Source organism: Anolis carolinensis, chromosome 3 (assembly GCF_035594765.1).
Source record: "Anolis carolinensis isolate JA03-04 chromosome 3, rAnoCar3.1.pri, whole genome shotgun sequence".
In the NCBI taxonomy this organism is placed as follows: domain Eukaryota; kingdom Metazoa; phylum Chordata; class Lepidosauria; order Squamata; family Dactyloidae; genus Anolis; species Anolis carolinensis.
In genome coordinates, this window is record NC_085843.1 from 220,739,849 (window position 1) to 221,028,206 (window position 288,358).

Sequence of the window (288,358 nt, forward strand, 5' to 3'; positions counted from 1 at the left end):
CCTAGTCTGCAGGGCAGCAGAAAATAAGCTTGCTCCCTCCTCCCTATGACTTCCCCTCACGTATTTGTACATGGCTATCATGTCTCCTCTCAGCCTTCTCTTCTGCAGACTAAACATGCCCAGCTCTTTAAGCCTCTCCTCATAGGGCTTGTTCTCTAGACCCTTAATCATTTTAGTCGCCCTCCTCTGGACGCTTTCCAGCTTGTCAACATCTCCCTTCATCTGCGGTGCCCAAAATTGGACACAGTATTCCAGGTGTGGTCTGACCAAGGCAGAATAGAGGGGGAGCATGACTTCCCTGGATCTAGACGCTATTCCCCTATTGATGCAGGCCAAAATCCCATTGGCTTTTTTAGCTGCCGCATCACATTGTTGGCTCATGTTTAACTTGTTGTCCACAAGGACTCCAAGGTCTTTTTCGCACACACTGCTGTCAAGCCAGGCGTCCCCCATTCTGTATCTTTGCATTCCATTTTTTCTGCCGAAGTGAAGTATCTTGCATTTGTCCCTGTTGAACTTCATTTTGTTAGTTTCGGCCCATCTCTCTAGTCTGTCAAGATCGTTTTGAATTCTGCTCCTGTCTTCTGGAGTGTTGGCTATCCCTCCCAGTTTGGTGTCGTCTGCAAACTTGATGATCGTGCCTTCTAACCCTTCGTCTAAGTCGTTAATAAAGATATTGAACAGAACTGGGCCCAGGACGGAGCCCTGCGGCACTCCACTTGTCACTTCTTTCCATGATGAAGACGACGCATTGGTGAGCACCCTTTGGGTTCGTTCGCTTAGCCAATTACAGATCCACCTAACCGTAGTTTTGTCTAGCCCACATTTAACTAGTTTGTTTGCCAGAAGGTCGTGGGGGACTTTGTCGAAGGCCTTACTGAAATCCAGGTACGCTACATCCACAGCATTCCCTGTATCGACCCAACTCGTAACTCTATCGAAAAAAGAGATCAGATTAGTCTGGCATGACTTGTTTTTGGTAAATCCGTGTTGACTATTAGCAATGACTGCAATTGTTTCTAAGTGTTTGCAGACCACTTCCTTAATGATCTTTTCCAGAATCTTGCCTGGTATTGATGTGAGGCTGACCGGACGGTAATTGTTTGGGTCGTTCTTTTTTCCCTTCTTGAAGATAGGGACCACATTCGCCCTCTTCCAATCTGCTGGGACTTCTCCCGTTCTCCAAGAACTCTCGAAGATGATTGCCAGTGGTTCTGAAATAACTTCCTTCAGTACTCTTGGATGTAGCTGATCTGGCCCTGGGGACTTGAATTCGTTTAGAGTGGCCAGGTGTTCCTGGACAACTTGTTTCCCTATTTGGGGTTGGATTTCCCCCAATCCTTCGCCCATTCCATGTTGCTGAGGTTGAAGATGGCTTTCTTTTTGTGAGAAGACCGAGGCAAAGAAGGCATTAAGCAGTTCTGCCTTTTCCCTATCCCCTGTCACCATCACCCCATCTTCTCCTTGCAGTGGCCCTATCGCCTCCTTTTTCTTCCTTTTTTTACCAACGTAAGCAAAAAAAACCTTTTTTGTTATTTTTTATGTCCCTGGCAAGTTGTATCTCTATATCTCTATTTATCATATTAGACTTGCATTGCTTTTGTAATATTTAGTCTCCATGGCGCCTATGGATGACTGTATGCTTCTCTGTATGCTTCTCTGCAATCTATCGTATCTAGGTATCTAGATACCTGTATTGCTTTTATAACATCTAGTCTCCATAGTACCTGTAGACAACCACAAATACTTCCATTGAAGCCCACCAGACATTTTACCCCTCTTTATTTTTATATAATTTGAAACCAAACTAAGTGTGATATTTGTATAATGCAAAGCACTATCTGTATTTCCAGTAATTCTACTGTAAACAGTTTGCCATTTTTTAATTTTGTTCTAGGTGGGGATGTGGTTAGACTGTTCTGGGAGATCTCTGAATACAGGCAGGAACCCATCCGCGTTTTGAGTACACATGCAGGTAAAGGATCTTGTGACTTTGGCAATAGCGCTCCTAAATTGGAGTTGATAACCCACAGCTACGCAAATCTAAAAAAGGAAGATTTTATTGACCCTGTAAGTATACAAACATCTATAATAATTGCATCAAGAAAAAAAGGGTATTATGGATGTAAACAGTGTGGGGCACTGTTGCTTTAGAAGGGAGGAAATACTTAAAGAAGCAAATCTGTAATTATGAGAAGGTTGGGGTTAGGGGCAATCTGAAATGTAGCATTATAATCCTGGGGCCCGTTCATCTTATCGAACTATAGCACTATTCTGCTGCCATGGATCTGTCCTATGAAATTATTTTCTCACTAAATTGAGTGGGATGTAAGTCTCCCAAGAATGCGAACTTTGAGACAAATTAATTATAAATAAAACAATTTGGCAATATTATAAGAAGATAAGTTTGGAAAATCTGGTGAGATGTTTATGGTAGTCAGATTTAGAATCAGAATATCAGAGAAACTGAGATCCAAGTTAGACAACACCCTATAAAAAATTATCAGCCCAGGCTAAAGAAAAGTTCTGAAGTATTTAACTTACGTCCAGTTAAATGAAATAAATTAATAAGGATGTTTCCAAGCTATACTGGGTGATATTTATTTCGACCTGCTATAAATTGTGGGTGGCAATTGAGATCCACGCTACTTGTTACGAAGCTGGTGAACATGTCTTCTGATTCGCTCAGTGCGAGGTTGTTTGCCACTAACATAAATGGTTGTCTTTGCAATTTAAAACCTGAAATTAAAGACTGAAGAAAGGCATTTTGAGGCACTGAAGGGCAAGCTCTTCAGGTCAAGCCTTGTCATTAGCAGTTTATCAAGTTTAACCTGTTACATCTTTGTTTTTTCTCTAAACTTCATCAGAGAGGAAACACAAAAGGTATGACAAGAAATTACAAATATTTTTACTTGGAAGAAACAGTAAAGATTACAATAATAATCTAAGTGAAAGCTGAAATAAAAGCAAAAAGTAGTTTAGAAAGTTATCAGGCAACAGTGAAATTGCCATTCAGAGAGGAGAAGCAAAATACATTACTGGAGGTTGAACTGGAAGAAAGTTGTATAAATTAAATCAGTTCATCCTTGCTTGGCTATGTGATGAGAAGGCATTAATGCCCATCTTCTGGATATCTCCAAGCAGCCCAGAATGTATGTACCAGCGGCATCAGCAGAGTTGGTGTCAGTGTGGTAACCCAAAGTGTCACCCCCATGGACCTCTTTCTTAGGAAATTGCCTAGTTAACCTAATGACAGTACCCATCCTCTTATGCATACAGGTATTCCAAAATCCCCAAAAAGAGAAAACCGGAAATCCAATACATTTCCCATCCCAAGCGTTTTAGATGAGAGCTACTCAACCTGTACAGTCGTGAGTGTCTTTTACACACTACTATTTCTTCAAGTTTCAGTCATAGTTTTTGCACCTACTCAGGTTTTTTAAAAAACCACAGTAATTGAAAAAGTCTATAAAGCGAAGTAAAATTGCAATAATTTTATTTCAATTTAATCAATAAGCGTAAATCCAATTATGAAAGAAAACTATTTCCATACATGCATTTCTTCATGGTATTCAACACATTTAAAAACTAAATATGTACATCCTTCTGCCAATAATTATATCAAATTCTGAAGACATTGTAACAGAATAAAAATAAAAGTCAAACCACAGGGTTGAGATTCAATGTCCCAATTGTGGGTCATAAACAAAGCTACAGCTACTAATTTGGGTAGCATCACTGTTGCCCGTTTCATAGTTATATACAGTATTTACAATAAATAAATAAATTACATTGCTTTACCGGAAGATTATGAGAAGTGTTTTCATAATTCAAGTTTGGTAAAATCAGAAATTTACCAGTGTAGACTCTGTGAATGAAATAAACCTTTAAAACACCAAACACCACTTCCTACATGCCACAGGATGGTGCATTGGAGGGATGGCGGTAGTCTTGTTCTAGGAAAGAATAATAGAATGCTAGAGTTGAAAGAGACCCCAAAGGCCATACAGTCCAACCCTATTCTGACATGCAGGAATACAGAATCAAAGCCTTCCCAACAGATGACCATCCAGCCTCTGCTGAAAAAGCTCCAGAGAAGGAGACTCCACCATGCTCCAAGGAGGCAGCACATTTCATTGGGACAGCTCTTACCATTAGGAAGCCTTTCCTAATGTTTGGGTGGAATCTCTTTTACTGTACAGTAATTTGAATCAATTGCTCTTTGTCCTGGTCTCTAGAGCAGCAGAAAGCAAACCTGCCCCTTCTTCAATGTGACTTTCTTTCAAATATTTCAAATACAGAAATATACTTAATCTGCCAGTTCTAGGCCATCTGTCACTAGCCAAGGGTATAATTCCAAGCAACGTGGGGAATATATGTTGCCGAAAGGACAGGTCAATTTGAGGGCAGCAGAGCAACACTCATGTTGTCATAAACACCGTAGTGGAGTATAATAATCTAATACAGACATAACTTGACTGAAGCACTGAAGCTCACAGAACTGGGAGAGATTTTTGGTTTTTTTAAGGGTGAAAGGTCATACAGTGATGGCACTGGAAGGGGACCTATGGGCCATCATGCCCAACCTCCTGCTCAGTGTAGGATCTCCAGCTAGAGCAACCCCTGCACTTATTTTTTAAGACATCCAGGGAAGTAAACTCCACTGCCTCCTTCAGCAATTGGTTTTATTGCTGAACCATTCACACTGACAAGAAGTTCCTTCTAATATTCAACTGAAATAGGCCTGCCCAGTGTCCACCTCTTCTCTGTGGAAGCCCTTGAGGTATTTAAAGAGTTTGATCATGTAACTACTGTACTAGGAAAGTTGCAACAGAAGTCATATACAAATAGTGAAGCAGTATACTGTATGGGCTGCATGGGAAAACACAGCTACTGAAAACAGTTAAGGCTGCAAATATGCAGTTAAGAGCGATCCCTGCATAAAAACTGCTTTGAGATATGGGTCTTTTGGCATGATTTCTTTCTTTAAAAAGAAAAAAAGGTTCCTTTCCCCTCAGCTTTCAGTAGTATGATGCAGGCACACAGTAAAAGAAGATACAAGATCTTCTGAGTTTGGACCCATAATAATTATTAGTTTGTTCGTTTTTTTATCACTTTAGAAATCAACTGACCTTTACAAGCAAATCCAAATCACAACAGCCTAAGTTAAGCTTAATTGTTTGACAAAGTAATTTCCATAATACATTAACCACACAACCGTTTTAGCATATGCTAAAATTAATAAAAAATACAGTGGATATGTTAGGTTGAAATCTATACTCAATGCAACTTACTTCTGAATAGACATATATAGGATTGCACTGTTAGTAATATAGAATCACAGTGTCCAGTAGCCAAGGATTATGTGATTACTGAGCTCAAGGGGTCTTTTAACTTAACCTGAAAAGCAGTTCATGCTTCACTGCAGCATTTTTAAAATTTAAGGACAAACAGGAAATGAACTGGAAGATCCATGATGTGCGTTTTTATTAACACAATTTGGCTGTTTTGACCCCATAGCTAATTTTTCCCCTCCATCCTATAGAGGAGCAGCTGAAAGAGGTTGATATTGAGAGAAAGACCAAACACCTCCCCTCAATATCAAAAAGCTTATCATAGTATCTCCTGTATCACACCAATCCAAGACATATGGGAATTTCAAAAGCAATTTTGTAGGAAGAAAATTATTCAACTAAAATAAAGTCAAGTATTCAACTGAGCTTGCACCATTTTGTATCCCAGCCAAGGAAGTTTGTATCAAAAACAAAGCATTATGTTGTCTACATTATACCTATTAGAAAATGATAATAAAAATTAAATGTTAACCTATAAATGGTATTTTAAAAAAGAGACTCTGAAATAAGTAACTTGTGCAGTAAGAATTATACCTCAGCCCTAAACTTGTTTCGTGTAAATACAGTGCCAAATGCAGTGGTAGAACATGACATATGCATCTCCAAGTGAACACTATTACATTTTAGTTATAGTATGTAAGCCAAGTTTTTAGAAAAGTAGATACATAAATCCTTTAAAAAATACACAAGCAAAATGGGATAAAAATGCAATGCACTGCAATCACTATAAAACATTTTCCTTCTTATAACAAGTTTACTGCATTTATATTTCCACCAAAAGATCTTTATATATTATTTGCATTACAACTACTTAATCCAACATTACTGAGCAGCATCCAATTTACACTTCATATTTTAACTAAAGAAAGTACTATAAATACCAGTGATTTCTCAATAATAATTTGAAATGGGAAATTATCATTAAATGCAGTATGAAAACAGGTGAAATATTTTTCAGTTACATTTTAGAGTCTTTAATTGAGGTGCAAAAACTGCTTCATAAATTCGTAAGTGGTGAAAGCAACAGCCTGTGAAGGGACACATCGAATGTAATTCAGAGATAATCCTCTATATAATCCTCTTCGTATTCCATGGTTTCCATAAACATATTTCAGTGTCTGTATCATTGTACTAGAAAGAGAACAAAGTCTTAATGTGTTTATAATGCATTTTTTCTAAACATTTGCTTTTTAATAAATTTATAAAAAGAGGAAAGCTATACAGAAGAATATTTTAGTTTCTTATAAATCCTTTTCCACAAAAGGAAACAATTAGTTCTTCATGTCACTAAAGGCATGGAGCTAATTCATTTTTATTCCTTACTGGATTTTTGGAACAAAGAAAAAAAGAAATGCAATAATGGGCAATACCTAGGATATTACAAGTAGAAAATACCTTTCTCTTCTCATAATGTTTCCATGAATGAGGTAAAGGATTTACGATAACAACCTCATCAGGAAAAACTTCCATATAACAAGTTTTATCTATGTACATTTAGTAATCTAGACACAGGAGATGCTAGAGAGAGCTGTTCATGAGTTCCCAAAACTTTGTCCATGTGTGTGTTCTATTACCTGAATCCAATTATTAGGATATTTGATACTTTGTGCTGAAACATTTCCCTTTATAGAGCACAATCCACCAGAGAATCCTCTATGTAACGCCCACTGAAGTGAATATTATTCACTTGTGACCTGTTCATATCAGCTGTGTAGTCATTACGTATATACTAAAGTTAGTCTTTGAGATGGCCCCCATCTCTTTAATTCATGATAGACGTCTTCTTACATTCACAATATGATCAACTGTTAAAAAACTGCAGAAAGGGGCTTATGCCCTTGACTCAGTTTTCAGGTGTTAAGGATTTGCTGGACTGAATCACATTTTTATGGACCCTCAGTACGGTACTTCTGATTCTAGTCCACTGTATTATCCTCTACCTCCACCACCTGCCAATGTGTTTATCTAGTGGGTCACAGGCAGTATCAGATGGGAAAGAGGGAGCCATGTTGCCATTCTGCTATATTTTACATTTTGGCTCCAACCCATCTGAAAGATCTCCTGCCTGAGGGTAAACACAGTGAGGGCAGGGAAGACTGGCAATGTGAGCAAGCAGTTCTACCCAGGAAGTCCAGTGTCACTGGCAAAATTAAACCAGTGCCACTGGAGAGTACTGGCAGGATCATCAGGATCCTATCATGCTGATCTCTATTACAACCCCCAGTTGCATGGAAACCCAACCACAAGTGCCATCCAGCTCAACCTAGAACGAGTGATTTAATATGAGAAATTAAACTTACAGGCACTTCTCAGAATCTGGAAGAATTGCTCCTAGCTGCATTCGCCTTCGTGTTACATCAAGAGGATATCTAAGGAGAGGGAGGAAAGTGAGTTGTTTAGCTGTAAATACAGCATTGGAAGCATTCATATCATGAATTAGATATCAGCTAACAAATTCATGTTGCATATGAAACTGCCCTACACTGGCTGGCAAAACTACTCCAAGAAATTTGGTCTTTCCCTGTTCAGCTAGCCAATGTTTTGATTTCCAAAACAGGGGATTCTGGCCTCAGGTCCACACCTTTTGCCATGTAGAATACAGTTTACTACTATAGGGTTATTTTACATGGAAAGGAGGAACAGCCACAAGTATAGGTAAAGTAAAGGTAAAGGTTTCCCCTGACGTTAAGTCCAGTCATGTCTGACTCTGGCGGTTGGTGCTCATCTCCATTTCTAAGACGAAGAGCCGGTGTTGTCTGTAGACACCTCCAAGGTCATGTGGCCGGCATGACTGCATGGAGCACCGTTACCTTCCCGCCGGAGCGGTACCTATTGATCTACTCACAATTGCATGTTTTCGAACTGCTAGGTTGGCAGGAGCTGGAGCTAACAGCAGGCGCTCAAGCCGCTCCCGGGATTTGAACCTGGGACCTTTCGGTCTGCAAGTTCAGCAGCTGAGTGCTTTAACACACTTCGCCACCAGGGCTCCACAAGTATACTTAATTTTCTTTTTTCAGAAAAATGTGTCTTCTCCAATATAGAGATTAACCAGAAATTGCACACAGTAAAACTTAGTGGCTTGAACCCCAGTTTTGATTTCCAAATACAGTAGATCAATTTAAACTTAAATGGACTAAAACATGAACCAATGGATGGAAATTACAAGAAAGCATATCCCATCTAAACATTAGTATTTTTTTTACCTTGGGAGTTATCTGGCAGTGAATTAAATTGCATTGAAGGATGGTAAATGTCTCATCTTCAAAAGTTTTTAAACAGAAGTTGAATGAGCATCTTGTAGGTGTGCTTTAGTTGTGAATTCTTGCAAGACAATACTCTTCCCAAGGCCACACTTAGAAATGTATTAATCGAGTTAGTATAAACTACAGTAGGCCCACTGAATCAACTATTGAGTGGTAAGTCAATAATATATTTACTCAAGTTACACAAACAATAAAATCTTGTACATTGGGTTTTGTATATTGCAAAAATCTGTAGTTGAAAAGTGGAAGAAAAAAAGCAAAGGATACAAGACTCAATACCTGAGTTGTATTAGCTAAAGTAAAGGACAAAATCAAGTCAGTCAACATTTAAATGCTTTGAACTCACTGACTGTTAAAAAAAATAACTTCTCAGTAGAAACTAGATCTTTAAAGTCTCAACACTGTTTTTACAACACAAATGTTTAAAAACAGGGCTGAAAAGCCTATGTCCCTTCAAATGTATATTTTGTGTGTGTGTGTGTGTGTGTATATATATATATATATATAATATTATTATGTAGTACAATATTATAATAATACACTATTATAATTGTATATTTATATTACATGTAATATTACTAATAATATTGCAATATAGTGGTATAGTACAATATAGTAATATATAATACTTATATTGTGCTATGCTAATAATATACTGTATGGACATATAACTTGTAAACCGCCCAGAGTCCCCTTCGGGGTGAGAAGGGCAGGATATAAATGTTGCTGATAAATACATAAATAAGTTCCAGTAAGCTCAGTCAGCAGGGGCAATGATGAAGGATGATGGGTGTACTAGTTATCAACATTTAGAAAGCTACAGGTTCCCTGTCCCTATTTTAAAGAATTCAAAAACAAACAGTAAAAATCTCCTATTCACAAAATTAAATAATTTACATATGAAAATCAAGCAACGGCAAAAAAAAAAAAAAACCCTGGAATGTGGGGCAGCGAGTTATATGAGATAGAAATACCTATCTTCCCTTGTAGCTATCTGAAATCTCATTAGATTTTTTTAAAAATCTAGTAATATTTCAAATTTAACATGTAGACCTGTAAAGGCAGTATGTGTGTGATGGTTATCTATGCAATTAGATCTGAACTGGAAAATCCAAGCTCAAATTTCCATTTGGCAATGAAGTTGACTTGGTGTCCTCAAACCAACTACCTTGAGGCTCACTGGAAGAAAGGCAAGATGTACTTACTAAAGCTCACATGAGCTAGAATATCACACTACTATAGTCACAGAGGGGGAAAATCAAATACTTAATTATAATGTATTCAATCTGTACTAATGAATGCAAATTACAATGAAAACAATTATTGTATGTCATAAAATGATAATGCATAAAACAATCCTATCACTGATTTCTTAAGCATGAGGCTATATGAATGCAACCTCAATATCTAATTTTGTTTCGTCATGGTTAAAGTAAGATATATCTCTTTTAAAGAAATAACATAATGTCTAACTTTACAATGTTTTAATTACTAGTATATTTTTTATTCTTTGACTTTGATATAGGATTATCAGTGGGAGTCTTTTGAATACAGATACTAAATTATTTTAATATAGATATTAAATGATCTTCTCCTCTGCATCTTGGGCATATACACTTAGTTCTCACAGTCTTCCTTTACAACTCACAAGGATGTGACTCAAGTCTAAGATTTAGACCAAGTTCGATTTCATGTTTTGAAGATTAAGTTCCTGGTACAAACTATCCTAACAATGCTTTAATTTATTGCAGTAAAATACTAGAATAACTTACGATATTGTCTGTGCTATTGCTCCAGCTATGCCACCACACAGCAAATTTACATGAGTTTTCAAAACTAAGACATCAGGATTATCTAAGCAAGGCCTCCCGAGGAGGGCAGGCGCTTGGGCAAGTCCCACACTCTTTAAGGTACCAAAGGTAAAAAATGAGAAACCTGAAAGGAAAAGATTTAACTTTAACAGAAACATTACCTCAGCCTGCTGCATAAACACTATAGCTATACAGATGTTATAGTCTCAATCCAATTAAAAGATAAGCATGTCTTTACATATATTCATAACAGAGAGCTGATACCTTGTCTCATACTGAGGAGGAAAAACAATGAGACTGAAGAGCTAAATCCACAATTAGTTCTGTATCAAGTAAGTCCAATAAAACTAGTAGGTTCTCAATTTTTTGTGTGTCAGGAGCAACTTGAGAAACTACAAGTAGCTTCTGGTGTGAGAGAATTGGCCGTCTGCAAAAACATTGCCCAGGGGACGCCCGGATGTTTTTTTGATGTTTATACCATCCTTGTGGGAGACTTCTCTCATGGAGCTGATAGAGGGAGCTCATCCGTGCTTTCCACAGGTTGGATTCATACCGGCAACCTTCAGGTTAGCAACCCAACCTTCAAGTCATCAGTCCTGCCAGCACAAGGGTTTAACCCACTGTGCCACCAGAGGCTCCAGGTTCTCAATTGGTTACGACTAATGATTCCCTTTGCCTTCAATGTGTTTAACATAGGATTGGGCAAATGTGGAATGCCTGTGGGGCTGGGCACTGGTCCACCAGTAAGACTCGGTGGTCTGCATGCCTCCACTGCACTGAACCTCACCAAAAAAATAATAATCATTATTTTTTCACTCCCATGTTCCCTCTAATAGGAGAAGCATTTCCACCATGTTTTGGGGCCCTTATGAGACATTTTGGCCTCAAAAGAGGCATTAAAAAGGATGTGAGTGAAAGTAACTTCTCATTCATTTCTTGTTCCAAATACGCATTTCTGGGATGTAAACTGGACCTCCAAAATGTAGTGGAAATGGCCCCCTACCCCCTAGAAGATATTTTGGGGTAAGAAAATATTTTTGACCTCTGGAGGATCCCAAACATGTAGAAAATGTTCCCAACAATCTTCAGAGGTCCTATTATAGCAAAAAAAAAAAAAAAGGGGGGGGGGAGATTGAGGACCCTGTTACCTGCAATCACCCCACTAGTTGTATCTTAACCGCTCATGTTCAAAAAGCTCAGGTTAGCTAAATCAAGCTTACTATAAATCAAGCTCTCTCTCATATCCTGACTAAGGAAGCCTATGATGATGGAGGCCAAAGAGAAATTCTTCCCTTGGAGGTCTTAGCACCCTAACAGGACATATGGGGTAATAATTTAGATTCATCAGTCCTCTGTCCTTTTAAAATGTCATTGTATTATCATTGTCTGGGTCACATGGATGTTAAGCTCTCAAAGCACAGTAGCCTTTATGGCCTGTGTTGCACTCAAATGAAGTAAAAATCAGGAACCTGACAAACAATTCTAGAATTTATTCTTATCCTTAGTATGATTCAAGGTGACTTACATTTTTTTTAAAAAAAAATGCAGCTAAAAACATACAAACAGTGAATACTGAAAGGGATTAAATTCATTACAGTATTAAAATGATTTAAAACTAAACTTAAGAAGGCAAAAGACAGTTAAAAGACAAAAAGCAAATAAACAGTTCAGTCTAAAAACACAGCACCTCGGTCCATTTGTTAAAACCTTTTTGTTTTAAAAGCCTGCCAGAATTTTTTTTAAAAAGTATTTTCCTAGTGGCTGGACTACAGTACTCAGGAAGAGAGCTCTAAAGATTAAGTCAGCCACCAAAAAGGCCCTTTCTTGAATTCCCACCAACCATGCTTTTTATTGTGGTTTTATGAGACAAGAAGGGCACAGGTCTAGTATACATGTGGTGGCTCTCACCTCGCCTAGGACCTTGTCCACATCCTCAAGCTGGACAAATTAACACGCATCCAGTAACAATGGACAAACTGGAGCAAGGTAACATCCACTGGAATTGTGTCAACCACACACAGGACACAAGAAGGAGCAGGTCTGAGCCATTTTATCTGTAAAGTGCTGTGCAAATTCTTCAGTGAGCTGTTGAGTGTTCTCCATTGTTACTTGAGTAACACAGCCCCACTGGAAGGCCTCATGTAGACGCAAAAGAGGCAGCAAATAGCATTTTATTTATTGTTCCCACTCTTGTGGAGCAGTTTTCAAACCCATGTTTGGTCAGACCTGCTTCAAATCCTGAGCTTCTGCAGAATAATCTGCTGAGGTTACAGAAACTTCACAAGAACCATCAGGAATCCATCCAGATCAACCAGCCCCCTGGAGCAGACAATCCTAATTGGTTTCCCACTCCTGCATAGGTTCTAAACCTGATCAGGTAATGACCAGTCCATGACAATACGACTGCAGAGAGTTACTCTGCATTAATAGGGCCAGACATGATTTTGTTGCCCTGGAAGCCGTGAAGTTGCGGGCCACTTCCAACAGGATGGTTTCAGTATGCATGTTGAAGTCCCTCAGCACTGCAAGCTGTTATCTGTGCAACCCCCAAATTCAATGAAGTATATTTTTTTTTGCATAAGAGGAAGCAAATTGAAGAGTTCTACAAATAATATTAAACAAAATTGTGACTGTGAAAAAATCAAATTCAACTCACCTGCATACGGAGCCATTCCTACTATTGTTGGCGTAAGTCCTCGATAAAATCCTTGCATACCACCTTCCTTTTCAAGTAAGCCGATGATGACAAGAATAAATAAATATATATTTAATGACTTTTGAGTACAACATGTTACAGTGATGTTTGGAATGAATAAACATTCTATATGCCACATCTTGTTAGAGCCAATTCTAAATCTGATCCATAATTTCAGAGGGAAAATGAACTTTATTTAATCTGTTTATGATTACAAATCTGGACAGCATCCAGTATTTGAATCAAATATCTCACAACAATATCAGCACTAACAGACAGTATATTTTCACATTCTAATTGCGATAACTATTTTTGCAAAACATTGCCACCATAGGAAACTATCTCAGAAACAAAAGAAAATGATATCTGAACTCATGTTTAGAGGATAACTTGAGCAAAGAAAGAGATAAGCTTCCTCTGTTTAAATTTATTTGAATTATTTAATTTTATCCTGACTGTATTAGCCTTATAAGGGCCATACAGTCCAACTCCCTGCCATTATAGCTCTTCCAGTTCCTTGACATTATAGATGGAAAACCAGAATGGAAGAATCTTACAGAAAATAAGAGATGTTTAAGATCTTTTAAAATTTCTTGATCTCCTTGACTTCACAAACTAGACTAGCTTCTCCTGCCATAACATTTAAACAACCTTTCACCAATACATATTAAATATAATCTCAAAATACAACACAAAGTACTAAAAAGAAAACAATTACCTTTGTGTAAATGGTCTTGAATGCATGAATAATTCCAGTGTACTTGTCATCCCCTTTTACTTGGAATGCCAAACGTGCTCTCACCATGTCCAGAGGGTATGTACAAATTACTGCAGTTATACCTTCCACAATAAATTTTTAAAAGTCAGTTTTGTACAATCAGTCTGGTATTACATTCAAACGATTTGTATTTTCATGCTTGCAAATCTATTGTGTAAAGATCTGTTATGGAAGTGATATACTGAATTCAGGGGGACTACTGACATAGCTATTCTTATACAGAACATTACATTAGTTGATTCATTGATAGATATGCCAATGGCAAAATGAAATTTGCTTTCTTGAAATCAAAGATATAACCTTTTTTTAAGAATATGGCTCTCATATTTTCTTTATCATCTTTTTCCAAGAAGAAAACTAGCACAAAGAGGTATGACGCTCCTACCTTTGTGATCGCCTCTCCCTCATGAACCTGCACAATCTCTTCGTTCATCTGGGGAGGCCCTCCCCTTGCTTCCGCCACCATCACAAGTGCGGTTGGTGGGGACAAGAGAGAGGGCCTTCTCCGTAGTGGCCCCCCGGCTCTGAAACCCGCTCCCCAGGGAAATAAGGCAAGCCTCCACCCTGGCAGCATTCAGGAAGAGCCTGAAAACCTGGCTCTTCTCACAGGCCTTTGGTTAAAGGCTGCCCAACCCCCATAACAATTATGTTCCTTGACCATTTCTGCATCGGTTGAACTTTTCCTGGTTAATTTGATGTGAACTCAGGGCCTCTCCCATCCCAAACTGATCTCCAACGAATTTGCAGCCCTTTATTCTGTTATCTTGAATTTACAACTTTTATAATGTGCACTTTACTTATTCTATTATCATAACCTCTCTGTTTTTAATTCCATGTTTTATTAAATGTGTTTTTTATTTCTATAGGTTAATGTTTAAAATGTTATAATTTATGTATGTTTTTTGTTTATTGATGTATTGTACATTGTATATTGTTATTGTTTTTATCTGGTATTATCTGCAAGCCGTCCCGAGTCCCCTTTGGGGGAGATGGAGGCGGGGTATAAATAAACTTATAATAATAATAATAATAATAATAATAATAATAATAATAATAATAATAATAATGTTTGTTTCTTTTTCTAATTTTATATTTGACAAGCTTCAATCTCTTTGTTCTTAAAATACCTTCATGTGGGAATGGGTGAGGAAGAGCACTTGTTTAAAATCATGTTAAAATCATGTTTTTTCTCCTCTGCTTCAGACTATTTGTTTTTTCCTTAGAGGAAGCTGTCAGACAATTACTCACCAATGAAGTGCTTACCACAGAGATTTGAATTACACAAGACTCAGGAAATCCAAAGTTGAGCGTCTCCACCATAGCATTTAGCATTTAGCACTGCTGTCTCGGAAAGACGCATCACAATAGATTTTTCAGCATTTCCTTATACTCCCCCTCAAGCCCAGTAATGTGTGTGTGCACTAGGCGGATCTTACAAGTAGAAGGGAAGCTTTCCCCAACATCTGTCAATGCTTTCAATACTCAAATTACATTGACACATAAGGCTTCCTAAAAAAAATAACTCCAGATCATACTCAGAATGTTGCTTGCAAATTTCAGTCTGCTTTTTCCTTTCATATTACATACTGTGCCCCATACACTCTAATGCTGCACGTAGAGATATGAAGGCTGTTCTCTAAAATATCAGGTCTCCATTTGTATAATAGATTCCTACCACTGCTTTCAGGAAAGGCATTATTATTATTCAGGTTGGTTTGTTTTTATTATGTTTTTTCAGTGAACTCTACTTCCATTTCTCTTTGATTTGATCTTCTTGTGTATTTTTGTCCTCTTGTTTGTCTCTTTTCCTCTGTTTACACATAAAGGCTGTAAATCTGTAGTTCCTCGTGAAATGTTGTGTATTGGCCTTTATGTAATGTATAGAAAAGAATGGGATGGTCTAACCAAAGATTTAACTGCAGAAAGATGGAAGTATTTAAAATGCACCTTAGAATCGTTCACACTCTCGTTCATGGTGTTTAACAAGTCTGGAATGGCATGGGGAGCTCATATTGCAAGGTAGCACAAATGAAACCAAATATCCTAAGTCCACTACCCAAAATGTTTTTCTTATTGCAATATGCAGCAATACCTTCCCCATATATGACAAAGGGCAGTACATCAAAAAGAGGCAGTATTGTATAGTGGTTTGAGAATTGGACTACAGACTTTGAATCTTCCCTCCGTAATTTAAACTAGGTGATCTTAGATGTCGCACTCTCAGCCTCAGAGGAAGGCAAGACAAACCCATTTTCGACAAATTTTGCCAAGAAATCCCTGTGGTAGAGTTGCCTCAGAAATGACTTTAATGTGCACAACAACAACAACAAAATTATATTAGAAGGCTTCTCAGAGACATGGTGGTGGTCACTAATAATAGGTCCCTACTTCTGATCAACTCCCCTCCTTCTTATACCCCAAGATTGCAAAGTGTGCTGCCTTGCAGATGTTATTGAACGGCAACTTCCGGCATCACTGCATACGCTGGGTAGGCTGGTGGGATTACAATCCAGCAGTACCTGGTTCTTGTTGTTGTGTGCCTTCAAGTAATTCATGGTGGAATTACAACCTATCCGTAACTGGTTCTTGTTATTGTGTGCCTTCAAGTAATTTCTGTCAGAATTGCAATCTATCAGTAACTGTTCTTGTTGTTGTGATGACCCTATCATAGGGCTTCCTTGGCAACATTTGTTCAAGGAGGGGGGAACTGCCACTGCCTTCCTCTGCGGCTGAGAGTGTGACTTGACCAAGGACACTCCATGGCTTTCCTTGGCCAAGTGGCAACTCAAACCCTGGTCTCCAGAGTCACAATCCAATTCTCAAACCACTGCTCTCCCAATATCAGGAGGAGCACACAATTCCTGCATCAGCTATAGTCAGCAATAGGACATCTCACAAGTGCCATCTTATTCAACAGCTTTCATACCAGTACATGTTTGTGCAAACATTCTGGATGGTACTAAACATCATTCATTCTATTACACTCAATTTGATTCAAAAAGATTACCAGTAGACCAGTTGTTAACGGATTGGGATGGGAATACAAATTGACTAACAAAGGATACAAAAAGTATACAGAAAAAATAAATACCTGCCATAGATCCAGCCATTAACCGGTGAATATGCCCAGATACACCCAGCTCATTTTTAATAATCTAGAAAACATAAAATTCTCGATATAAAAAGTATGCTTTGGTCTACTTAAGTGAACTTGATTCTACTGTTCAATGCAATCACAAACAACAGCATATTACTTCTGTCCACATCTTAAGAACTAACTATAGCATCTATATCTATCTATATATATAAAAGAGTGATGGCATCACGGCAATTCACAAAACAACAAAAGTACAGGCCCCCCAACCTCAAAATTTGACAACACAACCCATCATCCACGCCTCAAGGTTGATACAACAAAAAGAAAAGAAAAATAAAGTCCTAATTAGAGGGAGAGCAATATTTTTTTTATCCAATTGCTGCCAGTTTAGAGGGCTAATCTCTGCCCACTTGGTTGCCTAGCAACCAAGGGACAGCCAGGTTTCAGTTAGGGGACAGGCAGATTTAGGCCTCACTTAGACTTCTTCCACAGATTATCTAATTTGCACTGGATTATATGGCAGTGTAGACTCAACACAGCTATATAACCCATTTATAATCTTATATTATCTGCTTTGCACTGGATTATCTTGACTCCACACTGCCATATAATCCACTTCAGTGTGCATTTTATACAGCTGTGAAGAAGGGGCCTCATATAATCCAGTTCTAAGCAGATAATATAAGATTATCAATATACAGTAGAGTCTCACTTATCCAACATAAACAGGCCGGCAGGATAAGTGAATATGTTGGATAATAAGAAGGGATTCAGGAAAAGCCAATTAAACATCAAATTAGGTAATCGTTATACAAATTAAGCACCAAAACATCATATTATACAACAAATTTGACAGAAAAAGTAGTTCCATGCGCAGTAATGCTATGTAGTATTTACAGTAGAGTCTCACTTATCCAACACTCGCTTATCCAACGTTCTGGATTATCCAACGCATTTTTGTAGTCAATGCTTTCAATATATCGTGATATTTTGGTGCTAAATTCATAAATACAGTAATTACTATATAGCATTACTGTGTACTGAACTACTTTTCTGACAAATTTGTTGTCTAACATGATGTTTTGGTGCTTAATTTGTAAAATCATAACTTTATTTGATGTTTAATAGGGTTATCCTTAATTCCTCATTATCCAACATATTCGCTTATCCAACGTTCTGCCGGCCCGTTTATGTTGGATAAGTGAGACTCTACTGTACTGTATTTACAAATTTACCACTAAAATATCACAATGAATTTAAAACACTGACTACAAAAACATTGATTATGAAAAGGCAGACTGCGTTGGATAATCCAGAACATTGTATAAGCGAATGTTGGATAAGTGAGATTCTTCTTTAATATGAAATAATTACTGGGATAGAATAATGCAGAACAACATAATCTCTAAAACCAGGACAGTAAATAAACAGGGGAATTCCACACAGGAAACAATCGAGGCCAGCTAACACCTCCCAACAAAGTATTCCCATCATCAAAGTCTGGCAAATCCTGTTTTCTCAGGGCCACAGACAGTAGAAGCACATAAAATATCGCAAACAACACCACTCTGAAAACAAGGGAATTCCAGACAGGAAAGATTCAGGGCCAGCTAACACCTCCCAACAAAGTATTCCCATCATTAAAGTCTGGAAAATCCTCTGTTTTCTCAGGGCCACAGACAGTAGAAGCACATAAAATATCGCAAACAACACCACTCTGAAAACAAGGGAATTCCAGACAGGAAACAATCAGGGCCAGCTAACACCTCCCAACAAAAAATTCACTCAGGGAGGAAACAGCCAGGCTTTAAAGCTGCAAGGCCATTACATCCTAATCATTTTTCCTAATTGCAGCATTCATACTTGCCTCCAACAAACAAACAAAAAACCAATCAGAAATATTGTATATTCACAACCTTTAGGAAATAATATCCCCTGATGGCGCAGCGTGTTAAAGCGCTGAGCTGCTGAACTTCTGGACCGAAAGGCCACAGGTTTGAATTGGGGGAGCGGAGAGAGCCCCCACTGTTAGCCCCAGCTTCTGCCAACCCAGAAGTTTGAAAACATGCAAATGTGAGTGCATCAATAGGTACTGCTCCGGCGGGAAGGTAACGCCGCTCCATGTAGTCATCCCACATGACCTTGGAGGAGTCTACGGACAACGCCGGCTCTTCGGCTTAGAAATGGAGATGAGCACCAACCTCCAGAGTCAGACACGACTGGACTTAATGTCTGGGGAAAACCTTTACCCTTGACCTTAACTACCACCAATTCCTCAATACTTTATTTCCCATACCACCATACTTCGCCACAGCAACGCGTGGCCGGGCACAGTTAGTATATATATAAAAGACTAATGGTGTCGTCGTCCCCGCCACTAAACAACAAAAGTACAAGCCCCAGAACCTAGAAATTTGGCAGCACAATCCACCATCCTTGCCCCTAGGTTCCGACAACAATTGGGCTCAGAAACTCTTGGGAAGCTAGTATGAAACAGAATTATATTCTAATAGTTTAGTTTTCTCCAGATGAATTTTAAGAGCATCTATAATTAAGTTTTATTTATTACAAGAACTTGGAACAATGACAAGCTACGGGATGAAATCTAATGGGAGATATCCAGTGGCAGAGCTTCTTCCCGTTTTCTTTGAAAACATTGAAAAGTTGGATCTTGGCCAGAAACAATCAACATTAGAACTTTTGAAAATTCATTCAGTTTAATATATCAACAGGGAATATGTGTAAGGCAGAAAAGAAAGCAGGGTGTTATATAAGGTAATTAAACTATCAGAGACCATAGATGATTTGGTGACCCGTGTCACCTAAGGGCAGCAACAGTGATCATACCAGATTAAGGATATACTAACTAGATGGAAGAGTTGCAGCAATAAGTGCATACCTTTTCCCAATATTTTGCTTTTATTTTTAAAATAGAGAGGAAATATAGTGGAAAGAGATCTGTATCACCTCTAATGAATTTATTTCTAACAGTAATCAATACACAGTGCATCCCAAAAATAGATTAACAGGCAATTGATTTTCCAAAATATTTGCTTTTATCCTTACTAGGATTGTCAGCTGCAGGACAGAAACAATCATTATTTTTGTTAGGCTGCAGAATGTGTGACAATAATCTGTACAGAAATGGACACTAGAGGAAGTAAAACGAAGCTGGAATAAGAAATTGAATAAATAATTATCCTAGACCATATGGTAAGATTTCAAAATGAACACTTTAAAAAAGTTCTGGTGTTTCCGTATTAACTAAGCGACTCAAATGTGAGGAACAGCCAGCATGGTGTAGTTGTTTGAATGTTGGACTGGGAAACTGGGGCACCAGGGGTTTGAATCCCCACTTGACCATGAAAACATACTGGGAGACCTTGGGCAAGTCATATTCTCCCAGCATCAGAAGAAGAGAAGGGCAAAGCCCTTCTGAACAAATTCTGTGAAGAAAACCCTGCAATAGGTTTGCCTTAGGGTCATAATAAGTCAGAAATGTCTTGGAAGGCATGCCACAAAACAAGAACAGCTAATAAGCAGATTGTCTGATTTACATATGGAACAGATTTATGCATGTCGTGGGTTGGTGGGATAGAAGATGATGTGCAATGTCACATGCTTAAAAATTTTATTTACAAATTAAGATTTAGTGGGGATAAAACAAAAAAAATAGCAAGTATTGAGAACTTTATCACATTTTTAGAGAATAACAGATTTATGTGAGGACTAAGTGATCTCTTTCACTTTACACAATTACAGTTCTTTGATGCCATCTGAACCTCCATGGTTCCATCCTATGGGAGTTTTTAATTTCTGAAGTATTTAGGATTCTCTGCCAGAGAGCACTATTGCATCTCCAAACTACAAACCCTACAGCAGCTAAGGTGGAATCATAGTGATGAAACTGCGTGTGTGAGAGAAACTAAATCTTTGTAGTACATCCCAAGCCTCCAACTAGAGTGCTAGTGGACCTGATCAAATCGAGTAGCAGCTTTGTAGCTCTCTTCTGGGTTCTCAGAGATGGGAGGGATGTTTCATGAGCAATAAAGGGGGGGGGGAGGAAAGGGCTGTGCACCCTTGACTTCCCCTTTGAAACTTCCCATTTTATGCCAGTTATATATGTAAACTGAAACATTCATGTTCAGGAGATATGTATGGGTAAATATGTTCTCTCAAGGAGTATGTAAGCATAACATAGAGCAGATAAACTCACTGTCCATCTGTCATTCATACACTAAATATCAAATACTGTTTTCTATGCATTCATTTTATTTACCCTCCTGTAAATGTATTCACCCTCTGGCTTTCTTTTAATTGGATTTGCAAAAGATAAAATTCTTGATTTTACATTGTGGATACTGGAAAACAATAACTTAAATGCATTTAGATTAGGTGTAGAATTTTAAAAGCCTTTTTTCTTGTTGCAAAATTGATCGCATTTCCCTTTTTATTAATATATATAAAATCAGAATACAAATGCATAACTTACAGGACAATTTTGGGAAAAGGTTGAAGTAGAATGGTCTGTTAAATGTTAGTGTGTATGTTTTAAACCACCATATGAAGTATAACTAAAGAAAATATCACATGGAATTACCTTTTTATACTGGCCAAATGCTGTAAACTGAATGGCACCATATGGAAAGATTCTAATCATCATTGCTCCATTGCCTTTATATAAACCTAGGTAACCTTCTTTTTTTGGTACAGCACACAATGTAGAAATCACACCTGTCAGCAAAGAAAACACACATTTAAGCAATATTAATCTCAATATTATTGACCCAGCTACTGAGACCTGCTACATTCCACTGACTTGGTAATGCCACTAAGTTTGAAAAAACTCAAAAATAAAAAGGAGTCTGTGCTACTTAGTTACTGTAGTTTGAACTACACTAACATTCCTAGAGAACACCATAACTTTGAAAAACTCAATGAAATTGTATACCAAAATTCCAAATACTTTTAATATAACTCACAGTCCAATATTTAAACAGTTTGCACATGTAAATAAATACAGATGTGTAATTATCATAGTGGTTTGTTAATGTAATATTTATTTATTTCAGACATTTATATCCCGTCCCTCTAACTCCCGGGGGGTGGGGGGTGGGGGTGGGCGGGCACTTAGGGCAGCCTCACAATCAGCAATCATTAGATGCCATGCTGTATTACACAGCATGGGATTTTTCATTGGTTCCATTTCAAAAATATATATCATTTTTACAATAATTTATATCTCAAAGTTAGGTACAGATGAAGAAAATACTCAAGATACATATACTACTGGAGATTCACTCATAATTTATCACACAGATCAGTTCACACATCAGGATATGCTTGGGGAACCATAACTAAATAAGGCACAAGCAACATGCTCATGAATGCTGGCTGGTTGCTCACAGTGCAAGCAAGCGTGGTCTTCTATCAGTGATGGTCTACTGCAATGGATGTAAAAGCCTAGCATTCCGGCTTTTCTCTCCTGATGAACTATAGCCATAAACGAAAAACAATCCACACTTTGTAACTGAATGAATGACCTGAAGTGAACCTGCAGTCATTGTTTGTGCTAACCAGGATGCATAAAGATGTTCACAACTTCATTTTATTTGTTAAACAAAAGTATCAACAAAAATTAAATCTCTCTTGTCATAAAAATAAAAACATTACAATTACATTTCATCATAAGCATGCAAAGCCTATGTTTATACTCTTGCCGATTTAAAACAATTCACCCTAGTGCTAACTACAATTTAACATAATGCCTGGATTAAGAACCAAAAAAAAAAAACATTTTGTATGTTCTATAATCTCCAGAGCCATGTGCACCAATAAAATGGACAAATAACACAAGAAAATGGACACAAGAAAAACTACACCACAGTCTATACGTTTGAAAACTAAGGACAGTACAAACTGATAGTTTGATATATGACTCAAACTAAAGCCAAGCCTGAAGTCAGGAAAGACTTGTTTTCTGAATTCTGTTCTTTAACTACAAAGTCTATATAAATATCTACACTGTTTGGGAAAAAAAAATATGCTTACCACATTTTCAAGTATCTAACCGACAAGTTTAGGAAGAGAAAGAAAAATTAAAAAATGACTTGAAAGACGAGGGGAAGGGGAAATAAAATGACCTGAGAAAGTGAATTGAGGACTGTGAGAAGAAATGGTGAGGAAGTGAATTTTAAAACATTACTAATAGCCTCATAAAAAAGGCAAGCAAGAACAAACCAACACAGCAAGCAAAGAAGAGGTAAACACATTAAAATAAATACGATTATTGAGATACAAAACAAAGATCAAAGCTAATGAAGGACAGAGTCTGAAGGTAGAATTGGGAGAATAACAAGATGCAACAGCAGCCACAATAAACAATTTATATTAATGGAAGGTTGTCTTAACAGGAGGCTTAAGGATAATCATTTTTTTAAAAATACAGCTAAGAGATCCACTGGAAATCACAGTGTGCCTATATGCAGGAGGCATATAAACATATAATGACATCTACAGTATGTCAGACTGTTCGATAAAAAAAAGACAGACGACAATCAGGCAAGTCAAAGCCAAGATTAAAGTACCCATTAAAGATCACTCCAAATGACAACTACAGATGAAAGATAAAGGAAGAAAAGAAAAAGACAGCCCTCAGACTCAAAACATGGAGAGGGAGGAAGTGTCACTGGGTTAAAATCAGACCATTAAAGAGGAAATGAATTTACAAAACAGGGAAGGAAGACTTTGCTCAAACAGCCCATGCTGATGTTTACCCTGCCTCACCCATTTTGTATAACCTGTGTTTCATTCAGGGTCACATTTAGGTGGAATGTTTATAGGTCTGAAACAACTGTCAATTTAGTATGCTAGAATCAAATAAAAGTAAGTTTATGTTCTTTCTCTGGAAGCACAGAGGAGGGAAAGAGAAGAAGAAAGCGAGGGGAAAAGAGAGAAGCTTTTCCAGTGAATGCTACCGTCTCCTGTTGGCATACATTTTTCTCAAATCTGAACAAGCATTTCCCCAAAAAATACTCCATTTTTAACTCATGTATGCATGTGCTAAGCTGAAACATTCCTCAGCTTATTCTCTATCACTCAGGAGAAAATATTTCTAAAGATGGTGATTGCTGCATGCAGATTTTCCTTTTGTATGTTTTAAAAAGAGGGTATTTTAAAATGTACTTGCTTAGTTCATCAAATTATTATTTACCCAATCACCCGTCATACAGCAAAGCCTTCATTTTTTGCTGTACTATAAATGTCTATTGTACAACCTTTTTAGTCACAAGACCCACATATGGGATATCTTGGGGGAAGAAATGCACATTCACACATATAAAACACACATTTTATCAATTTGGCTATTTTCACCATCTAGCGTGTAAAACACTGCTTGTTATTGTGCATACCAGTGGTTCCCAACCTTTGGGCCTTCAGGTGTTTTGGATTTCAGCTCCCACAGTTCCTAACAGCTGGTAAGATGGCTGGGATTTCCGGGAGTTAAAGTCCAAAACACCTGGAGGCCCAAAGGTTGGGAACCACTGGTTTATACCTACTCAAAAGTAAGCTGTAGTGCAACTATTTTCCAGCATGGAATGTTAAGCTTAATTTTTATACATGGTTACTCAGAAAGAAACCAAGAAATATTGTAGGAAAATTGTTTTTTAAATTATGACCCTGTAATTTAAACTCCTTCCCCTTGCCCTATCACTTTGAATAATTTTTATACATGGTTACTCAGAAAGAAACCAGGAAATATTGTAGGAAAATTGATTTTTAAATTATTACCCTGTAATTTAAACACCTTCCCCTTGCCCTATCACTTTGAATAATTTTAAATGTGTTTTTTTTCTAAAACAGTATTTAAAAGTTGCATTCTTTAATTGTTCTTATCCCCAATTACAGGCTGAAGGCAAGAATTGAGTTTTTGTGTTTAGTATTGAAAAAAGCCTACTGTCCCAAGGCTACAACAGTCATTTCCTTGGAACTGGTAGGTAGGTGATGGCTGCACAACTTACAGTGAGCACCATAAATTGGTTGAATAATTACTGTTTTTGTCAGCTGGGCAAGATGAGTAAATAATGGCATTGTGAGAAAACTTCTTTCAAATGACTACACTGTGATGAAATACATCACGATAACATCACCAATGGAAGCAATAAATAGAGTATCCTCACATGCTACTGTGTTTTTTCATCGGACTGCATTAAATAAAGGGTTTCACAAATTTTGGCTGGGATGTATGATGATATTAACATTAGGAAAGCCAGCAGGACGTAGTGACTTGAGTGCTTGCCTATGGGTTCAAATCCCCACATGGCAATGAAATTCACTGGGTGACCTTGGGCATGTCACACTCTCTCAGCCTCAGAAGGCGGCTATAACAACCAGACTCTAAACAATTTATTTCACCAAAACCCTGTGACTGCTGCCCCTTAGAGTCGGCATGGGTCAGAAACTATGTAAAGGTGTAACAACAAAACATCTGTAACAGCTGGGACCCTGTTCCTCCCTCAGTGTACTCTTAGACATGTACACTAAAAAAAAAAAGGCTCATTATGTTTAATTATTCTTAAGCCGACGTAAGTATATATTAACTCTGCAGTCCAGAACACAATACTTGTTAGGTCAGTTACAATTTCCTGCTCTGTTCTCCATGATGCAACTGAGCTGGAGAAAAGGAGGAATCAGACCATTGCTCTGGCAATCAGAAAACACTTCTTCCTCAACTTATAGTGCCAAACTTCAGACCAAAAAGGCAAAGTGGGGCCTCCTTTGGCAGCAAATAATCAATGTGCACTGAGAAGCTATGCTATTCACTAACCCAAAAGATAGTTATAGTTTTACTCTCCAAAGTCAGGGGGAAAACACAGGCCTTTGTTCTGGTGGCAGAAGTTAGTAGAAATGATCAAAAGGCTTTTGTCTCCATTGTCCAAAACTTCAGTTTTACCTTTCTATTCCCCAGTTCTGGAAGTGAGCAGAAGAGAACATGGAACACTTCTGCTACCCATTAGCCAGATGCCCTGTCCTACCTCTCTTTCCAACCTGGAGCTAAAGAGGGAAACAGGCATTTAATTGGGCACTGAAAAACTCAACATATTATAGCCACTGGGGATATCTCTACCTTTTCTCAATTTCATGCCAGGTATGTGAGGATGCTGCATTTCATCATCTGTGCTATAAGGTGGTGGGTTGTTGTTGTTGTTATTATTATTATTAACTTTATTTATACCCCGCCTTTCTCCCCATGGGAACTCAAGGCAGCTAATAATCCACACCAGACAAGTTAAAAAGTGCAATACAAAAGTTAAAAAACAATTAAGTAGTAATAGTGTGGTAAAAACATAATTAAAATATAATAAATACACTAAAATGGCCTTTAAAACTCATATTCCCTTAATCCCACCCTATCTCTCCAAAGACTGCCTCTTCCCCAAATGCCTATTGGTAGAAGAAGGTTTTGACCTCCTTACAGAAGGCCAGCAGGGATGGGACCATCCTGGTCTCTCTGGGGAGGGTGTTACACAGCCTGGGAGCAGCCACCGAAAAGGCCTTCCCCCATGTTCACACCAAGTGCACTTGAGCAGGTGGTGGGACCGAGATAAGGCCTTCCCCAGTAGATCATAGATGTCTCCCAGGTTCATAGAAAGAGATACAGCCCTTCAGATAATCTGGACCAGAGCCATATAGGGCTTTGTAGGTCAAAACCAGCACTTTGAATTGTGCTTGGAAACATGATGGCAGCCAGTGGCGTTATCACAATAGTAAGGAAACTCTATCAATCCTTGAAGGCTTGGAAAAAATTATCCTAGTGATTGCTATTAGGAGCTGTATGAAATAATTGTGTATAAATATAATATTATTGATAAAGAGTTATCCTTAGTTTACAATATCAATAATATCATATATTTAAAAGATTACATAGTAAAACTGCAATTATTCTTTCTTCCACTGCACTTCCTAAATAGTCACAGCATATACTGTTTCCTTTCAAATACGAATCACAAAACGTATTACAAAATTTACTAATTCTTTCTTTGGGAATAGATTGATCTCCATTTCTCTAACTGTTGGATCTTTATCACTGATTCTCTTATTTGTTTTGGTCTTGTTTGCTTTGGCCATTCGTTTTATTTATTAATCTGAGTTTCCTAAAATAGACATGGTTACTGGAGATTTCTATCTGTATAAGCCAATGTAAATTTTGAAAGAGATGAACCAGAAAAAAGTTCTCAAAAAGATTTCGTTTTGTTAATGTTATACAGAGTAGTTGAAGACTCTGTAAACCAAATGAATGAATATCTGATGTTCTTTTATGGGATTATTCATATTGCAGTGACCATGTATTTTTAATATTTGCACAAATACAATTATATTCAATCAAACCACTTGGAAGTGAAGCATTTTGAGGCTTGTAATCCAATTTTTCAGGATGTATTCCTGTTTAAGAAATACTGAAGTACAATTATTTTACCATAAGATTTTCAGTCTTCTGTTCATTGAACCAAAATCTATATATCTACAAGTACTAAGATTGGATAGTCTACAAAAACATTTTTTTATTTTTGAGGAAGGTTCAGAAACATACTTGCATGGTTATTTTTAAGTAGGGGAGTAGAAAGGCTTGTCTGAATACAACCCTAGAGAAGTGCATGAAAACAAGAATAAACTGATATGATGAAAAATAAAGACAATAAATAAAAAATCTAGAACTAATGTGGTAAAATGAGCGCACAAAAGTGTTAGACAAAAATGCAAAGGAGCAGTACAGGGAAATACAGTAGTGAATAAAATACAAACTATGAAAGACATCTTAAATTTTATGAACTGAGAGAAGATAAAGAGTGCAAGTGACCTATGCTGTATTTCAAAGATGATGAATTATGGTTAAGAAAGGGACTTGTCCAGAGACAATTGTATTCCTAAATCAGGCTCCCAATTCATTAATTTTGGCAATGACTCTATCATATTTCTACTTCCATGTGAATAAGCCACATTCAGATCAATGGGGCTTACATATACTATAGAGTGACTGAACACTCTAGATATGGGTCAAGGCTGTACCAACACAATTACAATTACAATAATTGCAATGAAGAGACATGTAGTCTACAAACACTGATCTTCACTTGATGGATTTCAACCTGAAGGCAAGTTGCAGTACCAGCATATTATACAAATACATAATAATGATTAGAAGGCTCACTCATATTCATCTTTGAGCTCGAATATAAATCTTAGATATGAAAAGACTGACTAGCATCCAATAGTTAAAACCCAACAATTTCAATAAACTCAAACATCTGTACATATCTATGGTGCTAATACTGTACGATCATTTAAAAACATTTGGACTTCTTTTTCCACATGGATTCATTGGCAAATATGTATCCAATCATTCAAGATTAGTAAAAATCAGAGTGTTATGTGCACCCTATTGTTTAACAACGTAATTTTAGCCATGTTTTGTGCCAGTACTGTCATTCAGAATTGAGCTTTGAAGAGAACACCATACGATCTAAACTGAAGTATGTCCTGAACTGCTGCATTTGTTGAAAGGAATAGCAAAAGCAGCTTGAAATTTTCCTTCCCCTCTGTTTGTACAGTGATGAATTCTAAAGAACCCAAAAGCTTAAACCACCTTTTATGCATCCCTCTCAAAACATTTTAGTAGATATTAATAAAAGTTATTGCCATCTTTGAGTCTTCCAAACGAAGTCTACATCCGTTACAAATAATACAAATTGCATTAGGCTCCATGAACATATACAGAAATTTTCTTACCTAAATGTTTGTAATGATGGTTATGAGCTTGCAACAAAATCTTTACTCGATCCAACGGTGCAATTGTTGTTTTGGCACAACATCCTGCAACGCCTTTCAAACAGACAAAAACGAACAGAGTTTAATCAATACTAAATGACCCGGTCTAATAAAATATTGCACAAGAGTTATTTTTAAAACTTTTATCTATTTGAGGTTCAGTCCACACCCGGTGAGCATGATTCTCCTCATGCACTGGTTATGATCTTTGTTGGCAAAATACTTTTGTTATTACTCAATTCTGATAAATTGAACAGCAAACTAAAAGAAGACTTCACCTCACAGAAACCGCAAAAGTACTTTTCAGGGCATAACCCTGTCCTTCAGTATGGTCCTGTCCTTCTTGAAAGGCCTTTCTAAATTGGTTTTATGAGTCTGACCCTACAAAAATGTGAGATTCTAGCACAGTACCAAAGAGCAGGAGAGTCACTAGAGTTGGTGCCATCCAGTTCAGGGAAGGAAGCAGCTCCTGGCCACTGGGAGTTTACATGGCCCTGGGCTCCAGAAAATCAGCCCACTCACTGCCCTGGGGAGCCCAGCCAGTGGCCTCTGCCTTTTTCCTCCAAATCAGTACTAACATGAGTCAGGTAGGCACTATTAGTGCTGTGGGAGCAGAAGGAAATACTGCACAAGATGCTTGTTCTGGTTGGAAATCTGCTTCCCCATTTGCTATTGTCCCAACAGAAGATTCCCCCTCCTCAGCCAGTGGCTTTCATTTGAAAAACACAGCCACATTGGGTTAGTTCCTAGTTCAGAATTGAAAGAGGAAAGGATACTAGAGGCAAGAGGGGTCAGACTCACTAGGGTCGAGAAGGGAGGGGAGAACCACTGCTCCCCCTCTTACCATCTGAAGCAGGTGGAGGGGCAGGGATGGTGCTCCCTCTGGGCAAGAATGTCATTTTGGTATTATCCCCTCTGATAGCCTCCCTTGTTCAAAACCTTTCTCAGTCAGGATGCTAATATGAGCAGGTAAGCCAGTTTTTACTTCTGCTCATTTAGCATTCCTAAACCTCAATTTAGTAGGTTGCAATCCACTACCAAGTCATCCTCCATAGCAATTATTCTCTTACTTATACAGCTGTGCTAATGTTACAAAACAGATGAACATATTCTTCCAAAAGCAAATTATATTAGATGGCTATCCTATCACTGAAACAATAATATTCTTATCAGTTCCTTTGTAATGTAGGCACTCTTAAAAGTTATGATTACTGGTACTTGGACTGGAAAAATTGAACCACTGTGCACTGTAGGACAATAATAAATACTTTGCCCATAGCCAAAACTTCTTTAAATACAGAATTTTATATCTGATGTTAATTCCACCAGAATCATCCTCCCTGCCTCCCTTTCCCACCACTACAACTTTCCTGTGCATCCCACAAATCGATTCAAAGAGCTAAAAAAAGTTTTGAAGTGTGTGTGGTGGGGGAGGGGGGTTGAGGCCATGGAAAGTTGCAGTTAGAGGGGAAAGACAACAATATATTCATTGGCACCAGATACTGAAGTATGCCGTTGGATTTTGGCTGGTACATATAATGAATGTACTACACAAAGTATCCTGTTCTAGACAGTCAGCACTTAGATTGCATATCCTTTGTGATGTCCAGCAAATCCCCTTATCTTCAAAAGAATGTCTGAATTTCCCCATATCTTCTCCAAAGTGTGAAAAACCTAATATTTCTGAATGGGTGAGTGAGTGAAAATTAATCTTGTGGGATAGACAATATGTAGTGCTACAGGGCCAATTTCCTGAAAATTGGATTTGTAATTAAGTAACCAGACAACCTTTGGCAAGTTGTTGCATCTTCCAAATATGCATCTCTCTGCACTACAGAGCTTGTAAGTCTTTGAAAAAATGTTTGTCAACTCAAAATCTTAGTAATTCCACTTTCCCCATTGTTTTGGGAACCAGAATAAGTTTTATAGCTGAATCAAAATTGTGTCAGAGATCTAAATAGGTTCAAGTGTCTTCTTCTATAACATGGTTCAGCTCCCAAATAATGGTTGTGTTAATTACATCAAAAAACTTAACCAGAAGTCTGTATGTACGTAACTTCAAAAATATTCTTCAACCACATAGTCAATATAATGTACCAAACTGACTGCAAACTATTTAAAATTCCCAGTTCTTCTCCAATGATATATAGCTATCATTTCAACTAATTTGAACTTTCATTCCACACTGATTCGCTATAAATCCTATGTCATTTTTTTTCAAGAACAGCCTATTGCTTATCATAGTGATTTTTACCACAAACCAAAACTGTTGCAGAAACAATTATAACACTTTTCCTGGTTCATGGGTTAACACACCCTTTTCATATGTGGGTTATAGGTATGAATACAAAACTCTTATGAGACAAATACTGTTTACATAAGCTTATGCCCTAGTAATTTTGCTCAACATTAAGGAAGAAGGGACAGCGGACACTGTACTAATCTGTTGTTTATTTTAGACATTCCCTGATAATATTTACCAAAAGGTCAGGGAAAAACAAAAGTTGCTGTTCATGTCATGGATACTCAAAGAGCTAGCAACCCCAGGGTTCCTACCTAGAGGAGGGGTGTGTGGATGTAGATGTGCATATGCGTCTGCCTTCAAATCATGTTTTATTATGCAAGTACAGAGGTAGTTTTGAAAGCTCCTTCCTCTGAAAGGTGGTCTCCAGTATCTAGTATTCCTTGGCAGTCTTCTATCCGGGAACCAATCAGGGCTAACCCTGCTTATCTTCCAAGATCAGAGAGGATCTGGGTATGCAGGGATGACCATTTGAACACCTAATATAAAATTGTCATTAAAGATTCAATTTGTTGTTGTCATTAACTGCTGTCAAGTCAACTTCAAACTATGGCAATCCTGCTAATGAGTCACCCAATCCTTAAGAGCCCTGCGGAGGTCTTGCAGACACAGGGCTGTGACTCCCTCCGTATTTTTTCTATTCCTACAATATTCCACTTCACCAAGCATTATTGTCTTTTCTCCTGAGTCATGATGTTTCATTACAGAGCCAAAATATGACATTCTCAGTTTAATCATACTGGCTTCTAGGGCCAGTTCAGGCTGGATTTACTTGGACTCATTTATTTATCTTCTTAACAGTCCACAGAACCTGTAGAACACTTCTTCAGCACCAAAAACTCAAAGGAGTTGATTCTCTTTCTATCTACCTTCACCATCTAGCTTTCCCAACCATACACAGAAATAGGAAATACAATGACATAAACCATCCTGACTTTAGTCTCCAGATTGAAACATCATTTTAAAACCATTTTAAGAATTGTAACTGTTTTCTTTTTAATACTATTTAATTTTAATTTTATTTAAAAGTTTGTATAGTTTAGGTTTTAAATTGTATTTCATTTTGTTTTACTGTAAGCAGCTTTGAAGGTTTTTTTGTAGAGAAAGAAAGTGGGAATAATTAATAATAATAATAATTACATTTCATGTAATAGTTCCTTCATAGCTAGCCTTCAAAGTCTCAGTTTTATTCTGATTTCTTGACTTCAGCCAACACAATATTCTGATTCATGGCTGATCCAAAGTATGTCAAATCTCAAAGCATTTCAGTGTCATCTTTATCTACTTTAGCTACGCAATCATTAAATCATTATTATAACATGTATTCTTCAGTGTAAATGTAGTTATTTAGCCTTCATATAATAACCACAGCTACTATTAGCTGTTAAAGGGTGCATGCATGAGAAGGGGGCACTGTGTGTACACCAAAACCTACAGCAAGCACAGAATGAGGTCTCCACCCAAGCCCAGTATACAATAGCCCTTTAGTTATACAGTGGCAGATAGGAAGGCCCTCCAAAGGGTCATCACTTCTGCACAGCAAATCATTGGTTGCTCTCTCCCCTCTTTGGAAGAACTTTACTATTCCCGCTGCCTTAAGAAAGCTCAGAGCAAGAATGCTCGGCATATTCTTTTTGAATTATTGCCATCTGGAAGACGGTACAGGGTCACAAAGACAAGGACAAACAGACTGAAGGATAGTTTTTATCCCATTGTTGTGGCTATGTTGAACTCCATGGTTTCCCACTGATGTGGCATTGGGGGCTGCGTGGTGGGGATGTAGAGGGATGGGTGTGTTGTTTTGTGATGTGTACGGAGGAAGACATGTCACTTCATTGTGCTATAGCTCAATTACAAATAAAGCGATTCTATTCTAGTTCCCATTCACATCCACTCGAAGAAGACAATGATGTGTCCAAAGCCGGGGCCAATAGTGTGTTCCTTGCCAGCCCCTGCAGGCAAAAAAACTCAGCCAGCTGAAGCCAGGGCCAATGGGGGTCCCTTGCCAGCCAACAACAGAAGCAAGGGGGGGGGGGGGTCCTTGCAATTCGCTGGAAGTACAAAAGGGGAACCAGTTGAAGCCAGGGTCAATAATGAAGGCACAGAAATTCAGGTTAACTAAAGCCAGGGGCTTTCTCTGTGGGCAGAGAAAGCTAGCTAGCCAGTCAGGGGCAATCAGGGGTCCCTTGCCAGCTCCTGGGGGCACAGAAGTGCTGCTGACCAAAGCCAGAGGCAAAAGAGGGCCCCTGCCATCCTCTGGGGTACAGAGTGCCAGCCAGCCAAAACCAGAGCTAATACAAGATCCCTTGCCAGCTCCTAAGGGCACACAAGGCCAACTAGCCCAAACCAGGGCCAACAGGGGTCATCTGCCAGCCCTTGTGGGGTAGAGAAACCTAGCCAGGAAATCCCGAGGTAATGAGGTGTCCCTTTCCAGTACTTGGGGGCACAAAAAGTCAGTCAACCAAAGCCAAATGCTAAAGCAGCCTTTTGCTGGTTTCTTGTGGGTGGCCGGGAGGGCCTTGGCACAATTAAAACTTGTGTGTCAACTGCGCCTGTTCCTTGAGAAGCCAGATCTGGTCATGGTGGTCCATGCCTTAGTTACATCCCTTCTGGATTATTGTAACGCGCTGTACATGGGGCTGCCACTGATAAGTGCTTGGAAACTTCAGCTGGTACAAAGAACCACAGCCAGGTTGCTAACTGGGGCTGGCTAAAGGGAGCAGGCAACCCGCCTCCTGCAGCAGCTGAAATGGCTGCCAGTCTGTTTCCGGGCACAATTCAAAGTGCTGGTTATGAACTTTAAAGCCTAGAGGTTCAGGTCCAGGCTATTTGGCCAATCGCATTTCCTTCTACCAACTGCCCAGGCCCTGAGACCTTCAGGAGAGGCCCTTCTCTCTGTCCCACCTCCATCTCAAGCCTGGTTTGTGGGAACAGGAGAGAGCCTTCTCGGTTGCTGCCCCTCAACTCTGGAACTGTCTTCTTCCCAGGGAAGCCAGAATGGTCCCCTCCTTGCTGTCCTTCGGAGGCAGGCTAACACCTTTTATTTAGACAGGTCTTTAAAGATGAAGGTTCTTAAGATCAATTCGGGGGTGCTGTGGTTTTTAACTCTGAATTTGTTTTAATGGTTTTTAACTGGGAATTTTTAAATACTGTTTATATTTAATCCTGTTTTAATGTTCATATATTTAATAATAATAATCTTCATGTATATCCTGCCCCCCTCTCCACAAGGACTCGGGGCAGCTCACAACAGAATCAAGTCACAATACATACATAAGCAAAAACCAAAAAGACAAGGTACCATATTTAACCAATAATCATAAACCAAAATGTAAAAAATGATATCACAAAAAATAAATACATAGGTAAAAAAACTGTACTGGGTTTAAAAACATATTGCACCACGGAGGCAAAACCAGTTAAAATCAATAGGTATTGGCAAGGCAAAAAGACCACCAAAATAATGAAAAGTAGTCAACCATTTTCGAAAGCCATCTTCCACATCCAGGTTTTTAGTTATTTCCTAAAGTTAGCTAGAGAAGGTGCCTGTCTGATTTCTTTAGGCCGGGGAGCCACCAAAGAGAAGGCCCTTTCTCTCGTTCCCACCAGCCATTCTTGTGATGGTAGTTGGACGTGAGAAGGGCCTCCCTGGAGGATCTTAAGTTGGTTCATAGGGGGAGACATTGTCACGCAAATACGCTGCACGAGAACAGTAGAGGGCTTTATGGGTGATAACCTGCACTTTGAGTTGGGGCTGGAAACTCACAGGCAGCCAGTGGAGCTACTTTAACAAGGGAGTACTATGCTCCCTGTAGTCAACTCCCGTTAGACATCAGGCTACTGCTCTGCTTTAATTGCAGTTTCTGAACCGTCTCCATAGGCAGTCCTACATAAAGTGTGTTGCAGTAATCCATCCGAGATGTAGTTAAGGGGTGGACCACTGTGGCCAGATAAGACTTTTTGACGTAGGGGCGCAGTTGCTGCATGAATTTTAATTGCACGAAAGCCTTCCTAGCCACCATCAAATAATAATAATATTATTAACATTGTTAATTAATAAAACATAATTATTAATTATTATTAAATATTAATAATAACACCGGAGCTTCAAGAGTCAGCACAGAATCCAATGGCTACGCTGATGCTTTTATGTCAGTGGTTCTCAACCTGGGGTCCCCTGATGTGTTTGGCCTACAACTCCCAGCCAGTTTACCAACTGTTAGGATTTCTGGGAGTTGAAAGCCCAAAACATTTGGGGACCCCAGTTTAAGAACCACTGTTTAAGCCGCTTTGAGTCCCCTTCGGGGGAGATAAAACGGGGTATATATAAATATAAATAATTTGGGGTGCAGGAATGTAGCCAGCCAAAGCCAGGACAAAGAGGGGGGTTCTTTGCCGGTCTGGGTGGGCACAGAAAGCTCGCCGGCCAATCAAGGCGCCTTTGCCAAGCTCCACAGGGAACAGGCAGCGAATCAACCCAAAACAGCGCGACAGCCAGTCGGCCCAAACCCTGCCAAAGGGGGCAAGGGAAGGCTATGGGCCAAAAGGGGATCCCTTCGCATCCTCTGGTGCAGGCATGGGCAAACTTCGGCCCTCCGGGTGTTTGGGACTTCAACTCCCACCAGTCCTAACAGGTTCAAACCCTTTCCTTTTCCTCCCCAGCCGCCTAAGCGGAAAGGAAGGAAGGGGCCTGGGGCTGTTAGGAATGGTGGGAGCTGAAGTCCAAAACACCTGGAGAGAGGGCCCAAGTGTGCCCATGCCTGCCCCAAAGGCCACAGGAGCGGAGGCGGGCGGGCAAGGCAACCCTTTGACCGAGGCTGGGCTGCCTTCCAACCAGGGCGCCCTTCTGAAGGCCCGGCCAACCCTCCCGCCCGTGTTCACCTCCGGCAACGAAGGAGCGGAGCCAGTAGAAGTCCCTCCGTGCGGGCGACGAGGAGGGCAGACGGGCGCTGGGCCTCGGCGCCGTCGCCTCGCCGGCCATGGCGCCCTCTCTCCGAGGGAAACGGGCAGCGGGGCGACAGGGCTGGACTATGCCCACATGGCGCCGGGCATAGCCCTTCCTCCTTCCTTCCAGTGCCTCCCCTTAAGAGGCGGGGCGGGGAAAGCGAAGGCAGGCGGCGAGGCCTAATGCGCAGGGCGGAGCCTCGGTCCCTCACAAAGGGGCTCAGTTTGGCCATGGGACTTCATCTCCCAGAATGCCTGGCCATTGGGCATCTGGCGAGGGCTTCTGGGAATCGGAGGCCCAAACCCCTGAGGGCTGTGCTGCGGGGAGGTGGGGCCTGCCTGCGCCTTGTGCCATCTCCTCACAGCGGTCAAGCTTATTCCTCCTCAGACCGGAGTCCCTCCGCCAATCCACCCAAGAGAAATTAGCTAGGCCTGATGAGGAGTTTGGCCTCTTCCACACCGCTGAATAAAATCCCACATTTTCTGCTTTGAACTGGAATACATGCCAGTGTGGACTCAGATAACCCAGTTCAAAGCAGATATGGTGGGATTTTCTGCCTTCATATTCTGGGTTATATGGCTGTGTGGAAGGGCCCTGAATCTCACAGGGCTGCCGCTCTAGCAGGCAGCCTCACACTGCTGCTTTGAGCCTCCAGCTCCCGGAATTCCTGGCTATTGAACACTTTGGCGAGGGTTTTTGGGAGTCGGTGAGCCTGCGGTGGCGCAGCGGATTAAACCACAGAGCTGCTGGACTTGTTGACCGAAAGGTCTACGATTCGAACCCTGGAAGTGGGGTGAGCTCCCCGTTAGCCCCAGCTTCTGCCAACCTAGCAGTTCGAAAACATACAAATGTGAGTAGATCAATAGGTACCGCTTCGGCGGGAAGGCAACGGCTCTCCATGCAATCATGCCAGCCACATGACCTTGGAGACGTCTACGGACAACGCCAGCTCTTCGGCTTAGAAATGTAGATGAGCACCAACCCCCAGAATCGGACACGACTAGACTTAATGTCAGGGGAAACCCTTTGCCTTTACTATGGGGCCAAAACAGAACATTGAGACCAATGTCCAGGGGTCTGAACAGAAATCTCTCAGGACCACTTTCTGGGTTTGTCCCTCCAGGAAGGAATGGAGCCACCATTACAGAGACATGATAAAGGTAAAGGTTTCCCCTGACGTTAAGTCCAGTCATGTCTGACTCTGGGGGTTGATGCTCATCTCCATTTCTAAGATGAAGAGCCGGCATTGTCCGTAGACATCTCCAAGGTCATGTGGCCGGCATGACTGCATGGAGCACCGATAGCCATGTATAAATATGTGAGGCAAGCCCGTAGCCAGGATTTTGTTTCAGGAGGGGCTGGGATTTTGGTTCGGGAGGGGGGGGCTGAGTCTGAGTGGGAGGGGATCTACCCTAGCAAACCTTTTGTATCATTATCCCAATACCCCCATGCATATGGGATATATTGAGCATGGTGATCAGATCATGATATGAATAAACATAACAGTTTAAATAATAAATGTAAGGCCTTCTCGCAGACCACCCTGAGAATTTCGGGGGGGGGGGGCTGAAGCCCCTCAAGCCCCCCCCCCCCCACATGCCTGATGTGAGGGGAAGTCATAGGGAAGAGGGAGCAAGCTTGTTTTCTGTCATGTCTCCTCTCAGCCTTCTCTTCTGCAGGCAAAACATGCCCAGCTCTTTAAGCCGCTCCTCATAGGGCTTGTTCTCCAGACCCTTGATCATTTTAGTCACCCTCCTCTGGACACATTCCAGCTTGTCAACATCTCCCTTCAACTGCGGTGCCCAGAATTGGACACAGTATTTCAGGTCTGACCAAAGCAGAATAGAGGGTTAGCACGACTTCCCTGGATCTAGACATTAGACTCCTATTGATGCAGGCCAAAATCCCGTTGGCTTCTTTATCTGCCACATCACATTATTGGCTCATGGCTCATTGGATCATGTTTAACTTGTTGTCCATGGGGACTCCAAGGTCTGTCGAGCCAGGCATCCCCCATTCTGTATCTTTGCATTCCATTTTTCTGCCGAAGTGAAGTATCTTGCATTTGTCCCTGTTGAACTTCATTTTGTTAGTTTCGGCCCATCTCTCTAATCTGTTAAAATCGTTTTGAATTCTGCTTCTTTCTTCTGGAGTGTTAGCTATCCCTCCCAGTTTGGTGTCGTCTGCAAACTTGATGATCTAACCCTTCTAACCCTTCATCTAAGTCATTAATAAAGATATTGAACAGAACTGGACCCAGGATGGAACCCTGCAGCACTTCACTTATCACTTCTTTCCAAGATGAAGAAGATGCATTGGTGAGCACGCTTTGGGTTCGTTCACTTAGCCAATTACAGATCCACCTAACCGTAGTTTTGTCTAGTCCACGTTTTTTAGTTTGTTTGCCAGAAGGTCATGGGGGACTTTGTCAAAGGCCTTACTGAAATCCAGGTATGCTACATCCACGGCGTTCCCTGTATCAACCCAGCTTGTAACTCTATTGAAAAAAGAGATCTTATTAGTCTGGCATGACTTGTTTTTGGTAAATCTGTGTTGACTATTAGCTATGATCACATTTGTTTCTAAGTGTTTGCAGACCATGTTGCCTGGTATCAACGTGAGGCTGACCTGACGGTAATTGTTTGGGTTGTTCTTTTTTCCCTTCTTGAAGATAGGGACTACATTTGCCCTCCTCCAATCTGCTAGGACTTCTCCCGTTTTCCAAGAACTCTCAAAGATTATTGCCAGTGGTTCCGAAATAACTTCCGCTAGTTCCTTCAATACTCTTGGGTGTAGTTGATCTGGCCCTGGGGACTTGAATTCGTTTAGAGCGGCAAGGTGCTTCTGGACAACTTGTTTCCCTGTTTGGGGTTGAATTTCCCCAAATCCTTTGTCCAGTCCATGTTGCTGAGGTTGAAGACGGCTTTCAGCCTCCAACTCCACAAATTCCTGGGCATTGGACAGGCTGGCTAGAATAGCCTTCCCCCGCACACACCACAAAACAACACACTCATCTCTCCACACCACTGCCACATCAGTGCAAAACCACAGGGTTCACCATAGCTACAACTCTAGGATAAAAGCTATACTTCAGTCTGTTTGTCCTTGTCTTTGTCACCCTGTATTGTCTGCCAGATAGCAATAATTCAAAAAAGAATACACCAGATGAGATGGATCCCCAAGAATGCTCTGAGTTTTCTTAAGGCTGCGGGACTTATAAAGTTCTTCCAAAGAAGGGAGAGGGCAACCAATTATTCTCTGTGCAGTAGCTGTAACCCTTTGGAGCGCCTTCCTATCTGCCACTGTGTAGCTACCAAATTTGCATAGATTCGGTATGTTAGGACATTATAGCATAGCAGTAGAAAGACAAGCAATTTTTCATTCAGTTGGTGGTTCCTTAGGAGTCTCGGATAGTAGAGTCTCTGCTGGAATCTCTTAGCCAACGCTGCTGTATGAATGCCCCATGTCAGATACTCCTTCGCAGCAGAGGGCCACAGTTTTAAGGATGCCTGGATCTATACTGTGGAATGAATGCCATTTGACACAACGTTAATAGATATGGCTTAGGAATCCTGGGATTTGTAGTTTTACAAAGCCTTTCCCCTTCTCTACCAAAGAGTGCAGAATGCCTCACTGAACTGCAACTTCCATAGCATTGAGCCTTGGCAGATAAAATAATAATAATAATAATAATAATAATAATAATAATACAGTAGAGTCTCACTTATCCAACATAAACGGGCCGGCAGAACGTTGGATAAGTGAATATGTTGGATAATAAGGAGGGATTCAGGAAAAGCCTATTAGACATCAAATTAGGTTATGATTTTACAAATTAAGCATCAAAACATCATGTTATACAACAAATTTGACAGAAAAAATAGTTCAATACGCAGTAATGCTATGTAGTAATTACTGTATTTACGAATTTAGCACCAAAATATCACGATGTATTGAAAACATTGACTACAAAAATGCGTTGGATAATCCAGAACATTGGATAAGCGAGTGTTGGATAAGTGAGACTCTACTGTACTTTTATTTCTTACTCACCTCTTGTCATGGTTCAAGACGGGTTGCAAAACAATTTAAACCCATAAACACTGCAAAAACATCAGAAATATTTATTTACTTATTTTATTTACTATACTTCTATCCTGCTCTATCTCATCCTGAAGGGGACACAGAGCGGGTTACATTATGGCAATATTCAATGCTGCATAAGCAAGCAAATATATAACACAACACTATTACATTGGCAATAAAACAGAGAAAACATAAGTACAATAAATACAATTAAAACCATTAAAAACATGAGACCTAGTCCTAAAGCCATCATTCATGCTGCTATATCATGCTGATTCCATATTTCACTACTCCCCAAACGCTCAATTCCAAAGCCATATTTTTAGTTTTTCCTGAAAACCAGAAGGGAATGGGACAATCAAATACCACTGAGAAGGGAGTGTCATAGCCAAGTGGCCACCACTGAGAAGGCCCTGTCTCTTGTCCCCACCAGTTGCGCTTGTGAAGAAGGTGGGACCGAGAGCAGGACCTCCCCAACAGATCTTAATGCTCTAACTCATCTGGAGTTTTGGAGTTTGATATCATCTGTACACAGATGATGTCCAACTCTACTACTCCTTTTCGCCAGATCCTAAGGAGGCTGTCCAGGTTGTGAACCGGTGCCTGGCTGCTGTGACGGTCTGGATGAGGGTGAACAAACTGAAATTTAATCCAAAAAAGATGGAGGTCCTCCTGGTCAGTCGTAAAGCCGAACAGGGTATAGGGTTGCTGTCTGTGCTGGATGGGGACACAGGTTCGCAGCTTGGGAGTCCTACTGGACTCATCACTGAGCCTGGAACCTCAGGTTTTGGCAGTGGCTAGGGGGGTTTTGCACAACTAAAACTTGTGCACCAGTTGCGCCCATACCTTGGGAAGTCAGACTTGGCCACGGTGGTCCACACTCTCGGTACATCTAGGATAGACTACTACAACGTGCTCTACTTGGGGTTGCCTTTGAAGACTGTTAGGAAGCTTCAAATAGTTCAGTGAGAGGCAGCCAGGTTAATAACTGGGGCGGCATACAGGGAGCACACAACCATGTTGTGTGAGCTCCACTGGCTGCCAGTTAACTACTGAGCACAATTCAAAGTGCTGGCTTTGGCCTATAAAGCCCTAAATGGCCCCAGCCCAGTTTACCTGTCTGAATGCATCTTCCTCTATGAACCACAGCGGAGATTAAGATCTTCTGGGGAGGCCCTGCTCTTGGTCCCGCCACAGGCATGATTGCCAGGGACGAGAGACAGGGCCTTCTCCGTGATTGCCCTCCGACTATGGAACTCCCTCCCTGGCAAGATTACATCAGCCCCCTCCTTCCTGTTCTTCAGAAAGATGGTAAAGACCTGGCTGTGGGACCAGCCCTTTGGGGCAATGCAATGAGGCAATAATAGGAAATTTCAACCTGCTGACTGGATACAGTGCAGCTGTCTTGCGATGGTTTTAAATAATGGGTTTAATGTGAAGATAACTGATTTTAATGTTTATGTATAGTTATGGTTTATTTTATGCTCCGGCATTGAATATTTGCTGTATATATGTTGTGCTCCGCCCTGAGTCCCCTTTGGGGTGAGAAGGGCGGAATATAAACGTTTTAAATAAATAAATAACCGGTTCATAGGGAGAGATACATTACACATATTAAAACATACCTATGGGCCCAAAATCGGGGGATAATCTGAATTCTGGGCCAGAATCTGGAGTATCCCATGACTTTACATAGGTGGCCTTGCCCCTATGTTACCCCAGCAAGGTGGTGAGTGTAGATATGACTTCTGGAGTTGCAGCTACACCAACCTCAGCTCCTTATTAATTACGATCTTACATTACATTAAATTTCAATTAAGGGTGCAATTACATTGTAGGATTAATTCAGTTTGACACCACTGTAACTGCTATGGTTCAATACGACGGAATCATGGGGCTGGTAGCCTCCAAATTTTAACTGCTGGAATTCGTACGTTTTTATGTTGTAAGCCGCTTTAAATCTACATGCGAAAAAGGCAGGATATAAATATTATAAATAAATAAAAAATAAATAAATAGCTTTACAAGGTCTTTAAGCTTTTCTTCAAAAGAGTGATGGTGCTCCACCAAAGGACGACTTCCAGGATTCCATAACATTGAGCAATAGCAGTTAAAGTAGTGTCAAACTGCAATAATCATACAGTGTAATTGCATTCATTAGGAGTAGTAAAAGGTAAAGGTTTTCCCCTGACGTTAAGTCCAATTGTGACTGACTCTGGGGGTTGGTGCTCATCTCCATTTCTAACCCGAACAGCTGCCGTTGTCCGTAGACATCTCCAAGGTCATGTGGCCGGCATAACTGCATGGAGTGTCGTTACCTTCCAGTCGGAGCAGTATCTATTGATCTATTCACATTTTGCATGTTTTCGAACTGTTAGGTTGGCAGAAGCTGAGGCTAACAGCGGGAGCTCACTCCGCTCCCCGGATTCTAACCGTTGACCTTTCGGTCAGCAAGTTAAGCAGGTCAGCAGGTTAACCTGCTCTGCCACCAGGGGCTTGTGTGATTATATAGTAAGTCATAAGTAAGCACTGGAAAGCTTATTGAAACATTGTATATCACCCAAGTGAGGAACACGATGTAACCATATAATTTAGCATTCTTCAACCTGATGGCCTTCAGAAGACTAAACTTCCATCATTCCTAATCATTAATTAGAGGTTGATAGGAGTAGAAGTTGAAGGCATCAGTAAGTGGAATGTTGATACAGCACATCAAGTCCATGAGGTATATTTATATCAGCGACTTCAATTTATGTGGGTTTCTCACTTTACTGTTTTGGTGTGCTGCTGAAAAAAAGTGTATAAGAATCTGTTACCATACTGGATCTCTCAGATCAAGGATGGAGAACATCCCATATGATGGGACAGCAGTGCCCATCTTCCCTTTTCATTTGACATGTCAGCTAGTCATTAGACATGTCAGAGTCACAGTAATCTGAAGGTCACATATTTTCTTACTGTCGCACCATTAAGATACAGATTCAGGTGTTACCAGTTACCAGTACTGCTTTTCCTCCTAACACAGCATTTCTCAACCTTGGGATCAGGACTCCTGGGGGGGGGGGTTGCAAGGGGGTGTCAGAGGGGTCACCAAAGACCATCAGAAAACATTCACATTTGGACATTTTGAGTATTCGTGCCAAGATTGGTCCAGATCCATCATTTTTTGAGCTCTCTGGATGTAACTGAACTACAACTCCCAAAGTCAAGGTCAATGCCCACCAACCCCTTTCAGTATTTTCTTTTGGTCATGGGGGTTTTGTGTGCCAAGTTTGGTTCAATTCTATCATTGGTGGAGTTCAGAATGCTCTTTGATTATAGATGAACTATAAATTCCAGCAACTACAACTCCCAAATGAGAGAATCAATCCCCCTCAACTCCACCAGTATTCAAATTTGGGCGTATGGGGTATTTGTGCTCAATTTGGTCCAATTAATGAAAATACATCCTGCACATCAGGTATATACATTACGATTCATAATGATAGCAAAATTACAGTTATAAAGTAGCAACAAAAATAATTTTATCGTTGGTGGTCACCACAACATGAGAAACTGTATCAAGGGGTCACAGCATTAGGAAGGTTGAGAACCACTGTCCTAACAGGATTGCTGTAAACATAAACACAGACAGATGGCATGTCCCCTCTTAAACCTCACACTTGAAAACTAAAAACTGTATACGTATATGTTGTTTTCATTATTTTTATTCTAACTGATCACTTTAGACTTAAAGGGCTATGTTTTGTTCCAAGGAAAATACATTCATTTATGTCTTGTATGGGTACCTACATGTGTTGTTTGGCTCCAGCAAACATAAGAGTAAATCTCATGAACATGGCACCCTTAAGACTAGCCAGTGTTACTTTGTATAAGCTTGGCTGCAAACTATGTTATCATATACTGTACATTGATTGTGGCCGCAGTTGACAGTTGAAGGAACACTCCGTGCATAGAATCATAGAATTGTAGAGTTGGAAGAGACCTCACGGGCCATCCAGTCCAACCCCCTGCAAGAAGCAGGAAAATCTCATTCAAAGCACCCTCGACAGATGGCCATCCAGCCTCTGCGCAAGCAAGTAGCAGTCCACAAAATCATGTGCAAAATTAAAGTTGTTAACCTTTAAGATGCCACAAGACTTTTTACAATTGTTTAAAAAGTGTTCCAACCTTCATGATGTAGATTGTGATGAACAGAAAATAGCTTGCAGTTTGATTAGTATCTAGAGGTCCACTCAACACCTTTGGGTTGTCAGGATGCAGATTTTAAAAAATGCTACATCATGGTTGCATCTACATGGAAGAATGAATACAGTTTGACACCACATTAACTGCCATGGCTCAATGCTATGGAATCCTGTGATTTGTAGTTTGGTGAAGCACCATCACTCTTTGGCAGAGAAGGCTAAAGACTTTCTAATACTGCAATGCTTATGAGTTATCATAGAATAGTAGAGTTGGAAGAGACCTCATGGGCCATCCAGTCCAACCCCCTGCCAAGAAGCAGGAAATCACATTCATAGCACCCCCGACAGATGGCCATCCAGCCTCTGCTTAAAAGCCTCCAAAGAAGGAGCCTCCACCACACTCGGGGGAGAGAGTTCCACTGCCGAACAGCCCTCACAGTGAGGAAGTTCTTCCTAATGTTCAGGTGGAATCTCCTGGAGTTCCTAGCATTGAGATATAGCAGTTAAAGTCGTGCCAACCTGCGTTAATTCCACAGTGCATATGCACCCTATGTTGGATTTGAACCATACTTCTTAAAGAAGACTGAATGCTGAGAATAATTTTACAGAGATTCATTATGTGTAAAGAAATCCTAAGTATGTGTTTTTGCCTTTCCTATGGAAAGTATAGTGGGTGGTAATTGGGTTCTAGTTGTTGAAAAAGTAACTCTTGAAAGACTACAGCTAGGAAACTTTTTTATTTAGATTGTTGTTACTGTGCGAGTCTGAAGGCAGAACCCTGAATTTTTTAAAAAAAATATTTTGCTGGGCCTAGTATTTAATATATTAAATAATTAAATATACTTGTACAGTGGGTTCTTGGTATACCTGGGGTTTGGTGCCAGGACCTTTGTGGATACAAAATCTGTGGGTGCTCAAGTCCCATTATATACCAGGAGGTAGTAAAATGGTGTCCCTTCCATAAAATGGCCAAATCAAGGCTTGCTTTCTGGGATTTGGAGGGGGGAGGCAGGAAAGGGGGATCTTTTCAAGCCCGCGGATGGTTGAATCAGTGGAGACAGAATCCGTGGATGCGGATGGCCGAAGTGTTCCCTTAAAGATACTCCTCCTTTCTCCCTTATTGTTGCCCTCAGGAAAGCTCTGTGGAGTAGGTTACCTAGAGAGGGAGAGGCGACTTATTGGCCCAAGATCAGCTGCTGAGCTTCCAGGCTAAGTGGTGATTTGAATCTGAATCTATTGTTGATTTACTGGTTACCTTTCAATCCCAATTTTCCTTTAATGAGCTCAAGGTGAAGAACATGGCTCGTCTTCCCTGTGAGGTAGGCCAAGGTGAGACTAGCTGACGATCACTTAGTGAGTTTAATGTCTTAGGCAGGAATAGCCTCTGGTTATAGTCCGACACTGCGCTGCTGCTTTCAAAGTCCAACCCTCTAACCAGCATAGGATGCTAAGGGAAGAGCGTAGAGACAGAGGAGACATAGCTATTTGATCGGTTGTCCTTAGAAAGACACGGAGGGGGCTTTTTAAGGACAATGGAGGGGTGATGATTGTAATTAAAATTGCGGGGAAGCTACAGACATCATAAAAGTCATAATTGACCCATTGCCATCATTGACTTACTAGCAAAATTAGCATAGGCTCCATCTGTTTGTATTTCTAGGAATGCTAATATGACTCTAAAGGTGTTTGATCCTGTCTGATCTTGGTTAGGATCTGAATGGGAGGCTGCCAACAAATACCACATGCTGCAGACTCTATTTCAGAGGCAGGATCTGGCAAAACCACCCCTGAGTTTCCCTTGCCTAAGAAAACCGTCTGAAATTAACAGGTCTGCCATAAATTGGCAGGCAACTCGAAGGCAGATACGCACACATATATGATTATATATATGAATAAATGAACAGTAATTGAGAGTTTATAATAATAATAATTGAGAGTACTGTAATAGAGCCAGTGTGGTATAATGGTTTGAGCACTGGACCACAACTTCAGAGACGGGTTTAATTCTCTAATCGGATGTGAAAATCCATTGTGACCTTGGGTGAGTCACATACTCTCACTTCCAATTTACAGGGTTGCAGTACACAAGAGGCACACAACAACAAATGTTGTAGCTTATGGGGATTCTTTCAAAAGTCAATTTTCAAATGACACTGGCCCCATCTTCACTGACCATTTAATGCACGTTAAAGCTAGCTTTAAACTGCAGCAACTGGACATCATGCTCCCACAAAAGTATGCGGAAGAAAGCCTTGTATAGAAATACATTTTAATATTTGTATCTATAGTGTTTTTGCAATTTTATGTGTTTTGATGATTCCGTAACCCTCCTCGAGCCATGAGGAAAGGCAGGTAAGAAATAAAATTATTATTATTTAACACACCTCATTAATAATAATAATAATAATAATTTTATTTCTTATCCACCTCTCCTTGTGGCTTGAGGCGGATTACAGAATAATTAAAATACAAAATTCCTTTATTCTTTTATGCGGGTCAAGAATAGGTCTCCACAGGCACCTATGTATCCACCGCCAATACACTACACTTGGAGGACCATCATCCCTGAGCTACAAGGGATCATCTAAGTAAGTAATCAACAAGTGGGCTACAGAATCAAAATAGAAATGAACAGGCACAGAAGCAGCAGAAATATACAATACCAGAAAAATAAAATAAACAATTATTTTATTATGGACACAAAGACAGAGTATAATGCAGCAAATGAGATATAATGCTGGATTTCATATCACAGAATCACAAGTCGAACACTTCACAAACGTTTAGGACTGTGTGGTGTATTTTCGGATGATGTGCGCAGATCCCAATAAGGTGGCTTTTTGCAGTTGACAGATCATATTTTTGTCAATATTTACTGTTTTCAAATGCCGGCTAAGATCTTTTGGCATGACACCCAGTCCACCAATTACCACAGGGACCATTATTATTATTATTATTATTATTATTATTATTATTATTATTATTATTATTATTATGCAGCACGTAAACCACACAACACCCCACTGAAACTGCTTCCTTCCATATGAGTTTGGGGCCACGGGCAAAGCACGCTCAGAATGTATTGGCAGCACAGCATTAGATGCCAGCAGGTGCAGAGGGTGTGTACAGTCCAGAGTTTAGACAGGTCACTTGATTTGCATCCAAAGGAGAACCCAAAGTACAGACAAGTTTTACACCTGTATTTAAAGGGCTTGGGTCCAGGCTACTTGACCAGACACATCTCTTACAAACTAGCCTGGACACTACGGTCAACGAAGGAGGCCTTGCTCTCCGTCCCAGCCCCCCATCCCACCCCTGCAACTCCCACCTCAAAGAAATAAAGCTCGCTTCCTCCCTCCTCTTCTTCAAAAAACAACCGAAGACCTACCTATGCTCACTAGCAAATGGAGAGGAGGAGGATTAGATAATGACAGATCACTACCGGGCCCCTGGTTGAGAACTATATCATATTTGGACCTTCCTAGTCCACGCCAGGCCAATGACCAGATAACCAACCCACACTGTTTTGTGAACTCTAGTTGGCTGTTATAAATGAATGTGGACATTTGTTGAGATTTTATGTTATTATATAATTTTGTTTGACTACGTGTAGTTTAATTGATTGATGTTAGGTTTAATTTACTGATGTCAGGCTCTAATTTGATGTTAAACGTTAATGTTATTTTCATACACGGGGTTTCTCTGGGATTTGATGTCAATATTTGTTTGTTTTACAGAGGCATTTAACGTTTGCCATTGTATGTTGGGATCCGCCCTGAGTCCCCTTGGGGAGATAGGGAGGAATACAAATAAAGTTTTATCACTATTGCCCCCGGTGGCACCACGGGGTTAAACTGCTGAGCTGCTGAACTTGCTGACCGAAAGGTTGACGGTTTGAATCCAGGGAGCGGAGTGAGCTCCTGCTGTTAGCCCCAGCTTCTGCCAACCAGTTTGAAAAAGATGCAAACGTGAGTAGATCAATAGGTACCACTCTGGTGGAAAGGCAACGGCGCTCCATGCAGTCATGCTGACCGCATGACCTTGGAGGTGACAACGCCGGCTCTTTGGCTTAGAAACGGAAATGAGCACCAACCCCCAGAGTCAGACACAACTGTAATTAATGTCAGAGGAAAACTTTTACATTTACCTTTAGCTTAATTTACTGATGTCAGGCTGTAATTTGATGTTAGGTTTTAATGTTATTTTCCTACGCAGGGTTTCTCTGTGATTTTGTGTCAGTATTTGTTTGTTTTACGGAAGCATTGAACGTTTGCCATTGTATGTTGGAATCCGCCTTGAGTCCCCTTGGGAAGATAGGGTGGAATACAAATAAAGTTTTATTATTATCATTCTTGTCATTGTAGATGGGGGAGATTGAAAGCAAGAAACATTTGCTACAGGGAGCATAGAAGATCAGAGTTAGCATGTCCCTATTGCTCTGGGGCGACCTTCCATGAAACCTTTCTAGAGTCAAGGGCTGTGGGATCCCACTCCGCCTTGGCGATCCAGGCCGGCTTTTCCTTCCCTCCGTCGGCTGGGTTCCTCTCTGGCCGGAGAAGTTGCAAACCTTGTGTTGGAGGAGCGCACGTTGTATTCCCCACCAAGGGAGGGAGGGAGCAAGGGGGGCATCTCCATGTTTTCCCCCTTCTCCTTCTGGCTTTTAAATGTCCCTTCTTCCTCCCGCCCACCGGATCGGTTCTGGGTGGCCAAGCGATGCCCCGGGTCGCCTTTTCCTCCTCTAGACGCCCATTGACAAGGCACCAAGGCTGGTAGGTAGGTATCCTCGCAGGGGAGAGAGAAAGGCAGGAAAGTTTCAGGGACTTTTCGGGTGGAACTCGCCCTTGCCTACACATTGGACCCGCGTTGCTCCAGAATCAGCACTGGGTGGGGAAAATGGATCCCAACTTCGAGTTTACCCCAAAGTTTGGTTTCAGGGTTTAGGATTGGGAGGAGGAAGGGGAGAGGAAGACATTGTGGAAGAGGGGGGGAAAAACAGGAAATCAAAGCCTTTCTCTTATGACCCTCTTTTGTTTTTCAAATATGTGTTACACTACAGTCAGGCCCCTTCCACACAGCTGTATAAAATCCACATGGAACTGGATTATATAGCAGTGTAGACTCAGATAACCCAGTTCAAAGCAGATATTGGGGATGATCTGTCTTGATATTCTGTGTTATATGGCTGTGTGGAAGGGTCCTTAGAGGATGTGACCTGTGCTACAAGTGGGTAGGGGAAAAAAAACCCTTCCAAGCTGTTTTAAATCGCCCTACAAAAGCGTGCGTGTGTCTTGTGTGAGTGTGAGTGTGGGAGGGGTACTTTTTAAAAAAGGGTAACACAGCTTTGAAGTGGAATATATGGCACTGTGGCCTCAGAAAGCAGATATTTTGGGATTTTCTGCCTTGATATTCAGGGGCTGCTTTCACACAGCTGAATAATATCCCAGGCTATCTGCTTTGAACTGGAATATATTGCAATGTGGACTCCGATATCCCAGTTCAAAGCAGATATAGTGGGATTTTCTGCCTTGATAGTAAAGATAAAGGTTTTCCCCTGACGTTAAGTCTAGATCTGTCCGATTCTGGAGGTTGGTGCTCATCTCCATTTCTAAGCTGAAGAGCCGGTGTTGTCCGTAGACACCTCCAAGGTTATGTGGCTGGCATGATTGCATGGAGCACTGTTACCTTCCTGCCAGAACAGTATCTATTGATCTACTCACATTTACATGTTTTCGAACTGCTCGAATGGTAGAAGCTGGGGCTGACAGCGGGAGCTCATTCCGCTCCCTGGATTCGAACCTCCGATCTTTCGATCAGCAAATTCAGCAGCTCAGTGGTTTAACCCACTGCACCACCAGGGGTTCTGCCTTGATATTTTGGGTTATATGGCTGTGTGGAAGGGCCCTTTGCCTTTAGTTTTTTGGCAGAAGTTAAGGTCTCTCTTTCTTTGGAATCAAGCTGCATTTATTCTTTCTTTCTTAAAACTTGGGTTTGGCTGATCTGCGAGATAATTCAATGAAATTGGGAGTTTAACTCATTGTTTGGCTGGCAAGGAGAAGGGGCAGTGGCTGCTGCAGTGGGAACTCCGGGCCTGATTCAGAAGGAAATCCCAGTCTAAGGAACCATCTTCTCCAAAGCAGAAGAGCAGAGGGTGGTGGCTTGGATTGGACCCCCTCCTCTTCCCATTCTTGGGACTGATATAATAACTTGCTTCTGAGACATGGAGTCTCTCTAGATGCCCTTCTTGCTCAGCCCTGTGCCGGCTTTCTTTTTTAGGGCCATTCAGACAACTTACGGCCCTTCCACACAGCCCTATATCCCAGAATATCAAGGCAGAAAATCCCACAATATCAGCTTTGAACTGGGTTATCTGAGTGTAGATTACACTCAGTCTACACTCAGATAATGTAGGATTTTCTGCCTTGATATTCTGGGATATAGGGCTGTGTGGAAGGGCCCTTAAAGGAAGGGCAAGCAGATTGGCTTGCCCACTTCCTCCCATTGCAGGACAGCCTTCCTTTGTACAGTCAGTCCTCCTGTGTCTGCTCGCCCCTTTGCAGTGACCAGCAAGTTGTTTGGGAGGCCACTCTTCTTTCTTGTCCATCTGTGTGAGTCCGTTCAGCTTTCTCAGAAATCGTTTCTGGTACGACGACATGATGCCCGTAGGAAGCAGCGGCTCTGTAACAACTATTTTCTGAGCTACTTAGGATAGGGCTGCCCGTGGGCCTCCCACCAGGGGACATGGGGTGGCCTTGTAAACAGTTGCAGCCAGTTTTCTGTTGTTGTATTTATCCTGGTGGGAAGAACCGGACTGTGTGCAGTGCGCCTGGGGCATAGTGACAGCCCCACACGTGCGCCTAGCCCTTGTCAGCGCCCCACTCCGGCCGGCTGCAACGGCAGGATGCGCACAGCTGTCCTGTCAAAAATGATGCTTTCCAATCTAGCGGCGCCGTGCGGAGGGGCACCTGCTTTGCAAGGTACACACTTCTGACTGAACGCAGGAGTGTTACCAGCGCAGCCACAGCCACTTTCCTTGTTTGGAGGCGTTCTTTAATCAAGCGGCCTAAGTTGCAAAGAAGAGGCACATGTCCCCAAACCCATGCAGTAGCTATGTTTGCCACTGATTAAGTCTTGCGTGTGTTTGAATAAGCTTTTGTCTTTTCTCTGCTATGTATGGACCGCATACACACCACCAGAATACAGTGTACTCTCAGTTAATGGGATTTGTTTGAATGTTTTTTATTTTTCACATTGAATCTTTGCCATACATGTTGGAAACTTCTCTTAGGCCCCTTCCACACAGCTGAATAAAATCCCAAATTTTCTGCTTTGAACTAGAATATATGTCAGTGTGGACTCAGATAACCCAGTTCTAAGTAGATACTGTGAGATTTTCTGCCTTGATATTCTGGGATATAGGGCTGTGTGGAAGGGCACCATACTCAGTAAGCCTTGTTTGTTTCTTTCTTTCCTGCCTCTTCCAATGGATCAAGACATTTAAAGTGTTATTTCTTGGATTTCTTTGTTGAGTTCCAGTTGCTTGAGTTCCAGTTAACTGAGAGTCTATTGTACTTGTAAACTTGTATTGCTTCATAAGATGTGAAGCTGCGCTTTACTTGCAAGATGACAGTGTGGGTGTTCTGTTTGGAATAACTTGCAATTTGGCAATGTCATAAATATAAATACTTTGAATTCAGGCTGTGTTTCAGCTACATGAATATGATATATCAGATTATGTTAAAGGATGTTTTGGAAGATTTCTCCCTTAAGTTTCTTTGGGCCTCCTTCCACACAGTCATATAACCCAGAATGTCAAGAGAGAAAATCCTACAATATCTGCTTTGAACTGGGTTATCTGAGTCCACACTGCCATATATTCCAGTTCAAAACAGATAATGTGGTATTTTATTCAGCTGTGTGGAAGGGGTTTCTGTTTACAGTGCGTATCTTTGGTTGTCCCCTCTGATGCCTTTATCACAGCACCTACTTGTACGGACAAAATTAACCCATCGATGTTATGGCTTGAAGGTTGTTTTTTTTTTTAATGTTGTGGGAACAAATTGGCCAGTGGAGTCGCAGTGACAAGCATCCCTTTGCCAAAGCACTTCTCATTTCTAAAAAATGCTGATGTGTGACTTCACAGCAAACAGTAAAACAGATCCAATTAACTTGTTTTAAAATACCATTGGCAGTTGCAGTGTGGAAGCTGACTTCCTCTCTGCATTGGAAAGCCAATGGATTAATATTTAAAATCTGTAGCTCCCCCTTAAATAATTTCTGTCTGCTAGCATTATGCACACAGTGTTTCTGACAATGCAGTGACAAAAATAACATTGCACAAGTATTGCTTAATATGCCGGGGAGGAGAAGGGTGCATCCACACTCAAGTATTGCATCTTAATATAGCATCCATTTATTTACAAGTAGTTTTGTATTAGCATGGAGTCAGTGTGATGTAGTAAAGGTATGAGTGGGTTGCTGTGAGTCTTTTGGGCTAAATGGCCATGTTTCAGAAGCGTTCTCTCCTGACGTTTCACCCACATCTGTGGCAGGCATCCTCAGAGGTTGTGAGTCACTACCTCCGAGGAATCCTGCCACAGATGAGGGTGAAACGTCAGGAGATAAAGCTTCTGGAACATGGCCATTTAGCCCAAAAGACTCACAGCAACCAACTCCGGCCATGAAAGCCTTTGACTAAGGAATCGGTTTTGGACTCAGGACCCTTCTACACTGCCATATAATTAATACTGTATTATCAAACCAGATAATCCACATTATGCTTTCAACTGAATTATATAAGTCTACACTGCCATATAATCCAGTTTAATGTAGATAATCTGGATTTTATATGGCAGTGTGATCTTCCTTTGAAAAAACCTTGCCAAAAAGTTCTATAATAGGACCAAAATGCACGACGGTCGTGCTTAGAGGACTATTTAAAGAAACAAAGCAAAGGAATAAAGAAGAATAAATGACTGTAGGTGGTGATTGAAGAGAAGAAACAAGATGAATACAGATCGGAAGTCCACACATACCCCCTTTCCTCCCTAACCCCCTAATGTACCCCCCCTATACCCCCCCCCCAGACATACCCTTCCCCTCCCCTTTCCCTCCCTTTCCTACCCCAGAACCTTTCAACATACCCTTTCCCTCCTCTGGTCTCAACCTTCCCTCCCCCAAACCTTCCCTCCCCAACCCTCTTTACCCTCCCCTTGCCCCCTTTTCTTGCCCCCTTAATATGTACTGTATAACAAAATCACAATAAAAATTAATTGGAAAAAAAATAGGACCACAATGAATCAGAGTGCACTTGAACGCAATCTAAGAACAGTATTTTGTATTCCAGTAAAAAAAAGTGATTGAATTGATCAGAAGCAAATACGGCCCTCCATATTCATTTTGTATCCATGGATTCAGCAATCCATGGCTTGACTATATATTTTTAAAAGATCCAAAAAGCAAACCTTGATTTTGCAATTTTTTTCAACACTTGCAGTTGTAGATATCCATGGGGATAGCAAAATCCATGGATTTCGCATCCTTAGCGGAAATGGACACCAAAACTTCCACTGAAATATTGTTCACAGCAATAGTCAATTCCTCTGAAATATAGCCTAGTGCTATATTTCAGGGGAGAGCATCCTTCATCTTTCACTGGGCCTGACGTCAGTTGTTAGTGCCCTTAGTAGTAGCCTAAACCTGTGTTTAGATGGGCTTGACTCAACTGGTGCAGAATAGTGGCAAAGAGTGGGAGCGGTGGATTCCTGGGCCACATCTCGTTTAGCCACGAGGGGGCTTTCGTTCTTTCAGTGCTCCCCCTCCGGTCTGTAAATTCTGATTTGGGCATAAAAACCCTAAAGCAGGCATGGGCAAACTTGGGGCCTCCGGGTGTTTTGGACTTCAACTCCCACAATTCCTAATAGCTGGTAGGCTGTTAGGAATTGTGGGAGTTGAAGTCCAAAACACCCAGAGGCCCCAAGTTTGCCCATGCCTGCCCTAAAGGCATCTGATCTTACCTGATCTTGGAGGCTAAGCAGGATCAGATCTGGTTAGTACTTGGATGGGAGACCACCAGTGAAGGCCAGGCGATGTAAGCTGTGTTTCAGAGGAAGGAACTCAAACCACCCCTGTGTATTCCTTGTCTAAGAAGACCCTCTGAAATTTACAGGGCCACCATTTGTCAACAAATGACTAGAAGATACATACACGCAGGGAAGGCACTGGATTCTGTGTGATATTGGATGCTAAGCAGGGTCGTCCCTGGTTAGTACTTTGAATGGGAGACCACCAGGTGTAGTAGGCTATATTTCAGAGGAAAGAACAAGCAAAACCATCATTATCCAATCCTTGCATAGCAAGGGGTTGGGAAGGCACTGGATCCTGTGTGATATTGAATGCTAAGCAGGGTCGTCCCTGATTAGTACTTGGATAGGAGACCATCAGGTGCGGTAGGCTATATTTCAGAGGAAAGGACGGGCAAAACCACCATTATCCCATTCTTGCATAGCAAGGGGTTGGGAAGGCATTGGATCCTGTGTGATATTGAATACTAAGCAGGGTAGTCCCTGGTTAATACTTGCATGGGAGACCACCAGGTGCGATTGGCTACATTTCAGAGGAAAGGACAGGCAAAACCATTATGATCCAATCCTTGCATAGCAAGGGCTTTTGTAGTCTCTTCCAGTTCTATGACCTTTCTGTATTTCTTGCCCTATAAAATTCATGTGGTTTCCATAACTCGACAGGCAACTTGGGATGCATCCATATTATAGAATTAATGCCGTTTGATACCACTTTAACTGCTATGGCTCAATGCTATGGCATTCTAAGAGTTGTGATTTGATGGGTTACCAGTCCTCTCTGGCAGAGAAGGCCAAAGACCTTGTAAAACTACATCTCCCGGGATTCCATAGCATCAAGCCATGGCAGTTAAAGGGTGTCAAATTGCATCGATTTTATAGTCTAGAGGCACATACGCACACACATATACGAAGTAAACCCACACAAGAACACACCGATATTGTATATGTAATCTTCCTTTTCTTAGTTGCATATCTGCCTTGCTTTGAGACAAATCCACACTATAATTTTACTTCCAGTTATAGGCACCACATTCATATCTTCATGTGTGGGGGGCACAGGGATTTACACTGACAATATCCTAGGTTTGTGCGCAAAGTCACGATCTGCAGTTCCTTAGCTCATGGCACATTTTCAAATCAGATACTTATTTCTGAAGTTAGATCTTTGCTGTTAGTGTTCCTTGCTGTGTTGAGGCAGCAGATAAAACCATGCTCCCTTCAGCCTTTTGTAACCCTTATAGACAATGGGGCTAACTCCCTCATTCCTTGCTTGTTTTTCCTTTTTCCCATCCCCCCAAAATACAACTGTTTTTCCTAAATTCCCCTTGCTGTTAAGCTTAGCCTGCCCTTTTATTAAGCAATTGGTCATGTGACTCTGGCTTAACTAGAACTGCTTGTTTTGGGGATAGTGGTTATCTGTTGCATCTCCTCTTGGCAGGGCTTAACTCTTTCCTGGTCAGTTTTGGGAAACTAAATGTGTGTGTGTCTTCAGGTTGTCTCTTCACTTATGGAGACCCCATGGATTTCATGGGACTTTCTTAGGCAAGGAATCATCAAAAGTCATGTTGTCACTGATTTCTTCTGAAGCTGGATCTACACTGCCATACGATCCAGAATTATCACAGCAAACAATACACATTATCTGCTTTGAACTGGATTATATGAGTCTACACTGCCATATAATCCAGTTCAAAGCAGATAATCTGGAGTTTATATGGCAGTATAGCTCCAGCCTGAAATATAGCCTACAGCACCTGGTATTTATTGGTGGCCTCCCATCCAGGTACTCACCAGGGCTGATCCTGCTTAGCATCCAAGATCAGACAAGATCCGACACCTTTAGGGTATTTAAGCCAAGTTGTAGTTTAAACTGTTTGCATCTTATGTCACCTTAAAATAAATCTTTGGGGGCATCTGCAATTTGACGCCACTTTAATACTAAGAATAAGAATAATACTTTATTTTTCTATCCTGCCTCCATCTCCCTGCAGGGACTCAGGGCGGTAATGTAATATAATAGTAATGCAATATAATACCACAATGAAGCAATAAAATAATAAAATGATAAACTGCCATGGAATCTTGTGAGTTGTAGTTTTATGAGATCTTTAGCCTTTTCTGCCCAAGAGTGCTGGTGGGTCACCAAACTACAACTCCCACAATTCCATAGCACTTGAGCACTGGCAGTTAAAGTGATGTCAACCTGCATTCATTGTAGTGTCGATACACTCTAAGTCATGGTTATAATAGGTCAGTGATTCCCAAAGTGGGCGCTACCGCCCCCTGGTGGGCACTGCAGCAATCCAAGGGGGCGTTGATGGCACATATTAGGACATGGGGGCGGGGCCAAGGGAGAGGCGGGGCCTCTTCCCAAGTGCCAGAGACAGGGCTGAGCACCTGAGGTGCCTGTTAGGACATGGGCAGAGCTAGAGGAGTAGGCGTGGCTTCTTCCCAAGAGCCCAAGACCGGGCTTAGAATCTATACCTCTCCTGAGGCGCTTGTTGGGACACAGTGGGCGGGGCTAGAGAAGGGGGCGGGGTGGGGCCTCCTTCCAAGAGCCCGAGACCGGGCTTAGCCTCTATACCTCTCCTGAGAAGCCTTTTAGGATTAGGATAGGAGTGGGGGCAGGGCCTCTTCCCAAGAGCCTCAGTATACCTCCCCTGAGGTGCTTGTTAGAACACGGGGGTGGGGTATAGAGGTTCAGCCCCATAAAGCACTTGGGAAGAGGCCCCGCCCCCTCCTCTAACCCCGCCCCCTGTGTCCAGGACAGGGATAGAAGCTCAGCCCTGCCTCAGAGCTCCTAACGCCGCCCATCTCAGTCCTGGCCGCCCATTTGTGGCCCCACCCACCTCCCCCTCCCAGCCCTGCATCTTGGATTAGGGGAGAGGCTCAGCCCCGCCCTCTTGAGCAGGAGCCATGGCCACCCCTCTTAAGCCACGCCCCCCTTTCCAGGGGGTGCTGAGTAATATTTGTTCTGGAAAGGGGGCGGTAGGCCAAATAAGTTTGGGAAACACTGCAATAGGTTTAATTTAAGGAGAATGTGAATCTCAGGAAATTTAAGAACTCTTGACTTTGGTGGATCAGTTCTGAGTATGACATGGGTCCAAATCCAACTTTATGAATGCAAGTTTGTAAAGTAAACCATAGTCTTCCCTGCTAACATTACAACTTATTATCACGACTAATAAGAGACCAGGGTACAATTCCGCCTGGTCCTGTAAACCCACAGAATGACCTTGGGCAAGTTATACTCTCTCAGCACCAGGTAGTCATTGGGAATCTTCCATCCAGGTATTAACCAGGGAAGACCCTGCTTAGCCTCCAAACTCATACCGTATCTGGTGCCTTCTGGATATTTAGGACACCTCTGTAATTACAGTTTGATACATTATACACACACATATATGGAAGCTTTTAAGCAGAAGCTGAATGGCCATCTGTCTGGCGATTTCCTGCTTCTCGGCAGGGGGTTAGACTTGATGGCCCATGAGGTCTCTTCCAACTCTATGATTCTATGATTATCTAGGAATCTGTGTCTGCCAAACTATCCCAGGAATAATTGGGACAAAATCCAATCTACTTACTATTGAATATATAAGCACATATTTGCAAATGCTCTACCTTTAATAGATAGTACTTTGCATTGAACTTTTCCTTAACATTTGCTTCTTATTAGCTAAGATGGCTACTGCAATACTGTAGCAGCACAGATTCTGAATAATGAAGCAGCGGATAGCCACCCAGCATTTTAGATTTTACATATTTATGTTTAAAGGGGAAGTTATTCATAACAAGGTTGTGTAAAAATAATTTAAATATAATTTATAACTGTAGGTGTAGTAAAACAAGACATATAAAGACCAATAAACGATATGCAGTGGATTTTCAGTCAAGCACACCTCAAGCTACCTGAACTCTCAAGCAACCAGCCAAAAAAATTAAAGAAACAGTACTTTAAATAAAAATTAAAATACATGTATAATACAGGAGCTCACAGTGGTGCAGTGGGTTAAACCGCTGAGCTGCTGAACTTGCTGACTTAAAAGGTTGGGGTTGGAATCCGGGGAGTGGGGTGAGCTACCACTGTTAGCCCCAGCTTCTGCCAATGTAGCAGTTTGAAAACATGCAAATGTGAGTAGATCAATAGGTACCGCTCCAGCAGGAAGGTAACAACGCTCCACACAGTCATGCCAGCCACATGACCTTGGAGGTGTCTACGGACAACGCCGGCTCTTCGGCTTAGAAATGGAGATGAGCGCCAACCCCCAGAGTCAGACATGACTAGGCTTAACGTCGGGGGAAAATCTTTACCTTTACTTTATAATACTAGAAAAATGTGTTCCATTAAGTTAAATTTGTTTTTATTTGCTTTTAATTACTGTACTTCAAGATTAATACCAAGACAGTTTATGGTATAGTATGGATTATAGTATTAGGTCTATTTTTAATAGCAACCCTAAAATACAGCGATGAAACCATCGCTAAACCTGTAACCCCAGGTTTGGACGGTGGACAGGGGAGCCTTTGCACAATTAAAACTTGTGCGCCAGCTGCACCTATACCTTGAGAAGCCAGATTTGGCCACAGTAGTCCATGTTCTTGTTACATCTCAAATAATAATAATAATACAATAATAATAACTTTATTTTTATATCCTGCCTCCATTTTCCCGAATGGACTTGGGGCTGCTTACATGGGGAACAAGCCTGATTCAACACAGATTGAAACGAAACACAGATTAAAACATATCTCAATAAAATCAAACAACATTACAAAAGACAATAACATAAAACAGCATTATCAGCAACCAGTAGTCTGAACAGTAATGAGTACTGAAATTTGGGGGGGAAGGAACTTGTGCAATATAGTTTCAGAACAGGGCTGGTAGACAAAAATGCAAAGGCCAATAATAAATTAGGACTAAAAGCGCAATATCATTTTAAACGTTAAACCTGTAGGACGAAGGACAGGGATAAAGTGCAGGGACTGATGGTAGTTACAGTTGGGAGCCGAATTTCCCGTGAACTGCTTAATCGAAAGCACAATGGAACATCCATGTTTTTAGATCTTTGTGGAACGTGGACAGGGTGGATGCCAGTCTAATCTCCCTGGGGAGGGAGTACCAGAGCTGGGGGCCACAACCAAGAATAGACTACTACAACATGGTCTACATGGGGCTGCCTTTGAAGGCTGTTTGGAAACTCCCAAGTAGTCAAATGGGCAGCAGCCAGGCTGCTCACTAGAGCGGTATACAGGAAGCATACAACCCACTGCTGCTTCAGCTCCACTGGCTGCCAGTTTGCTATCGAGCACAATTCAAAGTGCTGGCTTTAATCTATAAAGCCCTAAGCCAGTGGTTCTCAGCCTGTGGGTCTCCAGGTGTTTTGGCCTACAACTCCCAGAAATCCCAGCCAGTTTACCAGCTGTTAGGATTTCTGGGAGTTGAAGGCCAAAACATATGGGGATCCACAGAATGAGAACTACTGCCCTAAACAGTTCTGACCCAGGGTTGTTGTATGCTTTCCGGGCTGACCCAACTTACCTGTCTGAACATATGTCCCCCTATGAACCAGAGAGAGCACTAAGATCTGCCAGGGAGGCCCTGCTCTCGATCTAACGCCCCTCACAAGTGCAACTGGTGGGGATGAGAGACAGGGCCTTCTCAGTGGTGGCTCCTTGGCTATGGAACTCCCTCCCCAATGACATCAGATTGGCCCCCTCCCTCCTGATGGTCAAGAAAAAATGAAAGACCTGGCCCTGGAACCATATTGCAATATGCGATATGGAGCTTGACTTAGACATCGCACCATGAATAATGATTTGGGATTCGGCATTATGTTTTAATCTGTATTCATTGAATTTTTATATATTATCGCTTAATATGTTGTATTGTCTATCTGTATTTATAATGTGGCATTGAATTTATGTGTAAGCCGGTCTGAGTCCCCCTCAGGGATAAAATATAGGAAATAAATAAATAAACCAGAAATTACATTTATCTGACATCTACCAATCCCCATGTATCTTGGTTAGCTGAGGGTCTAGTGGAGTAAATAAGGAGGGTGTGACGGGGTTTCAGCACAGTTTCCAGTATCTCCCACTTTCTCATTACATCCCATCTCCTTGTGTAGGAGTATAGGAAACATTCTCCAGCACTTTTAAGATAAGGCTTTTGCCAGAGATTCTTTAATGAGAATGCCAAAAATTGAACCGGAGGCCTCCCCGCCTTGCAAAATGTGGAGTATACCGCTGAGCAATGGCTGTTCCCTCTCTGAGTTGCAGTCCCTTATGGAAGAACTTTAGGTAACAATAAATTACTTTTTAGACAATGACACATTCATTTCTGTTTTATATGTACAATTCTTAAATTATTATTTTGCAAAAAGAAACAGCAGCACCCGTTGTATGCAGTATATATTTTTCCTCCCGTTATCCAGGACTAGGAACATGTACATTTCCAGATGTTGTTGGACTGCAGCTCTTATTATCAATTACTATAGTATGCTGGTTAGATCTGTTCAGATTTCTAGTAGGATAACATCTGGATGGCTGTAGAATTCCAACCCCTGCTTAACCTCCAAAATGCTCTTGTGTACTAAGATAAGAAACAATTGACTGGTTCAACTATACAAATAAACCCAACCTGGGGGTTGGGACCCCTGGGGGGGGGGGGTCGCAAGGGAGCTTCAGAGGGGTCGCTGAAAACCATCAGAAAATACATATTTCTGATGGTCTTAGGCAATCCCTTTGGCAGAGAAAGCTGAAGATCTCTCCGTCCTTCCTTTGGCCCAGTTCTATTGTTGGTGGGGATCAAGGGGCTCTTTTATTGTAGGTGAACTTTAAATCCCAGCAACAACTCCCAAATGTCAAAGTCTATTTTCCCCAAACTCCACCAAATGTTCACATTTGATCATATTGAGTATTTGTGCCAAATTTGGTCCAGATCCATCATTGTTTGAGTCCACAGTGCTCTCTGGATGTAGGTGAACTACAACTCCCAAACTAAAGGTCAGTGCCCACCAAAGCCTTCCAGTATTTCCTGTTGGTCATGGGATTTCTGTGTGCCAGGTTTGGCTCAGTTCCATCATTGGTGGAGTCCAAAATTATCTTTGATTTTAGGTGAACTATAAATCCCAGCAACTACAACTCTCAAATGGCAAAATCAATCCCCCCAACCCCACCAGTATTTAAATTTGGGCATATCGGGTATTTGTGCCAAATTTGGTCCAGTGAATGAAAATACAGCCTGCATATCAGATATTTACATTACAATTCATAACAGTAGCAAAATGACAGTTATGAAGTAGCAACGAAAATAATTTTATGGTTGGGGGTCACCACAACATAAGGAACTGTATTAAGGGGTTGGAGCATTAGGAAGGGCGAGAACCACTGCCAAAGGGAATGAGCTGCAACTCCTTGCTGGCCTTTCATTCTCTCCTTTCACATCACAGATATCTAGAGGAGCTTTGGAATCTTATTTTTAATTGACCATAACTTCATTTATTATCTACATCAGGAAAAAGAATGGTTAAACCAAACTATGGTTAACAGACACTTTACTTAAATCGTATTTTGGAAGCTGGCTTGATTTGTTGTTATGTAATGATATTTTAAAGTATTTACAGTAGAGTCTCACTTATCCAACCTTCACTTATGCAATGTTCTGTATTATCCAATGCAGTCTGCCTTTTAGTAGTCAATGTTTTTGTAGTCAATGTTTTCAATACATTGAGATGTTTTGGTGCTAAATTAGTAAATACAGTAATTACTACATAACGTCACTGTGTATTAAACTGCTTTTTCTATCAAATTGTTGTAAAACATGATGTTTATTTATTTATTTACAGTATTTATATTCCACCCTTCTCACCCCGAAGGGGACTCAGGGCAGATCACATTATGTACATATAGGGCAAACATTCAATGCCCATAAACACATCGAGACAGAGACAACAGACAGACAGACGCAGAGGCAATTTAACCTTCTCCTGAGGGGATGTTCAATTCTGGCCACAGGGGGGAGCAGCTGCTTCATCATCCACTCTGATGGCACTTCCTCACTTCCTCATTCCAACGTTGTAAATTAGTTAAACTTGCCTCCCCACTTTTTATAAGTGGTACCTTATTTCCTACTTGATAGATGCAACTATCTTTCGGGTTGCTAGGTCAGCAACGAGCAGGGGCTATATTTTATTTTTAATTGATGGGTGCTCACCACGCCACGGGCTGGCCTCGAACTCATGACCTCATGGTCAGAGTGATTTATTGCAGCAGCTGTTTACCAGCCTGCGCCACAGCCCGGCCGGGCCGATGTTTTGGTGCTTAATTTATAAAATCATAACGTAATTCGATGTTTAATAGCTTTTCCTTGATCCCTCCTTATTATCCAACATTTTCGCTTATCCAATGTTCTGCCGGCCTGTTTATGTTAGATAAGTGAGACTCTACTGCATATATATAGTGTGTGTGTACATAATCTAATCTCTGAACTCAAAGGAAGAGAGTGGAGCAGCAGTGCCTAAACTCTGTGCATAGGCTGAGTTTGTTCCAACTTAGGCTTGTGTCAAAGCACAATGAATGACTAAATCAGCACCATACTCAGTAAGGCTTGTTTGTTTGTTTTTTCCCTGCCTCTTCCAATGAATCAAGGCATGGGGAAACAGATGAAAATGCAACAGATAGATACCAGTTAAAAGTACAGAGCACCAAGTAAAATGCATGACCAGTTAGAAGAGCACCCATATTAAAACAGTCCATTCAAAGGACCTGAATGTTCAGGGAAAATTATACAAGTGAAAGCGATCTTGTAGATAACCTAGGCCTAAAGCATGTAGAGCTTTAGAGATAACAACAAATACGTTGTACTTTGCCCAGAAACCAATCGGCAGCTCATTAAATGATTTAAATATAGATGAAATATGATCACTCTGAGGTCCCTTCCAGACAGGGCCTATATCCCAGGATCTGATCCCAGGTTTTCTGCTTTAAACTGGATTATATGAGCCTGCACTGCCAGATAACCTGGGATAAATAGAAAACCTGGGATCAGATTCTGGGATATAGGACCTGTCAGAAAGGGCCCTTAAATGTACCAGTGACCGATGCATATTTTGGGATAATTGAAGTTTCCAAAAGTAACCCAATGTAATAATAATAATAATAATAATCATCATCATCATCATCATCATCATCATTCATATCTATCTTGTTTGCTGTGTCATATAACAACAACAACAACAACAACAATAATAATAACAACTATATTTGTATACTGCTCTATCTTTCCAAAGGGCTGTTTCCAGCATAGGTAAAACATTCAGTTACAACACAGAAGCATATAGCATACCTAAAATAAATTAAAATAAAAACATGAACATATTACTATTAATATAAGCATACACATTTAAAATTAGAACCAGTTCCAGTACTACTCCATTGGGTGAAATTCAGCTACCAATGGTCAGAATTTCAGGGTGAGTCTAGGCAACTTTGAAAGGCTGGGCCAGGGCTAGTGCAAAGAAGTAACATAGGGCCGGCGGAGTGGGTAAAGTGCAAACTGAAGGCCACGCAAGGTAAAAGTAAAGCTTTCCCTTGACATTAAGTCGTCGTGACTGACTCTGGGGGTTGGTACTAATCTCCATTTCTAAGCTGAAGAGCCGGCATCGTACGTAGACACCTCCAAGGTCATGTGGCTGGCATGACAGCATGGAGTGCTGTTAACTTCCCACCAGAGTGGTACCTATTGATCTACCCACATTTGCATGTTTTCAAACTGCTAGGTTGGCAGAAGCTGGGGCTAACAGCGGGCACTCACCCTGCTCCCTGGATTTGAATCGCCAGCCTTTTGGTCAGCAAGTTCAACAGCTCAGCCGTTTAATCTGCTGTGCCACCGGGGGCTCTGATGGCCATGTAGTATAATGAATTGCAGAAGTTCAGCCTTGAGTCACCAGCATGTGCACTATCGTCTCTAGATTCTCCAGCTATAGGAAGGCATGTAACTGGCATAGTAGCCAATAGGCAATCCTATCTGAACTGTAATTTGAAGTGACAGATGCAGAAGCTGTCAACCCAAGCTGCGAACACAGTCTTTGAACTGGAGTGGAATCCTATCCAGGACTGGTTGACACACCTCCAGACACAGGGTTGAACCCTTGACAGTAAGCACATCTGTCTTTCATAGGCTCAGTTTTAGTTTATTTTTGTCATGAAGTGCCCCACCCCACACAGACACCCCACACAGACACTGCATGAATCCTCCAGGGCTTCATTCAGAGGAAACGTGCTTTCCTACATAAATGACATTTTTAAGGCATCAAAAAGGTATTTGGATTCATTGGTATACTGACATCACCCTCCTGCATGCCTCCAGGTAATATCTCTCAGTAGTTTCATATAAATGTTAAAGAGCATTGGTAACAGGATGGCACCTTGTGGTATGCAATATAAGTGCACCACCATCTGGAAACTACCTGAGAGATAGGATCAGAATCTCTGAAGCACACTTTTGAAAACTGTAATATTTAATACTGTTGAAATATAGTATGATTTCCATAGGGGATACATTGCAAGACCCCACCTGGATCCATGGATATTACAAAGTAGAAGACTCAGAGAGGCTCACAAGCACTTCAAGGCGTGAATATTTTTGAAGTGTAAATAAGGCCCCTTCTACATTGCCATATAATCCAGATTATGAAATCAGATAATCCACAGTATCTGCTTTTGAACTGGATTATTTTAGTCTACACTGCCAGATAATCCGGTTCAAAGCAGATAATCTAGAATTTATACAGCTGTGTAGAAGGGGCCTAAGTGAAACCATAGATATAAAACCTGTGGAGAAGAGGGAACATTTTTATTGGTTAAAGGGCAAAATGTGGCTTCCTAAGGCTGTTTTTCAGCCTCAGACTCATCTGGCCTGCCTCATTTGTGTGTATTTTAAGGCAATTACCCTCCCAGTTACAGCACTACATTTTAATGGAGTTTAGGGGCTCTCTCTTTCCACCTACTGCTAAGGAGGCTGTCCAGGTCCTGAACCGGTGCTTGGCAGCTGTGACGGTCGGGATGAGGGCAAACAGATTGAAATTGAATCCAGACAAGACAGAGGTACTCCTGGTCAGTTGAAAGGCCGAACAGGGTATAAGGTTACAGCCTGTGCTAGATGGGGTTACATTCCCCCTCAAATCACAGGTTCAGAGCTTGAGATTCATCACTGAGTCTGGCACCCCAGGTCTTGGCGGTGGCCAGGGGAGCTTTTGCACAATTAAAACTTGTGCGACAGCAGCGCTCATACCTTGAGAAGCCAGACGTGGCCATAGTAGTCCACACTCTTGTTACATCTCGAATAGACTACTGCCACACGATCTACGTGGGGCTACCTTTGAAGACTGTTCGGAAGCTCCAAGTAGTCCAATGTGTGGCAGTCAGATTGTTCACAGGGGTGGCATATGGGGAGCACACAACCCCCCTGTTATATCAGCTTCATTGGCTACCAGTCTGCTACCAAGCACAATTCAAAGTACTGGCTTTAGCCTATAAAGCCCTAAATTGTTCTGGCCCAGCTTACCTGTTTGAACGTATCGCCCCCTATGAACCAGCTCAGGCGTTAAGATCTGCTGGAGAGGCCCTGCTCTCGGTCCCGCCTCCTTTGCAGGTGCGACTGGTGGGTATGAGGAACAGAACCTTCTCAGTAGTGCCCCCCATCGATATTCGATTAGCTTCCTCCCTCCTGGTTTTCAGAAAGAAAGTCAAAACCTGGCTGTGGAACCAAGCATTTGGGAAGTAGTACAACCACAGTGCAATATACATCCACAGAGTTGATATAAACGATGCAGTTTGGACTATGATTGCTGGATTCGGTGCAATGTTTCTAACAGTTTTTTAATCATATTTATATGCTTTATTTGATTTTAAAGTTTAATGTGTTGTGTACTTGTATGCTTTTATGTTTCAACATGGCATTGAATAATTGCCAAAACTGGAAGCAACAAAAGTAGAGAAGTAGAGAAAAAAACACTAGAACTGGCTGATATGGATCAATCCAAATATCAGGGTTGATTTGACTGATTGATCAGACCCGGGGTGGGTGGCTATGGAGATTTGCAGGAAGAGTGTCTTTACTCAAGTTTAACTTTTATACCGCTGCCATTTGAGTGGTCCACCCAAATGGAAATGCAGCCAGAATAATCTACAGTGTGAAGAGGCCACAATTCATTGGAGTTAATTTACAAACAAAAAAGCTTATGAGAAGGAAAAGAAATCAGTTATTCCTTCTTGTAGTTGGTCACAAAAAAGCAACAGGAACTTGCTGAGTTTCTATTGGGACTGTTTTTAAAAAGCTTCCATTGGTACCACTTCTGGACACTTGGAAAAATATTTGTAAAGATTGGATAGTGAGGCTTAGGTATAGGTTTAAAAGCAGCAAGAGTTACTCCCATAAAATAGTGCCATATTTCAGCACAGTTGTGTGCTTATATGAAAGCTTGGAATAATGGCTATGCCTTAGTTAAAAACGCCTTACATCAACATTCTGATTTAATTCCATGGACATTGGCTCAAACTTGGTTAAGGCTGCAGTTGTCTCACAGGCCCATTGAAAAAAGTCCATTGTACATAGTGGGAATTACTTCTTTGTAAACATACAAGAAGCCCCTGGTGGTGCAGCGGGTTAAACCACTGAGCTGCTGAACTTGCTGACTGAAAGGTCAGTGGTTCAAATTTGGGCAGCGGGGTAGGCTCCTGCTGTTAGCCCCAGCATCTGCCAACCTAGCAGTTCAAAAACATGCAAATGTGAGTAGATCAATAGGCACTGCACCAGCGGGAAGGTAACAGCGCTCCATGCAGTCATGCTGGCCACATGACCTTGGAGGCGTTTACGGACAACGCTGGCTCTTCAGCTTAGAAATGTAGATGAGCACCAACCTCCAGAATCAGACAGGACTAGACTTAATGTCAGGGAAAAACCTTTACCTTTACTAATCATACAAGAGATTAGGGTGTGACTCCTCTCTGTTGAGCTGTGGCATGGAAAGTGAGGTCTCAGGAAAGAGTGGCTGTAATGCTCAAGGTGTTTAAGAGCAAGATCAGGCAGAAATTATCTGGATCTACTGTTAAACCTCTGGGTATGTTGGAGGTCAGGCCAGAGTTTCAGACTCCTAGTTGTTTAGCAATGGCAATAAATAAAAGGCTTATCCTTCTGCCATAGGTTGTTGCAAAAGTATGCTTGAGGGAAAACCAGGAGTGGAGTTTTGTATGAAAGGTCTTGTGGGGTTGGTTGCAATTGCAGTTTGATTCATGTGTTCAGAAACATCCTGCCCTTAAATTCTACTAAAGCAGTCACTTCTCTTAGTCACAGATTGGAGGCTGTCAAGTGTGCTAGCAAACAAAACATGCAGATCTTATAAGCAATTGCTCTGCAGCATCTCTTTTATGGTGGAAACCTTCCACTTGTCATAAAGTTGATCAAGTGAGGGAGGATATTTGTGTTTATATTGATGAAACTAGCAGCTTTCAGGGCTGCATTTCCTGTAGATGGACTGGACTTCACAACCCCTTTTTCCTGCCATTGCTGTCTGAGAATTATGGAAGCTGCTGTCCAACTCGCCTGGAGGGCCAATCTGATGGAAGTATAGCCAATGTTGTCTGCTGTAATTGGTAGTACCTCACCAAGGCCTTTCCTAGCCATATTGTTCAGATCATTTGAACTGGAGTTCAATTGGGGGCATTGCACATGCAAAACATGTGTCCCTCCTTCTCTCTTAGCCCCTGGTGCTACAAAATGTATCCATACCAGAAGAATTGGAAAGTCTCTTAACAGGATTTTAAGACATGCATAAGATGAAGTGTTAAGAAAACTGACTTTCCTGAAAGGAAAAAAAATCACCAAGGTGAAACAAACACTATGTTTACATAAGAATGTTGAAGTTACAATTGTTTGTGCTGAATACTGAGAAATTAAGCAGACCCTGAAATTGAAGGAATGGTATGTAAAATCACGTTACCTGTTGCCAAACCCAACAGGCTCATTGAATCAATTGCTGAATTCTTAAGTCAACGCTTATCTCAAGTCAATGATTCATGTGTCTACTGTAAGGTCTAACAACTGGATTTAGGCCACAGGGTTTAGATATTTTGAGTATCCTGAACTGGCCCAGATAGTCAAGTAAATATAATGTAAGAAGTGTATATTTGAAGAAGAATTGAAGTGATATAATTGCTTTGGAATAATACACGGAATGTGATAATTAATAACTTTGTTTTCTGGTTTCACAAGTTTATCATGCCTTTCGTTTGCAGTGTTTAAATACATTATTTTAAGCATGGGAAACTTCCTCATACCAAATTATGCCATGGTTCCATCTACCTTGGTTTGGTTATTTGGGGTGCTGCTGATTCAAAAAATTGCATTGGATAGACCACTTCAGCTTCAGTTTCTGATACAGAACATATGCCATCCAGTAGTTGCCACCTGCTCGCCCACAGAAAACCACATTTAATCATCTAGAAGTGATGTGATCAATCTAATGCAATGGTCAGCTCTGCGAAAAGGAGCAGAAATAAATAAAGAGGAAGGAGGTTTGCAGACTTGATTTTCATTCTTGTGGCCCACTGCTGGGCTATGGCCCACAGGTTGAGAACCACTGTCCTAGATTATTGGTTCTCAACCTGTGGGTCCCCACATGTTTTGGCCTTCAGCTCCCAGAAATCCTAACAGCTGGTAAACTGACTGGGATTTCTGGGAGTTGCAGGCCAAAACACCAGGGACCCACAGTTTGAGACCCACTGCTCTTGATGTTTCAACCATACTACCCTGATTTGAGAAGCTCAGGCCTGGTTAGTGTTTGGATGCTAGAAAGGTAGGGAACACCAGAGTTCTCCAGGTGAGGTGAGGAAAACAATTCTACCAGAATGTTTGGAGAGCTGCTGCTAGACAGGATTGATAATATGGGCTGGATGGACCAGTGATCTTACTCAATATCAGTCAACTTCTGTGTTCCTGGATTCAACGTGGTACGGGGGGGGGGGGGGGGCAAACAAATACCTGACTTAATTGTGAAAGCACAAAGAGGCCTAAAACTAGAGTGTCAGAAATAATAGCAGTCCTATATCCAACATCCAGAGAACTCTCACAAATTAACTTTTTAGTACACATGTATAGGATTGTACTGTAGAATAACTCTCCTATTAAAGAGATACTGTACAGTCCAGCAGTTACTTATGTCCTAAAAGAAATATACAGGTTCCATGTTGGGAGGATAAAGATAACAAAGAGAAATGTGGGGGCATTTATATTAACAAAGCAGAAAAAAATACAAATAGTAAATAAACACCTGATTGGATTGCTTTACTTAGTGGATGGAGGGAAACTAGTCTCATCCTTTGCTTTGATGTAGAAAATAAAACTTCTCCAGTTTTGGGATTCTGTTTACTTGTTTGACACTTTTATGCACCATTCTGCAATAGCTCAATAGTCAGCTACAAACCAGGACATTCTTGATTCATATCTTTCTCTGCCATGATCCCTATTGTAGGCTTAGGCAAGCTACAGTAATATAACTGAGTCTTCCTTTCTGACATATAAGAATACTTACCTCCCATTCAGTGTTGATGCAGAGAAGATTATGTTAAATCATGTAAATGATATAATAATTCATGTATAATTTTCAACTCTTATTTATTTATTTATTTATTTATATTTATTTCTGTTTCAGCTTTGTACAATCCAGAGAATACCAAGGTGACTATGCGGGTTTCTGCTGAAATAAACAACACTTGCAGGAATGCATGATCTTTGATTCTACTCTGAGTTGCACATCTGCTGCTTGACAGAGATGGCTCGCGATGCCAGATCTTCAAGATTAGTAAAGAAACAGGAGATAAGCAAAAAGAAACCAAGCCTAGCCCAAAGTAAATCTTGCCAAGTAACAAAAGATGCCAAAAAAAATTCCCCAGTGGCAAACTGTTCTGCAAACTGCAAAAGGTTACTGGCGGAAAAGAACGAGGGCAAGAAAAAGCCACAAGAACACAAACCTCCTATGGATTCACCGTGCCGATTTCTCCGCAGCAGTGTCACCAAAGCCTTTGCTGGATCATCTTGGAAGAATCTGAAATTAAGTGATAGCGTTCTCTTTCATAACCAGCCTCCGTTGAGCCTTACCATGAATCTTCGCAGGAAGCCATTTCCCCATAGACTGTTTGAAACAGCGGCAATCATGAGAGCGAAGAGACGAACTGGCCTGGTAAAAAGTTCAGGGAAAAGAGAAAAGTCTGAGTTAGGAACATCCCATAAAATAGAAAGGAAAGGAGTGGAAAAAAGAGCTCAGGGTTTCAAACAAGATTGCAACCAAAATGTTGAATCGCTGTCTACCAAAGCAGGCAGTGCCTTATGTGATATGGAACCAGACCATCCCTCTGAATGTGACGGTGAAGCCAAGAAGAAAGCGCCAACTCCTGAAAACTGTCTTTCTGTTTCTAGTGTGGATGAACCGAGTGTCTCTACTCCAAAGGCACTGCAGGAGGATGGCAAATGTAAAGAAACTGTGCCTACTGAGCAGGCCCTGGAAGATTTATCTACTGATGTCTCATATGTAGCTTTGGCTGAGCCTGTTTCTTCTCATCTACACCTTGACTCTGCCAATGCTTTAAAGGTATGTGAAAGAGAGTTAGGAACACTCGTGAAACCAGGCCTAGAGAATAATTTTAATTCCGCACCACCCTCCAAAGAACATTCCCCTCCATCGTTTGACTCCACATTGCAACTTTCTTCTGAAACAAACACAAAGGTGCCTGAGAAAAGGCCAGAGTCTCCTATAGAAGGTCACTCCATTGCTACCTGTGGTTCGGTGCTAACTCCTTGTGAACCCGATGCTATCATTTTGATTACCTCAGAATTAATCTCAAAATTGCATTTAGACGACACGTGTGCATTATCAGAGCCCCACCATGAGCAAGATCATGAGCCTGCCAGTAGAAGAGAACCTGATTTGCTGTGTATCTCTGAACAGGGAGATTCTCCAAAAGATCCAGGCCTTGGTGGGAAATCCTCTTTGCCAAATGACTCAGAATTCAAACTAGGTGACAAAGCACTTGACTTGTCAACTTCCCAAAAGGATTATTCAGGTTGTGATCACATTAAGAAAGCATCCACTTGTAAACCAGTTTCTAATCCCGTTTTTACTTATGGTATCTTGGAAGACCTTGAGCAGACCCTTGAGAGGATAGCTGCTGAAACATTGAATTTAGATTCAACTACTGTGCCTGATCTATCACTTCAGCCAGGAAAAAGGACGACTGATTCCGTTTCAGTGAGTAGCAATATCTTTAACAACACTTCCCAAAAATCCTCAAAAGATGCTAACTTGAAGTTGCCATCAGAGTCTGTAGGGAGTCCAGAAACTAGGCTTGTGGCAGACGGATCCTGTCCAAACCTTCAGTGTCCCTCCCTAGGACTGGGAAGTGCTGAAAAAGACATGATCTCTGTTCAGGGCACCACAAAATGCGGCACGAATCCCAGTACAACTTCTGAACTAACCTCCTGGGGAAATCCAACTAGTGCCTTTCCTGTCCTGTTTCCCTCTATGCAACCTGTAGAAAAGAAAAAGCGAAGGCGATGTGGAGTATGTGAGCCATGTCTGCGGAAAACTAACTGTGAAGAATGCAGCTGCTGCATGAAGCGCAAAACAAGCCACCGGATCTGTAAAAAGAGAAAATGTGAAGAACTGAAGAAGCCTCCCCCACCCCTGCCACCATTAATGTTACCCTTAAAGGTAAGAAATTGATATTAATTTGTAATCTTTCTAACATTGGTTATGAGACCAGTGATGTCCTGAAAATAATTGTGAAAGATGAAATGTTACTGCAGTTTCTGGCCACAATCCATTGTGTTACTTCACTTTAACCCTACTAATGTCTATTGAGTGGAACGTATTGACCTATGAAGTTGCAAAAGTACATTGATTCGCAGAATGGGTTAAGCTTAATGCGATGTATAATTGTAGAGCAGAAGTCAAAACAAAAACTGAGAGTCTTATAATTATATGATAAGTGTAGATACCTAACATCCAGACAGCAAGAAATTAAAAAAAATAAAAAGAGAGATTTTAGGCAGACCATAAACCAGAATACTACAATTTTGTCTAGCTACAGAAGATAGAAAAAAGTAACAGCTAGCCAGTTATAGAGCGTGAAAAGGTTACTTTTTTTTTTACTTAAAACTCCCAAAATATCCCAGTCAGCATTATGAGTAGGGATTTTCAGAACTATAATGGAGAAAGTAATTTTTCCAAATTCTGGCCAAGAAAAAGTGAATTGAGATCATGATGATCTGGGAAAGGAATTGTAGGTTGTTTCTTGTTCTAGTTGGACGTTTTGTTTTTGTGGTCTGATACTCCTCCAGAATGTTTGGGTTAGTGAATAGTATTGCTTTGATGGTTCCTGCTTACTAGGGATCCTCCTTTATGTGGAAAGATGTTTACATGGAAAGCTTGTCCACAGTGTGCTGGTTAGCTGAAAGAGCTTATAGGTGATAGATGTTTCACTGACTTCAGTCAACATGCCTTAAGTTGTAAGTGAAATGCCATCAAAAAGGATTTATGTAATAAGAAATAAAGTTTGTTGATTTGTTGTTGATTGTCATCAAGTTGACTTTGGCTTATGGTGACCCCATGAATGAGAGAGCTCCAAGTCATCCTATTATGCACAGCTCTACCTAGATCTAGCAGATTCTGGACTGTCTTTCCCTTGATCTATTCATCTCAAATGCAGTCTTACTCTTTTCTGGTTGCCTTCTGCCCTACCAAGCATTATTGCCTTTTCTAGTGAGTCATGTCTTCTCATGTCAAGCCCAAAGTACAACAGACTCAATTACTCCTACTAGCTTCTAAGGATAATTCAGGCGTGATTAGCTCTAGAACAGTGGTTCTCAACCTGGGGTCCCCAGATGTTTTTGGCCTTCAACTCCCAGAAATCCTAACAACTGGCTGGGATTTCTGGGAGTTGTAGGCCAAAACATCTGCGGACCCCAAGTTAAGAACCACTGCTCTAGAACTAGTTCATAGCCCGTCTGTAGAAGACTTCTCCAGCATCTCATTTCACATGTTGATTTTGTTCCTATCAGCTTTCTTCACTGTCCAGCTTTCACAACCTTATATGGAAATGGCATGGATAATAATTCTAACTTTAGTATTCAATTGTATGTCTTTACACTTCAGGATCTTGTCTAGCTCTTTCATCACTGCCCTTCCAAGTTTTAGCCTTTTTCTAATTTCTTGACTGCAATACCCATTACCTTCCCCAACCATGTTGCAAAACTTTAGCACAAGTTTGGAGGTGATTCCAAATGTCAGGCTTCATGGTCAACATTTACTTGGAACCCTGCATTGGAGTATCTGGATCTCAGTTTTGTGGCTGTTGCAAAACATTGCAAAACAGTTGTAAAACTTTGGTGTGGCTTGGAGGTGATTCAAAATGTTGTTTGTTTGTAGTAAATAGAGTTTGAGCAAACCTTGATGTTAGGGGAGGCATACATTAGTGTAAGGTCAACAGGACCAGTCATACCCTTATTCTTTACATTGGATTGTTTTCACAACTGCTGACCCTGCATGGTCTTTGCTCCAAATAAATCAGCACAGCAATATATCTTTAGGAGAGCTGTAAAGAGAAAGGTTAAGGGTCTGACAATGGGAGGCAAGTCAACTGTAGCTACTGTATATTGTAGTTGCGGTGCTTAGAATCATAGCAGAATTAACTGCATGATATAGCTATATTTTCAGGACGCAAAGCAGATTGTCCTCTATTAGTTTAATTGTTTTTTTTTCACTTTTGTGAGTGTCTGGTTTATGTTTAACTATTGCCACCTTGACTCCCAAACTGGGGAGAAATAAACAATGAGGATGATACCATCTTGTGAACCTAGGATGCATCCACACTGTAGAATTAATACAGTTCTAACACCACTTTAACTGTCTTGGCCCAATGCTATGGAATCATGGGAACCGCAGTTTTGTAAATCTTAAGTTTTCTCTTTCAAAGAATGCTGGTGCCTCATCAAATTACAAACCCAATGATTCCATATTATTGGGTCATGCCAGTTATAGTGGTATAAAACTGCATTAATGCTACAGTGTAGATGCACCCCAGGTCTTCCTCACTCTCCACTGGCTTTTTGGTTTATATTAGTTATTTAGTCTGAACAATAAGGTGTAGCTATTTGATCACTTGAATATTGTACAGTTCTGTAGACCACAGTTCAAATCCTTGCTTATCCATGGAGACCCACTGGGTTATCTTGAGTAAGTCACACACTCTCAGCTTCAGAGGAAGGCAGAGTCAACCCCTTTTTGAACAAGTCCTGGCAAGAAAACCCCATAATGGGTTTGCCCACCTTAGAGTCAACGTAAGTACGTATTGAAGGCATACAGCAGCAGCAATAATAGAGTAGTGCTTGAGACAATGAAGTTGCCTCTGTCATCCAACCGTAAAGATTTTTGGAGCTAAAGGGGGAAAGGTGCTCAGAATCACTATACTGGCTTCATAGGTTTCCTCTTCCAGGCATTACTGCTTTTGGCAGAGCTTTGAACATCATTGAAAATTATTGTTCCTGCTACTGCTGGAATTGCTGAGTCTAAAGTAATTTATTTCCTCTAAGTATCTCTTTGAATTACTTGCTTTCTGTTACTTAAAAAAAACACCTTAGAACCCATGAGAGAAAAACAGAAATAGGAATTTCCTTTTTACTTTTTTTCTATTTGTGGTTTGCTTTAACTTCATGTATATAAATTTTTAATAAAAAAACTTTAAGAAGAGAAAGGTAGAAAATGCAAATTATGTTAAAATGTATCTATAATACTCTTTAAGAGTAATTGGCACTTGTTAGATTGGGACTTCGTTGCTCTTGTTATTCCTGCCCCTTGATCCCCAAAATGCTTGTTAAAGAAAGCTACATTATTGTAGTTTGCTATTTCCAAATTCTGGAAATAACAAATGAAGGCTGGAGTGGAAGCCCTCCCAGGAAAAGGCTGTATCCTTCCAGGCTGCTGAGTCCATTTGGAGAAGAGGAAATCACCTAGAAATTAATCAATAGGGAAATGTTAAACAGCAAAGTAGTACCATTAATCCACAGATCAAAACTCGATTAATGATGGAATACATAAATTAGCCCATTCATCCTAGCATCCTTCTACTTACAATATAATGTATAACTGTTTATTTTTTAAAAAAATATTTAGTGAACAGATATCTGCAAGAAAAGAATGGCAGGAGTTGAGTGAGGAAGCAATTAATGCAAGGAGTATAAAAAAAAGGTTTCAGCAGCGGCCAGTTCAAGAAAAGGATAAATGCTAGCTTTTCTGTCAATCTTTTTTTCAATCTAAACATGCTCTCCTTGATATCTCCTGACCTTCCCATTGTATTGTGGCTTTGCTTCTTCACCCTTTTCTTTAAGCCGCCTTTCTGCCTTTTTAATGAGCTACCCCCTATTCTTTAACATCTTTTTGGCTGTCAGTTTCATTTTCCCGGGCCCTTATATACGGGAGAAATGGTGTGTATTTTGTACCTTGAATATAATGCTCTTGAATTTATGAATCTGCCCCTGTCTCTTCCCATTTATATTGATGGCAAACACTTTTTCGTCTTAAGAAATGCAGACAGTTGTGTCAGCAGAGTTACTGCTGCAGCTTGGTGCAAACAGATGGAGGGATTTCTTGTACTTTAGAGTAAAATATTTCCTCAGTTAAATATTGTTCAAAGATGCGTTCCTGCTTCTATATGGAAAAAGGGAGAAACTGAAGATCCGATTTGCAATACAAATATCTAGCCAACGTCTTTTGCATCCCAGGAGAGACAAGCAGGAGAATTTGGCTGATACTTTTACTCTCAACCTGAACTGTGTGCCAAAATCTCAAGACTTCTCATTTGTACCTAATTTTATTTGTTCACATCAGCATACAGGTACTGAATTGACTGTTTGGTTATATATGTAATTTCAGAACTTGTCATATTTTTGTAGTGCATTTTATGTTCCCAAGATGTATTTTATTGAGATTGCATATACAGGGGGGAATCTGGAGCCTTTCGTTGAGCAGCTGTGATATATCAGATTTAATAGATCAATCTCATTCGTGTTTTCTCAGAAATAAGTACCATTGTTTATACTGTGAGCTTTCTTTTGATAAATGTGCATAGGACTGTATCCCAAGGCTGCAACTATGTGCATGCTTTCTTGATAAATTTCACTTGAGGAAAGTATGCCAAAAATATGGGTAAATATGCAAACAGTTGACTTCTACCATTTTTTCAGATTTTGCCACAAAGCCCTGGCTCTGAATAGAAAAGGATTTTAAATGCCCACATAATCCACCACAATTTATGATTGTATGTGTCTACATACATACAATAAAATGTACTGGAACAATTGTGATGTGTATTTCACATATATGTGAAAATGCTTCATACTTTGGGAAAGCATCATGCACAAAGTGGCTTTTTAAAAAATCAGTTCAAGTAACTCCACATGTGACAACTCCAAGATCACACTGAGCACATTGTCTGAATTTAAGTCACTTGCTAATTCTCTTCCCACAGAAGCAAGAGAAGTATGGGATGTGTACAAAAGGCCGTACACGCCTGTTATTGTTGTGTGCCTTCAAGTCATTTCCGACTTATAGCAACCCCAAGGCAATCCTATAATGGAGGGGTTTTTTGCAAGATGTTTTCAGAGGGGGTTATATAGAAATATAGAACTGTGTAGTTGGAAAGATCCCCAGGAGTCATTTGATCCAAACTGCAGGACTCCATATCTAAAACATCACCAATAGATGCACTTTAGCACTTACTTAAATGGAGAGTCCTTCACAGTCTGATGTAGGCTGTTCCAGAGCTGTAGAGGGTGTGTGTGTGTGTGTGTGTGTGTGTGTGTGTATGTTAAGGGTTCAATCTCCCTACACAAAATCTGTCAGGTAAAAAACCCAGTTTACTCATGAATTTAACTGGTTAACCATTTCATGAATAAACCAGATTTTTTTTAACCTGATACATTTTGGGGGGGGGGGGGGTGTTGAACCTGGCTACGGCCCTAGTCTGTTCCATTGTATCTTACCACAGCTCTGATTTTTTCCCCCTAATGTTTAATGAGAATAAATTAGAAATTGCAACCAGTGCTATGCTTGTATGAGAAGAATAGCTTTTCCTTGTGTTTGGGAATTATGATTTACCTTGTTGTGAGTAGAACATAGCTCTGTATAAATGGACAGGAAAGATTCTGTAAACTGGAAAAGGAGCTTCTTGCATAGGAGCTTGCCTTGATAAGCGTGGGAAAAGTAGTTGGCAGTAAAAGTGTAGATTTCTTTGGAAGGCTAGATTAGCAAAAACAAACTTGGGGAATTTTGTCTAGTGTCTATTGTGATGCAGTAGTCTTTATCTGAAATAAATAAAGAATTTATTCTATAAATAAGAATCTTAGAGAAATTTATCTGTTAATGTCAGTGGGGTTGAAGTTCAAGACAAGGTCTAAGATTTCCAGTGAAAAAAATCAAAAGTAAATAAATAAGTGAGATGAATACATATTTATCCTAATCCAAATAATATGTATGGCTCAAAGGTCTGAATCAATAAAGCATTGGGGATTTCAGCATAAAGCAGAAATTATGGTAATATTTTTGCACGGTGCTTCTAACTGTTTAGCATGCTTCACATGAACAGTATTGTCTAGCTGTAATCCATACATCTCTACATGCTGTAAATCATTCTTCTAAAACCAAGTAATATCCTGATGTATTGAATTACAGTTCCCATCATAGTCTTCTGGAGGACGATGGGACTTGTAGTACAGCACTTATTGAGAGCAGGTTGCCTAGTTCGTCACATATGTGAGGCCTACCAGAGATTTAAGTTTTTCTTGATTCAGAATGAACAAATTAATATTTCTAAACCACCATACCAGCAAGGGTTTTGTTGCTGATTTTTATCTTCCCTGACTTTGTTGCTGTGTACCTTTCCGACTTATGTTGACTCTAAGGTCATGTAATAGATAATGTCTAAATCCCCCTCTCCCTGCCATAGAAATGAAAAATATCATAGTAAACTGGAGTATGAGTGCTCTAGAACAGGGCTTCTTAAACTTTATCCACTCATGACCCCTGGTGTGAGAGAATTGGCCATCTGCAAGGATGTTGCCCACAGGATGCCCGGATGTTTGATGTTTTACCATCCTTGTAGGAGGCTTCTCTCATGCTCCTGCATAGTGAGCTAGAGTTGGCAGATGGGAACTCACCCCGATTCCTAAATTCGTACTGCCGACCTTTCGGTCTGCAGTCCTGCCGGCACAAGGGTTTAACCCACTGCGCCACTAGGGGCTCCAGCAATTGACATGGGAAGGAGGGACAGCTTGAACACAATATATATATATATATGAACAGTCACATTTCACAGGCACACAAAAGCTGCAGGTCCCACACCACGCTGGGAATGAAATCATAGAGTTGGAGGAGACCTTGTGGATTATCCAGTCCAAACTCATTCTGCCAAGAAGTAGGAAAATTATATTAAAAGCACCCCTGATAGATGGCCATTCAGCCTCTGTTTAAAAGCCTCCAAAGAAGCCTCCACCACACGCTGGGACAGAGAGCTCCACTGCTCTTTGTCTCTTTCCTCAGGAGGAACTGTCACTTCGAAGCAAACTGTGCTTTGGCAGCAGCTTTGGATTGCAGCCTTCATAAATGACATGTCAACCACCTTACAGTGCATTATAGGAGTCTACACTTGACCATGAGAGTATACACTGACCATATAATGCAGTCTAGGAGTCTACACTCACCATACACTTGACCTTACAGTGCATTATAGGAGTCTACACTTGACCATGAGAGTATACATTGACCATATAATGCATTATAGGAGCTTACACTTGACCTTACAATGCATTATGAGAGTATATACTGACCATATAATGCATTCTAGGAGTCTACACTCACCATACACTTGACCTTACAGTGTATTATAAAAGTCTACACTTGACCATAAGAGTATACACTGAACATATAATGCATTATAGGAATGTACACACACCATACAATGCATTCTAGGAGTCTACACTTGACTTTACAATGCGTTCTAGGAGTCTACACTTGACCTTACAATGCATTATGAGGGTATACACCAGGCATGATCAAACCTGGGCTCTTCAGGTGTTTTGAGCTTTAACTCCCACAATTCCTAACAGCTGGGAGTTGAAGTCCAAAACACCTGGAGGGCCCAAGTATACCCATGCCTGGTATACACTGACCATATATTGCGTTCTAGGAGTACACTGACCATACAATGCATTCTAGGAGTTATTGATCATATAATGCATTCTAGGAATACACTTGCCATAAAATGCATTCTAGGAGTCTGCACTGACCATACAATGCATTCTAGGAGTCTACACACACCATACACTTGACCTTACAATGCATTATGAGGATATACACTGACCATATAATGCATTCTAGGCAGTACTGACCATATATTGCATTCTAAGAGTACACTCACCATAAAATGCATTCTAGGAGTCTGCGCTGACCATACAATGCATTCTAGGAGTCTACACTTAACATACACTTGACCTTCCAATGCATTATGAGGGTATACACTGACTGTATAATGCATTCTAGGAGTTATTGAACATATAATGCATTCTAGGCAGTACTGACCATATATTGCATTCTAAGAGTACACTCACCATAAAATACATTCTAGGAGTCTGCGCTGACCATACAATGCATTCTAGGAGTCTGCACTCACATACACTTGACCTTGCAATGCATTCTGAGGGTATACACTGACCATATAATGCATTCTATGAGTTACTGATTATATAATGCATTCTAGGAGTGCACTTGCCATAAAATGCATTCTAGGAGTCTGCGCTGACCATACAATGCATTCTAGGAGTCTACACTCACCATATACTTGACCTTGCAATGCATTATGAGGGTATACACTGACTATATAATGCATTCTAGGAGTTATTGAACATATATTGCGTTCCAGGCGTTACTGACCATATGATGCATTGAAACTGCATTAGAGAGCAGTGTAGAGTGTGTCCTCCCCCCTCCCCCCTCCCCGAAACATTCCAAACAACTGCCACTTGTGGCGCGCGGGGAGAGCCAGTTCCTCCCTCGTATCTCGCTGTCAAGCGGTCTCGAGCCCCCTCCCTCTTCCTCCTCCCCCTCCCCCTCCTGCTTTCCCTTATCGCTCGCTCTGAATGGGCTCCGTCACGCGCGCGACGTGAGGCGTGGGCTGCTGCTCTTCCCCCTCCCCGCGCAGACAGTGTCCCCACGTAACCCTCGTCTCAGAGAGAGAGAAGGAGAAAGCACCCTACTAACGCGCTGCCTCTTCCCTTATAGAGTCAAAAGGCACTTCCGTGTGTGTGTGTGTGTGTGGAGACAGACTGGCCCCCTCGAAGGCTGGAGGAGGAGGCGGAGGCCGAGCCCACAGAGGCTCCCCTTTGTTTGGGGGAAAAGGGCTGGGCGGACTTCGTGGAGGGGAGGGGAGGGGGAGGGGCGCGTGAGGCGAGGGAGTGGAATCCCGGCGCTCCCATTGGCTGGGCCCTTCCTGGAGGCCTTTCCGTGCCTGAGGCGCCTGTGGGGAAGGAAGGAGGGGGGGGAAAGAGGGAGGGAAGGAAGGAGTGGGGAGGCATGCCCGGCACGTCCCCAGCGCTGGCAGCAGGCGAAGCGGCTCGCCCTTGCGCCTCCTTGTAACACAACAAGCGACACCATGGCCGCAGACCCCCGAACGCGGCGCCCCTGTGGAGGCTCCTTCTGCAGGAGGAGGCAAGATGGCTACCTTCTTGTGGCTCTGCCCGCCCAGGATGGAGCCCGGCCTCGCTAGGCGTCCTCTCCGCGCGGGGCGGGCGGGCAGCAGGACCGCTGGTGGGTGCCCTTCTCCCCCCTCTCCTTCTTCCCCACCTTTTTGAAGTTCTGCCCTCTTTTCCTCAACAACAACAACAACAATAATAATAATATCCAAACTGTATTATGAGAACTGTCAATATTTTGTTGGTGCCTCAAAAGACTCACCCTCTGCCCTGTCTTTGGTGTCTCCTTCTAGGTGCTCACTGACAACAAAAGGCCTCAGAAGAGGAAGGAGGAAAGAGTTTTGAAGGTAATCTTTCCATTGGTTGCGGACCAGTTATGTCAGGCATGGGCAAACTTCGGTTCTCCGGGTGTTTTGGACTTCAACTCTCACAATTCCTAACAGCCTACCGGCTGTTAGGAATTGTGGGAGTTGAAGTCCAAAATACCTAGAGGTCTGAAGTTTGCCCATGCCTGAGTTGCACAGATCTGGTTGTCTCTGTCCTGGGATAGAAAGTGCAATGCTCTTTTGACCCCCCCCCCCCCCAAATGATGCTGGAGTGGTAATGTTATTGTGGAGATTGGCATCCCTTTTCCATGTGGTTAAAACCTAACGTCTCCTCATAAGCTGGCTGACATGTCATTTATGAAGGCTGCAGTCCGAAGCTGCTGCCGATGCAAAGCACAGTTTGCTTTGAAGTCACATTTGCGCCTGAGAAAATATTTGCCCTGGAAGGAAAAGAGAGCTGTTCAGCAGTGGAGCTCTCTCTCTGCCCCAAAGTGTGGTGGAGGCTCCTTCTTTGGAGGCTTTTAAACAGAGGCTGGATGGCCATCTGTCAGGGGTGCTTTGAATGCGATTTTCCTGCTTCTTGGCAGAATGGGGTTGGACTGGATGATCCACAAGGTCTCCTCCAACTCTATGATTCTATGATTTCATTGCCAGTGTGATGCGGGACCTGAAACTTTTGTGTGCCTGTGAAATGTGACTTCGTATATATTTTGTGTTCAAGCTGTCCCTCCTTCCCATGTCAATTGCTGGATCCCCTGGTGGCGCAGTGGATTAAACGCTTGTGCCTCCAGGACTGCTGACCGAAAAGTCAGCAGTTCGAATTCAGGTAGCGGGGTGAGCTCCCATCTGTCAGCTGTAGCTCCCATGCAGGGACATGAGAGAAGCCTCCTACAAGTATGGTAGAACATCAAACATCCAGGCATCCTCTGGGCAATGTCCTTGCAGATGGCCAATTCTCTCACACCAATGGCACATTTCAGAAGAATGAGGCTTGAAATGGCGTAGTTGTTTTGAAACAATATTTTTCCTTTCTTAATATATTCTTGTTCAACTATGTGTAGATGTGTGCGCGCGCATATATACATATATATGTCTGTAAACACACTGGAATGTCAGGAGTCGTTTGAGAAGCTGGTTTCTTTGCGGTGGCCAAAGTGTCCAGCAGCAGACAGCCCTCATGCGCCCCCATCCAGTTTTTTTTTGTGCATGTGGCCCTTTATAAATGACAGCCCTGTTCTCTTTCTTCCCTGAGTCGGGGAATTCCTGGGCACGTGCAGAGGAGGAAATCCCTGTTTACAAAGGGGAATCCCCATTCCATAGCAGGGAACCCAGGCCCCTCCCACAGGAGCCTTGCGCCATGTGTCATTGGAGCTTCCCAGAACTCTGAGTCTGCGCTGTTTGCTACCAAGGTTCCTGGTGGATACTGGGCACTCCTTGGCATATTTGCATTGGAGTGCTTGCCGTGGCATAATATGTAGCATGATGAAGCCCTGGCGCTACTTGGTAACTGAGTTGGAGCACTACGTTTTACGTCCTTGGAAACTCTTGTGGGTGTCATTGTTATGTGGCGAGGCTTACTTGGCATGAGCTGTGGAATAGTGAGTGTTGTTATGCTAGTCATCCTGTTTGTACCTCCTCACTTAATAAAGGAATGTATCGTTAGGCAGAACACCACAGAAGATAAGTATTTATAAACAAAATGAATGAGTTCTTTAAAAGTTACGGATAGGTGTTCAGAAAATTAAATATTCTTTAAGACTTTAAACATGGTGGGAATTAAGCTGCCAACTTTAATAAACCATAATAGAACTTATGAGTAGAAACTCATAGGATTGCTATTGAATGTTTTACTACTGATTTTACATTGAGTATTGTGATGTGTGCTGAGGTCTGTGCTATGTTTTTCCATGGAACCACACTTGGTTTTTTATACATGCAATACTCAACCACATTGCTTTCCAATTGTGAGCATTTTAAGTTCTTGCTGTTGAATTTTGGATACCTGGTTGATTTTATATTGCTTGAAATAATGTAAATTCTGTGGAGCTGGATTTTTTGAGACTAGATGTTTACTTGGAAACATTCCAGCAAAACTATTTACAACAATATTGTTTAATGCGTTAACACTTAAGGATACTCGTGTTGCCGTCTTGCAAGAAACAATAACATTGGCCAGCATACATTTTGGTGCCTCAAATGTTAGCCCTGTTTCTAGGTATATTTGATGGCACCAATTTCCCCTTAGCAGCTCTAGTTTTTGAGATACAGAACATATGCCATCTACCAGTCGTCATCTGCTCACCCACAGGAAATCATGATAATCAAATCTAAGAAACTAGAGCTGATGTCGTCTATCCAATGCAATTTTCTGAATCAGCTGCCCAAATAACCCCAGGAACAGGCCTAAAAACTAAGACATGAATAAAGAAAACAATTTTTAGTTGGGCTGTGTAATTAAATGAAGGGTGTCATAGACCAATATACAACTGAAATACCATTGGTTGCTATCTATTGGGATATTGTCTTGCACATTTCTCATTCAGCTATACTGTGCTCTTGTGCTGCTTTTGCTCATTTTTTGTGTTAGTGCTTTTCCTTGCCTGCTATGTTACTGCAAATAGCAAATTAATTAAATTGCATGAGGCTTACAAAAGAACATTTTCCAGTGTCTTGTGCCTGTTCATTTTCGTTGTTGATTAGAAACACTTGGTCAGCTTTTATTGTGTGGGCTGGGTGTAGACTTTGCATATATTAATTGGTAGGATAGGAAAAAGGTGGTAAATAGCAGAATATAGCTGAAGGTTGTTGAAATAACACCTAGTTTTGAGAGATATTGACTGCATAACTTGTGGGTTGCTGTTAGGTTTTGTGTCCTTTTAGAGTGCTCAGATATTAATATGTGTTGCTAGCACCTTTTCACTGAGTCTTAATTTATTTTTCATGTCTATGTTTTGCTTATTTTTCTTGTTTTGAGACATAATAAGCATAATTATTTTTTCTCCTTACTCTACGAAACCAGGATTACAACTGGTGGGACTATATTTCATCTTCTACCTTTATTGTATGTTCATTTTTGATGTAGATTGAACACTCAAGTAGAGTGAAAAAGTGTTTTCTTTCTCCTTTTGTGCTGGAAGTCTGTGAAGTCACATTCTGCTCACTGCAAATATGAGGCAAGATATCACTTTTGTAGGCACTCCTGGACATAACTTGCAAATTTATTTTTAACACTATTGAATTTAATGACATGTTGAAGTCATCTGTAACTGAGAGGTGGTAGGACTGATGCCTCACAGCCTTGAGATGCCACAAAGCATTAGGTTTGCACTGGGCTGGAAGTGGCACTTGAGTTTCTTGTAGGTTGTTGTGTGCCATTTTCTATCCATGACAATTTACTGTATTTCAATACATTTTTAATTATACCTTGGTCCTCAACCTTTGGTTTTTAACTGTTGATGAGGAGGAAGTATCCTAGATTGGATCTTCTCCCTTATGATTGAAGCTTTGTTGGAAGACTTTTGAGAATAATCTTTGGGCCTTTTTGTGGTCTTACAATGTTTTCCTAAAACCATGGGCCTGAAACTTTGCTATGTGAGTTAGAGATGGTACAGATCAGGCTTTCAGAACATATTTTTACAATGTTTATGTGTTTTAATTGTTCTGTAGTCCGCCTCAAGCCATTAAGAGAGGTGGGTAAGAAATAATAATAATAATAATAATAATAATAATAATAATAATAATAATAATAGCAAACAAAGTCCCCACTAAACTCATAGGAATTTATTTCTGAGGACACTGGCAGAGATATCTGCTCCTTTCATATCTACACACTTATTTAGACTGATTAAGTATTTAAACCAAGTATCCTGGCCAGGGAGACTCTGCTGTTGCCGATTTGTAACCATATAATACAATGGACATAAGAAAAACATGTTTAAAGAATAATATCTTAAATTGCTGTTATAAATACAGCATAGAGAAGATATCTGACAAACCAGTTTCTAGCAAAAAGTATGCCCATGTGACTAGCACAGAATGAAAAGTCTGAAGTATTTTAAGAAAGTTTGCTCTTTCTGACCTTGGAATTTGGACTGAAGCACCCAGTGTTCCTATCTGTCTGTCCCCCTTCCCTCCCCACCAGCATCCCTTTGGCCTGTTAAGGCAATCACCCTTGACTTTTGTCTGCAGAGATCTTCTATGGCTTTTAGATAAGATAGTAAGAGAATTGGCCAAACAGTTGGGGGAAAATAGGGGTGTAAAATTCAAGCAGCTAGTGCAGTGTTGGAAAAACAGCACATCCCAAATATTTTTAGTATGACATTCATATCCTTGACAATTAGCTGAATTGGTGGGGCTTATGTGAGATTCAATTAATTATATCTAGTAAGCAAGAGGTTGTTAACCCTTGGATTATAGGATCAAAAGATATTTGATCATATAAAAGAGAGAATATGCAGCCCACTGTGGAGCAAACCTTGAGTAAGTGAAGAATGAGTTGGCAAAAGGCTATTCCATGTTGATTATTGCTTCTCTTTGTACTAAATGGAATCTCCAAACAGAGGGGGTCACATCTGTTCTGTTACAGAAGGGAGCGGGGATGTTTTGATTTAAATTGGGATTTAAATCACTTGTTTGAAAGGTTTGGTTTTAATTATTTAAAATACAATTTAAATTACTAGTGAGAAAGTTTGTATTTAATCATCCTTCTTACTAGAGGTATGTTCTTGTTTAACAAACATAAGACATATTATAAGATGCAGGTTTTCATTAGAAGGTTGGTGAACACTAATCTATTATTCCAAATTTGTTTTAGATTCATTTTCCATTTGTAAAAAATGAAATTTCTTTATTTTATCTACATACTCTTTCTCTTTGTTTAGATGTACTGCATCTTCCAAAATTCACAATTCATTTATTTTCTCTATTTTTTATTTAGAAAGAAGCATGATCCAGTAAGAGAGTGCAGTTTATGTACAGCACTTGCAGAATAAAATTGTTCAAATTATTTCCCATTTTCATAAACAGAAGTTAACCTATTCATATAACATAATTAGAAGTTGTGTAATTGACATTTATTATGATACTGTATCTTTGATCTAATATTAATAATTTTATTTCTTACCCACCTCTTCTCATGGCTCGAGGTGGATTATAGAATAATTAAAACACATAAACATTGTAAAAATACCATAAATACACATATTAAAACGTCTTTCTATAAAAGATACATATTAAAACATATTTCTATAAAATATGTATTAAATTACACAAAACAGATTAAACAAAGAACACACATTTAAAAAACTGGCTGTTTTGCACTGATAGTTTTAAGAAAGTTTAATATATTATTTTATTTTTTAAAAATCAGATGTTTATCAACGATCCTAGATAACAATGAGACAAAAAAACTAATGTCATTACTGTAGAATAGTTAAGAACACAAATTATTAACTAAGGTTATTTCTCAAAACTGACTAAGAGTAAGGTGGGAGCAGATAATGCAACATGGCGTATTATGTAAGGATTGCCACACTAGAGTTCGGTTCAGCTTTCTCCTGGATAATCTCTAATGAATATTCATTTTCTCCTAGAGAGCTAAATGGATTGGTAATGCTAAAGATCAAAATAAAGGTTTTTGTGTCAGAGGTGAATCAGAGGGCAATGAAGTCAAGTAACAAGATATAGTCAGCTCTCCGTATCCATGAATTCAACTGTCCATGGCTTGAATATATTAAAGAAAATCCTGAAATCAAACCTTGTTTTTGTCATTTTAGTTAAGGGACATCATGTTATTATTCCATTGTGTTTAATGGGAACCCACAGTTTGGTGGGAGTGGTCCTGAAACCAAAGCCCATCAGATACTATCTGATTCATGTAGGTTTTGCACTGTAGAAAATCAGTCATTTAGGGAAGTTCAAAATAGCAAGTGCGATAAGCTGATTATTTCCCCATCCTTCAAGAGTATCTTTAATGTTACTGCTTTGCATCGTGTGAGATTTCAAATAATTTTGGATTTATGGCGACCCTAAGGTGAATCTATTATAGGATTTTCTTGAAAAGATTTGTTGAAGAGACTCACAATGGCCTTCTGATGCTGAAAGAAGGTAACTTGCCAAGGTCACTTAGGCCCCTTCCACACAGATGTATAAAATCCCACATTATCTGCTTTGAACTGTATTAGATGGCAGTGTGGACTCAGATAACTCAGTTTAAAGCAGATATTGTGGATTATCTGTTTTGATATTCTGGGTTATATGGCTGTATGAAAGGCCCTTAGTTGGTTTCTATGGCTGGTAAGAGATTTGAACCTTAATCTCCAGAGACATAGTCCAACACTCAAACCACTCTGGCTCCAGTTGTTTTTTATATTGCTATTCATATGCTGCTTTTTTAAAGTCAAAACCTCTTAAGCACCATACAAAAAAATGTGAATTTTTAAAAATATAGTTGCAAAATTTTGTATTTTCAGCACTACTCAAAGCTTCCCCCCTTTATCTTTTAGAACAGATTGGGAACTGTTCTCCATCAAACTCCAAGTTCAAAAAGTATATGAGATGTCTGACATGCAAATGCAGGTTTTATAACTTGAAATAAAATAATATAGAAAAAGGCATTCCTGATCAATGTGTTTGGTAAAGATATGTTGATTCACTGTCTATATATATATTTAAGAAAATCCAGCCAAATTTATATATAATGCAGATACAGTAGCATGGTGTATATTAAAAATGAATCCTAACTGCATGAGAAGTTTTGAAGTGATGTAGTGATTATTATAGGGAAATATGCATTATGGCCCATGTTAACAGTATTTTTCATTGCTAAACCATTTCCGCTTTCTATTCCCATTTAGTGTCAATTCCAAGGTCTGCGATCAGACTGTTTCTTTCTTATAATGGTCCAAAATGTTGCAGAAGAATTCCCTGGGCTGTTTTTTAATGTATCAACATGCTCAAATTTTGTGCATTCAGTATAAGATTGATTTTATATTCAAATAGTTAGGCATGATTTTTAACCACAGCTCCAGATTGTCAAGTTAATCTCTTGTAAAACAGTGAGTGCATTACAATTTCTTTCTTGTGAACTTTACAAATGTTGGAAGATAAAATGTCAGTGTCAGTGATACTGGGTTTAACTCCTACTTAGAAACCTGAATTCTTCCATGATGACTGTCTCTTGGACAGCTTCCATAATTGAATGATTTGGTTTCACATCTGGGAAAAGTAGGCACTAAAGTTGCCAGGAGGTTTAAATGTGTGAGTTGGCCCCAATATCTTTAATCATGTGACATGCATACATTTTATTTGTAGGGCATGAGAGAGAATTTTTCCTGATTACAAGGGATACATTTTGCTTTTATAAATCTGATGATACAGCTACCAAATTTCATGGCCTACAATGAGTTACATTAACCAGTGCAGCCAGTTTTGGTTAAGTTAGAAAATGGTAAGTTTAACATGATAACAACTGATGAAGTTGTGCAATCCTTTGTCTTTTTGCTAAATTTTAGAAGTGGCAAAGTTAATTTTGGAAGTTAGGCTGCAGAAGTCAGCTCACAGACGAAGATAAGGGAGGAAGAGAGTTCATAACAGAGATCAGCAATATAGGCATAAACAGTAACAAATACAGGTCAGCATCCTGTTAATGACTTAACACATGTAAGCTACTTTGGGTTCAACTTGAGAGAAAGGGGAAGTAAATTAATCACACAGATAAATAAAGTGTGTGCATATATAAAAGGGCCTAACCCTGAAGGCATCAGATCCCATCTGATTTTGGAAGCTAAAGAGGTGCATCTCTGGTTAGTGCTTGAATGGGAAACTGCAGTAAATACCAGGGGCTGTAGGCTATATTACAGAGGATGGGCCTGTCGACGCCATCTCGCAGTATGCCTTGCCTAAGAAAATGCAATAAGCCATGGGATCACCATAAGCCAACAATAAGTGACATGGCATATGCTTACAGACCTGTGGGTGAGTCCCTTTTCTGGATGTGGTACAGATGACATTTATCTCCAGAAACCTGCCATGGCCTGTGAGTTTTCCGGGCTATATGTTCCGTTCATGGCCTGTTTGCAGGTGGGTAAGGAAGGGAGAGCTCCTAGGAGAATGAAAAAGGCAGATATGGTCATTTTGTGATTGCACTCTCATTTCTCCTCCCACAAAGCTGAGACCAGTGGTTTCTCCATGGTCTGAATTCCTTTTATCTCCCTCTCCTCCCATTCAATAAATTTCAGCAACAGCATGCATCCCCTCCTCGAGTTTCACAGTTGCCATAGTAGGAAGATGTGGCAGTGGATGTGTGGAGCCACATGCAGATGTAGCATCTCGATTGCAGAATTAAATGAGTATTGCAGTAAATTTGTAGCTTGTTCTCATGCTGACTTTGTCATTCTTCTTCTCTGTGTCAGGCAAAGCTTTGCCAGTATTGTTGAAATCTGTAAGCATAATACAGTCTAGGGCGGCTGAACAAATGCCTGGATGGTGGGATGCTGTTCTGGCTTTATTTATTGCTTAAACAAAATATTTTTAAAAAGATTATTTATACACCCACATACATATTTCCATACCATACAACTTTGAACAGCGATGTTAATGACATCTATCTTAATACAATTTTAGAAATTAGATTGGAGTAAAGTTTAAATATTAAATTATTTTATGTTTCATATACATTTTATACACATAGCCTGAAGGTAATTTTACACACAATATTGGTAATGTTGTGCATGAAACCAAGTTTTTGTATGTTGAACTATTGGAAAGCAAAGATGTCACTTTCTCAGGCACCCATGTGAATGGTTTTGGATTTTGAAGTATTTTGGATTTTTGAATTCCAGATAATAGTTGCTCAACCTGTATATATAAATCATAATATAACACTTGCCAAAGGGTGCATCTACATTGTAGAATTAACACAGTTTGACACCACTTTGACTGCCATGGCTCAATGTTATGGAATCCCGGAAATTGTAGGTTGGGGAGGTACCAGGACTCCTCATCCCAACTACACCTCCCATGATTCCATAATACTGAGCCATGGCAGTCAAAGTGGTGTCAAACTGTATGGATTTGACAGAGAACAGGTTTCTGACTCAGGACAGAGGGCAAATCTCTGCTCTGGGGGTGGAGGGAGGGGGGAATCACCATCATAAATTCAACACAAACAGTAGAGGAGGAAACGGAGGGGTATATAAGAATATTCACTTGGTTGCTGCATTTATTTTCAGAGGACTGGTATCTTTGTTAATTTGTTGCAACAAAAGATTATTGTGGCATGCAACAAGTTTTAGGCTTCATTAACTCCATTTGCATCTGAGGAAATTGCAAAGACCTGCTAGAAGTGCATGGTTTTGAATCTGGACTTTGTGTGGAAGATAATGAATAATCAAATGTTGCCACTTCTCTCTTCACCTTCTAAAAATCTGAAGTCATTTCAAAACATACAATCATAGCACTATGATATCACTTTACCTGCTATATATGTGTCATGCAGAATACTGGGCTTTATAATTTGGTATAGCATCAGAACTCTCTAGCTGCTCCTCAAACTGCAGATCCTAAGACATCATAGAATGGAACCATGGCAGTCAAGGTGGAATCATAGTGCTCTTATGTAGCATGAAAGAACCCCTACTCTGACAGATTAAAAAAAATCCTGAACAGTATGGGAATTGTTCAGAGCAGACAATGTAAGAGGAAATTTTTTTGCACATTAGTTATAGTACAAGTCAAGCTAAACAACTGTGAATTCACCAGAAGTGAATACTGGGCAAATTAAAATAGCAGAATATAGAATACTTGAACAGGAGTGAATGCGTCAACAACACAATTTTTTAATATGAAAACATTTCTACCAGGATATTTTGCAAGTCCTCTAGCTGACAAGAAGCATTGTCTGATTTTAAATATTTAAGTTTATCAGATAATTATGTTGGAAGGCTACACCGTACTAGCCAGGTGCTGTTAAACTTTTCAATAGGAACATATTCTGCAAGGTGTAGGGGGTCCTCAGAGGCATTTAACAATTTATCTGAACTATGGTTGCTTTCTTAAACACAAGCATGCAAGATTTATGTTGAATTTCTTTCACTGAATTGAGTATGAGGGATTAAAAGGTTGGGCAGTGCATATCCCACAGGCCTCAGGCACACCCTGTTGGTTTTTGCAGGACGCAGAGTCCCTTCAGTGTACTTTTCCGTTTTACTGTTTGTTTAAAACAAGGTGCCTGACAAGGGTAAAACATTTTAAAAGAAGAATGCTACAAAAAGTGTGGCTCTTATTCTAAAACAGGGCTCACACATTTCCTGCTTTCCTTTTAAGCTAAAAAGTAGGAAAACGTACTTCTCTCACTGAACCTCACTGGTATGTGGAAACAATGGCATATGTCCACGAACATGCGTGTAGTCCCCAGCAAGATTTGGGCATGGGATTGGCATCTGGGTCAAACCAAATACATTTGTTCTGGGATTTATGTATCTATGCATAGGACTGTATGTGATTTTATAAATCCACCCCAAGTCTCTTCACATAGCAAACCTCTTCCCCACCATAGATTAAGGACAGGCATTGTATTCGTGTGTTTCCTTGTTGGCTCCCTTGGCTCCTTTTGCACTTTTCTTATTGTTGGGAACTAGTAATGGAAAGGCTCCCCTGATAATAGAAAACTGAGGATTCTTCAAAGGTTTTGGCTGTCTATCTGCTGTGATAAGAGGAGAGGAGATAGGAGAGGGAGGGACCCTAAAGGACGGGTAAGTGTAACGAGAGAGAAAACGAGAAAGAAGCCTGGTCAGTCTCTCAAAAACATGCAAGATAGTTTTGATACATAATTGGGATCATGATAGTGTTCTTGAGAACCAGCATAGTGCAGTAGAATCCAGGGTTTGAATCCCTGCTCAGTCCTGGAAAACCACCAATGTCCTTTCTACACAGATTATTTGCTTTGAACTGGATTATATGGCCGTATAGACTCATATAATCCAGTTTAAAGCAGATAACATGGATTATCTGCTTTGATAATCTGGATTATATGGCAGTGTAGAAGGGACTTCAGTAACATTGGGTAAATCACACTCTCAGCCTCAGAGGTGGTTAAGGCAAACCTCCTCTGTACAAAATTTGCCATAAAATGGAGACAACTTGAAAGCATACAACGATAACAGCAATGTTACTGGGTTACTTTATGTCATGTCAGTTTGTTGCCTTGTCTGATCACTTGCTACTTTACTTGAATCTGAAGATCTTGGCCTGAAATTAAACATGTTATATGTGGATCTGGAAAAAAACCCAAAAAGTATAGTCTTTCCCAACCAGGTGTCCCCCAGATGTGTTGGGCCACAACCTCAGTTAGAGACATTGTAGTTTGACACATGTGAAATGTACCAGATTGAGGAGGGCTGGTATGTGCTATTCATCTGACTTGAATTCCAACATATCTGTGAGTCTAGCACTGATGGGAAGGTGATTTTCTCCATCTTAGCTGTATTGTGAAGGCAACTTGTGGATATTAAAAAACAATCTGTTCAGTGTGATAGAAAAGCTACTGCATTCCACAGTGTCTGTAGTCACTTTAATCCTTAGTTTGAGGAAACCATAATTTTTGAATATCATAATTTTTGTTATCAGAGTAACAAACTGTGAGAATAGAGGATACAGAGCTTGGAGTAGTATGTAATTCCATTGACTGCAATTAATTACTTTTGAAGATAATGAGGTCATGAAGATAGTATTTGATTTTTTAAAACTTGCATACCGTGTTTCCCCGAAAATAAGACCTCCCCAAAGAATAAGACCTAGCAGGAGTTTGGGGGGATTGCCAAATATAAGGCCTCCCCTGAAAGTAAGACCTAGCAACTAAGGCTGCAGCAGAGTTCCATTGGGAAGCATGGCTGCAGGGCTAAAGCAGCACTCATACACACACCGGAGGGAGGGAGGGAGGGAGGGAGGGAAAGTGCTTGCTTTCTGTGCCTCTCTCCCTGCCTTGCCTTGCCTTGCCTGTTCCCCAGCCGCGGCTTGAAGAACCTTCCGTGGCTGCTGCTGCGCTGCCGTTTCTTCCTTCTCTCCGTCCTGGCCATGCTGTCTTCGCCCCCAAAGCTTCTGATTGGCTCCTGGAGCCAGGGCAAGGGAGGGTGGGAGGGAGGGAAGGAAGAGGGCTTTCGTCCTGCTGCTTTCGCTCCTTAAAGGTACAGGACGCATTGGGATTCTCCTCTCATCCTTATTCCTATCCTATGCCATGAAACATTATTTTATACTATTATTCTATTGCCATATTATTATCATCATATTCTGTTACTATTATTATATCCCATTATTATATTATCCTATTAATATATTTTATATCATTATATTATATTTTTCTATTATTATTATTATTATATCATTATATTATTATTCTATTATTATTCTATTATATTTTATATTATATTATTATTCTGTTATTATATTCCATTTTATATTATCCTATTAATATATTTTATATCATTATATTCTATACTATTATTCTATTATATTATCATATTATTATTTTATCATTATTAGCATGTTCTTTTATTATTATATTCCATTTTATATTATCCTTTTAATATATTTTATATCATTCTATTCCATTCTATTATCCTATTATATTATCCTATTATTATTATATTATTATGCTATTCTGTTATTATATCCCATTATTATATTATCCTATTAATACCATATTATTATCATATTCTATTATTATATCCTATTATTATATTATCTAAATATATTGTATATCATTATATTATCATATTATTATTATAGTATATTATATTATTCATCATTCATGACTACATTGAAACTAGAATAGAGAGAAATCAGCGTGGAAACCTTGTGAAACCTAAACTGCAAGAGGTACCATAGATTGTTGCACATGTAAATAATGGTAGTAACAAGAAATTCTTGATAGGATTCACAGTTTGTCTGGTTATGCTGATTTGTGATGACAACTACTTTACAGTATATAATAAATGTTTATTTTGTTGTTCAACAATAAATGTGAGCTCTTCTTCATGGAAAAATAAGACATCCCCTGAAAATAAGACCTAGTGCATCTTTGGGAGCAAAAATTAATATAAGACCCTGTCTTATTTTCGGGGAAACAGGGTAGCAAGCGGTGATATAACACTCTGTAACACAGTTTTTGTTCCTGGGTTATAAATGTCATTTCCTAATTGGTTCTGTCATAAATACATGGAAAAGGCTTATTAAATTGCAAAAACTTTGTTTTTATGGGACATCTTGCACCACATTTTGCTATAGTTTTTCAATGAATATTTCAAGCAATTCAACATAGTTTGTGGCAGCCACAAAAACAGTTTCTGGAGTAGAACTACTACTTTCAGAGTAAATACTACACAATTAAACAGGAAATAACACTTTTAAACCAGGAACAGATAGTTTTTCTAATTTTGTTATATAGTGGAATTATTTTGCACATGTGCAATACGTAGCATTACCTTGCTCTTTTAAAACATTGCCTTTAGGAAATTTAAGTATTTTTAAAGTGCATTTTCAAAAACTACATTTGAAAACGACACTTCTAAAACATTTTGAAAAAAAAGTAACATACTAGCTATGTTCCACACTCTAGAATTCTCACCTTTGAAAGTAAACTAATCATGTTCAGGCTTCACTTGCCTGAAATTTAATATTGTGTGGTTTTGAAATTACAGAGGTGGTTTATGATACATATAGTTAAATGCTGTGTATGGTTCCCCATCAGGAACTACAATAACATGGTTGTAAAACACAGGACAAAACAATGATTTTGTATACTTTCAGTATACCATAAACATATGCCTTCACAAATTTGGTGAATCCCACATATACATCCAATTTTGTCAAAAGCTCTAGGGTAGGGATCCTCAAACTGTGACCCTCCAACTGTTTGGGCCTCCAACTCCCAGAGGCCCTAGTCAGCTGGTTCAGTGGTCAGGAATTCTGGAGATGAGACCTAAACAGCTGGAGGGCTGCAGTTTGAGGATGCCTGCTGTAGGGCCTTGAGCTCACTTGTGGCTCAAAGTTGGATTAGCCTCTCGCTCACCAAGTGAAAAGTCAAGAGAGACTGCAAAGTGCTTTCTTGTGGAAGCATTAGTTGCATTAGGGACCTTCTGATGAAGCACAACCACTCAAACAGCTTTTTAAAACTAGCATTGTACCCCACAAGTTTCAAGCCAATGTATGGGCTGTGGGTTTATTTTTCATGGTGATAAGCAAAAATGATATAGATTTCAGAGCAGAGATGCCTTGTAGGAACTCTTTGGAATACCCTGTGAAGGACTGCCTGGCAATCCATATATTCTGTTGCTTTTGCCTGTCTAGTTTTGTTTTCATAAAGCAGCTGCATTCCTTTCCAATGCATTTCTTCTGCATTTGGGGAAAGGAATCGATGTACCTATACTGGACACCATGTATTTTGAACAGTGGAAAACAATTAACTCATGTGATTTGATGATCTTTTTATAGTTATATTGTCTATTGTATGTAGCTCCCATGGAAATATTTCTTTTAAGCATATTTGGCAGTGTCTCAGTTGAAAAGGAGATTTAATATTGTAGACATACTTCTATGATGTTTCCTAGTTTTTAAATGACATTTGGTTTTAAACAACCGTGTTTCTTCTGAGTTTGTTCTCAAGATCCATATGTTGGGAACAATGCAGTTGTGAATGCATTTTTAAAAGTACTAGATTTTTGTTATTGTTATATTGTTGCATTAAGAAGTGAAGTTTTCATGACTAGAAACAGACTGGCCAATGTGTGGACATCATGATTAAACTGTATAGTGGACCCTTGGTATTCGCTGGCGTTTGGTTCCAGGACATCCTGTAGATATGTAAATCCATGGATGTTGAAGTCCTGTTGTGTACAATGGTGTAGTAAAATGGCATCCCTTATTTAAAATGGCAAAATAAGGTTTGCTTTTTGGAATTAAAACTATATATATTTTCGAGCTGCGGGTGGTTGCATCTGTGGCTACAGAATCCTTGGATATGGTGGGTTGACTGTAGTTTGGTTGCAAATGAGACTATATCCCCTGCAGACTCACACACACTATCTCTATTTCCTGGCCAGTGTAACAATAGGAGGGAGATTGGAAACTTTCCCTTAAAACTTTGGATTCCTATACTTTCAGGGCCTTAGCCAGAAAAAAATGTTGAGGGGAGGGGTTGAAATTTTTTTAGCAACTCATGAAGAGTAGTTCCATAACAAAAAATAATGTAAATAGTATGGTTCATTCTTTCTGTTTATATATACTTAATTAAATCAATTTTCTATTTTAGTTACAAAGGTTCAAGTATTAAAATAGCTGAAAATGACTGTTAATTGGTCATTTATAGTTACAAATGACCACCACAACGTCTGTTGGAAACACTTGAAAACTGTGTCCATACACTTTGACAGAAATCAGGTTACATCAATAAACTTAAATGGACATTCAAGAATGCAAGTCAAGTCAGTCTTTCTTGTCCCATTGTGCTTCTTATGTATGTTTTCAAACGTTTAAGTTGAAAATGACACACACACACACACACACACAAAAACAAAAACTTTAAATTGGCATATCTAAAAATCAATGGCCCTATTATCATTTTTTAAAGAAACTACATAAAATACCTTTAATCTGGTACTTAATTATTCCAAAATTACTTGTTAGTTTAGGAGAAATTAAAGTATAAAATTTTAAAACAAGCACAAATTATTACAGTTGTTATATACCTGTATTTAAATTTATTTTTTTCTTATGGAGTTTTTTGGCCACAGCCCTATACTATTCAATCAAACTGTGGCTAATCTTGGCTACAATTTGTTTGAAGTGAGGTAACTTCATGCCTTAGAATAAGAATTCAGTTTCTTGAAACAAACCACAACTTCTTTTGTTTCAATCTATACCATTCAGCTGTATTTCCAAATTGTAGCTAATTGGAAACAAAATTTCCCAGTCACCTTATGAGTTCCTGGTAAATAAGCCAAATAGAGGACTGCCAAGTCTTTTCTTGTCACAATAAATCATAGTTTATCATAATATCAGAGCACAATCATTGACTGCTAGAAAAAGTTGGCATTCGCATTATAGTTGGACTATTTATGGCAGTGATTACAATATTTGTCAAGAAAAGTTGATTTGACGTCTTTTACATTTGGTACCAGGTTAGGGCATAAGCATTTTCTAAAACTTTATCTTGTCTCTTTTCTCCCATCACTACAATATCATCACTTTCCATAATAGTATTTCTAGATGTCAGTGCATGAAGAAATAATAAATAACTTGTAGGTATTTGAGGGCTTTAAAAAAATTTTGTTTAAAAAAACCCTTTCATTTCATGATAGCAGTTCTTTTGTGCTCTGTTACCCATCTGGCTGTGTAAAGCCTTCTCCTTGAAATTAAAAATTGTCATCAGATGTCTAGGGCTGTTATTAGTAAAAGCAGATAGGCAGATCCCAGTAGTTAAGTATGGTAGTTTTGATTTTTAGAATTACACAGGTACCGGGTTTTTTCTTCCTCTTTGAAATAAAGATTATAAAGGGTTGTTCCTGGCATATGAAACTTGGTTTTTTTATGATATCCTAAAAAACAACAACCTAATGTTTTAGCCAGTTATACTAGTAGGAGGAATCAAGTGGGAGCAAATGCACTGTGCCAGTATACAGCTTATGCACAATAGGCCAGGGTTTTAGATCATTTTATTGCTTTATTCATGGATGACCATTGGTGTGTTATGGCTGTGAGAGAAACAAAGATTAGTAATAAGTATTCTTCTCATTACACTTCTTTGCAGCTGCCAATAAAAAGATTACCTGAAGCTGCCAATAATGAACATTTGTTTCCAGAAATAACTACTATTAACACAAAATTCAGTATGTTTTCTATCTGATACCATAGTTTAGTAGAAGCCAGCTTACAATCCAAATTACAAAAGTTAAACTGTGTTTTTAAGAGGAACAGAGTTTCCCTGTGAGAGACTGAAGTAGATTTGCCAGTTTAGTGGAATGATAATAGAGCAGTGTGAAGTTGCAGCTGACAAAGTTCTTCAAGGTATGTCAGGAGAGCATAGGCTTTTAGGTAGAATAGCCTTTCAGCTACATATATGATAGAAATCTGCTACTAATTCTCATAAACCAGAAATGGGACCTCTGAGAATACCATTTACTTCATCCTACGTATGTGGAGGAAACTGGTAGGGCTTCAATCACCGTGTTGTCTGATACACACCAGAAAGCATGTGCTGAAGGATGTGGGACCATCTGCACTTTTTGGCACCTGGCCACTTTCCTTTTGTACACATATGAGGACGATTGAATTCTTTGTTCTTGTTTCCACTCGTAAGAGTTGACAGATTGAGCCTACAAATGAAGTTTCCCTGCAGGTCTTGGATTAATCCCAGTTCCGACTAAGTGCCTGTCATTTTCAGCAGGTCTTTGCTATAGAGTCTTATTTCTTTTCAGGGTTCAGGCATAACATATGCTCCAAGAACCTATACCTCCCATCTCTTCAACTCTCTCTCTCTTACTTATTTGCCATCCATGCAACTGCCCTAAATTCACAAATAGTTCGTGAATTTCAGAGGGGGATCTAGCTTCAAACTGAGAAGCCCCTTAGTGAAATATTAATATAAGTCGCCTTTTCTTGTTTGCTTGTTCTCTACCTGGCAGCCATGCATTATCTCTCCGGCTGAGTTGCCTTTATGAGAACAGTTTATTTTATGCATTTCTTTAGATAAGTACACAGTTTTTCTAGTTTCAACTGTGTTTGCCCTCTATGCCCATTCATACTTATCAGAGCTGTAGTGTAGATCTCCTAGAAGGATCAAGGTCTGCAAAGCTTCCCAGTAGAAATTACCTGCTGTCCTTTTAACCATAAACGGAGTCTCCAGCAAATTATCTTAAGGTAATTTAGATTTGAGCGTGATTAGTCAAGTACATAAAATAATTATAACCCACCTTTCATCCAGTGAGGTCAAGGAGCAACACGTCATTCTCTTTCTTCCTTCACCTTTTCTTCGTTACACCACTGTGCAGTAGATGAGGCTAAGAGATACTGCCCCAGTCAAAGTTACTAGTGAGTTTTATGGCTTTAGTGGAGACACTTTCCTACTTAGGGCATTTGTCTGCTTTGCTTTTAAGTAACTGTATCTATGTTAAAATGGTTAAAATGGTCCCTGGTCAAAAAAAGGTTGGGAACCACTGATCCAGCTTGATCCAGATAAAGCTGGATCAGTGGTTCCCAATCTTTTTTTGACTAGGGACCATTTTAACCACTCTCCAACATTAATACCAAAAGGGTTACGAATCAGTTTTGGTCAACTTTAGATTCAATCTGGTTATTTGAGGTGCTGATTCAGAAAATTGTATTGAATAGACCATATCAGCTCTAGTTTCTGATACAGAACATATGCCATCCAGTAGTTGCCATCTGCTCACACACAGAAAACCATATTTAGTCATCTAGAGCTGATTTGGTCTATCCAATGCAATTTTCTGAATCAGCATACCAAATAAACCCCAGGAACAGGCCTAAAAACAAAGATACCAAGACGCCCCCGCTTCCAGGCACCACATGGAATGGCTCCACTCGGGGGGAGGGAGGAGGAGGAGAAGTAGCGGTCAGGAGGCTTGTCATGCCCTTTGTGGGTAGTCAGCCTCTCCCCTCCCAACACCCCCTGTGCCTTGGCACTATAAGAAGGTTTAATGAGACCACTCGCTCTTATTGCAACCGTTTAGTAACGGTGAAGTCACGGACCATATTTTAATTCTTGGGGACCACTGGTGATCCACAGACCACAGGTTGAGAACCACTGAGCTAGATGATAATGGATGCAAATTAAAGAACTCTAGTAATTCTATCACAAATAATTCATTGTCATAAAATGCAGACTGCTACCCAAAGTACCATTTATCTCTTCAGAGTAACAAGATCCATCTTTGCCTGCTCCCACCTGGGTGCCCTCTAAATGTGTTAGACGGAAACTCCCATAACCCACCTTCCAACAAACAAAGCCACTTCAGTATGGGTTATTCATTACATTTAGAGGTTACCATTTCACTGTGTCATAGTATGGGCCTTAATAATCTATGAATTTTGATGTGCATAGGGAGTCTTGACTATGTCTTGTGGAATCCTGTTCCCTGCCTTATTTTTTAACAGTTTGTAATTCAGATGTTAATTTATGAATTAAGACATTTTAAAAAAAATCAGACCTCAGTAATTGGTAGTAATAGAGACTTAATCTCTTCTCCAGTTTTATGGTGAAGCAAACTACCTAGGGTCTGAATACTGCCGCCTACTTTTGATTATAAAAACCCAATACCTTACTAGGGCCTCTTACAGCTCATTTATCATTGAACTGTATGAACAACACACACCTGAAGGGCCATCAGATTGGACAAGGCTGATAGCCTTATTAAACTCTACTACAGGCAGTCTCTGAGTTACATTTACAATTGACTCATAGTTACAGATGAGAGTGGGACAACAGGAAGTGAGAGGAATGTAATAATAATAATAACAACAACAACAACTCTGGCAGAAACCAGTGCAGGTGGTCCTGGTGGTGATGGGCACACTGGGTGCCGTGCCAAAAGATCTCAGCCGGCATTTGGAAACAATAGACATTGACAAAATTACAATCTGTCAACTGCAAAAGGCCACCCTACTGGGATCTGCACGCATCATCCGAAAATACATCACACAGTCCTAGACACTTGGGAACTGTTCGACTTGTGATTTTGTGAAACGAAATCCAGCATATCTATCTTGTTTGCTGTGTCATACAATAAAATAATAACTTTATTTATACCCCGCCACCATCTCCCTGTGGGGACTCAGGGCGGCTTACAATGAGAATATGACAACAGCATAGCATACAATACACACGATCCACTAAAACAATGAGATTTAAAAACAATGCAATACAAGATTAAAACATAATAGTCCTCGGAGGGGATATTCACTCCTGAAAAAGTTATCACAGGGAAAAAGTGTCTGCACTGAAGATTCCTCCCCAATCCTTGATTCCACAACCAGCCAAATTTTTTAAAGTCCAATCATTACAGGGACAGAAAGTGAGACGAAATCTTCTGAACAGGGGCACAAACAACAAAATAAACAACTATGCTATAATATATATATGGCTGGAGTTACACTTAAACATGTACTTGTTCCAACCTACACACAAATTCAATTTAAGAACAAATCTACAGAACCTATCTTCTTCGTAACTTGCCTCTATATGATTTCAGGATGGAGTTGTAATGGTGTCTCCTGGATTGTTCATGGGTTCTTTGGTTTGCTCTCACATCCTTATGGCTCTTTGGTCCTGGATCTCAGTTCCTGTATCCTCTCCAGACCATTGTTCATGGTTCACTTCCAAGATATATCACAAAAAGAGATAAAACAAACACCCTCTCATTGTTTTCCCCTCCTTAATACCCAAAAGTTGTATGGGAGCTTTCTTTTCAGAGGCGGTCCAACAATGAGGCGAATTAGGCAGTTGCCTGTGGCGCAAAACATACGGGGGCGCAGTCGAGACTGCTTTTTCTGTTGATTTGTTGTAAAACATGATGTTTTGGTGCTTAGTTGGTAAAATCTTAATGTAATTTGATGTTTAATAGGCTTTCCCTTAATCCTTCCTTATTATCCAACATTTTCGCTTATCCAACGCTTTTATTTTTCAGTGATTGGTTTGGGGGGGGGGGGGGCGCCAAAATTCTGTTCACCTAAACTTGAAAAATACCTAGGGCCGGCTCTGTTTCTTTTCCCTCTCCAAAAAGGGCCAAAAGAAAATATGAAATTCTTTCAGCTTATTACTTTTTGTTCCCTTAATAGCCTGTCATAATTATGTGCAGATCTATGTTCATTTGAATTTGTTCACTGCAGATCTTATGTAACTGCAAGATTTTTAAATAAAGTAGAAGCAGATACTTTTTAACCTGACTTTGGGGGGGGGGGGGGAACCCTGAAATTGATTCTGCTGAGTGCTTTCTGTGTTTTGTTTTTGCAGAAATCTTAGAATAGTTGGTTCCATTTAATTAAATATGCCTGTGCATACTAGTTCTTGAATTGAGTACAGTAGAGTCTCTCACTTATCCAACATATACGGGCCGGCAGAACGTTGGATAAGCGAAAATGTTGGATAATAAGGAGGGATTAAGGAAAAGCCTATTAAACATCAAATTAGGTTATGATTTTACAAATTAAGCACCCAAACATCATGTTATACAACAAATTTGACAGAAAAAGTAGTTCAATACGCAGTAATGTTATGTTGTAATTACTGTATTTACGAATTTAGTGCCAAAATATAATGATGTATTGAAAACATTGACTACAAAAATGTGTTGGATAATCCAGAACGTTGGATAAGCAAATGTTGGATAAGTGAGACTCTACTGTATTTCTTTTTTGGATGAGGAGAGTGGGACCCAAGTGCTCTCATTTTTCTTGGGGAAAATGCACCTCAGATTCCCAAAAATATTTTTAGCCAGTTTAATAGCAATAAATTTTCATACTACATTCTTGGTTTAAGGCAAGCTAATTCACTTGATGCATATACTTGAGGTCACTGCATCCTTGTTTGAAGTATTTGTGACCAGATTCAATGAAGTGGCTATTTGCTGTTGGTTAAATGTTTCTGCCACTATTGATGGTCTTCAGGTGTGCCTTAAACTGCTGAGCAAACATTCAGCAACCATTCCCGGAAAAGGAATGTTGGAAATGCTTTCAAGCTGCATTCTGGTTTGGTATTTTTAGCAAAGTCCAAATAGGTGAATATTTAAGATGACAGAGCACTCAATCCTTCCTAAGCCTATGAAGAGTAGCTGAGGTAGCTGGGTCTGTTTAGCTTGGAGAAAAGAAGGCTGAGAAGGGACACAGTAGCCATAAATATTAGAAAGGATGTCACAGTGAGGAGGGGGCAATCTTGTTTTTTGATGCTTTGTATCACACATGTCAAATGCAAGACCAACGGGCCGAATCTGGCTCGCCACATCCTTTTTTGTGACCCACGAGGCTTTCAATGCCAGGATAACATAGTTACTTTTGTACACTTTCAATTACAAACAGTCCTTTTAAGGCAACCGTAAGGCTGACGCCCCTGCTCTATAGACTAGGACTCGGAGCTATGAATGCAAATTACAAAGAATTGCCACCTAAACACTTGGAAGAACGTCCTGATGGTAAGAGCTGTTCAGAAGTGGAATATGCTGTTTGGAGTGTGGTGAAGTCTCCTTCTCGAGGCCTTTAAGCAGAGGCTGAATGGTCATCTGTTGTGGGTGCTTTGATTGTATTTTCCTGCATGGCAGGGGATTGGACTAGATGGCCCTTGTGGTCTCTTTCAACTGTGAACATAATGCCTAGGTAATATTAGCTAACAGAATGCATATCCACTTTACAGGGCTTAGGTATGAATCTAGCTTACATTTTGTAGGTTATTCCTGCTCCCAGTGTATTCCCTTAGCTCTAGGTGGTGAGTCCAATTGAAACTGAGCCAAGCGAGCAACACTGCACTTTTGACATTTGAAATACATCTTGTTTGAACCACATATTGGAAGATTATATATTTATGAGTTAATTTTATTACAGCTAATGCAGAGTGGCTTGATCTCTGTAGGTGACCTCCTAAATAAAACAGACCCCTTGTTTGTCATATCAACTTTTATAGAATGGTGTTTTATAACCATTGTACTTATAAGTGGTGTGTTGGTTTTGAGCTATGTATGGGTTTCCTTCCAACTTTTGTATATTTATGGTCCTCCATATCCACAGATTTTATACCCATGGACTCAACTAGTCCGGATAAAAAATATCACCCCTAAAAAACATACATACATACATATATATATATATATATATATATATATATACACACACACACACACACACACACACACACACACACACACACATATATATATACACACACACATACACACATACTTATTTGGAGTGAAATTGTGCAAGTTTATTCTGATAGCAAACCCGCCGAAACATGCGGCAAATATTAAGAAGATGAGAAATGGGCCCCGTGCAGTTCCACAATCTTATTTACCTGGTGGATCTGGTACATCCTCCTCTTCCTGTGTGCCACATTTTCCTGTTCCATGTAGTACCTCCTTTCCTTTGCCTGGACAAATATATATATTTGCAACACAGAGGAAGATGAGCTGGATCCATGGGGTAAGTGAAGTGGTGCACAGGGCCAGCTCCTCTTACTTGAGTGCCATCCGCATCTCTTTCACTGAGGCAAAGGAAGACAAAAGAGAACCATGTGGCATGTCCCATTAAGAAATTAGACTGACTGTATTACAGGAAATGTTTTATATATGATGTATTCATATATATTGCAGGAAGAATTATCTGAAACATCAAAGTATGTTTCCTCTTCTTTAAAATCACTGTGTCTGCCAAGCAAAAACATTTAATTGTTTCACCAAGATTTCCATTATTGATTGGCATCAATTTTTAAGTCCCATTGCCCCCATGCCTGACGGTGTACTGTAGCCTCCCTACAACCTGTTTAGGATTACTGACTTGATAGGACTTGTTTTCAATACAACCTTTTAACACCCACCCCAAACAATAATCTGCTGTGCCTTGGGACCTTTCCCAAAACTAAATGCATATTAACATCCATTTCAGCTTGATGTATAAAAGCAGAAAAGGAAAAGTGGCTGACTAAGGCATAGCTGTTTTGAATATATCTGTGTGATGAATGCTGCCACTGATGTTCACCCGGGGCCGTGGTGGAGGCTCCTTCCTTGGAGGCTTTTAAGCAGAGGCTGGATGGCCATCTGTCGGGGGTGCTTTGAATGCGATTTCCTGCTTCTTAGCAGGGGTTGGACTAGATGGCCCATGTGGTCTCTTCCAACTCTACTATTCTATGATTCTATGATTCTATGATTCAAAAGATGGTGTTGGTAACATTTGAGACTTATCTTCTTGTTTTGGTATTGAGACAGCCTCTCTTTGTGTAATCTGGTTCTGTGTCCTTGCATCTGGCATGCAAGGTGTTAACTTCAGCTCTGTGAGCCTTGAGCTGAGAGCGAAGAAGGAGCCCAGATACTGGCTGTTGGTGTTGCTGAGGAGAAGCAGGGGTGAACTGAATCTGTGACTGGCTCTTTGTGCAGCATCAGCTGGCTGCTTGCTGCACATCAGCGGGCAATGATTTTGGTAAAGCTAAGAGCCCTTTAGATTCAACAGTGGTGCTTGTGTTGCGTATGCACAGTAACAACCAATAAACCAGGTTCTCATTCTTGTAACAGGCAGACTGAATTTTATTAATGTCTTATTGATCTTCCCTCCTTTTTAAATCAGACGAGTGATTATGTCAGGTGAAGTAACAATGAATAGAATGAAAGAGTTCAGCTCGAGCTTGGAGCCCGCAACAGTGAATAAGGTTCAGGAGGAGGTTGGTTGAGGATATATCCTGGAGCTAGCTGTTTGCAGGTACAGTACCTTTAGGAAATCTTCCCCCCCCCCCCCCCCCCAGTCATCATTAGTTCCATCTAGATTGAATGTGGAAACTGCTGCTTTTCTCTTAATCCCAGGTAGAGAGCCATCCCATTTAAAGGGGGCAGGAAGATCTGTAGATTAGAGGCAAAAATTAAACCAGTTGTATTTCAGGACTTCTTGCTTTTAGGGGAATACCATTTAAGAAATGAATAGGATCAGCAACATTGAGATGGCTGAGCTGGACACATACAATTCTTTATACTGAAGATAGCAAGCTGCTTTTATATTGGGGCTGAGCACTGGACAATCTAGCTAAGTACAAGAGAGCCCTTGGAATTTGCTTGGATTTAGTTCCCAGAACCCCTGTGAATACCAAAATCTGTGTATGCTTAAGCCTCATTATATACAATGTGGTCCCTTATCTAAAATGACAAAATCAAGGTTTGCTTTTGGGAGTTTTGTGGGGTGGAGGGGATATTTTTAAACTGTGGATGATTGAATCCATGGATGCAGAATATGGAACAATGACTAATGTGTTTACTGATTGGCAGCAGTCTTTTGGGAGGTTTTAATATTTTTCAATGATATTTGGAGATGTTAAGACAGAACATATTTCTTTGGTAATGCCGCTCCCAAGAATCCCACCACTCAGCATGGTCACTGGATTGTGGGTGCTGCAAATGCCTGTCACTTTTTCCATATGAATTTTCATCACACCAATATTTCCACTCATGGATAACTTTCCCACCTCAGGATTGTAGTCCTTAGTCACCACTACATTAATACAAGACTCCATAGGGAGATAAATAAACCAGCCTTCCAATTACCTTGCTGTCTGGGGTTTTTAGTAGTTGCAGTCCAACATCATCAGTTTGCATCAGGACAGCATGAGGTTGAGAAAGACTGTTTTGAATCATCCTGAATAACATTATAGTCTGAATTATTCACATAGCAGAAGAAAGGGAAGGAAGTACTACTTCACACCGCTCATAATGTTGAAAGGTATAGCTATGGCTGTTGACTTGGATTGCTTTAAAAGTGCCTTGGATACAATCATGGAGGATGGGGCCATCAGATGCTACGAGTCAGAATGCTATATGTTGTCTACAGTATCAGAGGCAGTATCCTTCTCTATTTCTTGGAAAATGTGAATTGAAAGGTACAACTGTATTACCCATATTTACTCAAATCTAATGTGTCATCGAATTTAATGCACATCTTAATTTTGGGAAGGCGACTTAGTAAAAAAAGGTGAGCATTAGAATGGAGTAAATATGATAATGTTTTGTTGACAGGCTTCGTATAGGCAGCTTGTGGCCTCAGTCTGAACAGAATGTTGCACTAAATAGGTCTTTGATTTGATCCACCAGAGTTCTTTTTGTGTTTTTATTTCATAAGTACATCGCCATTCTCATCAAGGTTTGATTTAGAGAATTCACATTACCTTTAATTAACCTTTTCCATAACTTACTATGCATGCCATAGTTTTCACACTTAGTATTTTGCATTGCATTTGGCATATCCACCGACTCCTACAAATACTGCCGTCAGTACCCACACCATTAGCAGACCTGTGGAACATTTATCTTTCATTTAATCAAAGAATTAAGGCCACAGTCATTTTAGTTAGCAGATAATGCCCCTGATTTCCAAGTATTTGTTAGTAGCTAGATTTTCTAATTAATAGGGCTGGTAATCTTTTGCTTTCGATTATGTTTCTGCTGATCATGACAGTCAGCATGGTGGAGTGGTTTGAATGTTGAACTTAGACTCTGGGAGACCAAGGTTTAAATCCCTACTTGGCTACGGAAACTCACTGTGCAGCCCTAAGAAAATCATAGTCTTCCAGCTTCAGACGGTAAGAGTAAACCAACTTTGAACAAATCTTGCCATGAAAACCCTATATTTAGACTGATGTTAGACTATTGTTTGTTATGGATAGATGAAGCTTTATCCCCCTGCTTCTCTTTAAAAATAATACTATATAACATGATTTTTGTTTTTGGGTTATAAATGTCATTTCCTAATTGGTTCTGTCATAAAAACATGGAAAAGGTTTATTAAATTACAAAAACTTTGTTTTTGCGGGACATCCTGCAGCACATTTCTATAGTTTTTCAATAAGTATCTCATCTAAATCGATTCAATATAGTTTGTGAAAGCCACAAAAACAAAGTTTCTGGAGTATAGCAACTACTTTCAAAGTATGTACGGCACAATTAAACAGGAATAACACTTTCAAAGCAGGAACAGAGATTTTTTTTTCAAATTTTGTTACATGGTGTAATTCATTTGATAAAGGAAAAATATGTTTCCCGATGCCTGAATAGTTCTGAAATGCAGAACTGAAAATAATGAATGTGCTTCAACATAATTTATGTCCTGCCTCATTGTATTTTCATGTAGTTGTTTTTCCTTGGTTCAAAGAACATTAAAGGATATTCAGACCAGAAATAAAATTTGGCCTTTTATTTCTGTGCAAAGGAAGCCGTATTTGAATGTGCTTGTGATCTACAGTGTAAATGTTTAATGATAAAAGTTTAGTTCTTTAATTTAACACTTCAATCCTCTCCCATTGAAAAACCACATTTTATAGCTTGCTCCCATAGAAATGTTTTTGTGAGGTGAGGTTGGATATGGTACTTATAGATTTAATTGGAAATTACACCCACTACATTTCTTGCTCCTTGCAATCTGATTCTAATTACATTTACCTGAAAGTAAATTTCATCAAAATCCATATAGCAGACAATATTAATGACTGCCTATGCCATTATGCTTTGGGTGTTAATTTCCTTCATTCATAAAATGGTTTATTTCAGTAATACTGAACCTTTTGTATGTTCAGAATTTATAGCACTGGCTTAAAGTATGTTTGAATTATTTTGCAGGGAGATCGAGAAAACAAACCAGTAAATGGCTGCAGAGCAGATCTCATGGAATATGTTGCATACAGCCATATCGAAAAACACAAGGTGAAACCAACCCAGTCAGTGCTCTGGGAAAATGTTCAGACAAGTGAAAAGGAAAGTATGACTGGCTTAGAAACGGAGAAGTGGACACACAATGAAAAGCCATTACTTAGTGTCCATGTGAATGGTGATCTCTGCAGAACTGGAACAAGGGATGAGAACTCAAAACATGATGACAGGAATGCAAAGGCAGTTTATTCTTCCAATGTATTAGATGAACCCAAAAAATTACTTGCACAAACTGCTAAAAATGGCATTAAAAATATACCTTACTCACCAGCAGAATGTGACGTCTTACAGAAAAAAGTAGATGTGGGTATAAGAGTGAATCTGGCAAACAGCTGCAAAGAAAGCCACTCAGGTGCCTCTTGGAGTGGCTCTTCTGCATTGAACAATGACAGCACTTTGCCAACTGGAACGTGTGGTGCTTTTCCAAAAAAGAAGGATCACGTTCTGGTGCAACAGCCAGAAAGCTCTAACATTGTTCAGGAATCTGAGAACTCACTTTTGCAAACCATTTCGCTTCTAGATCTGCAGGACAAGCCACTTTGCACTCCCATGACTGAAAAATGTGGCTGTCTTGGTGATGGTGCTTTAAATATTCCAAGAAAAGATTCCCAACCTGAAGATTTGTCACTTCAATCAACTTTTCTATCTCTTATTAAAAACCGAAATTTAACTGTGGAACAGGTGGTTGCAATTGAGGCATTAACACGTTTGTCAGAAGCTCCTTTAAAAGCATCTTCACCAGGTAAAACTGAAAGAGTTCAATGTTCAGAGCAGCAAATCTCACATTCACTTAGCAGTTTCAAAAAGGATAATTCATTTTCCTTGACGGCCTCTGCATTGAAAGCAATTAAAGGGGCTTCCTCACAAAAAGACCAGCAGCTCTTTTCTCATGTTCCTTCCCAGAGAAGAGTTCTTCCTAAGAGTTTGCTTTATAATGGTCAAGGTGCTATTTCCGAGTTTTCCAGTAAATCTCCAGGTCCATCTAGCTTACTGCGTCGATTACATTGTTCTGCATGGGATGGCAAGTCTTTCTCTGCTTTAGTAGCTGGTGGAAATTCAGGCCATGCTACCAAGAAATATCCTCTTCAACATAAAGCTGCCATTGGGCCATGTTCCAAAAACGCAAGTACTGTCAAACAATGGAGGAACAAATTTGAGATGCTTGGGAAATGGGAGGGAAAAACTGTTCATGGTTTAAACTCAAAAGGTAATTCTGTAATTAGGGGCAACTTTCATAGCCAGGATGAGAAGGAGGTAGCCACCCAATTAACTCAACTGGCAGCAATAATTGAATCAAGCAAAACAAGCCCTGACCAAAAGGCATCCCTTTTTGGTCGAATACCATCCGATATGCAGTCAAAACATAAACAGGATCAGTGCCTATTGCAGAAGAAACAATCAGTGTTTGTAAGGAACAATTACAGCTCATTGTTAGTCAAGCAAAGGCAACCGACACGGAAAAATGATAAACTAGTACCAAGGGCAAAAAGGTTGAAAAAGAAGCCTCAGGTAATATCTGACCAACAAAATCAGTTGCAACAGGAGTGCCAGCATAGCGAATTGCAGGACATACATAAAAAGCCTTCCAAACTACACAAACTTGGCCGGATTGTGTCACAAGATTCAAAGTTAACTGTTTTGGGGAAAAAAACAACCAAAGCTAAGGTGCAAAAGCCAAGGAAGCGGAGTGCTTTGCCAACACAACAAAAAACAGCTGCATTGTTTCTCCCCAAAACTCAGATAATATTCCACAGGCCTTTACCTGTCTCGATGCAAGATAAAATGAAAGACCAGCTGTTAGGCCGTGAAATGGTGCCTGAGCGCATCAAAGCGGTGAGCTTCGGTGCTACTCAGGGCACCAATATGCCAAGCAATGCCCTGCAACATAGTGGCCTACCCTCCAATAATCACCTGGCTGTTCCTCACTTAGACACAAAGTCCTGTTTGAGCCAAGGCAATGAAAACATGCATATGCTTACAGAAAACGACAAGGATTCTCAGGTACAGCAAACCATGGCTCAGATGCATCCCTTGCCTCAGACCTTCAGTCAAGCAGGTGACATGTGTAAAGATAACCATGCAAAATTCCAGCAGCATGCTGTGGAGAAGCAAAAAGATCAGAATCTGCAACCAATTCCCATTAATTGTGGTGCTGTCTCCCCAGGGGATACCATAGAAGCACTCAGGAATGCTACGTGTGTAGATAAAATTAAATTCCCAACAGGAAAAAACTTGGAAACTGAGAATCCACATGCTAAAGGGAACTCAGGATGTTATCCAATGAAAAATACGCTCAGTAGTTTCCTTGAATCACCTATGAAGTTCTTGGACACCCCCACAAAGAATCTAATTGATACACCTTCAAAGAAAGGGCAGGCAGATTTCCCATCATGTGATTGTGTTGGTAAGTAGCCTTTGATTTATGTTTGCTTGGTATTGTTTCCTCATATAGGAATCCCTAGCAGAATATGTGTATGTCTGTGTGTTCACAAACAAGCTCTCTCACACACAAACACTACATCTTGCTTCTTGTCTGCACTGCAGTTAAGAGTTTCATCTGCTTCCATTCCAGAGAATATTTCTTCGTCTGATTCTAGGTGCCTTTCAGGTGACTTCTTGAATGCTTGATTTCTGAGTGTATCTTACTATTGATGTTGCTTAATTTTAAGCTCACATGATTCCTGTAATTTGCCCAATGGAAGGAAATCCATAAAATTTAGTTGTAGAGCTGAAAGAATTCCCGAATATCTAAAAATCTAGCACTGATACTTAGACACAGGAAATATGCCTTCAGATACAGTTGCAACTTACCTTCTCCTTTTCTGCTAATGGGGGAATAAAATATTTAAATTAAGTATTTTATAAATACAGTTTCTAAGAATTTTTATAAACAATATAGGGTAGATATTTTGCCTGGAGTGTCTCATTGTTGGCTTAGGTCAAAACTTGTCCTTGAAAAGAACATTTTGTGTGTTTATGGATGTTTTCGGTTCTTGTTTCTAGATTCTCTTAGGTCATTACCAAAGGGAATTACGAATTGTGTTAATGGTAAATACACTCAGCATTAAAATTAAGTCTAATAGAATATTGCAAATTGTTTGAAAGGGGATATAGTATATTTTGGTCTCATCGTTAAACCATTTCTGTACATAATTAATCCACAGTCTTAAGATTCAACCTCAGCTTGAATCTTAAAACACATTGAGGTATATGCCTTCTCTTAAAAAAACAAAAAGGTGGTGGTAACATAGCTGGTGTGATTTAGTTCAGATCAAAGTCTTAGTTGTTGGTCACACTTCTTGAAGTTGTTGGTCAAGCTAATTGAAAACTGATACTATACAAAAAGGTGATTTGACCTTCAGGTGATGAAGAACCCTCTTCTGTAAACAATACAAGAAAATTAGTTGAGCCAAGTGACTTGATTGCATATTATAGTTTGTGCCATTAGGACATTCATAACATTTTAGTGGGGTCCATATTTGTATGTTCATGAAGTGATTTTTAACAACTATCCTTTCTGCAGAACAAATTATAGAGAAAGATGAAGGGCCGTATTACACACACCTTGGAACAGGACCAAGTATTGCTGCAGTCAGGGAGATAATGGAGAACAGGTGAGGAAATAAATGTTGGGTGAGTAAAAAAACAAAATAAGCAAAATAGGAACGGTGGTTATAGTAATCGTAATCATTCAGATTGGTAGTAGTTAAGTGGTTTTACTTGTGTTTACTCATGAAAGGCTCTTTTTTGCTTCATTATGCACATTTGGAGTATTTGTAAACTACAATAACTAGTTCAGATGTCCCAACTATGTCCTCAAAAGCAGAACACTACCACTCACATGTAGTCATGGTTGATGCCAGGAATTAGATGGGACATGCCATGGCGTGTGGGGCTCTGGGAGATTCATTTCTTTATTGTTAATTTCAAATGCTGTATCCAAGACAGATGGTTGGACTTAGGAGGTAAATAAAAGGCAGTGGCCAATTGGAGGACTGGGCTAGAAGCCAGTTTGAGTTTGAAGGAAATTCACATACTAGCCTGATGAAAAGAGATGCTTAATGATTTCCTTCACAAGAACTGCAGGATGTGTGCTTCCTATTCATGCCCAATTAATGCATGTGCTGTTACTTGGGATTGAACACAATCCATACTGTTAACTTAGACATGCCTGGGGAATGTTGTATGCATTGTGTGCAGATATTGTGTATGCACAGCAGGATGTTTGACTGTTTTTCTTTGATCGGGTTTCTTTGAAGTGCTAGCCAGGCATGCTGTATTACAGTAAGCTTTCAAAATCCCTTCAGCTTCAATAGCAGCTTTTCAGGCTTGGTGGTAGTTGAGGATTGTTGTGTCCCGGTTTGTGCAATGTGTGATATTTAATGTCATTTATCAGTAATTTTAATTTCAGTATATAATGTATATTTTGTTGTATATGGATAGTAATGTAGAAACCTAACTTATAATTACAATTAAGATAAATTTGAATAATTTCCAGTCTTTTGAGTTTAACAGTAAATGGATTAGCAAATTTCTCTTCCAATGGGAAAAATAATCAGTGACAGATTCTTTTTTAAGTTACAATACATACCACACATCAACCTTAGACCTCAACTTCTGACTTAACTGACTCCAGTTAAATAAAAAAATAAAAATCTGTGAGATCAGTATTCATGGTTTCATTTAATGACATATAATATGTATTCCCTAGGCATTTTCTAGGTCTTCCAGCATGACTCTATGACAGACATGCACAACATGGCAGAAGTTAGAGGCAAATATTAAGATTGGATAAACCAATTTGGGCCACTCCTCCACCCTTTCCTACATGCTCAGTTTTTAATGCAAGATCCAGAATCCACTAAACAGTGATACTGTTATTGGGCCACACTCAAAAGTTACTTGGCCACAAATGTCCCAGTTTTCAGCAGTGAAATTATGGGAGCTATAATGTCACAAGTGATTTAGCTTGCACATGCTCAGGTGGCCTGCCTTCAGGTAGCATGGAGGATTCTTCCCATCCTTTGTTAATGCCCAAGTCAACCTCCTTTCTAGATTTCCATGTTTTTCTTCACCTGAGGTAGCAAAATATCTTGGCCAGACATTGCAGGTGGATTCACCACTGCAGTGAAGCTGTGCTACTGCACACTGGCCAGAGTCGGAAGATTATACTGTATTCCAGACATAATTTATTCTGTTCCTCATTCGTTTTTATTTATGTATGTATTTTCTCTTTCTTTATGTAGGCCTTGCTATACACACCATATGACTAAACTGAACGTTAAAGCTTTTTAAATTTAGAGTTACAATGTGGCCTCATCCAGATTTATAGCAAGGAATCAAAGTATTGCATTCTATTAGCATGGCCAGTTGTAGAATTTTCATTTATCTTTATTCGTGTATTTGATGTAACTGAGTTTCTAATCGTTCTACTGCTCCTGATATAGTTGTTTTCCATTCAGATTTCCACTGCTGACTAACAAGCAGCCCTCCTCTCCCTTCCTCTCCCACCAGTACCTTTACCTTTGCGCTCCGGCATTGGGGGTCACCTCCTACCTTTGCCTTTGAGTGCACTTTCCCAATCCATACACTTTGAGGATTAAGAAGATGCACTCAAAGATGAACCCAGCAAAGGAGGAGAGAGTGCAATGAGGCGGGGCGCACTGTCCTTCCACTGGGCTATTTCCCCAACAACTGCTGCAGCCACTGTCTCCTTCAGCTCTTCTCTCTCTGCTTCTCTCTCTGGGCGAGCAAGGGAGGGAAGCAGTGGAGGAGGTGACTGCTGCAGAAAGTGCTGCTGGGGCAGCAAGGAGCCCATCTCAAGTATGCCCCGCCGTCCCGGTATTCAAGCATGTATGGTTTTAAAATATTGCCCCATAAAAAAAATTCCAAAAAGTAAATCTTGATTTTATATTATTTAAGGGAAACCATTTTACCAAGCCGTTATTTATAATGGGACTTTACCATCCACGGATTTTGGTATCCAGAAGCAGTTCTGCATCCAAACCCCAGTGATACCAAGAGCCCACTTTGCCAGGTGCTATATGAACCCCTAAAACCTCCTCTGAGATTCATGAGGTCATCATAAGTTAACAGGTGAATTGAATGAAGAATGAGAAAGATAGAATGAGTATACATTGGTATGTCCCCTGGCTGAAGTGAAACTCTGTAAAAACCTCAGCGTTTCAGTTGCTTCAGATATTTAAGATGATGGTTTTTATCCCTGTGTCCTCAGGCAGCTTATGCTGGGCATAGCTATGGGACATGATTCCTGTATGGCAGGGGATTGGACTGGAGTCCCCTTGTGGGCTCTTCTGAGTCTGTGATCTCCCACTATGAACTGAAGGTGCTCACTAGGTAATATGCTATTGTGTCATATTGCAGCACTACATTCATTATGACAGATATATTTGTCGATTGACCCACAAATCTCAGACCTTGCTTTTCTGGAGGTTCAACACAGCAAGAGCTTGTCATAATTTGGAAACAATATGTAGACTTTTCTATTTGTACTAATTTAGTGATGGTGATTGACACAGGTGGTGCGTGGAGTTTTAGCCATAAATCCAGTTGCTAGTCCTAATTAAAGCAAATCTATTAAATCAATCTAATCTTCTTTTTTAAGGATCTCTTGCTTTCTTTATTTGGGTATTCTGTCTGCTTTTCCAGTTTTTTTAGCTTGTTGCTCAAGTTTGCTGGGGGTTTTTTGGTTTTAAAAATATCATTTCTGTCAGCTTCTTAGGGACATGATGGATTTTTTATTAGATGGTACTATATGTTTGTTTTATTAATGAAAAATATATTTAATAAACCTATTCTTAAAATAAAATGTTCACTTTCTGCTTTACAGGTATGGGGCAAAAGGAAATGCTGTAAGAATTGAAGTAGTGGTATATACAGGCAGAGAAGGAAAAAGTTCACAGGGGTGTCCAATTGCCAAGTGGGTGAGTTTTTATTTAATTGAGCTTTTTTACTTGCATTCTTGAAGTTTGGTGTTTAAAAAGTGTTTCCTTGTGTCACATAGGGTTTTGCATACATGCAAATGAATCCGTATACACACACATACACACATACTATGTTATAATTAAAATAAACAAAAATGGCTCCATAAGATGGCTAGCAATCACAGCAAATACATATAAAAACATAATATTGTATAATGAATATGCATACTAGTCAAGCATTGATGAATGTAACAAGTTAAATTAAGCAGCAGTGAGTACTCTGCAACAAAAAGGTTAGTGAAGATGCGTGAACAATTCCCAGTGGAGCATCCAAACAGGGAAAGCCCTTCAAAATTTGGAAGTTTCAAAGAGAACAACCATAATCTCATCTCAGAATGTCAGTAGAGGAAAGGAGAAGACTCAAATATACTCATTAAGGGTGATTACTTTGAAAAAAGACCTGCCAAGTAGGTAGAAGACAAGAAAAATCTAAAAGTAGGTGTTGTGGATGAGTCTCTTGAGTAGTAGTAACAAGAGGGATTTGGAGAGTAGGCAGGCAGAAAGGCCTACTCGGGAACAAGACCCTATAGAAGAGCAACAGCAGAAGAGGATTTGGCAAATACTTACTTCAACCCACTGATGAAGAGTCTTTTGAAGGGTTTGATGGGGATGATGGCTTTGACAATGAAGCAGTTTCTATGAGAAGTGCTGGGAGTGACACTGATGAGGTTGTGGATGAGATGGATTGGACAAAAGTAGCAGAAGTGGGTGAGGAGCCTACAAGTAGTGGTACATTCAGAAGATCTGTTGGGAATGAAACTTGGAGGGAAGATGATTTGTCTGCTGTTTGGATGTAAGTAGAAGCAAGAGAAGAGCCGCTTGGCAGGCAAGGCAGAAAGCAGCTCGGGCAGCACAACTGGCAGCTGAGTGTGGGGTGTTGTCTGATTCTAGTTTGGAGGAGAATGCAAGAACAGCTGAGGGTGGGGCGTTGGCTGATTGCAACTCAGAGGAAGGTTTGTAATAAAAGGAGGGTTGGTTGTAATAGGAACTTTGCGACTGGCAAAGTGTATGCTGGGTTGCATGTTATTCTGTGTTGTTATTCCTGTGAGCCCTATGATTCCTGAACTTTGTGGATTCTTTGGGATTTGCTACTGTTCTTGGTTTGGACCTCGGATCGCTTCTGGACATTGTGTTCGCTCTTGTGCCCTGACTTTGGATTGGACGATTGACGCTGCGGCTGTATTCTGTTTGCTGTGGATCACCCCTGAACTGGCTTGACTTGCTGCTGTATCCTGTTTGCTATGGATGACCCCTGGACCGGCTTGACTACGACTTTACTTCATCTTGGAACGTGTTCACTGATATGATAGCGAGTGTTTCTTCTCTGCCGGGTATTTTGGTTAGCGGGTTGGGATTTTTTAGGACTTTGGGACTCTGTTTTACCTCCTTTTTGACCTGTGTTTGTTTTTGAATACTATTTTGCTGCTGTTAAGCATTTTTGATTCTTTTGAGCTGTATCTTCATTAAACGATTGTTACTTTGTACTTGGGACTGACTTCGTGGTATCTGTACCTTGACAGTAGGGGTGGATTCATATGGGAGAAAAGAGAGCTGTGGATCCTGATACCAAAGTCAGTATGCATTAAGCTTCTTTATTCCCTTTTCATCTTGCTGACTTTTGTGATTTCTTGAAAGCAGTTCCAGAGGATATCACAGCCCATTGTAGCATATTTTGAAGGGTGAATAAGAACTTCAGGAGGGAAAGAGCCTTTTGGCTCTATGGATGGAATAGATTTAGCAGTTGAACTACTCATTCAGGAATGAAAAATTGAATGTAGAAATGTGGGATAAGTTACACCTAGCTTGACTACAGTATTTGTGCAGTTTGTCTAGGTGTCTACATAAAGCACAGGTTAAACAAAAGCCAGCAGTGTGATCTAGTAGCCAAAAAAGTCAATGCAGTTCTAGGCAGCACCCAGGGCTGTAGCCAAGCGGGAGTGGGAGGTGGGGGTTGGGTGAGGTTTAGGGATTAAACCCCCTCCCCGAAAAAAATCAGGTTAAAAAAACCTTGTTTACTGATGAATTTTAATTGGTTAACCAAATCCCCATGATAAGTCTATGCGAAGCAAAAATTAAATGAGTCCCTCCAAAACTGCAAGCAATTTATTCACACTGTCATTACTTGCAGCAATAGCTGATATAGTGGAAGCAACCAAGTTGGCCCACCCATTTTGTTTTATTTTGTCTCAAAAGCATTGCATAATAAATAAATTTAAAAGCGATGAAATAAAGGAAATCACAAGCAGCTAAATAGTTTTAGACCAAAAGCAGGCAACGGCGACCGCATTGTCCATAGCTTTACACAACAACTCCTCGGTACATGAGGCAGGACATTGTGGGCAAGCATACATATGCAGAGTTGTTTGTTCTGCTCCACAGTCACACAAAGTGGAGGATTCCTCCAGGTAGTGCCACCTTGCCAAGTTGTCTTTTGATCTGCCCACTCCGCTTCTGAGTCTGTTTAGGGACTTCCAAGTTGCCCATTCTTGGTTTGCCCCTGGAGGAAGACCCTCATGGGGGGCCATCCAGTTGGAATTGCCTGGTTCAGCAGCCCAGAGGGACACTCTTGCTGTTGCTGGAGGAACATCAAGAGGAGTGGTGGTTCTCATGAAGCCCTTCCTTGATTTGAGTCTGGTGGGAGGAGGCTGATAGTCATGCAGTGGGTGGCTTTCACAATGTTCGACCTTATTTCTCTCACAGTTAGCAGCAACGTCAGGAGGGATAATGCCAGCTAACTTGTAGAGTTTATCAACAGGTGTAGGTTTAAGGCATCCTGTGATTATTCTGCATGTTTCGTTTAGTGCTATGTCCATCTGCTTCGCATGGGCAGACTTGTACCAGACAGGACAGGTGTACTAGGCAGTTGAGTAAGACAAGGCCAGGGCTGATGTTCTTATTAATTGTGGGTCTGCACCCCATGCACTGCCAGCAAGTTTCCGCAGGATGTTGTTGCATGAAGCTACTTTGTGCTTGGTGTTCATGCAGTGTTTCCTATATGTTAGTGTTCGATCTAAGGTGACACCAAGGTATTTAGGATAGAAACAGCATTCAAGCTCTTGGCCTTCCCAGGTAACTTTCAGTTTCCTGTTGGCTTCATGGTTACGTAGGTGGAAAGCACACACTTGTGTTTTGGAAGGTGTAATGAAGTATGAATTTTTGGTTTGCAGATGTTATGTTTAATTGTGTTTTAAAGGGGTCAGTATTTCAGTTATTGCATCTGCACTCAGAGGTTGGTTGCCATGGAGAAGTAGGCGGAGCCAACTGCCGTTTTGTGGAAGAAATGCAGAGTTTAAAGCAGTTAGTCTGTGTTCTGATGAGGCACAGGGAAGACTGATCCTAGGTTGAAGGGATCAGGGAGGCTAAATTGCTTATTTTTGAGCTGGTTTAAAATAAGTTTGGTGACTTATTTAACGTAGTCTGTGTCCTGGTAAGGAACAGAGAAGCTGTGATTGTATATCACAGGGTGACTGCGATTTAAAAGCAGTAGAGAAAGAAGTTCTAAATACTTTAAGCTAAAGAAGTGACATTTTAAGAAGTTGAATCACCTCATTCTAGTATTGCAACTATTAATCAAAGTGCCTCTAAGTGAGAAACAATTTTGTAACCACTAAGCTCTGTGCATGAATAAACTTGTTATTGTTCCTCTAACATCTAAGCCTCTGTCATATATATTATAAACTGAGTTGCGTTACCATCTAAAGGGAATAAGAAGAGAAAGAAAAATAAAATTTAAAAGGTCTCCTCTCTGAGTTTTGGTGGCTGAAACTTTCCAAAGTGGTGGCAGCGTTAATAGCTCTTTACAATTTTGGTGGCAGCATTTATAAAACCTTCACAGAAGGGTTAGGCTTCAAGTGGTTCTCTTTGTAGTAGCTGGAGAGATCTTTCAAGGCATTAGTGAGTTGGTTTTCAACTGTTTCAAAATCTTTTGCTTGTGTTGTTAATGCAACATTTTCCTATGTTGCACCTTGTCATAGGCTGCCGTAAGTTCCACAAAAACTGTTCCTGTAATGCAGCCTTTCTCATAGCCCTCCTCGATATGCTCAGTCAGATGGAGAATTTGACCTGTACAATTTTTCCCTGGTCTGAAACCTGCTTGTTGTTCAATAAGCTTGAGTTCGATAACAGGTCCTGTTCGATTTAATAGCATCCTCTCATATACAGTAGAGTCTCACTTATCCAACATAAACGGGCCGGTAGAACGTTGGATATGCGAATATGTTGGATAATAAGGAGGGACGAAGGAAAAGCCTATTAAACATCAAATTACATTATGATTTTACAAATTAAGCACCAAAACATCATGTTTTACAACAAATTTGACAGAAAAACCAGTTCAATATGGGGTAACACTATGTAGTAATTACTGTATTTCTGAATTTAGCACCAAAACATTGCAATGTATTGAAAACATTGACTACTAAAAGGCAGACTCTGTTGGATAATCCAGAACATTGGATAAGCGAATGTTGGATAAGTGAGACTCTACTGTACTTTATATAGATGACATAAGAGAGATTGGTCAGTAGCTCCTGGCATTGGAGACATCTTTACTGGATTTTAATATGGCAATGATCTTAGTTCTCCTCCATACTCTACTGCAGTTGGTTTTCCCATTCTGAATTAGCTGGTGAGCTATCTGGTCTGGCGTTACGTTTTCATGTCCATACGTTTGCATCCAGGCGTCTCAGCAATTGCCAGGCTCTTCAGCTGCTCTTGGACATATCAAGATTCTCGAGCAGCTCTATCCAGCGGTCTTTCTTAGCATTAGCTAAGGCTGTAGATAATTTTTGGCCTGCTCATCATAGTACGGATTCTCTTGAAATAGTCTGCGATATTCCTGTAGCTGATTTAGCGATTCTTCATTTAGGCCTGGTAGGCAGCTTGTGCGACAGCCTCTAGGGATTGAGAGCCTTGAGGATCTTTTCACAGCTTCTATAAACAGGTCATAATTTTCTATAGAAGGTTCTATATCAGAAATAGCAGCTTCCAAGGTCTCTGTAAACTTTGTCCAGTTAGCTTTATTGAAATTATATCTTCTGTGGAATGGGACACTTTTTGGTCTTACAGCTGCATATGTTACGAAGCATATTGGTCTGTGTTGAGTGTTAGGTATTGTTTAATACTCTTTTGATGCATTGGTGGATTATGCTTTCATTTACAAAAATCAGATCAGGGTTATAACGACGCTTCCATCGGCCGCTATTAAATGATGGTGCTAATTTACTGTCATGAAGGAGGCTCATTCTACTACAGTAGAGTCTCGCTTATCCAAGTCTCTGGATTATCCAAGCTATTTTTGTAGTCAATGTTTTCAATATATCGTGATATTTTGGTGCTAAATTCATAAATACAGTAATTACAACATAACATTACTGCGTATTGAACTACTTTTTCTGTCAAATTTGTTGTATAACATGATGTTTTGGTGCTTAATTTGTAAAATCATAACCTAATTTGATGTTTAATAAGCTTTTCCTTAATCCCTCCTTATTATCCAAGATATTCGCTTATCCAAGCTTCTGCCGGCCTGTTTAGCTTGGATAAGTGAGACTCTACTGTATTATCGGCCCACGTTAGAACTGCTTCGCCATTTCTATCATCTTCATCATAGCCCCAGACACAGCTATGGCTATTGAAATCTCCCACAATAAAATGGGCTTCATGATTGTGGCAATTGGTTGGGGGTGTAAAATAAAAATCATCCCCAGGTGGTTTATAGAATGATGATACGCTGCAACTATCAAGTTCCACAGATAAGATCAATGTTGTTCACTTCTGTGAGGGAAGTTGCAGAGATTTCTACACCAGATCATACAAAAATGGCACTACCATATGTCTGTGAGGTCGTTCCACTGCCAGAATTTTTGGTCTTCTCATTGTGATGTCTCTGTGAGTTTCCTGTATACATAAGATGTCACACAAAATGTCCTCAGACATTTTGGCTAGTAGCTCTTCCTTAGCAGGTGACAAACTTTTTATATTAATAGACATGATTGTTAGCAATGGTCTTGATAAAGACCTTTGGTATTCATCCATTTGTGGAGAGATAAAGCACATTTAAAATGTTAAAAGTTTAAAAGCAATGCTTTTGGGTTGGAAAGATTAGCCATTTACAAGAAACTTTGCCCGGGGGACGCCCGACTGGATTCACTCAGTCTTCGAGGAGGCTCTTTCTATGTCCCCCACCCATGACTGGCAGGGAAAGCCTAAGACATTGTGTGGGGGGGGGGGGGTTTGAAGGCCCTCATGTGTTAGTTTTTCTGGTTGGGTATTGTTTTAGTTTTATGTATGCTGTATATTATGGGATCCAGGAATATTTCCCTTGTATTGTTCTGTTTCCATGATTACCGTGGCATTCCCCTTGTCTGCTGAGAGAATGATGATTTCTGGATCTGAGTTGAGTTCTTTGATGGCTTGTCTTTCTTTCCTTGTTATGTTGCTGGGGGAAGTTTTGCCTTTTTCAGGATCCTCGCCGTTTCCCCTCTTACTTCCTACTCTTCTTCCTTGGGAAGGCGGTAAATCGCTTATTTGACATTGGCAATTATGTTTGCTAATGACATCATTGCCAATGTTGAATTAGTGATTTACCGCCTCCCCGAAAAACTAACACTCTGATCAAGAACTCCTAAATTGACCTCAACATACGCCAACAACTGTGCAAATCGAAAGCACTCCCACCTAGGCGTTATGGACTTCCAAAAATCCATAAGGACTCCACCCCCGCTCAGACCCATCGTGAGTGCCGTTGGATCCTCCACATATGATTTGGCAAAATTTCTGGCTGCACAGCTACAAACCCTTATTGGGCTCACTACACACTACATCAAGAAGTCAGCCCACTTCATAGAAAAAAAATCAGCAACCTCAAGCTCAACACCAATGACAAACTGATCCGCTTCGATGTGGTATCACTATTTACCAAGGTCCCGATAGCAGACACCATCGCACTAATCAATCAGAATTTTCCAGAAGACATCACAGCACTGTTTCACCATTGCCTCACCACAAACTACTTCCAGTGGGACAATGAATTCTCCAACAGAAAGATGGATTAGCCATGGGAAGCCCTCTCAGCCTAGTCATAGAAAATTTCTACATGGAGCACTGAAAAACAAGCCCTGGAAACAGAAACAAAAAAGCTCACTATATGGTTTAGATAAGTTCCTGGACCACCTCAACAGCATCCACCAAAACATTGAATTCACCATGGAAAAAGAAAATGAAGGAAAACTGTCATTTCTAGATGTCCTACGCATCCACAAACCCAATCAACAATTGGGCCACACAGTTCAAAGAAAACCTACACACACGGATAGATATTTACATAAAAACTACAACCATTACCCAAGTCAAAAAAGAAGTACAATTAAAGTCCTGGCAGACCGGGCAAAAAGAATCTGCGAAGCGCACCTCCTCCAAGGTGAACTGAACCACTTGAACTGGGCTCTACAGGCCAGTGAATACTCCACCACAGACATCAGAAGAGCTGCAATACCAAGAACAAGCCATGAGAATAAAGACAAAGATCCACCCAGAGGAAAAGTGTTCTTCGCATACATCAAGGGAACCACTGACCGCATAGGGAAGAAACACAACCTACAAACTATCTACAGACCCACTAAGAAAATCCAACAAATGCTACATTCAGCAGAGGACAAGAGGGATCCTCTCACCTCTGCAGGAGTCTACCGTGTACCATGCAGCCATGGACAAGTCTTCATAGGAACCACCAAATGAAGCATTGCCCAAACACGAATCAAGTAACATGAAAGGCACTTCAACCAGAGAAGTCAGCCATAGCAGAACACTTGATGAACCAACCTATTATGTGAGAACACAGAAATTCTAGACCACTCTACTAGCCACCATGTCAGACTACACAGAGAAACCATAGAAATTCACAAGCATGTGGGCAAGTTCAACAGAAAGGAGGAAAACATGAAAATGAACAAAATCTACCTACCAGTATTAAGAAAACTCTAAAATTAGGACAGTAAATAAAGAACAACACTTAGAAAAAACAGGGGAATTCCAGAAGGAAGCAATCAGGGCTAGCTAACACCTCCCAACAAAGCAGCCAGACTTTGAAGCTACAAGACTATTCAATGCTAATCAATCTGGCCAATTACAACATTAAACTTGCTTCAAACAGACAAGAGTTCTTTCTCCCACTGTGGACATTCCACAGATATAAACCTCACTTGCCTAGTTTCCAACAGACCACACAACCTCTGACGATGCCAGCCCATAGATGTGGGCGAAAGCTAGGAGATAATGCTTCTGGAACATGGCCATACAGCCTGGAAAACTCACAGCAACTCAGTGATTCCGGCCATGAAATGCTTTGATAACACATTGTATTGACACAGTTTTCAAGTGTTTCCAACAGATGTTGTGGTATTCTTATGAAGTATAAATTACAAATTAACTGTCATGTTCAGTTATTTTAAGACTTGGAACTTCGTAACTGAAATAGAAAATTGATTTAATTAAGTCTGTATAAAAATATAGAATGAACCATACTATTTAAATTATTTTGTGTTATGGAACTACTCTTCATGATTGACTTTAAAAAGTTTCAAACCCCCCCCCCCATTTTTTTCTGGCTATGTATCAACAGAATTATAGTGCCATTTGGACATCTACAATCATAGTTTCAAAACTTTGGACCTCCAGATGTTTTTGATTACAGCTCCCAGTATTTGTGACTGTTGGCCAAACTGGCCAAGGCTTCTGGCTGTTGAACCTAGAAGACCAAGGAATCAATTGGGGATTGATTAAAATATTTTAAAGCTAGTATGTTCTTTTCAGCTTGTCACAATTAGTGGTTTGGCAGCTGCATTTTTAATCAGTTATGCCAGATAACTTTTTGGAGCCAGATGCATATGAAAAGCAGCTGGTCTGAAAACGACTGAAGTGTGAACAGCAGTGTAAAGGGAGCAGCTCATGTACTGGCCTAATCTGGTAAAAGAAACACTTATCATTTGCTTGTTTAGAAACATTTGGGTCTGCCCAATGCACTTAGGGCAAAGATGGTGTGTCTTCCCCATCCCATGTACACATTTCAGATGGACTGAGTAGTAATAGGAGAGCCCTCCAACATACTTGAGGAGTTTAGAAGAAGTTGTGAAGCAGAACAGAATGGTTGTGAAGCCCAAGAGAGACAACTGACAAACTTCAATCACTGCCCTCTGCACATTCCATTTGAAGCACCCACCTTATTCTGTCTCATGGTAAAGCCTGGCAAAGAAACAAAATAGTTTCACAGAGCATAACCTAGCCACAAATTTGGTCATTTGTAAGAAGAACCTGAGTAAACTATTACCACCAGCCAGCTGTGATATCCATATCACCTATCCAACATCTTCACGTTGTCTTGATAAACTTTAAAGCACTTCTGTGGTAGATTAGCAGGATCCCTGCAATACAAATATTCACTGGAGTTCTACAGTTAAAAGACATTGGCTTGCCAAAGTCAAACTAAGGAATTCCTGACTGGTCTGGCTTTATGGGTCATAATCGCTATGTTATATCAATCCTCTCTTAACACCATGCTTTGTTCATGATGTCAGGATCACGGTAACAGCCTGGAACTGACTGATTTGGTTCTCTGCTATAAAGAAGGGAGGTGGAGGAAGGGAGGCTGGGTGCAGGGTAGTATTATATAAGACATCTGTTTTGTGCTGCTGCTGCTGCTGTTGCTCAGTCGTTTAGTCGTCTCCGACTCTTCGTGATCTCATGGACCAGTCCATGCCAGAGCTCCCTGTCGACCGTCACCGCCCCCAATTCCTTCAAGGTCAAGCCAGTCACTTCAAGTATACCGTCCATCCATCTTGCCCTTGGTCGGCCTCTCTTCTTTTTTCCTTCCATTTTCCCCAGCATCATGATCTTTTCCAAGCTTTCCTGTCTCCTCATGATGTGGCCAAAATACTTCAGCTTTGCCTCTAATATCCTTCCCTCCAGTGAGCAGCCGGGCATTATTTCTGTTTTGTGAGGGAAATAGAAATTGCAGTTAACAGACTGTGGGCACAGTGTTTGGCCACTAGGGGGCGAATGGGAGTTGAGCTGTTACATTACAAGGTGTTTGAGCAGTAAATCTTTAGAACTGTTATTTAGTGATTGTGGAAAGATGGAATAAATCATTTGCTTCCAGTGTATTGTTGTTGTGAGCTTGATTTCAACTCCAAGAACTTCCAGAGTCTTACAACTATGTTATAGCAATCCTCTCTAATACTATACTTTGTTCACAAATGTGTACTTTTTATACACTACTCCAGCACTTACTAATGACTCATCCTGAATTCATAGGATGGGTTGTACTACTGTCCACTGTGCAAGTATGGAGTCTTGAACTGAGGTAGAATGGTGCTTTCCTTCCTGTTGGACTTGTGGCTAATAATTTTGACTTTGTTGTTCAGTGAACCTCTGTAAACTCTGATTTTTCAAACAATACGGTATGAGTCTAAATCACACAGATCGCAGGCAGTATGCTTTTCCCACAAAGTTGTTTTGTAACCCCCAGAGGACTCTCAATTGTTTTTCACGACAAAAGTGAAAATTGTACCCTTAGAAGCCTCCCAGGGTTTGTGTGATTTTTTCTCAAAGTTTTCCCCAGAATCTTATTTTTTTAAGAAAAGGTAAATTATTTCTTTTTTAAAACAAACAAAACACTTCTGGGTTTATCAGAAGGGTTTGGTTCACCCCCTGAAGTATTTGGACATGATATAAAATGGTCCCTGGACAGAAGAAAGTTGTCCAGTCCTGTACTGCAGAAACCAAATGTAGGAGAAGCAGCTTGATGCATGAGGTTGATATTTGCACAGTGAGTTTGATTTGTAAATGTGATACAAATGTGCTTTTTATTTACTAATACATTTTTTCAACAGATGTTGGAATTAGTCATTTTGGAGTGTTTGGTACATAAATTAAAATTTGAAATAGAAGTTTCCAAAAATATATGCCACTGATTCTGTTGTGTTTTCTGTGGTTGCATTCGACTATTTACACTATGGATTTCTCAGTATTTTTCCCATGTTTCTATTCCGAGGAAAACTAAGAGTAAACTGAAGTTTATTCTATTTGAATGTATTGTTTTATAATGTCAGTTGAAGAGTGATGTGTCCAGAGCATTGTGGTGCATTTCTCCTATTTCACTTACATGAGATTAGCTGAGGTATATGCACTATGCAGTCAGGAGAGTGGCATGGTTACATTGGTGCAAAAGTATCTGTAGGCTCTTTCGTGTAGCAGAAAACCCATCTGAGTCATACCTACGTACAGGCCTGTAGCGAGGGGGCGGTTTTAGGGGTTCAACCCCCCCCCCCCAAATTTTTCAGGTTATAAAAAAAACCTGGCTTACTCATGAATTTTAACTGGTTAACCAAATCCCTATGCTAAGTCTATGAGACACAAAACATTAAGAGTCCCTCCAGGCACTATCTCAAGCAGATATTGACAGGTTTGTAGTAGGGAGGGGTGTGTGCTAGGGGTTAAACCCCCCCCCCCCCCGAAATTTTTTCTGGCTACGGCCCTGCCTACGTATGATGCAATTGAATGTGGATTTCATATTTATTCTAAGAACTCAATTGAAGATAAAATGAATGCTGTCTTTCTTCCCTTCTAAGACACACTTTCCCTCCCCTATATGACCATTTCTAACGAGTCTAAGAATCACAGGTACTTTTTAATGTATATAAATAGAGCTTTTTGTTGGTGGTGCTGAAATTTATGTGTGTCATACAATCAATGGTGTCATAAAATGAAGAAATATGGCATCTTGCTTAGAACAGTCAGCTTTCTCTGGAAAATTATTTTTTTTAGATTTGAGGTGAGGTGCGAAATATTTTCATTTCCTTATTACATAAGAATTATATTTGTTATTTCCAGTATTGGTGTAGGTCAGCACTGGTTGCTAAAAGCTATACATTGTGTGTATTTTTAGCTTATTCTGTTCTGCGATTTTATTGCTTGCTTGCATCATGTAGAAAGAGTTTGAAGAAAAATTGACCGAGGAGGGATGTTGGAGAAGAGACCTTACCCATAGTGGTCTCCACACTTGTGTTGTTTTGACCCGCCCCAAACCCTTTGCCAATCTTTTACACAGTGCCCTCCAAAATCAACACCATGCTTTAGATTATTTCTGCATGTATTAGATTCAAGTGTTTTAAGTGTTTATATATATATATATGTGTGTGTGTGTGTGTTATATAGCAGATACATGTCTAACTCTGTTTTTTTCAGTGCTGTTAATGTGCCATTGCAATGTATGCGATTCCTGCTTCTTAGCAGGGGGTTGGACTAGATGGCCCATGAGGTCTCTTCCAACTCTACTATTCTATGATTCTGATTCTATATTCAAATACTTTATTTGTGTTGAATGAGATTGGAATCTTTATCCATAATGTTATTGTACTTTATTTTCCAGCTGAGGTTTTCACAAGAATTCTAGCTAACATAATAATGGGGGCGGGGGAGCATGAATCATGTGCCCAAGTCTGCAGTCCTCAGTGAGGAACAGTTAGCATAGGAAATGACAGTTGGAATGTATCTATTTGTTCTCTTCTCTCTCTTTCTGCTCTCATACTGATTGGTTATATAGAATTGATACTTTTCTGGTGCATGCCTTTGTTTCAGATTTCTGTTTTTTACATCTTAGCGCAGGCATGGGCAAACTAAGGCTCGCAGTCCTGATACAGCCCTCTGGGCACTTCTGCTCAACCCTCCAAATTTTCCCCATCCTCTGAGCATAAGGATGCGGCAGCTCACCATATTCTTATGCCGAAACAATGAAAGAGGAAGGTATGTGGTGGCTGGGAGCCCTCTTGAATGCTCTCAGCCCGCTGCGTGCCTTCCTCGGGCTCTCAGGATGGAGCGAGCAGCTCTGTCCTGATGCTGAGAGAAGCACAGCCTGGGGATGGAGGCAGACAGTAGCCAAGGGAGCTCCAAAGCCCCCTCGCCCATCGGCTGCCTCTCCCTTTTCCCAGCGTCAGGAGAGGTGTGGCTCCGTCCTACTGCCGGGAGAAGCCTGGCCCCAGGGAGGAGGCAGGCGAGGCCGAGGAAGCTCCAAAGCAACCTCACCAGCTGCTTGCCTCTCCCTTCTTCTGGCATCAGAAGAGGCAGGGCCACAGCCTGATGCTGGCAGAAGGTAGAGGCAGACAGGAGCTGAGGGAGCTCCAAAGCCTCAGCTTCCTCCCAGCATAAGGATGGATTGAGCAGCTCCATACTTATGCTGGGATGAAAGCCAGAGGATGATCTGGCCCCATCCCTCTTGCCCCTTGCCCTTCCAGCCCCCTGCTCCACCCCCTTGTGGGCCCACCCCAGCCCCGCTTCTTCCTGGGCCTGCCCCGCCCCCAACCCGCCCCCTCCCAGGCCTGCCCCACTCCCACACTTCGGTCCTCTGGGGGGCAATTACTCCCAATTAGCCAAAACCTGACTGGCAGCCACCACCCAGAGGACCTTTTCATCAGTTGCTCCATGACTGTGGAACGACCTGCCAGTAGAGTTCTGACAGTTGGATCAGCCGTCGGAATTTAAGATATAAGTGAAGACCTATCTCTTGTGGCAGGCCTACCCAGATACAGTAGAGTCTCACTAATCCAAGCCTCGCTTATCCAAGCCTCTGGATAATCCAAGCCATTTTTGTAGTCAATGTTTTCACTATATCATGATATTTTGGTGCTAAATTCGTAAATACAGTAATTACAACATAACATTACTGCGTATTGAACTACTTTTTCTGTCAGATTTGTTGTATAACATGAAGTTTTGGTGATTAATTTGTAAAATCATAACCTAATTTGATGTTTAATAGACTTTTCCTTAATCTCTCCTTATCATCCAAGTTATTCGCTTATCCAAGCTTCTGCCGGCCCGTTTAGCTTGGATAAGTGAGACTCTACTGTAGTTTTAATGATGAATTTTAAACTTCCACTGTATGCCAAATTTTTGTTTTGTATATTTTAATACACAGTAAATATTTTTAATACACAATACATATAATATTATATATTATATGTATAATATATAATGTAATATAATATATTTAAATATATGTATTTTATGGAGTACTGTATTTTTAAATGATTATGTGTTTGTTTATGTTTTATTAATGCTGTAACTCGCCTCGAGCCATGCGGAGAGGTGGGCAAGACAAACACTATTATTGTTGTTATTATTATTATTCATGGCAGAAGACACTTGTCTTTTCATATCTCCACTGGTTTGAAGTTGAGTTTACTGTACTCATCGCTAGTACTCCATTGAACTAGAGATACCATTAAATTTAATCTACGGTTGTGTTTATTTTAGATGATGGAAGAATGATAGGTTATAATTTTGTTTTTTTATAATTTTTTGCTTGTGATAAGCAAGAATTAAAAGCCCATCCTTACACTGGAGTTAGCTGACATTCTTCTGTTTCTAGTTTTTTTGGATCCCATCCCCACTTTTGCTTGATTGTCAACTACAATGATCTTAGCTGAGCCAAGGATGGGAGTCAGGTTTATTTTTACTGAAATCCACTTGCAAAGGGCTGCTTCTGCTTTGTGTGTGCTGTAAAGCACTGTTTTACAGTCTTTAGGGTTAGGGGTAAAGTTGATCTTGGATCGTTGTCCTGCCATTGTGGAGATGTGGTGCCCTACCTTCTAGAGCTTTTGCTCTTATCTGTAGTGTTACAGATGGCGCGACAACAAGCCTCCTGACTACTGCTTTTCCTCCTCCTCCCTCCCCGAGTGGAGTCATTCCATGTGGTGCATGGAAGTGGAGGCGCCTTGGTGTCTTCGTTTTTAGGTCTGTTCCTGGGGTTATTTTGTGTGCTGATTCAGAAAATTGTATTTGGTAGGCCACTTCAGCTTTAGATGATTAAATATGGTTTTCTGTGGGCGGGCAGATGGCGACTACTGGATGACATGTTCTGTATCAGAAACTAGAGCTGATGTGGTCTATCCAATGCAATTTTCTGAATCAGCACCCCAAATAACCAAACCGAATCTAAAGTTGATCAAAAACTTATTTGTAACCCTTTTGATACTAATGATGGAGAGTGGTCCCTGGTCAAAGTGGTCCCTGGTCAAAAAAAGGTTGGGGACTACTAATCTAAATTATAGTCATTCTTGCATTTTTATGTGTGTTAACAGACCCTACAGCAAGTTAAAATAGTTCACGGAGATATCATGATGTATTGAAAACATTGACTACAAAAATGCGTTGGATAATCCAGAACGTTGGATAAGAGAATATTGGATAAGTGAGACTCTACTGTATTCTTGTTCACTTCCTGTTTTTTAAAAAAACTGGGACTGAAATGGCATAGCATGGTGACAATACCCTCCATAACTCAGAGGACCTTTGGAGGTAATTTTTTTGGGGGGTGAATTGTCCTCTGGGACTACAAAAATGACCCTGGAACCATATTTAGCATGAGGCACCCTTTTGTCACCCATTATACCCCATCATAGAGATCCAGGATAGTGGGAGATTGGGAAGATGCTAATACACTATTTTCCCTGTGCTTATTGTACATTTTAGGAAGATAAAAATCATCCTTACTGGCTAAAGCAAGTTCCCTATTTGAGCTGGAAATGCAAGTAACTTAATGAGCCAATTCAAGCAAACAGAAATGAAGAAATTGTTTGGTTATTCTTGGACTGTGTTATTTTAGTCTCCAGATGGTGTAGATCATATGCTTGCACGCTCCCCTGAATTAAAAACAAAATGCAGCTATCAGCAGGCATGTGAGACATTAGTATGCCAGTTTATCAAGCCTTTTCTCTAATGTATAGGGATTATTTAATGCCTTAAAAACTTTTCTTAGCCAGCTACACCACCTAAATTATGTATTTCAGGAAAGCCCATGCCATATATTGTCTCTGCTCATTTGAAATTCTCTTAGAATTTCTTTTTAATGCTTTTAATCGTGAGTTAAAAAGAGTGTGTTGAATGTAATCCTTGTGAATGGGCAGCCTGAAAGCCACACATGCCTCTCCCATTCATCTTTACAGACCCCAAATTGTCTCTATGCTGTTACCCTTCAGGCCAGAGATGAACAGATCAAGAGTGACCCAAGGGGCAAAAATGGTGTCAGCCTATCTTGTATAGGAGGGACCCTGGCTGACCTTATTTATTTATTTGTGAAATTTATACCCAGCCATTCCCCAGTCAAGGGCCCAAGGCAGCTTACAGACAGTAAAAACATACAATATAAAAATTAAAAACAAATTAAAACCATAAATATTAGCAAATGCTGTGAAACACAAATTAAAACCCCTTTAAAATACATTAAAAACCACCCTGATAATACAGTAGAACAGTGATTGTATGTTCACTTTATCTTTAGCAGCTAGCATCATCACTCACGACCTTTCTGTGCAACGAGAAGTGTATATGGTATTTGTCCCTCTCTGACTTGTGACATGGCTTTGCTTGATAACATCATTTCCTGCTCTCTAAACATGGGCATTTTAGGCGAAAATCAGCTATCAGTTATGCACTGGCCACTATTTAGGCCAGCCAATCATAAAGCAGGGAGAAGGAGAGCAGAAGTTCTCTGCATAACTTGGAAATATCTGCACAATGGTGTTTTGAAAAAAAACCCCCACAGAGTTCAATTTCTGTGTCACAATGCTGCTGTGGTATTTGCCCAAAAGCCTATTCTATTTTCACCCTTGTATTTACTTTAAAACAAGTTGTATGTCTTACTTACTTGCTATGATATTGACTGCCACACTGATTATACTGTGTTCAGTCTGCCCCCTCCCCCATGATTATAGTGTATGTTGCAGTCAGATATCCAATTTGAGCGAAGGCATGATTTCAACTAATACAAAAATTGGGAGCGGGACAAAAACAGCCACACTTTAATCACAAAGAAAGCAAAACCCTTTCCGGTTGATGCCTACATGGTCTCAACACTATTTAGCTTAGAAAACGGGTGCTTCTGGAAGGAAAGCATGTGCTAATGCTTAATTCTGGCTTTCTTAAATTAGTTTTGCTGTTGAAATAAGTTGTTGATCATTTTTATTTTAGCTATTTGTTAAAACAGGTAGGAACTGTGTATCCCCCCAAACGTTGGAATACACCTACCATGTTAGCAACAACATGCAACAAAAGCTTCAGAAGTACTTCATAAAAAAGGAAAACCAGCCCGCCTTGTTTAGCAACCCTTGCAAATGCTGATTTTACTTGATGGCTATCTTTTCAGATTTGGTTTGATTGATATATATGCACTTTATATTTTATATACGCATATACCCAGGGTTACACTAACATTTATTGGGCGAAAAGGGGTCATGACTGAAATAAGTTTAAAAACCCCTGATCTAAACAGTTTGTGGTGAAATGAACTATATTTGGAAGATATGTAGTGAATGTTATTACAAAAAAATCCAGAACTTCCATAGGTGCAGCTTTTTACTGTCAAACAAAATGCAAGGGGAAACTAGGTACCTACTAATTTTTGTGTGCGTCATGCAGCAGTTCAGGAAACCCAGGCTTTGTTGTGGTCAAATAGGTGGCATCTTCCAGTGATCCGTTCACCCAATATAGAGGACCAACATTTTGTATCTGGGGCCTTCATCCACACTTCACTTGTTTTAACTTGTATATTGCAACATGGATGTCTCTCACAGAGATGTTTCTCACACAAATCCCCAGCACACACTCTTGAAATTGCTGTCATACTACTGAGATTTGGTGATACTACCAAACATACAGGCTACATTTTAGTTTTTAAAGTAAGGCATAGGGGATCGTGCACCTTACATCAAGGGAAGTATATGCCCGCAAAAGCTTAATTAACTTTTAAAGCAAGGCCACATTCCTCTTGTGCCTTATTTAAAGTGCCATGTTTTATAATGGAAATGCCCAAATATTAATATTTCCACCACTACAATGTGGTGCACAGCAGTGGGGTATATGTGGCCCATGGCAGCTTTCAGTTGAATACAGTACCTTGGTCGGGTCTCTTTTCATATTCCTGCCATTAGAAAATAAAACAGCTCCATAGGAAGCTGTTGTCTTGCTTGCATTATACTTCATCTGCTTTATTTCACTTATACAATATGCCTATGAGTATATATCTTTTTCTTACTTTTCTGATATATAAGGCTCTGGCTTAAATATAGTTTGGTTTTATGTGTTCTTTCAGTATTGGTACTGCTATTTAAGAAGTGTCATGTAAATGTGTTGGCCAAGTATTCTTCAACAATCTTCTTCTTCTGTTTCAAACAGCTGCTCTTAGACTTACAGGTCTTTGTGAAAAACAGATTATTGTGTCTCATGTATTCTCTTCTCTCTCCAGCCCTAACCATTGCAGATTCCTCTTCCCTCTTCTCATCACCTTTGGCCATGACTTAATATGGAACCTCATACTAATACAACAGTGGGTTTTGCTAGTCAATGGTCCCTCTCAATTGGAGTAGATTTACCTCCAGTTCTGGATTTATGCTCCAATTAAATCCCATAAGCAATACAAAAAACTTCTAGATAAATAACTATTCCTCTGTTTTGCCTATCTGTTGATAGTGGATATAAGCTTGTGGCATTTCTCTTAGTTCTATTAAAAGTGTTCAGTTCTGGATTTGAGATTTCTTTCAAAAAGCGTTACGTGGTGCTGTCCCATTAATCCTGTTAATATACAAGCTATGCAGAATGAGCCATGTACTTGAGGCCCATGAATCGCGGAATCCTTTAACATCAGAGCCCGGTTTTTTCTTTACCATTCAACTCACATTCAGTAGGAGAAACAAGATTATTTTATGCTTTTATGTGTCTCTCTTTGAACATCAAATTAGTGCTCGTGGGGATATAGTATGCATATTGGTTATGTTATCTGTTATTACTTCATTAGATATATGGATTTATTTCTGAGTTTTGGTTACTGTTTTATGTAAATATTCAAAAACATTAAACCTACTGATGTCTCAATTAATGTAATTTTATTGGTATCTATTTTTATTTTTGAAATTTACCAGTAGCTGCTGCATTTCCCGCCCTTGTCTTATACTCAAGTCAATAAGTTTTCCAAGTTTTTTGTGGTAAAATTAGGTGCCGCCTTAAATTCGGGTTGTCTTATACTCAAGTATACATGGTACCAGTTAATAAAAGGATTGTACTAATGTTACTATCCTTAAAGGAATCTAGGGGTTTTATAAATAAACTAGCTGTGCCCAGCCACACGTTGCTGTGGCTTATGGGAATGATTTGTTGGCCAGGTGGAATAGCAGTGAATAGCCTAGCAGCCTCAAAGCCTGTCCGTTTCCTTCTTATGGGAATCCTTGTTTGGTGAGTTGGAATACAAAGGAATAGGCTTGCTTCTTGGAAGCCTGGGTACTTGCATTCTAGGGGAATGGTTTTTTGGGCTGCTAGAATTGCAATGAATAGCCTCACTACTTTAAAGCCTGTCTGCTTGCTACTTAGGGGAATCTTTGGTTGGTTAGCTTCAATAGTACAGAGTAGTATTGCTTCTTCAATGCCTGGATGTGTTATACCCTCAATCAAAAAGCTTCTTTGAAGCCTGGCTACTTCCTTTGTAGGGGAATTCTTATTTGGCCAGCTTGAATTGCACTGAATAGTCTTGCAGCTTAAAAGCCTGGCTGCTTTCTACATAGGGCATCCTTGCTAGACCAGGTTGAATGGGATGGAGTAGCTTTGTAGCTTCAAAGCCTGGGGGCTTTCTATCTAGGGGAAATCTTGGTTTGCCAAGTTGAATAGCATTGTATAGCTTTGCTGCTTGGTTCTGTGGTTTTGTTGTTTACTCAATGGGAAAAACGCACATTACATTTTTATATATATAGATAAATAAATAGCAATTTTTTATTTGATTTATTTGTGTAACTTTTTCCCAAGTTAGGGACCTAAAACTCCATGAAAGAGAGGCATCACGATCTTATATTCATTTTAACTGATCTACAATCAGCTCAATTGAACTTGCAGGTGATACGAAGAAGCAGTGATGAGGAGAAGCTGCTGTGCTTGGTTCGTCAGCGTGCAGGACACCATTGCCAAACGGCTGTCATCGTGATACTTATTTTGGCTTGGGAAGGTATCCCCCACCTTCTGGCGGACACGCTCTACAAGGAACTGACCCAGAGTCTCCGAAAATACGGCTGTCCAACCAGCCGTAGGTGTGCGTTAAATGAAGAGTAAGTGCATTGTGATGTAATAACAGTGATTGCCCCATCTAATTACCACTTTGATTCTAATTAGCCTTTTAGATTTCAGGTTATAGTCATAATACATAAACCTGAAGTAACATAATGTGACATTATGTTCCTGATACTCAGTAGGTTATAGACATTGAATTGCTGTTCTAAGTGGAGTGTGTAGGAGGATCAAAATGAGCTTCTTGCTGTTTCTGTTTCTATCCTTTGTCACAATGGAATTACCTGAAAGCAAGATTTTTTTCTTGTTGTTTAAGAGCATGCTTTTTATTTGAGCCACAGTTAGTTATGCTGTATGTAATGTTGTTAAGGGGTCACAACCAAGCTTCTTAAGCTTCTTAATCAAGATGTAGAGAATCTTTATCTAACTAGTTCCAAGCTCGGCATATTTTAGCAATTAGGCCAGTTGATTAGAAAATCTCTCAAGAAGTATGTGTGGCCAACTGGCACTGCTTTAATGCAGCCTATTGAGAACTCTTAAGAATTCAGCCAAATCCAAATAATGCTTCAGATTCTATTTTTATGTTCTTTTTTATTCTAGTACATAAGTATGCTTTTGTTTCAGAATGCTTGTTTCCCCATGCCTTAGAATGGCTTATATATATGCATAGTTACTGGGGTTCAGACAACATAGAGAGAAAATGTACTATATTATTTTATATTTAATTAATTGAATTAAAAATAAATGAATCGGATTTCTGCCTGTGGATACATCCTTGGTGGAGTTACAACATTTGGTCATGATTTGTAAGAGAGATGGCTCTGTCCTTTGTAATTTTGGGATTTAGTTATATGTTTTAAATTCTGTAAATCCTCAAACTACAACACTAGAGCTGTCTAGCAGAGGATTGTAAGCATCTATGAAGCTACAAATCCTAGCATTCCATGGGAGGAAGTTGTGATAATTATAGTTTATCAGAACACCATTATTGTGTGATGTGGGCACACTGTCACAGACAGAACGCCACCAGATAAGATTCAACACGGTTTATTAAAGATACAGAACCAAAAATGCCCGTAAAAGACAAAGGGCTAGGCAAAAACTCGCCTTCAATATGAAAAGACACTAAAAAACAGTTCAAAAGATAAACCGGATTAAACGGGAGTTTAATCCGGGTTAAACCAAAAATGCTTACTTCAGCCTGGCTCTTAAAACAAACAAAACTGGTAAACTAAGATTCAATGAAACATAAATAGCTGGCAGCAGATTACTCTCTGCTACTCAACAGCTGTGGTTGATTAACTAAGTAGTTACTCCTCCGAGCAGCAAGCGAACTCCGGGTCCAAACACATCAATCAGGGCAGAAGCAGTCAGCGGGGTCCCAATCCGGTCCAAGGTCGAAGGCCAGGTACAGACGTCTTTAGTTCACCAGTTCCACCGATAATCACAGAAGGGATAGTCCAAGGTCGAAGTCAGTCAGTCAGTCCAGCGTCAATCCAGAGTAGGCAATTAATGTCCGTCAAAAAGACGACGGAGGTCCAAGGTATTCAGCAAACGAATCACACCCGTCTTCAGGAAATTCCCAACAAGAGCCCAAGCGTTCGTCCAGATTACCTTGCCCAACGCAATTAGCCCTGGATTCTAGACCCCATTTTATGCCAGTTTACAACTCCTCATCGCTGTCAGCTGTTACCCTAATTCCAGGTGCCTCATCATCATCCTCCTCATCAGAGCTAAAACACCTTTGACTACGCCCCACAGCATCCCCAGCTGTGGATCCCGTCCCATCCCTCCAGCTCGTCCACGGGTCTAATCCTGCAACCCCCCAGTCGCCTCCCATACTATCATTGCCGGTGGCACCCAAATCCTCCCTCACATGAGTCCATTCCATATCATCCTCCTCTGAGCTAACCATCTCTTCCTCCATTCCCTCGGTAAAACCCTCAAAGGAGTCTTCATCAGTTGGTTCTGCAAATAAGTCCCGCAGCCGTTTCCTTTCTCGCTCCTCAAGAGAGTCTGACTCCCGAGGAGTCTTACAACCACGTCTCCCAGTATCGGAGCCATAAGGCTCAACCATAACACACACTGTTTATAACCAGAATACATGCTAGAACCCATTTATGAAGCAAATACATTGTCTCACATTTTATTATGCTAGATATTCTGTAGAGTTTGACATCAGGCTTTAATCACAGAATTACTTTTAAACCAACTAGTCTGAATGCTCAGATAAGTAACTAAATGGGTTTCACTGTGTTATCTACAGAATTTTTCTAAGGACGATTCTATAAGTGGCTTCCTATAACAAACTTAAGATTTTATATATAGAAAGTAATATAAAGAACCCATTTGATGTAGTTTTTCCGCTATGAGCTGTAGCTCACAGTCACTTCAAGTCCCTGATTTCAAGGGTTGTTCAGCTACGGAACATGCGCCCTCAGAAGATGGTGAACTTTCCTTCAAGGAAAGAGAGAATATGACTATCTGCAAATAATACTTCAGCTATGGATATCTGCACTTCCAAGAGACTGGACAGATAACTTGAGTCCCATCCAGTGCTATGATTGTGTGATCAAATGTGACATTGGACTATAACTTTTGACACATCCTTAATGCAGGGGGAAGAGGGGTCTGTTTCTCCTTTGCAGATTAAATAGTTGTGATATTATCCTATCTATTGAGAACAAAGAATAGACCAAAAATGGCTGCTTCTTGTATTAATCATAAGTGTGAAAATAATTTGTTAAAAATAAATTGTTACCTATTAGTTGCTGACATTTTCAAAAATTACTTTTAAAATTGTTATCTTTATCATTGCCAACAATGTTAGCTGGTCTTGCAATGTTAATTTGTTGCTCAGCATTTAAAATATTTTGAATGGTTTTTTAAAAAATGTAACAAGTTAGTGAATGAATGAATGAGTCCCTTTGTGCAACTATTTAGGCAATGATTTAACGTTAATGAATAATGTATTTTCAAAAGTTTGACATTAATGTGTGAGCACAAAGTCCTAGTTTGTGAACTCTCACACAGGCTATTTGCACTCTGGTATCTGACAGATTTTCCTTCTGGATCTGAGTCTTTTCAAGGAAGGGGCATTTTCAAGCAACAAAAAGATAGGTTGTAATTGATTATGGAAAGTTGTATTTCCATGTTACCTTTAATGTCATTTTCTCCTTTCTCTTCTCATCTAATTGTGATGCCACTGATATATTATCTGAGAGTACTTTATTTACTGGATTTCTCCAATTCCATCATGTAGGGGGAAAGGTCATGTCTCATTTTTAATAACTCCTGATCTGAAGAAAGGTTCTGAGGCCTCTTGAGCCCATATGGAAGAGTTTTATTATGTCTTATATTTATATTTAAACTGCACTTCATCAAAAACACCTGGTAAATTGTATTGTGCAAATTGTCTTTGTGCAAGGCATACATTTTGTAGAATCTTGCTAACTGAATATAATGTCTTTAAATTTCTTTCCCACAGCCGCACCTGTGCCTGTCAAGGCCTTGATCCAGAAACATGTGGAGCATCATTCTCATTTGGCTGTTCATGGAGCATGTATTACAATGGCTGTAAGTTTGCCAGAAGCAAAACCCCAAGGAAATTTAGACTTCTCACAGATGATCACAAGCAAGTAAGTGTCCCACCTCTGCATATTATTAATATTAAAGACTAAGTGCAGGCAGGTGCAAGCAGTGTATTCTTTGAACCACTATTTTAGTGTACCTATAGTCTGTAAGCACATGCACATGTTAACTTGTTATCTGAAATATTTTCAAATTATTCTTCCCCTCCCCCCCAACAGAGCTTGGAAGTAATATTTGTTGGATTGCAGCTCTCACTGTTCCCCATGTTGGCTTTGAAATTTGAGGCGCTGTGGTCTCAAAAGTATTTTTTCCAAGTGTTGTTCCCAAACCATGACAACATGGTTTATATCTCCGTATAGAATGCCACTGTGTGAGCATTGTCTTCATAATAAACACTCCTATTTTATTGAGTTTTTTTCTTGTCATATTGTTTATCCTTTTGCATTTGGATGACTTACTGACTCTGTCGAAAATGAATATTTCATCCCCTAATAACCCATACCCTTCCAGTATAGTTTACATACATGAGTGGACTGTGTTCCCTTCTTTAAGACGAAACTTCATCTTCAAGATGTCAGCTGAAAATATGTTCAACCAACTGTAAATTGGGAACACTTAGACTGTATGTCATACTTGCTAGACTGTAGCCTTCCATTTTATGTGTTAAACGTGAAATAAATCTAACACCTCTTAATTCATAGGCAAAGAAAACCATAAGCTGTGTTTTGTCACTGTTTTTATTAGGTACCTTTTTATTTTAGCTAAATATTGAATATTGATCATTTTGCAGATGACAGAAAGCTAGGATGTGTAGCTATGCAAATGCAGAAGAAGATAGATTCAAAATAAAGACAGATATGGATCATTTGAACAACTGGACGGAGTGAGATGAGGTTAAATATAAAGAAGTGTAAGCTTATGCTTTTAGGTAAGAATAGCATATAGCATATAGGTAGAGAAGTTTGTTGCCTAGAAAGCTCAAGAAACAGTGTCCCCTACATAACAAGAGTTTTGGGTATATGAGAGTTCATAGGGTTGCGCTGATACTGAGTCTCAGAATAACACTGACTGACTCAACTTAATCCTTTCCCACAGATATGAGGGTAACTTTGGAGGGTGCTGTTCAAACCTACCAAATTATTATTAATTTTAACTATAGTTTGTTTGGAACAGCTCAGATTCAGTCTATATCTCATGATGCTGTATTTTTGTAACAAATCATAGTCATGATTAATCAATAATATAGGGAGGAGCTTTCTTAATATTCATGTTGGTGGCACACTTTTTATAAACGTGCATCAATTTGTAACACAGTAATTCAGTTTTATTAGCAAACAAAGTTAAACTAATCCCTTATAAGAGATATGGACAAATACATACGTTGTAATAGTAAAATGTATGAACACACATATCTTATGGAAACAGTTTATTTTTTGAATATATGATTTATTGCTTATTTCACAGAGACTCAGAGGTTTCTTGTTACATTTCTGCAATACACCTACACACTGCAGCTGACACATTAACATGTCACGACATACAGTTAGGAAAGCTTTGATACAGGGGGTGGATGGAGTACTAAAGCTGTAGTTAATCTATAGAAAAGGCAGAAACTCAAGTTAAGAATTTTTTAAACTACTGTTATAATTACCAGTCTAACAGAATCTAAATGATGCTAAAATTGTGCATAATCTTGTTTAGTTATAGTATATTATGTGTTAAAGTTTGACTAACGGTATTCCTCGCTCTCCATACCTTTTTATTTTTCTTTTGTAGCCATCTTATATGTTTGGGGAAGTGACAGCCATTTTTGTGGGTGGGTAGCTGGAGCAGATAACAAGATGAAACTGTTCCATAAAATACCATATTCCGTCTGTCCCTAATTTCATTTTGAAACTAATATTTGTCCCTTTTCAAATCATGTAGTTATTTCCTTTGCCATAATTTTACGCTTTGCCTGGATTCAACTTCTTTCCTTTCTAAAGCAGCTGTGTCTATTTTTTATCATTCAAATTAGTGTTTTGGCTCAGAATGTAGAAAAAGGGGCACAAATCCATATTACCATAGTTCTGAATGAAGTTTCTTTAAGCAAATGCAATGCTAAATTTTGTGTGTATGTTTTGCTTATATGTTACTGCCTTTTGCCTCTCTAAAGAGTTTGGGACCAGCTTACATCTAAAAGTGACTTAAGGACACAGTTTAGACTTTTTCACAATATCACAAGACAGACCATAAGCAAGCTCTTTCTCTTACCTTTAGTCTGCCTTTTTCCAGATTATTGCAATGTTTGTGAAATGATTAGACTATTTCAAAGCATGATGTAATGTTGTTACTGTTGTTGTTATGCACTATGTAGGATATTACCAAACGTAATATTAAATATACATAATAAACATATACCTTTTATTGTTAACCATAATGTTCCCTCCTACAGACTTAAGTAAGTGTTGGTATTAGAAAAGCAGTGTATACATGGAAATAGTACTTGGGTTTTTTGTTAAATTATGTTTGCGTGTGTCAGATGATTCATTTATTGACTTGTTTTTCATTTCTTTGACAAACTCATGAAAAATATTGTCACGTTTTATTACTATAATGGTAACCTTACATGTGAAGTACATATAAACCACAGGAATTTGAATAAGGATGATACTGTGGCTTTACTGATGTTACTTTCACAGTTTTGCTAGTCTTCCTACAACTTACAAAGTTTCTATCTGTTTAGGAAGAAAATCTGGAAAACAATTTGCAAACATTAGCTACTGATGTAGCTCCACTGTATCAAAAACTTGCCCCTGATGCTTTCCAGAATCAGGTAAGTCCAAGGGGAAAATTCATGATTTAAATAGACACTGCTCCTGCCAACCTAGCAGTTCGAAAACATGCCAATGTGAGTAGATCAATAGGTACCGCTCCAGCGGGAAGGTAACGGCTCTCCATGCAGTCATGCCGGCCACATGACCTTGGAGGTGTCTACTGACAACGCTGGCTCTTCGGCTTAGAAATGGAGATGAGCACCAACCCGCAGAGTCAGACATGACTGGACTTAACGTCAGGGGAAACCTTTACCTTTACCTCCTCTTGTATGATACTTTGTTGTTTTTAATTGCTGGAAGATAGAGAAAATCACCCTTAGTATTAACATGGCAGCTGATACAAATGCTTATACATCAATAGTTGAAAAAGGCTTTCTGCTACCTTGCAGACATACTGACAAGGGTAGCAGTACTGCACAGACTCAGCTGAGAATAAATCCTGTTGAATATAGTGAGGCTTGCTTCTGTATATATGCATAATATTGGCTTTTAAAGAGCATTAGAGCTCTCAAATCCCTGCTCTTTTATGTTTCTTATTTGCTAATCTTTAGTTGCTCATACATTTTTTGTGTAGCATATGCACCTGGAATGTAATCATCATCCTACTGTATGCCCAAAGTTTGTAACTCCATAACCCTTCTAAAATGTAGTTTTATTTAGATGTTTAGATAAAAATTCTTGTTCTTGCTTTAACAATGATTAGCAAACAGTTCTAACAACAATGCATGGGTAAGTGCAAGACAGTATTTTTCCTATCCACATAATTTCTTCAAATAAAAGCTGGTCAAATCTGAAGTGATCCAGTCTTCACTCTCATTAAGATCTAATTGTCTTGATTTTAGGTGGAAAATGAACACTTTGGGCCTGACTGTCGACTTGGGGTCAAGAGTGGACGGCCTTTTTCTGGGGTCACCGCTTGCATTGACTTCTGTGCTCATGCTCATAAGGACACACACAACATGCACAATGGAAGCACTGTGGTATGTCTTGTTTGGTGGTGTCTGTTTCTTTCTTGTGGCTTTTATTCTGTAATTGTAGCTTGTGTATTGCTTATAGATTGCTTTCATTTTCTGTGTTGTTCTTTTCTTCTCTACATTTTTGTGGTGTTTAATTTGCAGTATTTCATACACAAGCTACATATACTACATTTCACCACATAATGATCACAGTTTATTCCCCCCCCCCCCCCTCCAACAAAAGAGTGTTACTATAAGGCGAAGAAAACAAACCATTTAGGTCTGAGATTCTTCTTTTTAAAAACTCTCTTACCTTCGAGGAGAAGGCTAGATCTGGGGCTCTCCTTCCTTGGAGGTAAGACAGGTTGTGTGTATGTTTTTTTAAATATATATATATAAATCAGAACTAGCCAGGTCTTCTCCTTCCTCAGAAATTAGAGAGGGACAGTCCCAGACCCAGTCAGCTCCAGTTTATATTTTTAAAAACTGTCTTACCTCCGAGGAGGGAGAAGGGAGATCACCAGACCCAGCCAGCTCTAATACGACAATAAGCGAGGAAAGACAATAAACCAAAAGGGCAGTGTGAGTGTTATGTGGTGGCAATTATTACATGGCAAAATACATTGTTAATATGCAATTAACAATGCAATAAATAAACTAAGAATGCAATAAATATTTGTTTTCTTGGTTTGTTTGAATTGATTGCTCCTCTAAACTGGGTTGTGGTTCTTGGAACTTTGTGGTTCCTGGAACTTTGTGGTTCCAAGGGTAATTCTGTTATGTTTGAAGTCAGAGCAGTGAAGAGATAATTCATAACAATGTAATTAATGGTCATTAATTTCACTAATTCACTAATTAATGCTCATTAATTATGGAGTCGCGAAGACTCCATAATTAAAAATTCAAGTGCATGCATGCTATCTGCTCCCATACCCATATATTTGTCTTTAAAAATATCATTTCTGCTAAGAAGTACTCTTAAGTAGATTTACAGGTTTTGGTGGTCAAAATAAGTTTGCAAGTGTTTTTACAGATTTTATAGCTTGAATATTCATCAATATTTGTCAGCAGAAAAATTGTATATTTTCTTCTCCTTTGTGGTTGTGTTAAAATCAGAAATGCACTAATAATAACATAAATGTTTTCTGAAAGTGAAACACACACAATGCAGTTTAAAAAATTCATATTTTTTGTATCCCTTAGCCAAGTTATTAAAATTTAATATAGACATTTTGTAGTAGTGACCAAAGAGTCACTGCTACACTGTCCCCACTTGACACCACATTGTCCCTCTAGATTCGAAGCGTGCACAATCTTTTCAATGCAAAGGGCTGCATTAGCTGCCAGCTGGGCAGGCCACCTCTACCCACCCTGTCCTGATCTTCTTGACTCACTGAGAAAAAGCAGAGACACTTTGCTATGACTATCCAGTGTGAATGTAAGATAAAATTAGGAGACTTTTGGCCAACATAAATTTTGGTGCCTCTAATGTTAGCCCTGTTTCTGGGTATATTTGACCTGCTGATTCCAAAAAATGGCATCAGTTTCCCCCTATCAGCTATAGTTTTTGAGATACAGAATATATGCCATTTATTAGTCACAATCTGCTTGCTCATAGAAAACCATGATAACCATATCTAAGAAACTAGAGCTGATGCTGTCTGTCCAATGCAATATTCTGAATTGGCACCCCAAATAACCCAAAGATGAGACATAAAAGCCAAGACGCCAAGAAAAAATTGTCTAATCATTGCAAGTGTAGAGGCAGCTGAATCTCAATGTCCTCTTCATTTTTTTTACTTTAAGATAAGAAATGCATTCAATCTTGAATTAAGTAGCTGCATTACAGGGCAGAAAACGTTAATCTCACTTTACAGGGCCATGAAAAGCATATTGTCCTCCAATATGCTTTTCATGGAAAATGTACTCTGGCTAACTACCCTAAAGGCAGAGATCCTGTCTGATCTTGGAAGTCAAACGTTGTCAAACCTGGTTAGTACTTGGATGGGAGACTTTAAAAAATATTGTGTTTCAGGCTACATTTCAGAAGAAGGAAAGCTATGACAGAGTATTCTTTTCCTATAAAATTCATAGGGTCACCATAAGACAAGCTACTTGTCTAGCTTGAAGCCACATGCACATGAAAGGAATAGAAATCTTAGCTGTTATGAGATGTCATAGTTCAGGCAGTTGGAAATGAATTGTATAAACAATTTTTCATTCCTATGCACATTCATGGAACTGAATATGTACACCTTCAAGCATATATGCATGCATATGTGAGATGCAATTGAGGGGACAGAGGATACATATGCCTCAGTAAGATAACATTGTCTTTTCTTATTAAAACATAAAAGAACACATGTTCTTCACCCAAGTTGCGCAGAATTTGTATATTTTCTTTCTCTTTTGGACTAGGTTTGTACTTTAACAAAAGAAGATAATCGCACGATAGGGGTGATACCAAATGATGAACAGCTGCATGTGTTACCTCTTTACAAAATTTCACAAACAGATGAATTTGGCACAGAGGAGGGCCTGGAAGCCAAGATAAAAGCTGGGGCAATACAAGTGCTTACTGCTTTTCCTCGAGAAGTAAGAATGTTAGCTGAGCCACGCAGGGCAACAAAGAAGAAGAAATCTGAAAACAGAAAGCAAACTTCAGCAGAAAAAAAGCATTCTATTCCTGTAAAGGGGAAAAGTGGAATATCTGGAAATAACAATAAAGCTTCACAAAAGTTAGGTAGGTAAAATACACATTTAAAGTTCCTTGATTCTGATTAAAAATCTGCTAGCATAAGGATAAACTCAATTCTAAGAACCTGAAAGCAATTAAGTTCATGTAGGCACAGAATGCAATGTAATTGATATGTTCAGTATGATGATGGAACAAAGGTTAATTTTAAGAGTTGACAGCAACTGAAGAGTACACTTCATCATATATACGAGTTGCTGCGCATATGCACTTGACCATGTTTACTGTGCCAAATTTTATCATAAAGAAAATGCTGTATTAAGAGGGTAAGATTACATATAGCAAATTGTCACATAGTTTCCCCAGAATATACACATTATATATGCATGTCTTATAGTTTGCTTAGAAGTCAGACAGCTCTTAAGTGATAATTTAACATTATAAATTGCATTCATATTTTCAAGTAATGATATCCTTCACGCTGACTCAAAACTTTAAGAGGCATTTTGTATTCCTCATTTTTCATGTTCTTCCGACATTACAACAATCATTGTGATTTATCTTTTTGATGGGTAGAAGCCTCGTAACATGCATGCCTTTTAAAACTCTGACTCCTAAAGCTCTTGTACAATTTGATTGCCTGCCCATATCTCTTTCTTCATGACACTCCTCTTGCATCTGTTGTCTCCAATTAACTCTCTGCTTAGCTCATGTTTCTTTGACGTTTTTGCCAACTTGTAGTGATAAAATACAACCTTTTATATATCACCATCTTTGACTGTGGTCAGCTTCATTGACATTCACCTTGTGTAGAGATAACCTCAATGTAGAGGAAGAAAAGTATTGTATAGAAACATACGTCTTCATGACTCCAATTACAGTAATTATTCCTCCTCTTAGTTGACAGCTATTCTCATCTTTCTAGCTTCATCTTAACCTCTATCTCTTTTCACTTGATATGCTCCTATTTATCTCCTCTCCAATACAAAGGTTTGCCCAAAGTGTGTGCCATCTGAATAGGGGCAACATCACCTGTTTTTTCTGTGTAACATATGTCTTCTGTATTCTCTTCTCAATTATTTTTATTACTTGAGACTTAAAAGTCAAGCAAGTGGTATTGTATTTTGCATGTGCTTAGATTTAAGGTTATAGTAGAGTCTCACTTATCCAACATTTGCTTATCCAACATTCTGGATTATTCAACGCAGTTTGCCTCTCGCCCCGATCCACAGCTGTTTCTCTAGGCAGCAAGGTTTGAACTTTTTATGGATTTAATTTCCGAAAATGTTAATACTGTAAGTTCATTTCATACAATTCTATCTTTAGTTGTAGTCAATTTGCTAATAGCCAATTGCTTTTAGTCAATGCTTTCCATATATTACGATGTTTTGGTGCTAAATTCATAAATACAGTTATTACTACATAATATTCCCATGTATTGAACTGCTTTTTCTGTCAATTTGTTGTAAAATATGATGTTTTGGTGCTTAATTTGTAAAATCATAATGTTTAATAGGCTTTTCTTTAATCCCTCCTTATTATCCAATGTTTTCACTTATCCGACGTTATGTCGGCCCATTTATGTTGGATAAGTGAGACTCTACTGTATATGTTTATCATTTGTTTTCAGGAAATATGGAAAATTGTCTAAGTCAGATAAAATCCTTTGGCTGCTTATATTTAATACTTGTATACAACCTATAAGACCTTGTTAGAATGTTGTGAATCGTACATTTCAGGATTCTTCATAACTTTGATAGCTAGAGGAATAACCTTTAAAAATGTGATAGCAATTTAGAAAGAGTAAGACAGCACTAAATAGACATTCAAATTACTGTATGATGCATATTTTGTTAAAACATCTATATAAATATGAACAAATAAACTTGAAACATTTTATTCTTTTTCCCCTTAGGTAGCAAAACTAACACATTGCAAGCTGGGACAAAAATGGTGACTGGTGATCATCTTTCTGCCATAAAACATAATTCAGACACTACTCAAAATTGCTCTGTATTAAAGCAATATCCTTCTTCCTCCCCTTTAAAGCTGGATAGTTTACACTCTTTCTCTCCATTAACTCACACAGCGGGTGGCATAATGTCATTGACTAACAGTCAGCAAGATTTTTCGACTCCCTACGGGTATTTGCAATGCAGTAGTAACAAACCTCAATTGACACCCAAAGGCAAGAGTTTTGATGTGTCCAATAGTGATCATACTGGAACTTCATTGGATGAGAGGAAGAATGGCCTGCCCACAGGTCTTCAAGATCTCACCGTTACAAAGACCACAGCCAACAGAGAGAGCCCACACCACACACTTGAACAAAAAGCAGTCAACAAGCCAAATTGTGAAATTAAAGAGAATTCTCCTGTCTCACAGTTGGGTAATTCTTGTGCATCATTATCGCTATCGAATGCTTCAGAAAATGTAGTCAGAAATGAAATTCATTCTTCCCAGGAGCATCCAGTGCAGCAAGATGGTTTCATCCAAACTTCAAATTGTGCTTCTGCCATTGTGGATTCACAGCCAAATATTGAGCTCCAAAAGCCCACAGATTCTGAAGAAAAAGCAGAGGAAATGTGGTCCGACAGTGAACATAACTTTTTGGATAATGACATTGGTGGCGTAGCTGTGGCACCATCACATGGCTCCATCCTCATTGAATGTGCGCGCCGTGAACTACATGCTACGACTCCAATTAAAAAGCCAAACAGGAACCATCCCACACGGATATCTTTAGTTTTCTACCAACACAAAAACCTGAATGAGCCAAAACATGGAATCGCGCTGTGGGAGGCAAAAATGGCAGAGAAGGCAAAAGAAAAAGCCGCTGAAAAACTAGGCATTGAAAATGCCAACCTCCAAGCCAACGACAGGAGTGGACAGCAGCCCAATGCCTCCAGAGAGGTTTTCTGTGAAGACAGTGAATTCAACCAAATCCCATCCCGCCGAGCATTAACAGTAACTCACGATAAAGTAATCACGGTGTCTACCTATGCCCTCACACGAGTCGCAGGGCCCTATAACCATTGGGCATAGGCCTTTATAGCAACTGTGCAACTTTCGCATTGGAGCAGTGTTGCACAATGATTCCTAAAGGTGCTGTTCAAGAACAAAGTCTTATATGGTTTACTGTTTGTTCATCTCAACCATTTTGAAGGCTGAGGTTTAAAAATGTTTTTTTTTTCTTAAACTGTGACTTTGTATATTTTAACATCTGGTGATTCTCAAGCACATTTTAAGCAAAAAAAAGGTATATTGTATAATTACAGGATTTTGGCTAGGTTATTAACCCTAATTGAACTATTCAGTTTATTACCTTTTCAGAATTTATATTTTGGTGCTTTGAATCGTCTGTTTACTACAAATGAATGGGCTTTTTATAACGGATTTTACCAGATTTCATCTTTTATGAAGTAAAATCAAGTTAGACAGTATTAGCGATACACGGTTCTTGGTGCTTAATCACATTAATCAGTTAAAGATAAGCTGGTTTTATTTCTTCATGGTGCCATTGCTCTAAAAGCTTCCAGTCATTGCTGTGAAGCCCAATTTAAGGTTAAAAAAACCAATGATAATTTTATCTATGTATAGATTTTTCATATATGTATGGTTTGTGTGTGAATGTGTGATAGAGAACCTCACAGATTCACATATAAACAGTATCACTAGTAGTGGTTGGAGGTTGTAAGCTGTAAATAGATATATTTAAAAGCACTTTCTATTTTTAAAGTTAACTTGAAATAGTATAAGGATTACACTTGTCTAAGGTTTGTGCATTCTCTACCAAGGAATTTATTTTTTTCTTACTGTGTAGAGTTCCATATTGCTACAACAACAGTGCATATATATATATATATATATATATATATATATATATATATATATATATATATATATATAAATAATAGCTGGTTTTTACGCTCCCTTCCCTTTCCCCAACGGATTCTTTGGTTTGTTTTTAAACAAAAAGTTAATAAATGCAGACAATTCAATATTTACAAATATAAATTAAGAAGCATTTTGTCCATACCTGTTTTGCTATATTTTGTTGTAAGAAAAGTATTTGCTATCATTTTTTTGAGCAATAAGGACATCAATCCCTTTCTCTGTATTTCTAAGTGGAGCATTGCAAGTTATATATGACAACTAAATGTTCCTAGAGCCTCAGGGGTAGAACTGTTATGGCATCTGAAACTTCCTGCCTCTAGAGTTGCCTTATTAATATTCTGAGTTTAAAGAGAGAGAGAGACTTGCAGTATGGGCTGTTTTGTGGTCTGTTTGAATTCATTAAAACTTCCAGAATTTTCCTCAACTGTTGTCAGTTGAAAAGGGTTTATTAACATGCAGCCCAATCGTATGCATGTCTACTTAAAACTGTCCCACCGTATTCACTGGGACTTGTTCCCAAGTAAGTGGTATAGGATTGCAGCCTTAGTATATAATTTTCCCATTCCATATTACAAGAGAAACAGTAGCATCCAAGTGGCTTATTAACACATTAGTTCCCATGAAATGTATGTCAGAGGAATTAGAAAATGGAGAAAGTTCTATACTCAGTCCCTGAGTATCAATAGGCAGAGGTTCACGTTGTGCTACATCTGTAAATGTGGTGCAACTGCATCATAACATGATGCACATGTTCCTCTTAGTATGGTCTTCCCCCCACTATTTTTCCAAGAATTACAGATGTATCTTTTTAGAAGAAACTAGTTCAATCAAACTAGGATATGGCGGGCAATTCATCCTTCAAAGTAATTTCCAATTTGTAGTTTGTGCTAGAGTTTGCTAGCTTCCTCCTAGAGCTTGGAATATTTCCTTTTTTTATTGGAACTATCAGAAATCCCTATGCCAGCATGACCATTGAGTGCCACTGGAAAAGTGCTGGAGCTGTCTTTCAAAAAAAAAATCCAAATTTTTTATATAGGTTGCTTGGGGTTTTGATCAAATTCTTTGGTGGAGAAAAACTGAACAGACATAACTGAACAAAGGAATGGTCCCCCCAAGACGTTTTGGTGTCTGGAGTGAAGAATGAGTTAATACCCACCCTGACAACCAGGCAGATACATTGTACTTTAGTACTTGTGGTAGGATTAGATGTTTCACTTGACCTGTGGATAGCAGATTAGATTAGAAGACACAGGGCAAGATGGATGGCACACAGAGGGATGCGTGTACAGTGTCTCTCCCTGCTGCTGTTGTGTAAAAAGCAGTAAGGACAGGAAAATATTTCACAGTTTTAGGTAACCACTGACAGGTCTCATGGAAAGAGGGATCCCAAATTCTCAGATGGCAGCATCACGTTTTTAGTGGATTAGATGCTCTCAGTTTTAGCCAGCCAGATAATGTGAATGCCACATGGAGAGATATTAACAGATTTCAGTACTTGAGTGCCATGGCCCAGTAAATGGCCTGTGAGCAACTGTGTCCCGTATTGCTTAAATTAAAGGGATGGAACTGATTAGACCAACCTGAGTTAAGAGGGCAGTTGGGAAAGCATGGGAGAGAAATCTGCCACAGAAAAAAACAGATGGCATGGATCAAACTAATTTCAGGTAATGTACCTAGATTGGATAGTAGCATTCTGAACACCAGAAGGAGATAAACTGGCTTTTTAAATAAGTATTGAAGGGTTCCCATTTATTTTCTCCTCCTTTTTGTACAGTTTGGTTATTTAAACAAATCAAACATACACCACAGTACTAGTGTTTGATAAGAATTGTGTATTTCAGTTAATATGCAGATGGGGGAATTCATGGATGTTGACCAGTTCAGCTTCAATCACAGAGCTCCGAATTTCCATTGTTTATGTGACTAATAGTTGTCATCCATAGGGTAAAATCTCTCTGTGGTAAATTCCATGGGTGTAAACAGAGACAGAAGCTTTACCAATAACATACTTGATATATTATAGTGGTGCTGTAATGAATGCTGTCTAGATCTGTTCTTTTGTGAAATCTAGACATGGTGCTTTTATTTTACTTCTGTTTTTTTAAGATGTTCAACACAGTTGTGTGTTCAACCTGAAAATACTTTGGTTGAAGAGGGCGTGGAAATATGTGAATTATTTTGTGTACCCAGAAGGGTCAATTCATTATTTGTTCTGTAGAAATGCCAGTGGTGAACTGATGTGACTCTAGCTTCCAGGTCCCCATTCCAGGACCTTGGGGAAACTCCACAAGAGACTGCATTCCTGTACACAGAGCTCCTCATGTTCTATATTAACTAAACACCATTGTGCCCTCTAACAGTACAAATAACTTGTTGGGCAAAGCAAAGAGAAGTATAGGTATCTTAATCAGAGCTTGGAAAAGTTGGTTGACTTTTCCCCAGCCAGCATGACCCGTGGACATATTGGTGTGTGCAGCAGGAATTCCAGGAGTCATCGTCTGAAAACCATCTGTTATGATTGAATTTTAAAATACATACCCATACCTGTCAGCCAGTCCCAAAGCAGTGCTATTGAGATAGTTACTACATTCTTTATAAAACATCTGATTGAATCAAGCAGAGTCCCGGCATCCCAATAAAACATAGGAGAGAAAGATGCTAACATGTTCTATTTTTAAATCAAACTTTATTTTAAAAAAACCCTACCCACATGCTGCATTTTTCTTCGTTCAAAAATATTGATTAGCTGAAATGTAGATTGTAAATAAACTAGAAAACAATATTATACCATCATTTTGTACCAGCGGCTTTCTGCTTTCTGAGTAAATGGTTATATTTTTGTGTGCCTTAGATTTCCATTTTAAAATTTGTATATTTTTTGTGAGCCTGAAAGTTGTTAAAAGTAACAGCTGCTTATACAGTAGGTAGGACTGCATATTCCTTCAGTTCCTCATTATGTGGAGAGATGTTTTGTAGCTGCCAATTTCACTGTTCTGTGGAAGCATTACTTTGCAGAAAAGATCACCAGTTATTTTTGCAGATAATTACACTTGCATCATTTTATTTAGTACAGGAGTGGATTTTCCCCATCAACAGGTTTTACTAACTGCATAATGGGAGCATTGTTGTTCCATTGTGAATTTTAGTTGCAACTTTATGCATATTTACCTGTGCATAACTCTTAATTGAAATCACTGGAGCTCACTTTTGAGTTGGCATGTGCAGGTTTCCACTGTTAACATGTTTGTGAAGCACAAATTTGTTATGAAAACAACACTTGTGAATGAAATTCATTTTGTCCTTTTCTATAGACACTGGGCCTTGTGGTATTTTTATGTGAATCTAAGGTCTTGAAATTAATTAAGCATAATCAAAAACATAGGGACCAAGAGAGGCATATCTAATTATAGTGGGCTATATTCAGTTGATAATTAATAAAAGAATAAACTCACGGAAGCAGTGAAATGTACATACCTGTTGACTTACCATTCAGCATTTGATTCAGCAATTCTAATTGGAATTACCAATTAGATTTGAGACAGCTGTTTTCTGTGTACAACAGTATTTACACAGAGATCCTTATATTCTTCTATTTGCAAAGGAAAACAAGTTTTAAAATGACAATGCCAAAATGGAAGACATATTGGCAGCCTGATCTACCAGTATTGTTTATAAATCCAACTGATTTTAAATTGTCCCATTAATTTCATCAAAGTGAGTTTCCGCATTACAAGTTTTGACATGTTTTCATTACCTATGTGCTTCCATGGCCATGCCTTGCTTTTTCTTTCAATTCATTTTCAAAAGTCTAAAAAGGTGGGCTCCACATTTTTATTCTTTTAGTTTTTAACAGTGCTCTGGTCCCTAACCTGTCAATTAGATAGGGGACACCTACAATTATGTTCAAATTTCTCTTGTATGATTGAACTACTTTAGAATAAATATCTAAAAGCAATGCTGATGCTGCGTGAAGAGCAAATACAGCCTAATATGCATACCTGAATACTGAGAATTGACAGCTACTTACTGTATATGCACTTGTGTACTATTTATTATACTGTTTCAGAATCTGTATAATTCTACATAGAAATCAGTGTAATTTTGTGAATGATCCTATAGCTGCAAAGGCTAGTAATAGTATTGTCATCTTGTAATGATGACTCTTTGTGGTTGTGACAAGCAGCAAAGTCTTCCAACTGCTGCAGCAACACAAATTCCTATCAAAACAGTTTGGACTAAAAGTGTCCTGTTGCTTTCAGTGGTGTCTTCCCAGGCTAGTTCAGGAGTTAAGAGTAAGAAATTATAGGAATACATATAGCCTAAATCAATTCATTAATCTCAGCTACAATAGATCCACCAAATTAATGGAGTTTGGATAAGTGTTGATTTACAATTCCAATGGACCTACTCTAGCTGGACCTGGGAGTTGGGTTTAGGACTACATACATATTTTAATGTGTTCATTTTTTCCATCTGCCATAAGAAATACCCATTGATGAGATTATCAGATGCCTTCAACTCTGCTTCTGGCATATAATTCATTTTAGTCTTCCAGGAGAGGCATCTTGCTCTTTTAGATTCTTAGCTCAGCTGACACATTTCTGTGAAATGTAGGTGGACTGTAGGTAGTTTGTTTTAATTTAAAGAAGTGCTTGTGAAGTTTCTGTGTTGTATCCTTCACTAGTTCAGACTGAGAAGTGCATAGCTGTGTTTTATTACGCTTTTCAAATCACCATGGTTTTATATTGTCATAATTTACTATTAACTTCACTTTGACATTATCTGTGGCATCATCCAGAAATGTACTTTCTAGGCCCAAGTTTCTTAAAATGACAAAATTAACCTGAATGTTATGGAGAGTGACAAATGTTCCTGGAATATTGAAAATCAGCCTTAGAGATTTGTTTCTGTTTCTAACCTTTTGGGCCAGGTCTTCAATATGGGTTTAATATCCTGGAGAAGCATTATAAAATTACAAATATTTAGGCAACTCTTAGCAGTTTTAACTAGCAACTGTTGGTATGTGATATGTCCTCTGAATTAGTTTGATCTCCATGACCCCAGTTAGGAAAAAACAATTATGCTTAAATGGATCTTACATTAATCATCACGTTGATTCCATTGTGACTTAAGCACTCTTTGCAGTGGGGCCAAAATTTCAATACAGGTTGAATATCCCTTATCTGAAATTATTAAGACCATTTTTTTTTTAAAAAAAGAGGGATTTTGAAATAATTGTCTAAACACGAAATTAATTTATGTTTCATGTATACATTATTATGCATATACTGGAAGGTAATTTTATACAGATTCTCTGCATGAGACATGGCTTGCATAATTTGAACCATCAGAAAAGAAAGGGGTTACAGTCCCTGTATTAGATTCCCTGTATGGAGTATTTTTAAATTCTGGATAAGGGATACTGAACTTGTATTTGTTTATTTGTTTTTTGGGGTTTTTTGCATGGTATCCAGTGTTTGAATATTCCAGTATTTCTCTCCCCCCCCCCCCCCCCCCGGTGTAAATTGGATAAATACTACTTATGTTTTATCATAACATTATACTTTTAGTGCATAATTAAACTAAATGCTTTATTTCATATTGGCAGTCATTTACTTGGTATGTTATCATTGTTCTGGTTACTAGCAAAGGGACAACTAATAATACTTCATTTGAATTCACATTCATTACACGAATTCACAAACAGGATAAAATCGGGACCTGATTAGAAAAAGCTGATAGCAAAGGGTCACAGTGTTTTGCTTCTTACTTGTGGAAAAGGTTTTCCCATATATACTTCTAAGGTCTCCCATAATATAGATATGATACATTGGGCAGAGCCCCTTTTGTGCTTGGGTACAAAAGCTAAGTACAAAAAGGACTCTAAAACGTAGACACATGGGTAAATGCTGCAACAGGAAAACAATATGAGGGCAATTTCCACATTCGAGAAGTAATTAATAGTAAATATATATCATGGCCCTCACATGGGTCAAATACATAACTTTATTTATACACATATATCCCTAAGGGAGCTAGTGTTCATCATACCTACCCACCTACTTTTAAATTATGCATTCTGAAAAACATTTTTTAAAACCCACTCCTTCCCACAGGTTTGAGTATCCCTTATTCAAAATTCTTGGGTCCACAAGTTTTCCGTATTACAAGTTGACTTTTTGTTTGGATTTTGGAATACCCATATTTGTATATGCATAATTGGAAGTGAAATCCAATTTTAAATACAAAATTCACTTATATTTCATAAACACCTTATACACTTGGGCCTGAAGATAATTTTGTACTATATTTCTAACAGTTATGTGCATGAAAAAAAGTTTGTGTATACTGAACCACTGAAAAGCAAAGATGCCACTATCTTACCAGCCATGTGGACAATTTTGGATTTTGTGTAAGGGATCCTTAACCTGTAATTACTTACAATGTACTTAGTACTATATAGAGGTTGGTAAGGGCTAAAGCTAAATAAAATGGTTCATGGGTTGTCTTTCACAGAACCAGGCAGTTGTGGAACAAATATAGGAGACAGTTGTCTACACCATTCATTGGAAGAAGTGGAAGGTTGGCTTTCACTGTTGATCTGTGGTGAGAATAACAGGGCCTCTAGATGTTTAACAGCAACTTGCCATCATGATCAATATTAGCAAATGGTGTGAGCTAGCAATATCTGTAGGACCACATGGTTTCCACCCAGCTCTGTACTTTTCTAAAACTGTAGATTTTATCCTTTAGAATTGGCACATCTCTATCTTAATCCTTTTGTAAGAGTAAGCAACCAAGTACTGCCAGAGTATTCCACAAACATGATTAATCACATATTAAGAAATGGTGCTGTTGTAAAATTTTTCATGGCTGTGTGATGATCATAAGTACTTGAGTTGCTGAATGAATAAGGCGATGTCAGATGTAATGAACTACAGTTTAATAAACATAAATGTCTTAGGTGCTGAAAAATGATGCAGATTTTTATTAGCCCTTTATATCCATCTTGCACAGTAAACAGGCACTAGGGTAGAAATGTGCAGCATTCCTCCATAATAAGTTATGTTTAGTGTGAAGACTTGCACTTTCAGTGGTGGAGGGATGTACAGAAAGCCTTACCAAAAAAGAAACCAAAAAAAGTCAATTGTGCAATCAATAAAGGATTATTTTTCTTATGTTTCCCCTTTTTTACTGTACACAGGCCCTTAAGAGCAAACCAGTAGTTTTGGAGTTTTATACATATTTTACCGACAGAAGGAATGTGGTTACTGATTTGTACCATGAGATGGTTAACCATGCGGTAGACTGTGGGTCATTTCTGCATCTGGGCAATATTGAATATGTTTCTATGATCTATGCTCTTTGATCTTTTAAGAGATAATTGATAAACCTTTTCTTTAATTCATTCCATTATAGTAAATGGAAATACATTTGTAGTAAGTAACTCTTTCCTACTGAGTACAAATTTATTGCTATTGAACCTAATAGTTGTAGTGGGTTGTGTGTGGTCACAGATCTCTGTAGGACTGACACTTGAATGTAGAAAGCAAAAGAATGATTGACCCAATCCCAATGTTTGAGTTGAAGAGTTACTCTGAAACTGGATACCTTTGGAGTGGCATATGTATGACTCTCCAGATATTTGAACAGTAGATCCCATAAGCTTTCACCATTGGCTATGATGGCTGGAGCTGATGGTATTTGCAAACAACCATACATCCCTCACTGCTGGCGTAAACATTCAAACATTAGCAAGACATTTTTTGAATTAAGCTCCTTACGAGAAGTTGCTATCTACAGAATTGTCTATGAACAAATTGGCATAATAACAGCATGGTCGTTCACATAACTATTTCCATATGCAGATACATTATTCCAGTACTACTAGTTGTGAAACAGAAGGTTTTTCTGTGGTCAATAGAAGTATCATCTTAGCAAACATTTCATTGCTAAAAATGGATTACCGTAAATATTATAGACTTAGTACAACCTCATTTAGTTAACGCTTTTCAAAGAAAAGTTAGATTACATTGGTACAGTGTAATTTAGAGACACATGTTCTAATCAGGCAATTCACATAATCGAGTTCCTGCTATACATAATGTGCATATTTAATCAATGATTAAAGTAATAGCAGGAATTCCCTTGGCTTTTGTGAATGGCATTTTATAGTCCTAGCAAGCCTGGCAGCTTTGAGATTTTGTGTGTTGTGTCCATCACTGCTGAATGTAGCTATTCCTCAAGATTTCAAAGCCAGATACATTAGAAACGCTTTTGTAAAATATAACAGATCTAATATCCGCAGTAGTTGCAGACACATATTGATATTAAATATTTTAAGACCTTGTATTTCCAGTTTGGAAGAACCATTTATTTTTAATCTTTGCTTTGAAAAGTAAAGAAATGTTTCAGAGATATGTGATGAGTGTAAACATCTCATCTCTTGTTTGAAAAGTAGACTGATGATGCTTGGGAAAGAACTGCTGTTGAGACATCAAAGAGACTTACTGAATTATGGCCATGGTGATCAGAAAACAAGGGAGCAATATGGCAATAGTTAGCTTAGGCATGTTGTTGAAATCTACAGGGGTTATACACAAGTGATGTGTCTTGGGATACAGATATACATTCAGATCCAGGGCACATTTACTCAAAAGTAAATATTACTTTGGTTAGTGGGGCTTATGCTGATGAATTTATGAACTAAATCAATCTTGGTATCAAAACCAGTGGGGTTTCTACTCAAAAGTAAAATCACAGTTCAGTGGGGTCTTTTCCCAGGTAAGTATGTGTCAATCTATACCTACAAGATGTTTACTTTCAGAAATACGGGGCCATCTTCCCCCCCCCCCTCTTCAACCCAACCCTTTTAAATCTACTCATGGGTGCTATCAGAACAGATTGCTGTACTTAGTAGGTTAACATTTAAATGTTTGCTACCTCCACCTCCAGTTGTACCTTCAAGTTGAAACTCCGTAACTTTTGTGCATGCCAGTCTTTTTTATCCTTCTCCTCTCACTTGCTTTGCTTACAATTTAGGCTGATGGCAAAGTTTGCATGCTGCTGTGTGACGTTTTCGTTGGTATCATACAAGTATTGCTCTAATATGGATTTTGAAAAGCCTTAAGCATCTTTGTTTGGAAGTATTTGGGTGAATATGTTTCCATTATGCTCACTTTCTTCTGAGTAAAAATGCATTGGGTCAGCTGCATGTATCCTGATTTCATTTGGAGTAGCTTGGACTAACCTTCACTGGTATATGTCCAAATAGTGAAGCTATAGCCCAACAACATGTTTAGTAAATTGATTTTCAGTAACTTTTCAAAAACAAGACAATAGGAAAATAAATTATGCGAAATCAGAAGAAACCTGAGCTCTGTTGTTAATTAATAGGCCCTGTATTTTCTTTGTGTGGTGTATATGTGTTTTTTAAAAAAAATCTGAAGTGCATACAATATTTATTTTTCAACATATAACTTTGATTTTGGTGGGGTTTTCCTTTAATCATCTACTGTATTTAGAGGATCGGATGGTGGAAATACTAAAAGGCAAATTCTACAATTTACCACAATTTTAGTTACTAATAAATGGGAGGAAAGCACTTCACTATTTCACAATACTTACAGGAATAATTAAAAGCTATTTCATTTCTTTGAGGAGAAATACATTTGAAATTCTCTGCAGACAAGGGAACACTTACCAGCAGTACTTGAAGATTTGTGGGTTTTGACTGCATGTTACTTGAAAGATCTTACTAAGCTACTCTTTTTGGTGCACAGCAGTTATTGTACATGATTTCTTGTTTATGTAGCAAGATGCATTGAAATTGTATTGATACATACGTGTAAAGATTGTTGTTGTGAAGATGGTTTGTTCTGTTTTTTTCCTTGTTATGTGTCATATCTGTTCAAACCTTAAATGTTCCTTTTTTAAAGTCCTAAAAAGGCTAGAAAAATTTAATGTCATTGAAAATATATTTTAAATTTTTGTCATTTTTTTCCAAAAAAAATTATTACAAAGTGTATCATTCCTGATAACACAGAACATTGTGGATGGTTTCAAATAAATTTTATACTTCTATTTTGCACTCAGTTGTTTTAATTTTTCTTTCATGTATTTTCCATCCCAGATTTATTTCTATTTTTCTAGAACACAGTTTGGTCTCCATTGCTTCCCACTTATAAGCTCACATGCCTGTAAAGATGCATGCTATCCATGGAGGTGTGAACCTTTGTCATAACATTTCTCAGTACCCAAATTGAGTGTATTTTAACACTAAGCTTTCCCTATGCTATTCAGGACAGCAGACTTGTATACCTGTAATATTGGCTAATGGTACTAAGACAAATGGAGACAGTATTTGCAGATGTGCCTCTTTTGTTAATTCTTTGGAGAAATGAAGCAAGGCTAGCCAAATATTTTAAAGGCATCCGTTCAAGTGTGCTTGTGGGAGTGAAGCAGAGATATACCTGATTAATACTTGGATGGCAGGCCACAAATGAATACCAGGTGCTGTAGGCTGTATTTCAGATGAAAGAACTGGCCAAGGCACCTCTAGGGGATATGCTCCAAGACCAGCTCCACCCCCCATGGATACCTGATACGGCAGATAATAGTGAAAATATATTTTTATTCTACGTGGCTGGAAATATACCATATAGAATGGGATTGTCAAAATCATTTTCATCAAGGTCCACATCAGCCTTACAGTTGCCTTTAAAGGGCTGATTAATTTTTTTACATAAGGTCAGTGTTCTTTTTACCCAATTTGGTTCCCCAGGTGTAACTGAATTACAATTCCCATTGCTTTTGGTGATCAGTCATGCAGACTGGGGATAACTGCAACCCAACAGCACTTGTGCCTCTGAGGTGGGAAAGGTAAAATGGCATTTTAAAGTCAGACATCGTATCCACAAGCCTTGTATCTAAATCCAAACTTCTCTCCTGACTGAACAGAACTGCAGCTTTCTGGATATTACTGTATCACAACTCCCATCAGCTCTAGTCAGAATGTCTAATGATGAGGAATAGAGGAGTTGTATTCTGGCATCTGGACGGCCGCACAAAATGGTATGGAGGGCTGGATTTACCTACAGGCCTTGAGTTTGACGCACTTGATACAGAATATTACTGGAGGACCTAGAAAGTCTCACAAACATTTCCAGGGGGAATACATATTTGATTGCATAATAGTCACACTTTCCCCTGCCTTTTTAAAAAAGGGTGAGTACAATTATTATGCGAGAAGACCCTTTTTTGTTACAAAACTCATAATTTTTAAATAAAATGTTGAGAACAACTTGAACACCTTTCCCACCCACTCATTCTCCCACACACTCATTTGGATCACCTATCTATTTGCTGACAACCCCCTTCCAAGAATACTGCTTGAAGGTCAGCAAATGGATGGGTGTGAAGGATGGGTGTAATGGGCAAAGGAGTGAAGTGGGTGAGTGAGTCTTCAGGCAGATAGACAAACTGATAGATACTAGTAAATCAAGGATGCGACTACTATGCGAGTAAAACAGAAATACCGAAACCAGGAACCAAAATGGGGGTGCAACTGTTATGCAACTATTATGCAATGAAATAGTTTTTTAAAAATTTTGTTAAAGTGGAATGATGGATAATATCAAGTCTATGGATAAGAGGTCTTTCATTAATGGAAGCTAGTGAAGCCACCTAAAGGACATTTATTTATTTATTTACTTTTTAAACCAAAAAAGCAGCTCAGCATTATAAACCCAAAAAATCTGATCCAGCTAATGTAAGTCCCATTACTTTAAATGGAAGCGCTTTTTCCACTCGCTTCTCTTTCTTTTAACCAATAGCACCTTGAAGAGCTTTTACTACGCAAGAAACATATCTCTGTCACTCTGCAGCTTGCCATACTTTTTATCAACTGGATGATTTCCTGGGAAATCAAAAACCTGGCCACAGTACAAGCTGTGATAACACTGGATTAGATTACTGCAATTTCTCTACATGGGGCTGCCACTGGAGAATGTTTAAAACACACAAACAATATAGTTAGTGTAAGATTTACTCCCAAGCTAGAACTATTACCCAGCTACTACAAATTGTGTTGTATTCATAGGCATCTAGTTCTGGAATTCAAGCAGTTTCCAGTTATGCAATCAGTTGCAAAAGAAGCTGCAATCAGTTGCAAGTGTGCCATGGGATTACAAGAATGCAGCATTTTTCAATCTGCTCCTCCAGGTGTTTTGGACTTCAGCTCCCAGAAATCCCAGCCAGTTTACCAGCTGTTAGGAATTGTGGGAGGTGAAGTCCAAAACATTTGGAGCAGCACAGTTCGAGAAACACTGGTTTAGGACCTTCCATTTATGTCAGTGGTTCTCAGCCTGTGGGTCCACAGGTGTTTTGTCCTACAACTCTCAGAAATCTCAGCCAGTTTACAAGTTGAAGACCAAAACATCTGGGGAATTACTGGTTGAAAACCACTGATTTATGTGGGGTCCCTGAAAATGTAAAAAATTAAAATCACATAATTATTAAAATGCATTGTCGATAATATTCAGAGGTTTTAAAGCTGATATTGCTGAGGGCCTCAGTGTCTTCATCTGGCACTGACAAAGAGAACAAAAGCAGACAGCAGAGGCTGGATGTCCATCCATCGGGAGTGCTTTGTGTGTTCCTGCATGGCAGAACGCAGTGGACTAGATGGTCCCTGTGGCTTATTCCATCTCGCATTATTATATACTGTGAAATATAGCACACTTCTCATAAGATGTGGTTTCCAGATTGATCCAGTAGGGAATTTCAAGTCCTCTTCACACAGTTTCTGCTGCTCATTCGTTTAGTTGTCTCAGACTCTTGTAACCTTATGGACTAGTCCACGCCAGAGCTCCCTATCGGCCGTTGCCGCCCCCAGTTCCTTCAAGGTCAAGCCAGTCACTTCAAGGATACCGTCCATCCATCTTGCCCTTGGTCGGCCTCTCTTCTTTTTTCCTTCAATTTTCCCCAGCATCGTGATCTTTTCCAAGCTTTCCTGTCTTCTCATGATGTGGCCAAAATACTTCAGCTTTGCCTCTAATATCCTTCCCTCCAGTGAGCAGCCGGGCATTATTTCCTGGAGGATGGACTGGTTGGATCTTCTTGCAGTCCAAGGCACTCTCAGGATTTTCCTCCAGCACCAGAATTCAAAAGCGTCTATCTTCCTTCGCTCAGCCTTCCTTATGGTCCAGCTCTCGCATCCATACGTTAATATGGGGAAAACAATTGCTTTGACTATGCGGACCTTCATTGCCAATGTGATGTCTCTGCTCTTTACTATTTTGTCGAGGTTGGCCATTGCTCTCCTCCCAAGAAATAAACGTCTTCTGATTTCCTGGCTGCAGTCTGCATCTGCAGTGATCTTCACGCCTAGAAATATAAAGTCTGTCACTGCCTCCACATTTTCTCCCTCTATTTGCCAGTTATCAAAAGGTGTAGTTGCCATGATCTTGGTTTTCTTGACGTTTAACTGCAACCCAGCTTTTGCACTTTCTTCTTTCACCTCCTCCTCCTCGCTTTCGGCCATCAGAGTGGTATCATCTGCATACCTAAGGGTGTTAATGTTTCTTCCAGCAATTTTAACTCCGGCCTTGGATTCCTCAAGCCCCACATGTCGCATGATGTGTTCTGCGTACAAGTTGAATAGGGAGGGTGAAAGTATGCAGCCCTGCCGCACTCCTTTCCCAATCTTGAACCAGTCTGTTGTTCCGTGATCTGATCTTACTGTGGTTACTTGGTCTTTATACAGATTTCTCAGGAGACAGACAAGGTGACTTGGTATCCCCATACCACCAAGCACATGCCACAGTTTGTTATGGTCCACACAGTCAAAGGCTTTAGAATAGTCAATAAAGCAGAAGTAGATGTTTTTCTGAAACTCCCAGGCTTCCTCCATTATCCAGCTGATATTGGCAATTTGGTCTCTAGTTCTTCTGCCTTTTCTGAGCCCAGCTTGGACATCTGGCAACTCTTGCTCCATGTATTGCTGGAGTCTGCCTTGCAGGATCTTGAGCATTACCTTACTGGCATGGGAAATAAGTGCCACTGTACGGAAGTTTGAGCATTCTTTAGCGTTTCCCTTTTTTGGTATGGGGATATAAAATGATTTTTTCCAATCTGAAGGCCAATCTTGTGTTTTCCATATTTGCTGGCATATGGCATGCATCACCTTGACAGCATCACCTTTCAAGATTTTAAACAGCTCAGCTGGGATCCCGTCTCCTGCTGCCTTGTTGTTAGCAATGCTTCTTAAGGCCCATTCAACATCACTCCTCAGGGTGTCTGGTTCTAATTCACTCACCACACCGTCAAAGCTATCCTCTATATAGACCAGGCATGGGCAAACCTGGGCCCTCCTTCCAGGTGTTTTGGACTTCAACTCTCACCATTCCTAAGCGGCTGAGGGGGAAACGGAAGGGACTCGAGGCTGTTAGAAATGGTGGGACATGAAGTCCAAAACACCTGGAGGGAGGGCTCATGTTTGCCCATGCCTGATATAAATCCTCAGGCTATGTGTATAAATCTGAAACATACATGGGGATCCCACCGCGAAGATCTGTCGTGATGTATGTATGTGCCAAATACAGGTATTCCAAAACCCCAAACACTTCTGGTCCCAAGTATTTCGACCTGTATTGCTAAAGTTTGGGTTCCAGGCCTCCTGCCCACAATTAAGATGGCGCCAACGTCGCCTAATGGCAAACGAGACGACGATGGAAGAGGACGCAACGCAGTTGCTCGAGAGAGGGAGAGCGCGAGACAGCAAGCGCTTACTATTGGCGCGTGCGCACGGCCGGCGCCTTCATTGTTTTGTCTTTCCGCAGCACGTGCGGGATGTGAGGGAAGGCTCGCAAAGAGCGGAACGTCATCAGAGCGCGCGAAGCCTCGCCGACCTCGCGCTCGCTCCCTTTCCCGCGCATGCGCCGTGGAGGTCTCCGTCGCCCAGGGTCGAGCAGTGCGCCGAAGGAGTGTTTGGAAATGGCTGCTGGGAGCCTCCGTTCGGCCTGTGGTTTCAGGTAAGCGCGAAAGGAAGAAGGGCCGGGGCGTTGCTTGCCTGAGAAGGCTCTCCGTGTGCGGCAACCAGGCCTCGTCCCCTCATTGTTCCCTCAAACGAGGGGTCTGCCTTTCCCCACCGTCGCCTTTGAGGCGGCGGAAGGTAGGCCTCTTTCGGGCCTCAGCGTCTCCTTTCCCACGCGGCGGTGCCCCCCTCCCCCATACACACTCCAGTGGCGGAGTAAACAGGAGAGTTTTCTCCTTTGTTTCACTCTGCCTCTTCCCTTAACCCCCTTGTTATCTTTTCGCCTCTGGCTTCACACCTCGTTCGTCTGCACTTTCTCTTTGCATCCCGGAAATACAGTGGCGCGTAGGCCCCTTCTACGCTGCCCATTTAATGCAGCTTGAAGGTAGCTTCCAACTGCGGCGACCAGACAACAAACTCCAGCTAAAGCGCGCGAAAGAAAGCCCTTACTGTGTTGTCGAAGGCTTTCCTGGCCGGAATCACTGGGTTGTTGGGAATTTTCCGGACTGTATGGCCATGTTTCAGAAGCATTCTCTCCTGACGTTTCGCCCACATCTATGGCAGGCATCCTCAGAAGTTGTGAGGTATATTGGAAAGCTAAGCAAGGGCGGTTTATATATCTGTGGAAGGTCCAGGGTGAGAACTTTTTTCTGTTGGAGGCCAGTGTGAATATTGTAATTAATCACCTTGATTAGAATTAATGGCTTTGCCAGCTTCGTGGCCTGTCTTCTTCCTGCCTGGGGGAATCCTTTGATCGAAGGTGTTAGCTGCCCCTTTAGAATCATAAGAGTTGGAAGAGACCTCACGGGCCATCCAGTCCAGCCCCCTGCCAAGAAGCAGGAAAATCACATTCAAAGCACCCCCGACAGATGGCCATCCAGCCTCTGCTTAAAAGCCTCCAAAGAAGGAGCCGCCACCACACTCCAGGGCAGAGAATTCTACTGCCAAACAGCTCACACAGTGAGGAAGTTGTTCCTAATGTTCTGGTGGAATCTCCTTCCTTGTAATTTGAACCAATTGTTCCACGTCCTAGTCTCCAGGGCAGCAGAAAACAAGCTTGCTCCCTCCTCCAGATGACTTCTCCTCACATATTTATACATGGCTATCATGTCTCCTCTCAGCCTTCTCTTCTGCAGGCTAAACATGCCCAGCTCTTTAAGCTGCTACTCATAGGGCTTGTTCTCCAGACCCTTAATAATTTGAGTTGCTCTCCTCTGGACACTTTCCAGCTTGTCAACATCTCTCTTCAATTGCAGTGCCCAGAATTGGACACAGTATTCCAGGCGTGGTCTCACCAAAGCGGAATAGAGGGGTTAGCACGACTTCCCTGGATCAAGACACTATACTCCCTATTTATGCAGGCCAAAATCCCATTGGCTTTTTTTTGCCGCCGCCGCATCACATTGAGCCCCAGTGGCGAAGTGCGTTAAAGCACTGAGCTCCAGCTCCTGCCAACCTAGCAGTTCGAAAACATGCCAATGTGAGTAGATCAATAGGTAACGCTCTGTCGGGAAGGTAACGGCGCTCCATGCAGTCATGCCAGCCACATGACCTTGGAGGTGTCTACAGAAAACGGCGGCTCTTCGGCTTAGAAATGGAAATGAGCACCAACCCCCAGAGTCAGACATGACTGGACTTAACATCAGGGGAAACCTTTACCTTTTTTATCACATTGTAGGTTCATGTTTAATTTGTTGTTCACAAGAACTCCAAGATCTTTTTCACACATACTGCTGTCAAGCCAGTTGTCCCCCATTCTGTATCTTTGCATTTCAAATTGATTGATTCATGTCTGTAATTCATCTGTTTTCAGAGTAGTGTTCTTTATTTGCTGTTCTGATTTTAGAGTTTTTAAATAGTGGTAGCCAGATTTTGTTCATTTTCATGGTTTCTTCCTTGCTGTGGAAATTGTCCACATGCTTGTGGATTTCAGTGGCTTCTCTGTGTAGTCTGACGTGGTTTTTAGAGTGGTCCAGCATTTCTGTGTTCTCAAATAATATGCTGTGTCCAGATTGGTTCATCAAGTGCTCTTCTCTGGTTGAGTTAGTCTGCAGTGCCTTTCATGTTCCTTGACTCGTGTTTGGGCGCTGTGTTTGGTGGTTCCTATGTAGACTTGTCCACAGCTGTATGGTATACAGTAGACTCCTGCAGAGGTATGAGGATCCCTCTTGTCCTTGGCTGAACGTAGCATTTGTTGATTTTCTTAGTGGGTCTGTAGATAGTTTGTAGGTTGTGTTTCTTCATCAGCTTCCCTATGCAGTCAGTGATTCCCTTGATGTATGGTAAGAAAACTTTTCCTCTGGGTGAGTCTTTCTTTCCTGTCATGGCTTGTTCTTGGCCTTGCAGCTCTTCTAATGTCTGTGGCGGAGTATCCATTGACCTGTAGAGCCCAGTTTAGGTGGTTTAGATACCTTGGAGGAGGTGGGGTTTGCAGATTCTTTTTGCACGGTCTGCCAGGACTTTGATTGTGCTTCTTTTTTGACTTCGGGGATGGTTCGGATATGTGGATGACACCTGCAGCTGTGCACAAGTCTACATAGGGATCACCAAACACAGCATTGCACAAACATGAATCAAGGAACATGAAAGGCACTGCAGACTAATTCAACCAGAGAAGTCAGCCATAGCAGAACTCTTGATGAACCAACCTGGACACAATCTATTATTTGAGAACACAGAAATGCTGGGCCACTCTTAACAACTATCATGTCAGATTACACAGAGAAGCCATTGAATTCCACAAGCATGTGTACCATTTCAGCAGGAAGGAAGAAACCATAAAAATGAACAAAATCTGGCTACCAGTATTTTAAAAAATCTAAAATCAGGACAGTAAATAAAGAACAACACACTGAAAACAGGAATTCCAAATATGAATCAATCAGGGGCAGCTAACACCTCCAAACAAAGGATTCCCCCAGACAGGAAGAAGCCAGGCCATGAAGATGTAAGACCATTCATGCTAATCGAAGAACTCTTTTCTGGCCTCCAACAGATAAGAAATCTTTCTCCCACCGTGGACCTTTCACAGATAAATTTCCCTTGCTTAGCTTTCCAATATACCTCACAACCTCTAAGGGTGCCTGCCACAGATGTGGTCGAAACGTCTGGAGAGATTGCTTCTGGAACATGGCCATACATCCCGGAAAATGCACAACAACCCAAAGCCCTTAACGTTCATCAGTGCTCTGGGACCCCTTCCACACATCTGTATACAATCCACATTGAATATGGCAGTGTGGACTCAGGTAACCCAGTTCAAAGCAAGTATTGTGGATTATCTGCCTTGATACGTTCTGGGTTATATGGTTGTGTGGAAGGATTACGTTCCAGGACCACCTGCAATAAGTGAAAATCTGCAAAGTAGGGACACTATGTTTATTCTATGTGTGGAGGAAAGCAAACCACAGACCACTTACTTCAATGTAGTCTCTACTTTATTTTAGCAGTTACAATATACAGTACACCGGCAGAGAAGAAGAATGGAAGCTAAATAAGTCTTTTTTATTTCCAACCCTACCCTGCCCTTTATTTCTCCCTTTCCCCCCTTCCAAAACCCTTTGCACACTGGTAAAACCCACGAATCAGCGAAAACACCGTGATAAATGTGTACATTAATATTAATTGAAAACCTGTGAAGTAGAGAGGGAACACTGTACATAGTAACATGAAACCATTAACTAAAAATAGATAATCAAAGTTCCAAGAATTATCCTTGGCAACTTCCATATTGTGAGAAATAAAAGTCAAAATCAGTTCAAAATTCCCCATACGGCCATAAAGTGACTGGCTTCAGTTAAAAGCTGCTTGAAAAAGGAAAATCTTCACACCTTTCCTAAATGACATAGGGTGGAAGCCAATCTAATTTCCTCCGGCAGCGATTTCCATAGCTTTGGAGCCACACCCGACAATGAGGCCTATCTAGTGGTTTTTAAATGCACATTGGCCCTGTTCTGTGTGAAAAGGAGGGTCTCCTTTATAGACCTTAAAGGTCTACCCAGTCTATATCAGAGGACACAATGTCTCAAGTAACCTGGACCTGTTATGGCAAACTTTGTTTCATGCACACTATTACGGTATTAAAGAAAATGTATACTCAACCTGTGTTGATAATACCGAAGTTGTGGAACCATGTAAATTCAGCAAAACCGGCTGTCACACTGGAATACAGCTGCCTCTGTGTTTCCTCTACAACAGAGGTTCTTAACTTTTTTTGGTTCCCTGAACCCCTTTGCCAGTCAGGTGAAAACCACAGACTTCTCAGAATGTAGCTGCATAGTTTTGTGACATTCAACATCAGCATGTTGCACAACAGTGTGAACACAGCAGGACTGTGATCATGTATGATCTAGTGTTGGGTTAACTACTGTAATTTGAAAATACTATATACTGTAGATGAGTATAAGCGATTTTTCAAACAACTGTCATGTGATATGAAATAAATACTTATGTAATTTATTGCATTTCCTTCATAAGTGAAGGAAATGCTAGATTTCAGTTAGATAGCAGAAAACACAAAAGTAATGAATTGATTTTTTTCAATACACGCTCTATAACATGTGAATATACAGTGGATCTTGTCTTTGATTGTGACCTTTAAGAATTTTAAAGAAAGCATTCCTGGCTCTAGAGCTGAATGGGGTTTTCATTCTTGTTAATAAATGTAAATGTTCCAGTGCTTAGTTTCGCTGTTACATCTCTCTGTGTATTCCTTTTTCCTGCCCAAACTGTTGTTTAATCCCATCTGTTTGCATCCTGCACTAAGAATCTTTGGTGCTTAAGGTTGGCATATTCAGACCATTTTAAATTATAAAAGACAGCTTTATTTTCTTGAGTTAAATTTCTGCTTTAGTTTTTATAGCTGTGTGTGATAGAAAATAAATTTCCTCAATTTCTTGACTTTATATTACTTTTTGGAGTTTGGGCTGCCTCTTTTGATTAACTTTTGATCACATGGCAAGTTTTCTTAAGCATTTACTTTCCTACGTGTTTTATTTATCTAGGAAAAAATCCTCAAAACCAATTAGTTTACTTACATTTTGCATCTACTGTGGCATTTAATTATTACACTGGTTTTGTCAAGTCACATGTTCTTATTCTTTCAGTAAGATCCATTGTCAGAACTCTGTTACATATGGAAAACAGGACTATTTGCTATATGGCTTGGGTGTTAGCATAACTTTTATTCATCTTTTTAAACAGATCACAATAGCAGAAGACTCGAGTAGCAAATATATTTTGATTCGCTATGGCTCAGTTTGGAGGACAGAAGAATCCCCCATGGGCTACCCAGTTTACAGCCACTGCTGTTTCTCAGCCAGGTCAGCTTTTAATTTCTCTTTAACATTTAACTGCTCCTTCAGCTTCAGTCTATCATCTCACTGTTTCTTTTTTCCAAAACAGAAATAAAACAAAAAGTAAATTAAATAGTTTTGAAAGAGTTTGGCAATTATTTTGCAAGCATTCAAATAATCAGTCATGGACAAATTGTTGTATTGTGCCATTGCCATAATATACCTAAAGGCTCCAAGTGTTTTCTTTGCCTAAATTTTCAGGCACACTTTGTCAGAAATATTCCCACAAACATGCAAGTATTATTAATGTAGATAAGGGTTGGCAAAATATTGTCATGTGGATGTATGTATTTGAGGCTATTTATGCATCCTTGAAATTCCTAGTGCAGCCCTTTTTATGACCAAAAATGATAAATTCCTTTTTTGAATCCTCCAGAAGTTGCAATCACCTAGGTTGCAGAACCCCTTTCCCCTGCATAATTAAACATTATAAATACCCATTTTTGGTTTTTGTTTGATTTTAAGCATCTTTACAAGGCCATTTGGTTCCTGGAGGATCCGGGGGGGGGGGGGGGGGGTTGATCCTTGGTCCTACTAGCATTGCCTGCTGCAATTTAGACAAACATGTTGGCCAAACATGTTCTGTCAATAATTGAACTGAATTACCTTGAAACTGAGTATAAAATTATAATTATGTGGAAGAGAAACCAACCCTAATTATGCTTATGAGCATCAGTTGCAGAACCAGATGATTTAGTAAAATTACCTGTCTTGTCAGCTATGTAAGTTCAGCTCTATATATAAATGTGCTGCAAGATTATTTTTGTTTCTGGCTACAGTAAAACTGAAATATTACATGTTCAGACAACAGCTCTTAGTCAAAAGCGTGAAGGCTGTATATTAAGGTAATGCAATTTCCCCACAGTTGTTGGCTTAAATGAAGAAATGCATAATACTGTTGAAATTTGTGTCAATTCGTGATGAAATTCTTTGATTCCAAATTAAGGCATATTAATGCTCAGCTCTTATACTTTTAGCTGCACTTGGTGTTCAGCAGCCGTCTTTACTTGGAGCATCTCCCACAATATATACACAGCAAACTGCATTGGCTGCAGGTCTCAGTACTCAGGCACCAACAAACTATCAACTCTCCCAGACAGCTGCTTTACAACAGCAAGCTGCTGCTGCAGCTGCCGCATTACAGCAGGTAATAAAATTGCATTTCTGTTGGTACCATTAGCAACTTGAAATGATGCACTGAGATCACATAAACATAATCTGTTTGAAATATTTCTATGAAGTGACCTTCCTGTTGTTTTAATAACAAAACTGTGCAGTTGTGATTTTAGTACTCCTCTGTGTCTAGGAATGTCTTCATAGTCATTTTAGTTACTATTAAACCTCTTTATTATTCTTAGATGTTGTGTAAGCCCATTGATTTGGCAATATAGGAAACGGATTTCTTTTATTTTACTTTTTTCTTATCATGGGTTTGCAAAATGGCAAGAATTTAAGAGAAATTAAATAGTAAAATAAAGAAGAGAAATATGGAGAAGTTTAATGTTGTTGCTCTACCAAATTTTCATACTTGGAACATCTTGGAGGAGAAAAGTCAAGGAATGTGCAAAGTCCCTATCACTTTCATACAGGGCCATACTGTTTTCCCATGGCTATGATATGCGACGGTGCCATTTTAAGAACTTTTTCCTGGGATATGATTTTAGTTATTTGTGCATCATGTAACAAAGGTGAAAACTTCCTGACTGAACTCTGTTTTGTCATGTCATTTTCTACAACTATACGCCATTGCATTCTCCTTACTGTGAATGAAGGTTAAGGGGAAGCATCCACACTATCAAGGCCATCAAGTCTGTTTCTCAGTGTTCCACCATGCTATACTTGTGATTCATTGCCCATCGATATTGTGCCCATTAGTGCTTTGTAGCAACTTTTTGCCCTGGTCCAGTACTACTTGGATAGAGTTACAGTTAACTGAATCTAAATGAGAATGTGCATCTACATGCACATCCTGCTTGTGCAGGTGCCATCTCATCTGTTTACACTGTCCTTTTCAGTTAGATACACTTGTGAGTATGTATAATTCGGCACATTCTGCTTCCGATCTCTAGCTAGATCTTGGCAAAGGAATATTGATGTGGGTGGGTTCTCCCCCCCCCCCCCCAGCACCTGTATCTTTTCAGAGAGTGGTGTTGCCACATCAGGAAATTTGGGCTCTTCATAGGCAGCAAAAGGACCTCCTCCTTTCCGTGTTGTTTCAGCTTTAGTAAAACTATTACACCATAGTATCTTCAACTGTGTAACCTGAATTAGGTGTATTAGGATGTTCTGGTGAACGAAAATGTTTAATGGGAATCTGGCATAACCCACTGGGAAATTGGGTTCCTCCTGTCGATTTCATTGGTACTTGCTTAGGATATTTTGTAGTAATACCTGTTGCAAGCATTTGTCTTCTGAGAAACAAAGTTGTTTTTTGTAACTAGTGGTGCTTTTTGATTGGTGTATCAATTTTTGTTCAATTATTAAAATATAAATATGCCTTTTGTCTTGACCTTCATTAATTTTTAAAGAATGCTTCTTAGTTATTTTGATTTTTGTGTTTTTCAGCAATATTCACAGCCTCAGCAGACCCTCTATAGTGTACAGCAACAGGTTTGTGTAATTCTTTGTGTGCATTGTTTCCCCCTGTACTTTGTTATTGTGTCTGAATAAAACTAAATCTTCTAGTTCTGGATAAAACAGGTAGTTGGATTAGATCAGTGGTTCTCAACCTGTGGGTCCCCAGATATTTTGGCCTTCAATTCCCAGAAATCCTAACAGCTGGTAAACTAGCTGTGGTTTCTGGTAGTTGTAGGCCAAAACACCTAGGGACCCATAGGTTGAAAACCACTGGATTAGATGCTCCGTGTGATCTCTTTGAACTCTATGATTCCATGTTTCTCAATCTATTTTGTATGTTTATATAGTTATATAAGGAAATGATAGATAACTTACAGTATACATCATGTAAAACTATTAGGCCAAGGTACTTACTTACCTAACAGAAAATGGGTACATGTACCATTTACTTGACTGTAAGTTGATCTGATGAACTTTATTGAGAACACTTTTGCTATTGGAAGAGAATATCTTTGTATCAAAACTTATTTACTGAGCTGCAGTGGTCATCTTAGTAGCAAATGGAACGGCATTGTAAGCTAGAACAAGTTGATATGGTTAGCAATCAGAGTGTTGGAAGGAGATTTTAAAGAAAGCCTTATTTTGCCAAGTTTGGACTATACAGTTTTCCTGTTTCTGATGTAGAACAGTTGTGCCCTGCTGTCACCGTTTATCAAGTTTATTTTTACCTCTAAGTAAGTAAAGCCATAGAATAAAACTTGATAAAAACTGCAGACAGTGTTATCATTGCATAGATAAGTAGCATACTAGTGTAAGTCACAAACATGTTGCAAAAGTTAGCGAAAGCAGAATATGCAAAAATCTATGTGTAAAAACCTAATTCATGTTATTTATGTTTTTAAGTTGCAGCAGCCTCAGCAAACACTTTTGACCCAGGTTAGTTTGCCTTCTATTATCACTGTATAAATATTATGTAGTTTTTAATACAATTCCTATAGTGTGTGGTCTGTTATACAATGTGTGGACTTAATGATGTGCAGCTTATTTCAAATTCATCTTAGTAAACAAAAACATCTATTTTTTGTATTCGTGCTTTTTTATTAACCGACTTTTAATATAGTACACATATAGGAAAAACATTAGCACCTTAAACAGTATAGCTTAGCCTATTATCCATTAAGAATACAATATATCAGTTGAGGAACTTTATATCTAATGAAGCATCTATGAACACAGAAGGACATACAAGAGTTAGTCTCCTTGAGCATTGTTTTATTTAACAGTGTCTGTTCCAACCATAAGCATCTGGAATAGCAGCTTGAAAGCTACAAGCAAGCTTTATCTTTCTCCATTGCAGACTGCCAATGCTGTCTGATATCAACATCTTCATGGCTTGTTTTATTGTCTTCTTCACCTCCGCCTATTAGCTATTAGTATGCTCTTGTATATTCTGTGTGGACCTTCAAGTCGTCTGTTGATTTATCATGCCCCCCATTATTGTCATAGGGTTTATTCAGCTAATGGATACACACAGGTGGTTTTGCCAATTTCATCCTTTGAAGTATTGCCTTCCTCACCTAGTGTTCATTGGCAGTCTCCCATCCAAATACTAACCCTGCTTAGCTTCCAAAATCAGACAGGATTTGGTGACTCTAGGGTGTTTAGCCCCTTCTACATATTGATAGCTTTAATAAAATGTTTACTGCAACCTATTGAATAGCTCTTCTTTGTGGTTCAGGAAGCTATCCCTTTTATTCTATGTTATTTGTGCCTTTAGCACCAGATGTTCTGTTAAAGAAGTGGTGTCCAGAAACACATCTACTTGTTTAATTGACATACTTATGTGTGTATATTTCACACATATATTATACGTGTGTATATATAACACAGAGAAAAAGCAATTGTTCCTTGAATTTGTTCTGCCACAGCAAGGAGGTGATGTTTCTGATGCATTGGCCTAGTTGATAAAAGTGCAGTTCGTTGATAAAAAAAACATTCTCCCACGCCTTTCAATGATGTAACTTTTATGTATTTTTAGTAATTTTTCAGAAACTATTTTGGATGAAATCCAGCATTGCACAAACTAATTTCTTTGTGCAGCAGAGTATTTCCTTATGTTCCTACTTTTTTCCAACCCACTGTGCCCCCCCCAAGTGCATTATATAGTTTTTTGACCCTTCTGTGTAGATTTTAGAGAAATAGTGGGCTTTTGAGATGAGGTGGAATTCTGAGGATAGATTCTCTTCCTTTTGAGTATTGAATTTTATCTTTGTATCAGTACATTTATATGGTTTAGAAGGATATGAATGTTTCATAATCTCTCATTATTTTGCATTCAGCCACCTGTAGCACTTCCGACCAGCCTCAGTTTATCTACTCCTCAGCCAGCAGCACAGATTACTGTTTCTTATCCAGCACCACGGTCAAGTCAACAGCAGACCCAGCCACAGAAACAGCGTGTCTTCACTGGGGTAGTTACCAAACTACATGATACATTTGGTTTTGTGGATGAAGATGTATTCTTTCAGCTCAAGTAAGTTAAATCTGCTGCTGTTGAACAGTTTGTGATAGTAGTTACATTATTGAATTTCATCAGCTCTAAAATGTAGTTTTCCCTATAAACATCTTGAAAAATGGGATTATAACTGCTACATATATATATGGTGGTACTAAAATTAGTACAGTTAGAGTCTCACTTATTCAACATAAATGGGCCGGCAGAATGTTGGATAAGCGAATATGTTGGATAATAAGGAGGGATTAAGGAAAAGTCTATTAAACATCAAATTACATTATGTTTTTACAAATTAAGCACCAAAACATCATGTTTTATAACAAATTCAACAGAAACAGCAGTTCAGTACACAGCAATGTTATGTAGTAATTACTATATTTACGAATTTAGCACCAAAATATCACAATGTATTGAAAAGATGGACTACAGAAACATTGACTACTAAAAGGCAGACTGTGTAGGATAATTCAGAATGTTGGATAAGCGAATGTTGGATAAGTGAAACTATACTGTATGTGTCTTACAGTCAATGAAATATGGTATGTGTAATATTTGCAAGATTTGGTAGATCCAGAAAAAATCTACAGTGTTTTCTCTTAATTTCTCAAAGGTTTTCATGCTAGTCATACCCATTTGTAATACATTTGTATTACAGGCAGTCCCTGGGTTACGAACAAGATAGGTTCTGTAGGTTTGCTCTTAAGATGGAATTTATATGTAAGTCAAAACAGGTACTTTTTAAGTGTAAGTCCAGCCACTTTAAAAAAAAAGTTTTGGATCTCATAGGGAAGGGTTTACACCTCTGTGATGTTTGTTTTGCTGTCTGTGCCTCTGTTCAGAAGATGTCACCTCACTTTCTGCCCCTGTGATAAATTAGATTTTGAACATTTTGTCTTATTGTGGAAGCAAGGATTGGTGATAAAGCTTCAGTAGAGACACCTTTTCCCTTTGATAAATCTTAGAGGAGCAAATTTCCCTTCCGAGGAGTAGATTTCTCTCACTTCCTGTTGTCTCACCCTCATTTGTAACTAGGAGTCTCATGTAAGTTGGGTGTTTGTAACACGGAGGCTGCCTGTATTAGAATATTGAAAAATTGAGTAAGCTGACAACTTTTCTTTGATTTAGCATAACAAAAATAAAATAACTCCATCCGTGTTTAATAATTTTGAGACTATTTTCATAATACAATCTCGAATGTTAAACCGAATATCTTCTTTGGAAACATAAGATCTGATAATGTGATTACTTTTTTCAGTGCTGTTAAAGGGAAGACTCCTCAAGTGGGAGACAGAGTTCTAGTGGAAGCAACCTATAATCCTAATATGCCTTTCAAATGGAATGCACAGCGGATTCAGACCCTACCAAACCAGGTACGTTTGAATATTTAGTTTGACTATTTTAGCACTCTTAGTATAAAGTCCATTTTCAAGACATTCCCTTTTCCCCTTATTAGAACCAGACTCAAACCCAGCCTTTACTCAAGACTCCTCCACCTGTACTTCAGCCCATTGCACAGCAGACTGCATTCAGTGTTCAGGCACAACCACAGCCACAGTCGCTGTTGCAGGCACAAATAACAGCTGCTTCTATTACACCTTTGCTTCAGACGCAGCCACAGCCTTTGTTACAACAGCCACAGCAGAAAGGTATTCTCTCAAAATGTGACATTTCTTCTTTTGTATTTGACATTAGATGTTGATATTATTTTAATGTTGAAGAAGTCGCTGGCTGAAGGGTAGCAAGGCTGTATTGTCTTCAGCTCACTCCATAGCTATGTTGAGACAGCGAGACTGCATTCAGAAATCACAGAAAACTATGTTTTGAGCTTGTGCATTTCCCCTGGCCAGGAGGGAAGGAGACCTGAATCTTCTAGTCACAATTTTCAGTTTAGTTCATACATGGGAAACTACAGTTTGTATAAACCATAGTTGGATAACCAGATTGAGTTAGGTTTACTTGTGATTTCCCCTGAACATAGCTTCTTTTGTTTAGATTAAATGGCACACTTGTCTATTACAAAATCTGAATAGAAACTTTAGATGTCTATTTGTATGTGAAGGAAGAGAGACTCGTAAGATCACTGCAATGTAGCTGAATAATACTGAACTACAGTTAAACTGTATATGGTCAAAGAAAATAAAACTTTTCCATAGGATCTAAACAAGGAAGGTTTCTCATTGAGATGTGTTCTCTCCCCCCCCCCCCCCCCCCCATCATTCTGTTGCAACTTCAGTGGAGTTTGTGCAGCCCGATATACATATTGGGAAGCATCCTATTTTGGTTAATATTACCTAAAAAGCTACATGCTTTCCAAACCTGAACGAAATTTTTACAGATTATTGGGCAGTATTCTCGTCTGCATACAAAACATTGACCACTTGTAGTCAGTTTCCATATCTTACCCTTTCTGAGAGATACAGTCAAGCCCTTCTAAAGAGTATCCATTAGGAACCAGCTATCACTGCAGAATCCTGGTCAAAGTAAGGTTTAGGAAGTTCCCAGACAAATTTGTTTAAATGTTATTGGTTTCGAAAAACTTTGGATGCATTGTTTTTGGACAAATGGCAATGATGCTGTAGAATTCCTCCATTTGTTATGAAGTTTAATTGCTTCTTTAATAAAACGATTCCTGATCAAATTGATTATCTGACTTTTAAGCATCTGTAAAAGTAGCTATTGTCTGGGGGTGGGGTCCTTCTCCATGGATCCTCATAATTGAAAAAAAACACAAAAAGAATGATTGGCCAGCCAAAATGTACAAATCACTTTCAAAGCTCCACTGGCTTCTTCATCGGAAGAAAGATGTTAAAATTCATAAAGAAGAAAAAAAGTAAAGTGATAGTGTTGTAGTCACTGGCCTACATTTTGTATCATATTTTATTTTTTTCTTGTTCAGTTGGTTTGAAGTTGGTTTTATGTGACTAATGCTTTTGCATGCTGTTATCTGTTCCAGTAGATATGCTCTTGAATATAATTGTTGCCTTTCCACTGTTATCTAGAGCCCTTTCTTACTGCTGACAGATAGCTTTGGATTGCAGAGTTAATATTAGTTTATGACAAATCTTTGGCTATTTGCTGGAACACAGGGTATCATCCTCTTGCATTGCTTAGTGGAAAAATTGTATTGTTAACAGTAAAAAATAATAAAAATCCAGTAGCTATAGTAAATTTTCCATTGCTAAAAGAGTATTAAATTGGTCATTTGAAGAATACATTACTATTTTTTTTAAAGAATGTTATGGATATGAAAAGAATTAAAAACATATGGGATTTTCCCCCCTAGCAGGTTTGCTACAGCCTCCTGTTCGAATAGTTTCACAGCCTCAGCCAGCACGAAGATTAGATCCGCCACCCAGATTTTCGGGGCGAAATGACAGAGGAGACCCCATGGCTAACAGAAAAGATGACAGAAGGTGTGATACAATAAATCTACTCAAATCTTCCTGGCATATTAGAGAGAATTCATAATTTAATTTTTTGAAGTTTGAATGTAAATCATGTTCAGATTTGTCACAGAAGGGTGTTTTCAAAAGGGTGGTTTTGTATTAGTTGGAGTGTCTCACTGTTACTTCTATAGTAATGTGTTTGTCATCTAAAATGCATTCTTAATGCCAAGCTAAAATGCAACATTTATATTTCATGTATGTTTAAGTCGTGAAAGGGAGCGTGAAAGACGTAGGTCACGGGAAAGATCACCACAGAGAAAACGTTCTAGAGAGAGATCTCCTCGCCGAGAAAGGGAACGGTCACCTCGAAGGCCACGACGTGTTGTTCCCCGTTATACGGTCCAGTTTTCAAAGTTCTCACTAGACTGGTATGTTGCTTGGATGTCATACTGCATTTTATTTCTATTTATGGAAAGAATCTTATAGCCTGAACGTAAGTATCTACTTGATAAATCCAAAAGGGATACATAAATAAAGAAACCCAAGAATTATCTTTTGAGTATAAAATGTACTAGAATATACTGTCAGTCCTTGCAAAAATTAATTTATTGTTACTTCAGACTTTCTCCGTCCTATCATAATTGTTGAAATAATTATATGCAATTATATACATACACATTTTTTCATGTAAATGTTGCCCCCACCCACCAAAAACTCTGTACAGTATATCATGTCAGAAGCGAACCGAGGATACAAGTTGTAATGTATTTGAAAACACAAAGTTTTAAAAACTTGGCATTGTACTAAATGTCCTTTGACCAGTTGCTGGCCACTTTGAGTGCCTCTGGTGTTGCTATAAAAAGGTGCTCAATTGTGCACGTGGCAGTGCTCAAACTGCATTGTAGTAGGTGGTCTGTAGTTTGCTCTTCTCCACACTCACATGTCGTGGACTCCACTTTGTAGCCCCATTTTTTAAGGTTGGCTCTGTATCTCGTGATGTCACAGCGCAGTCTGTTCAGCATCATCCAAGTCGCCCAGTCTTCTGTGTTCCCAGGAGGGAGTCTCATCCGGCGTCAGCCACTGATTGAGGTTCTGGGTTTTAGCCTGCCACTTTTGGACTCTTGCTTGCTGGGGTGTTCTTGCAAATATTTCTGTAGATCTTTTTTTTAAAAAAATGATTTAAGACTTTGGCGTAATGGCTGATATCCAAACAGGATGGGCTGGAGATGTCAATGCGTTTATCCTTTCATTGTTGGCTGCTACTTCCCGGCGGATGTCAGGTGGTGCAATGCCGGCTAAACAGTATAATTCCTCCAGTAGTGTGGGGCGTAGATATCCTGTGATAATGCAACATGTCTTATTAAGAGCCATACCCACTGTATTAACGTGGTGGGATGTATTCCACACTGTACATGCATATTCAGAAGCAGAGTAGCAAAGCGCAAGGGCAGATGCCTTCACTGTGTCTGGTTGTGATCCCCAGGTTGTGCCAGTCAGCCTTCTTATGATGTTATTTCTAGCGCCCACTTTTTGCTTGATAGTCAAGCAGTGCTTCTTGTAAGTCAGAGCACGGTCCAGGGTAATTCCCAAGTATTTTGGTATGCTGTAATGCTCCTGTGGGATTCCTTCCCAGGTCATCCTCAGAGCTCGAGGTGCATTTTAGATTGATTAGGGGTCAGGGATTCCCTGTAATAGACTATAAGAGCACCTAAAGCAGTGGTTCTCCACCTGTGGGTCCCCAGGTGTTTCGGCTTACAACTCCCAGAAATCCCAACAGCTGGTAAATTGGCTGGGATTTCTGGGAGTTGTAGGCCAAAACACCTGGGGACCCACAAGTTGAGAACCACTGACCTCTAAAGCTTCAGAGCTTCTGTTCAACCATTTCAAAGCTCCCTGCTTGACCGGTGATGGCATGGTCGTCAGCATAGATAAAATTCTCTGTCCCTTCTGGCAGTGGCTGGTCATTTGTGTAAATGACCAGCCAATTTGTGTAAACATTGATGGAGCAAGCACACTCCCCTGAGGCAGGCTGTTCTTCTCGCCATTGGCTTCTCTAGCCCTGGAATTCAACACAAAAGCTCCTGTTTTGTAGCAGATTTCCTATGAATTGGGTGAGGTGGTAGTCCTTTGTGATATTATAAGTTTTTCTCAGGAGAAGGCAATTATTTACAGTGTCATACTCTGCGGACAGGTCTATGAAGATAAAACATGAAAGACAGAGCCAAACTTGCTAAAATGGAGCTGCTTTTTAGTAATGCCAAAAGATCTAGTTTTATTTATTGCTCGTGCTGAACTGTTTATGGCCCAAATCATTTCACCATTGTGAAGTATGTGTTCTTACTGTTTAAAGTCTTAGTTGTGATATGATGGAATTGAGACGACGATACCAGAACTTGTACATACCAAGCGACTTCTTTGATGCTCAGTTTACCTGGGTGGATGCTTTTCCCATGTCAAGACCATTTCAGCTGGGAAACTATTGCAACTTCTATGTAATGCATAGAGAGGTAGATCCTTTGGATAAGAACATAGCTGTATTGGACCCACCAGATACAGATCATCTTTACAGTGCAAAGGTATGTATAACTTTCTAAATATCATACAGACATCCACACTCTCAATATAGTGATGTTTCATAGATACAATTATTGCTTGATTATGTGACATCCTGTAGGGAGCATGTTCATGTGTAAATGTCCCTTATCCATGTCTGTGTGTGTGTGTGTACTTTTTTAGACACTATAAGTGCTGGTACCCCTTCCTTCCGTTTCAGCATCCATACACCTCCACCCCCATTTATTAAACAGTATCTGAAGCCCCCCACACAGCCATTTCATGCTTTATGGAAAGTGGGAAGGATTTCAAGAGCTAGATGTGAAATGACGACATCAGCAACGAGGGGCTTCAGAAGCTTTTACATTAAGATATTGGGGGGAGGTGTATATATGGATTAGCGTAAGTCTGCATGCGAACCTACTTTGCTACATTGAGGCACACAGGATTGCAGTCAATGTCCATTTGCACTGCTTCAATTCACATCTTGCTAACATGTCTCACATGTCCCTAGTATTTCTAAACAATAACTGGGGCTTGTTCCCATAAACTGGATATGTTAAATTACGTCCCAGTGTTTTTTCATGATACTCTGTAAACTTTTGATAACATGGTTGAATGTCAAACTACAGTTCAAATGGTTAGATGGCTTCTATATCATGTTCTCAAAAAATATTTGAGCTGAAAAGTTTTTGAACAGAGCTTTCCAAACATTTCATGTTGGTGACACATTTTAGACATCCAGCATTTCACAATACAGTAATTCAGATTTAACTAGCAAACGGGAGATTAAACCAACCTCTTATAAGAGATATGGACACATGCATACATTTCAGTGACAAAGTGTCTGGTGATACAACTTATCTCATGAAAACCTTTCATTTATATATTTTTAAAATATATTATTTGTAATATAGTAACCTACATTTCCAAGATTTATGCCATTTATGAGTAAAAATAATCCAAAACTGCAAAAAGGAAGATTACATTGGAAGACATTAAAGAAGAGCTGTCAACATGTAATAAGCATTGACCTCTCTGGGTTTTCTATAAAAGCAATGGTAAATTGTTTTTTTAACCATTAAGTCCAAAAAAAAAAAAGAATAAAGGTTGATTGGGTCAATTTATGAAGGAGAAATGAATCCATTTGTCTATGTGTATGAGTTGATAGAGAACAGGAAGTGGAGAATGAAGTTGCACTCGTGTTCTGTTGGTGCAGTTCCCATAGACAAGGGATTGATTCAGAACACTGAATTAGATTCACCTTGTACTGATCCAGCATAGCTCTTCTTAATTTGCAGTATTTATTATCAACCTTTCCAATCTTATTGGTTTCTTTTGAACTTCATGCCTTGATCAAGACCACTCTGAATTCAGCAAATCCTTACAAAATGTGGTTTTGTTTAGCAGCTTCTGCACCTTATCTTACTTGTTATTTAACTTGCTATTTTAACAGGTGATGCTTATGGCCAGTCCTAGCATGGAAGATCTGTACCATAAATCCTGTGCCCTTGCTGAAGATCCCCAAGAGGTCCGGGATGGTTTTCAACACCCCGCTAGACTTATTAAGGTAAAAGCTCTGTTTTCTATCAATGTTTTGTAGAAAGAATCTTTTTAAAAAGTGAATATCCTGATTTCTTAGAATAGAACGTTATTGTTTGTAGCATATTGAATTTTTATAGGATGACAAACCTTGCATGGAGGTCTTACAAAATGAATGAGTAATGATGCTTAAACCTATTCCATTACTGAAATAATCTGTGGAAAACAAAAACTGAACTCATTCCTTACACAAGACAATTCACATAAAATTAAATTGTGATATCATATTGAAATCTAAAAATTATTTTAAAAGCAGTAACTCTTTTTAGACAGTGTGCCTTTACAGTTTGGAAAAAATGTTTTTAAATTAAATACCCTCTATTTTCTAGTTTTTAGTAGGCATGAAGGGTAAAGATGAAGCGATGGCTATTGGAGGACATTGGTCTCCCTCACTGGATGGACCTGACCCAGAAAAAGACCCGTCTGTACTGATTAAAACTGCTATCCGTTGCTGCAGGGCTCTAACAGGGATAGATTTAAGTGTATGCACGCAATGGTAAGTACTGTATTCTTGAAATATTTAGGACAAACCAAAGCATGATTATGGTTCCCTTGAATTTTGTTTTGTTTTGTTGATAAAACCAGTGTCTTCCTTTCTTTATCAGCACTCAGCAGCTGTGAAGGTAAACTACTCAGTGTGATGCCCTAGTTAATACAAAAGTGATTTGGTGCCAACATGTTTGAAGAACAATGAATTTGAAAATTATGCATTTGTTGTGTGACCTTTACAGTGCTTAAATGTTCAAATATTTTTCATTTCACGTGTAGCTGGAGGAGATCTTCAAGAAAACTTCATTTCATTATTCTCGTGTTATAAATAATTAGATGTTTGGGGGCAGCCATATTTTCTCTTGGTGGATTTGCTACTTATATGTTAAATCACATGTGGTCTGTTTTGTCAGGGGATTCCTACCCTAAAGAAAATGTAAAAAGGAATTCAACTTTTTCAGATTGAGACCACAATTTAAACTCAGAGTAAGAAAATACTTTGCCATTTGGCATTTGATATTAGATGTGTTTCTTCACAGATTCTTGGAATAAATTGGACACATTTTCAAAGAGAACATATGGCTTTCATATATATTTTTTTCTTTAGAAGAAATTCAGGTTGTCGCAGCAAAGTTTCTTTACTTGATGTGCGACAGTGATCTAGGCTCTGTGAAATGCATTGTAGAATTTTCTTTCCAACATGCTTCTTCCCTTGCAACAGGTACCGTTTTGCAGAGATTCGCTACCATCGCCCTGAGGAGACCCACAAGGGGCGTACGGTTCCAGCTCATGTGGAGACAGTGGTTTTATTTTTCCCGGATGTTTGGCATTGCCTTCCCACCCGCTCAGAGTGGGAAACCCTTTCCCGAGGATACAAGCAGCAGCTGGCCGAGAAGCTTCAGGGGGAACGCAAGGAGGCTGATGGAGAACAGGCACTGAACGCTAATCCCTTTTTCTATTTCTGCTTCTCACAGGCACAGGAACACAGGCACAAAATGCATATCACACACTACACCACAAACATACCTAGGAGGAACACAACTGGTAACAATGACTGGTAAACCAGCTTTCAGCAGTGTAGCATCTTTTTATGTTTTTTTTTATTTAATTACAGCTAGTGTACTAACTTACAAGTGTGTGCTGATACAACAAATGAAATTAAAACTGTTCATCCAATATACAAATCTTTGTACTCCTAGAATTAGTTGCTGGAATCTGGGACCAGTTGTTGAGTAAGATTTATTCAGTTTTAAATGTTGTGTTAAGCATTTTGCTATTTTACCAAAAAAAAAAAAAGGTTAAGGTTTCTCTTGTATGTTAGCCTCTAAAATAGGCAAGATATTGAAATAACATAGTGTTTTTGAGCTATGTGGCTGATTGGCATCTCGGCAAATGTAAAATGTCTAACAAAATGAGGACTATTTTGGGTGGTTTGAAAATTGGGGGAGATCACACACTGTGTGGTTAGTGGCGGCCAACAGTGTCTGCGTGTCCCTGTTCTTTGTGTTGTTGTTTTTTTATCACCCTTTTGTGTTTCACAGAGATGGCTCTTTATTGGCTCGTGAGAGAGACACTGACCATTATAAAGTAGTAGAATGTGTGTATGTGGCTTTGTTGAAATGATAACTTTAGGAGAAGACTGTCTGATGAACAGTTGTGACCTTGCCCAGATCAGCTGCAGAATTTAAGAAACGAAGAAGCTTTGCTTTTAAACGTTTTGAAGAATGGTATTTCATTCTTTAGGATGAAGAGGAAAAGGATGATGGGGAGGCCAAAGAGATTTCTACTCCTACCCATTGGTCTAAACTTGATCCAAAGGCAATGAAGGTAACCACAGCTGCAGACCTCTGAATGTTTATGTTCCATAACAAAGTCCTATTTGTAAAAGTTTGATGAGATCTTGTAGTTTGTTTTTTCCTTTGTTCCATTCTTCTGGACATGATCCAATGTTTTATTTCATTCTTGCTAAGAAAAATCTTTGATGGTATCAGAGGAGGCTATTTTATGAATAAAGATGTTTATGATTTTCTGCTAATTTTGCTTACCTTATGTTCCAGTAATTGACAAGGATATATGTCTGTGCTCATTTAGTTACATAAATCCTAAATCATTGGCTGACATATTTACTAGGTTAATGACCTGCGAAAGGAGTTAGAAAGCCGAACACTCAGCTCAAAGGGCCTAAAATCCCAGTTGATAGCCCGTCTGACAAAACAGTTAAAAGTGGAAGAACAGAAAGAAGAACAGAAAGAACTGGAAAAGTCTGAAAAGGAAGATGAGGAGGAAGAAGAGAGGAAATCGGAAGATGATAAAGAGGTGTATATCTAACATGTTTGACTAGATACAAAGCATTTAGAAAGTATTTGATTCATTCATATATATCAGTGGTTCCCAAACCTATATGGCCTACCGCCCCCTTTCCAGAAAAAATATTACTCAGCGCCCCCTGGAAAGGGGTGTGTGGCTTAGAGGGGTGGGCGTGGCTCCTGCTCAAGAGGGCGGGGCTGAGCCTCTCCCCAGTCCAAGATGCAGGACTGGGAGGGAGAGGTGGGCGGGGCCACAAATGGGAGGCCAGGACTGGGATGGGTGGAATTACAAGCTCTGAGGCAGGGCCGAGCTTCTATCCCTGTCTTGTGGCGCCTGCCAGGACACAGGGGGCGGGGCTAGAGGAGGAGGCGGGGCCTTTTCCCAAGTGCCTGACGGGGCTGGACCTCTATACCCTGCCCCCATGTTCTAACAAGCGCCTCAGGGGAGGTACACAGAGGCTCTTGGGAAGAGGCCCTGCCCCCATGCTTAGCCCTGCCCTTTAGTCTTAAAAGGCCTCTCAGGAGAGGTATAGAGGCTCAGCCCTGTCTTGGGCTCTTGGAAGGAGGCCCCGCCCCCTTTCCTAGCTCCGCCCTCTGTCCCAACAAGCGCCTCAGGAAAAGGTATAGAATTCTCAGCTCTGTCTGGCTCTTGGGAAGAAGCCACGCCCACTCCTCTAGCTCCACCCCCTGTGTGTCCTACAGGCGCCTCAAGTGCTCAGCCCTGTCTCCAGCACTTGGGAAGAGGCCCCGCCCCTCTGGTCCCGCCCCTCCTCTGATCCCGCCCCCATGTCTAATAGGTGTCATCACCGCCTCCCTAGATCCCTCCAGCGCCCACTGGGGGACAGTAGCGCCCACTTTGGGAATTACTGATATACATAGTTGATTTAAATTGTTGCAATGTGTAAATCCAATCTCTTGAGTATCTGTTGATATTCACCTGGAATACCAATTTTTATCATGTTTTTGGTTTGCATAATGTATTATTTATATTGTCTGTTCGAAATGCTTCATCTACTTTAGTTCAGTACTCCATATCAATATCCTGTGAGGTAGGATGTGATTATTATTTCCTTTTTTTAAGATACAAACTTTAAATGTAAAAGTAAGTTTCTTATGTAACAATACCTGTTCAGTGTATGGATGTGAGAAGATATCCATAAACGGAACATCCACAATCCCTACTTTTTCTTATTTGTGCACTACTTTTGTTGCAGTGAGCATTGTTGCCCCAAATGATGATCATATCATACTTAAACAAATTTCCTAGCTATTGACTTGCCCCACTTCAAATCCTCTACAAGACCCTCTCATTGTTGAAAAAGGCCTTTCTCCACTTCGTCTAAATGCCTTATGGCTCATGCATATAACCTACAAGCCTTTGAGGTTATTTTTGTACCATTTCTTTTCCAGGGAACTATGTACATCGTTCTCTTCCTTGACTTTGTCAACAATTCTATTAAAAATATTAGGGTGAGAGTAATAAACCTAAGAAGTGTTATGGCTAAAGATTTGGAATAAAGTAATTCCAGACTCTGTTCTCTAATCAGCATGACATGCCTCACTTCCATATGACATCCTTTGCATTGAGGAAGAGACCAAAAACTCCAGTATATAATTGTCTTCACATGTTTTTCACATTTGCAGGAGGAAGAAAGAAAACGTTTGGAGGAAGTGGAGCGCCAGCGTCGAGAGAGACGTTACATCTTGCCTGATGAACCAGCAATTATTGTGCACCCTAACTGGGCAGCCAAAAGTGGAAAGTTTGACTGTAGTATTATGTCCCTTAGTGTGCTTTTGGATTACAGACTAGAGGATAACAAAGAACATTCTTTTGAGGTAATCACTTTATGTAACGCACATCCGCAAAACCCTTTGGTATTTTTGGAGGTTGTGTGGGTGCCTTGGACTGGTATTGCATGGAATATGAGCCATCAACTTTGATCTTTCAGTTTTATGCTAGTTTCACTTTGTGATGAAAAAAAATATGCATTTCACCTAGTACCACAACTACAACAAGTAGCACTGCTCTGTTTGAATTGGATTTGCACAGGTATGCTTCTCTGCTCCTCCTGGGGGAATTGTTCACCTTTTCCTTTGTGTAATTGTGAAAATTCTATGCCTGCTCTGTATTGTGCCATGGATCTTCCAAGCCTAGTATCCATTGATATTGCTTTTAGTACTTAATCTTCCAAGTAGAATCTATTTTATAAGAAAGTTTAAGCTTACTATAGAGTTTGTTTATTTATTTATAGTTATATTCTGCCCTTCTCAACCTGAAGGGGACTCAGGGCGGATTACATTGAACATATATATGGCAAACATTAAATGCCATCAGACAAACAACATACAATATAGACACACACAGAGGCAATTTTAACATTTCCAGCTTCGTGAGGGTATGCTCAGTTCTGGCCACAGGGAGAACTATTGCTTTATCATCCATGAGTGACACCGGGTGCAGTACTTCCTCATTCCTTTCCACGTGCTGCTGGCAGTTTTATGATGTTGTAAATTAGTTAAATTAGCCTAATTAGGTGATGATGCCTATTTCTCTGCTTCAGCGTCTCCTTTTCATAAAATGAGAGTACGGTAGGTTGTTTGTATCCTGGAAATGAGTCATACGAAGCATGAAAATATTCCCCCAAACATTTCAAAAAAGCAAACTTTGGTTTTGCCATTTTGTATAAGGAGCTCCATTTTACTACACCATTGTATATAATTGGACCTGGGCATCCACAGTTTTTAGTATCTGTAAGGGATCTTAGAACCAAAGCACAGCTAAGGGCCCACTGTAATGGCTGTCTCCCTTACTGGATTTTTGCTCGAAGAAAGATTGTAATGCTGATATGTTTCAAATGACAGAGTTGTTTCATTTTATTTGCTCATAATTTTAATTGCTGCCCTTGAAGTTTAATAGTGTCATTGTTTCGTGCTGTTTGTATATCTTCTTAATTCTATTTTGTTTGTTAATGTTTCATTATTTCAAAAGTATATTGCAAATTAGGAGCAATACTCTTGTTACATATAGGGATTGCCAACTCTTCTTGATACTCCTTCTGCAGGTTTCATTGTTTGCTGAACTTTTCAATGAAATGCTTCAAAGGGACTTTGGTGTCCGAATCTACAGATCACTCTTGTCTCTTCCGGAAAAAGAAGATAAAAAAGATAAAAAGAACAAAAAAGATGAGAAAAAAGAGAAAAAGGAAGAGCGAGATGATGAAAATGATGATCCAAAGCCTAAGAGAAGAAAATCTGGAGATGAGAAAGATAAAAAAGATGAGAGAGATGACAGGAAGGTTAGTGGTCATTTCAAAAACTCAGTCAGTTACAAGATTAAGAATAGCCAGAGAGGGAACTGGTTATTAAGTTTTATCACATATAATTCAAGATGGACTTACTGTGTTTCCTATACTGATGTCAATATTTTCAGAACACCAGTGGTAGTGATTCTGCAGTAGATTTCTCTTTTTAAAGGGTTCATACTTTTGAATACTTGTAGGTTTATTAGATAGATAGATAGATAGATAGATAGATAGATAGATAGATAGATTCCTCAACTGAAGCATGTCTTAAAGTTAAATATTCTCCACATTTAAAAATTGTTTTCATATGTGGGGTTATTTTGAGCTATTATGTTTGTATTTGTTGTATTGAGGCATTGAATGTTTGCCTTTATTATTTGTTGGAATCTGCCCTGAGTCCCCTCAGGTGGGATATAAATAAAGATGATGATGATGATGATGATGATTATTATTATTATTATTATTATTTTATCTGCTGACTTTAAATCAAACTTAAATAAGAACAGCACACATTTGAAGACCTACACAGGATTAGAAATAATATTTCTCCCCTTGGTTCGTTTCTCCTACAACGAGAAGGGGGTGAGGGCAAAGTTCCTAGTCTTTGAGGGTATCAGAACTTTTTTGCATAAACCTAAGTTTTTGCATTTCTTTCATAATTTTTGTTAAGCTTTGCATCATGTTAATATCTAATAATTAATTTTAGAGAGAAGATAAGAGAAAAGATGATTCCAAAGATGATGATGAAATGGAAGATGAGAATAACCAGGAGGAATATGATCCAATGGAAGCTGAAGATGCTGAGGATGAAGACGATGGTACATTGGGGGCGGAGGGGGTTGATTTTATTGAAAGCAGACAGGTGTAGACTTGCTTCACAAGAACAAAGGTTTAGAGCCTTCTGTTGTCTTTATGTTCTTTTGACGCAGTAGAATGAAAACCTTTAGTGGAATACATATCCCATTTCTAGTATCTTTTGATATGAAAGTACTTTTTTGTAAGATTGCAATTCTTCTGAAGATAATTTATTTTTTGTATGTTTGTTGGTAGAACTTGTCTATGGTCTTGTTAAATTGCAAGTTGTTGGTATCTCATTATATATGTTCTGCCAAAGATATTTATAGTAGAAACGCACAGCTCTAATGTATTGTGTTCTGTTTCCATAGATAGGGATGATGAGGAAATGAATAGGCGAGATGACAGAAGAGAAGGAAGCCGGCATTGCAAAGATAGAGCTTTTAAAGATAAGGTAATTTAATTCAAACTGCTCTGTTATCCCTTTTTATGTCTGTGTGTGTGCAAATGGACTGATAGACAAATGAAGCTCAGAAGAAAGACTGTAAATCCACTAGGTGGGAGAAGAATGCTATACTCTGAAGACAGTAGCCTTTTTGCGATATTTGTTGAAATCATGTTAACATTATTGGCTCTAAATGGATATGATGTATTTCCTGAAGCTGGTATCTGAAGGGTATCGCCATTGCAATAAGAATTTCGCAATATTACATTGGCTTTGGGCCCAAACTAGACTATTTCCATAAATGTGAAGCTGTTGATCACTTAGGTATCCAATGCAAAATTATTGACTATTACCACACCTAGTCATGTGAACCATGCTTGCAAATAGAAGTAACTCCCATTTATTATTCTGGCATCAGTAAGAGTAATAGTGTGACTTTGAGTTCACTTGTTCTTACTCTTGAACAATTATATATTTGATTACAGTCTAGATCTGGTTTGTAGTTAAATTGACTTCAGATCAAGGAACTTATTATTTAGAGAAAGAAGTCTTCCTTTCCAAGTAAAAGGAAACTTGGAAAATCATATCATTGAATGTTTTCTAATTCTCAAAAACTAAAGAATTAGCATCAGGAATAATGTTAAAAAAATTGAAGCAGAAATAAAAACATTTACACAGTGTACAAATATTCCACTTTGAAATTTGTATAATAACTAACTTTTGAGAACAATTTAATGCCAATTTATTTTCCTACACAGTGAAGCAAAACGTTCTGAGCTGGCACTATTGCAAATATTGTACCAAACTGATTGGAATTTCCATAGCTCTTTATGAAAATATATAATGTTGAAATATTTTTCACAGTTCTTGCATCAAAAATGTTTCGGCATTTTAAAAACTACCTATGGTTCTGTGTATATTATTTGGCATTAAAGGAAATAATTCTTGAATAGTATTAGAAATTATCTTTTTAAAATCTAAAAACAATTCACAAATGGCTAATGTATTGATCACAAAATGTGTTTAGGAGAAAGACAAAATCCAGATGATAACTGTTAACCGCGATCTGTTAATGGCATTTGTGTACTTTGATCAATGCCATTGTGGGTACCTTCTGGAAAAGGACTTGGAAGAGATACTCTACACACTTGGACTGCATCTCTCACGAGCTCAGGTTCGTTTCTCAAGTTACTATATGGTAATTAATGTTTTTGTGAATTAACTATATTGTAAATGTATTGTTTTCTGTGATAATGTTTTCTGTTTGTATTGGCCATACATATCTATACTACTTTTGTTATTTTAGGTTAAGAAGATTCTGAATAAAGTAGTTCTTCGTGAATCATGTTTTTATAGAAAACTAACAGATGCTTCTAAAGATGAAGAAAGTCCAGAAGAAATGGAACCTCCACAAGAGGAAATGCTAGGTATTTTTTTAAATTATAAACATTGCAGAGGAGCAATCCACAGTCATACTCATCTCATGAAAGTTCAAAAGCATAAATTGCGTGATTTTTTGATTGGGTGACGGGCGATGCTTTGTTCCTGTGTCATTAAATGTTGGATTGTTTTGCTCCTTGGTGGCCTAAGGAACTGATAGTGATGATGAAAGGGAAGATAGCACAGGTTATAATAATAGACTTATAGTTTGCATGATGCAGCATAAACTAGAATACTCATATTAGGACTTGGAGCAGTGGGTTCAGATTATTGAAAAAGAGATTCCACCTGAAAACTAGGAGGAACGACTTCACTGCAAGAGCTGTTCAACAGTGGAACTCTGCCTCAGAGTGTGGTGGAGGCTCCTTTCTTGGAAGCTTTTAAACAGAAGCTGGATGGCCATCTCTGAAGGATGCTTTGATTGTGCTTTTCCTGCAAAGCAGGGGGTTTGACCAGATGCCCTTGGCGTCTCTCCAACTCTATGATTCTATATTAATATCTATTCCATGAAGGTGGTGAAGAAATTTTATTTTCCCAGCACCTGTGCATCTGCATAAGCTGACTTGAATATTTAAAGGTTTATTTACATTTTAGTTTGAAAGGGGCAAGAGAAGAACTGCTTGTTAGTTTACAAGGTACCTGCGTTTGATGGATAAAATTGCTCATTCTTGTTTTAGTTTAAAGGCTCAGTTAGAGATTCATTATACACATTTTGTAGCAGCATGAAATTATATTACTGTTTCCCGCTCCATTATAGGAAATAAGATGTTGTTGCCATCACCTGCTACAATGCAAGAATCTAAAGGAGCAGAAGAAAACGTTGGTCTCATTGTTTACAACGGAGCTATGGTGGATGTAGGGAGTCTCTTGCAGAAACTAGAGAAGAGTGAAAAGGCACGGGCTGAAATGGAACAAAAGCTTCAGTCACTAGAAGAAAAGACAGGTGAACAGATGACACTCAAACTGTTATTACAATAACAAATACTTGGAAAAATGAAGAAATCATGACACATTTTCATGGATGTACTTTGTTTTCCATTCAAAAATCATGTCATTTCAGATGGGTATGTTGGTAGAAGTGGCACCAGTAGCAGATGTGCATTTTTTTTCTTGTCAGGAGCAGCTCAGGCATTTTCTCACAAAATGCTCAAGTTCTTAGAAGTTATGCTAGAGGCTTGAAAAGGATAAGACATTTGCATCTCTGGTTATTGATGTAAATAGGTAGAGATCTGAATAACGGAGTATTCTGCTAAAGACATGGGACCATCAAAACAAAATGTTTCTGTATCTAATGTAAACATGCTCTTCCTCCAGTGTTGTGTGCTCAGATTTCCAGTCATGGCAATAAGACTTCCTTTTTCATTTCCCTTCCAATCTGCTCCCTTTGTGTTATGTATGCTGCCCTATCTGATTATGCTAGTTTCTATAGAGATAATTTGGGATCTGAACCCTGTAGGCCTCAAACCATTTTGGCCAAAACCAGTATTGATCTTGCCTTAAAATCTAATGTTGAGACAGTGCTGTTTATTCAACATAGTTATTAATCAGCTTAGTTAAATTCAGTCCAGTTATCAAATTGGCTGTTGCATTCCAAATCACACCAAGCTTTTCAATTGTCTTTCCTTACAAGCCTAAATAAAAAGGGATAAGTAATCATCAATGCCTTTTACCTTTTCTGTTAAACAACTACCAGAGTTGGGTGCCGAACGGATCATCTGTAATAATGTACACATGTTTGCAGATCGTTTCAAAGTTGTTGAATGTGTTTCTTCTTCAGATGAAGATGAAAAGACTATCTTGAATTTGGAGAATTTGAATAAAGGCCTGACGGTAGATATTAAGGAAGTAAAAAAAGATCTTGGCCAAGTGCAAGAGAATTTGAAGTCATCAGAAGAGACAAATGTACAGTTTGAGAGTCAACTGAATAAGACAATCAAAACTTTGGCTTCAGTTATGGATGAAATACACACTGTTCTTAAAAAGGTAAAAACAGATTTTTTCAATTCTGTGAAATTCTCTGGAAAAAGGAAGGATGGTAGAACAAAGCATCTCCTAATTTTGTTCACAGGGAAAGGTGTCTTGTTCTGTATCTTAAGGGCTCCACCCAGACCTACTAAGAGCAATGCAGTTTTGGTGTGGAATTAAGCAAGATATTCTGTGCTCCCCCAGACCACAAATCGGATATTATGACATGTAACCAGAGAATATTAGAAAATAGAATCTCTACTGTTTAAAGTGTTCCTTCTAGACTGCCTTTCAACATATTTCATTCCATCTACCCTTTCGACCCAATTGCTAATTTTTGTTTTCTGTTTTGCCTTCTCTTCATGCTCAGCATTCTGTGGCCTCTGTATATGTTCAGGCCACATTGAAAAGTTTCCTTTTTACTTAAAAACGGCTGTAATTTTACAAATTCAATCATTTCTTTACAGAATCTAAATTTTTCCATTTTGTTGAAATCAGTTTTCAAAAATGTTACTTGCTGTCTAAAGGACAACAAAGGAGCCACTCTTATCTTACCCAGAGAGGAAGTCTCAAAGTGTAGGCGGAAGCTATAGAGAAAGCCTTCTCCCAGGCTTTGGGTCAGGCTCAAATGGGAAAATCTTATTAAGCGTTAATATCAATTCTAAGTGTTGAGCCCTTATAATTGTTACGATTATTTATTTCATACAGTCAACTCTTGACACTGATTTGAAAGATTGGGAACATATTCTAACCAACTAGAACTCGACTGGCAATTTTTACCTTTTTCTTTGGCTGCCCCAAGACTGTGAATGACCTGCTGGAAGAGTGCCGGCAGCTAAATGAACTGTTAATATTTAGGACACAGTTGAAGACCCATCTCTTCCAGCAGGTCTCTCCAGTCAATTTTATCTTGTGAATTTTAACATGCATTTTATTGGTAATGTTAGTCTGCATTTTACCTGTGTTTATTAGTTATATGTCTTTTAATAGTGTTCTGTTTTATCATGTTACCCCATCTCGAGCCGCAAGGAGTGTGGGTAATAAATAAATAATTGTTGTTGTTCCTGTTGGTGTGTAACTTCAAGTCTCAGGGTTTTCTTGGCAAGATTTGTTCAGAGGATCATTGAGGCTGAGACAGTCCTCAAGATCACCCAGTAGGTTTCCATGGCCAAGCAGGGAGTTGAACCCTGATCTTCAGAGTCGTAGTCTCTAGTGCTCAAACCACTAATAATGCCAGTGCCTCTAATAATATCACATATCATAGCTATGTTGATAAACTTGATTAGAGTAGATCGATTGAATCAATGGGATTTACCTATATCTAGATTCACCATTAGATTGAATGAGTTTAGTATAGTAACCAAACTGCCAACCCATGTGTATTTCATGTCTTGGGAATTAAGCTACTGTTGTCCCTCATTGATGGATTCTTCTATTTTCCACAGGATATTGTGAAGAGTGAAGATAAAGATCAAAAATCCAAAGAAAATGGAGCAAATGTATGACAAACTTGCTGCTGCTGCAAAATACGATGTTATATAATGTAATATAAATCATGAAACTGGAGTGTATGGAAGTGGTGCATGTTTGATTTTAGTAGTATAAATAATTCAGTCCAAGCAAGGATGTATAAAGTTTTATAAATGTGTGAGCCTGCTTCAAAGATTGCTTGTAATTCATAGCTCTCAATTTATTAGACACTCCTAAAGTGAAAATAATTTTGCATTGCAAAATGTTTTAGGGTAAACTTTGTTATAGTTTCAATGCTAACAAACTTCAACTTAATGGGAAGTAGCAACGTATTTAATTACCAAATATTTTCCTTTAAAGTCTAGTGGAAACATTTTTTTCATTATTTATAGAAATGCCATTCTTAGGTTTTTATTTCAGTCTAATTAGTCTTTTTAAATTCAGAGGTAAATCATAGCATGCTGCTTAATTTTGCAAGTAAAAACTTTTAAAGAAAACTTTGAATTTCTTGTCACAATTTTTTTTCCTTTAAGTCGTGACTTTTCTCCTGAAACATGTTGCTGTTGCGATGCACAGTATTTGAAATTAAGAAAAATAGCAAGGAACTTATCCAAGCTTAGATAACTTGGGGTTTATATTAAAATAGTAATTTATTATACATATTTTATATTCCTTGAATGGTCTATCCCTGCATTAATATATTAGCTACTTTTCAGAAGCAATGTATGAATGGAAAATGTTTTGTTGATTGTTGATATGAGGCCAGTAGATGTCAGTATACTGTTTTACTTGGAGAAATTACTACTAAGTTTATATCTGCTTTCATTAAATTGGCTATTTAATTCAAAAGTAACCTCAAATATTACATGCATTTCACCTAGCTCATAAAAGATCTAAATTCAAGCGATGACATAGAATTTTTGTAATAGAACTATATTTTGCTATGTATGGTTTTTTGGAAGCAAAGTTCCAACAAGAGCTTAGAATCAGAAATAAAACATAAGCCCCTGTATTAGATTTAATTATGTAGCTACCAGAGTGCCATAATATGTGGTGTCAGATGCTTAATAGCGGGAACCATAAAATGTTTGAAATAGTTCAAAAGTACACTTAGTTCTTTCCATTGACTCTTTGAAGCCAAATATCTCTAACATACTTTGTGAATGCATCTTGAATAAATTCTTCCCATTCCAACCACACGGAACACTGTACATTATTTTCAACTTCATTCATAAAGTGATTAGTGCTCCAGCAGAACGCAAATTGAAAGAGCCCAAATGGATCAAATATACCGTAATTAACTATGTAATAGCCACACTTTTTATCCCTTTGGGAAAAAGGAGGATGCTGCTATTGCGCAAAGAAAAATTGTGCAGAGCTGACTTGGTCCGTCGCTTTCCCTGTCTTACTTCTGAAGAGGGAAAAGGGAGAGCCCCAGACTCAGTCTCCTGAGATATACCAATGGAGTGGGCTGAGTTTCTCCCTCCTGTCTCTTTGGATGTAAGAGAGGGAAAACCCCAGATGGAGTTCCATTTGTATTTCTTTTTCAAAACTGTCTTACCTTTGTGGTAGAGGGAGAGGGGAGAGACCCAGACAGTTCTATTGAGATGATTACATGAGGCAAAATATTGATTTGGGGGGCCAAAAAGAGTTGCAAATATTCCACTGTGGCAACTATTATGCATTGAAATCCAGTAACTGGTGAAGTCTTTCAGTTTCATATAATGGAAGGTTCACGTAAACCTACATGTTAAAAATGCTTGCGGTTGTGTGCGCAATCTGGTCTGCTTACAGTGTCCACCCGTCCACCCCCCAGCAGTTTTCATTGAAAGTGTTTCACTGCCATCTGTGCCAGTATGGGGGAAATGAATGTGCATAAGTAAATGAAGATCTGACCCAATTACAATCTTTCAAGCATAGAGCCTCTGGATGTACACTGGAGTAGTATGTAGTCGCTGACCTCGTTGTTGTTTTAGCCCTTGACACATCCCAAGGTTGCCCTTTTCCTGACCAAATGCATAATGTATTGCTGGTCCTGGAAGTCTTTAGGAAAGATAATTAACTTTAAGTAAGTTGCACTAAGCCAACATTAAAAAAACAAAACAAAAACAAAACTGTTTCTCAATTCAGGTGTAAACTTCCTTTTTTCCGGGAAGGGTTTTTTTGGCAGCCTGCAGAAGGTCCCAGGAGCTAAAAACTCACCCAAGACATGCCATGCTGATATATACACCAATATATGTATGGAGAACAATTCTCCACACTGGCTAGTGAAATCCTTTTGACTGTAGAATGTGACAGGGAGCTTGGAGAAAAGGCTGAGAGAGGGGCATGATAGCCATGTTTAAATATTTGAAAAGATGTCACCTTGAGGAGAGGGCTAACTTGTTTTCTGCTGCTCTAGATATTAAGATAGGGAGCAATGGATTTAAATTGCAGGAAAAGAGATTCCACCTAAATATTAGGAAGAACTTCCTGATAGTGAGAGCTGTTTTGCAATGGAATATGTTGCCTGGGAATCTTCTCTGGAAGTTTTTTAAGTGGAGGATGGACAGCCATCAGTCAGTATTTTCTTGTATGGCTGGGGGTTAGATTGAATAGCCTTTGTGGTCTCTTCCAATTCTATGATCCCATGATCCTATGATTCTAGTCACAGTATCAGTAATGGTGAGGGAAAGTGTTAACCATACAGTGCTGAACACTCTTTTAGTACTCGGAGAATTTTTGTGTATGTAAACCTCCCTTTTGTATGAATTCAGACATGCTTCTCAGTGAAGCTGGTGCTGACATTCAGCAACATGTCACTATTGTGAGTAATCAAGTGGCATACAAGTGTGTAAATCACTCTGTAGGTTGCATTTTGTCTAATTTGAGGAGGCCAAACTCTCGCACTACTCCATCCAACTTCCAAATATACACGGACAATAGTTTATATGTTGGCTGTTACATATTCTTTATCATTATTTTCCCTTCATTCACCCGTCCTAGTATTTTGGATAATATGTTTTATTGGGAAACTACATTCTCGTAATCTGTTTCCGGAAAGTATGAAGAGATTCCATTAAGTAGTTTTGAGTACAGCGAGACACTTTTATCCATGTTCTGAAAGCAAGGATATGACTGTACATGATTAAATTAGCTAACTTGCAGTCCCAACATACTGTAGTATTGTGGGACCTCAGGATTCATTGACAGATAGTGTCAAATTCCCAGAGATACCTTTTTCCCCAGGCATAGTTAAGTAAAACAGGAAATGTGGGTTCTTTCTGGATACTGAGGCCTTATTATATATTACAAAGATAAGAATAGCATGGAGTGGAAGAAATGGTGAAGATAGGATAGATATTGAGCAGGGAGAAAAACCATTTGGTACTTGCCTTTGGAAAGGGGAACATAAATGAAAGCAACAGCATGTTCAGAAACTTGACCAGAGAAGAGTAGAATCATTCAAACTGACAAGGAAAAATAGGACAAGATTTCTGGGGGGAAAACATTCTTAAAAGGAGGGGGTGGAATTGAGATATTGAAGAAGTGTCAGGACAGAGATTACAGTGTAAAAAATGAAGATTAGACAGCAGCTGCCTGAAATAGAAGCAGGTTGTGGAGTGATAAATTGAGCCTGGGCCATTTCAAGTTGCAACACAGAGTGCCCTTGTGAGGACTGTCTTCCTACCTGCAAGCTGCGAATGGTAGTTGCATTAGCCCACAAAACAAAGGATACATTGATGGCATTAAATGGTGCAAAATCACTGAGTAGAACGGCACAGCACTTCAGCGCCATTCATTTTAATTGCTAATACACAGCAGCCTCCTTTTAAGCTTTAGAGCCACTTTGAAATCAGAACATACATCAGACACAAAATAGAACGAAAGAATTTGGAGCCTTGCAATATTCAGAGCATGTGTTGTTTGCCTCTTCCAGTGTAAAACTGTTGATTTGGATATAATTTGTCCTTTGCTACATGGTCCAATGACACCTGTTGCAAATATTTGTAAAGATAACACTATGGACAGAAAATGGGGCCTGACTAAGGCTGCCTTCTTCATTCTTCATCACTTCAGTTTGGACAGAATTAATTTTACTCATTGGCCTAATTTCTTTCCTGGAATTATATGTCTGAAGCACAGTCAGAGGCTTTTGTGCCTGACCTAAATAAAAGGTCTGCTACATCTGCAGCAAACAAATGAAAAATAAAGGGGGGTGGGCAGGAATGGGAAAGCAAGAGACTGCAATCTGCAACCTTTCATAATTCCTTTATTGTCCCCCCGAAAATTGTCTCCATAACATAGGCCTTCTATGCTTCCTAGGGATTAACTTTATTCATATGCAGTTTATAAATTGGGAAGTCACTTGCAGCAAGAACAGTATTGTCTGGCGGTGGCACCATAAAATCATACACATTTATTGAGGATGTAAGCTCTTACAGTTGGATACCCATGAAATATACATGTGTTTGTGAGGGTTGCATTGTATACTTTATCACATTTTGCACAAGGATTTTACAGAAATACAAGCCAATAAAAAACAACTACTAAATATTAAAAATATAAGATTAAAAAAGAAACATTTACAGAAAATGAAAATGCATTATATAAAAGTCAGAGTATATATGCATGTTGGTTGGTTTGTACCACAGGCTTTTACGTGGTTTGACCAAACTTGGCATATTATTATTTTTATTTTATTTTATTATTATATTTCTACCCTGCTTTATCTCTCCTGAAGGGGATTCGGGATATATTACTCAGTTAGTGATTGTTTGATTGGCAATGACAGTTTCAAATATACATGAAAGCAAAGTTGGTGTATCTCAAAATGGTGGATAATCCCATGTTGAGCTACAAAAAATAGTATTTCATTTTGCTGTTTATGCTCTAGCAGAAAAGACAGGCATGATTTTGCTTTTCATTTTTCAGAGACATTTATATTAGTCTAGTTCAGAATACAAATAAAGAAAAGGAAAAAAGGAATCAAAGCATCCATTTATTTATTTTAGCATAAGCTTTTGCAGAGTAAATTTCAGTTCCTCAAATGAACTGATGGAGTGAGATGTTTTCAAGCCTCAGGTATAAAGGCAGTTACATTGTTTGAAGAGATATGATCAGAGTGAAATGTGACACTGAGAAGACTGATTGTCACATCAAAGCAATTGTTTTAGCATCTGTAAGCAAATGCAGGTGCCTTTTAGACTTTTATGCCATCAGTTGCCCCTGAAGTGTGACAATATGGTAAAATACTTAGCAGAATTGCAAATTCGGGCATGTATGTTTCTCAGTTCTCTGATGATAATGGGGGTTTTCTGTGTTGCTGGAGCTGAATAATATTTTAGGTTTCTTTAGGAACTTCAATTGGTGCCTTGTGTAATAAGGTCATTGTGTGAAAATTGTCTTCTAAAAATGTTAAAAACCAGACTAATTTCTGTGTGCTTCAGAGGTAACAGTGTAGGTGGTAGCCCCATTTCTGTATTTGGACTTCTGTCATCATATACATCCAGCTGATAAAACATTTTCAACTAGATTTTGTGCACCATACACGTCAGCTAACATTTTAGTTAATTGGTAATATATAATTATCAGTGATTTATATTTTGCATAATGGCTCAAATTTATAAGCTGAAAGGCAATGTTGTGTCAAATATTTTACAGTGAAAATGTGTGGCATCCAGATGAAAAAAGTATTTTCAACTGGTTGGAGTGAAGATGGGCTCAGAAATATTCCGTCTCCAAGGGGAATTATTCTTGCCATATTTTCTCTAAGTCCCATGTTCTGCCAAGGATGGTTTTCGCCATGCTCCATCCCATCTCCCTTGGATTCCCGGTAGAACTGAAAGCAGCACTAGGCAAAGGTGTGGGCTTGCCAAACTTTAAGTTGCTCTTTTTTTGAAAGTCAGTGGTTGCTGACCGTGAAAGGGTCATGAGTATGCAGTCCTTCACCTCATTTAGTGTATACATCTGGTGCCAATCTTGTTTATATGTATCTCCACCAGTTCTGCCACCTTCCCCATTTTTAGCACCCAGTGCATCGGCATATAGGGCACTCATTTTACCAATTATTTTATGCAATACTTACCCAAATATCTCCTCTTCTTTGAAAAAGATTGGACAACAGCCATTTGCATATCAAAGCCCAATTTGTTGCTACACATTTTCACTATGCATTATTTGACACAACATTGCCTTTCAGCTTTTATTTATTTATTTCGTATCAAAAGCATTGCATAAATTAGTATAAAACTGATAAAAAATAGAAGGCGCCCAAATGGCTAAATATCTTTTGACCAAAAACGAGCAACGGTGATCGCATTGTCTGTAGCCTCAAACAATTCTTCCTCTGTACATGAGGTAGGACACCACGGACAAGCATACAGATGCTGATTTGTCTGCTCTGCTCCACAATTGCACAAGGTGGAGGATTTTTTTTTTAGGTAGTGCCATTTTGCCAGGTTATCTTTTGATCTGCCCACTCCACTTCTGAGTCAGTTCAGGGATTTCCAGGTTGCCCATTCTTGGTTTGCCCCTGGAGGCAGACCTTTGTGAGTGGCTATCCAACTAGGATTTCCTGGCTTAGCTGCCCAGAGGGATGTCCTCTCTGTTGCTGGGGGAACTTCAAGAGGAGTGGTGGTTCTCATGAAGCCCTTCCTTGATTTGAGTCTGGTGGGAGGATGCTGATAGTCATGCAGTGGATGGCTTTCACAGTGTTCAACCTTATTTCTCTCACAGTTAGCAGCAACTTTCCGTCACACATTGGGGGAGGGGGGGGCAATACCAGCTAACTTGTAGAGTTTATCAACAGATAAAGGTTTGAGACATCCTGTGATTATTCTACATGTTTCATTGAATGCTATGTCCACTTTCTTCGCATGGGCAGACTTGTGCCAAACAGGGCAAGCATACTCAGCGGTTGAGTAAGACAAGGCCAGGGCTGATGTTATTAATTTTGGATCAGCATCTCGTGCGCTGCCAGTAAGTTTCCGCAGGATGTTATAGCATGCAGCTATTTTGTGTGATATTCATACAGTGTTTCCTAAATGTTAGTGTTAGATCTAAAGTGACACCAAGATATTTAGGAGGGAAACAACGTTCAAGCTCTTGGCCTTCCCAGTAACTTTCGATTTCCTATTGGCTTCACGGTTCCGTAGGTGGAAAGCGCACACGTGTCTTGGCAGGGTTAGACTTCAGGCAGTTATCTTTGTAGTAGCTGGAGAGATCTTTCAAGGCATTAGTGAGTTGGATTTCGACTGTTTCAAAGTCTTTTGCTTGTGTTGCCTCTCAGCTTATAGACTTGACCCATTATCCAAAATATAAGTCACTGATATATATCACCAGTTAACTAAAATGTTAACTGACATGTATGGTGCATGACCAGAATAGAAAGGATACCTCAATCGGTTTTGATAGAATTGAAGAAATAATGTTATATAGCATTTTAAAGTAGGGCAATGGGAAAAGGAAAACAGTAGGTTTTTTATTTTCAGCTGTGTCTTGATTAGAATGGAAAGGAAAAGGAAAGGGACCCAACAATAATTTTCTTACAAAACAAAAAACCTCTTTCATTGCTGAGTAGGTCATGAAATATATGCCCATATCTGACCCATATAGGCAATTATCCCACACAAATGCATACATTGTATGTGGGATGTGCCATTTTGTCCTGCGGATAGGCATGGAGGTTAAACCCACAGGAAGAGCGCCTTTTGCTTTTTAAGTGGAGCTGTAACTTATCAGCCTAGCAATTGAGAGTGCAAACAAGATACTGACATATGTCACAAATTTAGCTTTAAATTTTTTCACAATCATGCCTTACCCACCTGGTTACCGCAACTGGCCACTGATGTAAAGAAACAGCCTCACAAATGAATGTTAGTCCATGCAAAACATTCCCTCTGTGATCTCCATCTTTCAGCATTCTGTTATTCATTTTACATTCCCCTAATTGCAAATGTTATATAGTCCACCACCATGGAGCTTGTTTTCAACTTGAGTGCATTTCAGGACTGGGATGCTTGGGCCAATTCAAATTATGTACAAGCAGTTGATCTGCCACTTGTACAATGGCATTTGTGGTAAAAACAAAAATAGAAAAACAGCAGTAGAATATGGTTGTGACACTCTTGAACATCATATCTTTACAGTATATGTATATCTACATAGCCACATAGGTTTTGAGACATTTTTTCATATTTAAACATTTTCGCTTTCTGCAATAAGCATACTGCACAAAGTGTGATTGCCATGAACAGTACAGATTGCTGCTTCCTAATTGGGACCATTCTAGGGTAATGACCAAATAAATGGCTTGCAGATTACATTCTGTTTGCGATCCCAAGCATTAAACAAGCTGCACCCGAGTGCTCAGGCTAAAATGCACTAATGGTAAGCATGTTGCCGGTGGAACATGATAGGTACATTTGTCACAATTTCTAGGACCTGGCATGTCAATCCAATCTACTTAGAAGTAGGAATTCCTACTGTATCTAGATTCTTCCCTTCTCATTGTAATTTGTTTCTTCATGGTAGCTAAAAATCCAAAGATATTCAGCTGCCAAAGTTAGCATAGTTGGGGTTGTGTGTTTTCCGGGCAATATGGCCATGCTCCAGAAGTAGTCTCTCCTGACGTTTCGCCCACATCTATGGCAGGTATCCTCAGAGGTTGTGAGATATATACCTCACAACCTCTGAGGATGCCTGCCATAGATGTGGGCGAAACGTCAGGAGAGATTACTTCTGGAACATGGCCATACTGCCTGGAAAACACACAACAACCCTGTGATCCTGGCCATGAAAGCCTTAGACAACACATTTAGCATGGTTGCTTGAGAATAAATCCTACTGAATTGAATGGGACTTAATTCCTTATAAATGTGGTCAAGGGTACAGATGTACAGCACAATTGTGTACACGAGAGCCAGGAAACCTGTAGTCCTCCAGATGTTGAAGAACTGATCCTAACATTTTTTTTTCTTCGTGTACTCTGTGAATGCACACTAATGGAGAGGCTGCGCCTGCGCAGGTCCCAACGGAAACTCTTCCCAAGCTGAAGTTCAAATTTTGGCGGTAGCCACGCCCCTCCGTCCCCGGAGGGCATATAAGGCAGCCCTCGGCGTCTCCTCCCCAGTTCCTTTTTTTCCGCCGCAAGGTTCACTTCGGATTCTCATGTCTACGACTCGCTTCAAGCGCTGCACTCAGTGTGCCGCTAAGATTCCTGATTCCGACGGCCACGCCAAGTGCCTTTACTGCCTCGGGGAGGCACATGTCGTCGGTACCTGCCGTTTTTGCCTGGCCCTAACGGCCCAGGCTAGAAAAAATAGAGCCGCGAGGCTTAGAGCGGCGCTCTACGAAAAATCGCTTGCACCTGAACCCGTTCCGTCGACTTCGGGCACGAAGCCGCCGCTTAATCCGGCACTGATGTCGGCCTCAACAGCTAAAGCTCCCTCGGCCTCGTCTAGGGCGTCCAGAGCCTCCAGGTCGTCTAAGACCGCCAAACCACCGTGCACTCTCACCACGGCTACGGTGTCGACACGTTCTGGTCGAGTGGGCCCTTCCTCGACATCGAGCTCGGTGGCCTCCGTGTCCTCGGCTCGTTCCCATCTCGGGGCTCCTCCGTCGTCTTCTGCGATGAAGATCGCCTTTAAAAGAGCTCACGAGGAAGCTCGTCGGTCCCAATCCGACTCAGCAATGGTCCCTCCCACACCAGGTAAATCCCTGAGGGTTCCATCTAAGCAACCACTCGCTAAGAAGAGGGCAACCCAACGCTCTTCCTCTTCCGCTTCCTCCAAGATGGGCGTCATTTCTTCGGCGACTTCTTCTAGAAGATCCTCTCCGATCGCTCCAGCTCAGCGACCTCGCCAACCTTCTCCTCAACAACTTTCGGATGGCGAATTGCAGGACTCACCCCACCACTCCACTCAGACAGTGGTCAGGGTGCCATCTCCTCGACCTGCTATTTCTCAGCGCTCGTCCCGTCAACAGCTTTTTCCCCCGACCTCGACACCGGAACGGGGTAGACAAACCACTCGCCTGGCTCGAGCGGCCCAGGCCTCGGCCTCCAAAGAAACTCGGCCGCAGATGGCTCCTGCTCTTAAGGTTTTGCCGCCCCCAGAGACTGTGCTGTCATCTCCCCCTCAGTCCCCTCAAGGGGCTGGGGACAATGAGATTGATATAGATCGCCCTGATTCCGCTCTCTCGGCCTCGGTGGTATCCTTGGGCCTTGATCTCTCTCCTCCTCATGACGCCTATGAGGTGGACCCTCCTTCGCCTACCGACAACATTCGGGCCTTCTCCGAACAAATGGTTAGAATGGCGGATGCCCTGGGTCTAGAAATCAAACAGACTTCCAAGGCAGTAACTGACCCGGTCTTCAAACGGGTCCAAGCCCAGGCCCCTCCGGCCACACTCCTGCCGTTTTTGCCTTATCTCCTAGATGTCATCCAGTCTTCGTGGAAGACTCCTTCCTCGATCCCTCCTACCTCGAAGAGAATCGAGTCCTGGTATCGTACGGACGACGATACTTTGGAGTGGCTTAAGCACCATCCCGACCCAAATTCCATGGTTGTTAAAGCCTCTCAGTCCTCCGGTCGTGAATCCACCACCCCTGCAGACAGGGAAGGCAAGAGGTTCGACGCGGTCGGTAGGAAGCTCTACTCCGGAGCCCTTCTGCTTTGTAGGATGGCGAACTATGGGGCCTGTATGGGGGCCTACCAGCAGATCCTTTGGGAAAAAGCTCAACCCTTCTTCTCGAAGTTGTCCGATGAAGACCGGTCGGTTATGTCCACCCTCCAACAAGAGGCCGATTCATTAGCACATCATCAAATCCAGATGGCTAAGCATACGGGAGACACGGCCGGCAAGATGATTGCCCACGCCATCGCCATTCGTCGCCACGCCTGGCTGAGGTCGTCTGGTTTGTCTTCCTCCTCGAGGCAGGTCATCGAGGACCTCCCCTTCGACGCCATGGGCCTCTTTAACTCTGGCACCGACGACAAGCTTAAAACCAACCATGACTTTAAGGTGCTGGCCACTAAATGCGGTGATCAACCCCAAGCTCACCGCACCAAGTGGTTTCCTCAACGCTTTCGACGCTTCCCGCCTCCTTCTTACCGCCATCAATCCTTCAGGCGTCCCTCGGTATCGAACAACAATAACCGTCAACAGCCCCGTCGGGCTGCCCAACCACAAAGACAGCGCGGCCGGGCCACCCCCACCGCTGGTCAACCTCCCCGGCGTTCCTGACGCCATCTCTTTTCCCAAAGACTCTTTTTACGGTACCGATGCAGCTCTCATTCCTCAGCTCCTCTCCTCTTCTCCGAATCAACCTCCTGGTCTCTTTCTAGATCGCCTGGCTCCCTTCTTTCACCGGTGGAAATCTATTACTTCAGATGCCTGGGTTCTCAAAATTGTCCAAGAAGGCTATGCCTTAGAGTTCGAGGAACTCCCGCCCACGGGTCAGGTCCTTCTCTCCAACCCTTCTCAAGAAATTCTCGCAGAGGTCGACGCCCTTCTCGCCAAAGGGGCTATTCGGCCTTCTCCATCGGTACAGGACCCTCAAGGCTACTTCTCCAGGTACTTTACGGTCCCGAAGAGGGGTGGGGGCCTCCGCCCAATTTTGGACTTACGCATGCTCAATGCCTTCATACGTCCAACCAAGTTCAGGATGGTCTCCATTGCCTCCATCCTCCCGATGCTGCAGCGCGGAGACTACTTCGTATCTATAGACCTTCGAGACGCCTATTTCCACGTGGCGATTCGGGAGAACCACAGGCGCTTCCTCTCTTTCAAAGTTCTCGACCAGACCTACCAGTTCACCGTTTTACCCTTTGGCCTCGTTACGGCCCCAAGGGTCTTTACCAAAGTCGTCGCTGTCGTGGCGGCCCACCTCCGGCTCCAGGGAATCACAGTCTTCCCTTATCTAGACGACTGGCTTCTGGTCGAATCCGACCCTGCCCTCCTCCGACGTCACGTCGACTACACCCTCTCTCTTCTAAAATCTCTCGGTCTCCAGCTAAACCACGAAAAATCTCACCTCACCCCGTCGAACAAAATCCGCTTCATCGGCGCTCTGTTCGACTCAATCGCTCAGACTGTCTCTCTTCCGCTAGACAGGTTTCTGGCCCTTCGACAACAGATCACCTTTTGCGAGACCCACCGGAGGGTTCGGGCTCGATCCATCCAGGTTCTCCTCGGCCACATGGCCTCCACAGTCCTCACGACCCCGTTGGCCAGGCTCCATCTCCGGACTCTGCAGAGGTGGTTCATAGACGTTTTCAAGCCGTTTCGCCACCCCAATTCGAGGTTCCTCTCGGTCCCGCCCCACGTTCGTCGGTCGCTTCTCTGGTGGAAATCCCTCTCCAACGTCTGCAGGGGTCTCCCGTTCCACCCGGTTCCCCCCTCCACCACCATAACCACAGACTCTTCCAATTTCGGCTGGGGAGCCCACATGAAAGGTCTCACTGTTCGAGGCCTCTGGTCTCCCTCCGAGAAGGCCAATCACATAAACTTTCTCGAACTCCTTGCCATCTTCAAGGCTCTGAAAGCCTTCTCCCGCCTGATCTCCCAAAGATCGGTCCTCATCCAATCAGACAACACAGTAGCAGTCTTCTACATCAACAAACAGGGCGGCACGGGCTCAAGGAAGCTGATGCTTCTCTCCTCCCAGCTGTGGTATTGGTGCATAGCCCGCAACATTCTAATCTCGGCGATTCACCTTCCCGGGATCCAGAACAACTTGGCAGACGCCCTCAGCAGGATGACGACTTCCTCCCACGAGTGGATGCTCGACCCCGAGACTCTTCTTTCTCTTTTTCTCAAATGGGGTTTTCCCACTCTAGACCTTTTCGCCTCTCCTCAGAACGCTCAACTGCCTCGGTACGGTGCGAGACTTCCCCCATCCTCCTCTCCGGGCTGCCTGGGAGACGCCTTCCTTCTGGACTGGTCGGCGGAACCGATCTATCTCTTTCCGCCCTTTCCTCTCATACCGAGGGTCCTACAAAAACTCCGGTCGGTACCGATGTCAGCGATCCTGATAGCTCCAGCCTGGCCCCGTCAATCTTGGTTCCCGGCTCTTCTTCGCCTCTCCAAAGCGACCTTCTTCACTCTGCCCCTTCTACCTCATCTCTTGTCCAGGGAGAACGGCCAGATCCTGCACCCGGATCTCTCCTCTCTACATCTCACTGCTTGGAGGATTCTCGCCTGACTTCCCTCCCGCAGAACCTACAGGAGGTCCTCCGCGCAGCTCACAAGCCGGCTACAACCAAGGCCTACACTTATAAAATTTCTCGCTTTCGTTCCTTTCTTCGCTCTCGATAAATTACTGTTTTCCCAACCTCGATACCGATTGTGCTGGACTTCCTTATGTCTCTGGCAGATCAAAAGCTTTCTCTTGCCTCTATGAAATCTTACCTGGCCGCTCTATCCTGGTGTTTTCAACAACATGGTAGACCATCGCTGTTCTCCGATCACCTCGTCAAAACCTTCTTGAAAGGCTATAATAACATCTGCCCGCCGTCTCAGCCTCCTACTCCGGGTTGGAGCCTCGAGCTCGTCCTTTCCCAGCTCACTGCTTCCCCTTTCGAACCATTGGCTTCGACCGACCTTCGTCTCCTGTCTTGGAAAGTTGCCTTCCTGGTGGCCATAACTTCAGCGCGCAGGCCTTCGGAGCTGACCGCCCTTCGGGTTGATGAACCTTACCTCCGTTTTCATCACGACCGCGCCGTTCTCCGTCCGGACATCACCTTCCTTCCCAAGGTGGTCTCGGCCTTTCACCTTAACCAGGACATTGTCCTTCCTGCCTTCTTTCCAGATCCCTCGTCTCCCCTTGAGCGGAGACTGCACCTCCTTGATGTGCGTAGAGCACTTCTCTTCTACCGGGACCGTACTAAGGACATTCGAAAGACCCCTAAACTTTTCGTGGCCCATGCTCCAGATAAGCTGGGGAATCCTATCTCTTCACAAAGACTGTCCCATTGGATTGCTCAGGCCATTGAACTGGCCTATGAACTGGCCAAACGCCCACCCCCTCCGTCGGTTCGCCCGCGTTCGACGAGAGGCCTCTCCACGTCGACTGCCTTCCTGAGGGGCATTCCCCTGGACTCCATCTGCAGGGCAGCGATCTGGTCCAACCCCCTTACATTTGTGTCCCACTATAGGGTAGACCAAAGAACTCTGAAGGATTCAGCCTTTGCTAGGGCAGTTTTATCTTCATGCTTGTCTTAACTTTATGCATTTATGACTTCTCTGCGGGTGTTTATTCTCATGCACCCCTTTTTTATTGTTTCTCCTGTCCGTTACATGTTTGCACTGCTCTTTTGACAATTTGTGCCTTATTTACAAATGCCTTTCCCCCCTTTGGGAAATGATGTTCCTACTTGCACATGTGCTCTTAAAGGGTTATATCATGCCTTACCGGGCTGCTCTCGGTGTCTGGCGTGTGTTGATGCAATACTTTTTTGGGTCCTCGGACCATGTTCTGATGTTAATAAACATATGTTTGGACAGTTTTCTCGTTGTCAGGGTTTGCTTAGCCCGCCTCCAAGACCTAAGCTTGCTAGTCTCCATTAGTGTGCATTCACAGAGTACACGAAGAAAAAGGACAGGTTGCTCACCTGTAACCATGTTTCTTCGAGTGTACTCTGTGAATTCACACAAGCCCGCCCTTCCTTCCCCTCTGGCAAACCCTCTTCCTTTCTCGTTGCCTTAGCGGCGTAGGAACTGGGGAGGAGACGCCGAGGGCTGCCTTATATGCCCTCCGGGGACGGAGGGGCGTGGCTACCGCCAAAATTTGAACTTCAGCTTGGGAAGAGTTTCCGTTGGGACCTGCGCAGGCGCAGCCTCTCCATTAGTGTGAATTCACAGAGTACACTCGAAGAAACATGGTTACAGGTGAGCAACCTGTCCTAATATTGGGCAGGCCAGCTGTGGTTGGATAGCCATTCTTACTAGGAACTTCAGTAGGATTTATTCTCATTCAGATTTTCTTAGATTAGCAGAATTGCGGTGCATCTACACTGCACAATACATATTGTTGACACCACTTCAGTGCCCTGGAATCCTGGGATTTGTATTTTGGCAAGGCACCACCAGCACTCTGGCAGAGAAGTCTAAAGATCTTGGCAAATTATAACTCCCATGATTCCATAGCATTGAGCCATAGCCATTAAAGTGGTGTTAAACTGCATCAATGCTATAGTGTAGCCGCACCCACAGTGAACTAACAATAGATTCCTTGCGGGTTGGGGAAAACACATTGATTTATTCTGTTCTGTTTGAATTAATAACCTTATGGAATTAAAAAGGGCAAAAACAACACTTATTTAGGCAACAATTCATTTGCTCCCTCAAGGAATGTACATCTTCAACTGCTTCACATTCAAATACAAGGACAAATAATGTATGTAATTTTCTCCCAATTTGTGGGAAATAACAGTTTTTGTTTGTTAGTCATACATCTCGAGGTATTCAGATATATTAGGGTGGTGTGGGAGACTATTTAATTTATGGTAGTCTTATTATTTGTTGCTTGTACCTTATTGGCATTGAATATTTGCTGCTGGCTGTATGTTGTTAACCACCCTGAGTCCCCATTGGATTGGATACAAATAAAGTGTATTATTATTATTATTGTATTGGCTGTATGGCCATGTTCCAGAAGCATTCTCTCCTGGTGTTTCACCCACATCTATGGCAAGCATCCTCAGACGTTAAGGTCTGTTGAAAACTAGGCAAGGGAGGTTTATATATCTGTGGAATGTCTAGGGTGGGAGAAGGAACTCTTGTCTGAGGCAAGTGTGAATGTTGAAACTGGTCACCCTGATTAGCATTTAATGGCCTTGCAGCTTCAAAGCCTGCCTGCTTCCTACCTGGGGGAATCCTTCGTTGGAAGGTGTTAGCTGGCCCTGATCGTTTCATGCCTGGAATTCCCCTGTTTTCTGAATGTTGTTTTTTATTTACTGACTTGATTTCAGAGTTTTTTTTCATACTGATAGCCAGATTTTGTTCATTTTTATGGTTTCCTCCTTTTTGTTGAAATTGTCCACATACTTGTGGATTTCATTGGCTTCTCTGTGTAGTCTGACATGGTGGTTGTTAGAGTGGTCTAGCCTTTCTGTGTTCTCAAATAATATACTGTGTCCAGGTTGTTTCATCAAGTGCTCTGCTATGGCTGACTTCTCTAGCTGAATTAGTCTGCAGTGCTTTTCATCAAGCACAATCAAAACCCTAGCAGACCATGCTAGTATCTGCGAACTCCACCTCCTCCAAGGTGAACTGAACCACCTAAACTGGGCTCTACAGGCCAATAGATACTCCACCACAGACATCAGAAGAGCTGCAATACCAAGAACAAGCCTAAAGACAAAGATCCACCCAGAGGAAATGTGTTCTTCCCATACATCAAGGGAGTTACTGACCGCATAGGGAAGAAACACAATCTACAAACTATCTACAGACCCACCAAGGAAATCCAACAAATGCTACCTTCAGCGAAGGACAGGAGGGATCCTCTCACCTCTGCAGGAGTCTACTATATACCATGCAGCTGTAGACAAGTCTATAGGGACTACCAAACGCAGCAGCATTGCCCTAACACGAATCAAGGAACCAGAGAAGTTAACTCAACCAGAGAAGTTAGCCATAGAAGAGCATTATTATTTATTATTATTATGTTTAATGAAAATGTTTTTCATACAAGGCTTCCCAGCACTGATTTCAGAAACACGTGTGTTTGTGCAAAAATTGTCTTTTCTGCAGAAAAACTCCACTCTTTGCACAAAACACTTGTTTCTGTAAACTGTTATTTGCATACATATTTTCAAAATAAACACAACTTTGTGCCACAATTTAATGCTCAAATTTGGTGCACTAAGTTTACTGTTTAAGTAAAGGCTCAACGTTCTTATTCCATAAGAACGTAAATCCATCTAAAATAGATTTTAGATCCTATATATTACGTCAACAGATTTCTAAAAGAAGATTAGTTTAATGGAAGCTACAATGCAGTAATGTACATTGCAAGTCCATAATCTTTAGTTGGATAGAAATAAGCCGCAGCTACATTTTATACAGCCATCACTGTAAAAATAACATTCATGTATGCCTACAGTAAGTAAAATGTGCTTGTCATCTGCAGAAATTGATGTTCAGGTCAAGTTCTGTTAAGTGTTCTTTAAGTCAGTGAAATCTGGATGCCAATTTAAAATGATTAAGTTATACAGAACTATAAGCAAGGAAAAAAGGAATATTAAATATGGAAGCATGTGTGCTATAATAATTTTGTCATGACAAATGATAAGGATAGCCACTCTTTATTTTGAACTGTGTATGTAATATGCCTATTATCCTATCAGCAAGCATGTCTATTTACATTAATTAAAGTCTTAGTTCTTTAAAAAAAGCTAAAGGTTCACAGTGTTTTCTGGTTTTAAAACATTATCATTACAGACCAGTGTCTAACCTCCCTTTTTTGGGGCAAAGTGACTGAAAAGAAGTTCACTTTTTAGATAATAAGAATTATGTGTGTGGAGGTGGGGGGGGGGGGGGGACAGAGATCAGGATTTTAGAGATACTTAAGTAGAGCATGGCCAAAAAAAGGTTGGGAACCACTGGTCTACATCAGGGGTCCCCACATTTTTTAAACATGGGGCCAGTTCACTGTCTCTCAGACCGTTGGAGGGCTGGACTTTCTCTGCGGTGGCAGCGAGAAAGTTGTGTGCAGGACGAGGGAGGAGGGAAAGGTGCACACCTTCCTCGGCGGAGGAGGAGTGAACCGCTGCCATAAGGGCCGGATAAATGGCTTAAATGGGCCGCATGTGGCCCGCTGGCTGTAGTTTGGGAAACCCTGGTCCACACTGTAACTTTAACAGTTTGACACTACTCTAGCTGCCATGGCTCCATGCTATGGAATCATGAGCACTGTGGCTTGGTGTTGAAGCCATGGCGGGTAAAGTAGCTTCAAGCTGTATTCAACAATGTATCCACCGCCTCAGAGCAGCAGCAGAAGGTGGCTTCTCCCTCGTCCCACCCCCTTGATCCCCTTAGCAGCTACACAGCATCAGCGAGTGGCTCCTTTAGACATCCAACACTTGGCAGATACCCATGATGCTCAGGAATTTTTTAAAGCCACCAAGGTAATCTTTGGATCAAGAAATCATGACTTACAGCCTCTATGGTCATCAGATGGAACCAAACTTCTGGACAAAAAAATCAGTCACACTACATTGGAAAGAGCACTACCAGAACCTTCTGAATCGCAGCTCCAATGTGGCAAATCCCACAAAAACAAACCAGGGATGAGCTTGCTGCACTGCCTAGTTTGGAAGAAGTCAGCAATGCCATTAGCTAATAAAAGAATAACAAAGCCAGCAGACTTGATGGGATCCCTGCTGAAATCTTCAAAGAGGGTGGACCTGAGCTGATACAACAACTCCACCAGCTCATTGAAAAAGTGTGGGTGACCAAGAAAATCCCAGCTGACTTCAAGGATGCCACCATCATCACCCTTTTCAAGAAAGGGGACAGAACACACTGCGGGAACTATCATGGTATCTCCCTTCAAACCTCCGCTAGGAAAATCCTCACAAGAATCCTTACAAACCACCTTCTCCCTGTTTCAGAAGACACCCTCCCAGAATCCCAGAACGGCTTCCACCCCTCCAGAGGAACAGTGGACATGATCTTCACTGCATGACAGCTCCAAGAAAAATGCAGGGAACAAAATCAACTTCTGTACATGGCATTCATTGACCTTGCAAAGGCATTCGACACAGTGAATCGCAGGGCTCTCTGGACCATCCTCCAAAAAATCGGGTGCCCTGACAAATTTGTTAACATCCTGCGGCTCCTCCATGATGACATGATGGCAACAGTCTTGGACAGCAATGTCTCCCAAAGTGACTCATTTAAGGTGGAATCAGGTGTCAAGCAGGGATGTGTTATTGCCCCAACCTTATTTTTCATCTTCATCGCTATGATGCTTCACCTTGTTGATGGGAAGCTTCCCACCGGAGTGGAAATCATCTATCGGACAGATGGCAAGCTATTTAACCTCAGCAGACTGAAAGCCAAAACCAAGGTCACCAGAAAATCTGTTATAAAACTCCAATATGCTGATGACAACGTAGTCTGTGCGCACTCAGAAGAAGACCTACAAGCCACTCTAAACACCTTTGCAGAAGCATACGAGAAGCTCGGCCTCTCACTGAACATGGAGAAAACCAAAGTGCTCTTCCAACAGGCACCAGCCAATCCCTCTGCAAGGCCAGAAATGCTTAATGGTGTAACATTAGAAAACGTAGACCATTTCCTCTACCTTGACAGCCACCTCTCCACAAAAGTCAACATTGCCTCTGAAATACAACACCGCTTGAGCTCTGCGAGTGCAGCATTTCTCCTAATGAAGCAGAGAGTGTTTGAGGATCGGGACATCTGTAGGAATACCAAGGTGCTTGTTTATAAAGCTATTGTCCTCCCAAACCTGCTATATGCCTGCGAAACGTGGACAGTCTACAGACATCACACTCAACTCCTGGAATGATTACACCAGCGTTGCCTCTGAAAAATCCTGCAAATCTTTTGGGAAGACAGCTGGACAAATGCCAGCGTGCTGGAAGCAGCAAAGACCACCAGCATTGAAGCGATGCCCCTAAACCATCAACCAGGCTGGACTGGCCACGTTGTCTGAATGCCCGTCTCCCAAAGCAGTTACTGTATTCCCAACTCTAGGACGGAAAATGGAATGTTGGTGGACAAGAAAAGAGATCTAAAGATGGGCTTAAAGCTGAACTTAAAAAAACTGTGGCATAGACAGCGAGAACTGGGAAGCCCTGGCCCTTGAGCGCTCTAACTGGAGGTCAGCTATGACCAGGAGTGCTGTGGAATTCCAAGAGGCACGCATGGAGAAAGGTGCCAAGAGGAATCAGGACCACCTGCCCTCTGGAAACCCATGTCTTCACTACGGAAGAACATGCGGGTCAAGAATAGGTCTCCACAGCCACCTGCGTACCTACCGCCAAGACACCACACTTGGAGGGCATCATCCTTGGGCAACGAGGGAGCGCCTAAGTAAGTAAGCCCGCAATTGTTTCCGCTCCCTTTCCCTTGCCCCCATCGGTTCCCATGGCAGCTACGCAGCATCAGCCCCAAGTGGCTCCTTGATTGGCCCCGCCCCTTCCTCTTGCCCCCCCCCCCCTTGATTCCCTTGGCAGACAGAGTAGAAGCAGCAGTGGCAAGTGTCTCCTCGTTTGGTCCCGCCCCTTTCCCCTTGGCCCCGCCCCTTCGGCTCCCTTGTCAGCTACACAGCATCAGCATCAGAGCAAGTGGGTCTTCGCTTGGCCCCATCCCTTTCTTGGCCCCGCCCCCTTGGTTCTCATGGCAGCGACACAGCAGTATCAGCAGCAGGCGGCTCCACCCTTGGCTCCTCCCCTTTCCCTTGTCCCCGCCCCCCCTCTCGGCAGCCGCAGAGCATCAAGCACCTCCTCTTTTGGCCCCGCCCCTTTCTCCTTGGCCCCGCCCATCGGTTCCCTTGGCAGCTACACAGCCGTATCAGCAGGTGGCTCCTCCCTTGGCCCCGCCCCTTGGTAAGCGGCGGCAAATAGGTCCTTGCTTGGCCCCGCCCCCTCGGTTTCCTTGGCAGCCGCTCAGCAGCTGCAGCAGCCGCAGCGGCTCAGAGGCGCTGGGCGGGAAGAGGAGGATGGCGCCTCTGCTGTTGCACCGGCGCTCCTTGGTGCAGCTGGCCCCGAGCTGCCTGGCCCTCGTGTTGCGCCGACTGAAGCAGGAGCCCCGGGATGACGACGACGACATCGAGGAGGAGGAGGGCGAGGCGGGCGCGGCCGTGTTCGCGGCGTTCGTGCGGGCCAACGGCGCCTGCTACTGGGACACGGCTCTGTGTCGGGCGGTGGGGCGGGTGCGCCTGCAGGGCTGGCTGCGGGGCGGCGTGCTGCTCCTCCAGGGCCCCGCGGGGCCCCTCCAGAGACTCCGCCAGGCCTGGCTCCGGAGGGCGCTGCGCCCGCCTGAGGGCTTCCTCATCCGCGCCGTCGGTGAGTCAGTGAGAATCGCCTCAGGAACCTGCCCGTCGCGCGACGCCCCTCAGAGCCTGCGCTCCATCCAGCCTCACCTTTCGCGCCCCAAACAGCCCCCACATTGTTTTGGTCAGGTTTTAGCCCCGCTTTTTTTAATTACGTAGTTCCTGAGCATGTGCATAATTCATCCCAAACGCCGCGAATGACTCCTGATTGGGTGGCTGAGAGTCTTTCAGGCTGTATGGCCATGTTCCAGAAGTTTTCTCTCCTGACGTTTCGCCCACATCTCTGGCAAGCATCCTCAGAGGTTATGAGGTGAGGATGCCTGCCACAGATGTGGGCGAAACGCCAGGAGAGAAAACTTCTGGAACATGGCCATACAGCCCGAAAGACTCACAGCACCCCAAGGATTCCGGCCATGAAAGCCTTCGACAACACATTTAGCTCTGCTGTTTGAATGCCCGTTTGAAAAGCAGAATTCCTCTCAAGTGTTCCTAAGAATGTGCAGAGAGTCTTCCTTTGGTTCCTCAGGATGACTGACAACTGGCATCCTTTCTCACTTCTGCAATCCTAAGCGATTAGAAGTGGAAATTTGGGTGTAGTTTGATACCACTTTAACTACTGCAGCTCAAAGCTATGGGATTGTGTGAGTTCTTGTTTTACAAGGTGTTTAGCCTTCTCTGCCAAAGACAGTTGGTGTCTTGCCAAATTATAAATCCTAGTATTCCATAGCATTGAGCCATGACAGTTAAAGTGGTATCAAACTGCATTAATTCCACAGGGTAAATGCATCCTCACTCCTGGAATTTCTTGATTTGAATGCCAACCTGCAGTCCTGTATATGCTGAGCATCTCTCATGTGTAATTCCAAAATATTACGAAATTGTCCCCTTGGGTGGCTGAGATAGTATTTTTATTTTTCATTTCAGGAGCGACTTGAGAAACTGCCAAGTCGCTTCTGGTGTGAAAGAATTGGCCGTCTGCAAGAATATTGCCCAGGGAACGCCCAGATGTTTGATGTTTTACCATCCTTGTGGGAGGCTTCTCTCAATGTCCCTGCATGGAGAGCTGGAGCTGACAGAGGGAGCTCACCCGCTCTCCCTGGATTTGAACCACTGACCTGTCAGTCAGCGGTTCTTGCCAGCACAAGGGTTTAACCCATTGCACCACCATATGTCTTTGTGTGTGTGTGTATATATATATATATATATATATATATATATATATATATGCAAATAAAGGGATTCTACAATATGGGGAAAACAATCCAAAACACTTCTGGCCCCAAGAATTTTGAATGAGGAATATTCAGACAGTTATCTACTTATTTGAATGTTAGCCCCATACAAAGATTGGCTCAATTGTGCATCTACCTTTGTTACAGGTGCCAGGTTTGGTATGAGCCATGTTTTAATTTTTTTGGATTTCATGACAATGTGAACACAAAGTCACAGAACTTGCAAAAGTGACTGTTTTGTGCATTGCTGAATGAGGCATTTTGGTACTTGTTGCTGAACTATAACATCTCCAACCTCTGCATTTCAGTAACTTCCATCATCCTCACTATTTATACCTGTTAGGGCTGATGGGAGTTACAATTCAAGAACATCTGGCAGGCTATATGTGGCCCACCTATGTTGAACCATCCGCTGGGTGTATAACTTAAAAAATTAATCTGGAATTAATTTTTCTTGAAGTCCTCCCCCCAATAATTTCAGACGTTTCTGCTTCCTTTGTGTAGTGTGAAGAAAGACAGAGCAAAGTAAGCTGTTGCCTCTTATGAGACCAATGTGTATAAAATACACACACATACATTTTTTAAGTAGTGGAATTTGGCATCTGGAATATGCATTCCTCCCTAGGTTTAACTGACTAAAGCCTCAAGCTCCAGTGTTTGCTGTAGGCTGGAGGTGTCATTTTAACTTTAATCTCTTCATTGCCCCTGGGGGTGCCTTTGCTCATGGGGCACAACCTTGTGACCACCCCATTGTTTGTGGGGAGATGGAGGGACAGGGAGAAGGTAAACAAGGATTTCTTGTACAATGTGGACTGCTCCAAAGGTTAATCTTTTCCTTTTTGCTGGCTATGTTGGGCTGGAAAGCATACTCCTTTTTAATTGAAAAAAAGGCCAAGTCTTTTATTCCAGAGAGAAATAATCTTCTCTAGGGGAAGCCAAATACCCTCTAAGTAAACAACTTGTTTTTTTCTTAAGAAAAAAAAGACCTTAAGAGGAGGATGAAGTTGCCTGTATTAACCATTGAGTAGTCTTCATGCTGCTTTAGTAGAAGTAAAGTTCCTGTGTATTTTTCCACCTTAAACTCAGACGCCTAAACATTTATTTTTATGTGTTTTCAGTTTGTCGAATATTAATCTAAGGTTTGCAAATTGTGCGGATTTTGTGACACCTGTATGTGGTAGAAAAACCATTACTGCTTCTATAAATGTAGCAGTTTTCTTTAGTGTTGTTTCCTCAGTATATTCTTTTTACATGAAAGCCAGCACCTAAAGGAAGTGGCTACAAAAACAGTATGTGAGAAACACTGCTGTACATTTTCACTTAACAGCTATCTCCTTGATCCTGAAATTGGATCCATATGGGAGACTCTTGAGTGTCTGCATCCACTGTTGTTGAAGTCAGCTGTTGAGTAATACAATTCATTCAGTGTTAGCTGATTTGGAATTTCTTGCAAAAAGGTATGGAAGTAGTTTCAAGTGCTGGGAATACATTAAGAAATTGATTGCAGAGTTCTTTGTAGGAACTTCCCTGGTTGCTTTACCATATAAATCCTGGTTGTCTTCATGTGTCAATTTGATCAGTCTGAGCAGAGCTTGGAAATGTTACTCTTTAAAATTACAATTTACCAAATCCTGCAACCAATGAAAAGGAAAGAAAACTTGGTCAGAACTAATTGAGTCTACTCAGTTTTACCAGGTAACAGAAGTTAGGCTTTTATTAATTACCCCAAAGAAATACTATTGAGAAAAAAATAATGATAGGGAAAAAGATTTATACTTACAGTATCTGAGGAAGAAAATTAAAAGGATGAAGTCATCTCTCTTACCCCTTTCTCTTTTTATATTTTAAGATGAGAAAATACCTCCACAATTTTATTACAAAATTGGAAGCTTCAAATTTCATGTCATGGAAAAGAATTGACTCCACCTTTACAGTTTCCTTTTTACACTTGAAGTCTAGGAAAATATATCTAGAAGAGGGTATGGACTCACATATTGATGTATATCCTAGACCCTTCTTGTGTACTAAATCCCTGATAGACAGCAGGTTGAAATTCATTTGTTTCTATAAAAGTGACTGAACACATCATGTGAAAAGAACCAGGTTGGATCTTAGGTAACACTATCCTCATTGTATTCTCAGAAACTGGCATTGAAAGTCATTGCTTCTGATATTGAAGGTTATGCAGGTATACCTGAATTAACTAAATGTGTGTTTAACCATTACTTTAACAATAAATTCGGAACTCGAGACAGAAATATCAGGACACTTTTTATTGATAACTAGCAATATGTAAAATAAATGAAATAAAATAACTAGTCTTGGACAAGCAAACCAAAACGTTGGAACCTTCTAGACTTGCTTACATTTGCACAAGCAGAAATGAACCTTTGTGATTTAATGTGGGGGGGTTGGAATTTTATAGACTAAATCATTTGGACTGCCTTTGTTGTAGGGAGAGGAGAAAGGATTTTGTCTTTTCTGTGACTGAGAAAGGAGGTCCTGTGAATGATGTAGGCAATTTGATTGTTATTTGTAGTTTGATGTTTTATTTGGTCTTTGGTGTTTTTACAAATTGATAATTTACTTGGATTTTTGTGCTGTTGTTGCAGTCCCCCCCCCTTTTTTTCTTTTTCTTTTTCTATAGATGCCGGCATATGGTATTAAACTCTCTCTGTGTGTGGGTATACCTGCTTTCAAGTTGTCTGTTTATTTATGTTTACTCCATGAATTTTACAGGATTTTCTTAGTCAAGGAATCCTCAGAGATGGCTTTGTAAGTTTCTTCTTGGGAAATAGAAGCAACTGCACCAAATATTCATTGGTTGTCCCCATCCAAGTACTAACCAGGGCTGATCCTGCTTAGCCTCCAGGATTAAGGTATTTAGGTCCCTGCTTCACTAATAAACTCCAGTGGAGAAGGAATAGGCAACTGGATAGGTTCTTTCAGAATGCATACATGGATGACTTTTTCTTTCATTAGCCTCAGTTTTTCTTATGGCTTCCATTTTGCTGGCCAGACATACAGATTTATACTTTTTAAAATGCTGGATGTAACTGGTGAAGCAAGTTTGTCTGCTGTCTGTTTTGCTGTTCACACATTCTCAGTAAAAGTTTCCGGAGACGGCTGCTGTTTAGTTTGCCAGATATAGGAAAACACACAGAGCTACAGTAAGATCAACTTTAGTAGAATCCTGCTCTTCCCCATCTAAGGTTTTATATTGCGTTATTTACCACAGACATGCTCTAGGCGGGAGGTGTAGTCCTATCAAGAACAGGTTGACCCACCTCCAATCCTAGGTTAGGACCCCTAATGGCAAACACTTCTGTCTTGTCTGGATTCAATTTCAGTTTGTTTGTTGTTGTTTTTCATCCTGCAGGCATTCATTTGGAGGAGGCATGCTATTCTTAGCTAAGGTTGTTTTTGAAGGCATGGAGAAATATATTTCAGTGTCTTTTGCATATTGATAGCACCCCACCCCAAGCCTCTGGTTGATCTCTTCCAAGTATTTATCATTTTCTTGGTGTTCTAGCAAATGTTAGTTCTGATGTTTGAATTGGGAAGTGCAAAGATTTGCCCATTTTGTTTTATGTCTTTTAGACATACAGTAAACTCTCAGTTAATTGGCAGTCAGTAACAGGCAAAAAATGGAAGAAATAATACAGCATTCGCACTCTTCCAGTTTGACCTAATTTACAAAATTGTTTTTAAAATACAGTAAAACCATTACATTAAGTTAACGTTGTCTGGACTGTATTTGTTTTTAATTGCTATATTTCAATATTCATATCAAGTCAATACAGAGTTTATGGCATGGTAAAGTATTAGTGGTGTGGTGGTGCAGCAGGTTAAACCGCTGAGTTGCTGAACTTACAGACTGAAAGGTTGGCAGTTCAAATCCGGGGAGCGGGATGAGCTCCCGCTATTAGCCCCAGCTTCTGTCAACTAGCAGTTCAAAAACATGCAAATGTGAGTAGATCAATAGGTACTGCTCTGGCAGGAAGGTAACGGCGCTCCATGCAGTCATGCCAGCCACATGACCTTGGAGGTGTCTATGGACAACGCTGGCTCTTTGGCTTAGAAATGGGGATGAGCACCAACCCCCAGAGTCGGACACAACTAGACTTAATGTCAGGGGAAAACCTCTATCTTTACTGAAAGTATTAGTTAGACCTATGCTTAATAACAACTCTCAAGCAACCAGAAACTCAATTTATGTAGTATTTACCAATCTGCATGGGTGCCAGCTAACTGAGAGTCTTCTGCAGAGCTTTCCAAACTGTACCACAACATGCTAGTCAGTGTGTCAGTGGCATTGTGTAGGTTTGTTGCAAGAACGTTATGAGAAACGACAACAGTCTTGGAAATGTATGTTATTATCTTACAAGTTATTTTTAAAAATCAAAATCAAAGGTTTTCATGAGCTATGTTGTGTCCCCATATATTTCATTATTACAATTTATTTATGTGTCAATATCTCTCATAAGGGGTTGGATTAACTTCCAGTTTGCTAGTAAAACCAAATTACTGTGTCGCGAAATTATGCATGTCTCCATCAACATGAAACATGTTTTGGTTTCTCTTGTTACTTGTGCTCCAATGTGGGCAGCTGTTAAAGTCCTGGAGTGGAATTTGGTTGATCCAGGTTCTAATCTCTGCTCATCCATAAAATTTATTTGCCTTGGGCCAGTCACACTCTTCCAGTTTGACCTAATTTACAAAATTGTTATCAGGATAAAATAGGGAGGAAGAAAGTGAGCTCTTTAAAGGAAGGGTGGGATATAAATGTAGGTGAGGATGAGGATGGTAATAATTTAAATGCTCTCTAAATTGCCAAATTTTTTAAATGTTGATAGTAGATTAGAAAAAATAACAAATAAAAAATAAAGATATTTGTGATATTTACCATTAATCAGTGCACATTTATTACATCATTAATATTTTCACAAAGAACATCTGTAACCAATTAAAGTATCTGGAGGTTATTCTGAAAAGACACTGAGGGAGGTGCTTTGGAGCTTGTATTCCAGTTTATCATTAATCATGGATCGTTTTGGACATGGTAGTATGGCAGTCCATAGAGGGAGACGCATTATACACTGCAGTTAATCATTAAGACACATGAAATTTACAGGCTTGCTTGAGGCTGCTTGCTTAAACGGAGATGTATACATATTGTAACAAAATGTCTAATCTTGTAAGGTGGTAATTATTAACACTTACAGAGGAAATTTTTGAACCATAAACTTTGTACAAAGGGGAGGGCTAACAGCTACTTACTCAGTTCTCTCTGTGTCTTTCCAGATGACTGCATGTCCCCATTCCTATTTTGTTCTTTGTTGTATCACCTTAATCACCATAAAGCAATATGTTGCATCGCCATAATGCAATATCTTCTTCCTGCATTAGGTTTTGGAATTTGGGAAAGCTACATATTTTGATCTACATCTCTTAGATGCTGTCATGCTGCCACTGCCAACATTTTCCAAGAACTAGGGCCCATTTATACTGCACAATTATTGTACTGTTATTATTGTTATTTAATTGCCATGGTTCCATGCTATAGAATCCTAAGGTGTATAGTTTGATGAGGTACTAGAGGTTCTGGCTCAGAATGCTAAATGCCCTGCCCTCAAATGCCAATTCCAAGATTTCATAGGATGGAGCCATGATAATTAATATGAAATAATAGTGTTATACGAGAGCCCCTGGCTGTAGGCTGTTCAGAAGCTGGCTGGGACATGCCTGCTGGAGGCTTTGTCTCATACTTTATTCTCCACCCAGGTTACTCTTCTCAAGGAAATTATCCTTGACTATTGAACCAGCATGATTTAATGATTTGGGAATTGCACTATTAGTCTGGAGACTACGGTTCAAGTCCCCATGGAAACATTTGGTCAAGTAGCACTCTTTTGGGCAAGTCACACTCTCTCAGCCTCAAAGGAAGAGGAAAAGCAAGTCCTCTTAGAACAGGTTTTGCCAAGAAAACCCCATGGTAGGGTTGCTATAAGTCGAAATGATTAAAGGCACAACAACAAAAAACATACAAGCAGCGTCAAGCAATGATTTAATTTTTATGATTATCTCAGAACTTTTGTTGGAGAACAACTAGATAGTTCTTGCTCCTGGTTGGTATTCCAGCACTGTTTGTGTAAAAGGACATTCCCCACCTTTTTCATTTGATATACATTGCACTGTGAAAACTCAGATAGACTGATGCAGAACTATATAATGTACTCCTCTTTTTTGGCCCATTAAGCCATCTCCTTCTCTGACATCTGTTCCTTTAGTGTTCCTGCTCTCTGTGATGTTTTTCATTCCTCTCTCATTCCATAAAAATGTCTAGTTCCCTGTTGAACACATTCATGCAACTTGCTTTTGTGGCTTTACCTTGTAACGTGTTCCATATGTTCACTGTTCTTTGGGTGAAATGGTTTCAATTTAAACTTTGTGGTTCCTCCCCACCCCCACCTCCAAATCTCCTAAGGGCTAGAACAAGGCCTGTGTTATATATGAACTCCAGGGCCACAGCCGTTCATGGTGACTTCCACTGAGCCCAAATAATCCTTCCTTCCTTTTTTCAGCTATTGCTGGATTTCATTTTCCAGGTATTTTACACTGGCTGCTAAAGTTTGTAAGACTATATTCTTGCCAATCCTCTGGAGAATTTTGATACTAGGATTCTGCAAAATCAGTGATCACCTTCAGTAATTGACATAGGATTGAAAGATGTCCATCCTATGGCATCTTCCTGAAATGTTTTTTAAATGCACTTATTTAGTCTTTCTGAAATTAAAGTGATTTAGCATGATCACTAGGAACACAGTTCTTCACAGACAAGGCTTTTGTGGGCCAGCTATCATGCCTCATTCACTGGATTTTATAGAGTGTCCAGTTATTTCCTATTATAACTCTCCTGTGTTTTGCTGTTACCTTTTCTTACCACAGAAAAAGTGTTGATAAGGAGCAAAATATGTATCTATTGCAAAAGTCATTTTTAATAGTGCTGGAGCTTACCTATCCTGATTCCTCTAGGCTAGGCATGGGCAAACTTCGGCCTTCCGGGTGTTTTGGACTTCAACTCCCAGAAATCCCAGCCAGTTTACCAGCTGTTAGGAATTGTGGAAGTCCAAAACACCTGGAGGGCTGAAGTTTGCCCATGCCTGCTCTAGACCCTAGCCCAACTTAAATATAGGTATATCCAGAAATATATCCAGAAATATGTAAACCATGTCCTTTGCTTTTGAAAATTTATTGCACAGGACATGATTGGCATATTTCTGGATCCTGTAACGTATCTCACTCCCACAACTGTATAAATGTACTTTATAACTGAAGTCTTAATGCCACTCTCAGAATTTTTTTTCTAAATATCGATTCGTATAGAATAAAATTTCAGAAGTATTATAGAAACTTAAGGAACTGGAAAAAATAAATTATCATAGGGCACTAGTAGCCAAGAGCATAAGCAGACAGCTCATATACATTCGGGAGAATACATCTAGTCATGCCTAGGATATATTAAATCTCTCTATTCTTCCTAGTGAGGCTTCCCTAGGGCAACTGTATAGCTAGTTGTACAAAGCACTGGGTTAAAAAGTCAAGCAGCACTAACAAATACTGCAACCTGATTTCAGCTTTGATCAAATGCTGATCATTCTGTGTATTTTAGAAGTCGTAAAGTCACCTGGAGAGCATCATTATAAAGTCAGAATGCATACCACCATTTCAAATTATAAAAGTCAGTACCTCTTAAGTCCAATATTAATGGACCATGGGCTTTAAATTTTCAAACCTGCACTCATTTGCCAGATGGGATCAAAATATACAACAGAGATGAAAACAGTCATGAAAGGAATCCAAGCAGCACATAAATAAGCAACCCCTTGCTGAGTTGCCATCCCTCACTGTCACCACAAAACAAGTGGTTAGTTTACATATTTTTGTATTTAAACAAAGGTCAGGTGTGCTACTTACAAAGCACATATTTCCCTTTCATTTCCACATGCCAACAAATGTCCTCTATGACAAACATTTAAAATGACAATAAAATATTTTATTTCATTGCCCAGCCTTAACTGTCATGTTATTTGAAATGCACATCCCTAATTCTCTTCAGATGTTCAGTTCAAATATGCCATTATTTTAAGAAACATCAATTAAAAAATCCACTATATTTATAAAGCAACCACAGACAAATTTTGTTTTATATTGGAAATCAAAAAAGAAATTTAAAAGAATAATAAAGACTCTTGCAGTATAAAAAGGTTAAAAAGCATAAGATTTCATAGGGTAACATCCATCACAAGTTGGATGGATCTTTGCTGCAACAAAACAAAACAGAATAACACTAAAGAACCTTTACGCTGCCATAAGCTCCTAGCGAGGTTAAACTTTTAGTTTCACCACAGCATGACTCCACCTCTGAAATTATTTTATCAAAATATTACAATTATTTTCTAGGCAAAAAAGGTTGCTACAAATAGCTCCTGCATCAAATTTTATATTTGCAGCACAGCTCCAAGATATGGTATACCATCAATGCAATTTATAATCAATAATTTTAAGCAGCCAGTAGTTACAAGACCATTAACTTACATCTGTTAATTTTCTGCCATATACTTTTCATGCTCTGTGGATAAAGTTTGATTTTAAGGCCACCGATTATACTATGTAACAAAATTTGAAACATTTCCTGTTCCTTGTTTGAAAGTATTATTTCCTGTTTAATTGTGTGGTACTTATTTTGAAAGTAGTTATTATACTCCGGAAACTTCATTTTTGTGGCTGAGGATACTATTTCCTTCTGTTTAGGTACTTCGTTTGTAATTTTCCTTAATGAAAATATGTGCTTTAACCATATGACCCTGAACCTAGTTTCATTTTGGAAGCTAAGCAGGATTACATTTTGATAGTGCATGGATGGGAGACTTCCAGGCAATACCAGGGATCTACATGCAGGGTTGGGAAATTATCCTGCTGAAATCTCCATCAGATTTGATGCTACCAAGATAGATGGACCAATAGTCTGATTCAGTGTAAGGGGACATTTTATGTCCTAGGGGGATTTCCCAGATTACTATTAGTCTTGCAGGAAGCTGTGCATATCCCTCAGTGTTGGCTGTAGCTCTCATTCATTTCCAGAGATGCAGGTGAGGCTTCCTGTGGTAAATAGTAACACCTTGACAATGGGTTGTCAAATTATGCAACTTGTTAGAAGCATAGAGGTGGTAATACTGATGATAACTGATTAATGAAAGGAGTAACACACAATTCAAAAGGTTCTTGTTCGCATTACAACTCTTGACTATTGATTTACTATTTCAGATTTTTTTAAAATGTATGACTATTCTTCCCTCCCCCACTTTATCCATTCTCAAATATTGTCCGGCATTATTCCTATGGAGCCCCAGTGGCGAAGTGTGTTAAAGTACTGAGCTGCTGAATTTGCAGACCGAAAGGTCCCATGTTCAAATCCCGGGAGCGGAGTGAGTGCCCGCTGTTGCTCCAGCTTCTGCCAACTAGCAGTTCGAAAACATGCAAATGTGAGTAGATCAATAGGCACCACTCCGGCAGGAAGGTAACAGCGCTCCATGCAGTCATGCCGGCCACATGACCTTGGAGGTGTCTACGGACAATGCCGGCTCTTCAGCTTAGAAATGGAGATGAGCACCAACCCCCAGAGTCAGACATGACTGGACTTAACGTCAGGGGAAACCTTTACCTTTACCTTTTATTCCTATGTTTGTATATCCAGCCCATTTATATTTTTAATCAATAAATATTTATAAATATTTTATTAGATTTAGATAAACATATTTCTTATATTAGGGAATTGTAAACTGAATTATACAGTCAGCCCTCTGTATGCATAGATTTGCATCCATAGATTCAACCAACCAAATCTTGAACATATTTGAAAAACAATTCCAAAAAGCAAACCTTGCTATGCATTGAGCACTATGCTAATATGTAGACATACCCTGATGTAGTCTCCTTCCATTTTACAGATCTCGGCCAATGCCTATCATTTGTTTGAGTTGTTCACCATTTTATATAGCAAACACCACTTCATTATGCCTTTGCGTGAAACGTGTATCCATGGATTTTGATGTCCACAAGGGGTGTGTGTGTGTGTGTGTGTGTGTGTGTGTGTGTGTGTGTGTGGTTTGGAACCAAACTCCAGCAGATACCAAGGGCCCACTATTTTCTTTTCAATGTAGCTGACACATTGTGTGTGTGGGGTGTGTGTGTCAGGATTTAAGGATTCAGTTTCAGTAATAACTGATTAGAAGACTGAATATTCTGTCTTTTTGTAAGCTCACACATTGTGTTCTTACTATTCTCCTGCCCTCTAGCCTATGCCCAGATGTTAGTCACTATTAAACTATACCCACTAAATTAATTTGAACCATCATTGAGTTAGTGGGTCTATTTTTGGTTGCCTCTGACATTAGATTTAGGGTCCTGAAGTGTCACTTACTAATTTATTCATTATAATAATATGTTAGGATTAATGAGCACATGTATGTCTAATGCAAATCACAGGAAATATTTTTCAACTTCATTCGGGCTTCCTGTATTTCACAAGTATTATTCACTGATATTCACAGCTATCTTCCAGCCATACAGGTTGTACTGAAATGTGAGCAGCTGGTATTCTCTCTCTAAAAAGTCAAATTTGATTAGCATGAAACCAATGGCCACTTCAACATATACCAACAAGTATCACCAATGTAACAATATACGAATACTGATTTTAAAACAATCATATACAGTATTAAAATATATCTCTGGTATTGAAACTGAAGGGCTTTTGCATATATTTATAGAATCTCTGGCACTTTAGTTGTTAATTGATGGCAGCTAGCTTTATCTTTAGCTATTTTGTGTTTTGAATTGTGTTTTTTGATTTTATATCATATGTGTTGATCATGATTGTTAGTATAATTTTATATGATATTGTTTTATATTCATGTAACATTTTATATTGTATGCTGTATCTTGTGGTGCTTTTGTAAGCTGCCCCGAGTCTCTTCGGGGAGATGGTGGCGGGGATATAAATGAAGTTCTTGATACTGAAACAATTGTCTACTGAAAATATATCACTTGTACTGAAACCAAAAATCATTGGCAAGCTTGTCTATGAATTCATTTAAAAATAAAATTGTACAATTTCACCACTTGAATATATGTTATATTTTAATAGCAGTTGCTAAACATTTTATGATTGTCAGTGTAGCCACTTTCTGACAGCAGAGTTTAGCCATAGCAGAAAATCCATATATATGTTATACAAATTCTACTTGTTTCAGTTCAGTTCATTTTTTTCTGATAATCACAGCTTCCTTGCTTGCCAGTCATCCTTACAAATATAGGCTGTCATCTCATCACAGATCTGATAGTATAATAAGACATTGTCATTTAAAATAAAATACACTAAAACATTTTTAAAAGGATTACCAGAAGTAATCTCTTTTGGTTAGTGTAAGCCAGTCTTTCCAACCTGTTCCTTCCAGATGTGTTTTGTGTTTGTATGTATAAAAAATAAATTGCAGTACTGTCATGGTGTCAGTAGTTGTAAAACCTTTCCAAACCCATATTGTTTAGACCACAATAGACAAGATGTTCTGAGATTTAAGAGCACTTGGAAAAAGTGCTGTTTGTTTGACACCTGTATGTCCTGATTTAAAATAAAAAGATCTAACCAAAGCTGCCTGCTGGGAAGATGAGACCATGTGAAATCCTCCTCAGCTTCAAGTAAGTGGTTTAAAAGTAGGGCGGGAAAACGGCTGGTTGGAAATTAACTTTGAAAGGGAATTGGTATCAGTCATTAGGCACCTTTTAAAATCTGAGTTAATCCTATACTGATGTGAATGGAGGATAATGATTTATTGGCTGTATTTGACAGGTGAGACAAGGGATCAGCATAAAACTCTGACCACCAGGTAGGCCTATGAATGTCTCATAATACCTTTTTTTTCCTTTTAAAGTGCAGATTAATTCATTTTGCAATATAGCATTTTGCAATATAATGTTACGATCTAAAAAATTGAAATTTACTATAAAATCATTCAAGAGAAAAATGGGAAGAAATGTCATTCTGAGGCCAATATTTTAACTAAGTGGATATGTCCAAGTCAGGAGCTATAGTTAGATGTCATCATTTTTGTTTCACATTAGTAAATAGTTTCAAAATGATCCTTATCTAGTATATGGTGTTTACATTCCAAAAAAAATCCAGTTATATCGTTGTTTGAGACCTGAGGGATATTTTTTTCTGCAGTCACATGTTTTCCAATATCTGCCATTTTGACAGTGACAGCTTGCTTTCTTCATTTTAAAGAAGTTGCTAGTCATCTTGACTACTTGAGAAAGTTTCAGAAGTGTAACAAAACACAACAAAATACAAAAGAGCTATATCTTTATTGACCACCTGAAATAATAATACAGTAGAGTCTCACTTATCCAACCTTCGCTTATCCAGCGTTCTGTATTATCCAGTTTGCCTTTTAGTAGTCAATGTTTAATAGTCAATGTTTTCAATAAATTGCGATGTTTTGGTGCTAAATTTGTAAATACAGTAATTACTGCATAATGTTACTGTGTATTGAACTGCTTTTTCTGTCAATTTGTTGTAAAACATGATGTTTTGGTGCTTAATTTGTAAAATCATCACGTAACTTGATGTTTAACAGACATTTCCTTAACCCCTCCTTATTATCCAATATTTTCGCTTATCCAATGTTCTGCCAGCCCGTTTATGTTGGATAAGTGAGACTCTACTGTAATAATAATAATAATAATAATAATAATAATAACTTAATTTTTGTATCCCACCGTCATCTCCCCATGGGGACTCGGGCGGCTTACATGGAGCCAAGCCCGACAACACAATTAAAATAAAGTAATCAAAAACATAGTGCACAATTCACAGTATAAAACAGATTAAAAACAGCAGTACAGTATAAAATGGAATATAATAACAATAATCAATGATATCAACCAACCACCAGACACAATTTCTATCGTCTTCATGGGAGGGGAGACTAAGGCAGCAATACAAAATAGGATGATGGCTAAAGTGCGTAAAAGATAAGGACCTAATAAGGTGCAGGATCAATTAATACCATCTGGAGCAGGATTATCTAATGACTGTCTCACCAAAAGCCAAATGGAACATCCAGGTCTTTAATTGTCTCCTGAAGGTATATAGGGAGGGAGCTAACCTAATCTCCCTGGGGAGGGAGTTCCAGAGCCGGGGGGCCACAGCTGAGAAGGCCCTCTTTCTCGTCCCCATCAGTTGTCACTGTGAGGAAGATGGAAGCGAGAGGAGGGCCTCCCCAGAAGATCTTAGAGATCGCGTAGTTTCATAGGGGAAGATGTGGTCACAGAGATAGGCAAAGCCCAAACCGTTTAGAGCTTTATAGGGGATAACCTGCACCTTGAATTGGGCCCAGAATATTATCAGCAGCCAGTGGAGCTGCTTAAACAGAGGAGTTGACCGCTCCCTGTAAGCAGCTCCAGTTAATAACTTAGCCGCCACTGACCTTTGTACCAACTGCAGTTTCTAGGCTGTCTTCAAGGGTAGCCCCACGCAGAGTGCATTACAGCAATCCATCCTTGAGGTAACTAGAGCGTGGACCACCATGGTCAAGTCAGACTTCTCAAGGTACGGTCACAGTTGGCGCACTAGCTTTAGTTGTGCAAAGGCTCTCCCGGCCACCTCCGACACCTGAGCATCAAGTGACAGCGATGAGTCCAGGAGGACCCCCAAACTACAGACCTGTGCCTTCAGGGGGAGTGTGACCCTGTCAAGCACAGGTTGCTACCCTATGCCCTGATCAGTTGAACTACTGACCTGGAGGACCTCTGTCTTGTCAGTATTGAGCTTCAGCTGGTTGGCCCTCATCCAGCCCATCACAATGGCCAGACACTGGTCCAAGATCCGAGGGGCTTCCTTGGAAGTAGGTGGAAAGGAGTAGTAGAGTTGAATGTCATCTGCGTAGAGATGGCACCAAACTCCAAAACTCTGGATGACCTCTCCCAGCAGTTTCATGTAGATGTTAAAGAGCATGGGGAAAGAATAGAACCTTGCAGGACCGCACAAGTCAAAGGCCAAGGATCCGAGCAGTTATCTCCCAGCTTCACCATCTGGGTGTGGCCCTCCAGGAAGGAGTGGAGCCACTGCAAAGCAGTGCCCCCAACCCCCTTACCAGAGAGCTGCCATAGAAGGATACCATGGTCAATGGTATCAAAAGCCGCTGAGATGTCCAAGAGAACCAACAGAGACACAACTCCCCCTGTCAAGTTCTCTGCGGAGATCATCCACCAAGGCGACCAAAGCCATCTCAGTGCCGTGACCAGGCCTGAAGCCAGACTTTAATGGGTCAAGATAACCGGTGTTGCCCAAGAATCCTTGGAGTTGAGAGGCAACCAGTCACTCCAGAACCTTGCCTAAAAATGGGAGGTTTGAAATCGGTCAATAGTTCGCTAGAATAGAGGAATCATGGGACACCTTTTTCAAAATTGGTCTAATAATTTCCTGTTTCAGGCTTGATGGAAATTGTCCTTGTTCCAGTGAGGCATTAATAATCCTCAGAAACCAATCGACCAACCCCCTCCTGACAAGTTCTATAAGCCAGGTAGGACAAGGGTCTAGAGCCCATGTGGTTGGTTTCATCGTTCCAAGGATCTCGAAATGCAGAAAATACATGATGAAGGCCTACATTCTGCAAAGAGGTTTTTTATACTGACTGAGAGAAAGAAATTGGTAACATAAGCTTTCATAGAAAATGTACCTGTATTTTGTTTTTGATGTTTGTCAGTAAAGGTAGTCTAGAGAGATATCAATGAAGGCAGAGACTACTTTTTTGGCCGGATGGTGATTTGGCAAGGGGGGAGGGGAGAGAAAGTACAATAAAATACAGGTACTACCTTCTCAAGTGCAGTGTTAAATTGTTTTATGCTTATGTTTTGATGGTTCATAGTTTTTAATTGTCTAATTTATAGTCACATGTAATTGTTTTTAGTTACATGATATATTGTTTTCATTGTTTGTGAGGCATTGAAATTTGCCATTTATTTGATGTGAACTGCTTTTAGCCCCCCCCCCCCCCCCCCCAGGGGTGAGAAAAGCAGTATATAAATGCAATAAATAAATAAATTCCATTAGCAGCAGAAAAGTAACTTTCCTTGAGATCAGGTTACCTCTGTTCTGTGCAAAACTAAGCTAGTTTAATGAAGAATTCTTAAGAGTTTCAGTGGATTTTGAATATAGCACAGCCTTTTCTTTGTCTTGCAAATGAAAACAGGACCTAGCTGCAATCCTATTGGCATATTACTGAGTAGACATGTAGAATGGCAAAAATTGTGTGGTAGCTGGCGAGATAAAATTTTGACTTAGGACCTTATTCTTTTTACTGTGTTATTCTCTATTTCCAAATTCAGAACAACCCACTCCATCCAGACCTGTAATTGCTGTAAAGTAAAATTGAAATGCAGGTTGAGCATCACTTATCCGTAAATCAGAAATTCTAAATTGTCCACATAGATGATGTAGAGAGAATTGGTTAAATATACAAAATAATTAAAATACCTAGAATTACCTTGGGCTTTGTTTATGGAGCTTAAATGAAAAATGTGTTTAAACTTGGGTTCCGTCTTCAAGATATCTCATTATGTACATACATACATGCAAAGACTGGTGTTCCAAAATCCAATATATATATATCTGAAATCCAAAAACACTTCCTGTCTCAAGCATTTTGGATAAGGTATATCCAATCAGTATTATGAAATCCAGTTAGATATTCCATGTCTTCTGTAAATTGGCTCTAAGTAATAGCTGGCTTGAGACAATTTGAAGCCTAAGGCAAATACCAAGATGGCACCTTGTACAGAAACCAGCAGTTGGTTCTTGCCTCAGTACTGTCAAAGGGAGCATAGTCCTTCACTATATCTGATGGTAGCAGTCTAGTTTAGAAGGTATATGCCAGGATGTGTGACATACACACCTACTCAGATTTTGTCCAGTAAGAGAAGCTGAAGGCTTGGGGGACTGAGGAAAAATGGCTGGTCTGGGTGCTGCTACCCACTGTTCTAAGTATAATCAGCAATGAAAGCTACCAGATCTATTCAGCCTTAATAGTATTAAAGTTCAACTCCAGTGTGCTGCAGATCTGTTGATAATAGCAGAGCTGTTCTGACTTACACCACATCTGAATGTCAAAGGAAAGGCAGAAAGGTTCTACCTGCCTAGTGAAGGCATGATTAATCCAGCAAAGCTCAGGTTACCAAGACAGAACAAAACATCCTTTTATGTCACTGAAGCATATCTGGAGACATTTTGTTCACTCTGTTTTGTTATCTGACTCTTCTATGACAGATGACTTTCCCACATTGCATTTCACTCTATGCTCTAAAAATGAGCTCTTGGATTTCATGTGTGTAAACAATTAGCTGTGTGTGAGTAGACAGGTAAAAGGATTGGAGTGTCAATAATGCATGGATTTTTAGCAGCTAGCCTGAGATGGAGTTTGGTAAATAAACGAATCTCCTCCTTCCACCTATAGACACAATGAAAGCTGCTTTGCTTAATATGGACACTGTACTGTATTTCTTAGCAGTGAAAGGAGCTTGCATTATTTTATTTGATGCGACGGGTTTCTTTTAATTCTCTCTCTCTCAGCCAAAACAGATATTTTTTGTGTAAGATTTAAAGATGATATATGAAAAATATCACACCAGAAATATTACTCTTTCTAATGTATAGTATACAGTATGAATCTGCTATGGTACATCACATTTAGCAATCAACAACAGATTTGGCTGATGTTGGCCAGAAACCTCTGGGAGTTGAGGTACAAAAAAAGTAATAATGCCAAGATTTGTAGTAGTTACTGAATGTGCTAGATGGCAGGGATGTTTTTAATAGCAAGCTGTAGAGGAGTTGATGCTGGGACAGAATGATCCATATATATTTCTTCTCTGGTAAAATATGAGAATTTTTTTTGCTCTTGATGGGAGTTGTAATTTCATACATGGAGAGGGGCATATATTTATTACAGTCCTTATTCTTTAAAGGGCAGGAGCGGGGCACCTGTAAACACAGACAAAAAAAAAGGACTCACTTCAATAGTTGCCTTGATCCTGACACACAATGTACAACCTCTTTAACAGTGAAAGCGCTTCTTTTAGGCTTTAATGCAATATACCAAAATTCACTTCTTGCTTGGCAGCTTCCAGGGAACTCTGGTTGTTTGCTGTTTTCCTACATGTGTACAGCTAGATCAAGTTGGATTGTGGGGGGTGGGGGGGTGGGGTGGGATCGATTGCTAGGTGGCAAGCATCACCATATTTTTAATGTCCAGTGCTACTTGATGGGGTATATGCCTTAAAGCATTAAAGATCCCTTTATTTTTGCCCCTTGAAGCAGCTGGGGAGTGGGATGTCCCTGAATAGTCCTTTCTCCTTGAGGTTGCCACAGCTGTTACATTTTTGGCCATAAACAGCTTCTTCTGAAATGATTTGCCATTGCCTTCCTTTCTCCTTTATTTTTACACTGGGAGGTTCCTGAATCTTCCTTTCTCCTTGCTGCTGCCTTCTTGGCCAAACAGCTTCCCAACAGAGTCCAGTGGGGAAATCGCTTGCTCAGAATGTGGTAACTAGCTGTGCAATTAGTAATGATGGAGTTGATTGTGCTAGCTCTTCACCATTAATCACAAGGCTGGGTACTTTGTTCTGATGCCAAAACAAGCCAGTTCCCCAGCAGGGCTCTGCTGGGATGCTGTTTTGCTGGGAAGGCAGCTGTAATGGCAGAGCTGAGCAGAAAGAGAGGTAATGGCAACAATAATGGTGCTGATTCACATTTAGGGTTTGGACAGCAATGTGGTACATATTGTGCTAATGGGGTGGATCCAGGGCAGTTTCAGGGCTGGATAGTATGAATTGCAGATGGATCATTTTGATGGTATAGATAAGAATCTGCATCTAAGTCACCCAGTGAATCTCATGCCTGTTTTCTGGTTAAAGATGTATCATCATATTGTTTATTCCAGATTATAAATTTTGCCTTTTTGTAAATTTCTTCATATGCACTGGTTAACCTTTTCTGTCTGCAATTTAAATTAATTCTAGATATGAACAATGAGGCAAATGGCTTTAGTCTTTAAAACCCTTAAACAATGTTATTAGGTAGATATTAAGCTTTAAGTCAGGGGTGTCCAAACTTTTTAAGACGAGGGCCAGTTCACAGTCCTTCAGCCTGTTGGGGGCGGGGGCAGACTATAGTTTAAAAAAAAACATAAAACGCATTCCTGTGCACACTGCAGTGCAAAACAGTGCAAAACAAATGAAAGAACGATACAATATGTAAAATGAAGAACAATTTTAACCAACGTAAATGTACCAGTCTTTTAATGGGAAGTGTGGACTTGCTTTTGGCTGATGAGATAGTAAAGTTAATTAGGATTGTTGTTGTTTTGTGCCTTGAAATCATTTTAAACAGTGTCATATGCTTCCTGAATATGGTGGAAAATCCTTCTCTACAAGTTTTTCAGCAGAGGTGGCATGGTCATCTGTTGGGAGGGCTTTGATAGTGGTGTTTGTGTGTGTGTGTGTGTGTGGGGGGGGGGTTATACTTGCCGCCTGGCTCTTCTCTTTACTTCCCAAGGGAGGAGCTGCAGCAAAAGGCAGCCTTTTTGGAAAACGTGGGGTGATGATGACACAGGACAAAGATGGGGCGGAGAAGGAAGGAAGTCCACCTCTACCAGGGCCCTGATCTCCAAGATGGAAGGAACAAAGAGAGAAAGGAGGTCAAGAAAGGGAGGAATGGAGGGAAGCCTGGATAGAGAGGGCTGCACTTTGGACATGCTTTAAGAGTAAAAATAGAGGTATATTTTTTGGCATTTCAGGATAGGTTCTGCTGTGTCTGTTAAACTTTTAAGAAGAAACAAAGCATTTGAGGAGAATTATTGCCATTATACATATTTGTGCTGATTTGTTTGTTTTGTTCCTTGATTTTTCTTAGGAAACAAACTTTGTTCATTGCCATTCTTAGTTAGAAAAGCAATTTATGTTATGGTAAAATAAAATGGTAATGCAATCTATATATATAAAATGATAAAGTTGTTTGCGCAGTGACTATAACAACAAAACTAAACATCCCAGAAATACGAAATTTGGCAACACAATGCAAAAGGCTTGCCTCCAGGTTACAACAACACAACCACACCACAAAACCACAATCCAGACCCACAAAACTCACAACAACACATCATGCGATAACAACACAACTAAACGCCCCAGAAATACAAAACTTGGCAACACAATGCAAAAGCCTTGCCTTCCAGTTGTAACAACACAACCACACCACAAAACCACACAGGACCCACAAAACTCACAACAACGCATCGTGACTATAACAACACAACTAAACGCCCCAGAAATACGAAACTTGGCAACACAACGCAAAAGCCTTCCCTCCAGGTTGTAACAACACAACCACACCACAAAACCACAATCCAGACCCATAACACTCACAACAACGCATCGTGACTATAACAACACAACTAAACGCCCCAGAAATACGAAACTTGGCACACAACTAAACGCCCCAGAAATATAAAACTTAATAACACAACGCAAAAGCCTTGCCTCCCGGTTGTAACAACACAACCACACCACAAAACCACAATCCGGACCCACAAAACTCACAACAATGCATCGTGACTATAACAACACAACTAAACGCCCCAGAAATACAAAACTTGGCACACAACTAAACGCCCCAGAAATACAAAACTTGACAACACAACACAAAACCTTTTCTCCTGGTTGTAACAACACAACCACACCACAAAACCACACAGGACCCACAAAACTCACAACAACGCATCGTGACTATAACAACACAACTAAACGCCCCAGAAATACGAAACTTGGCAACACAACGCAAAAGCCTTCCCTCCAGGTTGTAACAACACAACCACACCACAAAACCACAATCCAGACCCATAACACTCACAACAACGCATCGTGACTATAACAACACAACTAAACGCCCCAGAAATACGAAACTTGGCACACAACTAAACGCCCCAGAAATATAAAACTTAATAACACAACGCAAAAGCCTTGCCTCCCGGTTGTAACAACACAACCACACCACAAAACCACAATCCGGACCCACAAAACTCACAACAATGCATCGTGACTATAACAACACAACTAAACGCCCCAGAAATACGAAACTTGGCACACAACTAAACGCCCCAGAAATACAAAACTTGACAACACAACACAAAACCTTTTCTCCTGGTTGTAACAACACAACCACACCACAAAACCACAATCTGTACCCACAAAACTCACAACAACGCATCATGACTATAACACAACTAAACGCCCCAGAAATACAAAATTTGACAACACAACGCAAAAGCCTTGCCTCCCAGTTGTAAGAACACAACCACAACACAAAACCACAATCCGGACCCACAAAACTCACAACAACGCATCATGACTATAACAACACAACTAAACGCCCCAAAAATACGAAACTTGGCAACACAACACAAAAGCATTCCCTCCCGATTGTAACAACACAACCACACCACAAAATCACAATCCGGACGCACAAAACTCACAACAATGCATAGTGACTATAACAACACAACTAAACAACCCAGAAATACAAAACTTGGCATATAATTAAACGCCCCAGAAATACAAAACTTGACAACACAACACAAAAGCCTTGCCTCTCAGTTGTAACAACACAACCACACCACAAAACCACAATCCGGATCCACAATACTTACAACAACACATTGTGACTATAACAAATACAAAATTTGACAACACAACTCATCCACCTCTCCAATCCCTACATTCACACTTGGCCTCCAAAAAAACAATTACAATAATAACAATAACAACAACAATAAGAATCAACACCATCACAGGCAAGAAACAGCCAGGCACTGAGGCTGAGAGGCCAGTCAGTGCTAAACTGGGCCTCCAAAAAACAATACAGTAGCATCTAACTTATCCAACTTTCATGACCACTACAACAACAATAATAATAAACACCTACACAGGCAAAACAAAAAAAAGACTATTGTACCACAATAAAAATATAAACCGCACTCAGCAGAATCAGACATTACAATTAACAACAAACCAAAGACAACAGGGATCTCAAGCAATTATCAATCAACACAAAAATTGAAGAAGGTAACAGACTTCAAATACTACTACTAATGTGAGCATAAAGAAGGGTGGAGGTCACAGCATAAATACAACCTAATGTAGACTGACCAACACCACCAGACTAAGCCACAGCAACGCGTGGCCGGGCACAGCTAGTGGTAAAATAAAAAGATATGTTTTGCAAGGAACTAATTGTGAAAGCAGCTCTTTTCTTTACAATAATTAGCCCAAATAGTGTGCTATTCATTTTTTTTTGTGTGTGTGAATTCTCCTATTCCACAGATGGCAAGCTGACTCTTGATTTATATACCTGTTGGTAGTAGCTTAGCAACATAGTTGAAGACATTGTTTTGAGGGAAGGTCTTTAAGCACATTCTGTTATACATAACCATTGCCAATTGTAAAACAGAGGTCAAGAACTGTTTAACAACCTCTTCAAAAGGGAATGTTGTTTATATTGTTGACTTAAGGAAAATAATCTTGAAGAATCCCTTTTCTCCCTCTCCTGACAGCTGTAATGTTAGATAACCTTTTTAGGACATTACATTTAATTTCAAACGTAATTACTTTGCATTGCTCATTGTACATGTAATGTGTCTGTATAGTGGTGAATTTATCAGAGATTTGGTATCTCAGACAGAAAACCTAGATTGTACTATCTGTCTTCCCAGTATTCTTGTCAATCCTGAGAGTGCTTAAGGATCGAATAGTAACCTTCCAGTGATAGCATATTAATTGCTCAGGATTTATTGAAGACTTTCCTATCAATTAATATAATTGGTCCAGTGTTAATAGCAGTAGTAGCATGGTGGTCTTTTCCATGCCAGTGGAGAAAGTGTAGCTGCTGTGAATGGATTTATTAAAAAGGAGCAAGAAAAACAATCATCGCAAAATATATATTTATATGTTAGATATAGATGAAGGGATGGTTATTAGTCACCTCCAAGGAAGAGTCTTTTCATTTTCCACTTCTGTGCCTGTTTTCCCAGTATTAGCCTCTTGGCTGAAGGAGCCTGATGGAGCACAAATTTCTCCCAGCAGCCAAAGGGCCAGCTGAGGACTTGGGGTCACTCAGGCTCATTGTTCTCTGCTGCCAGCTTTCATGGACAGTATAACAGTCATGTGCAGCCTTGCCTGTCTGAGAAAGATTTATTTATCATATCAGAAGCAAACCGAGGGTACAGTTGTAATGTATTAAAAAACACAAACAAGGTTTAAAAACTTGGCATTATATTAAATGTCATTTGACCAGTAGCTGGCTACTTGGAGTGCCTCTGGTGTTGCTATAAGAAGGTCCTCCAATTGTACATGTGGCAGGGTTCAGACTGCATTGTAATAGGTGGTCTGTGGTTTGCTCTTCTCCACACTTGCATGTCATGGACTCCACTTTGTGGCCCCATTTCTTAAGGTTGGCTTTGCATCTCGTGGTGCCAGAGCACAGTCTGTTCAGTGCCTTCCAAGTTCCCCAGAGGGTAGTCTCTCATTTGGTATCAGCCATGGCTTGAGATTCCGGGTTTTAGCCCACCACTTTTGGACTTTTGCTTGCTGAAGTGTTCCTGCAAGTATCTTTGTAGATCTTAGAAAACTATTTCTTGATTGAAGACATTGGCAAGCTGGCTGATATCCGAAAAAGGGATGGGCTGGAGATGTCACTGCCTTGGTCCTTTCGTTACTGGCTGTTACTTCAGGTGGTGCTATACTGGCTAAACAGTATAATTTTTCCAGTGGTGTGGGATATATGCATCCTGTAATAATGTGGCATGTCTCATAAAGAGCCACATCCACAGTTTTAACATGATGATATGTGCTCCACGCTGGGCATGCATACTCAGCAGCAGAGTAGCAAAGATGTCTTCACTGTATCTTGTTGCGATCCCCAGGTTGTGCCAGTCAGCTTTCATAGGGTATTGTTTCTAGCACCCACTTTTTGCTTGATATTCAAGCAGTGCTTCTTGTAGGTCAGAGCATGGTCCAGGTTAACTCCCAAGTATTTTAGTGTGCTGCAATGGTCCAGTGGGATTCCTTCCCAGGTAATCCTCAGAGCGCAAGATGCTTGTTCTTAAATTGAAAAGCACAGATCTGTGTTTTACATGGATTAGGAGTCAGCTGTTTTTCCCTGTAATAAAGCTAAAGCTTTGGAGAGCTTCTGTTCAACCATTTCAAAGCTCCTTGTTTGGGCAGTGATGGCACGATTGTCAGCATAGATGAAACACTTTGTCCCTTCTGGCAGTGGTTGATCATTTGTGTAAATGTTAAACATTGATGGAGCAAGCATACTCCCCTGGGGCAGTCCATTCTTCTGTTTTCCCTAACTGCTTCTCTGGCCCTGGAATTTTGTAGCAGATTTCCTATAAAGTCTGAGAAAGAGGGAATACATAATTTCAGCCCCACAGCATTATGAGACAAAAGGAATGGGAACTGGCAAGGAATGTGCCCTGCTCACTTCATATGGAACCCCAACATTTCTACATGCAGTTCATCTAATGTTTTCATTGTGAAAGGACCATTCATTTATTTATAACTCAGAATATCAAGGCAGAAAATCCCACAATATCTGCTTTGAACTGGGTTATCTGAGTCCACACTGCCATATATTTTAGTTCAGAGAAGATGTGGGATTTTATTCAGCTGTGTGGAAAGGACCTAAGTCCTCCAGGGCAATTCTGTGGTAACTTCTTGCAGAAGTCATTCATTTCATCAAGGTTCACTATTATTCAGTTTCTTGTTTCCTCATATTCCCCTCGGAAACAGGGATTGTACAGTATTTATAGCCACTTGACCCTCCAAGGTCCAGTTATAGCTGCTTCCTACATTAATAATGTCATTTGGGAAGCAGCACGATATAGTAGTATAGAAAATCATTGTAATGGCATTTTACTTCTGAGTATTAACAAACAGCTGTCCAATACAGCTTAAGTAATTATACTTCTTTAAAACCATTAAATGTTTTAATTTAGCTTTCCTTGTCTTTTCTGTAATTACTATTTAACTGTTTATTGTGGTGTGTGTGTTTTTTTAGTTGAATTGGTTTCATTTATAAATTTTGTTAGCACCATTATTTGGCTAATTCACTTCAACTTACTTTAAAGAACCCAAGCTTTTGAGAGGGCAACTGAGGGGGGGGGGGGAGAGGGGAATCAACGTTTTCATATTCAGAGAGTGCTAATTTCATTTTTATTTTTGTATTTCCTCTCTATTCCATTTAGGTGATGTTTCTCCTGTGCATATGAATCCCATTTCGCAATCCCAGTTTGTGCCTTTGGAAGAAGTCTTGTGCTGTGCTATATCTGATATGAATGCAGCTCATATTACTGTTACACAGGACACTTTACTGGATCAGTTGGGGAAACATTATCCAGGTAATCTGTTAAATCACGGGCTGCTGACAGTTAATATAAACATTCAACTCAGAGGGTTTAGAGCTGCCAGAGTGGAAGAATGCATGGTATCTGGGAACTGGGAAACAATTTGAATTTCCTTTTTAAGTCAGTGCATGAAAAACCATAGAATCTAATTGTTTTAAATTACACTGCCCTGGAAATAAGGCTTTCTAGCAATTATCAATTTTTTAGAGGGAAAATAACTTTAGAAATCATAGAATAACTGTGATAATGTGGAAACACTGTGGTGAGAGGCACTGTAGTGAGGGCAAAATCTGTACTATTCTCCGTCTACTTCTGGAAGACCTGGCCCTCAGTGTCATCAGCATTTGTTGCTGTGCTGGATAAGCAATAGGTGAAGATGCAGTCCTATATGTATTACACACACATCATGCTCTACTCATGATACTGTCAGGGACTTTGCTGATTTACAAAGAAAGAGACTCCTCTCATCTCCAATTACAAATAAGCCCTTCACCCAGTTGGATCCATTATGAGAATGGCAAAGTAAATGTCTTTTCATGTAGTCTGATCAGGTCAAAAGAAGCCACGGGAGGTGCTCCATATGTGCAACATTCTGAGTCCACTTATGTACAAAGTGAACTTTTTCCTTCTGGTGTGACTGATTTTCCCTTTCTGTCTAGAACAAGGGTGAAAACTTGTTTTCTGCTAAGGGCCATTTGGATATGTAGAACATCAGTTACAGGCCACACATTGATTAATTAATTCATATATATGTGTGTGTGTGTGTGTGTGTGTGTGTGTAAATAAAATTTAAAAATTATAAAAATTATATATTAAAATCAGATGAAAGTTCCAAAGTCTGCACAGCATAGGCAGCTGCACGTGTGCATACATGCTTACTGGCTTTGGCTCAGTCAGCAAAAACAAAATTGGAAGAAATAGAATGCACCTGCGTGAGGAAAGGAAGCGACTTGGGTCTAAATAGTAAGGGGCACCCAGCCCACAGAAGAGTCGGCATGGCAGCTCGAAGGAGCAATAGGAGCTCGGTTAAGTGGGCAGATGGGCAGACATCCTTGCCCACACCAGGCCAGTGCAAATGATTTTTGCGGGCCTTATATGGCCCACAGGCCAGGCATTCCCCACACCCTGTTGGGAAAGTCATATCAAAATTGCTGTGGGAAGAAACAGGCCAAATTGTAGGGTAAATGCTTTTAAGGAGTTTAGGTATTTAATCTGATTTGTTTTTCATACTAATGTTTAATACTGATTTAATATTTGTATATTTTAAATTGTATTGTAATGTCCAAGCTGGGTTCAGAAAAGGCAGAGGAACGAGAGACCAAATTGCCAATATCTGCTGGATAATGGAGGAAGCCAGGGAGTTTCAGAAAAACATTTACTTCTGCTTTATTGACTATTCTAAAGCCTTCGACTGTGTGGATCATAATAAACTATGGCATGTGCTTGGTGGTATGGGGATACCAAGTCACCTTGTCTGTCTCCTGAGAAATCTGTATAAAGACCAAGTAGCCACAGTAAGAACAGACCACGGAACAACAGACTGGTTCAAGATTGGGAAAGGAGTACGGCAGGGCTGCATATTTTCACCCTACCTATTCTACTTGTACGCAGAACACATCATGCGATGTGCGGGGCTTGACGAATCCAAGGCTGGAGTTAAAATTTCTGGAAGAAACATTAACAACCTTAGGTATGCAGACGATACCACTCTGATGGCTGAAAGTGAGGAGGAGCTGAGGAGCCTTATCACCAAGGTAAAAGAAGAAAGTGCAAAAGCCAGGCTGCAGTTAAACATCAAGAAAACCAAGATCATGGCAACCAGACCGATTGACAACTGGCAAATAGAGGGAGAAAACGTGGAGGCAGTGACAGACTTTATATTTCTAGGCGCGAAGATCACTGCAGATGCAGACTGCAGCCAGGAAATCAGAAGACGTCTACTTCTTGGGAGGAGAGCAATGGCCAACCTTGACAAAATAGTGAAGAGCAGAGACATCACACTGGCAACGAAGGTCCGCATAGTGAAAGCAATGGTATTCCCCATAGTAACCTATGGATGCGAGAGCTGGACCATAAGGAAAGCTGAGTGAAGGAAGATAGACGCTTTTGAACTCTGGTGTTGGAGGAAAATCCTGAGAGTGCCTTGGATCGCAAGAAGATCCAACCAGTCCATCCTCCAGGAAATAATGCCCGACTGCTCACTGGAGGGAAGGATATTAGAGGCAAAGTGATGGCCACATCATGAGAAGACAGAAAAGGAAGAGAGGCCGACCAAGGGCGAGATGGATGGACGGTATCCTTGAAGTGACTGGCTTGACCTTGAAGGAACTGGGGGCGACAATGGCTGACAGGGAGCTCTGGCGTGGACTGGTCCATGAGGTCACGAAGAGTCGGAAACTACTGGACGAGCGAGACGACGACGATTGTAATGCTTTTAATGGTAGACACTTTGAGTCTCCTTATGGAGAGAAAAAAGTAGGATATAAATAAACATAATAAAAGACATAGCAAGTACAAATCTGTTATCCACTGGGACACAGAAGAAGAGGGAGCAAAAAAAGAAAAGCATAGTTCAAAAGCAGCACCCTGCCTTCCACTTCCTGCACTGCTGCCAGTTCAACAGTCAATCCCTGTACCAACCCTACAACTATAACAAAATAAGCAAAAAAGGACCCACACAAGTCATGGACAGGATTTCTGTGGAGCAGTGTTTCTCAAACTCTGCTCCTCCAGATGTTATGGACTTCAGCTCCCATAATTTCCAACAGCTGGTAAACTGTCTGGGACTTCTGGGAGCTGAAGTCTAAAACACCTGGAGGAACAAAGTGTGAGGAAAAACAGTTGTGGAGCAATGCAACACTACTGCCAACCTAGCCTCAAAAAGCGCAGAAAGCCATTTCCTTTGCAACTCTCATAATGCATCAAATTGAGAGAGTGGTCTTATTTGTAAATGGAAAGGAGAGGAGCCTCTTTCTTTGTAAATCAGCAAAGTCCTTGGCCAGAGGAGGGCAGCCAGGGCTTATAAAACCTCTTATAAAACCTTATAAAGCATCAGATCCGAGTTAGTATGTGGTCAGTATTTGGGTGGAAGACCAAGAGCTCCCAGACAGGATGTTCCCCACTCCTAGTCTAGAGTAGAGCTTCTTAAGCTGTGGATCAGAACCTCAAATGGGGTTACTGTATCTGTATGTTGGGAGTCACCTTTCCTTTCTTTCCCTCTCTTGCCCACGCCTCTCTGCCTTTCCTTCTCTCCCTCCTTCTTCTGTGTGCATATGTGTGTGTCTCCTTGCTTTCCCTTATTTTCTAAAAGTGTGCGTGCACATGTGTCCCTTCCCACTTGCCTGCCTGCCTCCCTCCCACCACCACACACACTTGTATCTTTCTTCTCTTCCCACTCCCACCCCTTCCTTCCATTCTTTATATACATGGGGTCGCAAGTCAAAAAAGGTTAAGATGTCCTGGTCCAGAGGAATCTTATGTTTTGATTGAAGTTCCTAATTGAGTTGGAGAAGGAGAAAGACAGAGAGACAGCAAAGCCAAAACAGAACCAAACAGAATTCCCTTCAATATACCATGTAGGGCTCTGTTTACATAATCCTTTCAAATTATTTTTTTGTATCTGCGAGAGGCTTCTGTAGTGTCTCAAGGACCATTTCTTCACATATGAGCCTAGCTGAGCTCTGAGGTCTTTGAGAAATATACTTCTCTCAATCCCACTACACAGAACCATGGAGTTGGAAGAAGCTTGTTGGGATATTGAGCCCAACCCTCTGCTTGATATTGGATCTCCAACTAAAGCATCCTCCAGCGGTAGCTGTCCATACTAATTTTTCCCTATGGTCTGGACCAGGGGTCCCCAAACTAAGGCCCGGGGGCCGGATGCGGCCCATCGAAGCCATCTATCCGGCCCCCACGGCACAAGGGCAGAAGGGGGTTGGGCTAAATGACCCAAGGGATCTCTTCCAACCCTCTTTATTATTATTATTATTATTATTATTATTATTATTATTATTATTATTATTGACATTGAGGCTGGGTGGCCATCTGTCAGGGGTGCTTTGCTTGTGCTTTTGGTGCACAAAGGCAGAAGGGGGTTGGACTCAATGGCCCAAGGGATCTCTTCCAACCCTCTTTATTATTATTATTATTATTATTATTATTATTATTATTATTATTGACATTGAGGCTGGGTGGCCATCTGTCAGGGGTGCTTTGCTTGTGCTTTCGGTGCACAAAGACAGAAGGGGAATGGACTCAATGGCCCAAAGGGTCTCTTTCAACTCTTTTTTATTGTTGTTGTTGTTATTATTATTATTGCTCAGTGGCCAACTATAGTCCGGCCCTCCAACGTTCCGAAGGATCGTGAACTGGCCCCCAGTTTAAAAAGTTTGGGGACCCCTGGTCTGGACTGTGCTGAAGACTTTTAACTGAAAAAGCTAGTTTTGAAAGGAAGCATACATTTGATGATTGGACGTCTAATATATATATAGACATTGCCATCCACTCAGTGTCACCATATCACAGTTGTCTTTCACCAGGATCCTTTTGTTAATTCCACTTGTTCCTGGATGCATGTATTTGTTCCTTTTTTTTTTTTGGCTGCAAACAGAGGCATATGACAGATTCTACACTTCATTTTACTGTTGTGAAAACTTATCCCCACAGTTTGGCAAAGCTTTCACTGCTTTACTAGGAATAGTGGAATAAATTATTTTGAGCAAGCTTTTTTTGAGCATGCTTTTTTAATCTAAACAATAATTTAGTAATTTGTTGTATAGAGATGACATTATATATAATTTCTGGAGCTGTGCATAGCCTGATAAGGCTTCTCAGCTTTATATCCAATAGCCTTTTTGTAAGGATTATTGAGATAATACCATATTTACTTGAATCTAACACTCACTTGTTTTGACTAAATTACATTGCCTAAATTGAGGTTCTCATTGCATTTGATGGCGTATTATACTCCAGTCAATATGGTAACTGCTCCACTGTCCTGCTCTCATCATGTGTATTTACTGCCCCCTACTGTCCAAATAGCAGTATGAAAGCCAGCATGATGTAGTGTTCTGAATGTTGAACAACAATCCTAGAAAATACTGTTTTTTTCAGTCCTTTCTTAGCTATGGAAATCCACTGGGCAATCTTTTGCAAGTGACACTCTGTCAACCTCAGAGGAAGGCAATGGCAAACCCAATTTAATACATCTTGCCAAGAAAACCCTATGATAGGGTTGGCATTCGTTGGAGTCAACTTGAAGGTGCATAAGAGCAACTGTCCCAATAAAACCAAGTTATTTTGCAATTAGCATTAAAAAGAGACAAGATTTTCCCTTCTATACCCCAGGAGTGAGTAACATCAGTACCTGGAGGTTTTTCACCATGCTTGTGGTTCTACAACTCCCTCAAAAAGTTCCAGCAGTGTAAAACCTTTGTTACAATGATTGTCCATTTTGACCCATTTCAACCTCTATCCCCAATTTAGGGTGATATAGGCCCAACAGTAACTTCCTTTTTATTAAAACAACCCCCATCACCACCTTAAAAGAGGCCAGGTTGTAAAAATGGGCCAAAGGGCAGTGCTATTTTAAAAATACATTTGAGGAACAGGCCCACAAAAACAGTTGGCAAGAGAATCTAGCTTGTAGACCATACTTTGTCCATCCTAGGTAGTCATGTTATTTCCAAGTTACTCTATTTTGTCTACCTACTTTTTCCATATCTCTACTCTCAAAAAGAGATAATTTGTCATCACTGAGCATGCTTAGTCACAAATGAGGGCTTTTTTAAAAAAAACTCATTTTTAAAAAGCTTTGAAAGTTCTTATATAACTTTCTAAGCCTGCTTTATAGTAAAGCAAACTAACAACACAAAGAAAAATTATTTTGGAACCTCTAGTCATCCATAGTGCCAAATATACAAAAAGGACCAATTTCCATAAATATAATGGAAAAAAGGAAGAAATAATGATCCGTTACTATATCTCTGTGAGTTTGACTTGAATTCCTTAGAGTTTTCTTAGGAAATGAATACCCAGAGGTGACTTTGCCAGTTTCTTCCTCTGAAATATTGCTACAACACTTATTATTCATTGGTGGTTTCCTATCCAAGTACTAACTAGGGCTGACCCTGCTTAGTTTTCAAGATTTGAAAGGATCTGAAGCCTTTAGCGTATTTAGGTTGCAATCTAGTACCGTGTTTCCCCAAAAATAAGACACTGTCTTATATTATTTTTTGGTCCTAAAGACACGCTAGGTCTTACTTTCGGGGGATGTCTTATTTTGCTCTCTTCTTCTCTACCGAGGAAGATGCCTGTGGTGTGAAGGAGAAGGAGCAAAAGGCGTGCGCCTTTCCCTCTTCTCTTTCGTCTATCTCGGCGAAAGAGAGAACTGTCATCACCAGAAAAGGTGAAGGAGGGCTCCTCCTTCTCCTTCCCGGGCGGCAAAGGGGGCTGTCACCGCCACCCGGGAAGGGGAAGTAGGGCTCCTCCTTTGCCTTCCCATCGCCGCCAGGGAAGGTGCACCTTCCCTTCGCCTTCTTCGGTTCCCTCTTCCTAGGTCTTACTTTCAGAGGGGTGTCTTATATTAGGCAATTCCCCCAAATCTCTACTAGGTCTTATTTTATGGGGATGTCTTATTTTCAGGGAAACACGGTATTTTACATAAAGGTTCTTGTATTTCATAGTATTTACAAATATTTTTGAAATTAAATACAGTATTTTATCCATTGTAAGACACCATCAATTGTAAAATGCACCCTAATTTTAGTATGGCACAGCTGGATTCTAAAATTATATCCACAACCTATTTATTTATTTACTAAATTTATATCCTGCCCTTCTCACCCCGAAGGCAACTCAATTGAAGATGTCTTCTGCTGTGATCAGAAAACCTGAATTTTTTCTGTGAAAAAATAAAATATACAATAATTTACAGTCTTATAATGAATCCTCACATAAGCTGCCCAGCACAGTCACTCTAGTCAGCCTAGTGGTAGGGCCAGGGGGCTCAATTATACCAGGTCTGAGGACTGAAGAAATTCCTGTGTTGACAAAACTTTTTTTGGTAATAAATGTGTGTGTGTTCATACAACCATCTCATTCTTCATTTTCTATGTTGTTTACTTCTGGTGATGGTCCAGTGGACACAGGCCCTCATTTGGAGCTTTTATTTAGAAGTTTTAAACTGCTGCCATGGATCTGGGCTGACCATTGACTACACACTCCTTCTTTCTATCTCGTTTCCCCATTTGTAAAAATATTAGCTTAGCAGGCCTTGGGAGCAAGTTCAATTGGACACAATGGGAATTATGTTATAATAATTTAGGCTTACCATATACATTTATTCTGAGACTCTAGAAGGCAAGGATTCTAAAATACTTTGCATGTTGAATGTATTACAGAAATAAATCATGACAGTCTAATATTTCTTTACTAGGAATTGCAGCTCCCACCCACGACATTCTATACAGTACGCTTGGAATGCTGATTAAAGAACGGAAGATATATCACACCGGGGAAGGCTACTTCATAGTGACCCCAAATACCTATTTCATCTCTCACAATTCCATGAAAGGCAACAAGAAGGCCCTGTTAGAAGACTGCTGCCCTCAAGAACCTTCTGTCACATACCTTGTAAGCATGGAGGCTCGAGAGACCGTGCAACATAATTTGCCTGTTACGTCTCACTGCAGATCCTGTCATTGTTTCTCTGAGCATACTGCAAGGAATGAACTGAGGTCTCAACAGCCAATGAGCCAGGAAACTAAGGAAAGGGTCCAAAAAGGATCTGTTGAACCCAGATTTACAGCTCAAAATTCAGCCTCTGATACACCTGGTGGCAACCATTCCTGCACAGCTGCTCACCCTGTCCAGTCAATGAAAGAAAAAGAGAAAGTGAAAAAGTTCAGTTTTAGCCTTTTCTGGCGCAGCAACTCTAAGAAAGAAAAATCTAAAAAAAACCACTCTTCGTTTTCTGCACAGTTTCCTCCTGAAGAATGGCCAGTCCGGGATGAAGATAATTTGGATAACATCCCACGTGATGTTGAACATGAAATTATCAAGCGTATTAATCCTGTATTGACAGTGAACAACTTAACTAAGCACACTGTTTTGATGCAGAAAATAGAGGAGCAGAAAAAATATGTCAGTAAAGGAACCTCTACGGAAATGTTGACGATGAAGCACAAACATCTTTCCAGACGAGGCACACGGAAAAAGCAAAGTAAAGCTGCAAAGCATCACAGGAAAAACCAATCCAACAAAGAAAAACAAAATGGCATGACACAGAAAGACTTTAAAACTGATGAAGTAACAACAGCAAATGTCCAAATAGATAACGCTGTTGAACTTCCATTCTCCTGTATTACAATGGAAGCTTGCAATAAACAGTTATCTAGAAATTCAACAGAAATCAACCCCCATTTCATATACAAAAAAGAAATTGATAACCCATTTCAAAATATTCCTTATAGAAGGAGTAAGTCAACAAAAGAACACAAAAGGCAAAAAAATGGTTCTTTAAAGCCCAGAACATCTAGATTGGAAAGTTTTCAAAGAAATGTGAATTCCTCAAGAGTTAGGGATTCTAAAACCAAACAGTCATTCACAGTCAAATGTGATGTTAATTATGAAAAGAAGAAAAAACTGCATTACTCACTAGACCAGGGTTCAGAACAAGATGGCAAAAACAGATATTTGAGGGAGAGTGCAACCTGCAAACATGGAGGAGTGAACCCAAAAAGTGTGGCACAAATCCAGGTAGCTTCTCACACTTACACTGCACCCATGGATGAAGGAGCAGAAAAGACATGCTCACAAAATTCCAGTCAAACTCATCTATGTGATCAACCTGGTGCATATGGTTTACAAGATCAACATTTTGATCACTTACAAAATGCCTGTTTCCCCAGCGATACAGATGACGTGCACCCATTTGAACAATCTGAAGATATTGTTGCTCATAGAGAAGGGAATGATTTAAAGAATGAACTGAAATCTGATGACATGAGCAAATGGCTGGAGTCCATTAACCAACAATATAAGGGATTAACTTATGATGTGGAAACTGCATGCCAAAAAGTTAACACTGGTGATGTTGGCTGCAGTTCTTTATATCACAGTGATGAACACGAGCAACATACGGAATTGTCCAAGTTACAATCCAGCCAACTCCCATTTAGTTCTTTAAATAAAGGAATATGGGACAACATAGAACAGGAATTGGGTATTGAAGAATACAGAACTGGAATGGACAAGGTTAATATGTCTGAGCATGATGAAAATGAATTTAACAATCTTCCTAGATCAAAGGGTATCTTAAAGGAATATCTGAGCTTAACTCTTGACGGACAAAGTTGTATTTGCCAACAAATACCTCCCTTTGCTTTCAAAAAGAATGAAGAAAGAGATAAAGCTTATGATTATGGACAGATGTCTGGTATTGTTGAACCTCGTGTGTTTGACTTCTACGATGTCCATGAGGCAGAGACCAGAATTTGGCAGAAATCATTGAATGAGATAGGTGGGAAATTAGCATCTCTGACGCTGCCACTGAAAGGCTGGGAAATTAAGTCAAAGTCTTCGGGAAAGGAACGATCATTTGACGACACTAATGATGATGGAGTTCTTGATCAGAGGGTGCAGCATAAGCAAAACCACTTGGAAGGGATTGGAAACCACAGCATAACAGGAGATAGTGGAATAGATTCTCCCAGGTAAAAAAAGTCATCTGTAACACTTTTGCATGTCTTTTATATGTCTTTCAAAAAAAGTTTGGTAGGAAGTATGTGGCTCTGCAGATGTTGTTGGTCTGCAACTTCCACCAGTCCTTGCCAACATAACAACTGCTGAGGAGTGATGTGAGAGTCCCACAAACATTTAGGGGGCACAAATCTTTACTTGATATAGGGCTCTCATGAATGTCCTTTTGTTCTTGTAAGATTAGGAATGCAGTTCCATAAAGAAACATTGCATCTTCTTTCTCTTATTAATTTAATGATTGGTGGTGGTGGTGGGGGGGGTGTACTTGAATAATAGTCCCATAATTATTGATTTTGCAAAGCGGACAGAAATTATAGTCAGAACTACAAAAATGCACTAGGTAATAAAAATTCCTGTCTCTTGAATTACTCATCAATGAGTGATTCTTCCAGTGATATCAAAATTTCTATGTAAGTTCATCTGAGGATTTGGTGTAGAGTGTTGTGAGTATCTATAGCTCTATTTATCACCATCAGGCCTAGGTGAGGCTGTATAGATGTTGAATCCGAACTTAGTAGTGGTCTGGATGAGAACAAAGAAGTGAAAGATGTGGTTGGCTTGAGGGGCCAGTAAATCCTGGTTTTAGAATACAGTCGGGGTTATTCTTTTCCTGAAGGTGTAAGTATATATTCTGGGTATGTTTTGGAACCTAACATTGCCTCCTGAGGCTTAGAGCACCTTTTGGTAAGGCGCTAATTGACAGCGGGCAAACTTGATGCAAGCTTACCCATTGCGTAGCTGTGACAACTGTGGTATATATTTAAACTATGCCAAAAGTTTATATCAGGGGTCCCCAAACTTTTTAAACAGGGGGCCAGTTCACAGTCCCTCAGACTGTTGGAGGGCCGGACTATAGTCGAAAAAAAAAAAAACTATAAACAAATTCTTATGCACACTGCACATCTCTTATTTTGAAGCAAAAAGAAACAAATGGGAACAAATACAGCCTCAATGTTAATCATAATCATAATAAAAATAATAAAGAAGGTTGGAAGAGACCCCTTGAGCCATTTAGTCCAACCCCCCCTCTACCTTTGTGCACCAAAAGCACAAAGCACCCCTGACAGATGGCCACGCAGCCTCAATGTTGTTTGTTGTTGTTGTTGTTGTTGTTATTATTATTATTATTATTATTATACTTCACACTTGGGAAGTGTTCAACTTGTGATTTTGTGTTACGAAATCCAGCATATATATCCTTTTTGCTGTGTTATACTGTGTCTTTGTGTCAATAATAATAAAAATAATAATATGCTTTGAATGCGATTTCCTGCTTCTTGGCAGGGGGTTGGACTGGATGGCCCATGAGGTCTCTTCCAACTCTACTATTCTATGATTCTATGATTCTAATAAAGAAGACTGGAAGAGACCCCTTGGGCATTTTAGTCCAACCCCCTTCTGCCTTTGTGCACCAAAATCACTGGCAAAGCACGCCTTAATAATTAATTATTAATTAAATAACAATTAAAATACCATTATAAACAAGCAAAGCTTTGGAAGGCGTGCACCAGGCGAAGGAGGAGGTGGGAAAGGGGCACGCCTTTCCCTCCTCCCTCGCGCCTTCCTCAGTAGAGGAGGGAGCCACCGCTGCGGGGGCCGGAAAAATGGCTTTGATGTGGCCCCCGGGCCTTAGTTTGGGGACCCCTGGTTTATATAATATAGACCATAATTTGAGTTCTCCAAGCCAAGGCTGACTTTAAAAGGTTTTTTTTGCAAGTCATTTCTGGCGTGAGAGAATTGGCTGTCTGCAAGGACGTTACCCAGGGGACTCTTGGATGTTTTGATATTTTACCCTCCTTGTGGGAGGCTTCTCTCATGCACCCACATGGAGCTGGAGCTGATAGAGGGAGCTTGTTCTTGCTCCCCCCGGGTTAGATTTGAACCAGCAATCTTCAGGTCAGCAACCCTTCAAGCCAGCAGTCCTGCCGGCACAAGGGTTTAACCCACTGCGCCACCGGGGACTCCTACTTTAAAAGATAGGACAGGTCTATTGAATAACTGCTTCTCTTTAGAAAACATAGTCTTTACATATTAAAGGGTCTTATGTTTACCTTGTACTGTATCAGATTTTGCTGGCACTGCTTAATAATCTTCATATTTGTCACCCTTAAAGTGAACAAAATTATAGCTTTCATATTATTATTTACCTGTTATAAAATTATTTTGTTGTCATTATTAATCCAGTCAATATCTCTTTTGAATGTTTTTTTGTCTGTAGGTGAAAAATCAGTAGTTATGAATATATTGAATCTTTTGTTTTGCAAAATAATTCTTTCTAGAACTCAAAGTATGGCATTGGCTAGTTCTGCCATCTTGGATGGACTGAAGAAAAGAAGAAGCTTTCTCCTGAATATGGAAGGCTTAGAGAAGACTATACAGAATGGAAAGACTCTTACTTGCAGTTCCTTGCTTCAGTTGACTCCAGTTATGAATGTTTAATTTTTTTCCTATCACATTTTTTTTGTAAATATGTCAGTGTATTTACTGTAAATGTCATAAGCTATCAAATATGTTAAAGTAGATTAAGGTAACTATAGTCCCCTTTTACTATGTATGGAAGCTTTTTAATAAACCTTTGCCTGTGTCTTTTTATAACCATATTTTCTTTGTTATAATACTTATACAGGAAAACAATGGAATAAAGTTGCAGTATGTTATATTTGCTTTTAGTGGACACACAGGAATCCAAGATGTTTTGCTTTATTTAGATTGGAGTATATTAGTCTAAGACAGTGATCTTAAGGGTGTTCTGCAGACACACCCCAAATCTGGAGTCAGTGGGGTTTTTTTCAAGCTGCACATTGATCTTATTACCCCTAAGTATCCATACACTAAAGAAACATTAAAATTGCTTCCTCATTCCCAATCTTTGCCCCAAATGTCAGGACCCTTTCCTATCCGATTTTTGTGGCCAACAATGATGGCGCCTCCTAAATGCCCTCAAGATTATTCTGCAATTTGGGAATATTTTGTCACTTTTATCTCTACTGGGCACCAAGTTTAGCCTCTCCTGCCATCACAAACACCGTGTCTGAACCCAATCGTTATATATAGGGCAAAAACATAAGAGATGAAAAAACACAAGACTATATTAACAGAAGTTGAATAAAGGAAACAGATTAATTAATCACAGGCCTGCAATAACAAAACCAATTTTCAACTATGTGGTTGTTTTTAATGTATTTTGGGGTACTGAATTTGAAAAACACCACAAAAATGTCATTGCACATGTTTCTTTCACAAATTTTGTTACTAATTTCAGCACTAATTTCATTCAATCACGTCTTAACACAAAAATGTCAAAGGTGGTTGTTTAAAAAACCATATGTGATGGAACAAATCTGAGGTCATTTTTGGATCTAGAATATTTCATTCTCTTAAAACAGCTCTCAGACTTTAAACCCCCCACTCATTAATTCCTAACTCTGACTAATCTTAATATTTACTCATTCGCCCCACACGAATTTATCATACTCCCAACTATCCAGCATCATTTGTTAGCCTTATCTAGCACCTTAAATTATTATCTCTCTCATACAACACATACAAAACCAAAATGTTATTGTTGTGTGTCTTCAAGTAGTTTCTGATTTATGGCAACCCTATAAAAAGCAGCTTATCCAGGATGTAAAGCTGTGTTTAGACTTGGGGTGTGCAGTTGCTTTGCAAGACAAAACATAAAAGTATCCCCCCATTATATATCATTTCTCAATTTATCAGACTTGTTTAGAAAAGCCTGTATTATACATGTATTCCAAAGGTGTTGGCTTCAAAACCCTTATATGAGGATGTATGAGAGAACATCTAAATCCTGTACTTTGTTCACCTTGTTCATACTGAAAATATCAAGCACCCTGTTATTTGCCATCAAGTTGGTTTTGATTTACAGTATGTAAATGAATGAGAGACCTCTGAGATAAAGTGGCTTCCTTTACCGAATCAATCCATATGTAATGGAGTCTTCCTACTGCTTTCCAAACCTTATTGCAGCCATCTTCAAACTGTGGCCCAGAATTCTTGATTATTAAACAAGCTGGCTAGGCCTTTTGAGAATTGGAGGCCCAAACAGCTTTTTTTTAAATGAACACCAAGCCACTTCTGATAGAAGTGTGCATGTTCCCCTTTCTTGTCAAAGTTGCAAGGGGCAAAAAATGGGCCCATTCACACAACACAGTTACAGCAGTACAGTAGAGTCTCACTTATCCAACGTAAATGGGCCGACAGAACGTTGGATAAGTGAATATGTTGGATAATAAGGAGAGATTAAGGAAAAGCCTATTAAACATTAAATTAGATTATGATTTTACAAATTAAGCACCAGAACATCATGTTATACAACAAATTTGACAGAAAAAGTAGTTCAATATGCAGTAATGCTATGTAGTAATTACTGTATTTATGAATTTGGCACCAAAATATCACGATGTATTGAAAACATTGACTACAAAAATGCGTTGGATAATCCAGAACGTTGGATAAGCGAGTGTTGGATAAGTGAGACTCTACTGTATTCTTGTTCACTTCCTGTTTTTTTAAAAAACTGGGACTGAAATGGCATAGCATGGTGACAATACCCTCCATAACTCAGAGGACCTTTGGAGGTAATTTTTTTGGGGGGTGAATTGTCCTCTGGGACTACAAAAATGACCCTGGAACCATGTATAACTGTAACACTACAATTCCACTTCTTCAACTGCCATGGCTGTATCCTGTTGAATTTTGAAACTTGGGTGAAGCACTAAGGACCCATCTTTGCTTACCAATTAATGCAGTTTAAAACCAATACTGAAGAAAGTGGTTTCGCTTTGCAGGTGATTACATAAATCCTGGAACCATGTTATGAAATTGTAGTTTCTTAAGCTCTTTAGCCTTCTCTGCCAAAGAGAGGTAGTGCCTCACCAAACTACAGATCCATGATCCCAGAGCAAAATTGAGCCATGGCAGTTGAGGTGTTAGTGACTGTAGGCAGTCCCCAAGTTACAAATAAGATAGGTTGGCCAATTGAAACATTCACACGCCTTAGACAAGAGTTCTTTCTCCCACCCAGACTTGCCAACCCGGACACAGCATATTATTTAAGAACACAGAAATGCTAGACAACTCTGACAACCATCATGTCAGACTACACAGAGAAGCCACTGAAATCCACAAGCATGTGGACTATTTCAACAGAAAGGAGGAAATCATGAAAATGAACAAAATCTGTCTACCAGTATTTTAAAAACTCTAAAACCAGGACACTAAATAAACAACAACACTCAGAAGAACAGGGGAATTCCAGGCATGGAACATTCAGGGCCAGCTAATACCTCCCAACAAAGGATTCCCCCAGGCAGGAAGCAGCCAGGCTTTGAAGCTGCAAAGCTATTCAATGCTAATCAGGGTGGCCAATTGCAACACTTGCCTCAAACTGACAAGAGTTCTTTCTCCCAACCTGGACATATATAAACCCCACTTGTCTAGTTTCCAACAGCCCTCTAACTTCTGAGGATGCCTGCCATAGATGTGGGAAAACGTCAGGAAAGAATGCTTCTGGAACATGGACATACAGCCCGGAAAACTCATAGCAACCCAGTGATTCTGGCCATGAAAGCCTTTGACAACACAAAAAAATTAAAATATCAAAATATACAATAATAGAACAGTATTTCAGACATGACTGGACTTAACGTCAGGGGAAAACCTTTACCTAACCTATTTAGTATATTAGTACAGTAGAGTCTCGCTTATCCAACGTAAACGGGCCGGCAGAACGTTGGATAAGCGAATATGTTGGATAATAAAGAGAGATTAAGGAAAAGCCTATTAAACATCAAATTAGGTTATGCTTTTACAAATTAAGCACCAAAACATCATGTTATACCAAAAATTTAACAGAAAAAGTAGTTCAATACACAGTAATGCTATGTAGTAATTACTGTATTTATGAATTTAGCACCAAAATATCATGATGTATTGAAAACATTGACTACAAAAATGCGTTGGATAATCCAGAATGTTGGATAAGCGAGTGTTGGATAAGTGAGACTCCACTGTATTACGATATTACAGTATTATATATTATATCGTATTATCAATATTATCTATATATATAAAAATATAATGTGCGTTTTACTATGGAGTAAACAACAAAACCACTGAACCAAATCACACCAAATTTGGCCACAAAAGACATAGTCATCCAAAATATGTCTTTCAAACAAAAGAACCTAGAAAAATAAAGTCCAAATTAGAGGAAGAGGAAGAACTATTGTTTCCCCCTAGCTGCCAGTTAGAAGGGTAGACACCACCCACTTCGTCTCCTAGCAACCCACTCAGCCCAGGGGACAGGCAGAGTTAGGCCTCACTTAGGCCTCTTTCACACTGCCTATAAAATAAAGATTATCTGATTTGAACTGGATTATACGGCAGTGTAGACTCAAGGCCCTTCCACACAGCTATATAACCCAGAATGCCAAGGCAGGATAATCCACAGTATCTGCTTTGAACCGGATTATCTTGAGTCCACACTGCCATATAACCCAGTTCAGTGTGGAGTTATGCAGCTGTGTAGAAGGGGCCTCATATAATCCAGTTCTAAGCAGATAATATAAGATTGTAAATATAATATCTAAAATTACTGTGGTATAATAATACAGAACAATATAATCTCTAAAATCAGGACAGTAAATAAAGAGCAACACTGCAAAAAGGGGAATTCCAGAAAGGAAACAACCAGGGCCAGCTAACACCTCACAACAAAGGATTCTCCCAGGCAGGAAGCAGCCAGGCTTTGAAGCTGCCATTAAATGCTAATCAAGGTGACTAATACTTACTGCACTGGGACTATTCATTGCTATTCAACCTGGCCAACCAAGAATTCCACAAGGTAGAAAGCAGCCAGGCTTGCAAGCAGCAAGGCTATTCAGTGCTGTTCAACCTGGCCAAACAAGATTTTCCCTAGATAGAAAACCCTCAGGTTTTGAAGCCACGAGGCTACTCCATCCCATTCAACCTGTCCAAGGAAGGATGCCCTTATATAGAAAGTGGCCAGGCTTTGAAGCAGCGAGGCTATTCAATGCAATTCAAACTGGCCAAAAAACCATTTCCCCAGAATGCAAGTACCTTCCAAGCAGCAAGCCTATTCCATTGTATTCCAGCTCACCAAACAAGGGTTTGCATAAGAAGAAAACGGCCAGGCTTTGAGGCTGCAATGCTATTAACTGCTATTCCACCTGTTCAACAAATGATTCCCATAAGCCACAGCTAGTATCTATATACAGTAGAGATAAAGGGGGGGGGGGGGCATCTCGGATAACCGAAAGGCTCGGACAGGGCGAGGGCTCACCGAAGGACGTCTCCCCGGAACTCCCTCGGCCAGGCCCTTGCCGGAGGAAAGTTTCCTCCGGCAACGGCCTGGCCGAGAAAACCCGCTGCACGCTCCTCATTTCTCAGAGGGATGCCGGCGTTGTCCGTAGACACCTTCAAGGTCATGTGGCCGGCATGACTGCATAGAGCACCCTTACCTTCTCCCCAGAGTGGTACCTATTGATCTACTCACATTTGCATGTTTTCAAACTGCTAGGTCGGCAGAAGCTGGGGCTAACAGCAGGAGCTCATCCCGCTCCCTGGATTTGAACTGCCGATCTTTCGGTCAGCAAGTTCAGGTTTAACCTGCTGCTCAACTGGGGGAGGGGGGGAGGGAAGCTTATACTGTATTACATTATATTATTACCAATATTTTATATATATACATATATATAATTTGCATAGCACAGTATTAGTATTACATGTAATATATAATATACAATTATTATATTATTATATATTATTATATTGTATTATACTTTATACCACAATTATATTAGTACAGTAGAGTCTCACTTATCCAACATAAACGGGCCGGCAGAACGTTGGATAAGCGAATATGTTGGATAATAAGGAGAGATTAAGAAAAAGCCTATTAAACATCAAAAAAGGTTATGATTTTACAAATTAAGCACCAAAACATCATGTTATACAACAAATTTGACAGAAAAAGTAGTTTATTACACATTAATGCTATGTAGTAATTACTGTATTTACGAATTTAGCACAAAAATATCACGATATATTGAAAACATTGACTACAAAAATGCGTTGGATAATCCAGAAGCTTGGATAAGCGAGGCTTGGAAAAGTGAGACTCTACTGTATAAAGTATTATAATCAGTAAAGCTTCATCAGGCTAGCGTTTTTTCTGCATCCTGCAGAACTCTGGGAGTCGTAGTTTGCGAAGGAGATGACTTCTCTAGCTGAGAAAGGTAGAGGCCCCGCCCTAAACTACATTTCCCAGAGTCCTGCGAGAGGCAGAGGCGCCCTCTTGAAAACGTGAGTCTGATGAGGCAGTACAGTATATAGTTCCATCTCTCTCTGGCGCCCCCTGAAGTCCGGGAAGGCAGGCCACCGTCGCCGCTCTTCACCTCAGGCGGCCTCTTGGCGGGGCATGGGGTGGTGGTGCCGCTGCCTGGCGCAGCCACGGAGGGCCCTTCGCCTGGCCTCGGCCTCCTTGCGGGCGCCATTTTGCGCCGCCCCCGCCCCCCTCAGCCGCGCGCCGCCTCCCCTCCTCCCCCGGCCCCCCTCCTCCCTCTTGGGCTGCGGCGGGGCGGAGCTCCTTCCTTTCACGCCGGCCTCGGCCCCGAGCAGCCGCTTCTGCCATCAGCTCCGCGGCGGAGATTGCCAGGCCATGCCCGCAGCCCCCCGCCCCGACGACAACGACATCGAGATGGAACCCGAGGCCGCCTTGGAGCCCGAGGACGCCCTGGAGAGCGGAGGAAAGAAGCGCAAGGTACGTGGCGAGGGAGGAAGGGCAAGGCCGAGGCGCTTATGTAAGGCCGGCTGAGCCTCGTGGCAGGCGGAAAGAAGCCGGCCTCGGCCTCAGCCGGAAGCGGGGCCTGTTGATTGCGCAGAAAATGGAACCAAGAGGCCTCGTGCGTACGGCTTTCCTGCGGCCATTTCTGCTCGTTTTAAAGGCCCTCAGAGCTAGGCCTCGCCATCCGCGTTGGAGTTATACGGTCTTTATGTCTCGCCTTTCCTGTTGCGCACATGACGGCCTTACCTCTCCCTCGCCATTCTACTAGGCAGCAATTTCCTATTTTTTTAAAAAAATCTGTTCCTGTTTTGAAAGTGTTATTTCCAGTTTAATTGTGCTGTCCTTCCTGTGAAAGTATTTGTTCCTCACCAGAAACTTGGTTCTTGTGGCTGCCACCCATGGTGTTGAAAGGGTTGAGACTACCAGATATTCTGTGATTCTGTAATGTGATTTTATATGGTTTTATGGTTTTACCCTGGATTGTTTTCATATTAAGGTTGTTTAATACTGTTTTAATATTTGTATTTTTTGTATAATTTTAATTCAAGAAAACCAAATTTCAAATACCAACAAATACAAAATACAAAAGCATGCAAGAAAAACATATTGAAAGAGTATTTTCATTGAGAAAGTACATTGTAGTACAGAGTTTTTATTCTGTTAATTAGATCAACAAAGATGTAATCAATATGTTGTCGAAGGCTTTCATGGCCGGAATCATGGGGTTGCTGTGAGTTTTCTGGGCTCTATGGCCGTATCCCAGAAGCATTTTCTCTTGACGTTTCACCTACATCTATAGCAGGCATCCTCAGAGGTTGTGAGGTCTATTGGAAACTAGGCAAGTGGTGTTTATATAACTGTGGAAGGTCCAGAGTTGGAGAAAGAACTTGTATCTGCTTGTTGCAGGTGTGAATCTTACAATTGGCCACCTTGAATAGCATTGAATGGTCTTGCAGCTTCAAAGCCTGGCAGTTTCCCGCCTGGGGGAATCTTTGTTGGGAGGTTTTGGCTGGCCCTGATTGTTTCCTGTCTGAAATTCTGTTTTCGGATTGTTGCTCGTTATTTACTGTCCTGATTCTAGCTTCAACACAGCCCTGAAAATTCACAACAACCTACTGTATTGAAATGCTTTTAGTTGTGAGCCACTTTGAATCTCCATATGGAGAGATAAGGTGGAATATAAATAAACAAAATAATAATAAATATTGTGTCTTGGAACAATTTCTCCACGTAGAGATGTTCAGTATGTTGTCGAAGACTTTCATGGCCGGAATCACAGGGAAAAACTACAGCAAAATATGCTGCAGGATGTCTGGCAAAAACAAAGGTTTTGCAATTTAATAAAACATTTCCCCATGTTTTTATGATAGAACCAATTAGGAAATAAATTTATAACACAGGAACGAAAATCGTGTTACATAGTGTTCTTCCTAATAAATAACATTACAGAATACCTATCATGGGCAATGCTGGGTATCTAAGCTTGTAGTATGTATTGTATATATATGGTCGCACTTTTTCCTCAGAGGAGGATAACACTAATACGATTTTTGTCCCTGGTTATAAAGGACATTTCCTAATTGGTTCTATCATAAAAACATGGGAAAATGTATTACATTGCAGAAATGTAGATTAAAGTCATTATAGCCCCCTTTTGCTATGTATCAAAGCTTTTTACAACCATTTTTGCTCATTTTTTATTTTATTATAAATCATAAAAAATACAATTTACAGCCTAAGGAAGGAAGAAAGGAAAAGGTGAAGGGAGAGAAAAGGAGCCCAAGCAGCAACGGGAGGAGAAGGAGGTGATTTATCAACACACAATTGGTTGATATAGACTTAAAATAGTGTATAACTACTAAAATAATGTATAAATATTAAAATATAGTGTCCCTACTTCGGATTTTCACTTATTGCGGGTGGTCCTGGAACGTAACCCCCGCGATAAGTGAGGGAACACTGTACTTTCAAAGTAAGGACTGCACAATTAAACAGGAAATAACACTTTCAAACCAGGAACAGAATTTTTGTCAAATTTTGTGACCTAGTGTAATTAAGTAGCCCAAGAGAGAAGGAAGGAGAAAGGAAACAGTGATAGGGGGAGATATGACCAATTCAATGCACAATTCCAGAGGTTAGCCAAAAGAGACGAGGAACTATTTTTAAACAAGCAATGTATGGAAGTGGAAGAAGACAACAGAATAGGAAGGACAAGAGACTTCTTCCAGAAAATCGGAAACATCTGAGGTAAATTTCAGGCAAAAATGGGCATGATCAAAAACAAAGATGGCAAGGACCTAACAGAAGCTGAAGAGATCAAGAAAAGGTGGCGAGAATATACAGAAGATCTGTATAGGAAGGGTAATAATATAGAGGATATCTTTGACGGTGTGGTGAGTGAATTAGAACCAGACATCCTGAGGAGTGAGGTTGAATGGGCCTTAAGAAGCATTGCTAATAACAAGGCAGCAGGAGATGACACTGTCAAGGTGATGCATTCCATATGCCAGCAAATATGGAAAACAAAAGAATGGCCATCAGATTGGAAAAAACCAATTTACATCCCCATATCCAAAGGGAAATGCTAAAGAATGCTCAAACTTCTGTACAGTGGCACTTATTTCTCATGCCAAAAGGTAATGCTCAAGATCCTGCAAGGCAGACTGTAGCAATACATGGAGCGAGAGTTGTCAGATATACAAGCTGGGTTTAGAAAAGGCAGAGGAACAAGAGACCAAATTGCCAGTATCCGCTGGATAATGGAGAAAGCCAGGGAGTTTCAGAAAAACATCTATTTCTGCTTTCGACTATTCCAAAGCCTTTGACTGTGTGGATCATAATAAACTGGCATGTTCTTGGTGGTATGGGATACCAAGTCACCTTGTCTGTCTCCTGAGAAATCTGTATAAAGACCAAGTAGCCACAGTAAGAACAGACCACGGAATAGCAAAAGAGCAAGCTGTCTTCTTGCTTCCTCTCTTCACCTCTGCATGAACTCAGCTGCCACTTGAGTTCAGCTTCTGGCTCAGAAAGCTTCAACAGGAAGCCAACACTTTCAAAACAATAGCCACACCTCACCTTCCAAACAATAGTAGAGCAGCTAGCCTTAATTACAGCTAGCCCACACTCAAGAATCAGCACAGACTCAGGTTTTTTAAGGCAAAGAGTCCAACAGACACAGGTTTTTAAGGCTATCTAAGAAAAGAGTAGGCAACCTAAGAAAAGAGTGCACACTCCCAGGTTTTTAAGGAAATCTTAGACAGGCCTTACCTAAAGCAAAAGAACAAGCTGCCTTCTTGCTTCCTCTCCTCACCTCTGCATGAACTCAATATTTTAAGATGGCCATGATGGGTGATTTGGCCCAGATCCATCATCACTGCCCATGACAGGGCTCTCGGGGTGAGAGCCATCCTGGAAAACATATACATAGATACATTTTTTGACTTTTTATATATAGAGATTTTTTGTTAAACATTTTCTTAGCTCGTAATAGTGCATTGGATGTTTACAGCATATATGTACTTCATACAAGCAAACCCTTTGACTAATGCCTCAGTGGGGACTCAAATTGGGATCTCTCAGTCCATTATTTTACCCTCTTCTGGTGGTGGTGGTGGTGGTGGTGGTGGTGGTGGTTGTTGTTGATAACATGAATGGGAGACCTTCCAAGTCAGGTCTCACATCATGTCTCACAGATTCAATGTCATTACTTACTTGATTGGGTTTATATAGGGATAGCTCCTAGTATCTTGTGGCTTAATAGGAACACACATTACAGATTTTATTTACAGATTTTATTTCTTTCGTTGAAACTTCACCTCTTGAAATGTCACTAGATTGCCATAAAGCAATGAAAAGAAAATAATCCTAGCCAACACACATTTGGTGCCTCAAATGGTAGGCCTGTTTCTGGGAAAAATTGACTTGCTGATTCCAAAAATAGCCCCATTTTCCCCCTGTCAGTTCTAACCTTTGAGATACAAACATCTACCAGTGTTTATCTGCTCTCTCATAGAAAACAATAATAATCATATCTTAAGAAACTGTTGTGGTCTATCCCGGGCAACTTTCTGAATCGGCGGCCCAAACAACCCTGGGAACAGGTCATAAAACCAAGACACCAATTTGTTATTGTTGTTGGATTGTGTAATAATTCTAAAATTTTGTTCAGTCTCCAGATAGAGTATAGCAAGGACATTTGTCACTGTGCCTAGGAAAGAATAATAAGGGGGAGGGAGGAAATGTTTAAATTGGTGGGCCAAGAAACTATGTGTATTCATTTGAAATTATTTGTTCTTTCTTGTCAATATATTTGCCTTTCAGAAGGATAAAAAAGATAAATCTAAAAAACCAAAAAAGCACAAGTCTCAGCTGGAGGAAAATGAGCTGTCTGATTCAGAACTGGAGCCTCCCAAACCGAAGAAAATCAAGAAAAAGAAAGAAATGGTTGATGACATTGAAACTGTAATCGCGGAGTATGAGACAACTTCCCCTGTAACAAATGGGGTTGATCACTTGAAAAAACAGAGTAACTTTACAGAATCAAATACAGATTGTGAAAGTGACCAAGATCCGGTAAGATGGCATCTCTAGATGTTTGATCTGATTTCTTTTATCATTGGCATATTGCAGAAGACATTCTTGTGTTTTTTAGTTTTTATATGGAATTTTGTTATTGTGGTCATTAAAAGACAATTGGCTGATGTACAGTCTGAGTGTCATAATTTCAATTTCAAGCAGAAGTGTAGCTGCTTCCCTTTTTAATTTCCAATTTTATGTAGGACTTGCGTACCAGAAGGAAGTTCTAATTCTTTAAGTACAAAAGCAAAAACTGAATTTGGGAATAAAAGACCCTTTTGCAAAACGATGACATCTTTGTATTAAGAATTTACAATACTTCAGTGTGTGCAAGGTTCCTTTTATCAGTTCACGTGATACTTGTGCTGTCTTCCACTCTGGGAGAAAGGTGGCATACTAATCAACAAAATTAATAGAAAAATAAAAATGCCATATTGAAGGAGAAAACTCAGTGTTTTACTCCTAAATATTCTATGGCAATAGAACTTGACAATTTGATAGGTTACGTGTTCTGGCATCTTTCATTATTTCTATTAATCTTTTATGGAACATTAATATACAATACATTCTCAATAGTCTTGTATTTCATTTTGTTCTCTATTTTCTCTCAAAATATTTGAGCTGATGAGTGCTTTTCCCATAAAGACTATATGTCTTTATTTGACACATTCCATACTTTTTTGGAATGCTTTAAATTAATTTTTACAACTACTATTCTGATTATTGTTAATCCAACAGGAATTGACAGAAGAAAAGAAGGAAGGAGCCTTCTCCAATTTTGATCTCTCTAAAGCAACTGTTGATCTCCTGAAAGGTATATTATTTCAGTGTTTACAGTTCAAAATATAGTTGTACCTCTATATTCTCAGGGATTAGGGGCACAACCCACCCCTCTCTCTTCAAAAGTGGAAAAACAATGAATATAGGCCCATTTTTATTTTTTTAACCTGAGATAACACTTCTCTAGGCATTTGTAGGTCTACAAGCACAAACAAATGCTCAACCTTTGTGCTGGAGGATCTACAAGTACCCAGAGAGAGCATCCTTTTTTCAGTACAGTGTAGGGCAGGGGTCCCCAAACTAAGGCCCGGGGGCCGGATGCGGCCCTCCAAGGTCATTTACCTGGCCCCCGCCCTCAGTTTTATAATATAATATTTTTATATCATTTTAAATAATATAATATATTGTATATACATATAATATTATAATAATATAATGTTATACAATATAATACTAATAATACCATATAATAATATTAATTATATGATATATAATACATATAATATTACAGTATAGTGGAATAGTTCAATATAGTAATATATAATGCTAATATTGTGCTATGCTAATAATATAATATACTGTATGTGCATACAGCTGCTCAGAGTCCCCTTCAGGGTGAGAAGGGCGCGATATAAATGTAATAAATAAATGCAGTAAATGAATAAATAAATTTAGACTTAGGCTCACCCAAAGTCTGAAATGACTTGAAGACACACAACAACAAAAATCCTAATTCACTTGACTATCTCATTGGCCAGAAGCAGGCCCACACTTCCCATTGAAATCCTGATAGGTTTATGTTGGTTACAGTTGTTTTCATTTTTAAATATTGTATTGTACTTTCATTGTTGTTGTTGTTGTTTTGCACTACAAATAAGACATGTGCAGTGTGCATAGGAATTTGTTCGTTTTTTTCCCAAATGATAATTCAGCCCCTCCACAGTCTGAAGCAAGGGTCCCCAAACTAAGGCCCGGGGGCCACATGTGGCCCATCAAAGCCATTTATTCGGCCCCTGCAGCGCATGCCTTTCCTGCCTCCTGCCTCACCTTCCAGAGCTTCCAGAGCTTTGTTTGTTTATAATGGCATTTTAATTATTATTTCATTAATAATTAATTATCAAGGGGATGCTTTGCTAGTGCTTTTGGTGCACAAAGGCAGAAGGGGGCTGGACTAAATGGTCCAAGGGGTCTCTTCCAATCCTCTTTATTCTTCTTCTTCTTCTTATTGACACAAAGGCACAGTATAGCACAGCAAACAAGATAGATATGCTGGATTTCGTATCACAAAATCACAAGCTCCCAAGTGTTTAGGGCTGTGTGATTTATTATTATTATTATTATTATTATTATTATCAACACAACGACGTTGTATGGCACAGCAAACAAGATAGATATGCTGGATTTCGTTTCGCAAAACCACAAGTCGAACACTTCCCAAGTGTCTAGGACTGTGTGATGTATTTTCTGATGATGTGTGCAGATCCCAGTAGGGTGGCCTTTTGCAGTTGGCAGATGGTGATTTTGTCAATGTCTATTGTTTCCAAATGCCGGCTGAGATCTTTTGGCACAGCACCCAGTGTGCCCATCACCACCGGGACCACCTGTACTGGTTTCTGCCAGAGTCTTTGAAGTTCAATCTTGAGGTCCTGATAGCGGCTGAGTTTTTCCTGTTGTTTTTCATCTATGCGACTGTCACCTGGGATGGCAACATCAATGATCCAAACCTTGTTCTTTTCCACAACTGTGATGTCTGGTGTGTTGTGTTCCAGAACTTTGTCAGTCTGGATTCGGAAGTCCCACAGTATCTTTGCATGTTCATTTTCCAATACTTTTGCAGGTTTGTGATCCCACCAGTTCTTTCCTGCTGGGAGGTGGTACTTGAGGCATAAGTTCCAATGAATCATTTGGGCCACATAGTTGTGCCTCTGTTTGTAGTCTGTCTGTGCGATTTTCTTACAGCAGCTGAGGATATGATCAATGGTTTCGTCGGTTTCCTTGCACAGTCTGCATTTTGGGTCATCAGCTGATTTTTCGATCTTGGCCTTAATTGCATTTGTCCTGATGTCTTGCTCCTGGGCTGCAAGGATCAGGCCTTCTGTCTCCTTCTTCAGGGTCCCATTCGTGAGCCAGAGCCAGGTCTTCTCCTTATCAGCTTTTCCTTCAATTTTGTCAAGTAACTTTCCATGCAGTGTTTTGTTGTGCCAGCTGTCAGCTCTAGTTTGTAGTGTGGTTTTATTATTATTATTATTTATTATTATTATTATTATTATTATTATTATTATTATTATTATGGCTGGGTGGCCATCTGTCAGGGGTGCTTTGCTTGTGCTTTTGATGCACAAAGGTAGAAGGGGGTGGACTAAGTGGCCCAAGGGGTCTCTTCCAACCCTCTTTATTATTTTTATTATGATTATTAACATTGAGACTGTATTTGTTCCCGTTTGGGTTTTTTTACTTCAAAATAAGAGATGTGCAGTGTGCATAGGAATTTGTTTATAGTTGTTTTTTTTTCAACTATAGTCTGGCCCTCCACCGGTCTGAGAGACCGTGAACTGGCCCCTCGTTTAAAAAGTTTGGGGACCCCTGGTCTGAAGGATTGTGGACCGGCCCTCTGCTTTAAAAGTTTGAGGACCCCTGCCTTTGACTTTCAAAATGTCGCTTTGTGTTTGCCTTTGCACGGAGCCCACTGGGCCGGATCTTCTTTCCCGCCCTCCACGGTGTCCTCAGTGCCCCTCGGCCCATGAGCAGCGTGGAGATCTGCTGCCAACGCCTGCCCATCTGGCGAGGGGCCGAGCATTGCGCACGGAGAGCCCGGCGCCCAATGGCAGCGCAGTGTTCCCAGCTGAAATTAGCCAGGCAAACAGGAAAAAGGCCGGCCGCTGGTTGGCTGCTGGGGCCTCTGCGCAGCCCCCTCCCGTCGTGGGGCTCACGTAGCCCGGCCTGAGCCAAGGGGCCTCTGGGCTGCCTTCCAAGCCAAGGGTTTCGGGAAGGGGGGCCGTGGGAGGAAGCAGGCAAGCCGTGGGGCAGGGAGGGAGCAGACGGCGCTGCTTTGCTGCCGCTTTGCAAGGAGGTTGGAAAACCATCCAGAGTCCTAAGGCAGGGGTCCCCAAACTAAGGCCCGGGGGCCGAATGCGGCCCATCGAAGCCATTTATCCGGACCCCATGGCACAAGAGCAGAAGGGGGTTGGACTAAATGACCCAAGGGGCCTCTTACAACCATTATTATTATTATTATTATTATTATTACTATTAACATTGAGGCTGGGTGGACATCTGTCAGGGGTAATACTAACGGCTTTTGGTGCACAAAGGCAGAAGGGGATTGGACTAAATGGCCCAAGGGGTCTCTTCCAACCCTCTTTGTTGTTGTTGTTGTTGTTGTTGTTGTTGTTGTTATTATTAACATTGAGGCTGGGTGGTCTTCTGTCAGGGGTAATACTAACGGCTTTTGGTGCACAAAGGCAGAAGGGGATTGGACTAAATGGCCCAAGGGGTCTCTTCCAACCCTCTTTATTGTTGTTGTTGTTGTTGTTGTTGTTGTTATTATTAACATTGAGGCTGGGTGGTCTTCTGTCAGGGGTGCTTTGCTTGTGCTTTTGGTGCACAAAGGCAGAAGGGGATTGGACTAAATGGCCCAAGGGGTTTCTTCCAACCCTCTTTTTATTATTATTATTATTATTATTATTATTATTATTATTATTAACATTGAGGCTGGGTGGTCATCTGTCAGGGGTGCTTTGCTTGTACTTTTGGTGCACAAAGGCAGAAAGAGATTGGACTGAATGGCCCAAAGGGTCTCTTCCAACCCTCTTTTTATTATTATTATTATTATTATTATTATTAACATTGAGGCTGGGTGGTCATCTGTCAGGGGTGCTTTGCTTGTACTTTTGGTGCACAAAGGCAGAAAGAGATTGGACTGAATGGCCCAAAGGGTCTCTTCCAACCCTCTTTTTATTATTATTATTGTTGTTATTATTATTTTGTTATTATTATTACTATTATTAATTATTATTGCTCGGTGGCCAACTATAGTCCGGCCCTCCAACAGTCCGAAGGATCATAAACTGGCTCCCTCTTTAAATATTTGGGGACCCCTGTCCTAAGGGCTCCTTCAGGGGGCATGGGGTTCGCACCGGGAAAGGGGCATCCAGACCCACATCTCTTGCCAAAGTCTTGCATGGGACCCACAGTCTTTTGTATTTTTATTTCTGGGTTTCGCAATACTTGCGTATACAGAAGTGACACGTCCTGGAGATGTGGCCCAAGTCTATAAACCAGGGGTCCCCAAACTAAGGCCCGGGGGCCGGATGCGGCCCTCCAAGGTCATTTATCTGGCCCCCGCCCTCAGTTTTAGACTTCGCGTCGCCCAAAGTCTGAAATGACTTGAAGGCACACAATACCAACAATCCTACTTAACTTGACTATTTCATTGGCCAGAAGCAGGACCATACTTCCCATTGAAATCCTGATAGGTTTATGTTGGTTAAAATTGTTTTTATTTTTAAATATTGTATTCTTTCATTTACTAATATTGTGCTATGGTAATAATTGAATATATTGTGTATACATATAATATTGATACTAATATTATAATGCAATACAATACTAATAATTGTACAATATAATAATATTAATTATACATTGTATATTAAATGTAATATTACTAATAATATTATGGTAGTGGTATAGGACAATATAGTAATATATAATGCTAATATTGTGCTATGCCAATAATATAATATATTGTACTAGCTGTGCCCGGCCACGCGTTGCTGTGGCAAAGTGGTGGTGGTATTGGTTAAAAATTGTTGTGTAATTTTTATTTGACGTTATTTGCATTTTTTAATTAATTTTATTGTAAGTTATATTTTTATTTATTATATTTTATTATTTTCTTGTATCATTTTTAGTTATTTTCTGTTATTATAGTATTTTATTGTATTAATTTTTTAGTGTTTTGTATTATTTATTATTGGGGTGCTAGGAGACCAAGTGGGCAGAGCTTAGAGCCTTCTAAATGGCAGCAATTGGATAAAAGCAATTATTCCTCTCTCTCTAATTACGACTTTATTTTTCTTTTCTTTTTGTTGTAACAACCTAGAGGTGTGGATGATGGGTTGTGTTGTCAAATTTCGAGGTTGGGGGGCCTGTAGTTTTGTTGTTTTGTGGGTTGCCGTGATGCCATCACTCTTTTATATATATAGATGTACATACAACTTGTAAGCCACTCTGAGTCCCCTTCGGGGTGAGAGAGGGTGGGGTATAAATGTAGTAAATAAATAGTTGTTGTTGGTTTTGTTTTGTTTTTTTGCACTACAAATAAGACATGTGCAGTGTGCATAGGAATTTGTTCATATTTTTTTTTTCAAAAGATAATTCGGCCCCTCAACAGCTTGAGGGACCATGAACCAGCCCTCCACTTAAAAAGTTTGAGGACCCCTGGTGTAGGGTATCAGCAAATCAAGCCGTCCAAGAAATAAATCCATGAATTCTTAACCTGTAATTCTGATATCACTTCAGCTGCCATAGCTTAATGCTGTGGATTCCTGGCATTTATAGTTTGGTGAGTCACCAGCACTCTTTGGCAGAGAAAACCAAACCTTGTAAAACCCAATCTTCCATGATTCCATAGCATTAAGCCATAGCAATTAAAGTGGTGATAACAGCACTCATTCTACAGTGTTGATGCACCCCCAGTCAAATGTATGCTATGATGAGTGTTTTGTAATTGATAAGATTCATGTTCCTTTGTGTGTTTTCTTATTATCAAGTAAATTGATTAAATTATAGCTATCTTTAGGGGTAATACAGTTCTGACCAATGGGACAAAAACAAGGTTATAAGACAGTCAAACTCTGTTTTCTACAGCACGTGGAGTTACTTACCTATTTCCCGTTCAAGTAAAAACTTTCAAGCATATATCTGAAGGCAAAGATGTGATAGCTCAGGCTCGGACTGGAACTGGAAAAACATTCTCTTTTGCCATTCCATTAATTGAAAAACTTCAGAGAGATTCCCAAGAAAGAAAAAGAGGCCGAACACCTAAGGTAATGGAATTGCTAGAAGACTAAACTTTTCTGGAATGGGGATGGCAAGAAAATTGGGGGTTTTTTCAAGCCTTAAAAATGACATGGTCTTCCACAATGTTACATAAGACAGTTTGTGTCACATCTCTTTCCTTTTATGGGGGTTGGGGTGGAGGACACCTTATCTTCCTGTGGACCTATAATCAGCTACATATTTTAATGGAAAATTGGGATTTATCTGATTCTGAAAAGAAAGTCGAGCTTTCAAGTAACTAAAAGGAATCGGGAAGACTCAGCTGCATTAGAAACACTTGTAATGAGGTTGATAAAACCAAGGAAATTTTAATGCAACTGTTGGGAGATGTCATGCACTTAGTGCAGACTTTCTGACTAAATGGTAGAAATACAGAGTGGTCAGGACACTGGGAGAGAATATTCTCATTTAAGACTCCTATCAAACAATTAATGATAGTCAGAAGCATTTCATGGCAGAAAGTCTCAGTTAAAACTTCCAAGTTATGAGAAATGTGTTGATCATATTGGTCCTTTGATGGCATAATACTACAGATATGTATTTATACTTGTACTATTAACAAGCTGTAAGATTTTATTTAGAGTTGCATGGTGGCATATATAATGCATTATGCTATTGCAAAATTTAAAAACGCTGAAGATTGAGGTGGAGCAATCCAGTCCTTAGTAGTACAGCACTGCACTAATGATCACTGCCTTAACTAATTGGTTATGTTTTCCATTGTTTAGGTGCTAGTTCTTGCTCCAACCAGAGAGCTGGCAATGCAAGTAGCCAGAGATTTCAAAGATGTCACAAGGAAACTGACTGTGGCTTGTTTCTATGGAGGAACTGCTTATAATGGACAACGTAAGATACCACAAATTGTTACTTTTTGGTGGTGGTCACCCTTTGAAATTCATGGGCTTCCGTTAGTTGACAGGCAATTTGAAGATGCACACACTCACACCACACACAAGCAGTCATATTTGTATCCTGTCTCCACAGATTCTGTTGCATAACTTTTATGGAAAATGAAAAGGTATTTAATGTATTAAGAGTAATACTATGAATTTCAGAAAATTGCCTGGGTGAGATTATATCTTTAGAGACAAAATAGTTCATATTCAGCTGACAGGTTAGCTTTTTACATGTTTCAAGACTTGATACTAGTAGTCCTGTAATTTATTGTGGAAGTATTAACTTGGATTAATGTTTCTTTCAGTTGATCTAATTCGAAATGGCATTGACATCCTGGTTGGAACTCCAGGCCGAATCAAAGACCACCTTGAAAATGGCAAGTTGGAAATTTCCAGCCTGAAGCATGTTGTCCTGGATGAAGTTGACCAGATGTTGGACATGGGTTTTGCTGACCAAGTAGAGGACATCTTGAAATATGCTTATAAAAAAGGTAAATATGTAATTATGCAGTTGTGTCAAACCATGGTACTCTTCTGTGCCTATTTGCTCTCTGGGCTATTTGCTTGTTATTTATATTTCTTGGACTGAATTGCAGCTCTTCTAAGCCTAGGACATTGATATATAGTTCTTAGCCTGTGAAAGCCTTTAATTTGTTTCCAGCATTATTAAATATCAAAGGGTTTTTAAATTCTTAAATGTAATTAGAGCCTAGGTTATAACAGAAAGTGGAGTGTGCTTACACTAGTCTCAAAAATGTGAAAGTACATTGAAAACGTGATTCCCCAGCTAATAAATTAGCCTTGTTGAGGCTTTTCAGTTAACCTGTAAGGAAATGCGTAACGATGGGAAGTACTCAGAAGTACTTTGTAAACAAGAAAAATGTGATAGACTTTCATTGCCTTTTGACAACTACAGTGGTCTATTGGTACTTTGAGAAGATATTATAGGACTTGCAGCCAGTGTAGATTCCAGTTTTTTACATTTTTATTTTATTGTTTTTGATTCTGTGGATGGGGTTTTTTTTTTTTTGGATTGGACTTACTTTATAGATACTATGATATGAAATGTTCTCATTCATTCTTTTATTGTGGAATTCCTTGTAACATTGTATGACACAAATAAATGTTTTTTAAAGATTCTGAAGACAACCCCCAGACATTACTATTTTCTGCAACTTGCCCACATTGGGTTTATGATGTAGCGAAGAAGTACATGAAATCCAAATACGAGCAAATTGATCTTATTGGAAAGAAGACTAAAAAAACTGCTATGACTGTAGAGGTAAGTAACTCTTTTCTTGAAAAAGAAGAGTACGCTTGTGGGTATTTAAAAAAAACTTTAAAATAAAAATTCATAGGCAAGTTTGGTTTTGGTGTGCCCTATGTTTCTTTTATAACCAGTAGAACATTGTTTTCCAACAGCATTTGGCTATTGAGTGTCATTGGTCACAAAGAGCTGCAGTAATTGGAGATGTTCTTCAAGTCTACAGTGGTAGTCATGGACGTACTATCATCTTTTGTGAGACAAAGAAAGAGGCAACTGAACTGGCCCTGAATGCCTCAATTAAACAGGTACAGTGACCAGTGTTTCAAAGAGATTGCTGCAAAATTAACTTAAATTTTCATTGACTGTGTGCAACTAGGGGGAAATAAAGAACTTGAGTCATCATTGACCATAAAATGTGGGGTAGTCACTAAGTTTATTTCTGAATGTATTTTTCTATTCATGATTAATTGGTCTTCCTTCTGCACGATTGCAGTAACTGGACTGAGGTAAAGATTCATTGGTGTACTACTTTGCAAACTTGCTGTTCCTAAAGCCCTGTAATTCACTCCCCCTGCTTCCTGGAAACCTATACATCCTAAAAACCTGGTCTGGGTTCCTGGGAAAAACCATAAAGAGCAGGTTTTGAAGCCAAAGAAAGAAAGAGGAAGGAATATATTTCCAACACTGCTGGCACTGAAAAAGAAGTATACCATCGTATCTCAGCTTCACTCAATTTCTGCACATGGTTTTATTTTGTGTACTGTATTCATTTCTGTATGCAGTATGCAGTTTTGTCCTTGTATCTAATTTTTTTTTTTAAAAAAGCAAAATAATCCCTTTTTAAAGCATCTAATTAAATCTCACTGTCTTGAATTTGAAATCAGCATCTGCCTGTTTTTTGTTTGTTGGCATATGCTATATATATTCACAGCGTATTCAAATAATATGTTGTCACTTTCTTTTAATAGTTTCCTGTAGTTTCTAATAATGTAGAATGATATGTTAAGACCCTAGTGTTGCCTGATGTTTTGCTTGCTGTTATGTTTCTAGCATCATTGAAGGCCATTTTTGCCGCCACATAGTACAAAATAAATAAATAAATATGTTTTGGGTGGTATCCATGAAATTAGGACAAATTTTGACCAAAGTATGTTCTGTGAAAAAGGGAAGAATAATGCTAGTTAGTTATATTAGAATGTGAGCTAGTAGTATTCTGGCATCCAGAATATTTGGATGCTTGTTTAAATTGCTTAGGGGAGAAAGGAAATTGTGTCTAATGTCATTTGAGCTATAATCCTAACTCTTCTATGTACTTAGGATGCACAGTCTTTACATGGGGACATTCCACAAAAGCAGAGAGAAGTCACATTAAAAGGATTTCGTAATGGAGCCTTTGGAGTTCTGGTTGCAACTAATGTAGCTGCCCGCGGTTTAGATATCCCAGAGGTTGATCTGGTAATACAGAGTTCACCACCAAAGGTAAATTACTATTATTTGATGAGAAGAAAAGGAATGAATTTAATTTTATTAAGAGGAACAGATTATGTAATATTGCTTGCTTAGTGACATGGGGGCAGTTTTCAAACCTTTCAGAAAGAGATAACTGCCATCTAGAGTCCTATTCTAACACCCTCATTAGTTGGAACTGCTCCATTTTCAGTTCAACAAGGGAATGTAATATGAAATAATTATTACTGCAGAGTATAAATATTATTTGGTAGTTACTGAAGCAGATTCACTCAAACACAGTGTTCATTTGGCAACTGTAATGAAATATATGGAAAATCATCCTTTGAACCAAGTATAAAGTATATTTGTTGAACTGAATTTTCAGTCTTACTGTATGAAAATGCGGAATAACTAATTGCTTATTGAGGCAATTCTTAATTCTAGTTTCCACAGATCTCTTTCTCTCTGCCATTTTATATCCAGTGTTCTTTATATATAAAATTGTTTCCCTTTAAACAGAGTTAACTAAACTTGTCCATATCAGTACATCTAAGCCTGAGATCCCCAATGATGTAGTGTTTTGAATGTTGGACTATGACTCTGCTTGGCCATAGAAAGCCTAAAGCAAGTTGTGCTCTCTCAGCCTCAGAGGAGGGCAGTGGCAAATCAGAAGAATTCTTTGTGATAATGCTGTCATAAGTCAGAACTCCCTTGAAAGCATGCAGCAACAAGAAAATCTTAAGTTTGGTTTTTCTATAGCATGGTAGTAATGCAGAGTACTCATTTCTCATACATTTTCTTTGTACAGGATGTTGAGTCCTATATTCACCGTTCTGGACGCACAGGCCGCGCTGGACGAACTGGGATGTGTATCTGTTTCTATCAGCGCAAAGAAGATTATCAGCTGAAACAAGTAGAACAAAAAGCGGTAATTATATCTGGATTTCATATGTCTTGTGGGTTTCCTGTTGCCACAGCATCTATCTCTGGAAATATTTTTTATTTGAACAATATAAACTTTTGTAAAGTTATGATTTAAATGGTAATAGAGCTACTTTTTAAACTTGTAAATTGAATAATCTGTCCTCTCACTTCAGGGGATTACATTTAAACGTGTGGGTGTTCCAACAGCAACGGACATAATTAAAGCTTCCAGTAAAGATGCGATCAAGTATGTTCATTCTTGATTTTGCTTTGCATTAATTTTTTAAGCTAATGTATGTCTTTTCTGATTGCAAATATCTTAGTTCTAGGAGGTGATTTATGGTGATTACTTTTCTTAAATACCAGTATCTTTATATGTGTGTTTAGATACCTAATTGGATTCACCAGATTTTACTTCCATACAGAAAGCTGTAGTACATTGACATAATATCATTGAAATTATCCCCCCAAATAGTATTAAAGTACATTATATCTAAAATGATAGTTTGATTATGGAAATAAAATTAATTTAAATTAAATGATACATCAAAGGATTATAAACCATGCTGAAATTGTTCTCAATGATGACTGAAGTTACATTTTGAGAATGTATAATCATAGTAGCATGTGGGACATAAACTAAGTGAGACTGTTAGACCTGTTTCTCTATTAGACCTTTAGAAAACAAATATTTATGTTTCTAATGTATTAATATCCAACCTTACTGGTTTTGAAATTTGACCAGGATCAGCCCTAGTTAATATTTGGGTTGTATAATATTTGTATAATATCTGTTTTCTACAGGTAGAATTGGTATATCTTTAAGGAACCCCTTCTGAATCTCTCAAGCAAATTTCCCCTAATTGTCATAACTTCAATCACATACATATTAAAAGACACAGATGATAAGGAATAATAATTTTCATGAGTGAGAGTAGACTGATTTGGGGTTTTTTCTTGCAGCAATCATTACAATTTCTTGTATTGTTTTGTCATATGGAGGTTTATTCATAATTGTGTCTTTTGTTTTGTGTTTATCTTCCTGTGTATATTTTAAACATATTCTTCTTAACTACCTTTTCTTCACTCATCTTAAAGGACGCTTTGTGTTGTGATTAGGAAAATGCAGTTTGCACCCTAGTAACAAATGCTTTGGTCTGCTGGTAGGAGTAAATTAACTTGTTTGAACTTAATTTCAGAGTAGCAATTCTGTGCAGGTTTATTCAAAAGTCAGTCCCACTACTCAGTGTGCCTTACATGTACACTTAAATTGTATCCTAAGTGTTAATGTTTTTATTTGGATATTTCATATTCCTGTGGTTAAACATGTGTTTCATTTTAGTGGCTTTATATATACTGAATTCTACATTTTTCATTTAGATCTTTGGATTCTGTTCCTCCCTCTGCCATTGACTACTTCCGACAATCTGCTGAGCGGCTGATAGAGGAAAAGGGAGCTGTAGAAGCTCTAGCTGCAGCCCTGGCTCACATTTCAGGAGCCACATCCATTGAGCAACGCTCTTTACTCAACTCTGATGCGGTAAATGCAGTGCTTACGTGGGCTCGCTCCCACATACCTGCATAGTTGGTTTCATTCATGTGTTGAATGTTTGTATGCTAAAACATTGCATTTTGATTATGAACCAACGTAGGCTGTCCATTTTAACCACAATTAAGGCCTAAATTCTATTGTGAGGTCCATCTGTTGTACATCCATTACATCAGTTGCTAAATAACTGAGTAATTTATTTATGTAAGTTTCACTAAATAATTGGGCTATTTTATTTGGGGTGGACAAATAAGATTCAAACCTATGAAACTGTGGACATATGAAAGAGCTTTCAGGATCAAACCAAAGTCTTTCCTAATCCAAATTTCTGAATGTTGTAATGCAAGCTTTGTGTGATTTCAATAATTTCACTAAACTGTTGTTTTATGCCTTTGAGTTGTTTCCAATTTATGGCAACCTAAAACATACCTGAGGGGCCAGCATGGTATAGTGGTTTGAGTGTTGTGTGCTACAACTATGGGGTCAATTATGTGTTCATTTTATTGTAAATCTGTGTTTCTTGGGTCTTTTGAAGGGTTACGTGACCATGATGCTTCAGTGCTCAGTAGAAATGCAGTCAATTGGCTATGCTTGGCGAGGTCTAAAAGAACAGTTGGGCGAGGACATTGACAGCAAAGTGTTCAGAATGCGCTTTCTGAAGGGGAAAACGGTAAGAAATATTGTTGCCTGCAATTTTGTATAGCTTATTAGATCAGTATTCTGTGGCATTTGCTTTTCCTTTGTCTAATCTGATGTGCAGCGCAAATTTAGAACTGAAAATCAAAATGGCATTATGGAAAGCTTTTTATAACTTTAAGTTGTGTTGTCCTAGGATAGGTTTTGAAACTATCCTAGGACAATTAGGTATTTGAAATTAGGAGAACTTGGGCTTGAATTGCTGCTTGAGGCATTAGTTTAAGCAATGCAGTCTTCCAAGTTTTCCCATCTTATAATAAAAAATGGTGCTTTGGATTATTGTGAAAGTTTAGAGGCAACAGTACCTATTTGATTTATATTATAAAAAAAGGAAAGGCGAAAAACAAAGCTTATTATACCTTTAAGACTGGTTATACAGTAGAGTCTCACTTATCCAACACTCGCTTATCCAACATTCTGGATTATCCAACGCATTTTTGTAGTCAATGTTTTCAATACATCGTGATATTTTGGTGCTAAATTCGTAAATACAGTAATTACTACGTAGCATTACTGTGTATTGAACTACTTTTTCTGTCAAATTTGTTGTATAACATGATATTTTGGCGCTTAATTTGCAAAATCATAACCTAATTTAATGTTTAATAGGCTTTTCCTTAATCTCTCCTTATTATCCAACATATTCGCTTATCCAACGTTCTGCCAGCCCGTTTACATTGGATAAGTGAGACTCTACTGTAGTTTAAAATGAGCTGTCATGGATAAAAAAAATATAAATTCAAGATATACTTTATATTGTCACTCAGAAAAAATAATAGCACTCCTTTGTAGATTTGAGCTAAGCAGTTATGCTGAGGAACAAATCTTAACTCCTTCTCTATTTGACTTGTATTCATTATTCATGAATTAGCATCAGTGTTTTCCTGAAGCAAAGCAGGAACCCCTTTTAGTTTTTCACACGTTTTACTGGCTCATGAACTAGTTCACTTGGGCCTGTTTCTTTAGTCTTCTTTTGAATCAAAGATCCTGAAGTAAGAATGTAAGAAAGCAAGCATTTACTGTTGCTTGATTGCTATAATGTCTTAAAACATGATGTCACTTATTTTTCCAGAGTGTTTCAGGATACTTTGGAGACTAATTGTGAATGTATTTCTCTTGTGTTTAGGGTGTGTGTTTTGATATTCCTGTAGCTGAACTACCTAAACTGCAGGTGAGATACTGCTAATGTGGGGTTTTGCTTTTTATATACTAAAGTTCAAAGAACTATACATTTTTCAAATGAATTTTAATTACATTGGAGAAGAGGTATTTGCATTAGTATTGAAACATAGGGATCATAATTATAGTGTCGACCTGAATTAATCCAGAAAGCCAGTCCTTTTAAGATTCTTAGAATAGACAGCAGTAGTCAGTACTTTTAGTGTATTCCTCACTTTTAATGTACCTTTGTTTAAATATCCAAGTTTGCTGTGTAGACAAAGATAAGCTAAATCCCTGGAACTCTCTCCCCCGGACTCTGGTGGAGGCTCCTTCTTTGGAGGCTCTTAAGCAGAGGCTGGATGGCCATCTGTCGGGAGTGCTTTGAATGTGATTTCCTGCTTCTTGGCAGGGGGTTGGACTGGATGGCCCATGAGGTCTCTCCCAACTCTACTATTCTATGATTCTATGCCAGTTCCTACTGTGATTCCTGGAGCTATTTGCCTCTTATTCTTAGGTATGTTTGTAACTTCTACCCTCTCACATAGCCTATAAAGAGTTGTTGGTACGGCCTTTCTGATTAACTTACATAAAATATAAATTATCTGCCTGTACACCAAGGGATAGGCACTCCTAGATACTTTATGGCATGCCATAAAAAGGCCTCCATTTTCCCATCCAATCTTACCTCATTTACTTATGGGTCACAGAACAGGGCTTTCAGTAACAATTATAACAATTACAGAAAAAGCAGGATTGTATTCATTGATATTTCTTGATAAATTAGAAATTTTGAAATTTCACAACTGATTGTTGGATATTTTACTAAAAGCAGAAGGGAAATACAAAATCTTGCAGTTCAGTGAAAAAAATGTTCCTGTATAATTCAGTGTTCACCCTTTATTTCCTTTGGTGATAGTAAAATTTGGTTACACTAATGCAGTGGTTTCCAACCTTTTTTTGACCAGGGACCTCTCTCCAATAGTAGTATCAAAAGGGTTACTAATCAGTTTTTGGTAAACTTTAGATTCGGTTTGGTTATTTGGGTTGCTGATTCAGAAAATTGCATTGGCTAGACCACATCAGCTCTAGTTTCTGAAATAACATATGCTATCCAGTAGTTGCCATCTGCTTGCCCACAGAAAACCATATTTAATAGTCTAGGGCTGATGTGGGCTATCCAATGCAATGGTCAGCTCTGTGAAAAGGAGCGGAAATAAAATTAATAAAATAAATAGGAAGGTGGTTTGCAGACTGGATTTGCATTCTTGCAACCCACTGCTTGGCCTCGGCCCACGAGTTGAGAACCACTGCACTAATAGTATAGATCGCATCTACACTGCCATAGAATGCAGTTTCAAAATGAAGTTTAATTTCATTGAACTGTATTATATAGCAGTGTAGATGAGGCCTTAGATGACACAGAGCTTGTTTTTTTAATCAGCAAACCTGGCAGGATTCAAGGCGCTGGCAACTCTCCGTGGCAACAGAATTACCTGAGCTTGAAGAATCGCTCAAGGAGCCTGGCCGAGGCGGTGGCAAACCTGACTTCAGGAACAGAAGAGGCGGCGGAGGTGGCTCTCATTTCAGAAATGGAAGACGTGGTGGCGACTCCAACAGGCGAGACAGATTTAGAAACAGGGGCCAAAAACGAAGCTTTTGAGCAGGCTTTTTGATCATTTGCAACTGTCAAATATAAAGGGGACTAGCTTCATTATTTTATCAACAGTAAAAATCGATTTACACTTTCCTTATGTGTCTTTTTTTTCCAATTTGGTTTTGTCTGGTTGCAAAACTCATGTTGAAAAATATTAGGATTAGAGTTTTGTTGTTGCTGTGTGCCTTCAAGTCTTTTCTGACCTACCCGGCCCTAAGGCAAACCTATCATAGGTTTTCATGGCAAGATTTGTTTAGAACCCTGATCTCCAGTCATAATCCAGTGCTCAAACCACTATACCACACATGTCACTAGCATAATAAGAAAGAACCTAGCTAAAGTTACCATAACTGCTCTAAGCTTTTATAAGTAATACATTTAGAGAAAAAAAGATAGTGGTAGGAGGCAGGGGCAAGGCCTAAAACATTTAATATGTATGGCTATAGAGTTAACCATGTTTTTCAAACCCCATATAACTGAAATATAATAAATAGTTGTGTAGAAGCACCTGACATATTTACGTCACTAACATTCATGGAATGAGACTTCAGAATTGGCTACTACTCACACAAAGCGACCTAAATGGTATCTTGTTGGATTTTTCACTGAGGACCCTTCCAGACGGGCCCTGTATCCCAAGATCTGATCCCAGGTTTTCTGCTTTAAACTGGATTATATGAGTTTAACTGCCAGAAAATCTGGGATAAACAAACCCTGGGATCAGATTCTGGGATATAGGGCCTGTCTGGAAGGCCCCTGAGAAAACATAATTTGTACAACTGAGATTTTTTTTAAAAAGACAGGGCAACATTTTGTATTCCTGTCTTCGTGTATTATGGATTTTGAAAGTCTCTATAAAGTACAGGCAGATGATAAATCTAATTCTAGTGCTAGATAAATATCTGAACAATTTACAGCAGAGTGACTAGTATTTCTGACACAAATTAGTTTTAAAATAGCAAGAACAGTCTGAGCAATATCTAGAATAATCATGCTGTAAGGCTGACTTGGGTGCCCAAGAGTGGCTTTTTGTGTGGAATTGCTTTGAGCATTCTGGCTTTCAGGTCCCTAAAGTTTTGAAGTCTGCTATCTTTCGAACCTTGCTGAAACTGATGGGATTGTGGTATTCCAGTCATACAATACCTTTCACATTTGTTATGGTACGCCTTCTAAATTGTTCCCACATTATATTGATCCTAAGGTAAACCTAAGACATTCTTTGTCATTGGCTTTGTGCTAAAGGTCACCAGCTGGACCCTGAACTCTGACCTCCCAAAATACAATTCTAACACCTTTAACTACCACTCTACTGCAGGAGCCCTTTAATATAAACTGTAATGTGTATATAAAAGTAGTTAATGTTTAAAGTAGTTAATGTTGAACAACAAATGTCAAGGCTTTACCGGCATCAATCAAATAATAGGAATGGCATAAAGTATGTGTGTCAAACTCAAGGTCCACGGGCTAAATCCAGCCCTCTCATGCCATTTTATGTGGCCCTCCTTCAGATGCTGGACTACAACTCCTCCCTTCCTCATCAGACATCTTGACTAGAACTGATGGGAGTTGTGATAGAGCAACATCAGGAAGGTTGCAGTTTGTTCTGTTTAGTTTGAATTTAAATACATGGCTTGTGGATATGTCTGATGTCAAAATGTCCTTTTACCTTTCCCCAACCTCAGAGCCACAAGTGCTGTTGGGTTGCAATTCCCATAATTCCATCCGCATGATGGATAATCAAAAGTGATGGGAGCTGTCGTTCTATGACATTTGGGGACCCAAATTGCACTGACCACTTCTTCCTAGAGTTTGTCCCATGAATTTGCAGGGTCTGCTAGTTTGCTTCTTGTTCTCCACTTGTTCCTATTGGTCGCGTCTCTCATTATGAGTCTTCCTTCAGCCATGTTGTGTTTCAAATGGTCGAACCAGTGCATTTTAGGTCTGCCGCATGGCCTGCAACTTCCATATTCAGCGCAGCTTTAGCCACAGAACCTTTGTCACATGTCCAAAAATCTCAGATGGGATTTCTTCTCAGTGATTGAAGCAACTCTGCAGATGGAGCGCACTATTGTTTGGAATCTTGTCCTTCAGGGTAATAGCCATTGACCACCTGAGCACCCACATTTCCATAGTATGCAGAGTGCTCGACAGTCCTAGTGGTCAAGCCAGCTCTCAGTGGCATATAAAGCGACCTGTCTCGCCACTGTCCTGTAGATTTTCTATTTTAGACGGATTGGGATCTTCATATCACACATTACGCCTATCTTTGCTCTCCACTTCATCCATGCGGCATTTACATGCCCATGAGCATCTAACAGTACATCGCCAGTAGAGGTGATCTTTGAGCCAAGGTATTTAAAGCTGGTCACTTAGTTGAGGCCAGTGCTATTGATATTGATGGAGCCATCCTCTACCGTTAGGTTCACATGCCATGTACCCAGTTTTTGAGATGTTGAGCCATAGTCAAATACTGCAGGTGATTTTTCCACACTTGCACTGACCATTAGGCCCGTAGCCATAAATTTTTTTTGGGAGGGATTGAAACTCCGCCCCCCCCCCCCCCCCTTACAAGATGACTTTTCAAGCCAGTGTCTCCTGATCTGGCACAAGATCTCAACAAGGACCTGAAATTACCACTATTATGCAAAGGTTCTTCACAGATAATAGGTCCTGAATCAGTGCTCCCTCTTAAAGTCTGTTCTTGTCAGCAAAAAAGGACAATAGTTTCGACAATTGGCAGAAGTTTTTTCTGTTTTTATTTCCTTTATCATGAGGATGGGTTAAATCAAGACGTTTTCCATGCACCAAACCCTGGTGGCACAGTGTGTTAAAGCGCTGAGCTGCTGAACTTGCTGACCAAAATCCCGCAAGCGGAATGGGTGCCCGTTATTAGCCCCAGCTTCTGCCAACCTAGCAGTTCGAAAACATGCAAATGTGAGTAAATCAACAGGTACCGCTCCGGCGGGAAGGTACGGTACTCCATGCAGTCATGCCGGCCACATGACCTTGGAGGTGTCTACGGACAACGCCGGCTCTTCAGCTTAGAAACTGAGATTAGCACCAACCCCCAGAGTCGGTCACGACTGGACTTAACATCAGGGGAAAACCTTTACCTTTATCTAAACTTCTGAAGTCCGCTTTTACCTCCAATTTCTCCAAACACCACACCGTACTTACAGAGTGCACCCTGTAGATGAAATGAGCAGGCCAACCAGGACAATCTGTTGAACCATTTGGGTTGAAAACTTAAGATGCCTCTTCTTGTCCACAGGAAATACATATCTTGGCAATGGAGTCTAGATTTTGGACTAACTGAGCTTTCACTTGGTCATCAGAAGCAGTCTTGTTCATATAAAATCCAGCTTCTTCTCTTTGCTCCTCTTCCATGGTTTCTTTAGCACGACTTGTATTAGATGAACTCAGGGCCCCGTCAGACAGGCCCTATATTTCAGGGTCTGATGTCTGATCCCAGGTTTTCTTTTTATCGCAGATTATCTGGCAGTGGGGACTCAATTCAGTTTTATTAATAAAGCTTGGGCTCAATAGGAGGGAGCAATGATTTGCATGTAATGGCCTTTCAGCTTTAAAACCTGGCTGCTTCCTCCCTGGGGATTTTTTTTGTTGGGAGGTGTTAGCTGGCCCTGATTGTTTTCTGTCTGGAATTCCCCTGTCTTCTGAGTGTTGTTCTTTATTTACTGTCCTGATTTTAGTTTTTTTAAAATACTGGTAGTTACAGATTTTGTTAATTTTCATAGAATCATAGAATAGTAGAGTTGGAAGAGACCACATGGGCCATCTAGTCCAACCACCTGCTAAGAAGCAGGAAATCGCATTCAAAGCACCCCCGACAGATGGCCATCCAGCCTCTGCTTAAAAGCCTCCAAGGAAGGAGCCTCCACCACGGCCCCGGGGAGAGAGTTCCACTGTCGAACAGCTCTCACAGTGAGAAAGTTCTTCCTGATGTTCAGGTGGAATCTCCTTTCCTGTAGTTTGAAGCCATTGTTCCGTGTCCTAGTCTGCAGGGCAGCAGAAAACAAGCTTGCTCCCTCTTCCCTATGACTTCCCTTCACATATTTGTACATGGCTATCATGTCTCCTCTCAGCCTTCTCTTCTGCAGGCTAAACATGCCCAGCTCTTTAAGCCGTTCCTCATAGGGCTTGTTCTCCAGACCCTTAATCATTTTAGTCGCCCTCCTCTAGACGCTTTCCAGCTTGTCAACATCTCCCTTCAACTGTGGTGCCCAAAATTGGACACAGTATTCCAGGTGTGGTCTGACCAAGGCAGAATAGAGGGGGAGCATAACTTCCCTGGATCTAGACGCTATTCCCCTATTGATGCAGGCCAGAATCCCATTGGCTTTTTTAGCAGCCGCATCACATTGTTGGCTCATGTTTAACTTGTTGTCCACGAGGACTCCAAGGTCTTTTTCGCACACACTGCTGTCAAGCCAGGCGTCCCCCATTCTGTATCTTTGATTTCCATTTTTTCTGCCGAAGTGAAGTATCTTGCATTTGTCCCTGTTGAACTTCATTTTGTTAGTTTTGGCCCATCTCTCTAGTCTGTCAAGATCGTTTTGAATTCTGCTCCTGTCTTCTGGAGTGTTAGCTATCCCTCCCAGTTTTGTGTCGTCTGCAAACTTGATGATCGTGCCTTCTAACCCTTCGTCTAAGTCGTTAATAAAGATGTTGAACAGAACCGGGCCCAGGACGGAGCCCTGCGGCACTCCACTTGTCACTTCTTTCCATGATGAAGACGACGCATTGGTGAGCACCCTTTGGGTTCGTTCGCTTAGCCAATTACAGATCCACCTAACCGTAGTTTTGTCTAGCCCACATTTTACTAGTTTGTTTGCCAGAAGGTCGTGGGGGACTTTGTCGAAGGCCTTACTGAAATCCAGGTACGCTACATCCACAGCATTCCCTGTATCGACCCAACTCGTAACTCTATCGAAAAAAGAGATCAGATTAGTCTGGCATGACTTGTTTTTGGTAAATCCGTGTTGACTATTAGCAATGACCACATTTGTTTCTAAGTGTTCGCAGACCACTTCCTTAATGATCTTTTCCAGAATCTTGCCTGGTATCGATGTGAGGCTGACCGGACAGTAATTGTTTGGGTCGTTCTTTTTTCCCTTCTTGAAGATAGGGACCACATTCGCCCTCCTCCAATCTGCTGGGACTTCTCCCGTTCTCCAAGAACTCTCGAAGATAATTGCCAGTGGTTCTGAAATAACTTCCGCTAGTTCCTTCAGTACTCTTGGGTGTAGCTGATCTGGCCCTGGGGACTTGAATTCGTTTAGAGAGGCCAAGTGTTCCTGGACAACTTGTTTCCCTATTTGGGGTTGGATTTCCCCCAATCCTTCGTCCATTCCGTCTTGCTGAGGTTGAAGATGGCTTTCTTTTTCTGAGAAGACCGAGGCAAAGAAGGCATTAAGTAGTTCTGCCTTTTCCCTGTCCCCTGTCGCCATCACCCCATCTTCTCCTTGCAAGATGGTTTCCTCCTTTCTGTTGAAATTGTCCACATACAGTAGAGTCTTGCTTATCCAACCTCCACTTATCCAACATTCTGGATTATCCAACGCAGTTGGCCTTTTAGTAGTCAGTTTTTTAGTCAATGTTTTCAATACATTGTAATGTTTTGCTGCTAAATTCGTACAGTAATTACTACATAACATTACCGTGTATTGAACTGCTTTTTCTGTCAATTTGTTGTAAAACATGATGTTTTCGTGCTTAATTTGTACAATCATAATGTAATTTGATGTTTAATAGGCTCTTCCTTAATCCCTCTTTACTATCCAACATTTTCACTTATCCAACGTTCTGCCGGCCCGTTTATGTTGGATAAGTTGAGACTCTACTGTACTTGTGGATTTCAATGGCTTCTCTGAGTCATCTGACATGGCAGTTGTCAGAGCAGTCTAGCATTTGTGTGTTCTCAAATAATATTTTGTGTCCAGGTTGGTTTATCAAGTGCTCTGCTATGGCTGACTTCTTTGGTTGAAGTAGTCTGCAGCGCCTTTCATGTTCCTTGACACATGACTGGGCAATGCTGTGTTTGGTGGTCCCTATGTAGACTTGTCCACAGCTGTATATGGTAGACTCCCGCAGAAGTGAGAGGATCCCTCTTGTCCTTCGCTGACCATAGCATTTGTTGGATTTACTTAGTGGGTCTGTAAATAGTTTGTAGGTTGTGCTTCTTCATCAGCTTCCGTATGCAGCCAGTGGTTCCCTTGATGTATGGCATGAAGACTTCCACAACCTTTGATGATGCCTGCCACAGATGTGGGCGAAACGCCAGGAGAGAATACTTCTAGAACAAGGTCATACAGCCTGGAAAACACACGACAGCCCTGTGATTCTGGCCATGAAAGCCTTCAACAACACAAAGAACACTTTTCCTCTGGGTCAGTGGTTCTCAACCCGGGGTCCCCAGATGTTTTTGGCCTTCAGCTCCCAGGAAACAGCTGGTAAACTGGCTGGGATTTCTGGGAGTTGTAGGCCGAAGACATCTGGGGACACCAGGTTGAGAACAACTGCTCTGGGTGGATCTTTTCAGGATGCCTGTCATAGATGCAAGCGAAAGGTCAGGAGATAATGCTTCTGGAACATGGCCATACAGCCCGGAAAACTCACAGCAACTCAGTG

General features: G+C 40.0%; 5 protein-coding genes, 1 long non-coding RNA gene and 1 other non-coding gene across 11 annotated transcripts; 5 read left to right on the forward strand and 2 right to left on the reverse strand.

Moving 5' to 3' along the window:
* Nucleotides 1-3,479: 3,479 nt before the first annotated feature.
* slc25a16 (solute carrier family 25 member 16) lies at nucleotides 3,480-36,222 on the reverse strand. Its single transcript, XM_008115189.3, has 9 exons — nucleotides 36,008-36,222; nucleotides 28,786-28,878; nucleotides 21,599-21,732; nucleotides 16,993-17,056; nucleotides 13,842-13,963; nucleotides 13,085-13,151; nucleotides 10,390-10,552; nucleotides 7,655-7,723; nucleotides 3,480-6,485 (listed from the first exon to the last, which is right to left on the reverse strand). The coding sequence occupies exons 1-9, from the start codon at nucleotides 36,105-36,107 to the stop codon at nucleotides 6,329-6,331; spliced, it is 969 nt and encodes a 322-aa protein (XP_008113396.1). The 5' UTR covers nucleotides 36,108-36,222; the 3' UTR covers nucleotides 3,480-6,328.
* Nucleotides 36,223-48,415: 12,193 nt separating this feature from the next.
* Nucleotides 48,416-160,137, forward strand: tet1 (tet methylcytosine dioxygenase 1). Its single transcript, XM_062976243.1, has 12 exons — nucleotides 48,416-49,117; nucleotides 70,137-72,191; nucleotides 81,514-81,567; nucleotides 108,909-111,402; nucleotides 112,522-112,612; nucleotides 115,849-115,942; nucleotides 135,932-136,140; nucleotides 139,587-139,737; nucleotides 142,416-142,505; nucleotides 143,349-143,486; nucleotides 145,881-146,205; nucleotides 148,073-160,137. The coding sequence occupies exons 2-12, from the start codon at nucleotides 70,257-70,259 to the stop codon at nucleotides 149,200-149,202; spliced, it is 6,711 nt and encodes a 2,236-aa protein (XP_062832313.1). The 5' UTR covers nucleotides 48,416-49,117; nucleotides 70,137-70,256; the 3' UTR covers nucleotides 149,203-160,137.
* LOC134297760 (uncharacterized) lies at nucleotides 70,083-78,556 on the reverse strand. Its single transcript, XR_010004628.1, has 2 exons — nucleotides 77,634-78,556; nucleotides 70,083-75,487 (listed from the first exon to the last, which is right to left on the reverse strand). It is a non-coding gene; the product is annotated as an uncharacterized LOC134297760 (long non-coding RNA).
* Nucleotides 160,138-164,939: 4,802 nt separating the features above from the next.
* ccar1 (cell division cycle and apoptosis regulator 1) lies at nucleotides 164,940-196,481 on the forward strand. 3 transcript variants are annotated; one of them, XM_062976244.1, is made up of 25 exons: nucleotides 164,940-165,086; nucleotides 170,291-170,409; nucleotides 171,420-171,589; nucleotides 173,008-173,052; nucleotides 173,923-173,955; nucleotides 175,359-175,552; nucleotides 176,790-176,904; nucleotides 176,988-177,180; nucleotides 178,818-178,947; nucleotides 179,187-179,348; nucleotides 181,271-181,496; nucleotides 182,930-183,043; nucleotides 183,405-183,571; nucleotides 184,286-184,496; nucleotides 185,308-185,391; nucleotides 185,695-185,880; nucleotides 187,515-187,706; nucleotides 188,933-189,166; nucleotides 189,879-189,990; nucleotides 190,339-190,421; nucleotides 191,440-191,586; nucleotides 191,719-191,839; nucleotides 192,610-192,795; nucleotides 193,630-193,835; nucleotides 195,263-196,481. In XM_062976244.1, the coding sequence occupies exons 2-25, from the start codon at nucleotides 170,337-170,339 to the stop codon at nucleotides 195,320-195,322; spliced, it is 3,444 nt and encodes a 1,147-aa protein (XP_062832314.1). In that variant the 5' UTR covers nucleotides 164,940-165,086; nucleotides 170,291-170,336; the 3' UTR covers nucleotides 195,323-196,481. The 3 variants fall into 3 exon arrangements, with proteins under 3 accessions (XP_062832314.1, XP_062832315.1, XP_062832316.1); XM_062976245.1 differs by having other exon boundaries at nucleotides 178,821-178,947; XM_062976246.1 differs by having other exon boundaries at nucleotides 173,929-173,955.
* Nucleotides 183,193-183,255, forward strand: LOC134298172 (small nucleolar RNA SNORD98). Its single transcript, XR_010005121.1, has one exon. It is a non-coding gene; the product is annotated as a small nucleolar RNA SNORD98 (small nucleolar RNA).
* Nucleotides 196,482-215,877: 19,396 nt separating the features above from the next.
* On the forward strand, nucleotides 215,878-254,539 carry stox1 (storkhead box 1). Of its 2 annotated transcripts, none has more exons than XM_008115192.3 (4): nucleotides 215,878-216,307; nucleotides 241,946-242,098; nucleotides 249,540-251,817; nucleotides 254,143-254,539. In XM_008115192.3, the coding sequence occupies exons 1-4, from the start codon at nucleotides 215,962-215,964 to the stop codon at nucleotides 254,300-254,302; spliced, it is 2,937 nt and encodes a 978-aa protein (XP_008113399.1). In that variant the 5' UTR covers nucleotides 215,878-215,961; the 3' UTR covers nucleotides 254,303-254,539. The 2 variants fall into 2 exon arrangements, with proteins under 2 accessions (XP_008113399.1, XP_008113401.1); XM_008115194.3 differs by lacking the exon at nucleotides 215,878-216,307 and adding an exon at nucleotides 235,002-236,419.
* Nucleotides 254,540-260,312: 5,773 nt separating this feature from the next.
* ddx21 (DExD-box helicase 21) lies at nucleotides 260,313-281,803 on the forward strand. Of its 2 annotated transcripts, none has more exons than XM_008115196.3 (15): nucleotides 260,313-260,669; nucleotides 265,017-265,268; nucleotides 266,010-266,085; nucleotides 271,923-272,101; nucleotides 272,843-272,960; nucleotides 273,316-273,501; nucleotides 274,147-274,292; nucleotides 274,433-274,582; nucleotides 275,595-275,756; nucleotides 276,535-276,654; nucleotides 276,824-276,897; nucleotides 278,031-278,190; nucleotides 278,735-278,869; nucleotides 280,022-280,066; nucleotides 281,498-281,803. In XM_008115196.3, exons 1-15 carry the CDS (start codon nucleotides 260,328-260,330, stop codon nucleotides 281,714-281,716), a joined length of 2,364 nt encoding a protein of 787 aa, XP_008113403.2. In that variant the 5' UTR covers nucleotides 260,313-260,327; the 3' UTR covers nucleotides 281,717-281,803. The 2 variants fall into 2 exon arrangements, with proteins under 2 accessions (XP_008113403.2, XP_062832317.1); XM_062976247.1 differs by having other exon boundaries at nucleotides 265,020-265,268.
* Nucleotides 281,804-288,358: the final 6,555 nt, after the last annotated feature.

Bases quoted from the DNA above. Each gene is read 5' to 3' on its own strand.
- slc25a16 (XM_008115189.3), bottom strand. From the start codon at position 36,107: ATGGCCGGCGAGGCGACGGCGCCGAGGCCCAGCGCCCGTCTGCCCTCC. The intron at 28,879-36,007 runs GTGAACACGGGC...TCTGTTTGAAAG, and splicing joins CCGCTCCTTCGTTGCCGGAG to GCGTTGCAGGATGTTGTGCC. The intron at 13,152-13,841 runs GTAATTGTTTTC...TTACTTGAAAAG, and splicing joins TCAAGACCATTTACACAAAG to GAAGGTGGTATGCAAGGATT.
- tet1 (XM_062976243.1), top strand. From the start codon at position 70,257: ATGGCTCGCGATGCCAGATCTTCAAGATTAGTAAAGAAACAGGAGATA. The intron at 81,568-108,908 runs GTAATCTTTCCA...ATTATTTTGCAG, and splicing joins AGGAGGAAAGAGTTTTGAAG to GGAGATCGAGAAAACAAACC. The intron at 136,141-139,586 runs GTAAGTGCATTG...TCTTTCCCACAG, and splicing joins AGGTGTGCGTTAAATGAAGA to CCGCACCTGTGCCTGTCAAG.
- ccar1 (XM_062976244.1), top strand. From the start codon at position 170,337: ATGGCTCAGTTTGGAGGACAGAAGAATCCCCCATGGGCTACCCAGTTT. The intron at 184,497-185,307 runs GCACTGAACGCT...TTCATTCTTTAG, and splicing joins AGGAGGCTGATGGAGAACAG to GATGAAGAGGAAAAGGATGA. The intron at 189,991-190,338 runs GTACATTGGGGG...CTGTTTCCATAG, and splicing joins TGCTGAGGATGAAGACGATG to ATAGGGATGATGAGGAAATG.
- stox1 (XM_008115192.3), top strand. From the start codon at position 215,962: ATGGCGCCTCTGCTGTTGCACCGGCGCTCCTTGGTGCAGCTGGCCCCG. The intron at 216,308-241,945 runs GTGAGTCAGTGA...TATTCCATTTAG, and splicing joins CTTCCTCATCCGCGCCGTCG to GTGATGTTTCTCCTGTGCAT. The intron at 242,099-249,539 runs GTAATCTGTTAA...TTTCTTTACTAG, and splicing joins GTTGGGGAAACATTATCCAG to GAATTGCAGCTCCCACCCAC.
- ddx21 (XM_008115196.3), top strand. From the start codon at position 260,328: ATGGGGTGGTGGTGCCGCTGCCTGGCGCAGCCACGGAGGGCCCTTCGC. The intron at 276,898-278,030 runs GTATGTTCATTC...TTTTTCATTTAG, and splicing joins TCCAGTAAAGATGCGATCAA to ATCTTTGGATTCTGTTCCTC. The intron at 278,870-280,021 runs GTAAGAAATATT...TCTTGTGTTTAG, and splicing joins GCTTTCTGAAGGGGAAAACG to GGTGTGTGTTTTGATATTCC.